The following is a 254,576-nucleotide window of genomic DNA, read 5'->3' as shown; positions in this document are numbered from 1 at the left end:
GCAAACCAACCAAACTACATATAAACTGACTAAACTACCTGCAAATCAACTAAACTACAAATAGATTGACTAAACTACCTGCAAAACCAACTAAACTACATATAGACTGACTAAACTACCTGCAAACCAACTAAACTAATTGAACAGACTAAACTACCTACAAACCAACTAAACTACATATGAACTGACTAAACTACCTGCAAACCAACTAAACTACAGATAAACTGACTAAACTACCTGCAAAGCAATTAAACAACATATAAACTGACTAAACTATGTATAAACTAACTAAACTACCTGCAAACCAACTAAACTACATATAAACTGACTAAACTACATGCAAACCAAGTAAACTACATATAAACAGACTAATCTACCTGCAAACTAGTTAAACTACATGAACTGACTAAACTACCTGCAAACCAACTAAACTCCATATACAGATTAAACTACCTGCAAAGCAACTAAACTACATATAAACTGACTAAACTACCTGCAAACCAACTAAACTACAGATAAACTGACTAAACTACCTGCAAACCAACTAAACTACATATAAACTGACTAAACTACATGCAAACCAAGTAAACTACATATAAACAGACTAATCTACCTGCAAACTAGTTAAACTACATGAACTGACTAAACTACCTGCAAACCAACTAAACTCCATATACAGATTAAACTACCTGCAAAGCAACTAAACTACATATAAACTGACTAAACTACCTGCAAACCAACTGAACTACATGAACAGACTAAACTACCGACAAAGCATCTAAACTACATATAAACTGACTAAACTACCTGCAAACCAACTAAACTACAGATAAACTGACTAAACTACCTGCAAACCAACTAAACTACATGAACAGACTAAACTACCTGAAAACCAACTAAACTATATATAAACTGACTAAACTACCTGTAAAACCAACTAAACTACATATAAACTGACTAAACTACATGCAAGCAACTAAACTACATATAAACTGACTAAACTACCTGCAAACCAACTAAACTACATATATACTGACTAAACTACCTGCAAACCAACTAAACTACATAAACAGACTAAACTGCCTACAAACCAACTAAACTACATATAAACCGACTAAACTACCTGAAGACCAACTAAACTACAAATAAACTAAGTAAACTACCTCCAAACCAACTAAACGACATATAAACTGACTAAACTACCTTCAAACCAACCAAACTACATATAAACTGACTAAACTACCTGCAAACCAACTAAACTACATATAAACTGAATAAACTACCTGGAAACCAACTAAACTACATATAAACTGACTGAATTACCTGCAAACCAACTAAACTACATATATACTGACTAAATTACCTGCAAACCAAGTAAACTACATATAAACAGACTAAACTACCTGCAAACCAACTAAACTACATATAAACGGACTAAACAACATATCTGACTAAACTACCTACAAACCAACTAAACTACGTATAAACTGACTAAACTACCTGCAAACCAACTAAGCTACATATAAAATGACTAAACTACCTGCAAACCATCTAAACTACAGATAAACTGACTAAACTACCTGCAAACCAACTAAACTACATATAAACTGACTAAACTACCTGCAAACCAACCAAACTACATATAAACTGACTAAACTACCTGCAAATCAACTAAACTACAAATAGATTGACTAAACTACCTGCAAACCAACTAAACTACATATAGACTGACTAAACTACCTGCAAACCAACTAAACTAATTGAACACACTAAACTACCTACAAACCAACTAAACTACATATGAACTGACTAAACTACCTGCAAACCAACTAAACTACAGATAAACTGACTAAACTACCTGCAAAGCAATTAAACAACATATAAACTGACTAAACTATGTATAAACTAACTAAACTACCTGCAAACCAACTAAACTACATATAAACTGACTAAACTACATGCAAACCAAGTAAACTACATATACACAGACTAATCTACCTGCAAACTAGTTAAACTACATGAACTGACTAAACTACCTGCAAACCAACTAAACTCCATATACAGATTAAACTACCTGCAAAGCAACTAAACTACATATAAACTGACTAAACTACCTGCAAACCAACTGAACTACATGAACAGACTAAACTACCGGCAAAGCATCTAAACTACATATAAACTGACTAAACTACCTGCAAACCAACTAAACTACAGATAAACTGACTAAACTACCTGCAAACCAACTAAACTACATATAGACTGACTAAACTACCTGCAAACCAACTAAACTACATATAAACGGACTAAACAACATATAATCTGACTAAACTACCTGCAAACCAACTAAACTACATATAAACTGACTAAACTACCTGCAAACCAACCAAACTACATATAAACTGACTAAACTACCTGCAAACCAACTAAACTACATGAACAGACTAAACTACCTGAAAACCAACTAAACTATATATAAACTGACTAAACTACCTGTAAAACCAACTAAACTACATATAAACTGACTAAACTACATGCAAGCAACTAAACTACATATAAACTGACTAAACTACCTGCAAACCAACTAAACTACATAAACAGACTAAACTGCCTACAAACCAACTAAACTACATATAAACCGACTAAACTACCTGAAGACCAACTAAACTACAAATAAACTAAGTAAACTACCTGCAAACCAACTAAACGACATATGGACTGACAAAACTACCTTCAAACCAACCAAACTACATATAAACTGACTAAACTACCTGCAAACCAACTAAACTACATATAAACTGAATAAACTACCTGGAAACCAACTAAACTACATATAAACTGACTGAATTACCTGCAAAGCAACTGAACTACATATAAACTGACTAAACTACCTGCAAACCAACTAAACTACATATAAACTGAATAAACTACCGGCAAAGCATCTAAACTACATATGAACTGACTAAACTACCTGCAAACCAACCAAACTACATATAAACTGACTAAACTACCTGCAAATCAACTAAACTACAAATAGATTGACTAAACTACCTGCAAACCAACTAAACTACATATAGACTGACTAAACTACCTGCAAACCAACTAAACTAATTGAACAGACTAAACTACCTACAAACCAACTAAACTACATATGAACTGACTAAACTACCTGCAAACCAACTAAACTACAGATAAACTGACTAAACTACCTGCAAAGCAATTAAACAACATATAAACTGACTAAACTATGTATAAACTAACTAAACTACCTGCAAACCAACTAAACTACATATAAACTGACTAAACTACATGCAAACCAAGTAAACTACATATAAACAGACTAATCTACCTGCAAACTAGTTAAACTACATGAACTGACTAAACTACCTGCAAACCAACTAAACTCCATATACAGATTAAACTACCTGCAAAGCAACTAAACTACATATAAACTGACTAAACTACCTGCAAACCAACTGAACTACATGAACAGACTAAACTACCGGCAAAGCATCTAAACTACATATAAACTGACTAAACTACCTGCAAACCAACTAAACTACAGATAAACTGACTAAACTACCTGCAAACCAACTAAACTACATGAACAGACTAAACTACCTGAAAACCAACTAAACTATATATAAACTGACTAAACTACCTGTAAAACCAACTAAACTACATATAAACTGAATAAACTACATGCAAGCAACTAATCTACATATGAACTGACTAAACTACCTGCAAACCAACTAAACTACATATATACTGACTAAATTACCTGCAAACCAAGTAAACTACATATAAACAGACTAAACTACCTGCAAACCAACTAAACTACATATAAACGGACTAAACAACATATAATCTGACTAAACTACCTACAAACCAACTAAACTACGTATAAACTGACTAAACTACCTGCAAACCAACTAAGCTACATATAAAATGACTAAACTACCTGCAAACCATCTAAACTACATATAAACTGACTAAACTACCTGCAAATCAACTAAACTACAAATAGATTGACTAAACTACCTGCAAACCAACTAAACTACATATAGACTGACTAAACTACCTGCAAACCAACTAAACTACATATAAACGGACTAAACAACATATAATCTGACTAAACTACCTGCAAACCAACTAAACTACATATAAACTGACTAAACTACCTGCAAACCAACCAAACTACATATAAACTGACTAAACTACCTGCAAATCAACTAAACTACAAATAGATTGACTAAACTACCTGCAAAACCAACTAAACTACATATAGACTGACTAAACTACCTGCAAACCAACTAAACTAATTGAACAGACTAAACTACCTACAAACCAACTAAACTACATATGAACTGACTAAACTACCTGCAAACCAACTAAACTACATGAACAGACTAAACTACCTGAAAACCAACTAAACTATATATAAACTGACTAAACTACCTGTAAAACCAACTAAACTACATATAAACTGACTAAACTACCTGCAAACAAACTAAACTACAGATAAACTGACTAAACTACCTGCAAACCAACTAAACTACATGAACAGACTAAACTACCTGAAAACCAACTAAACTATATATAAACTGACTAAACTACCTGTAAAACCAACTAAACTACATATAAACTGACTAAACTACATGCAAGCAACTAAACTACATATAAACTGACTAAACTACCTGCAAACCAACTAAACTACATATATACTGACTAAACTACCTGCAAACCAACTAAACTACATAAACAGACTAAACTGCCTACAAACCAACTAAACTACATATAAACCGACTAAACTACCTGAAGACCAACTAAACTACAAATAAACTAAGTAAACTACCTGCAAACCAACTAAACGACATATGGACTGACAAAACTACCTTCAAACCAACCAAACTACATATAAACTGACTAAACTACCTGCAAACCAACTAAACTACATATAAACTGAATAAACTACCTGGAAACCAACTAAACTACATATAAACTGACTGAATTACCTGCAAAGCAACTGAACTACATATAAACTGACTAAACTACCTGTAAAACCAACTAAACTACATATAAACTGACTAAACTACATGCAAGCAACTAATCTACATATAAACTGACTAAACTACCTGCAAACCAACTAAACTACATATATACTGACTAAATTACCTGCAAACCAAGTAAACTACATATAAACAGACTAAACTACCTGCAAACCAACTAAACTACATATAAACGGACTAAACAACATATCTGACTAAACTACCTACAAACCAACTAAACTACGTATAAACTGACTAAACTACCTGCAAACCAACTAAGCTACATATAAAATGACTAAACTACCTGCAAACCATCTAAACTACAGATAAACTGACTAAACTACCTGCAAACCAACTAAACTACATATAAACTGACTAAACTACCTGCAAACCAACCAAACTACATATAAACTGACTAAACTACCTGCAAATCAACTAAACTACAAATAGATTGACTAAACTACCTGCAAACCAACTAAACTACATATAGACTGACTAAACTACCTGCAAACCAACTAAACTAATTGAACAGACTAAACTACCTACAAACCAACTAAACTACATATGAACTGACTAAACTACCTGCAAACCAACTAAACTACAGATAAACTGACTAAACTACCTGCAAAGCAATTAAACAACATATAAACTGACTAAACTATGTATAAACTAACTAAACTACCTGCAAACCAACTAAACTACATATAAACTGACTAAACTACATGCAAACCAAGTAAACTACATATAAACAGACTAATCTACCTGCAAACTAGTTAAACTACATGAACTGACTAAACTACCTGCAAACCAACTAAACTCCATATACAGATTAAACTACCTGCAAAGCAACTAAACTACATATAAACTGACTAAACTACCTGCAAACCAACTGAACTACATGAACAGACTAAACTACCGGCAAAGCATCTAAACTACATATAAACTGACTAAACTACCTGCAAACCAACTAAACTACAGATAAACTGACTAAACTACCTGCAAACCAACTAAACTACATGAACAGACTAAACTACCTGAAAACCAACTAAACTATATATAAACTGACTAAACTACCTGTAAAACCAACTAAACTACATATAAACTGACTAAACTACATGCAAGCAACTAAACTACATATAAACTGACTAAACTACCTGCAAACCAACTAAACTACATAAACAGACTAAACTGCCTACAAACCAACTAAACTACATATAAACCGACTAAACTACCTGAAGACCAACTAAACTACAAATAAACTAAGTAAACTACCTGCAAACCAACTAAACGACATATGGACTGACAAAACTACCTTCAAACCAACCAAACTACATATAAACTGACTAAACTACCTGCAAACCAACTAAACTACATATAAACTGAATAAACTACCTGGAAACCAACTAAACTACATATAAACTGACTGAATTACCTGCAAAGCAACTGAACTACATATAAACTGACTAAACTACCTGCAAACCAACTAAACTACATATAAACTGAATAAACTACCGGCAAAGCATCTAAACTACATATGAACTGACTAAACTACCTGCAAACCAACCAAACTACATATAAACTGACTAAACTACCTGCAAATCAACTAAACTACAAATAGATTGACTAAACTACCTGCAAACCAACTAAACTACATATAGACTGACTAAACTACCTGCAAACCAACTAAACTAATTGAACAGACTAAACTACCTACAAACCAACTAAACTACATATGAACTGACTAAACTACCTGCAAACCAACTAAACTACAGATAAACTGACTAAACTACCTGCAAAGCAATTAAACAACATATAAACTGACTAAACTATGTATAAACTAACTAAACTACCTGCAAACCAACTAAACTACATATAAACTGACTAAACTACATGCAAACCAAGTAAACTACATATAAACAGACTAATCTACCTGCAAACTAGTTAAACTACATGAACTGACTAAACTACCTGCAAACCAACTAAACTCCATATACAGATTAAACTACCTGCAAAGCAACTAAACTACATATAAACTGACTAAACTACCTGCAAACCAACTGAACTACATGAACAGACTAAACTACCGGCAAAGCATCTAAACTACATATAAACTGACTAAACTACCTGCAAACCAACTAAACTACAGATAAACTAACTAAACTACCTGCAAACCAACTAAACTACATGAACAGACTAAACTACCTGAAAACCAACTAAACTATATATAAACTGACTAAACTACCTGTAAAACCAACTAAACTACATATAAACTGAATAAACTACATGCAAGCAACTAATCTACATATAAACTGACTAAACTACCTGCAAATCAACTAAACTACAAATAGATTGACTAAACTACCTGCAAACCAAGTAAACTACATATAAACAGACTAAACTACCTGCAAACCAACTAAACTACATATAAACGGACTAAACAACATATAATCTGACTAAACTACCTGCAAACCAACTAAACTACATATAAACTGACTAAACTACCTGCAAACCAACCAAACTACATATAAACTGACTAAACTACCTGCAAATCAACTAAACTACAAATAGATTGACTAAACTACCTGCAAAACCAACTAAACTACATATAGACTGACTAAACTACCTGCAAACCAACTAAACTAATTGAACAGACTAAACTACCTACAAACCAACTAAACTACATATGAACTGACTAAACTACCTGCAAACCAACTAAACTACAGATAAACTGACTAAACTACCTGCAAAGCAATTAAACAACATATAAACTGACTAAACTATGTATAAACTAACTAAACTACCTGCAAACCAACTAAACTACATATAAACTGACTAAACTACATGCAAACCAAGTAAACTACATATAAACAGACTAATCTACCTGCAAACTAGTTAAACTACATGAACTGACTAAACTACCTGCAAACCAACTAAACTCCATATACAGATTAAACTACCTGCAAAGCAACTAAACTACATATAAACTGACTAAACTACCTGCAAACCAACTAAACTACAGATAAACTGACTAAACTACCTGCAAACCAACTAAACTACATATAAACTGACTAAACTACATGCAAACCAAGTAAACTACATATAAACAGACTAATCTACCTGCAAACTAGTTAAACTACATGAACTGACTAAACTACCTGCAAACCAACTAAACTCCATATACAGATTAAACTACCTGCAAAGCAACTAAACTACATATAAACTGACTAAACTACCTGCAAACCAACTGAACTACATGAACAGACTAAACTACCGACAAAGCATCTAAACTACATATAAACTGACTAAACTACCTGCAAACCAACTAAACTACAGATAAACTGACTAAACTACCTGCAAACCAACTAAACTACATGAACAGACTAAACTACCTGAAAACCAACTAAACTATATATAAACTGACTAAACTACCTGTAAAACCAACTAAACTACATATAAACTGACTAAACTACATGCAAGCAACTAAACTACATATAAACTGACTAAACTACCTGCAAACCAACTAAACTACATAAACAGACTAAACTGCCTACAAACCAACTAAACTACATATAAACCGACTAAACTACCTGAAGACCAACTAAACTACAAATAAACTAAGTAAACTACCTGCAAACCAACTAAACGACATATGGACTGACAAAACTACCTTCAAACCAACCAAACTACATATAAACTGACTAAACTACCTGCAAACCAACTAAACTACATATAAACTGAATAAACTACCTGGAAACCAACTAAACTACATATAAACTGACTGAATTACCTGCAAAGCAACTGAACTACATATAAACTGACTAAACTACCTGCAAACCAACTAAACTACATATAAACTGAATAAACTACCGGCAAAGCATCTAAGCTACATATGAACTGACTAAACTACCTGCAAACCAACTAAATTACATATAAACTGACTAAACTACCTGCAAACCAACTAAACTACATGAACAGACTAAACTACCTGAAAACCAACTAAACTATATATAAACTGACTAAACTACCTGTAAAACCAACTAAACTACATATAAACTGACTAAACTACATGCAAGCAACTAAACTACATATAAACTGACTAAACTACCTGCAAACCAACTAAACTACATAAACAGACTAAACTGCCTACAAACCAACTAAACTACATATAAACCGACTAAACTACCTGAAGACCAACTAAACTACAAATAAACTAAGTAAACTACCTGCAAACCAACTAAACGACATATGGACTGACAAAACTACCTTCAAACCAACCAAACTACATATAAACTGACTAAACTACCTGCAAACCAACTAAACTACATATAAACTGAATAAACTACCTGGAAACCAACTAAACTACATATAAACTGACTGAATTACCTGCAAAGCAACTGAACTACATATAAACTGACTAAACTACCTGCAAACCAACCAAACTACATATAAACTGACTAAACTACCTGCAAATCAACTAAACTACAAATAGATTGACTAAACTACCTGCAAACCAACTAAACTACATATAGACTGACTAAACTACCTGCAAACCAACTAAACTAATTGAACAGACTAAACTACCTACAAACCAACTAAACTACATATGAACTGACTAAACTACCTGCAAACCAACTAAACTACAGATAAACTGACTAAACTACCTGCAAACCAACTAAACTACATGAACAGACTAAACTACCTGAAAACCAACTAAACTATATATAAACTGACTAAACTACCTGTAAAACCAACTAAACTACATATAAACTGACTAAACTACATGCAAGCAACTAATCTACATATAAACTGACTAAACTACCTGCAAACCAACTAAACTACATATATACTGACTAAATTACCTGCAAACCAAGTAAACTACATATAAACAGACTAAACTACCTGCAAACCAACTAAACTACATATAAACGGACTAAACAACATATAATCTGACTAAACTACCTACAAACCAACTAAACTACGTATAAACTGACTAAACTACGTGCAAACCAACTAAGCTACATATAAAATGACTAAACTACCTGCAAACCATCTAAACTACAGATAAACTGACTAAACTACCTGCAAACCAACTAAACTACATATAAACTGACTAAACTACCTGCAAACCAACCAAACTACATATAAACTGACTAAACTACCTGCAAATCAACTAACCTACAAATAGATTGACTAAACTACCTGCAAACCAACTAAACTACATATAGACTGACTAAACTACCTGCAAACCAACTAAACTAATTGAACAGACTAAACTACCTACAAACCAACTAAACTACATATGAACTGACTAAACTACCTGCAAACCAACTAAACTACAGATAAACTGACTAAACTACCTGCAAAGCAATTAAACAACATATAAACTGACTAAACTATGTATAAACTAACTAAACTACCTGCAAACCAACTAAACTACATATAAACTGACTAAACTACATGCAAACCAAGTAAACTACATATAAACAGACTAATCTACCTGCAAACTAGTTAAACTACATGAACTGACTAAACTACCTGCAAACCAACTAAACTCCATATACAGATTAAACTACCTGCAAAGCAACTAAACTACAGATAAACTGACTAAACTACCTGCAAACCAACTAAACTATAAATAAACTGACTAACGTACCTGCAAACCAACTAAACTACATATAAACTGACTAAACTACCTGCAAACCAAGTAAACTACATATAAACTGACTAAACTACCTGCAAACCAACTAAACTACATATATACTGACTAAACTACCTGCAAACCAAGTAAACTACATATAAACAGACTAAACTACCTGCAAACCAACTAAACTACATATAAACGGACTAAACAACATATAATCTGACTAAACTACCTACAAACCAACTAAACTACGTATAAACTGACTAAACTACCTGCAAACCAACTAAGCTACATATAAAATGACTAAACTACCTGCAAACCATCTAAACTACAGAGAAACTGACTAAACTACCTGCAAACCAACTAAACTACATACAAACTGACTAAACTACCTGCAAACAAACCAAACTACATATAAACTGACTAAACTACCTGCAAATCAACTAAACTACAAATAGATTGACTAAACTACCTGCAAACCAACTAAACTACATATAGACTGACTAAACTACCTGCAAACCAACTAAACTAATTGAACAGACTAAACTACCTACAAACCAACTAAACTACATATGAACTGACTAAACTACCTGCAAACCAACTAAACTACAGATAAACTGACTAAACTACCTGCAAAGCAATTAAACAACATATAAACTGACTAAACTATGTATAAACTAACTAAACTACCTGCAAACCAACTAAACTACATATAAACTGACTAAACTACATGCAAACCAAGTAAACTACATATAAACAGACTAATCTACCTGCAAACTAGTTAAACTACATGAACTGACTAAACTACCTGCAAACCAACTAAACTCCATATAAACTGACTAAACTACATGCAAACCAAGTAAACTACATATAAACAGACTAATCTACCTGCAAACTAGTTAAACTACATGAACTGACTAAACTACCTGCAAACCAACTAAACTCCATATACAGATTAAACTACCTGCAAAGCAACTAAACTACATATAAACTGACTAAACTACCTGCAAACCAACTAAACTACATGAACAGACTAAACTACCGGCAAAGCATCTAAACTACATATAAACTGACTAAACTACCTGCAAACCAACTAAACTACAGATAAACTGACTAAACTACCTGCAAACCAACTAAACTACATGAACAGACTAAACTACCTGAAAACCAACTAAACTATATATAAACTGACTAAACTACCTGTAAAACCAACTAAACTACATAAACTGACTAAACTACATGCAAGCAACTAAACTACATATAAACTGACTAAACTACCTGCAAACCAACTAAACTACATAAACAGACTAAACTGCCTACAAACCAACTAAACTACATATAAACCGACTAAACTACCTGAAGACCAACTAAACTACAAATAAACTAAGTAAACTACCTGCAAACCAACTAAACGACATATGGACTGACAAAACTACCTTCAAACCAACCAAACTACATATAAACTGACTAAACTACCTGCAAACCAACTAAACTACATATAAACTGAATAAACTACCTGGAAACCAACTAAACTACATATAAACTGACTGAATTACCTGCAAAGCAACTGAACTACATATAAACTGACTAAACTACCTGCAAACCAACTAAACTACATATAAACTGAATAAACTACCGGCAAAGCATCTAAACTACATATGAACTGACTAAACTACCTGCAAACCAACTAAACTACATATAAACTGACTAAACTACCTGCAAACCAACCAAACTACATATAAACTGACTAAACTACCTGCAAATCAACTAAACTACAAATAGATTGACTAAACTACCTGCAAACCAACTAAACTACATATAGACTGACTAAACTACCTGCAAACCAACTAAACTAATTGAACAGACTAAACTACCTACAAACCAACTAAACTACATATGAACTGACTAAACTACCTGCAAACCAACTAAACTACAGATAAACTGACTAAACTACCTGCAAAGCAATTAAACAACATATAAACTGACTAAACTATGTATAAACTAACTAAACTACCTGCAAACCAACTAAACTACATATAAACTGACTAAACTACATGCAAACCAAGTAAACTACATATAAACAGACTAATCTACCTGCAAACTAGTTAAACTACATGAACTGACTAAACTACCTGCAAACCAACTAAACTCCATATACAGATTAAACTACCGGCAAAGCATCTAAACTACATATAAACTGACTAAACTACCTGCAAACCAACTAAACTACAGATAAACTGACTAAACTACCTGCAAACCAACTAAACTACATGAACAGACTAAACTACCTGAAAACCAACTAAACTATATATAAACTGACTAAACTACCTGTAAAACCAACTAAACTACATATAAACTGACTAAACTACATGCAAGCAACTAATCTACATATAAACTGACTAAACTACCTGCAAACCAACTAAGCTACATATAAAATGACTAAACTACCTGCAAACCATCTAAACTACATATAGACTGACTAAACTACCTGCAAACCAACTAAACTGATTGAACAGACTAAACTACATACAAACCAACTAAACTACATATGAACTGACTAAACTACCTGCAAACCAACTAAACTACATATAAACTGAATAAACTACCGGCAAAGCATCTAAACTACATCTAAACTGACTAAACTACCTGCAAACCAAATAAACTACATATAAACTGACTAAACTACCTGCAAACCAACTAAACTACATATATACTGACTAAACTACATGCAAACCAAGTAAACTACATATAAACAGACTAAACTACCTGCAAACCAACTAAACTACATATAAACGGACTAAACAACATATAATCTGACTAAACTACCTACAAACCAACTAAACTACGTATAAACTGACTAAACTACCTGCAAACCAACTAAGCTACATATAAAATGACTAAACTACCTGCAAACCAACTAAACTAATTGAACAGACTAAACTACCTGCAAACCATCTAAACTACATATAAACTGACTAAACTACCTGCAAACCAATTACACTACATATAAACAGACTCAACTACCTCCAAACCAACTAAACTACATATAAACTGACTAAACTACCTGCAAACCAAGTAAACTACATATAAACTGACTAACGTACCTGCAAACCAACTAAACTACATATAAACTGACTAAACTACCTGCAAACCAAGTAAACTACATATAAACTGACTAAACTACCTGCAAACCAACTAAACTACATATATACTGACTAAACTACCTGCAAACCAAGTAAACTACATATAAACAGACTAAACTACCTGCAAACCAACTAAACTACATATAAACGGACTAAACAACATATAATCTGACTAAACTACCTACAAACCAACTAAACTACGTATAAACTGACTAAACTACCTGCAAACCAACTAAGCTACATATAAAATGACTAAACTACCTGCAAACCATCTAATCTACAGAGAAACTGACTAAACTACCTGCAAACCAACTAAACTACATATAAACTGACTAAACTACCTGCAAACAAACCAAACTACATATAAACTGACTAAACTACCTGCAAATCAACTAAACTACAAATAGATTGACTAAACTACCTGCAAACCAACTAAACTACATATAGACTGACTAAACTACCTGCAAACCAACTAAACTAATTGAACAGACTAAACTACCTACAAACCAACTAAACTACATATGAACTGACTAAACTACCTGCAAACCAACTAAACTACAGATAAACTGACTAAACTACCTGCAAAGCAATTAAACAACATATAAACTGACTAAACTATGTATAAACTAACTAAACTACCTGCAAACCAACTAAACTACATATAAACTGACTAAACTACATGCAAACCAAGTAAACTACATATAAACAGACTAATCTACCTGCAAACTAGTTAAACTACATGAACTGACTAAACTACCTGCAAACCAACTAAACTCCATATAAACTGACTAAACTACATGCAAACCAAGTAAACTACATATAAACAGACTAATCTACCTGCAAACTAGTTAAACTACATGAACTGACTAAACTACCTGCAAACCAACTAAACTCCATATACAGATTAAACTACCTGCAAAGCAACTAAACTACATATAAACTGACTAAACTACCTGCAAACCAACTGAACTACATGAACAGACTAAACTACCGGCAAAGCATCTAAACTACATATAAACTGACTAAACTACCTGCAAACCAACTAAACTACAGATAAACTGACTAAACTACCTGCAAACCAACTAAACTACATGAACAGACTAAACTACCTGAAAACCAACTAAACTATATATAAACTGACTAAACTACCTGTAAAACCAACTAAACTACATATAAACTGACTAAACTACATGCAAGCAACTAAACTACATATAAACTGACTAAACTGCCTGCAAACCAACTAAACTACATAAACAGACTAAACTGCCTACAAACCAACTAAACTACATATAAACCGACTAAACTACCTGAAGACCAACTAAACTACAAATAAACTAAGTAAACTACCTGCAAACCAACTAAACGACATATGGACTGACAAAACTACCTTCAAACCAACAAAACTACATATAAACTGACTAAACTACCTGCAAACCAACTAAACTACATATAAACTGAATAAACTACCTGGAAACCAACTAAACTACATATAAACTGACTGAATTACCTGCAAAGCAACTGAACTACATATAAACTGACTAAACTACCTGCAAACCAACTAAACTACATATAAACTGAATAAACTACCGGCAAAGCATCTAAACTACATATGAACTGACTAAACTACCTGCAAACCAACTAAACTACATATAAACTGACTAAACTACCTGCAAACCAACCAAACTACATATAAACTGACTAAACTACCTGCAAATCAACTAAACTACAAATAGATTGACTAAACTACCTGCAAACCAACTAAACTACATATAGACTGACTAAACTACCTGCAAACCAACTAAACTAATTGAACAGACTAAACTACCTACAAACCAACTAAACTACATATGAACTGACTAAACTACCTGCAAACCAACTAAACTACAGATAAACTGACTAAACTACCTGCAAAGCAATTAAACAACATATAAACTGACTAAACTATGTATAAACTAACTAAACTACCTGCAAACCAACTAAACTACATATAAACTGACTAAACTACATGCAAACCAAGTAAACTACATATAAACAGACTAATCTACCTGCAAACTAGTTAAACTACATGAACTGACTAAACTACCTGCAAACCAACTAAACTCCATATACAGATTAAACTACCTGCAAAGCAACTAAACTACATATAAACTGACTAAACTACCTGCAAACCAACTGAACTACATGAACAGACTAAACTACCGGCAAAGCATCTAAACTACATATAAACTGACTAAACTACCTGCAAACCAACTAAACTACAGATAAACTGACTAAACTACCTGCAAACCAACTAAACTACATGATCAGACTAAACTACCTGAAAACCAACTAAACTATATATAAACTGACTAAACTACCTGTAAAACCAACTAAACTACATATAAACTGACTAAACTAAATGCAAGCAACTAATCTACATATAAACTGACTAAACTACCTGCAAACCAACTAAGCTACATATAAAATGACTAAACTACCTGCAAACCAACTGAACTACATGAACAGACTAAACTACCGGCAAAGCATCTAAACTACATATAAACTGACTAAACTACCTGCAAACCAACTAAACTACAGATAAACTGACTAAACTACCTGCAAACCAACTAAACTACATGAACAGACTAAACTACCTGAAAACCAACTAAACTATATATAAACTGACTAAACTACCTGTAAAACCAACTAAACTACATATAAACTGACTAAACTACATGCAAGCAACTAATCTACATATAAACTGACTAAACTACCTGCAAACCAACTAAGCTACATATAAAATGACTAAACTACCTGCAAACCATCTAAACTACATATAGACTGACTAAACTACCTGCAAACCAACTAAACTAATTGAACAGACTAAACTACCTACAAACCAACTAAACTACATATGAACTGACTAAACTACCTGCAAACCAACTAAACTACAGATAAACTGACTAAACTACCTGCAAAGCAATTAAACAACATATAAACTGACTAAACTATGTATAAACTAACTAAACTACCTGCAAACCAACTAAACTACATATAAACTGACTAAACTACATGCAAACCAAGTAAACTACATATAAACAGACTAATCTACCTGCAAACTAGTTAAACTACATGAACTGACTAAACTACCTGCAAACCAACTAAACTCCATATACAGATTAAACTACCTGCAAAGCAACTAAACTACATATAAACTGACTAAACTACCTGCAAACCAACTGAACTACATGAACAGACTAAACTACCGGCAAAGCATCTAAACTACATATAAACTGACTAAACTACCTGCAAACCAACTAAACTACAGATAAACTGACTAAACTACCTGCAAACCAACTAAACTACATGAACAGACTAAACTACCTGAAAACCAACTAAACTATATATAAACTGACTAAACTACCTGTAAAACCAACTAAACTACATATAAACTGACTAAACTACATGCAAGCAACTAATCTACATATAAACTGACTAAACTACCTGCAAACCAACTAAGCTACATATAAAATGACTAAACTACCTGCAAACCATCTAAACTACATATAGACTGACTAAACTACCTGCAAACCAACTAAACTAATTGAACAGACTAAACTACCTACAAACCAACTAAACTACATATGAACTGACTAAACTACCTGCAAACCAACTAAACTACATATAAACTGAATAAACTACCGGCAAAGCATCTAAACTACATCTAAACTGACTAAACTACCTGCAAACCAAATAAACTACATATAAACTGACTAAACTACCTGCAAACCAACTAAACTACATATATACTGACTAAACTACATGCAAACCAAGTAAACTACATATAAACAGACTAAACTACCTGCAAACCAACTAAACTACATATAAACGGACTAAACAACATATAATCTGACTAAACTACCTACAAACCAACTAAACTACGTATAAACTGACTAAACTACCTGCAAACCAACTAAGCTACATATAAAATGACTAAACTACCTGCAAACCAACTAAACTAATTGAACAGACTAAACTACCTGCAAACCATCTAAACTACATATAAACTGACTAAACTACCTGCAAACCAATTACACTACATATAAACAGACTCAACTACCTCCAAACCAACTAAACTACATATAAACTGACTAAACTACCTTCAAACCAAGTAAACTACATATAAACTGACTAACGTACCTGCAAACCAACTAAACTACATATAAACTGACTAAACTACCTGCAAACCAAGTAAACTACATATAAACTGACTAAACTACCTGCAAACCAACTAAACTACATATATACTGACTAAACTACCTGCAAACCAAGTAAACTACATATAAACAGACTAAACTACCTGCAAACCAACTAAACTACATATAAACGGACTAAACAACATATAATCTGACTAAACTACCTACAAACCAACTAAACTACGTATAAACTGACTAAACTACCTGCAAACCAACAAAGCTACATATAAAATGACTAAACTACCTGCAAACCATCTAAACTACAGAGAAACTGACTAAACTACCTGCAAACCAACTAAACTACATATAAACTGACTAAACTACCTGCAAACAAACCAAACTACATATAAACTGACTAAACTACCTGCAAATCAACTAAACTACAAATAGATTGACTAAACTACCTGCAAACCAACTAAACTACATATAGACTGACTAAACTACCTGCAAACCAACTAAACTAATTGAACAGACTAAACTACCTACAAACCAACTAAACTACATATGAACTGACTAAACTACCTGCAAACCAACTAAACTACAGATAAACTGACTAAACTACCTGCAAAGCAATTAAACAACATATAAACTGACTAAACTATGTATAAACTAACTAAACTACCTGCAAACCAACTAAACTACATATAAACTGACTAAACTACATGCAAACCAAGTAAACTACATATAAACAGACTAATCTACCTGCAAACTAGTTAAACTACATGAACTGACTAAACTACCTGCAAACCAACTAAACTCCATATAAACTGACTAAACTACATGCAAACCAAGTAAACTACATATAAACAGACTAATCTACCTGCAAACTAGTTAAACTACATGAACTGACTAAACTACCTGCAAACCAACTAAACTCCATATACAGATTAAACTACCTGCAAAGCAACTAAACTACATATAAACTGACTAAACTACCTGCAAACCAACTGAACTACATGAACAGACTAAACTACCGGCAAAGCATCTAAACTACATATAAACTGACTAAACTACCTGCAAACCAACTAAACTACAGATAAACTGACTAAACTACCTGCAAACCAACTAAACTACATGAACAGACTAAACTACCTGAAAACCAACTAAACTATATATAAACTGACTAAACTACCTGTAAAACCAACTAAACTACATATAAACTGACTAAACTACATGCAAGCAACTGAACTACATATAAACTGACTAAACTACCTGCAAACCAACTAAACTACATAAACAGACTAAACTGCCTACAAACCAACTAAACTACATATAAACCGACTAAACTACCTGAAGACCAACTAAACTACAAATAAACTAAGTAAACTACCTGCAAACCAACTAAACGACATATGGACTGACAAAACTACCTTCAAACCAACAAAACTACATATAAACTGACTAAACTACCTGCAAACCAACTAAACTACATATAAACTGAATAAACTACCTGGAAACCAACTAAACTACATATAAACTGACTGAATTACCTGCAAAGCAACTAAACTACAGATAAACTGACTAAACTACCTGTAAAACCAACTAAACTACATATAAACTGACTAAACTACATGCAAGCAACTAATCTACATATAAACTGACTAAACTACCTGCAAACCAACTAAGCTACATATAAAATGACTAAACTACCTGCAAACCATCTAAACTACATATAGACTGACTAAACTACCTGCAAACCAACTAAACTAATTGAACAGACTAAACTACCTACAAACCAACTAAACTACATATGAACTGACTAAACTACCTGCAAACCAACTAAACTACAGATAAACTGACTAAACTACCTGCAAACCATCTAAACTACAGATAAACTGACTAAACTACCTGCAAACCAACTAAACTACATATAAACTGACTAAACTACCTGCAAACCAACCAAACTACATATAAACTGACTAAACTACCTGCAAATCAACTAAACTACAAATAGATTGACTAAACTACCTGCAAACCAACTAAACTACATATAGACTGACTAAACTACCTGCAAACCAACTAAACTAATTGAACAGACTAAACTACCTACAAACCAACTAAACTACATATGAACTGACTAAACTACCTGCAAACCAACTAAACTACAGATAAACTGACTAAACTACCTGCAAAGCAATTAAACAACATATAAACTGACTAAACTATGTATAAACTAACTAAACTACCTGCAAACCAACTAAACTACATATAAACTGACTAAACTACATGCAAACCAAGTAAACTACATATAAACAGACTAATCTACCTGCAAACTAGTTAAACTACATGAACTGACTAAACTACCTGCAAACCAACTAAACTCCATATACAGATTAAACTACCTGCAAAGCAACTAAACTACATATAAACTGACTAAACTACCTGCAAACCAACTGAACTACATGAACAGACTAAACTACCGGCAAAGCATCTAAACTACATATAAACTGACTAAACTACCTGCAAACCAACTAAACTACAGATAAACTGACTAAACTACCTGCAAACCAACTAAACTACATGAACAGACTAAACTACCTGAAAACCAACTAAACTATATATAAACTGACTAAACTACCTGTAAAACCAACTAAACTACATATAAACTGACTAAACTACCTGCAAACCAACTAAACTACATAAACAGACTAAACTGCCTACAAACCAACTAAACTACATATAAACCGACTAAACTACCTGAAGACCAACTAAACTACAAATAAACTAAGTAAACTACCTGCAAACCAACTAAACGACATATGGACTGACAAAACTACCTTCAAACCAACCAAACTACATATAAACTGACTAAACTACCTGCAAACCAACTAAACTACATATAAACTGAATAAACTACCTGGAAACCAACTAAACTACATATAAACTGACTGAATTACCTGCAAAGCAACTGAACTACATATAAACTGACTAAACTACCTGCAAACCAACTAAACTACATATAAACTGAATAAACTACCGGCAATGCATCTAAACTACATATGAACTGACTAAACTACCTGCAAACCAACTAAATTACATATAAACTGACTAAACTACCTGCAAACCAACTAAACTACATATAAACTGACTACCTGCAAACCAACTGAACAACATATAAACTGACTAAACTACCTGCAAACCAACTAAACTACATGAACTGACAAAACTACCTGCAAACCAACTAAACTACTTATAAACTGACTAAACTACCTGCAAACCAACTAAACTACATGAACAGACTAAACTAACTGCAAACCAACCAAACGACATATAAACTATATAGATAATTGGAGCGCTTTTTGGGGAAAGCCTGGTCTTATTAGGAGAGATGGCATCCATCCCACGTTGGATGGAGCCGCTCTCTTATCTAGCAATATGGACTCTTTTATTAGTCAGCTAAATTGACAACTCAGGGTTGGGACCAGGAGGCAGAATTGTAGTCCTACACACTTTTCTGCAGCTTCCCACCTGCCGCCGCCCACCCAAAACCCCATTCCGACCTTATACAACTCCCCAGCAGTAAGAATTAAACAACACAAAAACACTTCTGGGGTTAATCGTGAAAACCTCATAAAAATAAAAACAATGGATCTAATAAAATCTGAAAATAAGACAATAAAGTGTGGCCTACTGAATATCAGATCCCTCCCAAATAAGTCTTTATTAGTCAATGACTTGATAGGTGATCACCACATTGATTTATTCTGTCTTACGGAAACCTGGTTACAGCAAGAGGATTATGTTAGTATTAATGAAGCTACGCCAGCTAACTATTTAAACTTTCACATTCCTAGAACTACAGGCAGAGGAGGAGGTGTTGCAGCTATTTTTCAGTCAGAATTATTAATTAATCCTAAGAACAAAACTAACTATAAATCCTTTGAATTCCTGACATTAAATTTATCTCATCCAAAATGGAATTGAGAGAAACCGCTGCTTTTAGCATTAGTGTATCGCCCACCTGGACCTTACTCCGAGTTTCTGACTGAATTCTCTGATCTCTTGTCTGAGTTAGTGCTGACTACTGATAAGGTCATTGTACTAGGTGATTTTAATATTCATGTTGACCATGAAAATGATAGTTTAAACATTTCCTTTAGCTCTATTCTAAACTCAATTGGGTTTTCACAAAATGTCCATGGAGCCACTCACTCTCATGGTCATACTCTTGATCTTGTTCTAACATCTGGTATTGAGACTGATAAGCTCAAAGTTTTTCCTCAAAACCCTGTCTTGTCCGATCACTTCTTATTAACCTTTGAATTCACTTTATTTGATTCCTCACTGACCAAAAATAAATTCTACTATAGTCGATGTTTATCAGACAATAATATTACAAAATTTAAACAATCAATTGAATCAATTTTTTCACATCTACCATGTGTTAGCATGACTGAGAGTCCCCCTTTAAGCCTTACTCCTGCTCAGATTGATCAACATGCTGATACTATAACAGCTTCAATGCGTACAACCTTGGATAATGTTGCTCCCCTAAAGAAGAAGAAATTAGGTAAGATTATGAAGGCTCCCTGGTTTAATTCCCAGCTTCGAGCTCTAAAACAGGCGTCAAGGCGTTTGGAAAACAGATGGCATTCATCAGGACTAGAGGAGTCTCACTTAACCTGGAAAGAAAGTTTAATCGTATACAGAAAAGCCTTACGTACGGCAAGAACAGCTTATTATTCATCATTGATAGAGGAAAACAAAAACAACCCTCGGTTTCTTTTCAGCACTGTAGCCAGGCTTACTAGGAGCCGGAGCGCTGTGGAGCCATGTATTCCTTTCTCACTTAGCTGTGATGATTTCATGTATTTTTTCAGGAATAAAATTGACACTATTAGAGATCAAATTCACAATATTCTTCCTTCTACCTATAATGTTGAGCCTGTTGTGGTCTCCAAAGCATCCTTAGAACCAGGATCTGACTTGTGTCTAAATAGTTTCTGTCCTGTCCAACCCTCTGAATTAACTAAAATAATAGCTTCATCTAAACCATCCACCTGTATCTTAGACCCTCTCCCAACGAGCCTCTTTAAGGACATTTTCCCTTTAATTCATACATCACTACTAAATCTTATCAATATGTCTTTAGTGACAGGATATGTACCACAATCATTTAAAACTGCTGTAATCAAGCCTTTACTTAAAAAGCAATCTCTGGATCCAGAGGTGATAGCAAATTATAGACCTATATCTAACCTCCCGTTTATGTCCAAAATTCTGGAGAAAATAGTTTCAGCTCAGCTACATGCCCACCTGAGCAGAAATAATTTATGCGAGGAGTTTCAGTCAGGATTTAGAGCTCATCATAGCACTGAGACGGCATTGGTGAAAGTTACTAATGACCTTCTTATGGCCTCAGACAAAGGACTTGTGTCCGTACTTATCTTGCTTGATCTTAGTGCCGCATTTGATACAGTCAATCGTAACATTCTGTTACAAAGACTAGAACAGGTGGTTGGAATTACAGGTACAGCGTTAAGCTGGTTTAAATCATATTTATCTGATAGACTTCAGTTTGTTCATGTAAATGACAAGTCCTCCTCCCAAACTACAGTAAGTCATGGAGTTCCTCAAGGTTCTGTACTTGGACCAATACTCTTCACGCTATATATGCTCCCTTTAGGCAAAATTATTAGACAGCATGGAATAAACTTTCATTGTTATGCAGATGATACTCAACTATACTTATCCTTTAAACCAGATGAAACAAATCAGCCCAATAGGCTACAAAATTGTCTCATAGACATAAAGACTTGGATGTCTAGAAATTTTCTCCTCTTAAACTCAGATAAGACTGAAGTAATTCTCGTTGGATCTGAAAAACTCAGAGCTAAATTTTCCGGTTTTGTAATGAACCTGGATGGCATTACTTTAGCTTCCAGTGCTACAGTGAGAAACCTTGGAGTAATATTTGACCCTGACCTGTCCTTTGGCCCACATATTAAGCAGGTTACTAAAACAGCCTTCTTTCATTTACGTAATATAGCCAAAATTAGGGACATTCTGTCTCAGAGTGATGCAGAAAAACTGGTTCACGCTTTTGTTACTTCGAGACTAGATTACTGTAACTCTCTATTACTGGGCTGTCCTAAATATGCCCTGAAAAGCCTTCAGCTGATCCAGAATTCTGCAGCCAGAGTCCTGACCAGAACCAGCAGGAGAGATCATATTTCTCCAGTTTTAGCCTCTCTTCATTGGCTGCCTGTTGAATCTAGAATAGAATTTAAAATCCTTCTCCTTACATATAAAGCCCTCCACAACCAGGCACCACTATATATCAAAGACCTCATTGTTCCTTATATACCAAGTAGAGTACTTCGTTCGCAGACTGCAGGCTTACTTGTGGTTCCTAGAGTCTCAAAGAGCCGAGCAGGAGGCAGAGCCTTTGGTTATCAGGCCCCTCTCTTATGGAATAAGCTCCCAGTTAGTGTTAGGGAAGCAGACACCCTCCCCACCTTTAAGACTAGGCTGAAGACTTATCTTTTTGATAAGTCCTATAGCTAGGGATGGTTAGCATCCCTTAGTTATGCTGCTATAGGTTTAGACTGCTGAGGGACATTTCCTGATACACTGAGCTTCTTTCTCTTTATCTCTCTCTTCCCCCCCCCACAACAGTGTTGCATCATTAACATGTATGTCTCCTGTCTCAGCAGGTCTCCCTGGCCGGGAGTAGCAGTTCCTGTTGTCTGTTGTCTTTCTGTCCTCTTCCCCCCCACACAGCAGAGGCAGATGGCTGCCTGTCCTGAGCCGGGTTCTGCCGGAGGTTTCCTTCCTGTTAAAAGGGAGTTTTTTCCTTCCCACTGTCGCCAGTGTGCTTGCTCAGGATGGGAGATTGAGTTGGACTCAACTCAATCTGTTGGTTTCCTTATATAGGCTGTTATGAATTGGCCTTCATTATTTTTTCCCCTCTGTCTGTAAAGCGTCTTGAGATGGCATTGCCGTGATTTGACGCTATATAAATAAAGTTGAATTGAATTGAAAATTGAATTAAACTGACTAAACTACCTGCAAACCAACTAAACTTCATATAAACTGACTGAACTACCTGCAAACCAACTAAACTACATGAACAGACTCAATTACCTACAAACCAATTAAACTACAAATAAACTGACTAAACTACCTGCAAACCATCTAAACGACAGATAAACTGACTAAACTACCTGTAAAACCAACTAAACTACATAAACAGATTCAAGTATCTGCAAAGCAACTAAACTACATATAAACTAACTAAACTACCTGCAAACCAACCAAACTACATATAAACTAACTAAACTACCTGCAAACCAACTAAACTACATATAAACTGACTAAACTACCTGCAAACCAACTAAACTACATGAACAGTCTAAACTACCTGAAAACCAACTAAACTATATATAAACTGACTAAACTACCTGTGAAACCAACTAAACTACATATAAACTGACTAAACTACCTGCAAACCAACCAAACTACATATAAACTAACTAAACTACCTGCAAACCAACTAAACTACATGAACAGACTCAATTACCTACAAACCAATTAAACTACAAATAAACTGACTAAACTACCTGCAAACCATCTAAATGACAGATAAACTGACTAAACTACCTGTAAAACCAACTAAACTACATAAACAGATTCAAGTATCTGCAAAGCAACTAAACTACATATAAACTAACTAAACTACCTGCAAAAACCAACCAAACTACATATAAACTAACTAAACTACCTGCAAACCAACTAAACTACATATAAACTGACTAAACTACCTGAAAACCAACTAAACTATATATAAACTGACTAAACTACCTGTGAAACCAACTAAACTACATATAAACTGACTAAACTACCTGCAAACCAACCAAACTACATATAAACTAACTAAACTACCTGCAAACCAACTAAACTACATGAACAGTCTAAACTACCTGAAAACCAACTAAACTATATATAAACTGACTAAACTACCTGCAAACCAACTAAACTACATGAACAGTCTAAACTACCTGGAAACCAACTAAACTACATGAAAAGACTAAACAAACTGCAAAGCAACTAAACTACATATACACTGACTAAACTACATATAAACAGACTAACCTACCTGCAAATCAACTAAACTACACATAAGCTGACGAAACTACCTGCAAACCAAGTAAACTACATATAAACTGACTAAACTACCTGTAAACCAAGTAAACGACATATGAACAGACTAAACTACCTGCAAACCAACTAAATTTCATGAACTGACTAACCTACTTGCAAACCAACTAAACTTCATATAAAGTGACTAATCTACCTGCAAAGCAACTAAACTACAAATAAACTGACTAAACTACCTGCAAACCAACTAAACTACACATAAACTGACAAAACTACCTTCAAACCAACCAAACTACATATAAACTGACTAAACTACCTGCAAACCATCTAAACTACAGATAAACTGACTAAACTACCTAAAAACCAACTAAACTACATGAAAAGACAAAACTACCTTCAAACCAACCAAACTACATAAAAAACGGACTAAATTACCTGCAAATGAACTAAACTAAATATAAACTGACTAAACTACCTGCAAACCAACTAAACTACAAATAAACTAACTAAACTACCTGCAAACCAACTAAACGACATATAAACTGACTAAACTACCTGCAAACCAACTAAACTACAAATAAACTGACTGAACTACCTGCAAACCAACTACACTACATATAAACAGATGAAACTACCTGCAAACCAACTAAACTACATGAACTAACTAAACTACCTGCAAAGCAAGTAAACTACATATAAACTGACTAAACTACCTGCAAAGCCACTAAACTACATATAAACTGACTAAACTACCTGCAAACCAGTTAAACTACATGAACTGACTAAACTACCTGCAAAACAACTAAACTACATATAAAGTGACTAAACTTCCTGCAAACCAGTTAAACTACATATAAACTGACAAAACTACCTGCAAACAAACTAAACTACATATAAACTGACTAAACTACCTGCAAACCAACTAAATTACATGAACTGTCTAAACCACCTGCAAACCAACTAAACTACATGAACAGACTAAACTACCTGCAAAGCAATTAAACATATAAACTGACTAAACTACATATAAACTAACTAAACTACCTGCAAACCAACTAAACTACATATAAACTGACTAAACTACATATAAACTAACTAAACTACCTGCAAACCAACTGAACTACATATAAACAGACTAAACTACCTGAAAGGCAACTAAACTACATATAAACTGACTAAACTACCTGCAAAGCAACTAAACTACCTACAAACCAACCAAACTACCTGAACAGACTAAACTACCTGCAAACCAACTAAACTACATGAACAGACTAAACTACCTGCAAACCAACTAGACTGCATATAAACTGACTACACATCCTGCAAACCAACTAAACTACATATAAACTGACTAAACTACCTGCAAAACAACTAAACTACATATAAAGTGACTAAACTACCTGCAAACCAGTTAAACTACATGAACCGACTAATCTACCTACAAACCAACTAAACTACATATAAACTGACTGAACTACCTGCAAACAAACTAAACTACCTGCAAAGCAATTAAACAACATATAAACTGACTAAACTACATATAAACTAACTAAACTACCTGCAAACAAACTAAACTACATATAAACTGACTAAACTACATGCAAACCAACTAAACTACATGAACAGACTAAACTACCTGCAAAGCAATTAAACAACATGTAAACTGACTAAACTACATATAAACTAACTAAACTACCTGCAAACCAACTAAACTACATATAAACTGACTAAACTACATATGAACCAACTAACCTATCTGCAAACCAACTAAATTACATATAAACTGACAAAACTACCTGCAAACCAACTAAACTACAGCTAAACTGACTAAACTACCTGCAAACCAACCAAACTACATATAAACTGACTAAACTACCTGCAAACCAGTTAAACTACGTGTACTGACTAAACTACCTGCAAATCATCTAAACTACATATAAACTGACTAAACTACCTGCAAACCAACTAAACTAAATGAACAGATTAAATTACCTGCAAAGCAATTAAACAACATATAAACTGACTAAACTACATATAAACTGACTAAACTACCTGCAAACCAACCAAACTACATATAAACTGACTAAACTACCTGCAAACAAACTAAACTACATGAACAGACTAAACCACCTGCAAAGCAATTAAACAACATATAAACTGACTAAACTACATATAAACTAACTAAACTACCTGCAAACAAACTAAACTACATATAAACTGACTAAACTACCTGCAAACCAACTAAATTACATGAACTGTCTAAACCATCTGCAAACCAACTAAACTACATGAACAGACTAAACTACCTGCAAAGCAATTAAACAACATATAAACTGACTAAACTACATATAAACTAACTAAACTACCTGCAAACCAACTAAACTACATATAAACTGACTAAACTACATATGAACCAACTAACCTATCTGCAAACCAACTAAATTACATATAAACTGACAAAACTACCTGCAAACCAACTAAACTACAGATAAACTGACTAAACTACCTGCAAACCAACCAAACTACATATAAACTGACTAAACTACCTGCAAACCAGTTAAACTACCTGTACTGACTAAACTACCTGCAAATCATCTAAACTACAGATAAAACTGACTAAACTACCTGTAAAACCAACTAAACTACATGAACAGATTAAACTACCTGCAAAGCAATTAAACAACATATAAACTGACTAAACTACATATAAACTGACTAAACTACCTGCAAACCAACGAAACTACATCTAATATACAGAAACAGACTATTACAGAAACTAAACTATTTCTAAACCATCTAAAGTACCTTTAAACAGTTTAAACCTATAAATAGACTAAACTACCCTTAAATAGACTAAACTACCCATAAACCATCTAAACTACCTGTAAACCTGCAACTATTTTGACACTTTGGCTGTTTTCTCCACTTTAGTTACAGCATGTGTTCAGAAAATCATTCCCAGATTCAAAGTGTCTTAAGATGGCATTGCCGTGATTTGACGCTATATAAATAAAGTTGAATTGAAAAGTTGAATTGCATGGTTCCAGTTTTACTCACCAGAACCTGTTTGGATGACCAAACCCCACATGTTCATAAAGAACCCACAACTCAACCCATCAATATCTCACTTTTTTGGTTCTGATATGTGATGGGATTCATGTGGTATTGTCATTTTTCTTTACAATAAAATAAAATGACGAAAAAACATGTTTAAATTGTATCACGTCAGACCGAATCCTCCTGCTGACTATTGTCCCGCCCCTACAGATCATTACCCCGCCCACATTATATTGCCCCGCCCCTACATAGCATTACCCCGCCCATATGATATTGCCTCATGCAGGCCATTACTTCATTGGTGCGATGGCATAACGCTGCATAAAGCAGGGAACATCCAGCCTCCCAGTTCCAGCAGGGTTCTATGACCCTGAATTGCAAAAATTGGAAAAACTCATAAAAGCTTCATAATAAATGTCTGATCAGTTAAAAAGCTCATCTCCACAAAAAAAAAAAAAAAAGCAAAGAAGTCTGACCAGTAACACTGGATAAACAGTGGACTAAACACCGCATTTCCATGGTAACGCTGCACAGCGAGCAGCCAAGCAGTTCGGTCAGATCCAGTTTAAACATGAAACAAAGCTTTGAAACTTCTCGAAATCCCCTCCAGTCACACAGAGATCCCCAGATCGTCCCCACTCAACTCCAACTAAACTACCTGGAAGAAACTAAACTACAACTAACCACGTAGGAAAGCTAACCGAGCAGACAACATCTAAAACAGACCAATCTAGCTGTAACACTGCCATAACACGACCCGCCTGGAAGATTACAGATGTCTTTCTGAAATTAAATTCACCATGTGGTAAAGACGACGAGACAAAATAAAAGTTTGCAGGATTTATTTATTATAAATGATTTTATTGCAAGTGTAAACAAATACAAAAGATTGGATTTATTTACAGTAACAGTCATCAGCATTTAGGCTCCGCCCCTTTGACAATGTTGCTGACCAATCAGGGACGAACATATTGAAAGGAATATACATGAATGATAAATGATCTCAGTTACCATAACAACCAGGTCAGGTTGCAGGTTGTTTTTTACTGAGTGAAATAGTTCAAATCTGATTGGTTGGCAAACTGGAGTGGGCGTGGCCTGACTGACTACTGGATATTCCTTAAGAGGAAATTAAAATAAAATGAATAAATAAATAAAAGTAAAAAATAAAGATAAAATAAACAGTGTTAAGAGCTGATTGGTTCTCAGTGGATATGTTGTAACCATGGTTACCATGTAACTTGGCTTAAAATATTTCAGATGGTCATTTTTAAACAATAAATAATATTTAAACACTGAACAGGTTGTTTACAAATGTCCTCTTTGTTTACAACTTTTTAGTTTGCCATTTGTTTACACCTTTACTGTTTACCACCCTGGCGTTTGTTTACACCTTTACTGTTTTCCACCCTGGCGTTTGTTTACACCTCTACTGTTGTTTACCACCCTGGCGTTTGTTTACACCATTACTGTTGTTTACCACCCTGGCGTTTGTTTACACCTCTACTGTTGTTTACCACCCTGGCGTTTGTTTACACCTTTACTGTTGTTTACCACCCTGGCGTTTGTTTACACCTCTACTGTTGTTTACCACCCTGGCGTTTGTTTACACCTTTACTGTTGTTTACCACCCTGGCGTTTGTTTACACCATTACTGTTGTTTACCACCCTGGCGTTTGTTTACACCTCTACTGTTGTTTACCACCCTGGCGTTTGTTTACACCTTTACTGTTGTTTACCACCCTGGCGTTTGTTTACACCGTTACTGTTGTTTACCACCCTGGCGTTTGTTTACACCTTTACTGTTGTTTACCACCCTGGCGTTTGTTTACACCGTTACTGTTGTTTACCACCCTGGCGTTTGTTTACACCTTTACTGTTTACCACCCTGGCGTTTGTTTACACCGTTACTGTTGTTTACCACCCTGGCGTTTGTTTACACCTTTACTGTTGTTTACCACCCTGGCGTTTGTTTACACCGTTACTGTTGTTTACCACCCTGGCGTTTGTTTACACCGTTACTGTTGTTTACCACCCTGGCGTTTGTTTACACCTTTACTGTTTACCACCCTGGCGTTTGTTTACACCGTTACTGTTGTTTACCACCCTGGCGTTTGTTTACACCTTTACTGTTGTTTACCACCCTGGCGTTTGTTTACACCTTTACTGTTGTTTACCACCCTGGCGTTTGTTTACACCGTTACTGTTGTTTACCACCCTGGCGTTTGTTTACACCTCTACTGTTGTTTACCACCCTGGCGTTTGTTTACACCGTTACTGTTGTTTACCACCCTGGCGTTTGTTTACACCTCTACTGTTGTTTACCACCCTGGCGTTTGTTTACACCTTTACTGTTGTTTACCACCCTGGCGTTTGTTTACACCGTTACTGTTGTTTACCACCCTGGCATTTGTTTACACCTTTACTGTTGTTTACCACCCTGGCGTTTGTTTACACCTCTACTGTTGTTTACCACCCTGGCGTTTGTTTACACCTCTACTGTTGTTTACCACCCTGGCGTTTGTTTACACCTCTACTGTTGTTTACCACCCTGGCGTTTGTTTACACCTCTACTGTTGTTTACCACCCTGGCGTTTGTTTACACCTCTACTGTTGTTTACCACCCTGGCGTTTGTTTACACCTCTACTGTTGTTTACCACCCTGGCGTTTGTTTACACCTTTACTGTTGTTTACCACCCTGGCGTTTGTTTACACCTTTACTGTTGTTTACCACCCTGGCGTTTGTTTACACCTTTACTGTTGTTTACCACCCTGGCGTTTGTTTACACCGTTACTGTTGTTTACCACCCTGGCGTTTGTTTACACCGTTACTGTTGTTTACCACCCTGGCGTTTGTTTACACCTTTACTGTTGTTTACCACCCTGGCATTTGTTTACACCGTTACTGTTGTTTACCACCCTGGCGTTTGTTTACACCTCTACTGTTGTTTACCACCCTGGCGTTTGTTTACACCGTTACTGTTGTTTACCACCCTGGCGTTTGTTTACACCGTTACTGTTGTTTACCACCCTGGCGTTTGTTTACACCGTTACTGTTGTTTTCCACCCTGGCGTTTGTTTACACCTTTACTGTTGTTTACCACCCTGGCGTTTGTTTACACCTTTACTGTTGTTTACCACCCTGGCGTTTGTTTACACCTCTACTGTTTACCACCCTGGCGTTTGTTTACACCTCTACTGTTTACCACCCTGGCATTTGTTTACACCGTTACTGTTGTTTACCACCCTGGCGTTTGTTTACACCTTTACTGTTGTTTACCACCCTGGCGTTTGTTTACACCTCTACTGTTGTTTACCACCCTGGCGTTTGTTTACACCTCTACTGTTGTTTACCACCCTGGCGTTTGTTTACACCTCTACTGTTGTTTACCACCCTGGCGTTTGTTTACACCTCTACTGTTGTTTACCACCCTGGCGTTTGTTTACACCTCTACTGTTGTTTACCACCCTGGCGTTTGTTTACACCTTTACTGTTGTTTACCACCCTGGCGTTTGTTTACACCTTTACTGTTGTTTACCACCCTGGAACTTGTTTACACCTTTACTGTTGTTTACCACCCTGGCGTTTGTTTACACCTTTACTGTTGTTTACCACCCTGGCGTTTGTTTACACCTTTACTGTTGTTTACCACCCTGGCGTTTGTTTACACCTTTACTGTTGTTTACCACCCTGGAACTTGTTTACACCTTTACTGTTGTTTACCACCCTGGCGTTTGTTTACACCTTTACTGTTGTTTACCACCCTGGCGTTTGTTTACACCTTTACTGTTGTTTACCACCCTGGCGTTTGTTTACACCTTTACTGTTGTTTACCACCCTGGCGTTTGTTTACACCTTTACTGTTGTTTACCACCCTGGCGTTTGTTTACACCTTTACTGTTGTTTACCACCCTGGCACTTGTTTACACCTTTACTGTTGTTTACCACCCTGGCACTTGTTTACACCTTTACTGTTGTTTACCACCCTGGCACTTGTTTACACCTTTACTGTTTTTTTACCACCCTGGCGTTTGTTTACACCTTTACTGTTGTTTACCACCCTGGCGTTTGTTTACACCTTTACTGTTGTTTACCACCCTGGCGTTTGTTTACACCTTTACTGTTGTTTACCACCCTGGCGTTTGTTTACACCTCTACTGTTGTTTACCACCCTGGCGTTTGTTTACACCTCTACTGTTGTTTACCACCCTGGCGTTTGTTTACACCTCTACTGTTGTTTACCACCCTGGCGTTTGTTTACACCTTTACTGTTGTTTACCACCCTGGCGTTTGTTTACACCTTTACTGTTGTTTACCACCCTGGCACTTGTTTACACCTTTACTGTTGTTTACCACCCTGGCGTTTGTTTACACCTTTACTGTTGTTTACCACCCTGGCGTTTGTTTACACCTTTACTGTTGTTTACCACCCTGGCGTTTGTTTACACCTTTACTGTTGTTTACCACCCTGGCGTTTGTTTACACCGTTACTGTTGTTTACCACCCTGGCGTTTGTTTACACCTTTACTGTTGTTTACCACCCTGGCGTTTGTTTACACCGTTACTGTTGTTTACCACCCTGGCGTTTGTTTACACCTTTACTGTTGTTTACCACCCTGGCGTTTGTTTACACCTCTACTGTTGTTTACCACCCTGGCGTTTGTTTACACCGTTACTGTTGTTTACCACCCTGGCGTTTGTTTACACCTTTACTGTTGTTTACCACCCTGGCGTTTGTTTACACCGTTACTGTTGTTTACCACCCTGGCGTTTATTTACACCGTTACTGTTGTTTACCACCCTGGCGTTTGTTTACACCGTTACTGTTGTTTACCACCCTGGCGTTTGTTTACACCTTTACTGTTGTTTACCACCCTGGCGTTTGTTTACACCTCTACTGTTGTTTACCACCCTGGCGTTTGTTTAGACCTTTACTGTTGTTTACCACCCTGGCGTTTGTTTACACCGTTACTGTTGTTTACCACCCTGGCGTTTGTTTACACCTTTACTGTTGTTTACCACCCTGGCGTTTGTTTACACCTTTACTGTTGTTTACCACCTTGGCGTTTGTTTACACCTCTACTGTTGTTTACCACCCTGGCATTTGTTTACACCTTTACTGTTGTTTACCACCTTGGCGTTTGTTTACACCTTTACTGTTGTTTACCACCCTGGCGTTTGTTTACACCTTTACTGTTGTTTACCACCCTGGCGTTTGTTTACACCTTTACTGTTGTTTACCACCCTGGCGTTTGTTTACACCTTTACTGTTGTTTACCACCCTGGCGTTTGTTTACACCTTTACTGTTGTTTACCACCCTGGCGTTTGTTTACACCTTTACTGTTGTTTACCACCCTGGCGTTTGTTTACACCTTTACTGTTGTTTACCACCCTGGCGTTTGTTTACACCTTTACTGTTGTTTACCACCCTGGCGTTTGTTTACACCTTTACTGTTGTTTACCACCCTGGCGTTTGTTTACACCTTTACTGTTGTTTACCACCCTGGCACTTGTTTACACCTTTACTGTTGTTTACCACCCTGGCGTTTGTTTACACCTTTACTGTTGTTTACCACCCTGGCGTTTGTTTACACCTTTACTGTTGTTTACCACCCTGGCGTTTGTTTACACCTTTACTGTTGTTTACCACCCTGGCGGTTGTTTACACCTTTACTGTTGTTTACCACCCTGGCGTTTGTTTACACCTTTACTGTTGTTTACCACCCTGGCGTTTGTTTACACCTTTACTGTTGTTTACCACCCTGGCGTTTGTTTACACCTCTACTGTTGTTTACCACCCTGGCGTTTGTTTACACCTTTACTGTTGTTTACCACCCTGGCGTTTGTTTACACCGTTACTGTTGTTTACCACCCTGGCGTTTGTTTACACCTTTACTGTTGTTTACCACCCTGGCGTTTGTTTACACCTTTACTGTTGTTTACCACCCTGGCGTTTGTTTACACCGTTAGTGTTGTTTACCACCCTGGCGTTTGTTTACACCTCTACTGTTTACCACCCTGGCGTTTGTTTACACCTCTACTGTTGTTTACCACCCTGGCGTTTGTTTACACCTTTACTGTTGTTTACCACCCTGGCGTTTGTTTACACCTTTACTGTTCTTTACCACCCTGGCGTTTGTTTACACCTCTACTGTTGTTTACCACCTTGGCGTTTGTTTACACCGTTACTGTTTACCACCCTGGCGTTTGTTTACACCGTTACTGTTGTTTACCACCCTGGCGTTTGTTTACACCTTTAGTGTTGTTTACCACCCTGGCGTTTGTTTACACCGTTACTGTTTACCACCCTGGCGTTTGTTTACACCGTTACTGTTGTTTACCACCCTGGCATTTGTTTACACCTTTACTGTTGTTTACCACCCTGGCGTTTGTTTACACCTCTACTGTTGTTTACCACCCTGGCGTTTGTTTACACCTTTAGTGTTGTTTACCACCCTGGCGTTTGTTTACACCTCTACTGTTGTTTACCACCCTGGCGTTTGTTTACACCGTTACTGTTGTTTACCACCCTGGCGTTTGTTTACACCTCTACTGTTGTTTACCACCCTGGCGTTTGTTTACACCTCTACTGTTTTCCACCCTGGCGCTTGTTTACACCGTTAGTGTTGTTTACCACCCTGGCGTTTGTTTACACCGTTACTGTTTACCACCCTGGCGTTTGTTTACACCGTTACTGTTTACCACCCTGGCGTTTGTTTACACCGTTAGTGTTGTTTACCACCCTGGCGTTTGTTTACACCTCTACTGTTGTTTACCACCCTGGCGTTTGTTTACACCTCTACTGTTGTTTACCACCCTGGCGCTTGTTTACACCTTTACTGTTGTTTACCACCCTGGCGTTTGTTTACACCTCTACTGTTGTTTACCACCCTGGCGTTTGTTTACACCGTTACTGTTGTTTACCACCCTGGCGCTTGTTTACACCTTTACTGTTGTTTACCAGCCTGGCGTTTGTTTACACCTTTACTGTTGTTTACCACCCTGGCGGTTGTTTACACCTTTACTGTTGTTTACCACCCTGGCGTTTGTTTACACCTTTACTGTTGTTTACCACCCTGGCGTTTGTTTACACCTTTACTGTTGTTTACCACCCTGGCGTTTGTTTACACCTTTACTGTTGTTTACCACCCTGGCGTTTGTTTACACCTTTACTGTTGTTTACCACCCTGGCGTTTGTTTACACCTTTACTGTTGTTTACCACCCTGGCGGTTGTTTACACCTTTACTGTTGTTTACCACCCTGGCGTTTGTTTACACCTCTACTGTTGTTTACCACCCTGGCGTTTGTTTACACCTCTACTGTTGTTTACCACCCTGGCGTTTGTTTACACCTCTACTGTTGTTTACCACCCTGGCGTTTGTTTACACCTTTACTGTTGTTTACCACCCTGGCGTTTGTTTACACCGTTACTGTTGTTTACCACCCTGGCGTTTGTTTACACCTTTACTGTTGTTTACCACCCTGGCGTTTGTTTACACCTTTACTGTTGTTTACCACCCTGGCGTTTGTTTACACCGTTAGTGTTGTTTACCACCCTGGCGTTTGTTTACACCTCTACTGTTTACCACCCTGGCGTTTGTTTACACCTCTACTGTTGTTTACCACCCTGGCGTTTGTTTACACCTTTACTGTTGTTTACCACCCTGGCGTTTGTTTACACCTTTACTGTTCTTTACCACCCTGGCGTTTGTTTACACCTCTACTGTTGTTTACCACCTTGGCGTTTGTTTACACCGTTACTGTTTACCACCCTGGCGTTTGTTTACACCGTTACTGTTGTTTACCACCCTGGCGTTTGTTTACACCTTTAGTGTTGTTTACCACCCTGGCGTTTGTTTACACCGTTACTGTTTACCACCCTGGCGTTTGTTTACACCGTTACTGTTGTTTACCACCCTGGCATTTGTTTACACCTTTACTGTTGTTTACCACCCTGGCGTTTGTTTACACCTCTACTGTTGTTTACCACCCTGGCGTTTGTTTACACCTTTAGTGTTGTTTACCACCCTGGCGTTTGTTTACACCTCTACTGTTGTTTACCACCCTGGCGTTTGTTTACACCGTTACTGTTGTTTACCACCCTGGCGTTTGTTTACACCTCTACTGTTGTTTACCACCCTGGCGTTTGTTTACACCTCTACTGTTTTCCACCCTGGCGCTTGTTTACACCGTTAGTGTTGTTTACCACCCTGGCGTTTGTTTACACCGTTACTGTTTACCACCCTGGCGTTTGTTTACACCTCTACTGTTGTTTACCACCCTGGCGTTTGTTTACACCTCTACTGTTGTTTACCACCCTGGCGCTTGTTTACACCTTTACTGTTGTTTACCACCCTGGCGTTTGTTTACACCTCTACTGTTGTTTACCACCCTGGCGTTTGTTTACACCTCTACTGTTTTCCACCCTGGCGTTTGTTTACACCGTTACTGTTTACCACCCTGGCGTTTGTTTACACCGTTACTGTTTACCACCCTGGCGTTTGTTTACACCTCTACTGTTGTTTACCACCCTGGCGTTTGTTTACACCTCTACTGTTGTTTACCACCCTGGCGCTTGTTTACACCTTTACTGTTGTTTACCACCCTGGCGTTTGTTTACACCTCTACTGTTGTTTACCACCCTGGCGTTTGTTTACACCGTTACTGTTGTTTACCACCCTGGCGCTTGTTTACACCTTTACTGTTGTTTACCAGCCTGGCGTTTGTTTACACCGTTACTGTTGTTTACCACCCTGGCGCTTGTTTACACCTTTACTGTTATTTACCACCCTGGCGTTTGTTTATTAATGGTGTTTAGGTTGTTTACACTCAGCTGAGGTGTAAACAAACAGCAGGGTGGTAAACGGAACCTGAGGGCAGGTTCAGTTGCGTGACGTTCACCACCTTCCAGGTGAGATGACAGCGAGATGTGCACTCTCATGTGCACACCTCTGCAACGCCTGAAGGTGTGTCAGACACTAAACTACATTTGTGACATCACTTCCTGTCTAACGCTGCACAAACAGAATGAACTCTGGCCACGCCCATTACAAAGCACATGTGGGTGTGGCCTCCCGTTTTTACTTCTTCTTCATGGCAGCGACGTCTCGCTGCAGCTCTGAGAACTTGGGTCGGTCCTCCGGGTTGTACTGCCAGCAGCGCTGCATCACCTTGTACATGTCGTCAGGGCAACGCTGAGGACACGCCATCCTGTAACCTGACACCCGAGACAACATGTTCCCATGGTAACTGCAGCCAAATGAAGAGTTATAACAATGCTAAGCTCCGCCTCCCTGTGTGCTCACCTTTCTCCACCTGCTCCCGGGCCTGCTGATTGGTCATCCCTGGATAAGGACACACCCCCAAACTGAAGGTTTCCCACAACAGGATGCCATAACTCCACACGTCACTCTCTGAGCTGTAACGACCTGCAACAGTCAATCAGGTCGCAGCAAATTCATACCAAACCGTTTAAATCACCTCAGATGTACTAGTACAGGTGTGGGACAGGTATAGGACAGGTGTGGGACAGGTGTGGGACAGGTATCGGACAGGTGTAGGACAGGTGTGGGACAGGTGTGGGACAGGTATCGGACAGGTGTAGGACAGGTATAGGACAGGTGTGGGACAGGTGTGGGACAGGTATCGGACAGGTGTAGGACAAGTGTGGGACAGGTGTGGGATGTGTGGGACAGGTATAGGACAGGTGTGGGACAGGTGTAGGACAGGCATAGGACAGGTGTGGGACAGGTATCGGACAGGTGTAGGACAGGTATAGGACAGGTGTGGGACAGGTGTGGGACAGGTATCGGACAGGTGTAGGACAGGTGTGGGACAGGTATAGGACAGGTGTGGGACAGGTGTAGGACAGGCATAGGACAGGTGTGGGACAGGTATCGGACAGGTGTAGGACAGGTGTGGGACAGGTATCGGACAGGTGTAGGACAGGTGTGGGACAGGTATCGGACAGGTATAGGACAGGTGTGGGACAGGTATCGGACAGGTGTAGGACAGGTGTGGGACAGGTGTAGGACAGGCATAGGACAGGTGTGGGACAGGTATCGGACAGGTGTGGGACAGGTGTGGGACAGGTATCGGACAGGTGTAGGACAGGTGTGGGACAGGTGTGGGATGTGTGGGACAGGTATGGGACAGGTGTGGGACAGGTGTAGGACAGGCATAGGACAGGTGTGGGACAGGTATCGGACAGGTGTAGGACAGGTATAGGACAGGTGTGGGACAGGTGTGGGACAGGTATCGGACAGGTGTAGGACAGGTGTGGGACAGGTATAGGACAGGTGTGGGACAGGTGTAGGACAGGCATAGGACAGGTGTGGGACAGGTATCGGACAGGTGTAGGACAGGTGTGGGACAGGTATCGGACAGGTGTAGGACAGGTGTGGGACAGGTATCGGACAGGTATAGGACAGGTGTGGGACAGGTATCGGACAGGTGTAGGACAGGTGTGGGACAGGTGTAGGACAGGCATAGGACAGGTGTGGGACAGGTGTGGGACAGGTATCGGACAGGTGTGGGACAGGTGTGGGACAGGTATCGGACAGGTGTAGGACAGGTGTGGGACAGGTGTGGGATGTGTGGGACAGGTATGGGACAGGTGTGGGACAGGTGTAGGACAGGTGTAGGACAGGCATAGGACAGGTGTGGGACAGGTGTGGGACAGGTATCGGACAGGTGTGGGACAGGTATCGGACAGGTGTGGGACAGGTGTGGGACAGGTGTAGGACAAGTGTAAGACAGGTGTGGGACAGGTATCGGACAGGTGTGGGACAGGTATCGGACAGGTATCGGACAGGGATAGGACAGGTGTAGGACAGGTGTGGGACAGGTGTGGGACAGGTATAGGACAGGTGTGGGACAGGTATAAGACAGGTGTGGGACAGGTATAGGACAGGTGTGGGACAGGTGTAGGACAGGTGTGGGACAGGTGTGGGACAGGTATAGGACAGGTATAGGACAGGTGTAGGACAGGTGTGGGACAGGTGTGGGACAGGTATAGGACAGGTGTGGGACAGGTGTAGGACAGGTGTGGGACAGGTGTGGGACAGGTATAGGACAGGTGTGGGACAGGTGTGGGACAGGTATAGGACAGGTGTGGGACAGGTATAGGACAGGTGTGGGACAGGTATAGGACAGGTGTAGGACAGGTGTGGGACAGGTATAGGACAGGTGTGGGACAGGTGTGGGACAGGTGTAGGACAGGTGTGGGACAGGTGTGGGACAGGTATAGGACAGGTGTGGGACAGGTGTGGGACAGGTATAGGACAGGTATAGGACAGGTGTGGGACAGGTATCGGACAGGTGTAGGACAGGTGTGGGACAGGTGTAGGACAGGCATAGGACAGGTGTGGGACAGGTGTGGGACAGGTATCGGACAGGTGTGGGACAGGTGTGGGACAGGTATCGGACAGGTGTAGGACAGGTGTGGGACAGGTGTGGGATGTGTGGGACAGGTATGGGACAGGTGTGGGACAGGTGTAGGACAGGTGTAGGACAGGCATAGGACAGGTGTGGGACAGGTGTGGGACAGGTATCGGACAGGTGTGGGACAGGTATCGGACAGGTGTGGGACAGGTGTGGGACAGGTGTAGGACAAGTGTAAGACAGGTGTGGGACAGGTATCGGACAGGTGTGGGACAGGTATCGGACAGGTATCGGACAGGGATAGGACAGGTGTAGGACAGGTGTGGGACAGGTGTGGGACAGGTATAGGACAGGTGTGGGACAGGTATAAGACAGGTGTGGGACAGGTATAGGACAGGTGTGGGACAGGTGTAGGACAGGTGTGGGACAGGTGTGGGACAGGTATAGGACAGGTATAGGACAGGTGTAGGACAGGTGTGGGACAGGTGTGGGACAGGTATAGGACAGGTGTGGGACAGGTGTAGGACAGGTGTGGGACAGGTGTGGGACAGGTATAGGACAGGTGTGGGACAGGTGTGGGACAGGTATAGGACAGGTGTGGGACAGGTATAGGACAGGTGTGGGACAGGTATAGGACAGGTGTAGGACAGGTGTGGGACAGGTATAGGACAGGTGTGGGACAGGTGTGGGACAGGTGTAGGACAGGTGTGGGACAGGTGTGGGACAGGTATAGGACAGGTGTGGGACAGGTGTGGGACAGGTATAGGACAGGTATAGGACAGGTGTGGGACAGGTGTGGGACAGGTATAGGACAGGTGTAGGACAGGTGTGGGACAGGTGTGGGACAGGTATAGGACAGGTGTGGGACAGGTGTGGGACAGGTGTAGGACAGGTGTGGGACAGGTGTGGGACAGGTATAGGACAGGTGTGGGACAGGTGTGGGACAGGTATAGGACAGGTATAGGACAGGTGTGGGACAGGTGTGGGACAGGTATAGGACAGGTGTAGGACAGGTATAGGACAGGTGTAGGACAGGTGTAGGACAGGTGTGGGACAGGTGTGGGACAGGTATAGGACAGGTATAGGACAGGTGTGGGACAGGTATAGGACAGGTATAGGACAGGTGTGGGACAGGTGTGGGACAGGTGTGGGACAGGTACAGGACAGATGTGGGACAGGTGTTACCATAGTTCAGGGCTTCAGGTGCAGTCCACTTGATGGGGATTTGCTTCAGTCCAGATGAAGAGTAAACCCCGTCGTCTTCCTGCCGACTCATCCCAAAGTCGCTGATCTTCAACACGCTTCCGTCTCCAACGAGACAGTTCCTGGCCGCGAGGTCCCTGTGGGATAGACGGGTTTACAGAGACACTCAGCTACCGCTCAGCATGTTACCGGTTGGCTGGAGGACGCTGCGGTACCTGTGGATGCAGTTTTTACTCTCCAGGTAGGCCATCCCTGCAGCAGCGTCCACAGCAAAGCGAATCAGCTGCTTCGTCTTCAGGTCGTCTTTTTTCTTCCTCAGAAACGACAGGAAGTCTCCACCTGACAGGAAGTCACATGCTTGTGAGAAACTGACCAATCAGAAATGGACACCACAGAGCTCCACCCACCAGGAACCAGCTCCATGACGATGTAGATGGGCTGACGCTGTGTGCAAACACCAATCAGCTTCACAATGTTGGGATGGTCGTACTGCTTCAGGATCCTGCAGTCAATCACAGCAAGAGGCCGTTTTTATGCTTCAGTCCTTCAGGAGACGAAAGCTGCGACTAACCGACTGTCAGGTGATGCAACAGGTGGCGTTTACCTGGCCTCCGACAGGAAGCGGATCTTCAGCTCTGAAGGTAAATCTTCTTTGCATGTCTTGACGGCAACCGGCGTTTTGTCCCGCTGCAGCATTCCTTTGAACACCTCGCCGAAGTTACCCTGACAACAGGCAGAGCATGATGGGAGCGTTGAGAGGTCAGACGGCGGTCATGTGATGACGGGAATACAAAGTCGCAACAGGAAGTGAGGTCACCTTTCCCAGCAGCTCGCCCAGCACCACGTCTTCATGGTTCAGGATCCATTTCTTGTCCTGCAAAACCGGATTGTGGGATCAGAGGAGGAGCTGCTATGTCTGATCATTAACATATTGACACTGCACGTGACCATTTTTACTGATAGTTATTGATCAGTCCTTGAGACAAGAAGATGGAGACATGAAAGCAATGAAAAATCCATCAGCCCGCATGAAGTCAGTCAGCGAGACGACAGAGTCCTGAAGGACGTCACCGTCCCACTTCAGGGGTCTCATTTCGACAGGAAGCGAACGGAGGAGAACAGGGCACGCCCGCCCCGATTTCTAAAGCAGGGCACGCCCGCCCCGATTTCTAAAGCAGAGAACGCCCGCCCCGATTTCTAAAGCAGAGAACGCCCGCCCCGATTTCTAAAGCAGGGCACGCCCGCCCCGATTTCTAAAGCAGGGCACGCCCGCCCCGATTTCTAAAGCAGGGCACGCCCGCCCCGATTTCTAAAGCAGAGAACGCCCGCCCCGATTTCTAAAGCAGGGCACGCCCGCCCCGATTTCTAAAGCAGAGCACGCCCGCCCCGATTTCTAAAGAAGGGCACGCCCGCCCCGATTTCTAAAGCAGAGAACGCCCGCCCCGATTTCTAAAGCAGAGCACGCCCGCCCCGATTTCTAAAGCAGGGCACGCCCGCCCCGATTTCTAAAGCAGGGCACGCCCGCCCCGATTTCTAAAGCAGGGCACGCCCGCCCCGATTTCTAAAGCAGGGCACGCCCGCCCCGATTTCTAAAGCAGGGCACGCCCGCCCCGATTTCTAAAGCAGAGCACGCCCGCCCCGATTTCTAAAGCAGAGCACGCCCGCCCCGATTTCTAAAGCAGAGCACGCCCGCCCCGATTTCTAAAGCAGGGCACGCCCGCCCCGATTTCTAAAGCAGGGCACGCCCGCCCCCATTTCTAAAGCAGGGCACGCCCGCCCCCATTTCTAAAGCAGGGCACGCCCGCCCCCATTTCTAAATTACAGCATGCACGCCCCCATTTCTAAATTACAGCATGCACGCCCCCATTTCTAAATTACAGCATGCACGCCCCCATTTCTAAATTACAGCATGCACGCCCCGATTTCTAAATTACAGCATGCACGCCCCCATTTCTAAATTACAGCATGCACGCCCCCATTTCTAAATTACAGCATGCACGCCCCCATTTCTAAATTACAGCATGCAGGCCCCCATTTCTAAATTACAGCATGCACGCCCCCATTTCTAATGCAGAGCACGCCCCGATTTCTAAATTAGAGCACGCACGCCCCATGCCGGTTGTTCTTGTCCATCAGGATCAGTGGGGGGCGGGGGCGTGTGTATAGGTGTGTGTTACATGCTAACACACACCTATACACATATATAAACACCAACACACATTTGCACCCCTACACACCTACATAAAGGCGAAAGAGGACCTACACTATTACAACACACACACCAACACACACACACTATACATCATACCTGTCAGTATGTAAAGAGCTCCTTACACACTCATTAGGACATTTGCACACACACTGGAGCAGCTTCATTGGCACCCATCAAAATTTCGTCAGAAATTTTCTAGATAATGATATTAATGTAGAACTTTATATGTATGATAGCTACTGATCAGCTAATTGATCAGCTGTGTTCCACACTGACAGAGCACATTTTACTGGCTGACGTTGTGATCAATAACATTTCTGATGGAAATCCAACAGATTATTTTCCTGATGGAGGATTAATATCACATCTGCTTTTGTCTTTATTTTTGCAAATAATTTTTATGTAAATCTTTTTATCTGAAAGTTTATATTTGATTTTTCACAAATGTCTGAAATTTCACATCGTTTCTTTGGTTTTACTCTTCTTCGTTGGTGTTGGCGTTTTCTGTTTCTGCAGATATTGTATGTAGGGCAGATTGAATGTTCTCCCTCCAATCTGTTTTTATAAATCCCAGACATTGGCAATAACTGGTGACGCCGGCTTAATTCATAGGAAGCTTTATAAATGAGGCCCCTGAAACCGGACTCACATGGATGGACAGATGGTTACCTTGACAACGGGGTTGAGCAGCACCACCCCAGACTTCTTGGTGATGACTTGTTTGGTGGAAAAGTGATGCTCGATGAGCTGAGGGATGGTGGAAAACCCAGTTCCTTCAAAGCGGTACTGACTCTACCAGAGAGAGAGAGAGACGGGGTTGGGGGGGGGGGGGGGTTATCATCATGAGGCTCCACGACACAACCTGACACACTGGAACCAAGACCTGTCCTAAACCTGCCAAACCTGTCCACAGACTGCCGTTCCTAAATATAGATCTGGAAAGACTCCATCTGACCTGGGGTCCTGCAGAGGACCGTTTCCGTCACCGTTACCGAGCGGACTCGCACCGTTACCGAGCGGACTCGCACCGTTACCGAGAAGACTCGCACCGTTACCGAGAAGACTCGCACCGTTACCGACCTGACTCGCACCGTTACCGAGAAAACTCGCACCGTTACCGTGCGGACTCACACCGTTACCGAGAAGACTCGCACCGTTACCGAGAAGACTCACACCGTTACCGTGCGGACTCACACCGTTACCGTGCGGACTCACACCGTTACCGAGAAGACTCACACCGTTACCGTGCGGACTCGCATCGTTACCGAGCGGACTCGCACCGTTACCGAGAAGACTCGCATCGTTACCGAGCGGACTCGCATCGTTACCGAGCGGACTCGCACCGTTACCGAGAAGACTCGCACCGTTACCGTGCGGACTCACACCGTTACCGTGCGGACTCACACCGTTACAGAGGAGACTCACACCGTTACCGAGGAGACTCGCACCGTTACCGAGGAGACTCGCACCGTTACCGAGTAGACTCGCACCGTTACCGAGCGGACTCGCACCGTTACCGAAAAAACTCGCACCGTTACCGAGAAGACTCGCACCGTTACCGAGAAGACTCGCACCGTTAGCGTGCGGACTCACACCGTTACCGAGGAGACTCGCACCGTTACCGTGCGGACTCGCACCGTTACCGTGCGGACTCACACCGTTACCGAGAAGACTCGCACCGTTACCGACCGGACTCGCACCGTTACCGAGAAAACTCGCACCATTACCGTGCGGACTCACACCGTTACCGTGCGGACTCACACCGTTACCGAGAAGACTCGCACCGTTACCGAGAAGACTCACACCGTTACCGAGAAGACTCACACCGTTACCGTGCGGACTCACACCGTTACCGAGAAGACTCGCACCGTTACCGAGAAGACTCACACCGTTACCGTGCGGACTCGCATCGTTACCGAGCAGACTCGCACCGTTACCGAGAATACTCGCATCGTTACCGTGCGGACTCGCATCGTTACCGAGCGGACTCGCACCGTTACCGAGCGGACTCGCACCGTTACCGAGAAGACTCGCACCGTTACCGAGAAGACTCGCATCGTTACCATGCGGACTCGCATCGTTACCGAGCGGACTTGCACCGTTACCGTGCGGACTCACACCGTTACCGAGAAGACTCGCACCGTTACCGAGCGGACTCGCACCGTTACCGTGCGGACTCACACCGTTACCGAGAAGACTCGCACCGTTACCGAGAAGACTCACACCGTTACCGTGCGGACTCACACCGTTACCGTGCGGACTCACACCGTTACCGAGAAGACTCACACCGTTACCGTGCGGACTCGCATCGTTACCGAGCGGACTCGCACCGTTACCGAGAAGACTCGCATCGTTACCGAGCGGACTCGCATCGTTACCGAGCGGACTCGCACCGTTACCGAGAAGACTCGCACCGTTACCGTGCGGACTCGCACCGTTACCGAGCGGACTCGCACCGTTACCGAGGAGACTCGCACCGTTACCGAGGAGACTCGCACCGTTACCGAGCGGACTCGCACCGTTACCGAGAAGACTCGCACCGTTACCGAGAAGACTCGCACCGTTACCGAGAAGACTCGCACCGTTACCGAGGAGACTCGCATCGTTACCGTGCGGACTCGCACCGTTACCGTGCGGACTCGCACCGTTACCGTGCGGACTCACACCGTTACCGAGAAGACTCGCACTGTTACCGAGCGGACTCGCACCGTTACCGTGCGGACTCACACCGTTACCGAGAAGACTCGCACCGTTACCGACCGGACTCGCACCGTTACCGAGAAGACTCGCACCGTTACCGACCGGACTCGCACCGTTACCGACCGGACTCGCACCGTTACCGAGAAAACTCGCACCATTACCGTGCGGACTCACACCGTTACCGTGCGGACTCACACCGTTACCGAGAAGACTCGCACCGTTACCGAGAAGACTCACATCGTTACCGAGAAGACTCACACCGTTACCGTGCGGACTCACACCGTTACCGTGCGGACTCACACCGTTACCGAGAAGACTCGCACCGTTACCGAGAAGACTCGCATCGTTACCATGCGGACTCGCACCGTTACCGAGAAGACTCGCACCGTTACCGTGCGGACTCACACCGTTACCGTGCGGACTCACACCGTTACAGAGGAGACTCACACCGTTACCGAGGAGACTCGCACCGTTACCGAGGAGACTCGCACCGTTACCGAGCGGACTCGCACCGTTACCGAGAAGACTCGCACCGTTACCGAGAAGACTCGCACCGTTACCGAGAAGACTCGCACCGTTACCGAGAAGACTCGCACCGTTACCGTGCGGACTCACACCGTTACCGAGGAGACTCACACCGTTACCGTGCGGACTCGCATCGTTACCGTGCAGACTCGCATCGTTACCGTGCAGACTCGCATCGTTACCGTGCGGACTCACACCGTTACCGAGAAGACTCGCACCGTTACCGAGAAGACTCGCACCGTTACCGAGGAGACTCGCATCGTTACCGTGCGGACTCGCACCGTTACCGTGCGGACTCGCACCGTTACCGTGCGGACTCACACCGTTACCGAGAAGACTCGCACCGTTACCGAGCGGACTCGCACCGTTACCGTGCGGACTCGCACCGTTACCGTGCGGACTCACACCGTTACCGAGAAGACTCGCACCGTTACCGACCGGACTCGCACCGTTACCGAGAAAACTCGCACCATTACCGTGCGGACTCACACCGTTACCGTGCGGACTCACACCGTTACCGAGAAGACTCGCACCGTTACCGAGAAGACTCACATCGTTACCGAGAAGACTCACACCGTTACCGTGCGGACTCACACCGTTACCGAGAAGACTCGCACCGTTACCGAGAAGACTCGCATCGTTACCATGCGGACTCGCACCGTTACCGAGAAGACTCGCACCGTTACCGTGCGGACTCACACCGTTACCGTGCGGACTCACACCGTTACAGAGGAGACTCACACCGTTACCGAGGAGACTCGCACCGTTACCGAGGAGACTCGCATCGTTACCGAGCGGACTCGCACCGTTACCGAGAAGACTCGCACCGTTACCGAGAAGACTCGCACCGTTACCGAGAAGACTCGCACCGTTACCGAGAAGACTCGCACCGTTACCGTGCGGACTCGCACCGTTACCGAGAAGACTCGCATCGTTACCGTGCAGACTCGCATCGTTACCGAGCGGACTCGCACCGTTACCGAGGAGACTCGCACCGTTACCGAGCGGACTCGCACCGTTACCGTGCGGACTCACACCGTTACCGAGAAGACTCACACCGTTACCGTGCGGACTCGCATCGTTACCGAGCGGACTCGCACCGTTACCGTGCGGACTCACACCGTTACCGAGGAGACTCACACCGTTACCGTGCGGACTCGCATCGTTACCGTGCAGACTCGCATCGTTACCGTGCAGACTCGCATCGTTACCGTGCGGACTCACACCGTTACCGAGAAGACTCGCACCGTTACCGAGAAGACTCGCACCGTTACCGAGGAGACTCGCATCGTTACCGTGCGGACTCGCACCGTTACCGTGCGGACTCGCACCGTTACCGTGCGGACTCACACCGTTACCGAGAAGACTCGCACCGTTACCGAGCGGACTCGCACCGTTACCGTGCGGACTCGCACCGTTACCGTGCGGACTCACACCGTTACCGAGAAGACTCGCACCGTTACCGACCGGACTCGCACCGTTACCGAGAAAACTCGCACCATTACCGTGCGGACTCACACCGTTACCGTGCGGACTCACACCGTTACCGAGAAGACTCGCACCGTTACCGAGAAGACTCACATCGTTACCGAGAAGACTCACACCGTTACCGTGCGGACTCACACCGTTACCGAGAAGACTCGCACCGTTACCGAGAAGACTCGCATCGTTACCATGCGGACTCGCACCGTTACCGAGAAGACTCGCACCGTTACCGTGCGGACTCACACCGTTACCGTGCGGACTCACACCGTTACAGAGGAGACTCACACCGTTACCGAGGAGACTCGCACCGTTACCGAGGAGACTCGCATCGTTACCGAGCGGACTCGCACCGTTACCGAGAAGACTCGCACCGTTACCGAGAAGACTCGCACCGTTACCGAGAAGACTCGCACCGTTACCGAGAAGACTCGCACCGTTACCGTGCGGACTCGCACCGTTACCGAGAAGACTCGCATCGTTACCATGCGGACTCGCACCGTTACCGAGAAGACTCGCACCGTTACCGTGCGGACTCACACCGTTACCGTGCGGACTCACACCGTTACAGAGGAGACTCACACCGTTACCGAGGAGACTCGCACCGTTACCGAGGAGACTCGCACCGTTACCGAGAAGACTCGCACCGTTACCGAGAAGACTCGCACCGTTACCGAGAAGACTCGCACCGTTACCGAGAAGACTCGCACCGTTACCGTGCGGACTCACACCGTTACCGAGGAGACTCACACCGTTACCGTGCGGACTCGCATCGTTACCATGCAGACTCGCATCGTTACCGTGCAGACTCGCATCGTTACCGTGCGGACTCACACCGTTACCGAGAAGACTCGCACCGTTACCGAGAAGACTCGCACCGTTACCGAGGAGACTCGCATCGTTACCGTGCGGACTCGCACCGTTACCGTGCGGACTCGCACCGTTACCGTGCGGACTCACACCGTTACCGAGAAGACTCGCACCGTTACCGAGCGGACTCGCACCGTTACCGTGCGGACTCGCACCGTTACCGTGCGGACTCACACCGTTACCGAGAAGACTCGCACCGTTACCGACCGGACTCGCACCGTTACCGAGAAAACTCGCACCATTACCGTGCGGACTCACACCGTTACCGTGCGGACTCACACCGTTACCGAGAAGACTCGCACCGTTACCGAGAAGACTCACATCGTTACCGAGAAGACTCACACCGTTACCGTGCGGACTCACACCGTTACCGAGAAGACTCGCACCGTTACCGAGAAGACTCGCATCGTTACCATGCGGACTCGCACCGTTACCGAGAAGACTCGCACCGTTACCGTGCGGACTCACACCGTTACCGTGCGGACTCACACCGTTACAGAGGAGACTCACACCGTTACCGAGGAGACTCGCACCGTTACCGAGGAGACTCGCATCGTTACCGAGCGGACTCGCACCGTTACCGAGAAGACTCGCACCGTTACCGAGAAGACTCGCACCGTTACCGAGAAGACTCGCACCGTTACCGAGAAGACTCGCACCGTTACCGTGCGGACTCGCACCGTTACCGAGAAGACTCGCATCGTTACCGTGCAGACTCGCATCGTTACCGAGCGGACTCGCACCGTTACCGAGGAGACTCGCACCGTTACCGAGCGGACTCGCACCGTTACCGTGCGGACTCACACCGTTACCGAGAAGACTCACACCGTTACCGTGCGGACTCGCATCGTTACCGAGCGGACTCGCACCGTTACCGTGCGGACTCACACCGTTACCGAGGAGACTCACACCGTTACCGTGCGGACTCGCATCGTTACCGTGCAGACTCGCATCGTTACCGTGCAGACTCGCATCGTTACCGTGCGGACTCACACCGTTACCGAGAAGACTCGCACCGTTACCGAGAAGACTCGCACCGTTACCGAGGAGACTCGCATCGTTACCGTGCGGACTCGCACCGTTACCGTGCGGACTCGCACCGTTACCGTGCGGACTCACACCGTTACCGAGAAGACTCGCACCGTTACCGAGCGGACTCGCACCGTTACCGTGCGGACTCGCACCGTTACCGTGCGGACTCACACCGTTACCGAGAAGACTCGCACCGTTACCGACCGGACTCGCACCGTTACCGAGAAAACTCGCACCATTACCGTGCGGACTCACACCGTTACCGTGCGGACTCACACCGTTACCGAGAAGACTCGCACCGTTACCGAGAAGACTCACATCGTTACCGAGAAGACTCACACCGTTACCGTGCGGACTCACACCGTTACCGAGAAGACTCGCACCGTTACCGAGAAGACTCGCATCGTTACCATGCGGACTCGCACCGTTACCGAGAAGACTCGCACCGTTACCGTGCGGACTCACACCGTTACCGTGCGGACTCACACCGTTACAGAGGAGACTCACACCGTTACCGAGGAGACTCGCACCGTTACCGAGGAGACTCGCATCGTTACCGAGCGGACTCGCACCGTTACCGAGAAGACTCGCACCGTTACCGAGAAGACTCGCACCGTTACCGAGAAGACTCGCACCGTTACCGAGAAGACTCGCACCGTTACCGTGCGGACTCGCACCGTTACCGAGAAGACTCGCATCGTTACCGTGCAGACTCGCATCGTTACCGAGCGGACTCGCACCGTTACCGAGGAGACTCGCACCGTTACCGAGCGGACTCGCACCGTTACCGTGCGGACTCACACCGTTACCGAGAAGACTCACACCGTTACCGTGCGGACTCGCATCGTTACCGAGCGGACTCGCACCGTTACCGAGAAGACTCGCATCGTTACCGAGCGGACTCGCATCGTTACCGAGCGGACTCGCACCGTTACCGAGAAGACTCGCACCGTTACCGTGCGGACTCACACCGTTACCGTGCGGACTCACACCGTTACAGAGGAGACTCGCACCGTTACCGAGGAGACTCGCACCGTTACCGAGGAGACTCGCACCGTTACCGAGGAGACTCGCACCGTTACCGAGCGGACTCGCACCGTTACCGAAAAAACTCGCACCGTTACCGAGAAGACTCGCACCGTTACCGAGAAGACTCGCACCGTTACCGAGAAGACTCGCACCGTTACCGAGAAGACTCGCACCGTTACCGAGAAGACTCGCACCGTTACCGAGGAGACTCACACCGTTACCGAGAAGACTCGCACCGTTACCGAGAAGACTCACATCGTTACCGAGAAGACTCACACCGTTACCGTGCGGACTCACACCGTTACCGAGAAGACTCGCACCGTTACCGAGAAGACTCGCATCGTTACCATGCGGACTCGCACCGTTACCGAGAAGACTCGCACCGTTACCGTGCGGACTCACACCGTTACCGTGCGGACTCACACCGTTACCGTGCGGACTCACACCGTTACAGAGGAGACTCACACCGTTACCGAGGAGACTCGCACCGTTACCGAGGAGACTCGCATCGTTACCGAGCGGACTCGCACCGTTACCGAGAAGACTCGCACCGTTACCGAGAAGACTCGCACCGTTACCGAGAAGACTCGCACCGTTACCGAGAAGACTCGCACCGTTACCGAGAAGACTCGCACCGTTACCGAGAAGACTCGCACCGTTACCGTGCGGACTCACACCGTTACCGAGGAGACTCACACCGTTACCGTGCGGACTCGCATCGTTACCGTGCAGACTCGCATCGTTACCGTGCAGACTCGCATCGTTACCGAGCGGACTCGCACCGTTACCGAGGAGACTCGCACCGTTACCGAGCGGACTCGCACCGTTACCGAGCGGTCTCGCACCGTTACCAAGAAGACTCGAACCGTTACCGTGCGGACTCACACCGTTACCGAGTAGACTCACACCGTTACCGTGCGGACTCGCATCGTTACCGAGCAGACTCGTACCGTTACCGAGAATACTCGCATCGTTACCGAGCGGACTCGCACCGTTACCGAGAAGACTCGCACCGTTACCGTGCGGAGTCACACCGTTACCGTGCGGACTCGCACGGTTACTGAGAAGACTCGCACCGTTACCGAGCGGACTCGCACCGTTACCGAGCGGACTCGCACCGTTACCGAGTAGACTCACACCGTTACCGAGCGGACTCGCACCGTTACCGAGCGGACTCACACCGTTACCGAGTAGACTCACACCGTTACCGTGCGGACTCACACCGTTACCGTGCGGACTCACACCGTTACCGAGGAGACTCACACCGTTACCGTGCGGACTCGCATCGTTACCGTGCAACTCACACCGTTACCGAGGAGACTCACACCGTTACCGTGCGGACTCGCATCGTTACCGAGTGGACTCGCATCGTTACCGAGAAGACTCACACCGTTACCGTGCGGACTCACACCGTTACCGAGAAGACTCGCATCGTTACCGTGCAGACTCGTATCGTTACCGAGAAGACTCGCACCGTTACCGAGCGGACTTGCACCGTTACCGAGAAGACTCACACCGTTACCGTGCGGACTCACACCGTTACCGTGCGGACTCACACCGTTACCAAGGAGACTCACACCGTTACCATGCGGACTCGCATCGTTACCGAGCGGACTCGCACCGTTACCAACAAGACTCGCATCGTTACCGAGCGGACTCACACCGTTACCGAGCGGACTCACACCGTTACCGAGAAGACTCGCACCATTACCGAGCGGACTCGCACCGTTACCGTGCGGACTCGCATCGTTACCGAGCGGACTCGCACCGTTACCAACAAGACTCGCATCGTTACCGTGCGGACTCGCATCGTTACCGAGCGGACTCACACCGTTACCGAGCGGACTAGCCCCGTTACCAACAAGACTCGCATCGTTACCGTGCGGACTCGCATCGTTACCGTGCGGACTCGCATCGTTACCGAGCGGATTCACACCGTTACCGAGAAGACTCGCACCGTTACCGAGAAGACTCACACCGTTACCGTGCGGACTCGCACCGTTACCGAGAAGACTCGCACCGTTACCGAGGAGACTCGCACCGTTACCAAGAAGACTCGCACCGTTACCGAGAAGACTCACACCGTTACCGAGAAGACTCGCACCATTACCGAGCGGACTCGCACCGTTACCGAGGAGACTCACACCGTTACCGAGGAGACTCGCATCGTTACCGAGCGGACTCGCACCGTTACCGAGAAGACTTGCATCGTTACCGTGCAGACTCGCACCGTTACCGAGCGGACTCGCACCGTTACCGAGAAGACTCGCACCATTACCGTGCGGACTCACACCGTTACCGAGAAGACTCGCACCATTACCGTGCGGACTCACACCGTTACCGTGCGGACTCACACCGTTACCGAGAAGACTCGCACCGTTACCGAGGAGACTCACACCGTTACCGTGCGGACTCACACCGTTACCGAGCGGACTCGCACCGTTACCGAGAAGACTCGCACCATTACCGTGCGGACTCACACCGTTACCGAGAAGACTCGCACCATTACCGTGCGGACTCACACCGTTACCGTGCGGACTCACACCGTTACCGAGAAGACTCGCACCGTTACCGAGGAGACTCACACCGTTACCGTGCGGACTCACACCGTTACCGTGCGGACTCGCACCGTTACCGAGAAGACTCGCACCGTTACCGAGGAGACTCGCACCGTTACCAAGAAGACTCGCACCGTTACCGAGCGGACTCGCACCGTTACCGAGAAGACTCACACCGTTACCGTGCGGACTCGCATCGTTACCGAGCGGACTCGCACCGTTACCGAGAAGACTCGCATCATTACCGAGCGGACTTGCACCGTTACCGTGCGGACTCACACCGTTACCGAGAAGACTCGCACCGTTACCGAGCAGACTCGCACCGTTACCGAGAATACTCGCATCGTTACCGAGCGGACTCGCACCGTTACCGAGAAGACTCGCACCGTTACCGTGCGGAGTCACACCGTTACCGTGCGGACTCGCACGGTTACTGAGAAGACTCGCACCGTTACCGAGCGGACTCGCACCGTTACCGAGCGGACTCGCACCGTTACCGAGAAGACTCGCACCGTTACCGAGGAGACTCACACCGTTACCGTGCGGACTCGCATCGTTACTGAGTGGACTCGCATCGTTACCGAGAAGACTCGCACCGTTACCGTGCAGACTCGCACCGTTACCGAGAAGACTCGCATCGTTACCGTGCAGACTCGTATCGTTACCGAGAAGACTCGCACCGTTACCGAGCGGACTCGCACCGTTACCGAGAAGACTCACACCGTTACCGAGAAGACTCACACCGTTACCGTGCGGACTCACACCGTTACCGTGCGGACTCACACCGTTACCGTGCGGACTCACACCGTTACCAAGGAGACTCACACCGTTACCGTGCGGACTCACACCGTTACCAAGGAGACTCACACCGTTACCATGCGGACTCGCATCGTTACCGAGCGGACTCGCACCGTTACCAACAAGACTCGCATCGTTACCGAGCGGACTCACACCGTTACCGAGCGGACTCACACCGTTACCGAGAAGACTCGCACCATTACCGAGCGGACTCGCACCGTTACCGTGCGGACTCGCATCGTTACCGAGCGGACTCGCACCGTTACCAACAAGACTCGCATCGTTACCGTGCGGACTCGCATCGTTACCGAGCGGACTCACACCGTTACCGAGCGGACTAGCCCCGTTACCAAAAAGACTCGCATCGTTACCGTGCGGACTCGCATCGTTACCGTGCGGACTCGCATCGTTACCGAGCGGATTCACACCGTTACCGAGAAGACTCGCACCGTTACCGAGAAGACTCGCACCGTTACCGTGCGGACTCGCACCGTTACCGAGAAGACTCGCACCGTTACCGAGGAGACTCGCACCGTTACCGAGAAGACTCGCACCATTACCGAGCGGACTCGCACCGTTACCGAGGAGACTCACACCGTTACCGAGGAGACTCGCATCGTTACCGAGCGGACTCGCACCGTTACCGAGAAGACTTGCATCGTTACCGTGCAGACTCGCACCGTTACCGAGCGGACTCGCACCGTTACCGAGAAGACTCGCACCATTACCGTGCGGACTCACACCGTTACCGAGAAGACTCGCACCATTACCGTGCGGACTCACACCGTTACCGTGCGGACTCACACCGTTACCGAGGAGACTCGCACCGTTACCGAGGAGACTCACACCGTTACCGTGCGGACTCACACCGTTACCGTGCGGACTCGCACCGTTACCGAGAAGACTCGCACCGTTACCGAGGAGACTCGCACCGTTACCGAGAAGACTCGCACCGTTACCGAGGAGACTCGCACCGTTACCAAGAAGACTCGCACCGTTACCGAGCGGACTCGCACCGTTACCGAGAAGACTCACACCGTTACCGTGCGGACTCGCATCGTTACCGAGCGGACTCGCACCGTTACCGAGAAGACTCGCATCATTACCGAGCGGACTTGCACCGTTACCGTGCGGACTCACACCGTTACCGAGAAGACTCGCACCGTTACCGAGCAGACTCGCACCGTTACCGAGCAGACTCGCACCGTTACCGAGAATACTCGCATCGTTACCGAGCGGACTCGCACCGTTACCGAGAAGACTCGCACCGTTACCGTGCGGAGTCACACCGTTACCGTGCGGACTCGCACGGTTACTGAGAAGACTCGCACCGTTACCGAGCGGACTCGCACCGTTACCGAGCGGACTCGCACCGTTACCGAGAAGACTCGCACCGTTACCGAGAAGACTCGCACCGTTACCGAGGAGACTCACACCGTTACCGTGCGGACTCGCATCGTTACTGAGTGGACTCGCATCGTTACCGAGAAGACTCACACAGTTACCGTGCGGACTCGCACCGTTACCGAGAAGACTCGCATCGTTACCGTGCAGACTCGTATCATTACCGAGAAGACTCGCACCGTTACCGAGCGGACTTGCACCGTTACCGAGAAGACTCACACCGTTACCGTGCGGACTCACACCGTTACCGTGCGGACTCACACCGTTACCGTGCGGACTCACACCGTTACCAAGGAGACTCACACCGTTACCATGCGGACTCGCATCGTTACCGAGCGGACTCGCACCGTTACCAACAAGACTCGCATCGTTACCGAGCGGACTCACACCGTTACCGAGCGGACTCACACCGTTACCGAGAAGACTCGCACCATTACCGAGCGGACTCGCACCGTTACCGTGCGGACTCGCATCGTTACCGAGCGGACTCGCACCGTTACCAACAAGACTCGCATCGTTACCGTGCGGACTCGCATCGTTACCGAGCGGACTCACACCGTTACCGTGCGGACTCACACCGTTACAGAGGAGACTCGCACCGTTACCGAGGAGACTCGCACCGTTACCGAGGAGACTCGCACCGTTACCGAGGAGACTCGCACCGTTACCAAGGAGACTCGCACCGTTACCGAGCGGACTCGCACCGTTACCGAAAAAACTCGCACCGTTACCGAGAAGACTCGCACCGTTACCGAGAAGACTCGCACCGTTACCGAGGAGACTCGCACAGTTACCGTGCGGACTCGCACCGTTACCGTGCGGACTCGCACCGTTACCGTGCGGACTCGCACCGTTACCGTGCGGACTCAGACCGTTACCGAGAAGACTCGCACCGTTACCGACCGGACTCGCACCGTTACCGTGCGGACTCGCACCGTTACCGTGCGGACTCGCACCGTTACCGTGCGGACTCAGACCGTTACCGAGAAGACTCACACCGTTACCGTGCGGACTCGCATCGTTACCGAGCAGACTCGCACCGTTACCGAGAATACTCGCATCGTTACCGTGCGGACTCGCATCGTTACCGAGCGGACTCGCACCGTTACCGAGAAGACTCGCACCGTTACCGAGAAGACTCGCATCGTTACCATGCGGACTCGCATCGTTACCGAGCGGACTTGCACCGTTACCGTGCGGACTCCCACCGTCACCGAGAAGACTCGCACCGTTACCGAGCGGACTCGCACCGTTACCGTGCGGACTCGCACCGTTACCGTGCGGACTCACACCGTTACCGAGAAGACTCGCACCGTTACCGAGAAGACTCACACCGTTACCGAGAAGACTCACACCGTTACCGTGCGGACTCGCATCGTTACCGAGCGGACTCGCACCGTTACCGAGAAGACTCGCATCGTTACCGAGCGGACTCGCATCGTTACCGAGCGGACTCGCACCGTTACCGAGAAGACTCGCACCGTTACCGTGCGGACTCACACCGTTACCGTGCGGACTCACACCGTTACAGAGGAGACTCGCACCGTTACCGAGGAGACTCGCACCGTTACCGAGGAGACTCGCACCGTTACCGAGGAGACTCGCACCGTTACCGAGCGGACTCGCACCGTTACCGAGAAGACTCGCACCGTTACCGAGAAGACTCGCACCGTTACCGAGAAGACTCGCACCGTTACCGAGGAGACTCGCACCGTTACCGTGCGGACTCGCACCGTTACCGTGCGGACTCGCACCGTTACCGTGCGGACTCAGACCGTTACCGAGAAGACTCGCACCGTTACCGACCGGACTCGCACCGTTACCGACCGGACTCGCACCGTTACCGAGAAAACTCACACCGTTACCGTGCGGACTCACACCGTTACCGAGAAGACTCGCACCGTTACCGAGAAGACTCACATCGTTACCGAGAAGACTCACACCGTTACCGTGCGGACTCACACCGTTACCGAGAAGACTCGCACCGTTACCGAGAAGACTCGCATCGTTACCATGCGGACTCGCACCGTTACCGAGAAGACTCGCACCGTTACCGTGCGGACTCACACCGTTACCGTGCGGACTCACACCGTTACCGTGCGGACTCACACCGTTACAGAGGAGACTCACACCGTTACCGAGGAGACTCGCACCGTTACCGAGGAGACTCGCATCGTTACCAAGCGGACTCGCACCGTTACCGAGAAGACTCGCACCGTTACCGAGAAGACTCGCACCGTTACCGAGAAGACTCGCACCGTTACCGTGCGGACTCACACCGTTACCGAGGAGACTCACACCGTTACCGTGCGGACTCGCATCGTTACCGTGCAGACTCGCATCGTTACCGTGCAGACTCGCATCGTTACCGAGCGGACTCGCACCGTTACCGAGGAGACTCGCACCGTTACCGAGCGGACTCGCACCGTTACCGTGCGGACTCACACCGTTACCGAGAAGACTCACACCGTTACCGTGCGGACTCGCATCGTTACCGAGCGGACTCGCACCGTTACCGTGCGGACTCACACCGTTACAGAGGAGACTCGCACCGTTACCGAGGAGACTCGCACCGTTACCGAGGAGACTCGCACCGTTACCGAGGAGACTCGCACCGTTACCGAGCGGACTCGCACCGTTACCGAAAAAACTCGCACCGTTACCGAGAAGACTCGCACCGTTACCGAGGAGACTCGCACCGTTACCGTGCGGACTCGCACCGTTACCGTGCGGACTCGCACCGTTACCGTGCGGACTCGCACCGTTACCGTGCGGACTCAGACCGTTACCGAGAAGACTCGCACCGTTACCGACCGGACTCGCACCGTTACCGTGCGGACTCAGACCGTTACCGAGAAGACTCGCACCGTTACCGACCGGACTCGCACCGTTACCGACCGGACTCGCACCGTTACCGAGAAAACTCGCACCATTACCGTGCGGACTCACACCGTTACCGTGCGGACTCACACCGTTACCGAGAAGACTCGCACCGTTACCGAGAAGACTCACACCGTTACCGAGGAGACTCGCACCGTTACCGAGGAGACTCGCATCGTTACCGAGCGGACTCGCACCGTTACCGAGAAGACTCGCACCGTTACCGAGAAGACTCGCACCGTTACCGAGAAGACTCGCACCGTTACCGTGCGGACTCACACCGTTACCGAGGAGACTCACACCGTTACCGTGCGGACTCGCATCGTTACCGTGCAGACTCGCATCGTTACCGTGCAGACTCGCATCGCTACCGAGCGGACTCGCACCGTTACCGAGGAGACTCGCACCGTTACCGAGCGGACTCGCACCGTTACCGAGCGGACTCGCACCGTTACCGAGCGGTCTCGCACCGTTACCAAGAAGACTCGAACCGTTACCGTGCGGACTCACACCGTTACCGAGTAGACTCACACCGTTACCGTGCGGACTCGCATCGTTACCGAGCAGACTCGCACCGTTACCGAGAATACTCGCATCGTTACCGAGCGGACTCGCACCGTTACCGAGAAGACTCGCACCGTTACCGTGCGGAGTCACACCGTTACCGTGCGGACTCGCACGGTTACTGAGAAGACTCGCACCGTTACCGAGCGGACTCGCACCGTTACCGAGCGGACTCGCACCGTTACCGAGTAGACTCACACCGTTACCGTGCGGACTCACACCGTTACCGAGGAGACTCACACCGTTACCGTGCGGACTCGCATCGTTACCGTGCAACTCACACCGTTACCGAGAAGACTCACACCGTTACCATGCGGACTCGCACCGTTACCGAGAAGACTCGCATCGTTACCGTGCAGACTCGTATCGTTACCGAGAAGACTCGCACCGTTACCGAGCGGACTTGCACCGTTACCGAGAAGACTCACACCGTTACCGTGCGGACTCACACCGTTACCGTGCGGACTCACACCGTTACCAAGGAGACTCACACCGTTACCATGCGGACTCGCATCGTTACCGAGCGGACTCGCACCGTTACCAACAAGACTCGCATCGTTACCGAGCGGACTCACACCGTTACCGAGCGGACTCACACCGTTACCGAGAAGACTCGCACCGTTACCGAGCGGACTCGCACCGTTACCGTGCGGACTCGCATCGTTACCGAGCGGACTCGCACCGTTACCAACAAGACTCGCATCGTTACCGTGCGGACTCGCATCGTTACCGAGCGGACTCACACCGTTACCGAGCGGACTAGCCCCGTTACCAACAAGACTCGCATCGTTACCGTGCGGACTCGCATCGTTACCGTGCGGACTCGCATCGTTACCGAGCGGATTCACACCGTTACCGAGAAGACTCGCACCGTTACCGAGAAGACTCACACCGTTACCGTGCGGACTCGCACCGTTACCGAGAAGACTCGCACCGTTACCGAGGAGACTCGCACCGTTACCAAGAAGACTCGCACCGTTACCGAGAAGACTCACACCGTTACCGAGAAGACTCACACCGTTACCGAGAAGACTCGCACCATTACCGAGCGGACTCGCACCGTTACCGAGGAGACTCACACCGTTACCGAGGAGACTCGCATCGTTACCGAGCGGACTCGCACCGTTACCGAGAAGACTTGCATCGTTACCGTGCAGACTCGCACCGTTACCGAGCGGACTCGCACCGTTACCGAGAAGACTCGCACCATTACCGTGCGGACTCACACCGTTACCGAGAAGACTCGCACCATTACCGTGCGGACTCACACCGTTACCGAGAAGACTCGCACCGTTACCGAGAAGACTCACACCGTTACCGTGCGGACTCACACCGTTACCGTGCGGACTCGCACCGTTACCGAGAAGACTCGCACCGTTACCGAGGAGACTCGCACCGTTACCAAGAAGACTCGCACCGTTACCGAGCGGACTCGCACCGTTACCGAGAAGACTCACACCGTTACCGTGCGGACTCGCATCGTTACCGAGCGGACTCGCACCGTTACCGAGAAGACTCGCATCATTACCGAGCGGACTTGCACCGTTACCGTGCGGACTCACACCGTTACCGAGAAGACTCGCACCGTTACCGAGCAGACTCGCACCGTTACCGAGAATACTCGCATCGTTACCGAGCGGACTCGCACCGTTACCGAGAAGACTCGCACCGTTACCGTGCGGAGTCACACCGTTACCGTGCGGACTCACACCGTTACCGTGCGGACTCACACCGTTACCGTGCGGACTCACACCGTTACCAAGGAGACTCACACCGTTACCATGCGGACTCGCATCGTTACCGAGCGGACTCGCACCGTTACCAACAAGACTCGCATCGTTACCGAGCGGACTCACACCGTTACCGAGCGGACTCACACCGTTACCGAGCGGACTCACACCGTTACCGAGAAGACTCGCACCATTACCGAGCGGACTCGCACCGTTACCGTGCGGACTCGCATCGTTACCGAGCGGACTCGCACCGTTACCAACAAGACTCGCATCGTTACCGTGCGGACTCGCATCGTTACCGAGCGGACTCACACCGTTACCGAGCGGACTAGCCCCGTTACCAACAAGACTCGCATCGTTACCGTGCGGACTCGCATCGTTACCGTGCGGACTCGCATCGTTACCGAGCGGATTCACACCGTTACCGAGAAGACTCGCACCGTTACCGAGAAGACTCACACCGTTACCGTGCGGACTCGCACCGTTACCGAGAAGACTCACACCGTTACCGTGCGGACTCGCACCGTTACCGAGAAGACTCACACCGTTACCGAGAAGACTCGCACCATTACCGTGCGGACTCACACCGTTACCGTGCGGACTCACACCGTTACCGAGAAGACTCGCATCGTTACCGAGCGGACTCACACCGTTACCGAGCGGACTCACACCGTTACCGAGAAGACTCGCACCATTACCGAGCGGACTCGCACCGTTACCAACAAGACTCGCATCGTTACCGTGCGGACTCGCATCGTTACCGAGAAGACTCGCACCATTACCGAGCGGACTCGCACCGTTACCAACAAGACTCGCATCGTTACCGTGCGGACTCGCATCGTTACCGAGCGGACTCACACCGTTACCGAGCGGACTAGCCCCGTTACCAACAAGACTCGCATCGTTACCGTGCGGACTCGCATCGTTACCGTGCGGACTCGCATCGTTACCGAGCGGATTCACACCGTTACCGAGAAGACTCGCACCGTTACCGAGAAGACTCACACCGTTACCGTGCGGACTCGCACCGTTACCGAGAAGACTCGCACCGTTACCGAGGAGACTCGCACCGTTACCAAGAAGACTCGCACCGTTACCGAGAAGACTCACACCGTTACCGAGAAGACTCGCACCATTACCGAGCGGACTCGCACCGTTACCGAGGAGACTCACACCGTTACCGAGGAGACTCGCATCGTTACCGAGCGGACTCGCACCGTTACCGAGAAGACTTGCATCGTTACCGTGCAGACTCGCACCGTTACCGAGCGGACTCGCACCGTTACCGAGAAGACTCGCACCATTACCGTGCGGACTCACACCGTTACCGAGAAGACTCGCACCATTACCGTGCGGACTCACACCGTTACCGTGCGGACTCACACCGTTACCGAGAAGACTCGCATCGTTACCATGCGGACTCGCACCGTTACCGAGAAGACTCGCACCGTTACCGTGCGGACTCACACCGTTACCGTGCGGACTCACACCGTTACAGAGGAGACTCACACCGTTACCGAGGAGACTCGCACCGTTACCGAGGAGACTCGCATCGTTACCAAGCGGACTCGCACCGTTACCGAGAAGACTCGCACCGTTACCGAGAAGACTCGCACCGTTACCGAGAAGACTCGCACCGTTACCGTGCGGACTCACACCGTTACCGAGGAGACTCACACCGTTACCGTGCGGACTCGCATCGTTACCGTGCAGACTCGCATCGTTACCGTGCAGACTCGCATCGTTACCGAGCGGACTCGCACCGTTACCGAGGAGACTCGCACCGTTACCGAGCGGACTCGCACCGTTACCGTGCGGACTCACACCGTTACCGAGAAGACTCACACCGTTACCGTGCGGACTCGCATCGTTACCGAGCGGACTCGCACCGTTACCGTGCGGACTCACACCGTTACAGAGGAGACTCGCACCGTTACCGAGGAGACTCGCACCGTTACCGAGGAGACTCGCACCGTTACCGAGCGGACTCGCACCGTTACCGAAAAAACTCGCACCGTTACCGAGAAGACTCGCACCGTTACCGAGGAGACTCGCACCGTTACCGTGCGGACTCGCACCGTTACCGTGCGGACTCGCACCGTTACCGTGCGGACTCAGACCGTTACCGAGAAGACTCGCACCGTTACCGACCGGACTCGCACCGTTACCGTGCGGACTCGCACCGTTACCGTGCGGACTCAGACCGTTACCGAGAAGACTCGCACCGTTACCGACCGGACTCGCACCGTTACCGACCGGACTCGCACCGTTACCGAGAAAACTCGCACCATTACCGTGCGGACTCACACCGTTACCGTGCGGACTCACACCGTTACCGAGAAGACTCGCACCGTTACCGAGAAGACTCACACCGTTACCGAGGAGACTCGCACCGTTACCGAGGAGACTCGCATCGTTACCGAGCGGACTCGCACCGTTACCGAGAAGACTCGCACCGTTACCGAGAAGACTCGCACCGTTACCGAGAAGACTCGCACCGTTACCGAGAAGACTCGCACCGTTACCGTGCGGACTCACACCGTTACCGAGGAGACTCACACCGTTACCGTGCGGACTCGCATCGTTACCGTGCAGACTCGCATCGTTACCGTGCAGACTCGCATCGCTACCGAGCGGACTCGCACCGTTACCGAGGAGACTCGCACCGTTACCGAGCGGACTCGCACCGTTACCGAGCGGACTCGCACCGTTACCGAGCGGTCTCGCACCGTTACCAAGAAGACTCGAACCGTTACCGTGCGGACTCACACCGTTACCGAGTAGACTCACACCGTTACCGTGCGGACTCGCATCGTTACCGAGCAGACTCGCACCGTTACCGAGAATACTCGCATCGTTACCGAGCGGACTCGCACCGTTACCGAGAAGACTCGCACCGTTACCGTGCGGAGTCACACCGTTACCGTGCGGACTCGCACGGTTACTGAGAAGACTCGCACCGTTACCGAGCGGACTCGCACCGTTACCGAGCGGACTCGCACCGTTACCGAGCGGACTCGCACCGTTACCGAGTAGACTCACACCGTTACCGTGCGGACTCACACCGTTACCGAGGAGACTCACACCGTTACCGTGCGGACTCGCATCGTTACCGTGCAACTCACACCGTTACCGAGAAGACTCACACCGTTACCATGCGGACTCGCACCGTTACCGAGAAGACTCGCATCGTTACCGTGCAGACTCGTATCGTTACCGAGAAGACTCGCACCGTTACCGAGCGGACTTGCACCGTTACCGAGAAGACTCACACCGTTACCGTGCGGACTCACACCGTTACCGTGCGGACTCACACCGTTACCAAGGAGACTCACACCGTTACCATGCGGACTCGCATCGTTACCGAGCGGACTCGCACCGTTACCAACAAGACTCGCATCGTTACCGAGCGGACTCACACCGTTACCGAGCGGACTCACACCGTTACCGAGAAGACTCGCACCATTACCGAGCGGACTCGCACCGTTACCGTGCGGACTCGCATCGTTACCGAGCGGACTCGCACCGTTACCAACAAGACTCGCATCGTTACCGTGCGGACTCGCATCGTTACCGAGCGGACTCACACCGTTACCGAGCGGACTAGCCCCGTTACCAACAAGACTCGCATCGTTACCGTGCGGACTCGCATCGTTACCGTGCGGACTCGCATCGTTACCGAGCGGATTCACACCGTTACCGAGAAGACTCGCACCGTTACCGAGAAGACTCACACCGTTACCGTGCGGACTCGCACCGTTACCGAGAAGACTCGCACCGTTACCGAGGAGACTCGCACCGTTACCGAGAAGACTCGCACCGTTACCGAGAAGACTCACACCGTTACCGAGAAGACTCACACCGTTACCGAGAAGACTCGCACCATTACCGAGCGGACTCGCACCGTTACCGAGGAGACTCACACCGTTACCGAGGAGACTCGCATCGTTACCGAGCGGACTCGCACCGTTACCGAGAAGACTTGCATCGTTACCGTGCAGACTCGCACCGTTACCGAGCGGACTCGCACCGTTACCGAGAAGACTCGCACCATTACCGTGCGGACTCACACCGTTACCGAGAAGACTCGCACCATTACCGTGCGGACTCACACCGTTACCGAGAAGACTCGCACCGTTACCGAGAAGACTCACACCGTTACCGTGCGGACTCACACCGTTACCGTGCGGACTCGCACCGTTACCGAGAAGACTCGCACCGTTACCGAGGAGACTCGCACCGTTACCAAGAAGACTCGCACCGTTACCGAGCGGACTCGCACCGTTACCGAGAAGACTCACACCGTTACCGTGCGGACTCGCATCGTTACCGAGCGGACTCGCACCGTTACCGAGAAGACTCGCATCATTACCGAGCGGACTTGCACCGTTACCGTGCGGACTCACACCGTTACCGAGAAGACTCGCACCGTTACCGAGCAGACTCGCACCGTTACCGAGAATACTCGCATCGTTACCGAGCGGACTCGCACCGTTACCGAGAAGACTCGCACCGTTACCGTGCGGAGTCACACCGTTACCGTGCGGACTCACACCGTTACCGTGCGGACTCACACCGTTACCAAGGAGACTCACACCGTTACCATGCGGACTCGCATCGTTACCGAGCGGACTCGCACCGTTACCAACAAGACTCGCATCGTTACCGAGCGGACTCACACCGTTACCGAGCGGACTCACACCGTTACCGAGCGGACTCACACCGTTACCGAGAAGACTCGCACCATTACCGAGCGGACTCGCACCGTTACCGTGCGGACTCGCATCGTTACCGAGCGGACTCGCACCGTTACCAACAAGACTCGCATCGTTACCGTGCGGACTCGCATCGTTACCGAGCGGACTCACACCGTTACCGAGCGGACTAGCCCCGTTACCAACAAGACTCGCATCGTTACCGTGCGGACTCGCATCGTTACCGTGCGGACTCGCATCGTTACCGAGCGGATTCACACCGTTACCGAGAAGACTCGCACCGTTACCGAGAAGACTCGCACCGTTACCGTGCGGACTCGCACCGTTACCGAGAAGACTCACACCGTTACCGAGAAGACTCACACCGTTACCGTGCGGACTCGCACCGTTACCGAGAAGACTCACACCGTTACCGAGAAGACTCGCACCATTACCGTGCGGACTCACACCGTTACCGTGCGGACTCACACCGTTACCGAGAAGACTCGCATCGTTACCGAGCGGACTCACACCGTTACCGAGCGGACTCACACCGTTACCGAGCGGACTCGCACCGTTACCAACAAGACTCGCATCGTTACCGTGCGGACTCGCATCGTTACCGAGAAGACTCGCACCATTACCGAGCGGACTCGCACCGTTACCAACAAGACTCGCATCGTTACCGTGCGGACTCGCATCGTTACCGAGCGGACTCACACCGTTACCGAGCGGACTAGCCCCGTTACCAACAAGACTCGCATCGTTACCGTGCGGACTCGCATCGTTACCGTGCGGACTCGCATCGTTACCGTGCGGACTCGCATCGTTACCGAGCGGATTCACACCGTTACCGAGAAGACTCGCACCGTTACCGAGAAGACTCGCACCGTTACCGAGAAGACTCGCACCGTTACCGAGGAGACTCGCACCGTTACCAAGAAGACTCGCACCGTTACCGAGAAGACTCACACCGTTACCGAGAAGACTCGCACCATTACCGAGCGGACTCGCACCGTTACCGAGGAGACTCACACCGTTACCGAGGAGACTCGCATCGTTACCGAGCGGACTCGCACCGTTACCGAGAAGACTTGCATCGTTACCGTGCAGACTCGCACCGTTACCGAGCGGACTCGCACCGTTACCGAGAAGACTCGCACCATTACCGTGCGGACTCACACCGTTACCGAGAAGACTCGCACCATTACCGTGCGGACTCACACCGTTACCGTGCGGACTCACACCGTTACCGAGAAGACTCGCACCGTTACCGAGAAGACTCACACCGTTACCGTGCGGACTCACACCGTTACCGTGCGGACTCGCACCGTTACCGAGAAGACTCGCACCGTTACCGAGGAGACTCGCACCGTTACAAAGAACACTCGCACCGTTACCGAGCGGACTCGCACCGTTACCGAGAAGACTCACACCGTTACCGTGCGGACTCGCATCGTTACCGAGCGGACTCGCACCGTTACCGAGAAGACTCGCATCATTACCGAGCGGACTTGCACCGTTACCGTGCGGACTCACACCGTTACCGAGAAGACTCGCACCGTTACCGAGCAGACTCGCACCGTTACCGAGAATACTCGCATCGTTACCGAGCGGACTCGCACCGTTACCGAGAAGACTCGCACCGTTACCGTGCGGAGTCACACCGTTACCGTGCGGACTCGCACGGTTACTGAGAAGACTCGCACCGTTACCGAGCGGACTCGCACCGTTACCGAGCGGACTCGCACCGTTACCGAGTAGACTCACACCGTTACCGAGAAGACTCACACCGTTACCGTGCGGACTCACACCGTTACCGTGCGGACTCACACCGTTACCGTGCGGACTCACACCGTTACCAAGGAGACTCACACCGTTACCATGCGGACTCGCATCGTTACCGAGCGGACTCGCACCGTTACCAAGAACACTCGCACCGTTACCGAGCGGACTCGCACCGTTACCGAGAAGACTCACACCGTTACCGTGCGGACTCGCATCGTTACCGAGCGGACTCGCACCGTTACCGAGAAGACTCGCATCATTACCGAGCGGACTTGCACCGTTACCGTGCGGACTCACACCGTTACCGAGAAGACTCGCACCGTTACCGAGCAGACTCGCACCGTTACCGAGAATACTCGCATCGTTACCGAGCGGACTCGCACCGTTACCGAGAAGACTCGCACCGTTACCGTGCGGAGTCACACCGTTACCGTGCGGACTCGCACGGTTACTGAGAAGACTCGCACCGTTACCGAGCGGACTCGCACCGTTACCGAGCGGACTCGCACCGTTACCGAGTAGACTCACACCGTTACCGAGAAGACTCACACCGTTACCGTGCGGACTCACACCGTTACCGTGCGGACTCACACCGTTACCGTGCGGACTCACACCGTTACCAAGGAGACTCACACCGTTACCATGCGGACTCGCATCGTTACCGAGCGGACTCGCACCGTTACCAACAAGACTCGCATCGTTACCGAGCGGACTCACACCGTTACCGAGCGGACTCACATCGTTACCGAGCGGACTCACATCGTTACCGAGCGGACTCACACCGTTACCGAGAAGACTCGCACCATTACCGAGCGGACTCGCACCGTTACCGTGCGGACTCGCATCGTTACCGAGCAGACTCGCACCGTTACCAACAAGACTCGCATCGTTACCGTGCGGACTCGCATCGTTACCGAGCGGACTCACACCGTTACCGAGCGGACTAGCCCCGTTACCAACAAGACTCGCATCGTTACCGTGCGGACTCGCATCGTTACCGTGCGGACTCGCATCGTTACCGAGCGGATTCACACCGTTACCGAGAAGACTCGCACCGTTACCGAGAAGACTCACACCGTTACCGTGCGGACTCGCACCGTTACCGAGAAGACTCGCACCGTTACCGAGGAGACTCGCACCGTTACCAAGAAGACTCGCACCGTTACCGAGAAGACTCACACCGTTACCGAGAAGACTCGCACCATTACCGAGAAGACTCGCACCGTTACCGAGCGGACTCGCACCGTTACCGAGTAGACTCACACCGTTACCGAGAAGACTCACACCGTTACCGTGCGGACTCACACCGTTACCGTGCGGACTCACACCGTTACCGAGAAGACTCGCATCATTACCGAGCGGACTCGCACCGTTACCGTGCGGACTCACACCGTTACCGAGAAGACTCGCACCGTTACCGAGCGGACTCGCACCGTTATCGAGAAGACTCGCACCGTTACCGTGCGGACTCACACCGTTACCGTGCGGACTCACACCGTTACCGTGCAACTCACACCGTTACCGAGGAGACTCACACCGTTACCGAGCGGACTCGCACCGTTATCGAGAAGACTCGCACCGTTACCGTGCGGACTCACACCGTTACCGTGCGGACTCACACCGTTACCGTGCAACTCACACCGTTACCGAGGAGACTCACACCGTTACCGTGCGGACTCGCATCGTTACTGAGTGGACTCGCATCGTTACCGAGAAGACTCACACCGTTACCGTGCAGACTCACACCGTTACCGAGAAGACTCACACCGTTACCGTGCGGACTCACACCGTTACCGTGCGGACTCACACCGTTACCGTGCGGACTCACACCGTTACCGTGCGGACTCACACCGTTACCGAGAAGACTCGCATCGTTACCGTGCGGACTCGCACCGTTACCGAGCGGACTCGCACCGTTACCGAGCGGTCTCGCACCGTTACCAAGAAGACTCAAACCGTTACCGTGCGGACTCACACCGTTACCGTGCGGACTCACACCGTTACCGAGTAGACTCACACCGTTACCGAGCAGACTCGCACCGTTACCGAGAATACTCGCATCGTTACCGAGAATACTCGCATCGTTACCGAGAAGACTCGCACCGTTACCGTGCGGAGTCACACCGTTACCGTGCGGACTCGCACGGTTACTGAGAAGACTCGCACCGTTACCGAGCGGACTCGCACCGTTACCGAGTAGACTCGCACCGTTACCGAGCGGACTCGCACCGTTACCGAGCGGACTCGCACCGTTACCGAGCGGACTCGCACCGTTACCGAGCGGACTCACACCGTTACCGTGCGGACTCACACCGTTACCGAGGAGACTCACACCGTTACCGTGCGGACTCGCATCGTTACCGTGCAACTCACACCGTTACCGAGGAGACTCACACCGTTACCGTGCGGACTCGCATCGTTACTGAGTGGACTCGCATCGTTACCGAGAAGACTCACACCGTTACCGTGCGGACTCGCATCGTTACCGAGAAGACTCACACCGTTACCGTGCGGACTCGCACCGTTACCGAGAAGACTCGCACCGTTACCGAGCGGACTCGCACCGTTACCGAGCGGACTCGCACCGTTACCGAGAAGACTCGCACCGTTACCGAGCGGACTCGCACCGTTACCGAGCGGACTCGCACCGTTACCGAGCGGACTCACACCGTTACCGTGCGGACTCACACCGTTACCGAGGAGACTCACACCGTTACCGTGCGGACTCGCATCGTTACCGTGCAACTCACACCGTTACCGAGGAGACTCACACCGTTACCGTGCGGACTCGCATCGTTACTGAGTGGACTCGCATCGTTACCGAGAAGACTCACACCGTTACCGTGCGGACTCGCATCGTTACCGAGAAGACTCACACCGTTACCGTGCGGACTCGCACCGTTACCGAGAAGACTCGCACCGTTACCGAGAAGACTCGCACCGTTACCGAGCGGACTCGCACCGTTACCGAGCGGACTCGCACCGTTACCGAGCGGACTCGCACCGTTACCGAGAAGACTCACACCGTTACCGTGCGGACTCACACCGTTACCGTGCGGACTCACACCGTTACCGTGCGGACTCACACCGTTACCAAGGAGACTCACACCGTTACCATGCGGACTCGCATCGTTACCGAGCGGACTCGCACCGTTACCAACAAGACTCGCATCGTTACCGTGCGGACTCGCATCGTTACCGAGCGGACTCACACCGTTACCGAGCGGACTAGCCCCGTTACCAACAAGACTCGCATCGTTACCGTGCGGACTCGCATCGTTACCGTGCGGACTCGCATCGTTACCGTGCGGACTCGCATCGTTACCGAGCGGATTCACACCGTTACCGAGAAGACTCGCACCGTTACCGAGAAGACTCGCACCGTTACCGAGAAGACTCGCACCGTTACCGAGGAGACTCGCACCGTTACCAAGAAGACTCGCACCGTTACCGAGAAGACTCACACCGTTACCGAGAAGACTCGCACCATTACCGAGCGGACTCGCACCGTTACCGAGGAGACTCACACCGTTACCGAGGAGACTCGCATCGTTACCGAGCGGACTCGCACCGTTACCGAGAAGACTTGCATCGTTACCGTGCAGACTCGCACCGTTACCGAGCGGACTCGCACCGTTACCGAGAAGACTCGCACCATTACCGTGCGGACTCACACCGTTACCGAGAAGACTCGCACCATTACCGTGCGGACTCACACCGTTACCGTGCGGACTCACACCGTTACCGAGAAGACTCGCACCGTTACCGAGAAGACTCACACCGTTACCGTGCGGACTCACACCGTTACCGTGCGGACTCGCACCGTTACCGAGAAGACTCGCACCGTTACCGAGGAGACTCGCACCGTTACAAAGAACACTCGCACCGTTACCGAGCGGACTCGCACCGTTACCGAGAAGACTCACACCGTTACCGTGCGGACTCGCATCGTTACCGAGCGGACTCGCACCGTTACCGAGAAGACTCGCATCATTACCGAGCGGACTTGCACCGTTACCGTGCGGACTCACACCGTTACCGAGAAGACTCGCACCGTTACCGAGCAGACTCGCACCGTTACCGAGAATACTCGCATCGTTACCGAGCGGACTCGCACCGTTACCGAGAAGACTCGCACCGTTACCGTGCGGAGTCACACCGTTACCGTGCGGACTCGCACGGTTACTGAGAAGACTCGCACCGTTACCGAGCGGACTCGCACCGTTACCGAGCGGACTCGCACCGTTACCGAGTAGACTCACACCGTTACCGAGAAGACTCACACCGTTACCGTGCGGACTCACACCGTTACCGTGCGGACTCACACCGTTACCGTGCGGACTCACACCGTTACCAAGGAGACTCACACCGTTACCATGCGGACTCGCATCGTTACCGAGCGGACTCGCACCGTTACCAAGAACACTCGCACCGTTACCGAGCGGACTCGCACCGTTACCGAGAAGACTCACACCGTTACCGTGCGGACTCGCATCGTTACCGAGCGGACTCGCACCGTTACCGAGAAGACTCGCATCATTACCGAGCGGACTTGCACCGTTACCGTGCGGACTCACACCGTTACCGAGAAGACTCGCACCGTTACCGAGCAGACTCGCACCGTTACCGAGAATACTCGCATCGTTACCGAGCGGACTCGCACCGTTACCGAGAAGACTCGCACCGTTACCGTGCGGAGTCACACCGTTACCGTGCGGACTCGCACGGTTACTGAGAAGACTCGCACCGTTACCGAGCGGACTCGCACCGTTACCGAGCGGACTCGCACCGTTACCGAGTAGACTCACACCGTTACCGTGCGGACTCACACCGTTACCGTGCGGACTCACACCGTTACCGTGCGGACTCACACCGTTACCAAGGAGACTCACACCGTTACCATGCGGACTCGCATCGTTACCGAGCGGACTCGCACCGTTACCAACAAGACTCGCATCGTTACCGAGCGGACTCACACCGTTACCGAGCGGACTCACATCGTTACCGAGCGGACTCACATCGTTACCGAGCGGACTCACACCGTTACCGAGAAGACTCGCACCATTACCGAGCGGACTCGCACCGTTACCGTGCGGACTCGCATCGTTACCGAGCAGACTCGCACCGTTACCAACAAGACTCGCATCGTTACCGTGCGGACTCGCATCGTTACCGAGCGGACTCACACCGTTACCGAGCGGACTAGCCCCGTTACCAACAAGACTCGCATCGTTACCGTGCGGACTCGCATCGTTACCGTGCGGACTCGCATCGTTACCGAGCGGATTCACACCGTTACCGAGAAGACTCGCACCGTTACCGAGAAGACTCACACCGTTACCGTGCGGACTCGCACCGTTACCGAGAAGACTCGCACCGTTACCGAGGAGACTCGCACCGTTACCAAGAAGACTCGCACCGTTACCGAGAAGACTCACACCGTTACCGAGAAGACTCGCACCATTACCGAGAAGACTCGCACCGTTACCGAGCGGACTCGCACCGTTACCGAGTAGACTCACACCGTTACCGAGAAGACTCACACCGTTACCGTGCGGACTCACACCGTTACCGTGCGGACTCACACCGTTACCGAGAAGACTCGCATCATTACCGAGCGGACTCGCACCGTTACCGTGCGGACTCACACCGTTACCGAGAAGACTCGCACCGTTACCGAGCGGACTCGCACCGTTATCGAGAAGACTCGCACCGTTACCGTGCGGACTCACACCGTTACCGTGCGGACTCACACCGTTACCGTGCAACTCACACCGTTACCGAGGAGACTCACACCGTTACCGAGCGGACTCGCACCGTTATCGAGAAGACTCGCACCGTTACCGTGCGGACTCACACCGTTACCGTGCGGACTCACACCGTTACCGTGCAACTCACACCGTTACCGAGGAGACTCACACCGTTACCGTGCGGACTCGCATCGTTACTGAGTGGACTCGCATCGTTACCGAGAAGACTCACACCGTTACCGTGCAGACTCACACCGTTACCGAGAAGACTCACACCGTTACCGTGCGGACTCACACCGTTACCGTGCGGACTCACACCGTTACCGTGCGGACTCACACCGTTACCGTGCGGACTCACACCGTTACCGAGAAGACTCGCATCGTTACCGTGCGGACTCGCACCGTTACCGAGCGGACTCGCACCGTTACCGAGCGGTCTCGCACCGTTACCAAGAAGACTCAAACCGTTACCGTGCGGACTCACACCGTTACCGTGCGGACTCACACCGTTACCGAGTAGACTCACACCGTTACCGAGCAGACTCGCACCGTTACCGAGAATACTCGCATCGTTACCGAGAATACTCGCATCGTTACCGAGAAGACTCGCACCGTTACCGTGCGGAGTCACACCGTTACCGTGCGGACTCGCACGGTTACTGAGAAGACTCGCACCGTTACCGAGCGGACTCGCACCGTTACCGAGTAGACTCGCACCGTTACCGAGCGGACTCGCACCGTTACCGAGCGGACTCGCACCGTTACCGAGCGGACTCGCACCGTTACCGAGCGGACTCACACCGTTACCGTGCGGACTCACACCGTTACCGAGGAGACTCACACCGTTACCGTGCGGACTCGCATCGTTACCGTGCAACTCACACCGTTACCGAGGAGACTCACACCGTTACCGTGCGGACTCGCATCGTTACTGAGTGGACTCGCATCGTTACCGAGAAGACTCACACCGTTACCGTGCGGACTCGCATCGTTACCGAGAAGACTCACACCGTTACCGTGCGGACTCGCACCGTTACCGAGAAGACTCGCACCGTTACCGAGCGGACTCGCACCGTTACCGAGCGGACTCGCACCGTTACCGAGAAGACTCGCACCGTTACCGAGCGGACTCGCACCGTTACCGAGCGGACTCGCACCGTTACCGAGCGGACTCACACCGTTACCGTGCGGACTCACACCGTTACCGAGGAGACTCACACCGTTACCGTGCGGACTCGCATCGTTACCGTGCAACTCACACCGTTACCGAGGAGACTCACACCGTTACCGTGCGGACTCGCATCGTTACTGAGTGGACTCGCATCGTTACCGAGAAGACTCACACCGTTACCGTGCGGACTCGCATCGTTACCGAGAAGACTCACACCGTTACCGTGCGGACTCGCACCGTTACCGAGAAGACTCGCACCGTTACCGAGAAGACTCGCACCGTTACCGAGCGGACTCGCACCGTTACCGAGCGGACTCGCACCGTTACCGAGCGGACTCGCACCGTTACCGAGAAGACTCACACCGTTACCGTGCGGACTCACACCGTTACCGTGCGGACTCACACCGTTACCGTGCGGACTCACACCGTTACCAAGGAGACTCACACCGTTACCATGCGGACTCGCATCGTTACCGAGCGGACTCGCACCGTTACCAACAAGACTCGCATCGTTACCGAGCGGACTCACACCGTTACCGAGCGGACTCACACCGTTACCGAGCGGACTCACACCGTTACCGAGAAGACTCGCACCATTACCGAGCGGACTCGCACCGTTACCGTGCGGACTCGCATCGTTACCGAGCGGACTCGCACCGTTACCAACAAGACTCGCATCGTTACCGTGCGGACTCGCATCGTTACCGAGCGGACTCACACCGTTACCGAGCGGACTCGCACCGTTACCAACAAGACTCGCATCGTTACCGTGCGGACTCGCATCGTTACCGAGCGGATTCACACCGTTACCGAGAAGACTCGCACCGTTACCGAGAAGACTCACACCGTTACCGTGCGGACTCACACCGTTACCGTGCGGACTCGCACCGTTACCGAGAAGACTCGCACCGTTACCGAGGAGACTCGCACCGTTACCAAGAAGACTCGCACCGTTACCGAGAAGACTCACACCGTTACCGAGAAGACTCGCACCATTACCGAGCGGACTCGCACCGTTACCGTGCGGACTCACACCGTTACCGAGGAGACTCACACCGTTACCGAGGAGACTCGCATCGTTACCAAGCGGACTCGCACCGTTACCGAGAAGACTTGCATCGTTACCGTGCAGACTCGCACCGTTACCGAGCGGACTCGCACCGTTACCGAGAAGACTCGCACCATTACCGTGCGGACTCACACCGTTACCGAGAAGACTCACACCGTTACCGTGCAGACTCACACCGTTACCGAGAAGACTCACACCGTTACCGTGCGGACTCACACCGTTACCGAGAAGACTCGCACCGTTACCGAGGAGACTCGCACCGTTACCGAGAAGACTCACACCGTTACCGTGCGGACTCGCATCGTTACCGAGCGGACTCGCACCGTTACCGAGAAGACTCGCACCATTACCGAGCGGACTTGCATCGTTACCGTGCAACTCACACCGTTACCGAGGAGACTCACACCGTTACCGTGCGGACTCACACCGTTACCAAGGAGACTCACACCGTTACCATGCGGACTCGCATCGTTACCGAGCGGACTCGCACCGTTACCAACAAGACTCGCATCGTTACCGAGCGGACTCACACCGTTACCGAGCGGACTCACACCGTTACCGAGCGGACTCACACCGTTACCGAGAAGACTCGCACCATTACCGAGCGGACTCGCACCGTTACCGTGCGGACTCGCATCGTTACCGAGCGGACTCGCACCGTTACCAACAAGACTCGCATCGTTACCGTGCGGACTCGCATCGTTACCGAGCGGACTCACACCGTTACCGAGCGGACTCGCACCGTTACTGAGTGGACTCGCATCGTTACCGAGAAGACTCGCACCGTTACCGTGCGGACTCACACCGTTACCGAGAAGACTCGCACCGTTACCGAGCGGACTCGCACCGTTACCGAGAAGACTCGCACCGTTACCGAGCGGACTCGCACCGTTATCGAGAAGACTCGCACCGTTACCGTGCGGACTCACACCGTTACCGTGCGGACTCACACCGTTACCGTGCAACTCACACCGTTACCGAGGAGACTCACACCGTTACCGTGCGGACTCGCATCGTTACTGAGTGGACTCGCATCGTTACCGAGAAGACTCACACCGTTACCGTGCAGACTCACACCGTTACCGAGAAGACTCACACCGTTACCGTGCGGACTCACACCGTTACCGAGAAGACTCGCATCGTTACCGAGCGGACTCGCACCGTTACCGAGCGGACTCGCATCGTTACCAAGAAGACTCGTATCGTTACCGTGCGGACTCGCACCGTTACCGAGCGGACTCGCATCGTTACCGAGAAGACTCGCACCGTTACCGAGCGGACTCGCACCGTTACCGAGAAGACTCGCACCATTACCGTGCGACTCACACCGTTACCGAGGAGACTCGCATCGTTACCGAGCGGACTCGCATCGTTACCGAGCGGACTCGCATCGTTACCGAGAAGACTCGCACCGTTACCGAGAAGACTCGCACCGTTACCGAGCGGACTCGCACCGTTACCGAGAAGACTCGCACCATTACCGTGCGGACTCACACCGTTACCGTGCAGACTCGCACCGTTACCGAGAAGACTCGCACCGTTACCGAGGAGACTCGCACCGTTACCAAGAAGACTCGCACCGTTACCGTGCGGACTCGCATCGTTACCGAGCGGACTCGCACCGTTACCAACAAGACTCGCATCGTTACCGTGCGGACTCGCATCGTTACCGAGCGGACTCACACCGTTACCGAGAAGACTCGCACCATTACCGAGCGGACTCGCACCGTTACCGTGCGGACTCACACCGTTACCGAGAAGACTCGCACCGTTACCGTGCGGACTCACACCGTTACCGTGCAACTCACACCGTTACCGAGGAGACTCACACCGTTACCGTGCAGACTCGCATCGTTACTGAGTGGACTCGCATCGTTACCGAGAAGACTCACACCGTTACCGTGCGGACTCACACCGTTACCGAGAAGACTCACACCGTTACCGTGCGGACTCACACCGTTACCGAGAAGACTCGCACCGTTACCGAGCGGACTCACACCGTTACCGTGCGGACTCACACCGTTACCGTGCAACTCACACCGTTACCGAGGAGACTCACACCGTTACCGTGCGGACTCGCATCGTTACTGAGTGGACTCGCATCGTTACCGAGAAGACTCACACCGTTACCGTGCAGACTCACACCGTTACCGAGAAGACTCACACCGTTACCGTGCGGACTCACACCGTTACCGAGAAGACTCGCATCGTTACCGAGGAGACTCACACCGTTACCGAGCGGACTCACACCGTTACCGAGAAGACTCGCACCATTACCGAGCGGACTCGCACCGTTACCGTGCGGACTCACACCGTTACCGAGAAGACTCGCACCGTTACCGTGCGGACTCACACCGTTACCGTGCAACTCACACCGTTACCGAGGAGACTCACACCGTTACCGTGCAGACTCGCATCGTTACTGAGTGGACTCGCATCGTTACCGAGAAGACTCACACCGTTACCGTGCGGACTCACACCGTTACCGAGAAGACTCACACCGTTACCGTGCGGACTCACACCGTTACCGAGAAGACTCGCACCGTTACCGAGCGGACTCACACCGTTACCGTGCGGACTCACACCGTTACCGTGCAACTCACACCGTTACCGAGGAGACTCACACCGTTACCGTGCGGACTCGCATCGTTACTGAGTGGACTCGCATCGTTACCGAGAAGACTCACACCGTTACCGTGCAGACTCACACCGTTACCGAGAAGACTCACACCGTTACCGTGCGGACTCACACCGTTACCGAGAAGACTCGCATCGTTACCGAGCGGACTCGCACCGTTACCGAGCGGACTCGCATCGTTACCAAGAAGACTCGTATCGTTACCGTGCGGACTCGCACCGTTACCGAGCGGACTCGCATCGTTACCGAGAAGACTCGCACCGTTACCGAGCGGACTCGCACCGTTACCGAGAAGACTCGCACCATTACCGTGCGACTCACACCGTTACCGAGGAGACTCGCATCGTTACCGAGCGGACTCGCATCGTTACCGAGCGGACTCGCATCGTTACCGAGAAGACTCGCACCGTTACCGAGAAGACTCGCACCGTTACCGAGCGGACTCGCATCGTTACCGAGAAGACTCGCACCGTTACCGAGAAGACTCACACCGTTACCGTGCGGACTCACACCGTTACCGTGCGGACTCGCACCGTTACCGAGAAGACTCGCACCGTTACCGAGGAGACTCGCACCGTTACCGAGAAGACTCACACCGTTACCGTGCGGACTCGCATCGTTACCGAGCGGACTCGCACCGTTACCGAGAAGACTCGCACCATTACCGAGCGGACTTGCACCGTTACCGTGCGGACTCACACCGTTACCGAGAAGACTCGCACCGTTACCGAGCGGACTCGCACCGTTATCGAGAAGACTCGCACCGTTACCGTGCGGACTCACACCGTTACCGTGCGGACTCACACCGTTACCGTGCAACTCACACCGTTACCGAGGAGACTCACACTGTTACCGTGCGGACTCGCATCGTTACTGAGTGGACTCGCATCGTTACCGAGAAGACTCGCACCGTTACCGTGCGGACTCACACCGTTACCGAGAAGACTCGCACCGTTACCGAGCGGACTCGCACCGTTATCGAGAAGACTCGCACCGTTACCGTGCGGACTCACACCGTTACCGTGCGGACTCACACCGTTACCGTGCAACTCACACCGTTACCGAGGAGACTCACACCGTTACCGTGCGGACTCGCATCGTTACTGAGTGGACTCGCATCGTTACCGAGAAGACTCACACCGTTACCGTGCAGACTCACACCGTTACCGAGAAGACTCACACCGTTACCGTGCGGACTCACACCGTTACCGAGAAGACTCACACCGTTACCGTGCGGACTCACACCGTTACCGAGAAGACTCGCATCGTTACCGAGCGGACTCGCACCGTTACCGAGCGGACTCGCATCGTTACCAAGAAGACTCGTATCGTTACCGTGCGGACTCGCACCGTTACCGAGCGGACTCGCATCGTTACCGAGAAGACTCGCACCGTTACCGAGCGGACTCGCACCGTTACCGAGAAGACTCGCACCATTACCGTGCGACTCACACCGTTACCGAGGAGACTCGCATCGTTACCGAGCGGACTCGCATCGTTACCGAGCGGACTCGCATCGTTACCGAGAAGACTCGCACCGTTACCGAGAAGACTCGCACCATTACCGTGCGGACTCACACCGTTACCGTGCAGACTCGCACCGTTACCGAGAAGACTCGCTCCGTTACCGAGGAGACTCGCACCGTTACCAAGAAGACTCGCACCGTTACCGTGCGGACTCGCATCGTTACCGAGCGGACTCGCACCGTTACCAACAAGACTCGCATCGTTACCGTGCGGACTCGCATCGTTACCGAGCGGACTCACACCGTTACCGAGAAGACTCGCACCATTACCGAGCGGACTCGCACCGTTACCGTGCGGACTCACACCGTTACCGAGAAGACTCGCACCGTTACCGTGCGGACTCACACCGTTACCGTGCGGACTCACACCGTTACCGTGCAACTCACACCGTTACCGAGGAGACTCACACCGTTACCGTGCGGACTCGCATCGTTACTGAGTGGACTCGCATCGTTACCGAGAAGACTCACACCGTTACCGTGCAGACTCACACCGTTACCGAGAAGACTCACACCGTTACCGTGCGGACTCACACCGTTACCGAGAAGACTCGCATCGTTACCGAGGAGACTCACACCGTTACCGAGCGGACTCACACCGTTACCGAGAAGACTCGCACCATTACCGAGCGGACTCGCACCGTTACCGTGCGGACTCGCACCGTTACCGAGAAGACTCGCACCGTTACCGTGCGGACTCACACCGTTACCGTGCAACTCACACCGTTACCGAGGAGACTCACACCGTTACCGTGCAGACTCGCATCGTTACTGAGTGGACTCGCATCGTTACCGAGAAGACTCACACCGTTACCGTGCGGACTCACACCGTTACCGAGAAGACTCACACCGTTACCGTGCGGACTCACACCGTTACCGAGAAGACTCGCACCGTTACCGAGCGGACTCACACCGTTACCGTGCGGACTCACACCGTTACCGTGCAACTCACACCGTTACCGAGGAGACTCACACCGTTACCGTGCGGACTCGCATCGTTACTGAGTGGACTCGCATCGTTACCGAGAAGACTCACACCGTTACCGTGCAGACTCACACCGTTACCGAGAAGACTCACACCGTTACCGTGCGGACTCACACCGTTACCGAGAAGACTCGCATCGTTACCGAGCGGACTCGCACCGTTACCGAGCGGACTCGCATCGTTACCAAGAAGACTCGTATCGTTACCGTGCGGACTCGCACCGTTACCGAGCGGACTCGCATCGTTACCGAGAAGACTCGCACCGTTACCGAGCGGACTCGCACCGTTACCGAGAAGACTCGCACCATTACCGTGCGACTCACACCGTTACCGAGGAGACTCGCATCGTTACCGAGCGGACTCGCATCGTTACCGAGCGGACTCGCATCGTTACCGAGAAGACTCGCACCGTTACCGAGAAGACTCGCACCGTTACCGAGCGGACTCGCATCGTTACCGAGAAGACTCGCACCGTTACCGAGAAGACTCACACCGTTACCGTGCGGACTCACACCGTTACCGTGCGGACTCGCACCGTTACCGAGAAGACTCGCACCGTTACCGAGGAGACTCGCACCGTTACCGAGAAGACTCACACCGTTACCGTGCGGACTCGCATCGTTACCGAGCGGACTCGCACCGTTACCGAGAAGACTCGCACCATTACCGAGCGGACTTGCACCGTTACCGTGCGGACTCGCACCGTTACCGAGAAGACTCGCACCGTTACCGAGCGGACTCGCACCGTTATCGAGAAGACTCGCACCGTTACCGTGCGGACTCACACCGTTACCGTGCGGACTCACACCGTTACCGTGCAACTCACACCGTTACCGAGGAGACTCACACTGTTACCGTGCGGACTCGCATCGTTACTGAGTGGACTCGCATCGTTACCGAGAAGACTCGCACCGTTACCGTGCGGACTCACACCGTTACCGAGAAGACTCGCACCGTTACCGAGCGGACTCGCACCGTTACCGTGCGGACTCACACCGTTACCGTGCGGACTCACACCGTTACCGTGCAACTCACACCGTTACCGAGGAGACTCACACCGTTACCGTGCGGACTCGCATCGTTACTGAGTGGACTCGCATCGTTACCGAGAAGACTCACACCGTTACCGTGCAGACTCACACCGTTACCGAGAAGACTCACACCGTTACCGTGCGGACTCACACCGTTACCGAGAAGACTCGCATCGTTACCGAGCGGACTCGCACCGTTACCGAGCGGACTCGCATCGTTACCAAGAAGACTCGTATCGTTACCGTGCGGACTCGCACCGTTACCGAGCGGACTCGCATCGTTACCGAGAAGACTCGCACCGTTACCGAGCGGACTCGCACCGTTACCGAGAAGACTCGCACCATTACCGTGCGACTCACACCGTTACCGAGGAGACTCGCATCGTTACCGAGCGGACTCGCATCGTTACCGAGCGGACTCGCATCGTTACCGAGAAGACTCGCACCGTTACCGAGAAGACTCGCACCGTTACCGAGCGGACTCGCACCGTTACCGAGAAGACTCGCACCATTACCGTGCGGACTCACACCGTTACCGTGCAGACTCGCACCGTTACCGAGAAGACTCGCACCGTTACCGAGGAGACTCGCACCGTTACCAAGAAGACTCGCACCGTTACCGTGCGGACTCGCATCGTTACCGAGCGGACTCGCACCGTTACCAACAAGACTCGCATCGTTACCGTGCGGACTCGCATCGTTACCGAGCGGACTCACACCGTTACCGAGAAGACTCGCACCATTACCGAGCGGACTCGCACCGTTACCGTGCGGACTCACACCGTTACCGAGAAGACTCGCACCGTTACCGTGCGGACTCACACCGTTACCGTGCAACTCACACCGTTACCGAGGAGACTCACACCGTTACCGTGCAGACTCGCATCGTTACTGAGTGGACTCGCATCGTTACCGAGAAGACTCACACCGTTACCGTGCGGACTCACACCGTTACCGAGAAGACTCACACCGTTACCGTGCGGACTCACACCGTTACCGAGAAGACTCGCACCGTTACCGAGCGGACTCACACCGTTACCGTGCGGACTCACACCGTTACCGTGCAACTCACACCGTTACCGAGGAGACTCACACCGTTACCGTGCGGACTCGCATCGTTACTGAGTGGACTCGCATCGTTACCGAGAAGACTCACACCGTTACCGTGCAGACTCACACCGTTACCGAGAAGACTCACACCGTTACCGTGCGGACTCACACCGTTACCGAGAAGACTCGCATCGTTACCGAGGAGACTCACACCGTTACCGAGCGGACTCACACCGTTACCGAGAAGACTCGCACCATTACCGAGCGGACTCGCACCGTTACCGTGCGGACTCACACCGTTACCGAGAAGACTCGCACCGTTACCGTGCAGACTCACACCGTTACCGTGCAACTCACACCGTTACCGAGGAGACTCACACCGTTACCGTGCAGACTCGCATCGTTACTGAGTGGACTCGCATCGTTACCGAGAAGACTCACACCGTTACCGTGCGGACTCACACCGTTACCGAGAAGACTCACACCGTTACCGTGCGGACTCACACCGTTACCGAGAAGACTCGCACCGTTACCGAGCGGACTCACACCGTTACCGTGCGGACTCACACCGTTACCGTGCAACTCACACCGTTACCGAGGAGACTCACACCGTTACCGTGCGGACTCGCATCGTTACTGAGTGGACTCGCATCGTTACCGAGAAGACTCACACCGTTACCGTGCAGACTCACACCGTTACCGAGAAGACTCACACCGTTACCGTGCGGACTCACACCGTTACCGAGAAGACTCGCATCGTTACCGAGCGGACTCGCACCGTTACCGAGCGGACTCGCATCGTTACCAAGAAGACTCGTATCGTTACCGTGCGGACTCGCACCGTTACCGAGCGGACTCGCATCGTTACCGAGAAGACTCGCACCGTTACCGAGCGGACTCGCACCGTTACCGAGAAGACTCGCACCATTACCGTGCGACTCACACCGTTACCGAGGAGACTCGCATCGTTACCGAGCGGACTCGCATCGTTACCGAGCGGACTCGCATCGTTACCGAGAAGACTCGCACCGTTACCGAGAAGACTCGCACCGTTACCGAGCGGACTCGCATCGTTACCGAGAAGACTCGCACCGTTACCGAGAAGACTCGCACCGTTACCGAGCGGACTCGCACCGTTACCGAGAAGACTCGCACCATTACCGTGCGGACTCACACCGTTACCGTGCGGACTCGCACCGTTACCGAGAAGACTCGCACCGTTACCGAGGAGACTCGCACCGTTACCAAGAAGACTCGCACCGTTACCGTGCGGACTCGCATCGTTACCGAGCGGACTCGCACCGTTACCAACAAGACTCGCATCGTTACCGTGCGGACTCGCATCGTTACCGAGCGGACTCACACCGTTACCGAGAAGACTCGCACCATTACCGAGCGGACTCGCACCGTTACCGTGCGGACTCACACCGTTACCGAGAAGACTCGCACCGTTACCGTGCGGACTCACACCGTTACCGTGCAACTCACACCGTTACCGAGGAGACTCACACCGTTACCGTGCAGACTCGCATCGTTACTGAGTGGACTCGCATCGTTACCGAGAAGACTCACACCGTTACCGTGCGGACTCACACCGTTACCGAGAAGACTCACACCGTTACCGTGCGGACTCACACCGTTACCGAGAAGACTCGCACCGTTACCGAGCGGACTCGCACCGTTATCGAGAAGACTCGCACCGTTACCGTGCGGACTCACACCGTTACCGTGCGGACTCACACCGTTACCGTGCAACTCACACCGTTACCGAGGAGACTCACACCGTTACCGTGCGGACTCGCATCGTTACTGAGTGGACTCGCATCGTTACCGAGAAGACTCACACCGTTACCGTGCAGACTCACACCGTTACCGAGAAGACTCACACCGTTACCGTGCGGACTCACACCGTTACCGAGAAGACTCGCATCGTTACCGAGCGGACTCGCACCGTTACCGAGCGGACTCGCATCGTTACCAAGAAGACTCGTATCGTTACCGTGCGGACTCGCACCGTTACCGAGCGGACTCGCATCGTTACCGAGAAGACTCGCACCGTTACCGAGCGGACTCGCACCGTTACCGAGAAGACTCGCACCATTACCGTGCGACTCACACCGTTACCGAGGAGACTCGCATCGTTACCGAGCGGACTCGCATCGTTACCGAGAAGACTCGCACCGTTACCGAGAAGACTCGCACCGTTACCGAGAAGACTCGCACCGTTACCGAGCGGACTCGCACCGTTACCGAGAAGACTCGCACCATTACCGTGCGGACTCACACCGTTACCGTGCGGACTCGCACCGTTACCGAGAAGACTCGCACCGTTACCGAGGAGACTCGCACCGTTACCAAGAAGACTCGCACCGTTACCGTGCGGACTCGCACCGTTACCAACAAGACTCGCATCGTTACCGTGCGGACTCGCATCGTTACCGAGCGGACTCACACCGTTACCGAGAAGACTCGCACCATTACCGAGCGGACTCGCACCGTTACCGTGCGGACTCACACCGTTACCGAGAAGACTCGCACCGTTACCGTGCGGACTCACACCGTTACCGTGCAACTCACACCGTTACCGAGGAGACTCACACCGTTACCGTGCAGACTCGCATCGTTACTGAGTGGACTCGCATCGTTACCGAGAAGACTCACACCGTTACCGTGCGGACTCGCACCGTTACCGAGAAGACTCACACCGTTACCGTGCGGACTCACACCGTTACCGAGAAGACTCACACCGTTACCGTGCGGACTCACACCGTTACCGAGAAGACTCACACCGTTACCGTGCGGACTCACACCGTTACCGAGAAGACTCGCATCGTTACCGAGCGGACTCGCACCGTTACCGAGAAGACTCGCACCGTTACCGTGCGGACTCACACCGTTACCGTGCGGACTCACACCATTACCGTGCGACTCACACCGTTACCGTGCGGACTCGCATCGTTACCGAGTGGACTCGCATCGTTACCGAGGAGACTCGCACCATTACCGTGCGACTCACACCGTTACCGAGGAGACTCGCATCGTTACCGAGCGGACTCGCATCGTTACCGAGAAGACTCGCACCGTTACCGAGAAGACTCGCACCGTTACCGAGCGGACTCGCATCGTTACCGAGAAGACTCGCACCGTTACCGAGAAGACTCGCACCGTTACCGAGCGGACTCGCACCGTTACCGAGAAGACTCGCACCATTACCGTGCGGACTCACACCGTTACCGTGCGGACTCGCACCGTTACCGAGAAGACTCGCACCGTTACCGAGGAGACTCGCACCGTTACCAAGAAGACTCGCACCGTTACCGTGCGGACTCGCATCGTTACCGAGCAGACTCGCACCGTTACCAACAAGACTCGCATCGTTACCGTGCGGACTCGCATCGTTACCGAGCGGACTCACACCGTTACCGAGAAGACTCGCACCATTACCGAGCGGACTCGCACCGTTACCGTGCGGACTCACACCGTTACCGAGAAGACTCGCACCGTTACCGTGCGGACTCACACCGTTACCGTGCAACTCACACCGTTACCGAGGAGACTCACACCGTTACCGTGCAGACTCGCATCGTTACTGAGTGGACTCGCATCGTTACCGAGAAGACTCACACCGTTACCGTGCGGACTCACACCGTTACCGAGAAGACTCACACCGTTACCGTGCGGACTCACACCGTTACCGAGAAGACTCGCACCGTTACCGAGCGGACTCGCACCGTTATCGAGAAGACTCGCACCGTTACCGTGCAACTCACACCGTTACCGAGGAGACTCACACCGTTACCGTGCGGACTCGCATCGTTACTGAGTGGACTCGCATCGTTACCGAGAAGACTCACACCGTTACCGTGCAGACTCACACCGTTACCGAGAAGACTCACACCGTTACCGTGCGGACTCACACCGTTACCGAGAAGACTCGCATCGTTACCGAGCGGACTCGCACCGTTACCGAGCGGACTCGCATCGTTACCAAGAAGACTCGTATCGTTACCGTGCGGACTCGCACCGTTACCGAGCGGACTCGCATCGTTACCGAGAAGACTCGCACCGTTACCGAGCGGACTCGCACCGTTACCGAGAAGACTCGCACCATTACCGTGCGACTCACACCGTTACCGAGGAGACTCGCATCGTTACCGAGCGGACTCGCATCGTTACCGAGCGGACTCGCATCGTTACCGAGAAGACTCGCACCGTTACCGAGCAGACTCGCACCGTTACCGAGCGGACTCGCACCGTTACCGAGAAGACTCGCACCGTTACCGAGGAGACTCGCACCGTTACCAAGAAGACTCGCACCGTTACCGTGCGGACTCGCACCGTTACCAACAAGACTCGCATCGTTACCGTGCGGACTCGCATCGTTACCGAGCGGACTCACACCGTTACCGAGAAGACTCGCACCATTACCGAGCGGACTCGCACCGTTACCCTGCGGACTCACACCGTTACCGAGAAGACTCGCACCGTTACCGTGCGGACTCACACCGTTACCGAGAAGACTCGCACCGTTACCGTGCGGACTCACACCGTTACCGTGCAACTCACACCGTTACCGAGGAGACTCACACCGTTACCGTGCAGACTCGCATCGTTACTGAGTGGACTCGCATCGTTACCGAGAAGACTCACACCGTTACCGTGCGGACTCACACCGTTACCGAGAAGACTCACACCGTTACCGTGCGGACTCACACCGTTACCGAGAAGACTCACACCGTTACCGTGCGGACTCACACCGTTACCGAGAAGACTCGCATCGTTACCGAGCGGACTCGCACCGTTACCGAGAAGACTCGCACCGTTACCGTGCGGACTCACACCGTTACCGTGCGGACTCACACCATTACCGTGCGACTCACACCGTTACCGTGCGGACTCGCATCGTTACCGAGTGGACTCGCATCGTTACCGAGGAGACTCACACCGTTACCGTGCGGACTCACACCGTTACCGAGAAGACTCACACCGTTACCCTGCGGACTCGCACCGTTACCGAGCGGACTCGCATCGTTACCCTGCGGACTCGCACCGTTACCGAGCGGACTCGCATCGTTACCGAGCGGACTCGCACCGTTACCGAGCGGACTCGCATCGTTACCAAGAAGACTCGCATAGTTACCGAGCGGACTCGCATCGTTACCGAGCGGACTCGCATCGTTACCGAGAAGACTCGCACCGTTACCGAGCGGACTCGCATCATTACCAAGAAGACTCGTATCGTTACCGTGCGGACTCACACCGTTACCGAGCGGACTCGCATCGTTACCGAGCGGACTCGCATCGTTACCGAGAAGACTCGCACCGTTACCGAGCGGACTCGCACCGTTACCGAGCGGACTCGCACCGTTACCGAGCGGACTCGCACCGTTACCGAGGAGATTCTCTACTCTACTCTAACATGCTTCCTAATAACTGAAAAATGAAGGGAATACGTACGTCAGCAAACTGAATGATGAAATGTCTTCTCTGATCGTCAGAAAACACCGACAGGACATACTCTCCAGGTTTACCGTGGCTCTCCCTAACCAGGAAGTCTCCCTGTTGCCGTAGTAACTCCTGAGCCTCAGTACGTGGGATGGCGCCGTGGTACCACTCCTGGTCCGCCAGGGGACGCTCTGACGTCGGGATGACATCGAAGAACTGCTGCCATGACAACCAAAACAGTTTAAAGCAAGGTGTCAGGGTTTGATTTATTTATTGTCACACCTAAGGAGGACACACACAGGGACAGGTAACGGCCCGCCCACCAGGCAATGGTCCTGCCCACCAGATAAAGACCCCGCCCACCACGTAAATGCCCCGCCCACCCGGTAAAGGACCCGCCCGTCTGGTAATGGCTCCGCCCACAGGCAACGGGGAACCTGGCTCAGAGACCCGGAGTCTTACCGAGGTGGAAGATCCCAGCATGGCTTTGGGAGAACGGATCATGCCGGCCAGGGAATGTCTCAGAGTGTCAAAGCGAGAACTCCTCTCTTTTATTTTGTCCTGAACACACAAACCAAACACACTCGTTTCACGCTGCATGAGTTAAAACTTCATCATCTACAAGGTCTTTTTGACATATTTACTGTGGAGCTGACGGAGCGCGCATCATCTTCGTACTGCAGTGCAGGCGGAGCAGGCGGGGCGGGGGGGGACGCCACCGCAGTGGCCATCTTTGCATCCAAAAGTGCCTTCTGGGAGAGAAGGCAAGCCTCAGAGCCGCGCAGAGATTGGACGGCGTGACGAAGCTCCAGGAGGGAGAGTTTCTGACTGAGGAGCAGGACACAGCTGAGAACAAGAGACACAAGTGGACAGTCAGGACAGGGACGAAGACGTAGCTTCAGGCTCCTCCTACTCATACTTACTCGCTCCTCCTCTCACTATTCTGCTGACTTGTCTGGATTTTGGCATCCAGATCGTCAGCCAATGCTACCTTTGTCTGCAGATTCTGCTGAGTCAGAGAGAGTTCTTCCGTTGCCGATGACAACCTGCAAACAACCAACATGAAAGTGAACCAATCAGGTGGAAGCAAAGTGAATGAAGAATGAAACAAAGACTGAAGGAATCAGGTCTGACATGGCCTGAAGGCTGTCGGCTGTCAGCGTATTCCACAGGATCTCATTGGCTGGAAGGTTGTCTGTCTCCTCCAATAGGGAGAGGTCAAACTCCACACTCGCTTCGGGGGTCTCCGGAGTCCTGGAGAGAGAGAGAGACAGGCTGTTAGCACAGCATACAGCAGAGAGAGAGGGGCTGTTAGCACAGCATATAGCAGAGAGAGAGGGGCTGTTAGCACAGCATATAGCAGAGAGAGAGGGGCTGTTAGCACAGCATATAGCAGAGAGAGAGGGGCTGTTAGCACAGCATATAGCAGAGAGAGAGAGGCTGTTAGCACAGCATATAGCAGAGAGAGAGGGGCTGTTAGCACAGCATATAGCAGAGAGAGAGAGGCTGTTAGCACAGCATATAGCAGAGAGAGAGGGGCTGTTAGCACAGCATATAGCAGAGAGAGAGGGGCTGTTAGCACAGCATATAGCAGAGAGAGAGAGGCTGTTAGCACAGCATATAGCAGAGAGAGAGGGGCTGTTAGCACAGCATATAGCAGAGAGAGAGGGGCTGTTAGCACAGCATATAGCAGAGAGAGAGAGGCTGTTAGCACAGCATATAGCAGAGAGAGAGAGGCTGTTAGCACAGCATATAGCAGAGAGAGAGAGGGGCTGTCAGCACAGCATACAGCAGAGAGAGAGGGGCTGTTAGCACAGCATACAGCAGAGAGAGAGGGGCTGTTAGCACAGCATACAGCAGAGAGAGAGAGGCTGTTAGCACAGCATATAGCAGAGAGAGAGGGGCTGTTAGCACAGCATATAGCAGAGAGAGAGGGGCTGTTAGCACAGCATATAGCAGAGAGAGAGAGGCTGTTAGCACAGCATATAGCAGAGAGAGAGGGGCTGTTAGCACAGCATATAGCAGAGAGAGAGGGGCTGTTAGCACAGCATATAGCAGAGAGAGAGGGGCTGTTAGCACAGCATATAGCAGAGAGAGAGGGGCTGTTAGCACAGCATATAGCAGAGAGAGAGAGGCTGTTAGCACAGCATATAGCAGAGAGAGAGAGGCTGTTAGCACAGCATATAGCAGAGAGAGAGAGGCTGTTAGCACAGCATATAGCAGAGAGAGAGAGGCTGTTAGCACAGCATATAGCAGAGAGAGAGAGGCTGTTAGCACAGCATATAGCAGAGAGAGAGAGGCTGTTAGCACAGCATATAGCAGAGAGAGAGAGGCTGTTAGCACAGCATATAGCAGAGAGAGAGGGGCTGTTAGCACAGCATATAGCAGAGAGAGAGGGGCTGTTAGCACAGCATATAGCAGAGAGAGAGGGGCTGTTAGCACAGCATATAGCAGAGAGAGAGAGGCTGTTAGCACAGCATATAGCAGAGAGAGAGAGGCTGTTAGCACAGCATATAGCAGAGAGAGAGGGGCTGTTAGCACAGCATATAGCAGAGAGAGAGGGGCTGTTAGCACAGCATATAGCAGAGAGAGAGGGGCTGTTAGCACAGCATATAGCAGAGAGAGAGGGGCTGTTAGCACAGCATATAGCAGAGAGAGAGGGGCTGTTAGCACAGCATATAGCAGAGAGAGAGGGGCTGTTAGCACAGCATATAGCAGAGAGAGAGGGGCTGTTAGCACAGCATATAGCAGAGAGAGAGAGGCTGTTAGCACAGCATACAGCAGAGAGAGGGAGGGGCTGTTAGCACAGCATATAGCAGAGAGAGAGGGGCTGTTAGCACAGCATATAGCAGAGAGAGAGAGGCTGTTAGCACAGCATATAGCAGAGAGAGAGAGGCTGTTAGCACAGCATATAGCAGAGAGAGAGAGGCTGTTAGCACAGCATATAGCAGAGAGAGAGAGGCTGTTAGCACAGCATATAGCAGAGAGAGAGGGGCTGTTAGCACAGCATATAGCAGAGAGAGAGGGGCTGTTAGCACAGCATATAGCAGAGAGAGAGGGGCTGTTAGCACAGCATATAGCAGAGAGAGAGGGGCTGTTAGCACAGCATATAGCAGAGAGAGAGAGAGAGAGAGAAAGGCTGTTACCATGGTTACCTGGGTACTGACCTGTAGGCATTGATGAAGTGCTGATACTCTGTCAGAGGATCAATCTGCTGAACAGCTGCTGAGATCTCCTGATGGACCTTTACTATCTCCTCTGTCACCAGGCTGCTGATGTCGCAGTACTCTTCCAGAATACTTTTACTACAGAGTACACACACATACATACACCAGTAAGCCTACAGAATACTGTTACTACAGAGTACACACACATACATACACCAGTAAGCCTACAGAATACTGTTACTACAGAGTACACACACATACATACACCAGTAAGCCTACAGAATACTGTTACTACAGAGTACACACACATACATACACCAGTATGCCTACAGAATACTGTTACTACAGAGTACACACACATACATACACCAGTAAGCCTACAGAATACTGTTACTACAGAGTACACACACATACATACACCAGTAAGCCTACAGAATACTGTTACTACAGAGTACACACACATACATACACCAGTAAGCCTACAGAATACTGTTACTACAGAGTACACACACATACATACACCAGTAAGCCTACAGAATACTGTTACTACAGAGTACACACACATACATACACCAATACGCCTACAGAATACTGTTACTACAGAGTACACACACATACATACACCAATACGCCTACAGAATACTGTTACTACAGAGTACACACACATACATACACCAATACGCCTACAGAATACTTTAATTGCAGGTGCCATGTGATAAGTCATGTGACCAGTCATGTGATGAGTTGTACAACAAGTGACAAGTCACGTAAAGTCATCCAACCGGTCATGTGACTAGTCGCGAATGAGCCAGTGAGTGTATGACTGGTAATCGGTCATGTGATTACTGATGATTACCGATTACTGGTCACATGATAGATTAATGGTCATGTGATCGGTCACTGGTCATGTGACCAGTCATTGGTCACGTGACAGGTTACTGGTCACGTGACAGGTGACTGGTCATGTGACAGGTGACTGGTCATGTGACAGGTTACTGGTCATGTGCAGGTTACTGGTCACGTGACAGGTTACTGGTCATGTGACAGATTACTGGTCATGTGACCGGTTACGGGTCATGTGACCGGTTAGTGGTCACCTTACCGGTTACTGGTCACGTGATAGGTTACTGGTCACGTGATAGGTTACTGGTCATGTGCAGGTTACTGGTCACGTGACAGGTTACTGGTCATGTGACAGATTACTGGTCATGTGACCGGTTACGGGTCATGTGACCGGTTAGTGGTCATGTGACAGGTGACTGGTCATGTGACAGGTTACTGGTCATGTGACAGATTACTGGTCATGTGACAGGTTACTGGTCACGTGACAGGTTACTGGTCACCTGACCGGTTACTGGTCACGTGACAGGTTACTGGTCATGTGATAGGTTACTGGTCATGTGACAAGTTACTGGTCATGTGACAGGTTACTGGTCATGTGATAGGTTACTGGTCATGTGACAAGTTACTGGTCATGTGATAGATTACTGGTCATGTGACCGGTTACTAGTCACGTTACAGATTACTGGTCATGTGACCGGTTACTAGTCACTTTACAGATTACTGGTCATGTGACCGGTTACTAGTATCGTTCCAGATTACTGGTCATGTGACCGGTTACTGGTCACGTGACAGATTACTGGTCGTGAGACCGGTTACTGGTCATGTGACAAGTTACTGGTCATGTGACAGGTTACTAGTCATGTGACAGATTACTGGTCGTGAGACCGGTTACTGGTCATGTGACAAGTTACTGGTCATGTGACAGGTTACTGGTCGTGAGACCGGTTACTGGTCATGTGACAGGTTACTGGTCATGTGACAGGTTACTAGTCATGTGACAGGTTACTGGTCGTGAGACAGGTTACTGGTCATGTGACAAGTTACTGGTCATGTGACAGGTTACTGGTCGTGAGACCGGTTACTGGTCGTGTGACAGGTTACTGGTCATGTGACAGGTTACTAGTCGTGAGACCGGATACTGGTTATGGGACAGGTGACTGGTCATGTGACAGGTGTCTGGTCATGTGACAGGTTACTGGTCATGTGACAGGTTACTAGTCATGTGACAGGTTACTGGTCGTGAGACAGGTTACTGGTCATGTGATAAGTTACTGGTCATGTGACAGGTTACTGGTCGTGAGACCGGTTACTGGTCGTGTGACAGGTTACTGGTCATGTGACAGGTTACTAGTCGTGAGACCGGATACTGGTTATGGGACAGGTGACTGGTCATGTGACAGGTGACTGGTCATGTGACCGGTTACTGGTCATGTGACAGGTTACTGGTCGTGAGACCGGTTGTTTGTCATGTGACCGGTTACTTGTCATGTGACAGATTACTGGTCATGTGACAGATTACTGGTCATGCGACCGGTTACTGGTCATGTGACAGGTTACTGGTTGTGTGACATGTTACTAGTCATGTGACAGGTCACTGGTCGTGAGACCAGTTATTTGTCATGTGACAGGTTACTGGTCGTGAGACCGGTTATTTGTCATGTGACAGGTTACTGGTCATGTGACAGATTACTGGTCATGCGACCGGTTACTGGTCATGTGACAGGTTACTGGTTGTGTGACATGTTACTAGTCATGTGACAGGTCACTGGTCGTGAGACCAGTTATTTGTCATGTGACAGGTTACTGGTCGTGAGACCGGTTATTTGTCATGTGACAGATTACTGGTCATGTGACCGGTTACTGGTCATGTGACAGGTTACTGGTCATGTGACCGGTTACTGGTCATGTGACAGGTTACTGGTCATGTGACCGGTTACTGGTCATGTGACAGATTACTGGTCATGTGACCGGTGACTGGTCATGTGACCGGTTACTGGTCGTGAGACCGGTTACTGGTCATGTGACAGATTACTGGTCATGTGACAGATTACTGGTCATGTGACCGGTGACTGGTCATGTGACAGGTTACTGGTCGTGAGACCAGTTACTGGTCATGTGACAGATTACTGGTCATGTGACCGGTTACGGGTCATGTGACCGGTTAGTGGTCATGTGAAAGGTGACTGGTCATGTGACAGGCTACTGGTCATGTGACAGGTTACTGGTCATGTGACAGGTTACTGGTCGTGAGACCGGTTGTTTGTCATGTGACAGATCACTGGTCATGTGACAGGTTACTGGTCATGTGATAAATTACTGGTCACGTGACAGGTTACTGGTCATGTGACAGGTTACTGGTCACCTTACCGGTTACTGGTCACGTGACAGGTTACTGGTCATGTGACCGGTTACTGGTCATGTGATAGGTTACTGGTCATGTGACAAGTTACTGGTCATGTGATAGATTACTGGTCATGTGACCGGTTACTAGTCACGTTACAGATTACTGGTCATGTGACCGGTTACTAGTCACTTTACAGATTACTGGTCATGTGACCGGTTATTAGTATCGTTCCAGATTACTGGTCATGTGACCGGTTACTGGTCACGTGACAGATTACTGGTCGTGAGACCGGTTACTGGTCATGTGACAAGTTACTGGTCATGTGACAGGTTACTAGTCATGTGACAGATTACTGGTCGTGAGACCGGTTACTGGTCATGTGACAAGTTACTGGTCATGTGACAGGTTACTGGTCGTGAGACCGGTTACTGGTCATGTGACAGGTTACTGGTCATGTGACAGGTTACTAGTCGTGAGACAGGTTACTGGTCGTGAGACAGGTTACTGGTCATGTGACAAGTTACTGGTCATGTGACAGGTTACTGGTCGTGAGACCGGTTACTGGTCGTGTGACAGGTTACTGGTCATGTGACAGGTTACTAGTCGTGAGACCGGATACTGGTTATGGGACAGGTGACTGGTCATGTGACAGGTGACTGGTCATGTGACCGGTTATTGGTCATGTGACAGGTTACTGGTCGTGAGACCGGTTGTTTGTCATGTGACCGGTTACTTGTCATGTGACAGATTACTTGTCATGTGACAGATTACTGGTCATGTGACAGATTACTGGTCATGCGACCGGTTACTGGTCATGTGACAGGTTACTGGTCGTGAGACCGGTTATTTGTCATGTGACAGGTTACTGGTCATGTGAAAGGTTACTGGTCATGTGACATGTTACTAGTCATGTGACAGGTCACTGGTCGTGAGACCGGTTATTTGTCATGTGACAGGTTACTGGTCATGTGACAGGTTACTGGTCGTGAGACCGGTTATTTGTCATGTGACAGGTTACTGGTCATGTGACAGATTACTGGTCATGTGACCGGTTACTGGTCATGTGACAGGTTACTGGTCATGTGACCGGTTACTGGTCATGTGACAGATTACTGGTCATGTGACAGATTACTGGTCATGTGACCGGTTACTGGTCATGTGACAGGTTACTGGTCGTGAGACCGGTTGTTTGTCATGTGACAGATTACTGGTCATGTGACAGGTTACTGGTCATGTGACAGGTTACTGGTCGTGAGACCGGTTACTGGTCATGTGACAGATTACTGGTCATGTGACCGGTTACTGATCGTGAGACCGGTTACTGGTCATGTGACAGGTTACTGGTCGTGAGACCGGTTACTGGTCATGTGACAGATTACTGGTCATGTGACCGGTTACTGATCGTGAGACTGGTTACTGGTCATGTGAAAGGTGACTGGTCATGTGACAGGCTACTGGTCATGTGACAGGTGACTGGTCATGTGACAGGTTACTGGTCATGTGACAGGTTACTGGTCATGTGACGGGTTACTTGTCATGTGACAGGTTACTGGTCATGTGACAGGTGACTGGTCATGTGACCGGTTACTGGTCATGTGACAGGTTACTGGTCGTGAGACCGGTTGTTTGTCATGTGACAGATTACTGGTCATGTGACCGGTTACTGGTCATGTGACAGGTTACTGGTCGTGAGACCGGTTACTGGTCATGTGACCGGTTACTGATCGTGAGACCGGTTACTGGTCATGTGACAGGTGACTGGTCATGTGACAGGTGACTGGTCATGTGACCGGTGACTGGTCATGTGACCGGTTACTGGTCATGTGACAGATTACTGGTCATGTGACCGGTGACTGGTCATGTGACAGGTTACTGGTCGTGAGACCAGTTACTGGTCATGTGACAGATTACTGGTCATGTGACCGGTTACGGGTCATGTGACCGGTTAGTGGTCATGTGACAGGTGACTGGTCATGTGACAGGCGACTGGTCATGTGACAGGTTACTGGTCGTGAGACCGGTTATTTGTCATGTGACAGATCACTGGTCATGTGACAGGTTACTGGTCATGTGACAGGTTACTGGTCATGTGATAAATTACTGGTCACGTGACAGGTTACTGGTCATGTGACAGGTTACTGGTCATGTGATAAATTACTGGTCATGTGACAGGTTACTGGTCATGTGATAAATTACTGGTCACGTGACAGGTTACTGGTCATGTGACAGGTTACTGGTCACCTTACCGGTAACTGGTCACGTGACAGGTTACTGGTCATGTGATAGGTTACTGGTCATGTGACAAGTTACTGGTCATGTGACAGGTTACTGGTCATGTGATAGGTTACTGGTCATGTGACAAGTTACTGGTCATGTGATAGATTACTGGTCATGTGACCGGTTACTAGTCACTTTACAGATTACTGGTCATGTGACCGGTTACTAGTATCGTTCCAGATTACTGGTCATGTGACCGGTTACTGGTCACGTGACAGATTACTGGTCGTGAGACCGGTTACTGGTCATGTGACAAGTTACTGGTCATGTGACAGGTTACTAGTCATGTGACAGGTTACTGGTCGTGAGACAGGTTACTGGTCATGTGACAAGTTACTGGTCATGTGACCGGTTACTGGTCGTGAGACCGGTTACTGGTCATGTGACAGGTTACTGGTCATGTGACAGGTTACTAGTCATGTGACAGGTTACTGGTCGTGAGACCGGTTACTGGTCATGTGACAGGTTACTGGTCATGTGACAGGTTACTAGTCATGTGACAGGTTACTGGTCGTGAGACAGGTTACTGGTCATGTGACAAGTTACTGGTCATGTGACAGGTTACTGGTCGTGAGACCGGTTACTGGTCGTGTGACAGGTTACTGGTCATGTGACAGGTTACTAGTCGTGAGACCGGATACTGGTTATGGGACAGGTGACTGGTCATGGGACAGGTGACTGGTCATGTGACCGGTTACTGGTCATGTGACAGGTTACTGGTCGTGAGACCGGTTGTTTGTCATGTGACCGGTTACTTGTCATGTGACAGATTACTTGTCATGTGACAGATTACTGGTCATGTGACAGATTACTGGTCATGCGACCGGTTACTGGTCATGTGACAGGTTACTGGTCGTGAGACCGGTTGTTTGTCATGTGACAGATTACTGGTCATGTGACCGGTTACTGGTCATGTGACAGGTTACTGGTCGTGAGACCGGTTACTGGTCATGTGACAGATTACTGGTCATGTGACCGGTTACTGATCGTGAGACCGGTTACTGGTCATGTGACAGGTGACTGGTCATGTGACCGGTGACTGGTCATGTGACAGGTTACTGGTCGTGAGACCAGTTACTGGTCGTGAGACCGGTTACTGGTCATGTGACAGATTACTGGTCATGTGACCGGTTAATGATCGTGAGACTGGTTACTGGTCATGTGAAAGGTGACTGGTCATGTGACAGGTTACTGGTCATGTGACAGATTACTGGTCATGTGACAGGTTACTGGTCATGTGACAGGTGACTGGTCATGTGACAGGCTACTGGTCATGTGAGAGGTTACTGGTCATGTGACGGGTTACTTGTCATGTGACAGGTTACTGGTCGTGAGACCGGTTGTTTGTCATGTGACAGGTTACTGGTCATGTGACCGGTTACTGGTCGTGAGACCGGTTACTGGTCATGTGACAGGTTACTGGTCGTGAGACCGGTTACTGGTCATGTGACCGGTGACTGGTCATGTGACATATTACTGGTCATGTGACCGGTGACTGGTCATGTGACAGGTTACTGGTCATGTGACCGGTGACTGGTCATGTGACAGGTTACTGGTCATGTGACCGGTTACTGGTCATATGACAGGTTACTGGTCGTGAGACCGGTTGTTTGTCATGTGACAGATTACTGGTCATGTGACCGGTTACTGGTCATGTGACAGGTTACTGGTCGTGAGACCGGTTACTGGTCATGTGACAAGATTACTGGTCATGTGACAGGTTACTGGTCGTGAGACCGGTTACTGGTCATGTGACAGGTTACTGGTCGTGAGACCGGTTACTGGTCATGTGACAGGTTACTGGTCGTGAGACCGGTTACTGGTCATGTGACAGATTACTGGTCATGTGACAGGTTACTGGTCGTGAGACAGGTTACTGGTCATGTGACAGGTTACTGGTCGTGAGACCGGTTACTGGTCATGTGACAGATTACTGGTCATGTGACCGGTTACTGGTCATGTGACAGGTTACTGGTCGTGAGACCGGTTACTGGTCATGTGACAGATTACTGGTCATGTGACCGGTTACTGATCGTGAGACCGGTTACTGGTCATGTGACAGATTACTGGTCATGTGACAGATGACTGGTCATGTGACCGGTGACTGGTCATGTGACAGGTTACTGGTCGTGAGACCGGTTACTGGTCATGTGACAGATTACTGGTCATGTGACCGGTTACTGGTCATGTGACAGGTTACTGGTCGTGAGACCAGTTACTGGTCATGTGACAGATTACTGGTCATGTGACCGGTTACGGTTCATGTGACCGGTTAGTGGTCATGTGACAGGTGACTGGTCATGTGACAGGCTACTGGTCATGTGACAGGTTACTGGTCATGTGACAGGTGACTGGTCATGTGACCGGTTACTGATCGTTAGACCGGTTATTCGCATGTGACCGGTTACTGGTCATGTGACCAGTTTACTGGTGATGTGACCGGTTACTGGTCATCAGACCGGTTGTTTGTCATGTGACAGGTTACTGGTCGTGAGACCGGTTACTGGTCATGTGACCGGTTACTGGTCGTGAGACAGGTTACTTGTCATGTGACAGGTTACTGGTCGTGAGACCGGTTGTTTGTCATGTGACAGGTTACTGGTCATGTGACAGGTTACTGGTCATGTGACCAGTTTACTGGTGATGTGACAGGTTACTGGTCATGTGACAGGTTACTAGTCATGTGACAGGTTACTGGTCATGTGACCAGTTCACTGGTGATGTGACAGGTTACTGGTCGTGAGAACGGTTATTTGTCATGTGACAGATTACTGGTCATGTGACCAGTTTACTGGTGATGTGACAGGTTACTGGTCGTGAGAACGGTTATTTGTCATGTGACAGATTACTGGTCATGTGACCAGTTTACTGGTGATGTGACAGGTTACTGGTCATGTGACAGGTTACTAGTCATGTGACAGGTTACTGGTCGTGAGACCGGTTATTTGTCATGTGACCGGTTACTGGTCATGTGACCGGTTACTGGTCATGTTACAGGTTACTTGTCATGTGACAGATTACTGGTCATGTGACCAGTTTACTGGTGATGTGACAGGTTACTGGTCATGTGACAGGTTACTGGTCATGTGACAGGTTACTGGTCATGTGACCGATTACTGGTCATGTGACCGGTTACTGGTCATGTGACAGATTACTGGTCATGTGACCGGTTACTGATCGTGAGACTGGTTACTGGTCATGTGACAGATTACTGGTCATGTGACCGGTTACTGGTCATGTGACAGGTGACTGGTCATGTGACAGGCTACTGGTCATGTGACCGGTTACTGGTCGTGAGACAGGTTACTTGTCATGTGACAGGTTACTGGTCATGTGACGGGTTACTTGTCATGTGACAGGTTACTGGTCGTGAGACCGGTTGTTTGTCATGTGACAGGTTACTGGTCATGTGACCGGTTACTTGTCATGTGACAGGTTACTGGTCGTGAGACTGATTACTGGTCATGTGACAGATTACTGGTCATGTGACCGGTTACTGGTCATGTGACAGGTTACTGGTCATGTGACCCATTACTGGTCATGTGACAGATTACTGGTCATGTGACCGGTTACTGGTCATGTGACCGGTTACTGGTCATGTGACCGGTTACTGGTCATGTGACAGGTTACTGGTCGTGAGACCAGTTACTGGTCATGTGACAGGTGACTGGTCATGTGACAGGTGACTGGTCATGTGACCGGTGACTGGTCATGAGACCGGTTATTCGCATGTGACCGGTTACTGGTCATGTGACCGGTTACTGGTCATGAGACCGGTTATTCGCATGTGACCGGTTACTGGTCATGTGACCGGTTACTGGTCGTGAGACCGGTTACTTGTCATGTGACAGGTTACTGGTCATGTGACCGGTTACTGGTCGTGAGACCGGTTATTTGTCATGTGACAGGTTACTGGTCATGTGACAGGTTACTGGTCATATGACCGGTTACTGGTCGTGAGACCGGTTACTGGTCATGTGACAGGCTACTGGTCATGTGACCGGTTACTGGTCGTGAGACCGGTTACTGGTCATGTGACAGGCTACTGGTCATGTGACCGGTTACTGGTCGTGAGACAGGTTATTTGTCATGTGACAGATCACTGGTCATGTGACCAGTTTACTGGTCATGTGACAGGTTACTGGTCATGTGACCGGTTACTGGTCATGTGACAGGCTACTGGTCATGTGACCGGTTACTGGTCGTGAGACAGGTTACTTGTCATGTGACAGGTTACTGGTCATGTGACGGGTTACTTGTCATGTGACAGGTTACTGGTCGTGAGACCGGTTGTTTGTCATGTGACAGGTTACTGGTCATGTGACCGGTTACTTGTCATGTGACAGGTTACTAGTCGTGAGACTGATTACTGGTCATGTGACAGATTACTGGTCATGTGACCGGTTACTGGTCATGTGACAGGTTACTGGTCATGTGACCGATTACTGGTCATGTGACAGATTACTGGTCATGTGACCGGTTACTGGTCATGTGACCGGTTACTGGTCATGTGACAGGTTACTGGTCGTGAGACCAGTTACTGGTCATGTCACAGGTGACTGGTCATGTGACAGGTGACTGGTCATGTGACCGGTTACTGGTCATGAGACCGGTTATTCGCATGTGACCGGTTACTGGTCATGTGACCGGTTACTGGTCATGAGACCGGTTATTCGCATGTGACCGGTTACTGGTCATGTGACCGGTTACTGGTCGTGAGACTGGTTACTTGTCATGTGACAGGTTACTGGTCATGTGACCGGTTACTGGTCGTGAGACCGGTTATTTGTCATGTGACAGGTTACTGGTCATGTGACAGGTCACTGGTCGTGAGACCGGTTACTGGTCGTGAGACCGGTTACTGGTCATGTGACAGATTACTGGTCATGTGACCGGTTACTGGTCGTGAGACCGGTTACTGGTCATGTGACAGATTACTGGTCATGTGACAGATTACTGGTCATGTGACCGGTTACTGGTCGTGAGACCGGTTATTTGTCATGTGACAGATCACTGGTCATGTGACCAGTTTGCTGGTCATGTGACAGATTACTGGTCATGTGACCGGTTACTGGTCATGTGACAGATTACTGGTCATGTGACCGGTTACTGGTCATGTGACAGGTTACTGGTCGTGAGACCGGTTACTGGTCGTGAGACCGGTTACGGGTCATGTGACCGGTTAGTGGTCATGTGACAGGTTACTGGTCGTTAGACCGGTTATTCGCATGTGACCGGTTACTGGTCATGTGACCGGTTACTGGTCATGTTACAGGTTACTTGTCATGTGACCAGTTTACTGGTGATGTGACAGGTTACTGGTCATGTGACAGGTTACTGGTCATGTGACCGATTACTGGTCATGTGACCGGTTACTGGTCATGTCACCGGTTACTGGTCATGTGACAGATTACTGGTCATGTGACCGGTTACTGATCGTGAGACTGGTTACTGGTCATGTGACAGATTACTGGTCATGTGACCGGTTACTGGTCATGTGACAGGTGACTGGTCATGTGACCGGTTACTGGTCATGTGACAGATTACTGGTCATGTGACCGGTTACTGATCGTGAGACTGGTTACTGGTCATGTGACAGATTACTGGTCATGTGACCGGTTACTGGTCATGTGACAGGTGACTGGTCATGTGACAGGTTACTGGTCATGTGACCGGTTACTGGTCATGTGACAGGTTACTGGTCATGTGACCGGTTACTGGTCGTGAGACAGGTTACTTGTCATGTGACAGGTTACTGGTCGTGAGACCGGTTATTTGTCATGTGACCGGTTACTGGTCATGTGACCGGTTACTGTTCATGTTACAGGTTACTTGTCATGTGACAGATTACTGGTCATGTGACCAGTTTACTGGTGATGTGACAGGTTACTGGTCATGTGACAGGTTACTGGTCATGTGACCGATTACTGGTCATGTGACCGGTTACTGGTCATGTGACAGATTACTGGTCATGTGACAGATTACTGGTCATGTGACCGGTTACTGATCGTGAGACTGGTTACTGGTCATGTGACAGATTACTGGTCATGTGACCGGTTACTGGTCATGTGACAGATTACTGGTCGTGAGACAGGTTACTTGTCATGTGACAGGTTACTGGTCATGTGACGGGTTACTTGTCATGTGACAGGTTACTGGTCGTGAGACCGGTTGTTTGTCATGTGACAGGTTACTGGTCATGTGACCGGTTACTTGTCATGTGACAGGTTACTGGTCGTGAGACTGATTACTGGTCATGTGACAGATTACTGGTCATGTGACCGGTTACTGGTCATGTGACAGGTTACTGGTCATGTGACCCATTACTGGTCATGTGACAGATTACTGGTCATGTGACCGGTTACTGGTCATGTGACCGGTTACTGGTCATGTGACAGGTTACTGGTCGTGAGACCAGTTACTGGTCATGTGACAGGTGACTGGTCATGTGACAGGTGACTGGTCATGTGACCGGTGACTGGTCATGAGACCGGTTATTCGCATGTGACCGGTTACTGGTCATGTGACCGGTTACTGGTCATGAGACCGGTTATTCGCATGTGACCGGTTACTGGTCATGTGACCGGTTACTGGTCGTGAGACCGGTTACTTGTCATGTGACAGGTTACTGGTCATGTGACCGGTTACTGGTCGTGAGACCGGTTATTTGTCATGTGACAGGTTACTGGTCATGTGACAGGTTACTGGTCATGTGACCGGTTACTGGTCGTGAGACCGATTACTGGTCATGTGACAGGCTACTGGTCATGTGACCGGTTACTGGTCGTGAGACCGGTTACTGGTCATGTGACAGGCTACTGGTCATGTGACCGGTTACTGGTCGTGAGACAGGTTATTTGTCATGTGACAGATCACTGGTCATGTGACCAGTTTACTGGTCATGTGACAGGTTACTGGTCATGTGACCGGTTACTGGTCATGTGACAGGCTACTGGTCATGTGACCGGTTACTGGTCGTGAGACAGGTTACTTGTCATGTGACAGGTTACTGGTCATGTGACGGGTTACTTGTCATGTGACAGGTTACTGGTCGTGAGACCGGTTGTTTGTCATGTGACAGGTTACTGGTCATGTGACCGGTTACTTGTCATGTGACAGGTTACTGGTCGTGAGACTGATTACTGGTCATGTGACAGATTACTGGTCATGTGACCGGTTACTGGTCATGTGACAGGTTACTGGTCATGTGACCGATTACTGGTCATGTGACAGATTACTGGTCATGTGACCGGTTACTGGTCATGTGACCGGTTACTGGTCATGTGACAGGTTACTGGTCGTGAGACCAGTTACTGGTCATGTCACAGGTGACTGGTCATGTGACAGGTGACTGGTCATGTGACCGGTTACTGGTCATGAGACCGGTTATTCGCATGTGACCGGTTACTGGTCATGTGACCGGTTACTGGTCATGAGACCGGTTATTCGCATGTGACCGGTTACTGGTCATGTGACCGGTTACTGGTCGTGAGACCGGTTACTTGTCATGTGACAGGTTACTGGTCATGTGACCGGTTACTGGTCGTGAGACCGGTTATTTGTCATGTGACAGGTTACTGGTCATGTGACAGGTTACTGGTCGTGAGACCGGTTACTGGTCGTGAGACCGGTTACTGGTCATGTGACAGATTACTGGTCATGTGACCGGTTACTGGTCGTGAGACCGGTTACTGGTCATGTGACAGATTACTGGTCATGTGACAGATTACTGGTCATGTGACCGGTTACTGGTCGTGAGACCGGTTATTTGTCATGTGACAGATCACTGGTCATGTGACCAGTTTACTGGTCATGTGACAGATTACTGGTCATGTGACCGGTTACTGGTCATGTGACAGATTACTGGTCATGTGACCGGTTACTGGTCATGTGACAGGTTACTGGTCGTGAGACCGGTTACTGGTCGTGAGACCGGTTACTGGTCGTGAGACCGGTTACGGGTCATGTGACCGGTTAGTGGTCATGTGACAGGTTACTGGTCGTTAGACCGGTTATTCGCATGTGACCGGTTACTGGTCATGTGACCGGTTACTGGTCATGTTACAGGTTACTTGTCATGTGACCAGTTTACTGGTGATGTGACAGGTTACTGGTCATGTGACAGGTTACTGGTCATGTGACCGATTACTGGTCATGTGACCGGTTACTGGTCATGTCACCGGTTACTGGTCATGTGACAGATTACTGGTCATGTGACCGGTTACTGATCGTGAGACTGGTTACTGGTCATGTGACAGATTACTGGTCATGTGACCGGTTACTGGTCATGTGACAGGTGACTGGTCATGTGACCGGTTACTGGTCATGTGACAGATTACTGGTCATGTGACCGGTTACTGATCGTGAGACTGGTTACTGGTCATGTGACAGATTACTGGTCATGTGACCGGTTACTGGTCATGTGACAGGTGACTGGTCATGTGACAGGTTACTGGTCATGTGACCGGTTACTGGTCATGTGACAGGCTACTGGTCATGTGACCGGTTACTGGTCGTGAGACAGGTTACTTGTCATGTGACAGGTTACTGGTCATGTGACGGGTTACTTGTCATGTGACAGGTTACTGGTCATGAGACCGGTTATTCGCATGTGACCGGTTACTGGTCATGTGACCGGTTACTGGTCGTGAGACCGGTTGTTTGTCATGTGACAGGTTACTGGTCATGTGACCGGTTACTTGTCATGTGACAGGTTACTGGTCGTGAGACTGATTACTGGTCATGTGACAGATTACTGGTCATGTGACCGGTTACTGGTCATGTGACAGGTTACTGGTCATGTGACCCATTACTGGTCATGTGACAGATTACTGGTCATGTGACCGGTTACTGGTCATGTGACCGGTTACTGGTCATGTGACAGGTTACTGGTCGTGAGACCAGTTACTGGTCATGTGACAGGTGACTGGTCATGTGACAGGTGACTGGTCATGTGACCGGTGACTGGTCATGAGACCGGTTATTCGCATGTGACCGGTTACTGGTCATGTGACCGGTTACTGGTCATGAGACCGGTTATTCGCTTGTGACCGGTTACTGGTCATGTGACCGGTTACTGGTCGTGAGACCGGTTACTTGTCATGTGACAGGTTACTGGTCATGTGACCGGTTACTGGTCGTGAGACCGGTTATTTGTCATGTGACAGGTTACTGGTCATGTGACAGGTTACTGGTCATGTGACCGGTTACTGGTCGTGAGACCGGTTACTGGTCATGTGACAGGCTACTGGTCATGTGACCGGTTACTGGTCGTGAGACCGGTTACTGGTCATGTGACCGGTTACTGGTCGTGAGACCGGTTACTGGTCATGTGACAGGCTACTGGTCATGTGACCGGTTACTGGTCGTGAGACAGGTTATTTGTCATGTGACAGATCACTGGTCATGTGACCAGTTTACTGGTCATGTGACAGGTTACTGGTCATGTGACCGGTTACTGGTCATGTGACAGGCTACTGGTCATGTGACCGGTTACTGGTCGTGAGACAGGTTACTTGTCATGTGACAGGTTACTGGTCATGTGACGGGTTACTTGTCATGTGACAGGTTACTGGTCGTGAGACCGGTTGTTTGTCATGTGACAGGTTACTGGTCATGTGACCGGTTACTTGTCATGTGACAGGTTACTGGTCGTGAGACTGATTACTGGTCATGTGACAGATTACTGGTCATGTGACCGGTTACTGGTCATGTGACAGGTTACTGGTCATGTGACCGATTACTGGTCATGTGACAGATTACTGGTCATGTGACCGGTTACTGGTCATGTGACCGGTTACTGGTCATGTGACAGGTTACTGGTCGTGAGACCAGTTACTGGTCATGTGACAGGTGACTGGTCATGTGACAGGTGACTGGTCATGTGACAGGTGACTGGTCATGAGACCGGTTATTCGCATGTGACCGGTTACTGGTCATGTGACCGGTTACTGGTCGTGAGACCGGTTACTGGTCGTGAGACCGGTTACTTGTCATGTGACAGGTTACTGGTCATGTGACCGGTTACTGGTCGTGAGACCGGTTATTTGTCATGTGACAGGTTACTGGTCATGTGACAGGTTACTGGTCATGTGACCGGTTACTGGTCGTGAGACCGGTTACTGGTCATGTGACAGATTACTGGTCATGTGACCGGTTACTGGTCGTGAGACCGGTTATTTGTCATGTGACAGATCACTGGTCATGTGACCAGTTTACTGGTCATGTGACAGGTTACTGGTCATGTGACCGGTTACTGGTCATGTGATAGATTACTGGTCATGTGACCGGTTACTGGTCGTGAGACCGGTTACTGGTCATGTGACAGATTACTGGTCATGTGACCGGTTACTGGTCGTGAGACCGGTTACTGGTCATGTGACAGATTACTGGTCATGTGACCGGTTACTGGTCGTGAGACCGGTTATTTGTCATGTGACAGATCACTGGTCATGTGACCAGTTTACTGGTCATGTGACAGATTACTGGTCATGTGACAGATTACTGGTCATGTGACCGGTTACTGGTCATGTGACAGATTACTGGTCATGTGACCGGTTACTGGTCATGTGACAGGTTACTGGTCGTGAGACCGGTTACTGGTCGTGAGACCGGTTGTTTGTCATGTGACCGGTTACGGGTCATGTGACCGGTTAGTGGTCATGTGACAGGTTACTGGTCATGTTACAGGTTACTTGTCATGTGACAGATTACTGGTCATGTGACCAGTTTACTGGTGATGTGACAGGTTACTGGTCATGTGACAGGTTACTGGTCATGTGACCGATTACTGGTCATGTTACAGGTTACTTGTCATGTGACAGATTACTGGTCATGTGACCAGTTTACTGGTGATGTGACAGGTTACTGGTCATGTGACAGGTTACTGGTCATGTGACCGATTACTGGTCATGTGACCGGTTACTGGTCATGTGACCGGTTACTGGTCATGTGACAGATTACTGGTCATGTAACCGGTTACTGATCGTGAGACTGGTTACTGGTCATGTGACAGATTACTGGTCATGTGACCGGTTACTGGTCATGTGACAGGTGACTTGGTCATGTGACAGGCTACTGGTCATGTGACCGGTTACTGGTCGTGGGACAGGTTACTTGTCATGTGACAGGTTACTGGTCATGTGACGGGTTACTTGTCATGTGACAGGTTACTGGTCGTGAGACCGGTTGTTTGTCATGTGACAGGTTACTTGTCATGTGACAGGTTACTGGTCGTGAGACTGATTACTGGTCATGTGACAGATTACTGGTCATGTGACCGGTTACTGGTCATGTGACAGGTTACTGGTCATGTGACAGGTTACTGGTCATGTGACCGATTACTGGTCATGTGACAGATTACTGGTCATGTGACCGGTTACTGGTCATGTGACCGGTTACTGGTCATGTGACAGGTTACTGGTCGTGAGACCAGTTACTGGTCATGTGACAGGTGACTGGTCATGTGACAGGTGACTGGTCATGTGACCGGTTACTGGTCATGTGACAGGTTACTGGTCGTGAGACCAGTTACTGGTCATGTGACAGGTGACTGGTCATGTGACAGGTTACTGGTCATGTGACCGGTTACTTGTCATGTGACAGGTTACTGGTCGTGAGACTGATTACTGGTCATGTGACAGATTACTGGTCATGTGACCGGTTACTGGTCATGTGACAGGTTACTGGTCATGTGACCGATTACTGGTCATGTGACAGATTACTGGTCATGTGACCGGTTACTGGTCATGTGACCGGTTACTGGTCATGTGACAGGTTACTGGTCGTGAGACCAGTTACTGGTCATGTGACAGGTGACTGGTCATGTGACAGGTGACTGGTCATGTGACCGGTTACTGGTCATGTGACAGGTTACTGGTCGTGAGACCAGTTACTGGTCATGTGACAGGTGACTGGTCATGTGACAGGTTACTGGTCATGTGACCGGTTACTTGTCATGTGACAGGTTACTGGTCGTGAGACTGATTACTGGTCATGTGACAGATTACTGGTCATGTGACCGGTTACTGGTCATGTGACAGGTTACTGGTCATGTGACCGATTACTGGTCATGTGACAGATTACTGGTCATGTGACCGGTTACTGGTCATGTGACCGGTTACTGGTCATGTGACAGGTTACTGGTCGTGAGACCAGTTACTGGTCATGTGACAGGTGACTGGTCATGTGACAGGTGACTGGTCATGTGACCGGTTACTGGTCATGAGACCGGTTATTCGCATGTGACCGGTTACTGGTCATGTGACCGGTTACTGGTCATGAGACCGGTTATTCGCATGTGACCGGTTACTGGTCATGTGACCGGTTACTGGTCGTGAGACCGGTTACTTGTCATGTGACAGGTTACTGGTCATGTGACCGGTTACTGGTCATGTGACAGGTTACTGGTCGTGAGACCGGTTACTGGTCATGTGACCGGTTACTGGTCATGTGACCAGTTTACTGGTGATGTGACAGGTTACTGGTCATGTGACAGGTTACTAGTCATGTGACAGGTTACTGGTCGTGAGACCGGTTATTTGTCATGTGACAGATTACTGGCCATGTGACAGGTTACTGGTCATGTGACAGGTTACTGGTCGTGAGACCGGTTACTGGTCATGTGACCGGTTACTGGTCATGTGACCAGTTTACTGGTGATGTGACAGGTTACTGGTCATGTGACAGGTTACTAGTCATGTGACAGGTTACTGGTCGTGAGACCGGTGATTTGTCATGTGACAGGTTACTGGTCGTGTGACAGGTTACTGGTCATGTGACCGGTTACTGGTCGTGAGACCGGTTACTGGTCATGTGACAGATTACTGGTCATGTGACCGGTTACTGGTCGTGAGACCGGTTATTTGTCATGTGACAGATCACTGGTCATGTGACCAGTTTACTGGTCATGTGACAGGTTACTGGTCATGTGACCGGTTACTGGTCATGTGACAGATTACTGGTCATGTGATAGATTACTGGTCATGTGACCGGTTACTGGTCGTGAGACCGGTTACTGGTCATGTGACGGATTACTGGTCATGTGACCGGTTACTGGTCGTGAGACCGGTTATTTGTCATGTGACAGATCACTGGTCATGTGACCAGTTTACTGGTCATGTGACAGATTACTGGTCATGTGACCGGTTACTGGTCATGTGACCGGTTACTGGTCATGTGACAGATTACTGGTCATGTGACCGGTTACTGGTCATGTGACAGGTTACTGGTCGTGAGACCGGTTGTTTGTCATGTGACCGGTTACGGGTCATGTGACCGGTTAGTGGTCATGTGACATGTTACTGGTCGTTAGACCGGTTATTCGCATGTGACCGGTTACTGGTCATGTGACCGGTTACTGGTCATGTTACAGGTTACTTGTCATGTGACAGATTACTGGTCATGTGACCAGTTTACTGGTGATGTGACAGGTTACTGGTCATGTGACCGATTACTGGTCCTGTGACCGGTTACTGGTCATGTGACCGGTTACTGGTCATGTGACAGATTACTGGTCATGTGACCGGTTACTGGTCATGTGACAGGTGACTGGTCATGTGACAGGCTACTGGTCATGTGACCGGTTACTGGTCGTGAGACAGGTTACTTGTCATGTGACAGGTTACTGGTCATGTGACGGGTTACTTGTCATGTGACAGGTTACTGGTCGTGAGACCGGTTGTTTGTCATGTGACAGGTTACTGGTCATGTGACCGGTTACTTGTCATGTGACAGGTTACTGGTCGTGAGACTGATTACTGGTCATGTGACAGATTACTGGTCATGTGACCGGTTACTGGTCATGTGACAGGTTACTGGTCATGTGACCCATTACTGGTCATGTGACAGATTACTGGTCATGTGACCGGTTACTGGTCATGTGACAGGTTACTGGTCGTGAGACCGGTTGTTTGTCATGTGACCGGTTACGGGTCATGTGACCGGTTAGTGGTCATGTGACAGGTTACTGGTCGTTAGACCGGTTATTCGCATGTGACCGGTTACTGGTCATGTGACCGGTTACTGGTCATGTTACAGGTTACTTGTCATGTGACAGATTACTGGTCATGTGACCAGTTTACTGGTGATGTGACAGGTTACTGGTCATGTGACAGGTTACTGGTCATGTGACCGATTACTGGTCATGTGACCGGTTACTGGTCATGTGACCGGTTACTGGTCATGTGACAGATTACTGGTCATGTGACCGGTTACTGATCGTGAGACTGGTTACTGGTCATGTGACAGATTACTGGTCATGTGACCGGTTACTGGTCATGTGACAGGTGACTGGTCATGTGACAGGCTACTGGTCATGTGACCGGTTACTGGTCGTGAGACAGGTTACTTGTCATGTGACAGGTTACTGGTCATGTGACGGGTTACTTGTCATGTGACAGGTTACTGGTCGTGAGACCGGTTGTTTGTCATGTGACAGGTTACTGGTCATGTGACCGGTTACTGGTCGTGAGACTGATTACTGGTCATGTGACAGATTACTGGTCATGTGACCGGTTACTGGTCATGTGACAGGTTACTGGTCATGTGACCGGTTACTGGTCATGTGACCGGTTACTGGTCATGTGACAGGTTACTGGTCATGAGACCAGTTACTGGTCATGTGACAGGTGACTGGTCATGTGACAGGTGACTGGTCATGTGACCGGTGACTGGTCATGAGACCGGTTATTCGCATGTGACAGGTTACTGGTCATGTGACCGGTTACTGGTCGTGAGACCGGTTACTGGTCATGTGACAGGTTACTGGTCGTGAGACCGGTTGTTTGTCATGTGACAGGTTACTGGTCATGTGACCGGTTACTTGTCATGTGACAGGTTACTGGTCGTGAGACTGATTACTGGTCATGTGACAGATTACTGGTCATGTGACAGGTTACTGGTCATGTGACCGGTTACTGGTCATGTGACAGATTACTGGTCATGTGACCGGTTACTGGTCATGTGACCGGTTACTGGTCATGTGACAGGTTACTGGTCGTGAGACCAGTTACTGGTCATGTGACAGGTGACTGGTCATGTGACCGGTTACTGGTCATGAGACCGGTTATTCGCATGTGACCGGTTACTGGTCATGTGACCGGTTACTGGTCATGAGACCGGTTATTCGCATGTGACCGGTTACTGGTCATGTGACCGGTTACTGGTCGTGAGACCGGTTACTTGTCATGTGACAGGTTACTGGTCATGTGACCGGTTACTGGTCGTGAGACCGGTTATTTGTCATGTGACAGGTTACTGGTCATGTGACAGGTTACTGGTCATGTGACCGGTTACTGGTCGTGAGACCGGTTACTGGTCATGTGACAGATTACTGGTCATGTGACCGGTTACTGGTCGTGAGACCGGTTATTTGTCATGTGACAGATCACTGGTCATGTGACCAGTTTACTGGTCATGTGACAGGTTACTGGTCATGTGACCGGTTACTGGTCATGTGACAGATTACTGGTCATGTGATAGATTACTGGTCATGTGACCGGTTACTGGTCGTGAGACCGGTTACTGGTCATGTGACAGATTACTGGTCATGTGACCGGTTACTGGTCGTGAGACCGGTTACTGGTCATGTGACAGATTACTGGTCATGTGACCGGTTACTGGTCGTGAGACCGGTTATTTGTCATGTGACAGATCACTGGTCATGTGACCAGTTTACTGGTCATGTGACAGATTACTGGTCATGTGACCGGTTACTGGTCATGTGACAGATTACTGGTCATGTGACCGGTTACTGGTCATGTGACCGGTTACTGGTCGTGAGACCGGTTGTTTGTCATGTGACCGGTTACGGGTCATGTGACCGGTTAGTGGTCATGTGACCGGTTAGTGGTCATGTGACAGGTTACTTGTCATGTGACAGATTACTGGTCATGTGACCAGTTTACTGGTGATGTGACAGGTTACTGGTCATGTGACAGGTTACTGGTCATGTGACCGATTACTGGTCATGTGACCGGTTACTGGTCATGTGACCGGTTACTGGTCATGTGACAGATTACTGGTCATGTGACCGGTTACTGATCGTGAGACTGGTTACTGGTCATGTGACAGATTACTGGTCATGTGACCGGTTACTGGTCATGTGACAGGTGACTGGTCATGTGACCGGTTACTGGTCGTGAGACAGGTTACTTGTCATGTGACAGGTTACTGGTCATGTGACGGGTTACTTGTCATGTGACAGGTTACTGGTCGTGAGACCGGTTGTTTGTCATGTGACAGGTTACTGGTCGTGTGACCGGTTACTTGTCATGTGACAGGTTACTGGTCATGTGACCGGTTACTGGTCATGTGACAGGTTACTGGTCGTGAGACTGATTACTGGTCATGTGACAGATTACTGGTCATGTGACCGGTTACTGGTCATGTGACAGGTTACTGGTCATGTGACCGATTACTGGTCATGTGACAGATTACTGGTCATGTGACCGGTTACTGGTCATGTGACCGGTTACTGGTCATGTGACAGGTTACTGGTCGTGAGACCGGTTACTGGTCATGTGACAGATTACTGGTCATGTGACCGGTTACTGGTCGTGAGACCGGTTATTTGTCATGTGACAGATCACTGGTCATGTGACCAGTTTACTGGTCATGTGACAGATTACTGGTCATGTGACCGGTTACTGGTCATGTGACAGATTACTGGTCATGTGACCGGTTACTGGTCATGTGACCGGTTACTGGTCGTGAGACCGGTTGTTTGTCATGTGACCGGTTACGGGTCATGTGACCGGTTAGTGGTCATGTGACCGGTTAGTGGTCATGTGACAGGTTACTTGTCATGTGACAGATTACTGGTCATGTGACCAGTTTACTGGTGATGTGACAGGTTACTGGTCATGTGACAGGTTACTGGTCATGTGACCGATTACTGGTCATGTGACCGGTTACTGGTCATGTGACCGGTTACTGGTCATGTGACAGATTACTGGTCATGTGACCGGTTACTGATCGTGAGACTGGTTACTGGTCATGTGACAGATTACTGGTCATGTGACCGGTTACTGGTCATGTGACAGGTGACTGGTCATGTGACCGGTTACTGGTCGTGAGACAGGTTACTTGTCATGTGACAGGTTACTGGTCATGTGACGGGTTACTTGTCATGTGACAGGTTACTGGTCGTGAGACCGGTTGTTTGTCATGTGACAGGTTACTGGTCGTGTGACCGGTTACTTGTCATGTGACAGGTTACTGGTCATGTGACCGGTTACTGGTCATGTGACAGGTTACTGGTCGTGAGACTGATTACTGGTCATGTGACAGATTACTGGTCATGTGACCGGTTACTGGTCATGTGACAGGTTACTGGTCATGTGACCGATTACTGGTCATGTGACAGATTACTGGTCATGTGACCGGTTACTGGTCATGTGACCGGTTACTGGTCATGTGACAGGTTACTGGTCGTGAGACCAGTTACTGGTCATGTGACAGGTGACTGGTCATGTGACAGGTGACTGGTCATGTGACCGGTTACTGGTCATGTGACAGGTTACTGGTCGTGAGACCAGTTACTGGTCATGTGACAGGTGACTGGTCATGTGACAGGTTACTGGTCATGTGACCGGTTACTTGTCATGTGACAGGTTACTGGTCGTGAGACTGATTACTGGTCATGTGACAGATTACTGGTCATGTGACCGGTTACTGGTCATGTGACAGGTTACTGGTCATGTGACCGATTACTGGTCATGTGACAGATTACTGGTCATGTGACCGGTTACTGGTCATGTGACCGGTTACTGGTCATGTGACAGGTTACTGGTCGTGAGACCAGTTACTGGTCATGTGACAGGTGACTGGTCATGTGACAGGTGACTGGTCATGTGACCGGTTACTGGTCATGTGACAGATTACTGGTCATGTGACCGGTTACTGGTCATGTGACAGGTGACTGGTCATGTGACAGGCTACTGGTCATGTGACCGGTTACTGGTCGTGAGACAGGTTACTTGTCATGTGACAGGTTACTGGTCATGTGACGGGTTACTTGTCATGTGACAGGTTACTGGTCGTGAGACCGGTTGTTTGTCATGTGACAGGTTACTGGTCATGTGACCGGTTACTTGTCATGTGACAGGTTACTGGTCGTGAGACTGATTACTGGTCATGTGACAGATTACTGGTCATGTGACCGGTTACTGGTCATGTGACAGGTTACTGGTCATGTGACCCATTACTGGTCATGTGACAGATTACTGGTCATGTGACCGGTTACTGGTCATGTGACAGGTTACTGGTCGTGAGACCGGTTGTTTGTCATGTGACCGGTTACGGGTCATGTGACCGGTTAGTGGTCATGTGACAGGTTACTGGTCGTTAGACCGGTTATTCGCATGTGACCGGTTACTGGTCATGTGACCGGTTACTGGTCATGTTACAGGTTACTTGTCATGTGACAGATTACTGGTCATGTGACCAGTTTACTGGTGATGTGACAGGTTACTGGTCATGTGACAGGTTACTGGTCATGTGACCGATTACTGGTCATGTGACCGGTTACTGGTCATGTGACCGGTTACTGGTCATGTGACAGATTACTGGTCATGTGACCGGTTACTGATCGTGAGACTGGTTACTGGTCATGTGACAGATTACTGGTCATGTGACCGGTTACTGGTCATGTGACAGGTGACTGGTCATGTGACAGGCTACTGGTCATGTGACCGGTTACTGGTCGTGAGACAGGTTACTTGTCATGTGACAGGTTACTGGTCATGTGACGGGTTACTTGTCATGTGACAGGTTACTGGTCGTGAGACCGGTTGTTTGTCATGTGACAGGTTACTGGTCATGTGACCGGTTACTGGTCGTGAGACTGATTACTGGTCATGTGACAGATTACTGGTCATGTGACCGGTTACTGGTCATGTGACAGGTTACTGGTCATGTGACCGGTTACTGGTCATGTGACCGGTTACTGGTCATGTGACAGGTTACTGGTCATGAGACCAGTTACTGGTCATGTGACAGGTGACTGGTCATGTGACAGGTGACTGGTCATGTGACCGGTGACTGGTCATGAGACCGGTTATTCGCATGTGACAGGTTACTGGTCATGTGACCGGTTACTGGTCGTGAGACCGGTTACTGGTCATGTGACAGGTTACTGGTCGTGAGACCGGTTGTTTGTCATGTGACAGGTTACTGGTCATGTGACCGGTTACTTGTCATGTGACAGGTTACTGGTCGTGAGACTGATTACTGGTCATGTGACAGATTACTGGTCATGTGACAGGTTACTGGTCATGTGACCGGTTACTGGTCATGTGACAGATTACTGGTCATGTGACCGGTTACTGGTCATGTGACCGGTTACTGGTCATGTGACAGGTTACTGGTCGTGAGACCAGTTACTGGTCATGTGACAGGTGACTGGTCATGTGACCGGTTACTGGTCATGAGACCGGTTATTCGCATGTGACCGGTTACTGGTCATGTGACCGGTTACTGGTCATGAGACCGGTTATTCGCATGTGACCGGTTACTGGTCATGTGACCGGTTACTGGTCGTGAGACCGGTTACTTGTCATGTGACAGGTTACTGGTCATGTGACCGGTTACTGGTCGTGAGACCGGTTATTTGTCATGTGACAGGTTACTGGTCATGTGACAGGTTACTGGTCATGTGACCGGTTACTGGTCGTGAGACCGGTTACTGGTCATGTGACAGATTACTGGTCATGTGACCGGTTACTGGTCGTGAGACCGGTTATTTGTCATGTGACAGATCACTGGTCATGTGACCAGTTTACTGGTCATGTGACAGGTTACTGGTCATGTGACCGGTTACTGGTCATGTGACAGATTACTGGTCATGTGATAGATTACTGGTCATGTGACCGGTTACTGGTCGTGAGACCGGTTACTGGTCATGTGACAGATTACTGGTCATGTGACCGGTTACTGGTCGTGAGACCGGTTACTGGTCATGTGACAGATTACTGGTCATGTGACCGGTTACTGGTCGTGAGACCGGTTATTTGTCATGTGACAGATCACTGGTCATGTGACCAGTTTACTGGTCATGTGACAGATTACTGGTCATGTGACCGGTTACTGGTCATGTGACAGATTACTGGTCATGTGACCGGTTACTGGTCATGTGACCGGTTACTGGTCGTGAGACCGGTTGTTTGTCATGTGACCGGTTACGGGTCATGTGACCGGTTAGTGGTCATGTGACCGGTTAGTGGTCATGTGACAGGTTACTTGTCATGTGACAGATTACTGGTCATGTGACCAGTTTACTGGTGATGTGACAGGTTACTGGTCATGTGACAGGTTACTGGTCATGTGACCGATTACTGGTCATGTGACCGGTTACTGGTCATGTGACCGGTTACTGGTCATGTGACAGATTACTGGTCATGTGACCGGTTACTGATCGTGAGACTGGTTACTGGTCATGTGACAGATTACTGGTCATGTGACCGGTTACTGGTCATGTGACAGGTGACTGGTCATGTGACCGGTTACTGGTCGTGAGACAGGTTACTTGTCATGTGACAGGTTACTGGTCATGTGACGGGTTACTTGTCATGTGACAGGTTACTGGTCGTGAGACCGGTTGTTTGTCATGTGACAGGTTACTGGTCGTGTGACCGGTTACTTGTCATGTGACAGGTTACTGGTCATGTGACCGGTTACTGGTCATGTGACAGGTTACTGGTCGTGAGACTGATTACTGGTCATGTGACAGATTACTGGTCATGTGACCGGTTACTGGTCATGTGACAGGTTACTGGTCATGTGACCGATTACTGGTCATGTGACAGATTACTGGTCATGTGACCGGTTACTGGTCATGTGACCGGTTACTGGTCATGTGACAGGTTACTGGTCGTGAGACCGGTTACTGGTCATGTGACAGATTACTGGTCATGTGACCGGTTACTGGTCGTGAGACCGGTTATTTGTCATGTGACAGATCACTGGTCATGTGACCAGTTTACTGGTCATGTGACAGATTACTGGTCATGTGACCGGTTACTGGTCATGTGACAGATTACTGGTCATGTGACCGGTTACTGGTCATGTGACCGGTTACTGGTCGTGAGACCGGTTGTTTGTCATGTGACCGGTTACGGGTCATGTGACCGGTTAGTGGTCATGTGACCGGTTAGTGGTCATGTGACAGGTTACTTGTCATGTGACAGATTACTGGTCATGTGACCAGTTTACTGGTGATGTGACAGGTTACTGGTCATGTGACAGGTTACTGGTCATGTGACCGATTACTGGTCATGTGACCGGTTACTGGTCATGTGACCGGTTACTGGTCATGTGACAGATTACTGGTCATGTGACCGGTTACTGATCGTGAGACTGGTTACTGGTCATGTGACAGATTACTGGTCATGTGACCGGTTACTGGTCATGTGACAGGTGACTGGTCATGTGACCGGTTACTGGTCGTGAGACAGGTTACTTGTCATGTGACAGGTTACTGGTCATGTGACGGGTTACTTGTCATGTGACAGGTTACTGGTCGTGAGACCGGTTGTTTGTCATGTGACAGGTTACTGGTCGTGTGACCGGTTACTTGTCATGTGACAGGTTACTGGTCATGTGACCGGTTACTGGTCATGTGACAGGTTACTGGTCGTGAGACTGATTACTGGTCATGTGACAGATTACTGGTCATGTGACCGGTTACTGGTCATGTGACAGGTTACTGGTCATGTGACCGATTACTGGTCATGTGACAGATTACTGGTCATGTGACCGGTTACTGGTCATGTGACCGGTTACTGGTCATGTGACAGGTTACTGGTCGTGAGACCAGTTACTGGTCATGTGACAGGTGACTGGTCATGTGACAGGTGACTGGTCATGTGACCGGTTACTGGTCATGTGACAGGTTACTGGTCGTGAGACCAGTTACTGGTCATGTGACAGGTGACTGGTCATGTGACAGGTTACTGGTCATGTGACCGGTTACTTGTCATGTGACAGGTTACTGGTCGTGAGACTGATTACTGGTCATGTGACAGATTACTGGTCATGTGACCGGTTACTGGTCATGTGACAGGTTACTGGTCATGTGACCGATTACTGGTCATGTGACAGATTACTGGTCATGTGACCGGTTACTGGTCATGTGACCGGTTACTGGTCATGTGACAGGTTACTGGTCGTGAGACCAGTTACTGGTCATGTGACAGGTGACTGGTCATGTGACAGGTGACTGGTCATGTGACCGGTTACTGGTCATGAGACCGGTTATTCGCATGTGACCGGTTACTGGTCATGTGACCGGTTACTGGTCATGAGACCGGTTATTCGCATGTGACCGGTTACTGGTCATGTGACCGGTTACTGGTCGTGAGACCGGTTACTTGTCATGTGACAGGTTACTGGTCATGTGACCGGTTACTGGTCATGTGACAGGTTACTGGTCGTGAGACCGGTTACTGGTCATGTGACAGGTGACTGGTCATGTGACAGGCTACTGGTCATGTGACAGGTTACTGGTCATGTGACAGATTACTGGTCGTGTGACAGGTTACTGGTCGTGAGACCAGTTGTTTGTCATGTGACAGGTTACTGGTCATGTGACAGGTTACTGGTCATGTGACAGGTTACTGGTCGTGAGACCGGTTGTTTGTCATGTGACAATTACTGGTCATGCGACAGGCTACTGGTCATGTGACAGATTACTGGTCATGTGACAGGCTACTGGTCATGCGACAGATTACTGGTCACGTGACAGGTTACTGGTCGTGAGACCGGTTGTTTGTCATGTGACAATTACTGGTCATGCGACAGGCTACTGGTCATGTGACAGATTACTGGTCATGCGACAGGCTACTGGTCATGCGACAGATTACTGGTCATGTGACAGGTTACTGGTCATGTGACAGGCTACTGGTCATGCGACAGATTACTGGTCATGTGACAGGCTACTGGTCATGTGACAGATTACTGGTCATGTGACAGGCTACTGGTCATGTGACAGGCTACTGGTCATGCGACAGGCTACTGGTCATGCGACAGATTACTGGTCATGTGACAGGCTACTGGTCATGTGACAGGCTACTGGTCATGCGACAGGCTACTGGTCATGGGACAGGTTACTGGTCATGTGACAGGCTACTGGTCATGTGACAGATTACTGGTCATGTGACAGGCTACTGGTCATGTGACAGGCTACTGGTCATGCGACAGGCTACTGGTCATGCGACAGATTACTGGTCATGTGACAGGTTACTGGTCATGCGACAGATTACTGGTCATGTGACAGGCTACTGGTCATGCGACAGATTACTGGTCATGTGACAGGCTACTGGTCATGCGACAGGCTACTGGTCATGCGACAGGCTACTGGTCATGCGACAGGCTACTGGTCATGCGAGAGGTTACTGGTCATGCGACAGGTTACTGGTCATGCGACAGGCTACTGGTCATGCGACAGGCTACTGGTCATGCGAGAGGTTACTGGTCATGTGACAGGTTACTGGTCATGCGAGAGGTTACTGGTCATGCGAGAGGTTACTGGTCATGCGACAGGCTACTGGTCATGTGACAGATTACTGGTCATGTGACAGGTTACTGGTCATGTGACAGGTTACTGGTCATGCGACAGATTACTGGTCATGCGAGAGGTTACTGGTCATGCGAGAGGCTACTGGTCATGCGACAGGCTACTGGTCATGTGACAGATTACTGGTCATGTGACAGGTTACTGGTCATGTGACAGGTTACTGGTCATGCGACAGATTACTGGTCATGCGAGAGGTTACTGGTCATGTGACAGGTTACTGGTCATGCGAGAGGTTACTGGTCATGCGACAGGCTACTGGTCATGTGACAGATTACTGGTCATGTGACAGATTACTGGTCATGTGACAGGTTACTGGTCATGCGACAGGTTACTGGTCATGTGACCGGTTACTGGTCATGTGACAGATTACTGGTCGTGAGACCGGTTACTGGTCATGTGACAGGCTACTGGTCATGTGACAGATTACTGGTCGTGAGACCGGTTACTGGTCATGTGACCGGTTACTGGTCGTGAGACCGGTTACTGGTCATGTGACAGGCTACTGGTCATGTGACAGATTACTGGTCGTGAGACCGGTTACTGGTCATGTGACAGGCTACTGGTCATGTGACAGATTACTGGTCGTGAGACCGGTTACTGGTCATGTGACAGGTTACTGGTCATGTGACAGATTACTGGTCGTGAGACCGGTTACTGGTCATGTGACAGATTACTGGTCATGTGACTTACAGGGCCAGCGTCATGTCCTCCTGCATCCTCTGCAGCGCGTCCAGCAGCGCAGGCGCCGCCTGTCGGCGATGTTCGTCCTGATGCGTCTGGGCACCACACACCGCCAACACATAATGGTTATGCAGGTTGTGTAGCTTCGCCGTTGCTTTGTCGTAGCGATCCCGAGCACGCTCCGCCTCCCGGCCTGTGGTTGGATGAAAAACATAACATGGGGGGAGACGTGAGGGCTCCCTGACCTCCTCAGCGCAGAAATCATGTGACCAATACTGACCTTTGGCCAACGAGTCTCTGTACTTCTCTTTGGCGATGTTTGCATCGCGGCTCAGCTGCCGGTAAGCCACCTTCAGCTTCTCCAAGTCACTTCTTGTTACCTAGAAACAGCAAACCCAAACGGCTCAGACACGTCGTCTTTCCAGCCACACCTCCAGACGCGACCACAGAGAGCCAACCTGAAAGTCAGGCCACGCCCCCAACGCCAGCATACCTTGTGATTGTGGCTCTCCAGCTGCTGATGAAGACTCTGATAGCTCTTCTTCACCTGCTGTTTGTCTCGAATCAGCGTTGCCAGGCGATGCAGCGGACCCGAGTTCAGGTCGTCAGCGTGGCTCCTCAGGACCCGGCCCAAAGCCTCCGTCTGACGGATCACCTGAGACCAGGACTGGATAGATGCACACCATGAGAGCAGGGTTTAAGCCCCGCCCATCGGCCTTCAGGAAACAACTCACCTTGCTGACAGTGCTGACGTACTCGGCAGCCTCTTGTTTCTCCGTTTGCTGAGTCATGCTGAGCAGCAGAGCCGCATATTCCTTATCGCTTTTCACTCGCAGCGTCATGAAGCGCTTCACCGTCTCCAGCAGCTGCAGGGAAACGCACCGTTAACTGGTCCCGCTCCAGTAAAGCCCAGCACCGTTAACTGGTCCCGCTCCAGTAAAGCCCAGCACCGTTAACCGGTCCCGCTCCAGTAAAGCCCAGCACCGTTAACCGGTCCCGCTTCAGTAAAGCCCAGCACCGTTAACTGGTCCCGCTCCAGTAAAGCCCAAATACATGTCAACTGGCAGCAGTTTGTAGCGGCTAACGGCTACTAGCTAACCGCCATGATTGGTGTGATTGCAGAGATCAGGACCATATTGTACAGTGCAGTCTCAGCGAGCTCACACGGAGGTTAGCGATGCTACGCTGCTGCAGTAACTTTAGCCTGAACATAGACATAATAAAGATACATGTATATATGTCTATAAGCCTCTCGCTCAGCAGTCTGTCTGCCAGTACTGGTTTAGTCATTTCATAACCCTTCTTCCCCGAGTATACCCACTTCTCCAGGGACCACTACACCACTGGTTCAGGGGTCTGTAGACCTCCACCCGGATTGCTTTCAGTTTACGGGGCAGGGAGGGGCCTTCAGCTGTGGGCCCCCCCTTCATCCCCTTCATCCCTCCACTCCCCTTCATCCCCTTCATCCCTCCACTCCCCTTCATCCCCTTCATCCCCTCCACTCCCCTTCATCCCCTTCATCCCTCCACTCCCCTTCATCCCCTTCATCCCCTTCATCCCCTCCACTCCCCTTCATCCCCTTCATCCCCTTCATCCCTCCACTCCCCTTCATCCCTCCACTCCCCTTCATCCCCTTCATCCCCTTCATCCCCTTCATCCCCTTCATCCCCTCCACTCCCCTTCATCCCCTTCATCCCTCCACTCCCCTTCATCCCCTTCATCCCCTTCATCCCCTCCACTCCCCTTCATCCCCTTCATCCCCTTCATCCCTCCACTCCCCTTCATCCCCTCCACTCCCCTTCATCCCCTTCATCCCCTTCATCCCCTCCACTCCCCTTCATCCCCTCCACTCCCCTTCATCCCCTCCACTCCCCTTCATCCCCTCCACTCCCCTTCATCCCCTCCACTCCCCTTCATCCCTCCACTCCCCTTCATCCCTCCACTCCCCTTCATCCCCTCCACTCCCCTTCATCCCCTTCATCCCCTCCACTCCCCTTCATCCCCTCCACTCCCCTTCATCCCCTCCACTCCCCTTCATCCCCTCCACTCCCCTTCATCCCCTTCATCCCCTTCATCCCCTCCACTCCCCTTCATCCCCTCCACTCCCCTTCATCCCCTTCATCCCCTTCATCCCCTTCATCCCTCCACTCCCCTCCACTCCCCTTCATCCCTCCACTCCCCTCCACTCCCCTTCATCCCCTTCATCCCTCCACTCCCCTTCATCCCCTTCATCCCCTCCACTCCCCTTCATCCCCTCCACTCCCCTCCACTCCCCTTCATCCCCTCCACTCCCCTTCATCCCCTTCATCCCTCCACTCCCCATCATCCCTCCACTCCCCTTCATCCCTCCATTCCCCTTCATCCCTCCATTCCCCATCATCCCTCCACTCCCCTTCATCCCTCCACTCCCCTTCATCCCTCCACTCCCCTTCATCCCTCCATTCCCCATCATCCCTTCATCCCTCCATTCCCCATCATCCCTCCATTCCCCATCATCCCTCCATTCCCCTTCATCCCTCCACTCCCCTTCATCCCTCCACTCCCCTTCATCCCTCCATTCCCCTTCATCCCTCCACTCCCCTTCATCCCTCCACTCCCCTTCATCCCTCCATTCCCCATCATCCCTTCATCCCTCCATTCCCCATCATCCCTCCATTCCCCATCATCCCTCCATTCCCCTTCATCCCTCCACTCCCCTTCATCCCTCCACTCCCCTTCATCCCTCCATTCCCCATCATCCCTTCATCCCTCCATTCCCCATCATCCCTCCATTCCCCATCATCCCTCCATTCCCCTTCATCCCTCCATTCCCCTTCATCCCTCCACTCCCCTTCATCCCTCCATTCCCCATCATCCCTCCATTCCCCTTCATCCCCTCCACTCCCCTTCATCCCTCCATTCCCCTTCATCCCTCCACTCCCCTTCATCCCTCCACTCCCCTTCATCCCTCCATTCCCCTTCATCCCTCCATTCCCCATCATCCCTCCATTCCCCTTCATCCCTCCATTCCCCTTCATCCCTCCATTCCCCATCATCCCTCCACTCCCCTTCATCCCTCCATTCCCCATCATCCCTCCATTCCCCTTCATCCCTCCATTCCCCATCATCCCTCCATTCCCCTTCATCCCTCCATTCCCCATCATCCCTTCATCCCTCCATTCCCCTTCATCCCTCCATTCCCCATCATCCCTCCATTCCCCATCATCCCTCCATTCCCCATCATCCCTTCATCCCTCCATTCCCCTTCATCCCTCCATTCCCCATCATCCCTCCATTCCCCTTCATCCCTCCATTCCCCTTCATCCCTCCATTCCCCTTCATCCCTCCATTCCCCATCATCCCTTCATCCCTCCATTCCCCATCATCCCTCCATTCCCCTTCATCCCTCCATTCCCCATCATCCCTTCATCCCTCCATTCCCCATCATCCCTCCATTCCCCTTCATCCCTCCACTCCCCTTCATCCCTCCATTCCCCATCATCCCTCCACTCCCCATCATCCCCTCCACTCCCCTTCATCCCTCCATTCCCCTTCATCCCTCCACTCCCCTTCATCCCTCCATTCCCCATCATCCCTCCATTCCCCATCATCCCTCCATTCCCCTTCATCCCTCCATTCCCCATCATCCCTCCATTCCCCTTCATCCCTCCATTCCCCTTCATCCCCTCCACTCCCCTTCATCCCTCCATTCCCCTTCATCCCCTCCACTCCCCTTCATCCCCTCCACTCCCCTTCATCCCCTCCACTCCCCTTCATCCCTCCATTCCCCTTCATCCCCTCCACTCCCCTTCATCCCTCCATTCCCCTTCATCCCTCCACTCCCCTTCATCCCTCCACTCCCCTTCATCCCCTCCACTCCCCTTCATCCCTCCATTCCCCTTCATCCCTCCACTCCCCTTCATCCCTCCATTCCCCTTCATCCCCTCCACTCCCCTTCATCCCTCCACTCCCCTTCATCCCTCCACTCCCCTTCATCCCTCCACTCCCCTTCATCCCCTCCACTCCCCTTCATCCCCTCCACTCCCCTTCATCCCTCCATTCCCCTTCATCCCTCCACTCCCCTTCATCCCTCCACTCCCCTTCATCCCTCCATTCCCCTTCATCCCCTCCACTCCCCTTCATCCCCTCCACTCCCCTTCATCCCCTCCACTCCCCTTCATCCCTCCATTCCCCTTCATCCCCTCCACTCCCCTTCATCCCTCCACTCCCCTTCATCCCTCCACTCCCCTTCATCCCTCCACTCCCCTTCATCCCCTCCACTCCCCTTCATCCCTCCACTCCCCTTCATCCCCTCCACTCCCCTTCATCCCTCCATTCCCCTTCATCCCCTCCACTCCCCTTCATCCCCTCCACTCCCCTTCATCCCCTCCACTCCCCTTCATCCCCTCCACTCCCCTTCATCCCTCCATTCCCCTTCATCCCCTCCACTCCCCTTCATCCCTCCACTCCCCTTCATCCCTCCACTCCCCTTCATCCCTCCACTCCCCTTCATCCCTCCATTCCCCTTCATCCCCTCCACTCCCCTTCATCCCTCCACTCCCCTTCATCCCTCCACTCCCCTTCATCCCCTCCACTCCCCTTCATCCCTCCACTCCCCTTCATCCCTCCACTCCCCTTCATCCCTCCACTCCCCTTCATCCCCTCCACTCCCCTTCATCCCTCCACTCCCCTTCATCCCCTCCACTCCCCTTCATCCCCTCCACTCCCCTTCATCCCTCCATTCCCCTTCATCCCTCCACTCCCCTTCATCCCTCCACTCCCCTTCATCCCTCCATTCCCCTTCATCCCTCCACTCCCCTTCATCCCTCCACTCCCCTTCATCCCTCCATTCCCCTTCATCCCCTCCACTCCCCTTCATCCCCTCCACTCCCCTTCATCCCTCCATTCCCCTTCATCCCTCCACTCCCCTTCATCCCCTCCACTCCCCTTCATCCCCTCCACTCCCCTTCATCCCTCCACTCCCCTTCATCCCTCCACTCCCCTTCATCCCTCCACTCCCCTTCATCCCCTCCACTCCCCTTCCAGAATTATTTGTATAAGTCTATAAGTCTTTTTTCTATTTTTATGGATATACTGTATCATTATGTCTCTTTATGGACCATTGTGTTGATGTACGTTTGTCTGCAGCTGAACTTGCACAATGTCCCCATGACATATTTACCTTTGTGGGACAAGAAAGTTTCATTCAATTCATTTATTCATGTTCATGACACGTGTCATGTCGGTTCAATGTACGCACATTCAAATAAATCCCATTATAACTATAAAACACGGAGCAGTGAGTTATGAAAATAATCTAACCTGGTTATAGTGTCTATCTGTTATAAAACATGATACTGTGGTATATTAATCACTAACCTGGTTATAGTGTCTATAACCAGGTTATAGACACTATAACCTGGTTATAGTAGTATATATACATGATACTATGGTATCTAAGTAAGATAACCCATAAAACACTTTACCTGGTTAAACTCATGGAAAAGAAAGGCTGAACAGAGATCATCCCCACCTTTAACTCCCAGTCCTGCAGCTTCAGTAGTCCCTCGTGGGAATTTCTCAGGTCCCAACCAAACCCCATCCTGGATCAGTCTGTCTCTAAGAGTGGGGGCGAGCGAGGGCCGATTGCATGGCCTTTTGGGGGAGAGAGAGAAGTTTTTAAGTATAAAGCATCAGAACTTATGAGCCCTGAAAAAAATACTAAAACCAATCTTTATGAACTCGGCCCTGAGCTGAGACTGGACTGGAGTCAGAACTGGGACTGGGATAGCAGGACCAAGACGTCTCATTGTCTCAACGTCCCACCACACGTCTCATTGTCTCAACGTCCCACCACACGTCTCAACGTCCCACCACACGTCTCATTGTCTCAACGTTCCATCACACATCTTAACGTTCCGTCACACGTCTCAACGTTCCATCACACGTCTCAACGTTCCATCACACGTCTCAACGTCCCATCACACGTCTCAACGTCCCACCACACGTCTCACTGTCTCAACGTTCCACCACACGTCTCAACGTTCCACCACACATCTCATCGTTCCATCACACGTCTCAACGTCTCTCACGTCTTAACGTCCCACCACACGTCTCAACGTTCCACCACATGTCTCAACGTCTCTCAGGTCTTAACGTCCCACCACACATCTCAACGTCCCACCACATGTCTCAACGTTCCATCTCGTCTTAACGTCTCTCACGTCTTAACGTCCCACCATACGTCTCAACGTTCCATCTCGTCTCAACGTCTCTCACGTCTTAACGTTCCACCACACGTCTCAACGTTCCATCAAACGTCTCAACGTCCCACCACATGTCTCAACGTCTCTCACGTCTCAACGTCCCACCACACGTCTCAACGTCCCACATGTCTCAACGTTCCACCACACGTCTCAACGTCCCACCACACGTCTCAACGTTCCACCAGACGTCTCAACGTCTCTCACGTCTTAACGTTCCACCACACGTCTCAACGTTCCATCACATCTCTCAACGTTCCATCAGACGTCTCAACGTTCCATCAGACGTCTCAAAGTCCCATCACACGTCTCAATGTCCCACCACACGTCTCAACGTTCCACCACACATCTCAACGTTCCATCACATGTCTCAATGATCCACCACACGTCTCAACGTCCCATCAGACGTCTCAACGTTCCATCAGACGTCTCAAAGTCCCATCACACGTCTCAACGTTCCACCACACGTCTCAATGTCCCACCACACGTCTCAACGTCCCACCACACGTCTCATTGTCTCAACGTTCCATCACACATCTTAACGTTCCGTCACACGTCTCAACGTTCCATCACACGTCTCAACGTCCCATCACACGTCTCAACGTCCCACCACACGTCTCACTGTCTCAACGTTCCACCACACGTCTCAACGTTCCACCACACATCTCATCGTTCCATCACACGTCTCAACGTCTCTCACGTCTTAACGTCCCACCACACGTCTCATCGTTCCATCACACGTCTCAACGTCTCTCACGTCTTAACGTCCCACCACACGTCTCAACGTTCCACCACATGTCTCAACGTCTCTCAGGTCTTAACGTCCCACCACACATCTCAACGTCCCACCACATGTCTCAACGTTCCATCTCGTCTTAACGTCTCTCACGTCTTAACGTCTCTCACGTCTTAACGTCCCACCATACGTCTCAACGTTCCATCTCGTCTCAACGTCTCTCACGTCTTAACGTTCCACCACACGTCTCAACGTTCCATCAAACGTCTCAACGTCCCACCACATGTCTCAACGTCTCTCACGTCTCAACGTCCCACCACACGTCTCAACGTCCCACATGTCTCAACGTTCCACCACACGTCTCAACGTCCCACTACACGTCTCAACGTCCCACCACACGTCTCAACGTTCCACCAGACGTCTCAACGTCTCTCACGTCTTAACGTTCCACCACACGTCTCAACGTTCCATCACATGTCTCAATGATCCACCACACGTCTCAACGTCCCATCAGACGTCTCAACGTTCCATCAGACGTCTCAAAGTCCCATCACACGTCTCAATGTCCCACCACACGTCTCAACGTTCCACCACACATCTCAACGTTCCATCACATGTCTCAATGATCCACCACACGTCTCAACGTCCCATCAGACGTCTCAACGTTCCATCAGACGTCTCAAAGTCCCATCACACGTCTCAACGTTCCACCACACGTCTCAATGTCCCACCACACGTCTCAACGTTCCACCCTACGTCTCAACTTCCCACCACACGTCTCAACGTCCCACCACACGTCTCAACGTCCCACCACACATCTCAACGTCCCACCAGACGTCTCGACGTTCCATCTCGTCTCAACGTCTCTCACGTCTTAACGTTCCACCACACGTCTCAACGTTCCACCACACATCTCAACGTTCTATCACATGTCTCAACGTCCCACCACACGTCTTAACGTCCCACCACACGTCTCAACGTCCCATCACACATCTCAACGTCCCACCACACGTCTCAACGATCCATCTCATCTCAACGTCTCTCACGTCTTAACGTTCCACCACACGTCTCAACGTTCCACCACACATCTCATCGTTCCATCACACGTCTCAACGTCTCTCACGTCTTAACGTCCCACCACACGTCTCAACGTTCCACCACACGTCTCAACGTACCATCAGACGTCTCAACGTCCCATCAGACGTCTCAACGTTCCATCAGACGTCTCAACGTCCCATCAGACGTCTCAACATTCCACCACACGTCTCAACGTCCCATCATACGTCTCAACGTTCCACCACATGTCTCAACGACCCACCCCACCACACGTCTCAACGTCCCAACATACGTCTCAACGTCCCAACATACGTCTCAACGTTCCACCACACGTCTCTACGTTCCACCCCACCACACGTCTCAACGTTCCACCATACGTCTCAACGTCCCACCACACGTCTCAACGTTCCACCACACGTCTCTACGTTCCACCACGTCTCAATGTCCCACCACACGTCTCAACGTTCCACCACACGTCTCTACGTTCCACCACACGTCTCAACGTCCCACCACACGTCTCAACGTTCCACCACACGTCTCTACGTTCCACCCCACCACACGTCTCAACGTTCCACCATACGTCTCAACGTCCCACCACACGTCTCAACGTTCCACCACACGTCTCAACGTTCCACCACATGTCTCAATGTCCCACCACACGTCTCAACGTTCCACCACACGTCGCTACGTTCCACCACACGTCTCTACGTTCCACCACACGTCTCAACGTCCCACCACACGTCTCAACGTCCCACCACACGTCTCAACGTTCCACCACACGTCTCAACGTCCCACCACACGTCTCTACGTTCCACCACACGTCTCAACGTTCCACCATACGTCTCAACGTCCCACCATACGTCTCAACGTTCCATCATACGTCTCAACGTCCCACCACACGTCTCAACGTCCCACATGTCTCAACGTTCCACCACACGTCTCAACGTCCCACCACACGTCTAAACGTCCCACCACACGTCTCTACGTTCCACCACACGTCTCTACGTTCCACCACACGTCTCAACGTCCCACCACACGTCTCAACGTTCCACCACACGTCTCTACGTTCCACCCCACCACACGTCTCAACGTTCCACCATACGTCTCAACGTCCCACCACACGTCTCAACGTTCCACCACACGTCTATACGTTCCACCACATGTCTCAATGTCCCACCACACGTCTCAACGTTCCACCACACGTCGCTACGTTCCACCACACGTCTCTACGTTCCACCACACGTCTCAACGTCCCACCACACGTCTCAACGTCCCACCACACGTCTCAACGTTCCACCACACGTCTCAACGTCCCACCACACGTCTCTACGTTCCACCACACGTCTCAACGTTCCACCACACGTCTCAACGTCCCACCACACGTCTCAACGTCCCACCACACGTCTCTACGTTCCACCACACGTCTCAACGTCCCACCACACGTCTCAACGTCCCACCATACGTCCCAACGTCCCACCACACATCTCAACGTACCATCATACGTCTCAACGTTCCACCACACGTCTCAACGTCCCACCATACGTCTCAACGTTACACCATACGTCTCAACGTTCCACCCTACGTCTCAACGTCCCACCACACGTCTCAACGTCCCACATGTCTCAACGTTCCACCACACGTCTAAACGTCCCACCACACGTCTCTACGTTCCACCACACGTCTCTACGTTCCACCCCACCACACGTCTCAACGTTCCACCACACGTCTCAACGTCCCACCATACGTCTCAACGTTACACCATACGTCTCAACGTTCCACCCTACGTCTCAACGTCCCACCAAACGTCTCAACGTCCCACCACACGTCTCAACGTCCCACGTCTCAACGTTCCACCACACGTCTCAACGTCCCACCACACGTCTAAACGTCCCACCACACGTCTCTACGTTCCACCACACGTCTCTACGTTCCACCACACGTCTCAACGTCCCACCACACGTCTCAACGTCCCACCACACGTCTCAACGTTCCACCACACGTCTCTACGTTCCACCCCACCACACGTCTCAACGTTCCACCATACGTCTCAACGTCCCACCACACGTCTCAACGTTCCACCAAACGTCTCTACGTTCCACCACATGTCTCAATGTCCCACCACACGTCTCAACGTTCCACCACACGTCGCTACGTTCCACAACACGTCTCTACGTTCCACCACACGTCTCAATGTCCCACCACACGTCTCAACGTTCCACCACACGTCGCTACGTTCCACAACACGTCTCTACGTTCCGTCACACGTCTCAACGTTCCATCACACGTCTCAACGTTCCATCACACGTCTCAACGTCCCATCACACGTCTCAACGTCCCATCACACGTCTCAACGTCCCACCACATGTCTCAACGTTCCATCTCGTCTTAACGTCTCTCACGTCTTAACGTCTCTCACGTCTTAACGTCCCACCATACGTCTCAACGTTCCATCTCGTCTCAACGTCTCTCACGTCTTAACGTTCCACCACACGTCTCAACGTTCCATCAAACGTCTCAACGTCCCACCACATGTCTCAACGTCTCTCACGTCTCAACGTCCCACCACACGTCTCAACGTCCCACATGTCTCAACGTTCCACCACACGTCTCAACGTCCCACTACACGTCTCAACGTCCCACCACACGTCTCAACGTTCCACCAGACGTCTCAACGTCTCTCACGTCTTAACGTTCCACCACACATCTCAACGTTCCATCACATGTCTCAATGATCCACCACACGTCTCAACATACCATCAGACGTCTCAACGTTCCATCAGACGTCTCAAAGTCCCATCACACGTCTCAACGTTCCACCACACGTCTCAATGTCCCACCACACGTCTCAACGTTCCACCCTACGTCTCAACTTCCCACCACACGTCTCAACGTCCCACCACACGTCTCAACGTCCCACCACACATCTCAACGTCCCACCAGACGTCTCGACGTTCCATCTCGTCTCAACGTCTCTCACGTCTTAACGTTCCACCACACGTCTCAACGTTCCACCACACATCTCAACGTTCTATCACATGTCTCAACGTCCCACCACACGTCTCAACGTTCCACCACACGTCTCAACGTACCATCAGACGTCTCAACGTCCCATCAGACGTCTCAACGTTCCATCAGACGTCTCAACGTCCCATCAGACGTCTCAACATTCCACCACACGTCTCAACGTTCCACCACACGTCTCAACGTCCCATCATACGTCTCAACGTTCCACCACATGTCTCAACGACCCATCACACGTCTCAACGTCCCACCCCACCACACGTCTCAACGTCTCAACATACGTCTCAACGTCCCAACATACGTCTCAACGTCCCACCACACGTCTCAACGTTCCACCACACGTCTCTACGTTCCACCCCACCACACGTCTCAACGTTCCACCATACGTCTCAACGTCCCACCACACGTCTCAACGTTCCACCACACGTCTCTACGTTCCACCACGTCTCAATGTCCCACCACACGTCTCAACGTTCCACCACACGTCTCTACGTTCCACCACACGTCTCAACGTTCCACCACACGTCTCAACGTCCCACCATACGTCTCAACGTCCCACCATACGTCTCAACGTTCCATCATACGTCTCAACGTCCCACCACACGTCTCAACGTCCCACATGTCTCAACGTTCCACCACACGTCTCAACGTCCCACCACACGTCTAAACGTCCCACCACACGTCTCTACGCTCCACCACACGTCTCTACGTTCCACCACACGTCTCAACGTCCCACCACACGTCTCAACGTCCCACCACACGTCTCAACGTTCCACCACACGTCTCTACGTTCCACCCCACCACACGTCTCAACGTTCCACCATACGTCTCAACGTCCCACCACACGTCTCAACGTTCCACCACACGTCTCTACGTTCCACCACATGTCTCAATGTCCCACCACACGTCTCAACGTTCCACCACACGTCGCTACGTTCCACCACACGTCTCTACGTTCCACCACACGTCTCAACGTCCCACCACACGTCTCAACGTCCCACCACACGTCTCAACGTTCCACCACACGTCTCAACGTCCCACCACACGTCTCTACGTTCCACCACACGTCTCAACGTTCCACCATACGTCTCAACGTCCCACCATACGTCTCAACGTTCCATCATACGTCTCAACGTCCCACCACACGTCTCAACGTCCCACATGTCTCAACGTTCCACCACACGTCTCAACGTCCCACCACACGTCTAAACGTCCCACCACACGTCTCTACGTTCCACCACACGTCTCTACGTTCCACCACACGTCTCAACGTCCCACCACACGTCTCAACGTTCCACCACACGTCTCTACGTTCCACCCCACCACACGTCTCAACGTTCCACCATACGTCTCAACGTCCCACCACACGTCTCAACGTTCCACCACACGTCTATACGTTCCACCACACGTCTCAATGTCCCACCACACGTCTCAACGTTCCACCACACGTCGCTACGTTCCACCACACGTCTCTACGTCCCACCACACGTCTCAACGTCCCACCACACGTCTCAACGTCCCACCACACGTCTCAACGTTCCACCACACGTCTCAACGTCCCACCACACGTCTCAACGTCCCACCACACGTCTCAACGTCCCACCACACGTCTCAACGTCCCACCACACGTCTCTACGTTCCACCACACGTCTCTACGTTCCACCACACGTCTCAACGTTCCACCACACGTCTCAACGTCCCACCACACGTCTCAACGTCCCACCACACGTCTCTACGTTCCACCACACGTCTCAACGTCCCACCACACGTCTCAACGTCCCACCATACGTCCAGACGTCCCACCACACGTCTCAACGTACCATCATACGTCTCAACGTTCCACCACACGTCTCAACGTCCCACCATACGTCTCAACGTTACACCATACGTCTCAACGTTCCACCCTACGTCTCAACGTCCCACCACACGTCTCAACGTCCCACATGTCTCAACGTTCCACCACACGTCTCAACGTCCCACCACACGTCTAAACGTCCCACCACACGTCTCTACGTTCCACCCCACCACACGTCTCAACGTTCCACCATACGTCTCAACGTCCCACCACACGTCTCAACGTTCCACCACACGTCTCTAAGTTCCACCACATGTCTCAATGTCCCACCACACGTCTCAACGTTCCACCACACGTCGCTACGTTCCACCACACTTCTCTACGTTCCACCACACGTCTCAACGTTCCACCACACATCTCAACGTCCCACCACACGTCTCTACGTTCCACCACACGTCTCAACGTTCCACCACACGTCTCAACGTCCCACCACACGTCTCAACGTCCCACCACACGTCTCAACGTTCCACCACACGTCTCAACGTCCCACCACACGTCTCAACGTCCCACCACACGTCTCAACGTCCCACCATACGTCCCAACGTCCCACCACACATCTCAACGTACCATCATACGTCTCAACGTTCCACCACACGTCTCAACGTCCCACCATACGTCTCAACGTTACACCATACGTCTCAACGTTCCACCCTACGTCTCAACGTCCCACCAAACGTCTCAACGTCCCACCACACGTCTCAACGTCCCACGTCTCAACGTTCCACCACACGTCTCAACGTCCCACCACACGTCTAAACGTCCCACCACACGTCTCTACGTTCCACCACACGTCTCTACGTTCCACCACACGTCTCAACGTCCCACCACACGTCTCAACGTCCCACCACACGTCTCAACGTTCCACCACACGTCTCTACGTTCCACCCCACCACATGTCTCAACGTTCCACCATACGTCTCAACGTCCCACCACACGTCTCAACGTTCCACCACACGTCTCTACGTTCCACCACATGTCTCAATGTCCCACCACACGTCTCAACGTTCCACCACACGTCGCTACGTTCCACAACACGTCTCTACGTTCCACCACACGTCTCAACGTCCCACCACACGTCTCAACGTCCCACCACACGTCTCAACGTTCCACCACACGTCTCTACGTTCCACCACACGTCTCAACGTCCCACCATACGTCTCAACGTCCCACCCCACCACACGGCTCAACGTCCCAACATACGTCTCAACGTCCTACCACATGTCTCAACGTCCCACCACACGTCTCAACGTTCCACAACACGTCTCAACGTCCCACCACACGTCTCTACGTTCCACCACACGTCTCAACGTTCCACCACACGTCTCTACGTTCCACCACACGTCTCAACGTTCCACCACACGTCTCAACGTCCCACCACACGTCTCTACGTTCCACCACACGTCTCATTGTCTCAACGTCCCACCACACGTCTCAACGTCCCACCACACGTCTCATTGTCTCAACGTTCCATCACACATCTTAACGTTCCGTCACACGTCTCAACGTTCCATCACACGTCTCAACGTTCCATCACACGTCTCAACGTCCCATCACACGTCTCAACGTCCCATCACACGTCTCAACGTCCCACCACATGTCTCAACGTTCCATCTCGTCTTAACGTCTCTCACGTCTTAACGTCTCTCACGTCTTAACGTCCCACCATACGTCTCAACGTTCCATCTCGTCTCAACGTCTCTCACGTCTTAACGTTCCACCACACGTCTCAACGTTCCATCAAACGTCTCAACGTCCCACCACATGTCTCAACGTCTCTCACGTCTCAACGTCCCACCACACGTCTCAACGTCCCACATGTCTCAACGTTCCACCACACGTCTCAACGTCCCACTACACGTCTCAACGTCCCACCACACGTCTCAACGTTCCACCAGACGTCTCAACGTCTCTCACGTCTTAACGTTCCACCACACATCTCAACGTTCCATCACATGTCTCAATGATCCACCACACGTCTCAACGTCCCATCAGACGTCTCAACGTTCCATCAGACGTCTCAAAGTCCCATCACACGTCTCAACGTTCCACCACACGTCTCAATGTCCCACCACACGTCTCAACGTTCCACCCTACGTCTCAACTTCCCACCACACGTCTCAACGTCCCACCACACGTCTCAACGTCCCACCACACATCTCAACGTCCCACCAGACGTCTCGACGTTCCATCTCGTCTCAACGTCTCTCACGTCTTAACGTTCCACCACACGTCTCAACGTTCCACCACACATCTCAACGTTCTATCACATGTCTCAACGTCCCACCACACGTCTTAACGTCCCACCACACGTCTCAACGTCCCACCACACATCTCAACGTCCCACCACACGTCTCAACGATCCATCTCGTCTCAACGTCTCTCACGTCTTAACGTTCCACCACACGTCTCAACGTTCCACCACACATCTCATCGTTCCATCACACGTCTCAACGTCTCTCACGTCTTAACGTCCCACCACACGTCTCAACGTTCCACCACACGTCTCAACGTACCATCAGACGTCTCAACGTCCCATCAGATGTCTCAACGTTCCATCAGACGTCTCAACGTCCCATCAGACGTCTCAACATTCCACCACACGTCTCAACGTTCCACCACACGTCTCTACGTTCCACCACACGTCTCAACGTTCCACCACACGTCTCAACGTTCCACCACACGTCTCAACGTCCCACCACACGTCTCTACGTTCCACCACACGTCTCATTGTCTCAACGTCCCACCACACGTCTCAACGTCCCACCACACGTCTCAATGTCCCACCACACGTCTCAACGTCCCACCACACGTCTCATTGTCTCAACGTTCCATCACACATCTTAACGTTCCGTCACACGTCTCAACGTTCCATCACACGTCTCAACGTTCCATCACACGTCTCAACGTCCCATCACACGTCTCAACGTCCCACCACACGTCTCACTGTCTCAACGTTCCACCACACGTCTCAACGTTCCACCACACATCTCATCGTTCCATCACACGTCTCAACGTCTCTCACGTCTTAACGTCCCACCACACGTCTCAACGTCCCACCACACGTCTCAACGTTCCACCACATGTCTCAACGTCTCTCAGGTCTTAACGTCCCACCACACATCTCAACGTCCCACCACATGTCTCAACGTTCCATCTCGTCCTAACGTCTCTCACGTCTTAACGTCTCTCACGTCTCAACGTTCCACCACACGTCTCAACGTTCCACCATACGTCTCAACGTCTCTCACGTCTTAACGTCCCACCACACATCTCACCGTTCCATCACACGTCTCAACGTCTCTCACGTCTAAACGTCCCACCACACATCTCATCGTTCCATCACACGTCTCAACGTCTCTCACGTCTTAACGTCCCACCACATGTCTCAACGTTCCATCTCGTCCTAACGTCTCTCACGTCTTAACGTCTCTCACGTCTCAACGTTCCACCACACGTCTCAACGTTCCATCACACGTCTCAACGTCTCTCACGTCTTAACGTCCCACCACACATCTCATCGTTCCATCACACGTCTCAACGTCTCTCACGTCTTAACGTCCCACCACACATCTCAACGTCCCACCATACGTCTCAACGTTCCATCTCGTCTCAACGTCTCTCACGTCTTAACGTTCCACCACACGTCTCAACGTTCCATCAAACGTCTCAACGTCCCACCACATGTCTCAACGTCTCTCACGTCTCAACGTCCCACCACACGTCTCAACGTCCCACATGTCTCAACGTTCCACCACACGTCTCAACGTCCCACTACACGTCTCAACGTCCCACCACACGTCTCAACGTTCCACCAGACGTCTCAACGTCTCTCACGTCTTAACGTCTCAACGTCCCATCAGACGTCTCAACGTTCCATCAGACGTCTCAAAGTCCCATCACACGTCTCAACGTCCCACCACACGTCTCAACGTTCCACCAGACGTCTCAACGTCTCTCACGTCTTAACGTCTCAACGTCCCATCAGACGTCTCAACGTTCCATCAGACGTCTCAAAGTCCCATCACACGTCTCAACGTCCCACCCTACGTCTCAACTTCCCACCACACGTCTCAACGTCCCACCACACGTCTCAACGTCCCACCACACATCTCAACGTCCCACCAGACGTCTCGACGTTCCATCTCGTCTCAACGTCTCTCACGTCTTAACGTTCCACCACACGTCTCAACGTTCCACCACACATCTCAACGTTCTATCACATGTCTCAACGTCCCACCACACGTCTTAACGTCCCACCACACGTCTCAACGTCCCACCACACATCTCAACGTCCCACCACACGTCTCAACGATCCATCTCGTCTCAACGTCTCTCACGTCTTAACGTTCCACCACACGTCTCAACGTTCCACCACACATCTCATCGTTCCATCACACGTCTCAACGTCTCTCACGTCTTAACGTCCCACCACACGTCTCAACGTTCCACCACACGTCTCAACGTACCATCAGACGTCTCAACGTCCCATCAGACGTCTCAACGTTCCATCAGACGTCTCAACGTCCCATCAGACGTCTCAACATTCCACCACACGTCTCAACGTCCCATCATACGTCTCAACGTTCCACCACGTCTCAACGACCCATCACACGTCTCAACGTCCCACCCCACCACACGTCTCAACGTCCCAACATACGTCTCAACGTCCCAACATACGTCTCAACGTCCCACCACACGTCTCAACGTTCCACCACACGTCTCTACGTTCCACCCCACCACACGTCTCAACGTTCCACCATACGTCTCAACGTCCCACCACACGTCTCAACGTTCCACCACACGTCTCTACGTTCCACCACACGTCTCTACGTTCCACCACACGTCTCAACGTTCCACCACACGTCGCTACGTTCCACCACACGTCTCTACGTTCCACCACACGTCTCTACGTTCCACCACACGTCTCAACGTCCCACCATACGTCTCAACGTCCCACCATACGTCTCAACGTTCCATCATACGTCTCAACGTCCCACCACACGTCTCAACGTCCCACCACACGTCTCAACGTCCCACATGTCTCAACGTTCCACCACACGTCTCAACGTCCCACCACACGTCTAAACGTCCCACCACACGTCTCTACGTTCCACCACACGTCTCTACGTTCCACCACACGTCTCAACGTCCCACCACACGTCTCAACGTCCCACCACACGTCTCAACGTTCCACCACACGTCTCTACGTTCCACCCCACCACACGTCTCAACGTTCCACCATACGTCTCAACGTCCCACCACACGTCTCAACGTTCCACCACACGTCTCTACGTTCCACCACATGTCTCAATGTCCCACCACACGTCTCAACGTTCCACCACACGTCGCTACGTTCCACCACACGTCTCTACGTTCCACCACACGTCTCAACGTCCCACCACACGTCTCAACGTCCCACCACACGTCTCAACGTTCCACCACACGTCTCAACGTCCCACCACACGTCTCTACGTTCCACCACACGTCTCAACGTTCCACCATACGTCTCAACGTCCCACCATACGTCTCAACGTTCCATCATACGTCTCAACGTCCCACCACACGTCTCAACGTCCCACATGTCTCAACGTCCCACCACACGTCTCAACGTCCCACCACACGTCTAAACGTCCCACCACACGTCTCTACGTTCCACCACACGTCTCTACGTTCCACCACACGTCTCAACGTCCCACCACACGTCTCAACGTCCCACCACACGTCTCAACGTTCCACCACACGTCTCTACGTTCCACCCCACCACACGTCTCAACGTTCCACCATACGTCTCAACGTCCCACCACACGTCTCAACGTCCCACCACACGTCTCAACGTTCCACCACACGTCTCTACGTTCCACCACATGTCTCAATGTCCCACCACACGTCTCAACGTTCCACCACACGTCGCTACGTTCCACCACACGTCTCTACGTTCCACCAGACGTCTCGACGTTCCATCTCGTCTCAACGTCTCTCACGTCTTAACGTTCCACCACACGTCTCAACGTTCCACCACACATCTCAACGTTCTATCACATGTCTCAACGTCCCACCACACGTCTTAACGTCCCACCACACGTCTCAACGTCCCACCACACGTCTCAACGATCCATCTCGTCTCAACGTCTCTCACGTCTTAACGTTCCACCACACGTCTCAACGTTCCACCACACATCTCATCGTTCCATCACACGTCTCAACGTCTCTCACGTCTTAACGTCCCACCACACGTCTCAACGTTCCACCACACGTCTCAACGTACCATCAGACGTCTCAACGTCCCATCAGACGTCTCAACGTTCCATCAGACGTCTCAACGTCCCATCAGACGTCTCAACGTTCCACCACACGTCTCAACGTTCCACCACACGTCTCTACGTTCCACCACACGTCTCAACGTTCCACCACACGTCTCAACGTTCCACCACACGTCTCAACGTCCCACCACACGTCTCTACGTTCCACCACACGTCTCATTGTCTCAACGTCCCACCACACGTCTCAACGTCCCACCACACGTCTCATTGTCTCAACGTTCCATCACACATCTTAACGTTCCGTCACACGTCTCAACGTTCCATCACACGTCTCAACGTTCCATCACACGTCTCAACGTCCCATCACACGTCTCAACGTCCCACCACACGTCTCACTGTCTCAACGTTCCACCACACGTCTCAACGTTCCACCACACATCTCATCGTTCCATCACACGTCTCAACGTCTCTCACGTCTTAACGTCCCACCACACGTCTCAACGTTCCACCACATGTCTCAACGTCTCTCAGGTCTTAACGTCCCACCACACATCTCAACGTCCCACCACATGTCTCAACGTTCCATCTCGTCCTAACGTCTCTCACGTCTTAACGTCTCTCACGTCTTAACGTCCCACCATACGTCTCAACGTTCCATCTCGTCTCAACGTCTCTCACGTCTTAACGTTCCACCACATGTCTCAACGTCTCTCACGTCTCAACGTCCCACCACACGTCTCAACGTCCCACATGTCTCAACGTTCCACCACACGTCTCAACGTCCCACTACACGTCTCAACGTCCCACCACACGTCTCAACGTTCCACCAGACGTCTCAACGTCTCTCACGTCTTAACGTCTCAACGTCCCATCAGACGTCTCAACGTTCCATCAGACGTCTCAAAGTCCCATCACACGTCTCAACGTTCCACCACACGTCTCAATGTCCCACCACACGTCTCAACGTTCCACCCTACGTCTCAACTTCCCACCACACGTCTCAACGTCCCACCACACGTCTCAACGTCCCACCACACATCTCAACGTCCCACCAGACGTCTCGACGTTCCCTCTCGTCTCAACGTCTCTCACGTCTTAACGTTCCACCACACGTCTCAACGTTCCACCACACATCTCAACGTTCTATCACATGTCTCAACGTCCCACCACACGTCTTAACGTCCCACCACACGTCTCAACGTCCCACCACACATCTCAACGTCCCACCACACATCTCAACGTCCCACCACACGTCTCAACGATCCATCTCGTCTCAACGTCTCTCACGTCTTAACGTTCCACCACACGTCTCAACGTTCCACCACACATCTCATCGTTCCATCACACGTCTCAACGTCTCTCACGTCTTAACGTCCCACCACACGTCTCAACGTTCCACCACACGTCTCAACGTACCATCAGACGTCTCAACGTCCCATCAGACGTCTCAACGTTCCATCAGACGTCTCAACGTCCCATCAGACGTCTCAACATTCCACCACACGTCTCAACGTCCCATCATACGTCTCAACGTTCCACCACGTCTCAACGACCCATCACACGTCTCAACGTCCCACCCCACCACACGTCTCAACGTCCCAACATACGTCTCAACGTCCCAACATACGTCTCAACGTCCCACCCCACCACATGTCTCAACGTCCCACCACACGTCTCAACGTCCCACCACACGTCTCAACGTTCCACCACACGTCTCTACGTTCCACCCCACCACACGTCTCAACGTTCCACCATACGTCTCAACGTCCCACCACACGTCTCAACGTTCCACCACACGTCTCTACGTTCCACCACACGTCTCTACGTTCCACCACACGTCTCAACGTTCCACCACACGTCGCTACGTTCCACCACACGTCTCTACGTTCCACCACACGTCTCTACGTTCCACCACACGTCTCAACGTCCCACCATACGTCTCAACGTCCCACCATACGTCTCAACGTTCCATCATACGTCTCAACGTCCCACCACACGTCTCAACGTCCCACCACACGTCTCAACGTCCCACATGTCTCAACGTTCCACCACACGTCTCAACGTCCCACCACACGTCTCAACGTCCCACATGTCTCAACGTTCCACCACACGTCTCAACGTTCCACCACACGTCTCTACGTTCCACCACACGTCTCAACGTCCCACCACACGTCTCAACGTCCCACCACACGTCTCAACGTTCCACCACACGTCTCTACGTTCCACCCCACCACACGTCTCAACGTTCCACCATACGTCTCAACGTCCCACCACACGTCTCAACGTTCCACCACACGTCTCTACGTTCCACCACATGTCTCAATGTCCCACCACACGTCTCAACGTTCCACCACACGTCGCTACGTTCCACCACACGTCTCTACGTTCCACCATACGTCTCAACGTCCCACCACACGTCTCAACGTTCCACCACACGTCTCAACGTCCCACCACACGTCTCAACGTTCCACCACACGTCTCAACGTTCCACCACACGTCTCAACGTTCCACCATACGTCTCAACGTCCCACCACACGTCTCAACGTTCCACCACACGTCTCAACGTCCCACCACACGTCTCAACGTCCCACCACACGTCTCAACGTTCCACCACACGTCTCAACGTCCCACCACACGTCTCTACGTTCCACCACACGTCTCAACGTTCCACCATACGTCTCAACGTCCCACCATACGTCTCAACGTTCCATCATACGTCTCAACGTCCCACCACACGTCTCAACGTCCCACACGTCTCAACGTCCCACCACACGTCTAAACGTCCCACCACACGTCTCTACGTTCCACCACACGTCTCTACGTTCCACCACACGTCTCAACGTCCCACCACACGTCTCAACGTCCCACCACACGTCTCAACGTTCCACCACACGTCTCTACGTTCCACCCCACCACACGTCTCAACGTTCCACCATACGTCTCAACGTCCCACCACACGTCTCAACGTCCCACCACACGTCTCAACGTTCCACCACACGTCTCTACGTTCCACCACATGTCTCAATGTCCCACCACACGTCTCAACGTTCCACCACACGTCTCTACGTTCCACCACACGTCTCTACGTTCCACCACACGTCTCAACGTCCCACCACACGTCTCAACGTCCCACCACACGTCTCAACGTTCCACCACACGTCTCAACGTCCCACCACACGTCTCTACGTTCCACCACACGTCTCAACGTTCCACCACACGTCTCAACGTCCCACCACACGTCTCAACGTCCCACCACACGTCTCAACGTTCCACCACACGTCTCAACGTCCCACCACACGTCTCAACGTCCCACCATACGTCCCAACGTCCCACCACACATCTCAACGTACCATCATACGTCTCAACGTTCCACCACACGTCTCAACGTCCCACCATACGTCTCAACGTTACACCATACGTCTCAACGTTCCACCCTACGTCTCAACGTCCCACCAAACGTCTCAGCGTCCCACCACACGTCTCAACGTCCCACGTCTCAACGTTCCACCACACGTCTCAACGTCCCACCACACGTCTAAACGTCCCACCACACGTCTCTACGTTCCACCACACGTCTCTACGTTCCACCACACGTCTCAACGTCCCACCACACGTCTCAACGTCCCACCACACGTCTCAACGTTCCACCACACGTCTCTACGTTCCACCCCACCACACGTCTCAACGTTCCACCATACGTCTCAACGTCCCACCACACGTCTCAACGTTCCACCACACGTCTCTTCGTTCCACCACATGTCTCAATGTCCCACCACACGTCTCAACGTTCCACCACACGTCGCTACGTTCCACAACACGTCTCTACGTTCCACCACACGTCTCAACGTCCCACCACACGTCTCAACGTCCCACCACACGTCTCAACGTTCCACCACACGTCTCTACGTTCCACCACACGTCTCAACGTCCCACCATACGTCTCAACGTCCCACCATACGTCTCAACGTCCCACCCCACCACACGTCTCAACGTCCCAACATACGTCTCAACGTCCCACCATACGTCTCAACGTCCCACCCCACCACATGTCTCAACGTCCCACCACACGTCTCAACGTTCCACAACACGTCTTAACGTCCCACCACACGTCTCTACGTTCCACCACACGTCTCAACGTTCCACCACACGTCTCAACGTTCCACCACACGTCTCAACGTCCCACCACACGTCTCTACGTTCCACCACACGTCTCAACGTTCCACCACACGTCTCTACGTTCCACCACACGTCTCAACGTTCCACCACACGTCTCAACGTCCCACCACACGTCTCTACGTCCCACCACACGTCTCTACGTTCCACCACACGTCTCAACGTTCCACCACACGTCTCTACGTTCCACCACACGTCTCAACGTTCCACCACACGTCTCAACGTTACACCATACGTCTCAACGTTCCACCCTACGTCTCAACGTCCCACCAAACGTCTCAACGTCCCACCACACGTCTCAACGTCCCACGTCTCAACGTTCCACCACACGTCTCAACGTCCCACCACACGTCTAAACGTCCCACCACACGTCTCTACGTTCCACCACACGTCTCTACGTTCCACCACACGTCTCAACGTCCCACCACACGTCTCAACGTCCCACCACACGTCTCAACGTTCCACCACACGTCTCTACGTTCCACCCCACCACACGTCTCAACGTTCCACCATACGTCTCAACGTCCCACCACACGTCTCAACGTTCCACCACACGTCTCTTCGTTCCACCACATGTCTCAATGTCCCACCACACGTCTCAACGTTCCACCACACGTCGCTACGTTCCACAACACGTCTCTACGTTCCACCACACGTCTCAACGTCCCACCACACGTCTCAACGTCCCACCACACGTCTCAACGTTCCACCACACGTCTCAACGTCCCACCACACGTCTCTACGTTCCACCACACGTCTCAACGTCCCACCATACGTCTCAACGTCCCACCCCACCACACGTCTCAACGCCCCAACATACGTCTCAACGTCCTACCACATGTCTCAACGTCCCACCACACGTCTCAACGTTCCACAACACGTCTCAACGTCCCACCACACGTCTCTACGTTCCACCACACTTCTCAACGTTCCACCACACGTCTCAACGTCCCACCACACGTCTCAACGTTCCACCACACGTCTCTACGTTCCACCACACGTCTCAACGTTCCACCACACGTCTCAACGTTCCACCACACGTCTCTACGTTCCACCACACGTCTCTACGTCCCACCACACGTCTCAACGTCCCACCATACGTCTCAACGTCCCACCACACGTCTCAACGTCCCACCACACGTCTCTACGTTCCACCACACGTCTCAACGTCCCACCACACGTCTCAACGTCCCACCACATGTCTCAACGTCCCACCACATGTCTCAACGTCCCACCACACGTCTCAACGTCCCACCATACGTCTCAACGTTCCACCACACGTCTCAACGTCCCACCATACGTCTCAACGTCCCACCACATGTCTCAACGTCCCACCACACGTCTCAACGTCCCACCACACGTCTCAACGTCCCACCATACGTCTCAACGTCCCACCACATGTCTCAACGTCCAACCACACGTATCAACATCCCACCACTTATCACAACGTTCCACCACACGTCTCAACGTTCCACGACACGTCTCAACGTTCCACCCTACGTCTCAACGTCCTACCACACGTCTCAACGTTCCACCCTACGTCTCAACGTCCCACCACACGTCTCAACGTCCCATCAGACGTCTTAACGTTCCATCAGACGTCTCAACGTCCCATCAGAAGTCTCAACGTTCCACCACACGTCTCAACGTCCCATCAGACGTCTTAACGTTCCATCAGACGTCACAACGTCCCATCAGATGTCTCAACGTTCCACCACACGTCTCAACGTCCCATCATACGTCTCAACGTTCCACCACACGTCTCAACGTCCCATCACACGTCTCAACGTTCCACCACACGTCTCAACGTCCCATCAGACGTCTCAACGTTCCATCAGACGTCTCAACGTCCCATCAGACGTCTCAACATTCCACCACATGTCTCAACGTCCCATCAGACGTCTCAACATTCCACCACACGTCTCAACGTCCCATCATACGTCTCAAAGTTCCACCACATGTCTCAACGACCCATCACACGCCTCAACGTCCCACCCCACCACACGTCTCAACGTCCCAACATACGTCTCAACGTCCTACCACATGTCTCAACGTCCCACCACACGTCTCAACGTTCCACCACACGTCTCAACGTCCCACCACACGTCTCTACGTTCCACCACACGTCTCAACGTTCCACCACACGTCTCAACGTCCCACCACACGTCTCAACGTCCCACCACACGTCTCAACGTTCCACCACACGTCTCAACGTCCCACCACACGTCTCAACGTCCCACCATACGTCCCACCACACATCTCAACGTACCATCATACGTCTCAACGTTCCACCACACGTCTCAACGTCCCACCATACGTCTCAACGTTCCACCCTACGTCTCAACGTCCCACCATACGTCTCAACGTCCCACCACATGTCTCAACGTCCAACCACACGTATCAATATCCCACCACATATCACAACGTTCCACCACACATCTCAAAGTTCCACGACACGTCTCAACGTTCCACCCTACGTCTCAACGTCCCACCACACGTCTCAACGTCCCATCAGACGTCTTAACGTTCCATCAGACGTCTCAACGTCCCATCAGATGTCTCAACGTTCCACCACACGTCTCAACGTCCCATCAGACGTCTTAACGTTCCATCAGACGTCACAACGTCCCATCAGATGTCTCAACGTTCCACCACACGTCTCAACGTCCCATCATACGTCTCAACGTCCCACCCCACCATACGTCTCAACGTCCCATCACACGTCTCAACGTTCCACCACACGTCTCAACGTACCATCAGACGTCTCAACGTCCCATCAGACGTCTCAACGTTCCATCAGACGTCTCAACGTCCCATCAGACGTCTCAACATTCCACCACATGTCTCAACGTCCCATCAGACGTCTCAACATTCCACCACACGTCTCAACGTCCCATCATACGTCTCAACGTTCCACCACATGTCTCAACGACCCATCACACGTCTCAACGTCCCACCCCACCACACGTCTCAACGTCCCAACATACGTCTCAACGTCCTACCACATGTCTCAACGTCCCACCACACGTCTCAACGTTCCACCACACGTCTCAACGTCCCACCACACGTCTCTACGTTCCACCACACGTCTCAACGTTCCACCACACGTCTCAACGTCCCACTACACGTCTCAACGTCCCACCACACGTTTCAACGTTCCACCACACGTCTCAACGTCCCACTACACGTCTCAACGTCCCACCACACGTCTCAACGTTCCACCACACGTCTCAACGTCCCATCAGACGTCTCAACGTCCCATCACACATCTCAACGTACCATCATACGTCTCAACGTTCCACCACATGTCTCAACGACCCATCACACGTCTCAACGTCCCACCCCACCACACGTCTCAACGTCCCAACATACGTCTCAACGTCCTACCACATGTCTCAACGTCCCACCACACGTCTCAACGTTCCACCACACGTCTCAACGTCCCACCACACGTCTCTACGTTCCACCACACGTCTCAACGTTCCACCACACGTCTCAACGTCCCACTACACGTCTCAACGTCCCACCACACGTTTCAACGTTCCACCACACGTCTCAACGTCCCACTACACGTCTCAACGTCCCACCACACGTCTCAACGTTCCACCACACGTCTCAACGTCCCATCAGACGTCCCAACGTCCCACCACACATCTCAACGTACCATCATACGTCTCAACGTTCCACCACACGTCTCAACGTCCCACCATACGTCTCAACGTTCCACCATACGTCTCAACGTTCCACCCTACGTCTCAACGTCCCACCATACGTCTCAACGTCCCACCACACGTCTCAACGTCCCACATGTCTCAACGTTCCACCACACGTCTCAACGTCCCACCACACGTCTAAACGTCCCACCACACGTCTCTACGTTCCACCACACGTCTCAACGTCCCACCACACGTCTCAACGTCCCACCACACGTCTCAACGTTCCACCACACGTCTCTACGTTCCACCCCACCACACGTCTCAACGTTCCACCATACGTCTCAACGTCCCACCACACGTCTCAACGTTCCACCACACGTCTCTACGTTCCACCACATGTCTCAATGTCCCACCACACGTCGCTACGTTCCACCACACGTCGCTACGTTCCACCACACGTCTCAACGTCCCACCACACGTCTCAACGTCCCACCACACGTCTCAACGTCCCACCACACGTCTCAACGTTCCACCACACGTCTCTACGTTCCACCACACGTCTCAACGTCCCACCACACGTCTCAACGTCCCACCCCACCACACGTCTCAACGTCCCAACATACGTCTCAACGTCCTACCACATGTCTCAACGTCCCACCACACGTCTCAACGTTCCACCACACGTCTCAACGTCCCACCACACGTCTCAACGTCCCACCACACGTCTCTACGTTCCACCACACGTCTCAACGTCCCACCACACGTCTCAACGTCCCACCACACGTCTCAACGTTCCACCACACGTCTCTACGTTCCACCACACGTCTCAACGTCCCACCACACGTCTCAACGTCCCACCCCACCATACGTCTCAACGTCCCACCACACGTCTCAACGTCCCACCACACGTCTCTACGTCCCACCACACGTCTCAACGTCCCATCATACGTCTCAACGTTCCACCACATGTCTCAACGACCCATCACACGTCTCAACGTCCCATCAGACGTCTCAACGTCCTACCACATGTCTCAACGTCCCACCACACGTCTCAACGTTCCACCACACGTCTCAACGTCCCACCACACGTCTCTACGTTCCACCACACGTCTCTACGTTCCACCACACGTCTCAACGTCCCACCACACGTCTCAACGTCCCACCACACGTCTCAACGTTCCACCACACGTCTCAACGTCCCACCACACGTCTCAACGTCCCACCATACGTCCCAACGTCCCACCACACGTCTCAACGTCCCACCACACGTCTCAACGTTCCATCACGTCTCAACGTCTCTCACGTCTTAACGTTCCACCACACGTCTCTACGTTCCACCACACATCTCAACGTTCCATGACATGTCTCAATGATCCACCACACGTCTCAACGTCCCATCAGACGTCTCAACGTTCCATCAGAGGTCTCAACGTTCCATCAGACGTCTCAACGTCCAACCACACGTCTCAACATCCCACCACATATCACAACGTTCCACCACACGTGTCAACGTTCCACCACACGTCTCAACGTTCCACCACATGTCTCAACGTCCCACCACACATCTCAACGTTTCACTATACGTCTGATTGTCTCAACGTCCCACCACACGTCTCTACGTCCCACCACACGTCTCAACGTCCCACCACATATCACAACGTTCCACCACACGTCTCAACGTTCCACCACACGTCTCAACGTTCCACTATACGTCTGATTGTCTCAACGTCCCACCACACGTCTCAACGTTCCACCACATATCACAACGTTCCACCACACGTCTCAACGTTCCACCACACGTCTCAACGTTCCACCACACGTCTCAACGTTCCACTATACGTCTGATTGTCTCAACGTCCCACCACACGTCTCAACATCCCACGACATATCACAACGTCCCACCACACGTCTCAACGTTCCACCACACGTGTCAACGTTCCACCACACGTCTCTACGTTCCACCACACGTCTCAACGTCCCACCACACGTCTCAACGTCCCACCACACGTCTCAACATCCCACCACATATCACAACGTTCCACCACACGTCTCAACGTTCCACCACACGTCTCAACGTCCCACCACATATCACAATGTTCCACCACACATCTCAACGTTCCACCGCACGTCTCAATGTTCCACCACACGTCTCAACGTCCCACCACACATCTCAACGTTCCACCACACGTCTCAACTTTCCACCCTACGTCTCAACTTTCCACCCTACGTCTCAACATCCCACCACACGTCTCAACGTTCCACCCTACGTCTCAACGTTCCACCACACGTCTTAACGTTCCACCCTACGTCTCAACGTCCCACCACACGTCTCAACGTTCCACCCTACGTCTCAACGTCCCACCACACGTCTCAACGTCCCACCACACGTCTCAACGTTTCATCACGTCTCAACGTCTCTCACGTCTTAACGTTCCACCACACGTCTCTACGTTCCACCACACATCTCAACGTTCCATCACATGTCTCAATGATCCACCACACGTCTCAACGTCCCATCAGACGTCTCAACGTTCCATCAGACGTCTCAACGTTCCATCAGACGTCTCAACGTTCCACCACACGTCTCAAGGTCCCATCACACGTCTCAACGTTCCACCACACGTCTTAACGTCCCACCACACACATCTCAACGTTCCACCACACGTCTCAACGTCCCACCACACGTCTCAACATCCCACCACACGTCTCAACGTCCCATCAGACGTCTCAACGTCCCACCACACGTCTCAACGTCCCACCACACGTCTCAACGTACCATCATACGTCTCAACATTCCACCACACGTCTCAACGTTCCACCACACACGTCTCAACGTTCCACCACACGTCTCAACGTCCCACCACACGTCTCAACGTCCCACCACACATCTCAACGTCCCACCACACGTCTCAACGTTCCACCACACGTCTCTACGTCCCACCACACGTCTCAACGTCCCACCACACGTCTCAACGTCCCACCACACGTCTCAACGTCCCACCACACGTCTCTACGTTCCACCACACGTCTCTACGTTCCACCACACGTCTCAACGTCCCACCACACGTCTCAACGTCCCACCACACGTCTCAACGTTCCACCACACGTCGCTACGTTCCACCACACGTCTCAACGTTCCACCATACGTCTCAACGTCCCACCACACGTCTCAACGTTCCACCACACGTCTCTACGTTCCACCACACGTCTCAACGTTCCACCACACGTCGCTACGTTCCACCACACGTCTCTACGTTCCACCACACGTCTCAACGTCCCACCACACGTCTCAACGTTCCACCACACGTCTCTACGTTCCACCACACGTCTCAACGTCCCACCACACGTCTCAACGTCCCACCCCACCACACGTCTCAACGTCCCAACATACGTCTCAACGTCCTACCACATGTCTCAACGTCCCACCACACGTCTCAACGTTCCACCACACGTCTCAACGTCCCACCACACGTCTCTACGTTCCACCACACGTCTCAACGTTCCACCACACGTCTCAACATTCCACCACACGTCTCAACGTTCCACCCTACGTCTCAACGTCCCACCACACGTCTCAACGTCCCACCACACGTCTCAACGTTCCATCACGTCTCAACGTCTCTCACGTCTTAACGTTCCACCACACGTCTCTACGTTCCACCACACATCTCAACGTTCCATCACATGTCTCAATGATCCACCACACGTCTCAACGTCCCATCAGACGTCTCAACGTTCCATCAGATGTCTCAACGTTCCATCAGACGTCTCAACGTCCAACCACACGTCTCAACATCCCACCACATATCACAACGTTCCACCACACGTCTCAACGTTCCACCACACGTGTCAACGTTCCACCACACGTCTCAACGTTCCACCACACGTTTCAACGTCCCACCACACGTCTCAACATCCCACGACATATCACAACGTTCCACCACACGTCTCAACGTTCCACCACACGTGTCAACGTTCCACCACACGTCTCAACGTTCCACCACGTCTCAACGTCCCACCACACATCTCAACGTTTCACTATACGTCTGATTGTCTCAACGTCCCACCACACGTCTCTACGTTCCACTACACGTCTCAACGTCCCACCACACGTCTCAACATCCCACCACATATCACAACGTTCCACCACACGTCTCAACGTTCCACCACACGTCTCAACGTTCCACCACACGTCTCAACGTCCCACCACACGTCTCAACATCCCACGACATATCACAACGTCCCACCACACGTCTCAACGTTCCACCACACGTGTCAACGTTCCACCACACGTCTCAACGTTCCACCACATGTCTCAACGTCCCACCACACATCTCAACGTTTCACTATACGTCTGATTGTCTCAACGTCCCACCACACGTCTCTACGTTCCACCACACGTCTCAACGTCCCACCACACGTCTCAACATCCCACCACATATCACAACGTTCCACAAAATATCACAACGTTCCACCACACGTCTCAACGTTCCACCCTACGTCTCAACGTTCCACCACACGTCTCAACGTTCCACTATACGTCTGATTGTCTCAACGTCCCACCACACGTCTCAACGTCCCACCACACGTCTCAACATCCCACCACATATCACAACGTTCCACCACACGTCTCAACGTTCCACCACACGTCTCAACGTTCCACCACACGTCTCAACGTCCCACCACACGTCTCAACTTTCCACCCTACGTCTCAACTTTCCACCCTACGTCTCAACATCCCACCACACGTCTCAACGTTCCACCCTACGTCTCAACGTTCCACCACACGTCTTAACGTTCCACCATACGTCTCAACGTCCCACCACACGTCTCAACGTTCCACCCTACGTCTCAACGTCCCACCACACGTCTCAACGTTTCATCACGTCTCAACGTCTCTCACGTCTTAACGTTCCACCACACGTCTCTACGTTCCACCACACATCTCAACGTTCCATCACATGTCTCAACGTCCAACCACACGTCTCAACATCCCACCACATATCACAACGTTCCACCACACGTCTCAACGTTCCACCACACGTGTCAACGTTCCACCACACGTCTCAACGTTCCACCACACGTTTCAACGTCCCACCACACGTCTCAACATCCCACGACATATCACAACGTTCCACCACACGTCTCAACGTTCCACCACACGTGTCAACGTTCCACCACACGTCTCAACGTTCCACCACGTCTCAACGTCCCACCACACGTCTCAACTTTCCACCCTACGTCTCAACTTTCCACCCTACGTCTCAACATCCCACCACACGTCTCAACGTTCCACCCTACGTCTCAACGTTCCACCACACGTCTTAACGTTCCACCATACGTCTCAACGTCCCACCACACGTCTCAACGTTCCACCCTACGTCTCAACGTCCCACCACACGTCTCAACGTTTCATCACGTCTCAACGTCTCTCACGTCTTAACGTTCCACCACACGTCTCTACGTTCCACCACACATCTCAACGTTCCATCAGACGTCTCAACGTCCAACCACACGTCTCAACATCCCACCACATATCACAACGTTCCACCACACGTCTCAACGTTCCACCACACGTGTCAACGTTCCACCCTACGTCTCAACGTTCCACCCTACGTCTCAACGTCCCACCACACGTCTCAACGTTTCATCACGTCTCAACGTCTCTCACGTCTTAACGTTCCACCACACGTCTCTACGTTCCACCACACGTCTCAACGTTCCATCACATGTCTCAATGATCCACCACACGTCTCAACGTCCCATCAGACGTCTCAACGTTCCATCAGACGTCTCAACGTTCCATCAGACGTCTCAACGTTCCACCACACGTCTCAAGGTCCCATCACACGTCTCAACGTTCCACCACACGTCTTAACGTCCCACCACACACATCTCAACGTTCCACCACACGTCTCAACGTCCCACCACACGTCTCAACGTCCCACCACACGTCTCAACGTCCCACCACACGTCTCAACGTCCCATCAGACGTCTCAACGTCCCACCACACGTCTCAACGTCCCACCACACGTCTCAACGTACCATCATACGTCTCAACGTTCCACCACACGTCTCAACGTTCCACCACACGTCTCAACGTCCCACCACACGTCTCAACGTCCCACCACACGTCTCAACGTCCCACCACACGTCTCAACGTCCCACATGTCTCAACGTTCCACCACACGTCTCAACGTCCCACCACACGTCTCAACGTCCCACCACACGTCTCAACGTCCCACCACACGTCTCAACGTTCCACCACACGTCTCTACGTTCCACCACACGTCGCTACGTTCCACCACACGTCTCAACGTCCCACCACACGTCTCAACGTCCCACCACACGTCTCAACGTTCCACCACACGTCTCTACGTTCCACCCCACCACACGTCTCAACGTTCCACCATACGTCTCAACGTCCCACCACACGTCTCAACGTTCCACCACACGTCTCTACGTTCCACCACACGTCTCAACGTTCCACCACACGTCGCTACGTTCCACCACACGTCTCAACGTCCCACCACACGTCTCAACGTCCCACCACACGTCTCAACGTCCCACCACACGTCTCAACGTTCCACCACACGTCTCTACGTTCCACCACACGTCTCAACGTCCCACCACACGTCTCAACGTCCCACCCCACCACACGTCTCAACGTTCCACCACACGTCTCTACGTTCCACCACACGTCTCTACGTTCCACCACACGTCTCAACGTCCCACCACACGTCTCAACGTCCCACCACACGTCTCAAAGTTCCACCACACGTCTCTACGTTCCACCACACGTCTCAACGTCCCACCACACGTCTCAACGTCCCACCCCACCACACGTCTCAACGTCCCACCCCACCACACGTCTCAACGTCCCAACATACGTCTCAACGTCCTACCACATGTCTCAACGTCCCACCACACGTCTCAACGTTCCACCACACGTCTCAACGTCCCACCACACGTCTCAACGTCCCACCACACGTCTCAACGTTCCACCACACGTCTCAACGTTCCACCACACGTCTCAACGTCCCACCACACGTCTCAACGTTCCACCAGACGTCTCTACGTTCCACCACACGTCTCAACGTCCCACCACACGTCTCAACGTCCCACCACACGTCTCTACGTCCCACCCCACCATACGTCTCAACGTTCCACCACATGTCTCAACGTCCCACCACACGTCTCTACGTTCCACCACACGTCTCAACGTCCCATCATACGTCTCAACGTTCCACCACACGTCTCAACGTCCCATCACACGTCTCAACGTTCCACCACACGTCTCAACGTCCCACCATACGTCTCAACGTTCCACCACACGTCTCAACGTCCCACCATACGTCTCAACGTCCCACCACACGTCTCAACGTCCCACCACACGTCTCAACGTCCCACCACACGTCTCAACGTCCCACCATACGTCTCAACGTCCCACCACATGTCTCAACGTCCAACCACACGTATCAACATCCCACCACATATCACAACGTTCCACCACACGTCTCAACGTTCCACGACACGTCTCAACGTTCCACCCTACGTCTCAACGTCCCACCACACGTCTCAACGTTCCACCCTACGTCTCAACGTCCCACCACACGTCTCAACGTCCCATCAGACGTCTTAACGTTCCATCAGACGTCTCAACGTCCCATCAGATGTCTCAACGTTCCACCACACGTGTCAACGTCCCATCAGACGTTTTAACGTTCCATCAGACGTCACAACGTCCCATCAGATGTCTCAACGTTCCACCACACGTCTCAACGTCCCATCACACGTCTCAACGTTCCACCACACGTCTCAACGTACCATCAGACGTCTCAACGTCCCACCATACGTCTCAACGTTCCACCACACGTCTCAACGTCCCATCAGACGTCTCAACGTCCCACCATACGTCTCAACGTCCCACCACATGTCTCAACGTCCCACCACACGTCTCAACGTCCCACCATACGTCTCAACGTCCCACCACATGTCTCAACGTCCAACCACACGTATCAACATCCCACCACACGTCTCAACGTCCCATCAGACGTCTTAACGTTCCACCACACGTCTCTACGTTCCACCACACGTCTCAACGTCCCACCACACGTCTCAACGTCCCACCCCACCACACGTCTCAACGTTCCACCACACGTCTCTACGTTCCACCACACGTCTCTACGTTCCACCACACGTCTCAACGTCCCACCACACGTCTCAACGTCCCACCACACGTCTCAAAGTTCCACCACACGTCTCTACGTTCCACCACACGTCTCAACGTCCCACAACACGTCTCAACGTCCCACCCCACCACACGTCTCAACGTCCCACCCCACCACACGTCTCAACGTCCCAACATACGTCTCAACGTCCTACCACATGTCTCAACGTCCCACCACACGTCTCAACGTTCCACCACACGTCTCAACGTCCCACCACACGTCTCAACGTCCCACCACACGTCTCAACGTTCCACCACACGTCTCAACGTTCCACCACACGTCTCAACGTCCCACCACACGTCTCAACGTTCCACCAGACGTCTCTACGTTCCACCACACGTCTCAACGTCCCACCACACGTCTCAACGTCCCACCACACGTCTCAACGTCCCACCCCACCATACGTCTCAACGTTCCACCACATGTCTCAACGTCCCACCACACGTCTCTACGTTCCACCACACGTCTCAACGTCCCATCATACGTCTCAACGTTCCACCACACGTCTCAACGTCCCATCACACGTCTCAACGTTCCACCACACGTCTCAACGTCCCACCATACGTCTCAACGTTCCACCACACGTCTCAACGTCCCACCATACGTCTCAACGTCCCACCACACGTCTCAACGTCCCACCACACGTCTCAACGTCCCACCACACGTCTCAACGTCCCACCATACGTCTCAACGTCCCACCACATGTCTCAACGTCCAACCACACGTATCAACATCCCACCACATATCACAACGTTCCACCACACGTCTCAACGTTCCACGACACGTCTCAACGTTCCACCCTACGTCTCAACGTCCCACCACACGTCTCAACGTTCCACCCTACGTCTCAACGTCCCACCACACGTCTCAACGTCCCATCAGACGTCTTAACGTTCCATCAGACGTCTCAACGTCCCATCAGATGTCTCAACGTTCCACCACACGTGTCAACGTCCCATCAGACGTTTTAACGTTCCATCAGACGTCACAACGTCCCATCAGATGTCTCAACGTTCCACCACACGTCTCAACGTCCCATCACACGTCTCAACGTTCCACCACACGTCTCAACGTACCATCAGACGTCTCAACGTCCCACCATACGTCTCAACGTTCCACCACACGTCTCAACGTCCCATCAGACGTCTCAACGTCCCACCATACGTCTCAACGTCCCACCACATGTCTCAACGTCCCACCACACGTCTCAACGTCCCACCATACGTCTCAACGTCCCACCACATGTCTCAACGTCCAACCACACGTATCAACATCCCACCACATATCACAACGTTCCACCACACGTCTCAACGTTCCACGACACGTCTCAACGTTCCACCCTACGTCTCAACGTCCCACCACACGTCTCAACGTTCCACCCTACGTCTCAACGTCCCACCACACGTCTCAACGTCCCATCAGACGTCTTAACGTTCCATCAGACGTCTCAACGTCCCATCAGATGTCTCAACGTTCCACCACACGTGTCAACGTCCCATCAGACGTTTTAACGTTCCATCAGACGTCACAACGTCCCATCAGATGTCTCAACGTTCCACCACACGTCTCAACGTCCCATCACACGTCTCAACGTTCCACCACACGTCTCAACGTACCATCAGACGTCTCAACGTCCCATCAGACGTCTCAACGTCCCATCAGACGTCTCAACGTCCCATCAGACGTCTCAACATTCCACCACACGTCTCAACGTCCCATCATACGTCTCAACGTCCCATCAGACGTCTAAACGTTCCATCAGACGTCTCAACGTTCCATCAGACGTCTCAACGTCCCATCAGACGTCTCAACATTCCACCACACGTCTCAACGTTCCACCACATGTCTCAACGACCCATCACACGTCTCAACGTCCCACCCCACCACACGTCTCAACGTCCCAACATACGTCTCAACGTCCCACCACACGTCTCAACGTTCCACCACACGTCTCAACGTCCCACCACACGTCTCTACGTTCCACCACACGTCTCAACGTTCCACCACACGTCTCAACGTCCCACCACACGTCTCAACGTCCCACCACACGTCTCAACGTCCCACCACACGTCTCAACGTTCCACGAGACGTCTCTACGTTCCACCACACGTCTCAACGTCCCACCACACGTCTCAACGTCCCACCCCCACCACACGTCTCAACGTACCATCAGACGTCTCAACGTCCCATCAGACGTCTCAACGTTCCATCAGACGTCTCAACGTCCCATCAGACGTCTCAACATTCCACCACACGTCTCAACGTCCCATCATACGTCTCAACGTCCCACCCTACCACACGTCTCAACGTTCCATCATACGTCTCAACGTTCCACCACATGTCTCAACGTCCCATCACACGTCTCAACGTCCCACCCCACCACACGTCTCAACGTCCCAACATACGTCTCAACGTCCTACCACATGTCTCAACGTCCCACCACACGTCTCAACGTTCCACCACACGTCTCAACGTCCCACCACACGTCTCTACGTTCCACCACACGTCTCAACGTTCCACCACACGTCTCAACGTCCCACCACACGTCTCTACGTTCCACCACACGTCTCAACGTCCCACCACACGTCGCTACGTTCCACCACACGTCTCAACGTCCCACCACACGTCTCAACGTTCCACCACACGTCTCTACGTTCCACCACACGTCTCAACGTCCCACCACACGTCTCAACGTCCCACCCCACCACACGTCTCAACGTTCCACCACACGTCTCTACGTTCCACCACACGTCTCTACGTTCCACCACACGTCTCTACGTTCCACCACACGTCTCAACGTCCCACCACACGTCTCAACGTCCCACCACACGTCTCAACGTTCCACCACACGTCTCTACGTTCCACCACACGTCTCAACGTCCCACCACACGTGTCAACGTCCCACCACACGTCTCAACGTTCCACCACACGTCTCTACGTTCCACCACACGTCTCAACGTCCCACCACACGTCTCAACGTCCCACCCCACCACACGTCTCAACGTCCCAACATACGTCTCAACGTCCTACCACATGTCTCAACGTCCCACCACACGTCTCAACGTTCCACCACACGTCTCAACGTCCCACCACACGTCTCTACGTTCCACCACACGTCTCAACGTTCCACCACACGTCTCAACGTCCCACCACACGTCTCAACGTTCCACCAGACGTCTCTACGTTCCACCACACGTCTCAACGTCCCACCACACGTCTCAACGTCCCACCCCACCATACGTCTCAACGTTCCACCACACGTCTCAACGTCCCACCACACGTCTCTACGTTCCACCACACGTCTCAACGTCCCATCATACGTTTCAACGTTCCACCACACGTCTCAACGTCCCATCACACGTCTCAACGTTCCACCACACGTCTCAACGTCCCACCATACGTCTCAACGTTCCACCACACGTCTCAACGTCCCACCATACGTCTCAACGTCCCACCACATGTCTCAACGTCCCACCACACGTCTCAACGTCCCACCATACGTCTCAACGTCCCACCACACGTCTCAACGTCCCACCATACGTCTCAACGTCCCACCACATGTCTCAACGTCCCACCACACGTCTCAACGTCCCACCATACGTCTCAACGTTCCACCACACGTCTCAACGTCCCACCATACGTCTCAACGTCCCACCACATGTCTCAACGTCCCACCACACGTCTCAACGTCCCACCATACGTCTCAACGTCCCACCACACGTATCAACATCCCACCACATATTACAACGTTCCACCACACGTCTCAACGTTCCACGACACGTCTCAACGTTCCACCCTACGTCTCAACGTCCCACCACACGTCTCAACGTTCCACCCTACGTCTCAACGTCCCACCACACGTCTCAACGTCCTATCAGACGTCTTAACGTTCCATCAGACGTCTCAACGTCCCATCAGATGTCTCAACGTTCCACCACACGTGTCAACGTCCCATCAGACGTTTTAACGTTCCATCAGACGTCACAACGTCCCATCAGATGTCTCAACGTTCCACCACACGTCTCAACGTCCCATCACACGTCTCAACGTTCCACCACACGTCTCAACGTACCATCAGACGTCTCAACGTCCCACCATACGTCTCAACGTTCCACCACACGTCTCAACGTCCCACCATACGTCTCAACGTCCCACCACATGTCTCAACGTCCCACCACACGTCTCAACGTCCCACCATACGTCTCAACGTCCCACCACATGTCTCAACGTCCAACCACACGTATCAACATCCCACCACATATCACAACGTTCCACCACACGTCTCAACGTTCCACGACACGTCTCAACGTTCCACCCTACGTCTCAACGTCCCACCACACGTCTCAACGTTCCACCCTACGTCTCAACGTCCCACCACACGTCTCAACGTCCCATCAGACGTCTTAACGTTCCATCAGACGTCTCAACGTCCCATTAGATGTCTCAACGTTCCACCACACGTGTCAACGTCCCATCAGACGTTTTAACGTTCCATCAGACGTCACAACGTCCCATCAGATGTCTCAACGTTCCACCACACGTCTCAACGTCCCATCACACGTCTCAACGTTCCACCACACGTCTCAACGTACCATCAGACGTCTCAACGTCCCATCAGACGTCTCAACGTCCCATCAGACGTCTCAACATTCCACCACACGTCTCAACGTCCCATCATACGTCTCAACGTCCCATCAGACGTCTAAACGTTCCATCAGACGTCTCAACGTTCCATCAGACGTCTCAACGTCCCATCAGACGTCTCAACATTCCACCACACGTCTCAACGTTCCACCACATGTCTCAACGACCCATCACACGTCTCAACGTCCCACCCCACCACACGTCTCAACGTCCCAACATACGTCTCAACGTCCTACCACATGTCTCAACGTCCCACCACACGTCTCAACGTTCCACCACACGTCTCAACGTCCCACCACACGTCTCTACGTTCCACCACACGTCTCAACGTTCCACCACACGTCTCAACGTCCCACCACACGTCTCAACGTCCCACCACACGTCTCAACGTCCCACCACACGTCTCAACGTTCCACGAGACGTCTCTACGTTCCACCACACGTCTCAACGTCCCACCACACGTCTCAACGTCCCACCCCACCACACGTCTCAACGTACCATCAGACGTCTCAACGTCCCATCAGACGTCTCAACGTTCCATCAGACGTCTCAACGTCCCATCAGACGTCTCAACATTCCACCACACGTCTCAACGTCCCATCATACGTCTCAACGTTCCACCACATGTCTCAACGTCCCATCACACGTCTCAACGTCCCACCCCACCACACGTCTCAACGTCCCAACATACGTCTCAACGTCCTACCACATGTCTCAACGTCCCACCACACGTCTCAACGTTCCACCACACGTCTCAACGTCCCACCACACGTCTCTACGTTCCACCACACGTCTCAACGTTCCACCACACGTCTCAACGTCCCACCACACGTCTCAACGTCCCACCACTCGTCTCAACGTTCCACCAGACGTCTCTACGTTCCGACACACGTCTCAACGTCCCACCACACGTCTCAACGTCCCACCCCACCATACGTCTCAACGTCCCACCACATGTCTCAACGTCCCACCACACGTCTCTACGTTCCACCACACGTCTCAACGTTCCACCACACGTCTCAACGTCCCACCACATGTCTCAACGTCCCACCACACGTCTCAACGTCCCACCATACGTCTCAACGTCCCACCATACGTCTCAACGTCCCACCACACGTCTCAACGTCCCACCATACGTCTCAACGTCCCACCACATGTCTCAACGTCCAACCACACGTATCAACATCCCACCACATATCACAACGTTCCACCACACGTCTCAACGTTCCACGACACGTCTCAACGTTCCACCCTACGTCTCAACGTCCCACCACACGTCTCAACGTTCCACACTACGTCTCAACGTCCCACCACACGTCTCAACGTCCCATCAGACGTCTTAACGTTCCATCAGACGTCTCAACGTCCCATCAGATGTCTCAACGTTCCACCACACGTCTCAACGTCCCATCAGACGTCTTAACGTTCCATCAGACGTCACAACGTCCCATCAGATGTCTCAACGTTCCACCACACGTCTCAACGTCCCATCACACGTCTCAACGTTCCACCACACGTCTCAACGTCCCATCACACGTCTCAACGTTCCACCACACGTCTCAACGTCCCATCAGACGTCTCAACGTCCCATCAGACGTCTCAACGTCCCATCAGACGTCTCAATGTCCCATCATACGTCTCAACGTTCCACACGTCTCAACGTCCCACCACACGTCTCTACGTTCCACCACACGTCTCAACGTTCCACCACACGTCTCAACGTCCCACCACACGTCTCAACGTCCCACCACACGTCTCAACGTTCCACCCTACGTCTCAACGTCCCACCACATGTCTCAACGTCCCACCACACGTCTCTACGTTCCACCACACGTCTCAACGTTCCACCACACGTCTCAACGTCCCACCACACGTCTCAACGTCCCACCACACGTCTCAACGTCCCACCATACGTCTCAACGTCCCACCATACGTCTCAACGTCCCACCACACGTCTCAACGTCCCACCATACGTCTCAACGTCCCACCACATGTCTCAACGTCCAACCACACGTATCAACATCCCACCACATATCACAACGTTCCACCACACGTCTCAACGTTCCACGACACGTCTCAACGTTCCACCCTACGTCTCAACGTCCCACCACACGTCTCAACGTTCCACACTACGTCTCAACGTCCCACCAAACGTCTCAACGTCCCATCAGACGTCTTAACGTTCCATCAGACGTCTCAACGTCCCATCAGATGTCTCAACGTTCCACCACACGTCTCAACGTCCCATCAGACGTCTTAACGTTCCATCAGACGTCACAACGTCCCATCAGATGTCTCAACGTTCCACCACACGTCTCAACGTCCCATCACACGTCTCAACGTTCCACCACACGTCTCAACGTCCCATCACACGTCTCAACGTTCCACCACACGTCTCAACGTCCCATCAGACGTCTCAACGTCCCATCAGACGTCTCAACGTCCCATCAGACGTCTCAATGTCCCATCATACGTCTCAACGTTCCACCACACGTCTCAACGTCCCACCACACGTCTCTACGTTCCACCACACGTCTCAACGTTCCACCACACGTCTCAACGTCCCACCACACGTCTCAACGTCCCACCACACGTCTCAACGTTCCACCCTACGTCTCAACGTCCCACCACACGTCTCAACGTTCCATCACGTCTCAACGTCTCTCACGTCTTAACGTTCCACCACACGTCTCTACGTTCCACCACACATCTCAACGTTCCATCACACGTCTCAATGATCCACCACACGTCTCAACGTCCCATCAGACGTCTCACCGTTCCATCAGACGTCTCAACGTTCCATCAGACGTCTCAACGTCCAACCACACGTCTCAACATCCCACCACATATCACAACGTTCCACCACACGTCTCAACGTTCCACCACACGTGTCAACGTTCCACCACACGTCTCAACGTTCCACCACACGTCTCAACGTCCCACCACACGTCTCAACATCCCACGACATATCACAACGTTCCACCACACGTCTCAACGTTCCACCACACGTGTCAACGTTCCACCACACGTCTCAACGTTCCACCACATGTCTCAACGTCCCACCACACATCTCTACGTTCCACCACACGTCTCAACGTCCCACCACACGTCTCAACATCCCACCACATATCACAACGTTCCACCACACGTCTCAACGTTCCACCACACGTCTCAACGTTCCAACACACGTCTCAACGTTCCACTATACGTCTGATTGTCTCAACGTCCCACCACACGTCTCAATGTCCCACCACACGTCTCAACATCCCACCACATATCACAACGTTCCACCACACGTCTCAACGTTCCACCACACGTCTCAACGTCCCACCACATATCACAATGTTCCACCACACGTCTCAACGTTCCATCGCACGTCTCAACGTTCCACCACACGTCTCAACGTCCCACCACACGTCTCAACGTCCCACCACACATCTCAACGTTCCACCACACGTCTCAACTTTCCACCCTACGTCTCAACTTTCCACCCTACGTCTCAACATCCCACCACACGTCTCAACGTTCCACCCTACGTCTCAACGTTCCACCACACGTCTTAACGTTCCACCCTACGTCTCAACGTCCCACCACACGTCTCAACGTTCCACCCTACGTCTCAACGTCCCACCACACGTCTCAACGTCCCACCACACGTCTCAACGTTTCATCACGTCTCAACGTCTCTCACGTCTTAACGTTCCACCACACGTCTCAAGGTCCCATCACACGTCTCAACGTTCCACCACACGTCTTAACGTCCCACCACACACATCTCAACGTCCCACCACACGTCTCAACGTTCCACCACACGTCTCAACGTCCCACCACACACGTCTCAACGTTCCACCACACGTCTCAACGTCCCACCACACGTCTCAACATCCCACCACACGTCTCAACGTCCCATCACACGTCTCAACGTCCCATCAGACGTCTCAACGTCCCATCAGACGTCTCAACGTCCCATCAGACGTCTTAACGTTCCATCAGACGTCACAACGTCCCACCAGATGTCTCAACGTTCCACCACACGTCTCAACGTCCCATCATACGTCTCAACGTTCCACCACACGTCTCAACGTCCCATCACACGTCTCAACGTTCCACCACACGTCTCAACGTCCCATCAGACGTCTCAACGTCCCATCAGACGTCTCAACGTCCCATCAGACGTCTCAACGTCCCATCAGACGTCTCAACGTCCCATCATACGTCTCAACGTTCCACCACACGTCTCAACGTCCCACCACACGTCTCTACGTTCCACCACACGTCTCAACGTTCCATCACGTCTCAACGTCTCTCACGTCTTAACGTTCCACCACACGTCTCTACGTTCCACCACACATCTCAACGTTCCATCACATGTCTCAATGATCCACCACACGTCTCAACGTCCCATCAGACGTCTCAACGTTCCATCAGACGTCTCAACGTTCCATCAGACGTCTCAACGTCCAACCACACGTCTCAACATCCCACCACATATCACAACGTTCCACCACACGTCTCAACGTTCCACCACACGTGTCAACGTTCCACCACACGTCTCAACGTTCCACCACACGTCTCAACGTTCCACCACACGTCTCAACGTCCCACCACACGTCTCAACATCCCACGACATATCACAACGTTCCACCACACGTGTCAACGTTCCACCACACGTGTCAACGTTCCACCACATGTCTCAACGTTCCACCACATGTCTCAACGTCCCACCACACGTCTCAACTTTCCACCCTACGTCTCAACTTTCCACCCTACGTCTCAACATCCCACCACACGTCTCAACGTTCCACCCTACGTCTCAACGTTCCACCACACGTCTTAACGTTCCACCCTACGTCTCAACGTCCCACCACACGTCTCAACGTTCCACCCTACGTCTCAACGTCCCACCACACGTCTCAACGTCCCACCACACGTCTCAACGTTCCACCCTACGTCTCAACGTTCCACCACACGTCTCAACGTTCCACCCTACGTCTCAACGTCCCACCACACGTCTCAACGTCCCACCACACGTCTCAACGTTTCATCACGTCTCAACGTCTCTCACGTCTTAACGTTCCACCACACGTCTCAAGGTCCCATCACACGTCTCAACGTTCCACCACACGTCTTAACGTCCCACCACACACATCTCAACGTCCCACCACACGTCTCAACGTCCCATCAGACGTCTCAACGTCCCACCACACGTCTCAACGTACCATCATACGTCTCAACGTTCCACCACACGTCTCAACGTCCCACCACACACGTCTCAACGTTCCACCACACGTCTCAACGTCCCACCACACGTCTCAACATCCCACCACACGTCTCAACGTCCCATCAGACGTCTTAACGTTCCATCAGACGTCACAACGTCCCACCAGATGTCTCAACGTTCCACCACACGTCTCAACGTCCCATCATACGTCTCAACGTTCCACCACACGTCTCAACGTCCCATCACACGTCTCAACGTTCCACCACACGTCTCAACGTCCCATCAGACGTCTCAACGTCCCATCAGACGTCTCAACGTCCCATCAGACGTCTCAACGTTCCATCAGACGTCTCAACGTTCCATCAGACGTCTCAACGTCCAACCACACGTCTCAACATCCCACCACATATCACAACGTTCCACCACACGTCTCAACGTTCCACCACACGTGTCAACGTTCCACCACACGTCTCAACGTTCCACCACACGTCTCAACGTTCCACCACACGTCTCAACGTCCCACCACACGTCTCAACTTTCCACCCTACGTCTCAACTTTCCACCCTACGTCTCAACATCCCACCACACGTCTCAACGTTCCACCCTACGTCTCAACGTTCCACCACACGTCTTAACGTTCCACCCTACGTCTCAACGTCCCACCACACGTCTCAACGTTCCACCCTACGTCTCAACGTCCCACCACACGTCTCAACGTCCCACCACACGTCTCAACGTTTCATCACGTCTCAACGTCTCTCACGTCTTAACGTTCCACCACACGTCTCAAGGTCCCATCACACGTCTCAACGTTCCACCACACGTCTTAACGTCCCACCACACACATCTCAATGTCCCACCACACGTCTCAACGTCCCATCAGACGTCTCAACGTCCCACCACACGTCTCAACGTACCATCATACGTCTCAACGTTCCACCACACGTCTCAACGTCCCACCACACACGTCTCAACGTTCCACCACACGTCTCAACGTCCCACCACACGTCTCAACATCCCACCACACGTCTCAACGTCCCATCAGACGTCTTAACGTTCCATCAGACGTCACAACGTCCCATCAGATGTCTCAACGTTCCACCACACGTCTCAACGTCCCATCATACGTCTCAACGTTCCACCACACGTCTCAACGTCCCATCACACGTCTCAACGTTCCACCACACGTCTCAACGTCCCATCAGACGTCTCAACGTCCCATCAGACGTCTCAACGTCCCATCAGACGTCTCAACGTCCCATCAGACGTCTCAACGTCCCATCATACGTCTCAACGTTCCACCACACGTCTCAACGTCCCACCACACGTCTCTACGTTCCACCACACGTCTCAACGTTCAACCACACGTCTCAACGTCCCACCACACGTCTCAACGTCCCACCACACATCTCAACGTTCCACTATACGTCTGATTGTCTCAACGTCCCACCACACGTCTCTACGTTCCACCACACGTCTCAACGTCCCACCACACGTCTCAACATCCCACCACATATCACAACGTTCCACCACACGTCTCAACGTTCCACCACACGTCTCAACGTCCCATCAGACGTCTCAACGTTCCATCAGACGTCTCAACGTTCCATCAGACGTCTCAACATCCCACCACATATCACAACGTTCCACCACACGTCTCAACGTTCCACCACACGTGTCAACGTTCCACCACACGTCTCAACGTTCCACCACACGTCTCAACGTCCCACCACACGTCTCAACATCCCACGACATATCACAACGTTCCACCACACGTCTCAACGTTCCACCACATGTCTCAACGTCCCACCACACATCTCAACGTTTCACTATACGTCTGATTGTCTCAACGTCCCACCACACGTCTCAACATCCCACCACATATCACAACGTTCCACCACACGTCTCAACGTTCCACCACACGTCTCAACGTTCCACCACACGTCTCAACGTTCCACTATACGTCTGATTGTCTCAACGTCCCACCACACGTCTCAACGTCCCACCACACGTCTCAACATCCCACCACATATCACAACGTTCCACCACACGTCTCAACGTCCCACCACACGTCTCAACATCCCACCACATATCACAATGTTCCACCACACGTCTCAACGTCCCACCACACGTCTCAACGTCCCACCACACGTCTCAACGTCCCACCACACGTCTCTACGTTCCACCACACGTCTCTACGTTCCACCACACGTCTCAACGTCCCACCACACGTCTCAACGTCCCACCACACGTCTCAACGTTCCACCACACGTCGCTACGTTCCACCACACGTCTCAACGTTCCACCATACGTCTCAACGTCCCACCACACGTCTCAACGTTCCACCACACGTCTCTACGTTCCACCACACGTCTCAACGTTCCACCACACGTCGCTACGTTCCACCACACGTCTCTACGTTCCACCACACGTCTCAACGTCCCACCACACGTCTCAACGTTCCACCACACGTCTCTACGTTCCACCACACGTCTCAACGTCCCACCACACGTCTCAACGTCCCACCCCACCACACGTCTCAACGTCCCAACATACGTCTCAACGTCCTACCACATGTCTCAACGTCCCACCACACGTCTCAACGTTCCACCACACGTCTCAACGTCCCACCACACGTCTCTACGTTCCACCACACGTCTCAACGTTCCACCACACGTCTCAACATTCCACCACACGTCTCAACGTTCCACCCTACGTCTCAACGTCCCACCACACGTCTCAACGTCCCACCACACGTCTCAACGTTCCATCACGTCTCAACGTCTCTCACGTCTTAACGTTCCACCACACGTCTCTACGTTCCACCACACATCTCAACGTTCCATCACATGTCTCAATGATCCACCACACGTCTCAACGTCCCATCAGACGTCTCAACGTTCCATCAGATGTCTCAACGTTCCATCAGACGTCTCAACGTCCAACCACACGTCTCAACATCCCACCACATATCACAACGTTCCACCACACGTCTCAACGTTCCACCACACGTGTCAACGTTCCACCACACGTCTCAACGTTCCACCACACGTTTCAACGTCCCACCACACGTCTCAACATCCCACGACATATCACAACGTTCCACCACACGTCTCAACGTTCCACCACACGTGTCAACGTTCCACCACACGTCTCAACGTTCCACCACGTCTCAACGTCCCACCACACATCTCAACGTTTCACTATACGTCTGATTGTCTCAACGTCCCACCACACGTCTCTACGTTCCACTACACGTCTCAACGTCCCACCACACGTCTCAACATCCCACCACATATCACAACGTTCCACCACACGTCTCAACGTTCCACCACACGTCTCAACGTTCCACCACACGTCTCAACGTCCCACCACACGTCTCAACATCCCACGACATATCACAACGTCCCACCACACGTCTCAACGTTCCACCACACGTGTCAACGTTCCACCACACGTCTCAACGTTCCACCACATGTCTCAACGTCCCACCACACATCTCAACGTTTCACTATACGTCTGATTGTCTCAACGTCCCACCACACGTCTCTACGTTCCACCACACGTCTCAACGTCCCACCACACGTCTCAACATCCCACCACATATCACAACGTTCCACAAAATATCACAACGTTCCACCACACGTCTCAACGTTCCACCCTACGTCTCAACGTTCCACCACACGTCTCAACGTTCCACTATACGTCTGATTGTCTCAACGTCCCACCACACGTCTCAACGTCCCACCACACGTCTCAACATCCCACCACATATCACAACGTTCCACCACACGTCTCAACGTTCCACCACACGTCTCAACGTTCCACCACACGTCTCAACGTCCCACCACACGTCTCAACTTTCCACCCTACGTCTCAACTTTCCACCCTACGTCTCAACATCCCACCACACGTCTCAACGTTCCACCCTACGTCTCAACGTTCCACCACACGTCTTAACGTTCCACCATACGTCTCAACGTCCCACCACACGTCTCAACGTTCCACCCTACGTCTCAACGTCCCACCACACGTCTCAACGTTTCATCACGTCTCAACGTCTCTCACGTCTTAACGTTCCACCACACGTCTCTACGTTCCACCACACATCTCAACGTTCCATCACATGTCTCAACGTCCAACCACACGTCTCAACATCCCACCACATATCACAACGTTCCACCACACGTCTCAACGTTCCACCACACGTGTCAACGTTCCACCACACGTCTCAACGTTCCACCACACGTTTCAACGTCCCACCACACGTCTCAACATCCCACGACATATCACAACGTTCCACCACACGTCTCAACGTTCCACCACACGTGTCAACGTCCCACCACACGTCTCAACTTTCCACCCTACGTCTCAACTTTCCACCCTACGTCTCAACATCCCACCACACGTCTCAACGTTCCACCCTACGTCTCAACGTTCCACCACACGTCTTAACGTTCCACCATACGTCTCAACGTCCCACCACACGTCTCAACGTTCCACCCTACGTCTCAACGTCCCACCACACGTCTCAACGTTTCATCACGTCTCAACGTCTCTCACGTCTTAACGTTCCACCACACGTCTCTACGTTCCACCACACATCTCAACGTTCCATCAGACGTCTCAACGTCCAACCACACGTCTCAACATCCCACCACATATCACAACGTTCCACCACACGTCTCAACGTTCCACCACACGTGTCAACGTTCCACCCTACGTCTCAACGTTCCACCCTACGTCTCAACGTCCCACCACACGTCTCAACGTTTCATCACGTCTCAACGTCTCTCACGTCTTAACGTTCCACCACACGTCTCTACGTTCCACCACACGTCTCAACGTTCCATCACATGTCTCAATGATCCACCACACGTCTCAACGTCCCATCAGACGTCTCAACGTTCCATCAGACGTCTCAACGTTCCATCAGACGTCTCAACGTTCCACCACACGTCTCAAGGTCCCATCACACGTCTCAACGTTCCACCACACGTCTTAACGTCCCACCACACACATCTCAACGTTCCACCACACGTCTCAACGTCCCACCACACGTCTCAACGTCCCACCACACGTCTCAACGTCCCACCACACGTCTCAACGTCCCATCAGACGTCTCAACGTCCCACCACACGTCTCAACGTCCCACCACACGTCTCAACGTACCATCATACGTCTCAACGTTCCACCACACGTCTCAACGTTCCACCACACGTCTCAACGTCCCACCACACGTCTCAACGTCCCACCACACGTCTCAACGTCCCACCACACGTCTCAACGTCCCACATGTCTCAACGTTCCACCACACGTCTCAACGTCCCACCACACGTCTCAACGTCCCACCACACGTCTCAACGTCCCACCACACGTCTCAACGTTCCACCACACGTCTCTACGTTCCACCACACGTCTCTACGTTCCACCACACGTCTCAACGTCCCACCACACGTCTCAACGTCCCACCACACGTCTCAACGTTCCACCACACGTCTCTACGTTCCACCCCACCACACGTCTCAACGTTCCACCATACGTCTCAACGTCCCACCACACGTCTCAACGTTCCACCACACGTCTCTACGTTCCACCACACGTCTCAACGTTCCACCACACGTCGCTACGTTCCACCACACGTCTCAACGTCCCACCACACGTCTCAACGTCCCACCACACGTCTCAACGTCCCACCACACGTCTCAACGTTCCACCACACGTCTCTACGTTCCACCACACGTCTCAACGTCCCACCACACGTCTCAACGTCCCACCCCACCACACGTCTCAACGTTCCACCACACGTCTCTACGTTCCACCACACGTCTCTACGTTCCACCACACGTCTCAACGTCCCACCACACGTCTCAACGTCCCACCACACGTCTCAAAGTTCCACCACACGTCTCTACGTTCCACCACACGTCTCAACGTCCCACCACACGTCTCAACGTCCCACCCCACCACACGTCTCAACGTCCCACCCCACCACACGTCTCAACGTCCCAACATACGTCTCAACGTCCTACCACATGTCTCAACGTCCCACCACACGTCTCAACGTTCCACCACACGTCTCAACGTCCCACCACACGTCTCAACGTCCCACCACACGTCTCAACGTTCCACCACACGTCTCAACGTTCCACCACACGTCTCAACGTCCCACCACACGTCTCAACGTTCCACCAGACGTCTCTACGTTCCACCACACGTCTCAACGTCCCACCACACGTCTCAACGTCCCACCACACGTCTCTACGTCCCACCCCACCATACGTCTCAACGTTCCACCACATGTCTCAACGTCCCACCACACGTCTCTACGTTCCACCACACGTCTCAACGTCCCATCATACGTCTCAACGTTCCACCACACGTCTCAACGTCCCATCACACGTCTCAACGTTCCACCACACGTCTCAACGTCCCACCATACGTCTCAACGTTCCACCACACGTCTCAACGTCCCACCATACGTCTCAACGTCCCACCACACGTCTCAACGTCCCACCACACGTCTCAACGTCCCACCACACGTCTCAACGTCCCACCATACGTCTCAACGTCCCACCACATGTCTCAACGTCCAACCACACGTATCAACATCCCACCACATATCACAACGTTCCACCACACGTCTCAACGTTCCACGACACGTCTCAACGTTCCACCCTACGTCTCAACGTCCCACCACACGTCTCAACGTTCCACCCTACGTCTCAACGTCCCACCACACGTCTCAACGTCCCATCAGACGTCTTAACGTTCCATCAGACGTCTCAACGTCCCATCAGATGTCTCAACGTTCCACCACACGTGTCAACGTCCCATCAGACGTTTTAACGTTCCATCAGACGTCACAACGTCCCATCAGATGTCTCAACGTTCCACCACACGTCTCAACGTCCCATCACACGTCTCAACGTTCCACCACACGTCTCAACGTACCATCAGACGTCTCAACGTCCCACCATACGTCTCAACGTTCCACCACACGTCTCAACGTCCCATCAGACGTCTCAACGTCCCACCATACGTCTCAACGTCCCACCACATGTCTCAACGTCCCACCACACGTCTCAACGTCCCACCATACGTCTCAACGTCCCACCACATGTCTCAACGTCCAACCACACGTATCAACATCCCACCACACGTCTCAACGTCCCATCAGACGTCTTAACGTTCCACCACACGTCTCTACGTTCCACCACACGTCTCAACGTCCCACCACACGTCTCAACGTCCCACCCCACCACACGTCTCAACGTTCCACCACACGTCTCTACGTTCCACCACACGTCTCTACGTTCCACCACACGTCTCAACGTCCCACCACACGTCTCAACGTCCCACCACACGTCTCAAAGTTCCACCACACGTCTCTACGTTCCACCACACGTCTCAACGTCCCACAACACGTCTCAACGTCCCACCCCACCACACGTCTCAACGTCCCACCCCACCACACGTCTCAACGTCCCAACATACGTCTCAACGTCCTACCACATGTCTCAACGTCCCACCACACGTCTCAACGTTCCACCACACGTCTCAACGTCCCACCACACGTCTCAACGTCCCACCACACGTCTCAACGTTCCACCACACGTCTCAACGTTCCACCACACGTCTCAACGTCCCACCACACGTCTCAACGTTCCACCAGACGTCTCTACGTTCCACCACACGTCTCAACGTCCCACCACACGTCTCAACGTCCCACCACACGTCTCAACGTCCCACCCCACCATACGTCTCAACGTTCCACCACACGTCTCAACGTCCCACCCCACCATACGTCTCAACGTTCCACCACACGTCTCAACGTCCCACCACACGTCTCTACGTTCCACCACACGTCTCAACGTCCCATCATACGTCTCAACGTTCCACCACACGTCTCAACGTCCCATCACACGTCTCAACGTTCCACCACACGTCTCAACGTCCCACCATACGTCTCAACGTTCCACCACACGTCTCAACGTCCCACCATACGTCTCAACGTCCCACCACACGTCTCAACGTCCCACCACACGTCTCAACGTCCCACCACACGTCTCAACGTCCCACCATACGTCTCAACGTCCCACCACATGTCTCAACGTCCAACCACACGTATCAACATCCCACCACATATCACAACGTTCCACCACACGTCTCAACGTTCCACGACACGTCTCAACGTTCCACCCTACGTCTCAACGTCCCACCACACGTCTCAACGTTCCACCCTACGTCTCAACGTCCCACCACACGTCTCAACGTCCCATCAGACGTCTTAACGTTCCATCAGACGTCTCAACGTCCCATCAGATGTCTCAACGTTCCACCACACGTGTCAACGTCCCATCAGACGTTTTAACGTTCCATCAGACGTCACAACGTCCCATCAGATGTCTCAACGTTCCACCACACGTCTCAACGTCCCATCACACGTCTCAACGTTCCACCACACGTCTCAACGTACCATCAGACGTCTCAACGTCCCACCATACGTCTCAACGTTCCACCACACGTCTCAACGTCCCATCAGACGTCTCAACGTCCCACCATACGTCTCAACGTCCCACCACATGTCTCAACGTCCCACCACACGTCTCAACGTCCCACCATACGTCTCAACGTCCCACCACATGTCTCAACGTCCAACCACACGTATCAACATCCCACCACATATCACAACGTTCCACCACACGTCTCAACGTTCCACGACACGTCTCAACGTTCCACCCTACGTCTCAACGTCCCACCACACGTCTCAACGTTCCACCCTACGTCTCAACGTCCCACCACACGTCTCAACGTCCCATCAGACGTCTTAACGTTCCATCAGACGTCTCAACGTCCCATCAGATGTCTCAACGTTCCACCACACGTGTCAACGTCCCATCAGACGTTTTAACGTTCCATCAGACGTCACAACGTCCCATCAGATGTCTCAACGTTCCACCACACGTCTCAACGTCCCATCACACGTCTCAACGTTCCACCACACGTCTCAACGTACCATCAGACGTCTCAACGTCCCATCAGACGTCTCAACGTCCCATCAGACGTCTCAACGTCCCATCAGACGTCTCAACATTCCACCACACGTCTCAACGTCCCATCATACGTCTCAACGTCCCATCAGACGTCTAAACGTTCCATCAGACGTCTCAACGTTCCATCAGACGTCTCAACGTCCCATCAGACGTCTCAACATTCCACCACACGTCTCAACGTTCCACCACATGTCTCAACGACCCATCACACGTCTCAACGTCCCACCCCACCACACGTCTCAACGTCCCAACATACGTCTCAACGTCCTACCACATGTCTCAACGTCCCACCACACGTCTCAACGTTCCACCACACGTCTCAACGTCCCACCACACGTCTCTACGTTCCACCACACGTCTCAACGTTCCACCACACGTCTCAACGTCCCACCACACGTCTCAACGTCCCACCACACGTCTCAACGTCCCACCACACGTCTCAACGTTCCACGAGACGTCTCTACGTTCCACCACACGTCTCAACGTCCCACCACACGTCTCAACGTCCCACCCCACCACACGTCTCAACGTACCATCAGACGTCTCAACGTCCCATCAGACGTCTCAACGTTCCATCAGACGTCTCAACGTCCCATCAGACGTCTCAACATTCCACCACACGTCTCAACGTCCCATCATACGTCTCAACGTCCCACCCTACCACACGTCTCAACGTTCCATCATACGTCTCAACGTTCCACCACATGTCTCAACGTCCCATCACACGTCTCAACGTCCCACCCCACCACACGTCTCAACGTCCCAACATACGTCTCAACGTCCTACCACATGTCTCAACGTCCCACCACACGTCTCAACGTTCCACCACACGTCTCAACGTCCCACCACACGTCTCTACGTTCCACCACACGTCTCAACGTTCCACCACACGTCTCAACGTCCCACCACACGTCTCTACGTTCCACCACACGTCTCAACGTCCCACCACACGTCGCTACGTTCCACCACACGTCTCAACGTCCCACCACACGTCTCAACGTTCCACCACACGTCTCTACGTTCCACCACACGTCTCAACGTCCCACCACACGTCTCAACGTCCCACCCCACCACACGTCTCAACGTTCCACCACACGTCTCTACGTTCCACCACACGTCTCTACGTTCCACCACACGTCTCTACGTTCCACCACACGTCTCAACGTCCCACCACACGTCTCAACGTCCCACCACACGTCTCAACGTTCCACCACACGTCTCTACGTTCCACCACACGTCTCAACGTCCCACCACACGTGTCAACGTCCCACCACACGTCTCAACGTTCCACCACACGTCTCTACGTTCCACCACACGTCTCAACGTCCCACCACACGTCTCAACGTCCCACCCCACCACACGTCTCAACGTCCCAACATACGTCTCAACGTCCTACCACATGTCTCAACGTCCCACCACACGTCTCAACGTTCCACCACACGTCTCAACGTCCCACCACACGTCTCTACGTTCCACCACACGTCTCAACGTTCCACCACACGTCTCAACGTCCCACCACACGTCTCAACGTTCCACCAGACGTCTCTACGTTCCACCACACGTCTCAACGTCCCACCACACGTCTCAACGTCCCACCCCACCATACGTCTCAACGTTCCACCACATGTCTCAACGTCCCACCACACGTCTCTACGTTCCACCACACGTCTCAACGTCCCATCATACGTTTCAACGTTCCACCACACGTCTCAACGTCCCATCACACGTCTCAACGTTCCACCACACGTCTCAACGTCCCACCATACGTCTCAACGTTCCACCACACGTCTCAACGTCCCACCATACGTCTCAACGTCCCACCACATGTCTCAACGTCCCACCACACGTCTCAACGTCCCACCATACGTCTCAACGTCCCACCACACGTCTCAACGTCCCACCATACGTCTCAACGTCCCACCACATGTCTCAACGTCCCACCACACGTCTCAACGTCCCACCATACGTCTCAACGTTCCACCACACGTCTCAACGTCCCACCATACGTCTCAACGTCCCACCACATGTCTCAACGTCCCACCACACGTCTCAACGTCCCACCATACGTCTCAACGTCCCACCACACGTATCAACATCCCACCACATATTACAACGTTCCACCACACGTCTCAACGTTCCACGACACGTCTCAACGTTCCACCCTACGTCTCAACGTCCCACCACACGTCTCAACGTTCCACCCTACGTCTCAACGTCCCACCACACGTCTCAACGTCCTATCAGACGTCTTAACGTTCCATCAGACGTCTCAACGTCCCATCAGATGTCTCAACGTTCCACCACACGTGTCAACGTCCCATCAGACGTTTTAACGTTCCATCAGACGTCACAACGTCCCATCAGATGTCTCAACGTTCCACCACACGTCTCAACGTCCCATCACACGTCTCAACGTTCCACCACACGTCTCAACGTACCATCAGACGTCTCAACGTCCCACCATACGTCTCAACGTTCCACCACACGTCTCAACGTCCCACCATACGTCTCAACGTCCCACCACATGTCTCAACGTCCCACCACACGTCTCAACGTCCCACCATACGTCTCAACGTCCCACCACATGTCTCAACGTCCAACCACACGTATCAACATCCCACCACATATCACAACGTTCCACCACACGTCTCAACGTTCCACGACACGTCTCAACGTTCCACCCTACGTCTCAACGTCCCACCACACGTCTCAACGTTCCACCCTACGTCTCAACGTCCCACCACACGTCTCAACGTCCCATCAGACGTCTTAACGTTCCATCAGACGTCTCAACGTCCCATTAGATGTCTCAACGTTCCACCACACGTGTCAACGTCCCATCAGACGTTTTAACGTTCCATCAGACGTCACAACGTCCCATCAGATGTCTCAACGTTCCACCACACGTCTCAACGTCCCATCACACGTCTCAACGTTCCACCACACGTCTCAACGTACCATCAGACGTCTCAACGTCCCATCAGACGTCTCAACGTCCCATCAGACGTCTCAACATTCCACCACACGTCTCAACGTCCCATCATACGTCTCAACGTCCCATCAGACGTCTAAACGTTCCATCAGACGTCTCAACGTTCCATCAGACGTCTCAACGTCCCATCAGACGTCTCAACATTCCACCACACGTCTCAACGTTCCACCACATGTCTCAACGACCCATCACACGTCTCAACGTCCCACCCCACCACACGTCTCAACGTCCCAACATACGTCTCAACGTCCTACCACATGTCTCAACGTCCCACCACACGTCTCAACGTTCCACCACACGTCTCAACGTCCCACCACACGTCTCTACGTTCCACCACACGTCTCAACGTTCCACCACACGTCTCAACGTCCCACCACACGTCTCAACGTCCCACCACACGTCTCAACGTCCCACCACACGTCTCAACGTTCCACGAGACGTCTCTACGTTCCACCACACGTCTCAACGTCCCACCACACGTCTCAACGTCCCACCCCACCACACGTCTCAACGTACCATCAGACGTCTCAACGTCCCATCAGACGTCTCAACGTTCCATCAGACGTCTCAACGTCCCATCAGACGTCTCAACATTCCACCACACGTCTCAACGTCCCATCATACGTCTCAACGTTCCACCACATGTCTCAACGTCCCATCACACGTCTCAACGTCCCACCCCACCACACGTCTCAACGTCCCAACATACGTCTCAACGTCCTACCACATGTCTCAACGTCCCACCACACGTCTCAACGTTCCACCACACGTCTCAACGTCCCACCACACGTCTCTACGTTCCACCACACGTCTCAACGTTCCACCACACGTCTCAACGTCCCACCACACGTCTCAACGTCCCACCACTCGTCTCAACGTTCCACCAGACGTCTCTACGTTCCGACACACGTCTCAACGTCCCACCACACGTCTCAACGTCCCACCCCACCATACGTCTCAACGTCCCACCACATGTCTCAACGTCCCACCACACGTCTCTACGTTCCACCACACGTCTCAACGTTCCACCACACGTCTCAACGTCCCACCACATGTCTCAACGTCCCACCACACGTCTCAACGTCCCACCATACGTCTCAACGTCCCACCATACGTCTCAACGTCCCACCACACGTCTCAACGTCCCACCATACGTCTCAACGTCCCACCACATGTCTCAACGTCCAACCACACGTATCAACATCCCACCACATATCACAACGTTCCACCACACGTCTCAACGTTCCACGACACGTCTCAACGTTCCACCCTACGTCTCAACGTCCCACCACACGTCTCAACGTTCCACACTACGTCTCAACGTCCCACCACACGTCTCAACGTCCCATCAGACGTCTTAACGTTCCATCAGACGTCTCAACGTCCCATCAGATGTCTCAACGTTCCACCACACGTCTCAACGTCCCATCAGACGTCTTAACGTTCCATCAGACGTCACAACGTCCCATCAGATGTCTCAACGTTCCACCACACGTCTCAACGTCCCATCACACGTCTCAACGTTCCACCACACGTCTCAACGTCCCATCACACGTCTCAACGTTCCACCACACGTCTCAACGTCCCATCAGACGTCTCAACGTCCCATCAGACGTCTCAACGTCCCATCAGACGTCTCAATGTCCCATCATACGTCTCAACGTTCCACACGTCTCAACGTCCCACCACACGTCTCTACGTTCCACCACACGTCTCAACGTTCCACCACACGTCTCAACGTCCCACCACACGTCTCAACGTCCCACCACACGTCTCAACGTTCCACCCTACGTCTCAACGTCCCACCACATGTCTCAACGTCCCACCACACGTCTCTACGTTCCACCACACGTCTCAACGTTCCACCACACGTCTCAACGTCCCACCACACGTCTCAACGTCCCACCACACGTCTCAACGTCCCACCATACGTCTCAACGTCCCACCATACGTCTCAACGTCCCACCACACGTCTCAACGTCCCACCATACGTCTCAACGTCCCACCACATGTCTCAACGTCCAACCACACGTATCAACATCCCACCACATATCACAACGTTCCACCACACGTCTCAACGTTCCACGACACGTCTCAACGTTCCACCCTACGTCTCAACGTCCCACCACACGTCTCAACGTTCCACACTACGTCTCAACGTCCCACCAAACGTCTCAACGTCCCATCAGACGTCTTAACGTTCCATCAGACGTCTCAACGTCCCATCAGATGTCTCAACGTTCCACCACACGTCTCAACGTCCCATCAGACGTCTTAACGTTCCATCAGACGTCACAACGTCCCATCAGATGTCTCAACGTTCCACCACACGTCTCAACGTCCCATCACACGTCTCAACGTTCCACCACACGTCTCAACGTCCCATCACACGTCTCAACGTTCCACCACACGTCTCAACGTCCCATCAGACGTCTCAACGTCCCATCAGACGTCTCAACGTCCCATCAGACGTCTCAATGTCCCATCATACGTCTCAACGTTCCACCACACGTCTCAACGTCCCACCACACGTCTCTACGTTCCACCACACGTCTCAACGTTCCACCACACGTCTCAACGTCCCACCACACGTCTCAACGTCCCACCACACGTCTCAACGTTCCACCCTACGTCTCAACGTCCCACCACACGTCTCAACGTTCCATCACGTCTCAACGTCTCTCACGTCTTAACGTTCCACCACACGTCTCTACGTTCCACCACACATCTCAACGTTCCATCACACGTCTCAATGATCCACCACACGTCTCAACGTCCCATCAGACGTCTCACCGTTCCATCAGACGTCTCAACGTTCCATCAGACGTCTCAACGTCCAACCACACGTCTCAACATCCCACCACATATCACAACGTTCCACCACACGTCTCAACGTTCCACCACACGTGTCAACGTTCCACCACACGTCTCAACGTTCCACCACACGTCTCAACGTCCCACCACACGTCTCAACATCCCACGACATATCACAACGTTCCACCACACGTCTCAACGTTCCACCACACGTGTCAACGTTCCACCACACGTCTCAACGTTCCACCACATGTCTCAACGTCCCACCACACATCTCTACGTTCCACCACACGTCTCAACGTCCCACCACACGTCTCAACATCCCACCACATATCACAACGTTCCACCACACGTCTCAACGTTCCACCACACGTCTCAACGTTCCAACACACGTCTCAACGTTCCACTATACGTCTGATTGTCTCAACGTCCCACCACACGTCTCAACGTCCCACCACACGTCTCAACATCCCACCACATATCACAACGTTCCACCACACGTCTCAACGTTCCACCACACGTCTCAACGTCCCACCACATATCACAATGTTCCACCACACGTCTCAACGTTCCATCGCACGTCTCAACGTTCCACCACACGTCTCAACGTCCCACCACACGTCTCAACGTCCCACCACACATCTCAACGTTCCACCACACGTCTCAACTTTCCACCCTACGTCTCAACTTTCCACCCTACGTCTCAACATCCCACCACACGTCTCAACGTTCCACCCTACGTCTCAACGTTCCACCACACGTCTTAACGTTCCACCCTACGTCTCAACGTCCCACCACACGTCTCAACGTTCCACCCTACGTCTCAACGTCCCACCACACGTCTCAACGTCCCACCACACGTCTCAACGTTTCATCACGTCTCAACGTCTCTCACGTCTTAACGTTCCACCACACGTCTCAAGGTCCCATCACACGTCTCAACGTTCCACCACACGTCTTAACGTCCCACCACACACATCTCAACGTCCCACCACACGTCTCAACGTTCCACCACACGTCTCAACGTCCCACCACACACGTCTCAACGTTCCACCACACGTCTCAACGTCCCACCACACGTCTCAACATCCCACCACACGTCTCAACGTCCCATCAGACGTCTTAACGTTCCATCAGACGTCACAACGTCCCACCAGATGTCTCAACGTTCCACCACACGTCTCAACGTCCCATCATACGTCTCAACGTTCCACCACACGTCTCAACGTCCCATCACACGTCTCAACGTTCCACCACACGTCTCAACGTCCCATCAGACGTCTCAACGTCCCATCAGACGTCTCAACGTCCCATCAGACGTCTCAACGTCCCATCAGACGTCTCAACGTCCCATCATACGTCTCAACGTTCCACCACACGTCTCAACGTCCCACCACACGTCTCTACGTTCCACCACACGTCTCAACGTTCCATCACGTCTCAACGTCTCTCACGTCTTAACGTTCCACCACACGTCTCTACGTTCCACCACACATCTCAACGTTCCATCACATGTCTCAATGATCCACCACACGTCTCAACGTCCCATCAGACGTCTCAACGTTCCATCAGACGTCTCAACGTTCCATCAGACGTCTCAACGTCCAACCACACGTCTCAACATCCCACCACATATCACAACGTTCCACCACACGTCTCAACGTTCCACCACACGTGTCAACGTTCCACCACACGTCTCAACGTTCCACCACACGTCTCAACGTTCCACCACACGTCTCAACGTCCCACCACACGTCTCAACATCCCACGACATATCACAACGTTCCACCACACGTGTCAACGTTCCACCACACGTGTCAACGTTCCACCACATGTCTCAACGTTCCACCACATGTCTCAACGTCCCACCACACGTCTCAACTTTCCACCCTACGTCTCAACTTTCCACCCTACGTCTCAACATCCCACCACACGTCTCAACGTTCCACCCTACGTCTCAACGTTCCACCACACGTCTTAACGTTCCACCCTACGTCTCAACGTCCCACCACACGTCTCAACGTTCCACCCTACGTCTCAACGTCCCACCACACGTCTCAACGTCCCACCACACGTCTCAACGTTCCACCCTACGTCTCAACGTTCCACCACACGTCTCAACGTTCCACCCTACGTCTCAACGTCCCACCACACGTCTCAACGTCCCACCACACGTCTCAACGTTTCATCACGTCTCAACGTCTCTCACGTCTTAACGTTCCACCACACGTCTCAAGGTCCCATCACACGTCTCAACGTTCCACCACACGTCTTAACGTCCCACCACACACATCTCAACGTCCCACCACACGTCTCAACGTCCCATCAGACGTCTCAACGTCCCACCACACGTCTCAACGTACCATCATACGTCTCAACGTTCCACCACACGTCTCAACGTCCCACCACACACGTCTCAACGTTCCACCACACGTCTCAACGTCCCACCACACGTCTCAACATCCCACCACACGTCTCAACGTCCCATCAGACGTCTTAACGTTCCATCAGACGTCACAACGTCCCACCAGATGTCTCAACGTTCCACCACACGTCTCAACGTCCCATCATACGTCTCAACGTTCCACCACACGTCTCAACGTCCCATCACACGTCTCAACGTTCCACCACACGTCTCAACGTCCCATCAGACGTCTCAACGTCCCATCAGACGTCTCAACGTCCCATCAGACGTCTCAACGTTCCATCAGACGTCTCAACGTTCCATCAGACGTCTCAACGTCCAACCACACGTCTCAACATCCCACCACATATCACAACGTTCCACCACACGTCTCAACGTTCCACCACACGTGTCAACGTTCCACCACACGTCTCAACGTTCCACCACACGTCTCAACGTTCCACCACACGTCTCAACGTCCCACCACACGTCTCAACTTTCCACCCTACGTCTCAACTTTCCACCCTACGTCTCAACATCCCACCACACGTCTCAACGTTCCACCCTACGTCTCAACGTTCCACCACACGTCTTAACGTTCCACCCTACGTCTCAACGTCCCACCACACGTCTCAACGTTCCACCCTACGTCTCAACGTCCCACCACACGTCTCAACGTCCCACCACACGTCTCAACGTTTCATCACGTCTCAACGTCTCTCACGTCTTAACGTTCCACCACACGTCTCAAGGTCCCATCACACGTCTCAACGTTCCACCACACGTCTTAACGTCCCACCACACACATCTCAATGTCCCACCACACGTCTCAACGTCCCATCAGACGTCTCAACGTCCCACCACACGTCTCAACGTACCATCATACGTCTCAACGTTCCACCACACGTCTCAACGTCCCACCACACACGTCTCAACGTTCCACCACACGTCTCAACGTCCCACCACACGTCTCAACATCCCACCACACGTCTCAACGTCCCATCAGACGTCTTAACGTTCCATCAGACGTCACAACGTCCCATCAGATGTCTCAACGTTCCACCACACGTCTCAACGTCCCATCATACGTCTCAACGTTCCACCACACGTCTCAACGTCCCATCACACGTCTCAACGTTCCACCACACGTCTCAACGTCCCATCAGACGTCTCAACGTCCCATCAGACGTCTCAACGTCCCATCAGACGTCTCAACGTCCCATCAGACGTCTCAACGTCCCATCATACGTCTCAACGTTCCACCACACGTCTCAACGTCCCACCACACGTCTCTACGTTCCACCACACGTCTCAACGTTCAACCACACGTCTCAACGTCCCACCACACGTCTCAACGTCCCACCACACATCTCAACGTTCCACTATACGTCTGATTGTCTCAACGTCCCACCACACGTCTCTACGTTCCACCACACGTCTCAACGTCCCACCACACGTCTCAACATCCCACCACATATCACAACGTTCCACCACACGTCTCAACGTTCCACCACACGTCTCAACGTCCCATCAGACGTCTCAACGTTCCATCAGACGTCTCAACGTTCCATCAGACGTCTCAACATCCCACCACATATCACAACGTTCCACCACACGTCTCAACGTTCCACCACACGTGTCAACGTTCCACCACACGTCTCAACGTTCCACCACACGTCTCAACGTCCCACCACACGTCTCAACATCCCACGACATATCACAACGTTCCACCACACGTCTCAACGTTCCACCACATGTCTCAACGTCCCACCACACATCTCAACGTTTCACTATACGTCTGATTGTCTCAACGTCCCACCACACGTCTCAACATCCCACCACATATCACAACGTTCCACCACACGTCTCAACGTTCCACCACACGTCTCAACGTTCCACCACACGTCTCAACGTTCCACTATACGTCTGATTGTCTCAACGTCCCACCACACGTCTCAACGTCCCACCACACGTCTCAACATCCCACCACATATCACAACGTTCCACCACACGTCTCAACGTCCCACCACACGTCTCAACATCCCACCACATATCACAATGTTCCACCACACGTCTCAACGTCCCACCACACGTCTCAACGTCCCACCATACGTCTCAACGTCCCACCACATGTCTCAACGTCCAACCACACGTATCAACATCCCACCACATATCACAACGTTCCACCACACGTCTCAACGTTCCACGACACGTCTCAACGTTCCACCCTACGTCTCAACGTCCCACCACACGTCTCAACGTTTCACCCTACGTCTCAACGTCCCACCACACGTCTCAACGTCCCATCAGACGTCTTAACGTTCCATCAGACGTCTCAACGTCCCATCAGATGTCTCAACGTTCCACCACACGTGTCAACGTCCCATCAGACGTTTTAACGTTCCATCAGACGTCACAACGTCCCATCAGATGTCTCAACGTTCCACCACACGTCTCAACGTCCCATCACACGTCTCAACGTTCCACCACACGTCTCAACGTACCATCAGACGTCTCAACGTCCCATCAGACGTCTCAACGTCCCATCAGAAGTCTCAACATTCCACCACACGTCTCAACGTCCCATCATACGTCTCAACGTCCCATCAGACGTCTAAACGTTCCATCAGACGTCTCAACGTTCCATCAGACGTCTCAACGTCCCATCAGACGTCTCAACATTCCACCACACGTCTCAACGTTCCACCACATGTCTCAACGACCCATCACACGTCTCAACGTCCCACCCCACCACACGTCTCAACGTCCCAACATAAGTCTCAACGTCCTACCACATGTCTCAACGTCCCACCACACGTCTCAACGTTCCACCACACGTCTCAACGTCCCACCACACGTCTCTACGTCCCACCACACGTCTCAACGTTCCACCACACGTCTCAACGTCCCACCACACGTCTCAACGTCCCACCACACGTCTCAACGTCCCACCACACGTCTCAACGTTCCACGAGACGTCTCTACGTTCCACCACACGTCTCAACGTCCCACCACACGTCTCAACGTCCCACCCCACCACACGTCTCAACGTACCATCAGACGTCTCAACGTCCCATCAGACGTCTCAACGTTCCATCAGACGTCTCAACGTCCCATCAGACGTCTCAACATTCCACCACACGTCTCAACGTCCCATCATACGTCTCAACGTTCCACCACATGTCTCAACGTCCCATCACACGTCTCAACGTCCCACCCCACCACACGTCTCAACGTCCCAACATACGTCTCAACGTCCTACCACATGTCTCAACGTCCCACCACACGTCTCAACGTTCCACCACACGTCTCAACGTCCCACCACACTTCTCTACGTTCCACCACACGTCTCAACGTTCCACCACACGTCTCAACGTTCCACCACACGTCTCAACGTCCCACCACACGTCTCAACGTCCCACCACTCGTCTCAACGTTCCACCAGACGTCTCTACGTTCCACCACACGTCTCAACGTCCCACCCCACCATACGTCTCAACGTCCCACCCCACCATACGTCTCAACGTCCCACCACATGTCTCAACGTCCCACCACACGTCTCTACGTTCCACCACACGTCTCAACGTTCCACCACACGTCTCAACGTCCCACCACATGTCTCAACGTCCCACCACACGTCTCAACGTCCCACCATACGTCTCAACGTCCCACCACATGTCTCAACGTCCAACCACACGTATCAACATCCCACCACATATCACAACGTTCCACCACACGTCTCAACGTTCCACGACACGTCTCAACGTTCCACCCTACGTCTCAACGTCCCACCACACGTCTCAACGTTCCACACTACGTCTCAACGTCCCACCACACGTCTCAACGTCCCATCAGACGTCTCAACGTCCCATCAGATGTCTCAACGTTCCACCACACGTCTCAACGTCCCATCAGACGTCTTAACGTTCCATCAGACGTCACAACGTCCCATCAGATGTCTCAACGTTCCACCACACGTCTCAACGTCCCATCATACGTCTCAACGTTCCACCACACGTCTCAACGTCCCATCACACGTCTCAACGTTCCACCACACGTCTCAACGTCCCATCAGACGTCTCAACGTCCCATCAGACGTCTCAACGTCCCATCAGACGTCTCAACGTCCCATCATACGTCTCAACGTTCCACCACACGTCTCAACGTCCCACCACACGTCTCAACGTTCCACCACACGTCTCAACGTTCCACCACACGTCTCAACGTCCCACCACACGTCTCAACGTCCCACCACACGTCTCAACGTTCCACCCTACGTCTCAACGTCCCACCACACGTCTCAACGTCCCACCACACGTCTCAACGTTCCATCACGTCTCAACGTCTCTCACGTCTTAACGTTCCACCACACGTCTCTACGTTCCACCACACATCTCAACGTTCCATCACACGTCTCAATGATCCACCACACGTCTCAACGTCCCATCAGACGTCTCAACGTTCCATCAGACGTCTCAACGTTCCATCAGACGTCTCAACGTCCAACCACACGTCTCAACATCCCACCACATATCACAACGTTCCACCACACGTCTCAACGTTCCACCACACGTCTCAACGTTCCACCACACGTCTCAACGTTCCACCACACGTGTCAACGTTCCACCACACGTCTCAACGTTCCACCACACGTCTCAACGTCCCACCACACGTCTCAACATCCCACGACATATCACAACGTTCCACCACACGTCTCAACGTACCACCACACGTGTCAACGTTCCACCACACGTCTCAACGTTCCACCACATGTCTCAACGTCCCACCACACATCTCTACGTTCCACCACACGTCTCAACATCCCACCACACGTCTCAACATCCCACCACATATCACAACGTTCCACCACACGTCTCAACGTTCCACCACACGTCTCAACGTTCCACCACACGTCTCAACGTTCCACTATACGTCTGATTGTCTCAACGTCCCACCACACGTCTCAACGTCCCACCACACGTCTCAACATCCCACCACATATCACAACGTTCCACCACACGTCTCAACGTTCCACCACACGTCTCAACGTCCCACCACATATCACAATGTTCCACCGCACGTCTCAACGTTCCATCGCACGTCTCAACGTTCCACCACACGTCTCAACGTCCCACCTCACGTCTCAACGTCCCACCACACATCTCACCGTTCCACCACACGTCTCAACTTTCCACCCTACGTCTCAACTTTCCACCCTACGTCTCAACATCCCACCACACGTCTCAACGTTCCACCCTACGTCTCAACGTTCCACCACACGTCTTAACGTTCCACCCTACGTCTCAACGTCCCACCACACGTCTCAACGTTCCACCCTACGTCTCAACGTCCCACCACACGTCTCAACGTCCCACCACACGTCTCAACGTTTCATCACGTCTCAACGTCTCTCACGTCTTAACGTTCCACCACACGTCTCAAGGTCCCATCACACGTCTCAACGTTCCACCACACGTCTTAACGTCCCACCACACACATCTCAACGTCCCACCACACGTCTCAACGTCCCATCAGACGTCTCAACGTCCCACCACACGTCTCAACGTACCATCATACGTCTCAACGTTCCACCACACGTCTCAACGTCCCACCACACACGTCTCAACGTTCCACCACACGTCTCAACGTCCCACCACACGTCTCAACGTCCCACCACACGTCTCAACGTCCCATCAGATGTCTTAACGTTCCATCAGACGTCACAACGTCCCATCAGATGTCTCAACGTTCCACCACACGTCTCAACGTCCCATCATACGTCTCAACGTTCCACCACACGTCTCAACGTCCCATCACACGTCTCAACGTTCCACCACACGTCTCAACGTCCCATCAGACGTCTCAACGTCCCATCAGACGTCTCAACGTCCCATCAGACGTCTCAACGTCCCATCATACGTCTCAACGTTCCACCACACGTCTCAACGTCCCACCACACGTCTCTACGTTCCACCACACGTCTCAACGTTCCACCACACGTCTCAACGTCCCACCACACGTCTCAACGTCCCACCACACGTCTCAACGTTCCACCCTACGTCTCAACGTCCCACCACACGTCTCAACGTCCCACCACACGTCTCAACGTTCCACCCTACGTCTCAACGTCCCACCACACGTCTCAACGTCCCACCACACGTCTCAACGTCTCTCACGTCTTAACGTTCCACCACACGTCTCTACGTTCCACCACACGTCTCAACGTTCCATCACATGTCTCAATGATCCACCACACGTCTCAACGTCCCATCAGACGTCTCAACGTTCCATCAGACGTCTCAACGTTCCATCAGACGTCTCAACGTCCAACCACACGTCTCAACATCCCACCACATATCACAACGTTCCACCACACGTCTCAACGTTCCACCACACGTGTCAACGTTCCACCACACGTCTCAACGTTCCACCACACGTCTCAACGTCCCACCACACGTCTCAACATCCCACGACATATCACAACGTTCCACCACACGTGTCAACGTTCCACCACACGTGTCAACGTTCCACCACATGTCTCAACGTTCCACCACATGTCTCAACGTCCCACCACACGTCTCAACTTTCCACCCTACGTCTCAACTTTCCACCCTACGTCTCAACATCCCACCACACGTCTCAACGTTCCACCCTACGTCTCAACGTTCCACCACACGTCTCAACGTTCCACCCTACGTCTCAACGTCCCACCACACGTCTCAACGTTCCACCCTACGTCTCAACGTCCCACCACACGTCTCAACGTCCCACCACACGTCTCAACGTTTCATCACGTCTCAACGTCTCTCACGTCTTAACGTTCCACCACACGTCTCAAGGTCCCATCACACGTCTCAACGTTCCACCACACGTCTTAACGTCCCACCACACACATCTCAACGTCCCACCACACGTCTCAACGTCCCATCAGACGTCTCAACGTCCCACCACACGTCTCAACGTACCATCATACGTCTCAACATTCCACCACACGTCTCAACGTCCCACCACACACGTCTCAACGTTCCACCACACGTCTCAACGTCCCACCACACGTCTCAACATCCCACCACACGTCTCAACGTCCCATCAGACGTCTTAACGTTCCATCAGACGTCACAACGTCCCATCAGATGTCTCAACGTTCCACCACACGTCTCAACGTCCCATCATACGTCTCAACGTTCCACCACACGTCTCAACGTCCCATCACACGTCTCAACGTTCCACCACACGTCTCAACGTCCCATCAGACGTCTCAACGTCCCATCAGACGTCTCAACGTCCCATCATACGTCTCAACGTTCCACCACACGTCTCAACGTCCCACCACACGTCTCTACGTTCCACCACACGTCTCAACGTCCCACCATACGTCTCTACGTTCCACCATACGTCTCAACGTCCCACCACACGTCTCAACGTCCTACCACATGTCTCAACGTCCCACCACACGTCTCAACGTTCCACCACACGTCTCAACGTCCCACCACACGTCTCAACGTCCCACCACACGTCTCAATGTCCCACCCCACCATACGTCTCAACGTCCCACCACATGTCTCAACGTCCCACCACACGTCTCTACGTTCCACCACACGTCTCAACGTCCCACCACACGTCTCAACGTCCCACCACATGTCTCAACGTCCCACCACACGTCTCAACGTCCCACCATACGTCTCAACGTTCCACCACACGTCTCAACATCCCACCATACGTCTCAACGTCCCACCACACGTCTCAACGTCCCACCACACGTCACAACGTTCCACCACACGTCTCAACGTCCCACCACACGTCTCAACGTCCCACCACACGTCTCAACGTCCCACCCCACCATACGTCTCAACGTCCCACCACACGTCTCAACGTCCCACCATACGTCTCAACGTCCCACCACACGTCTCAACGTCCCACCACACGTCTCAACGTCCCACCATACGTCTAAACGTCCCACCACATGTCTCAACGTCCAACCACACGTATCAACATCCCACCACACGTCTCAACGTTCCACCACACGTCTCAACGTCCCATCAGACGTCTCAACGTCCCATCAGACGTCTCAACGTCCCATCAGACGTCTCAACGTCCCATCATACGTCTCAACGTTCCACCACACGTCTCAACGTCCCATCATACGTCTCAACGTTCCACCACACGTCTCAACGTCCCATCACACGTCTCAATGATCCACCACACGTCTCAACGTCCCATCAGACGTCTCAACGTCCCATCAGACGTCTCAACGTTCCATCAGACGTCTCATCGTCCCATCAGACGTCTCAACGTTCCACCACACGTCTCAACGTCCCATCATACGTCTCAACGTTCCACCAGACGTCTCAACGTCCCATCATACGTCTCAACGTTCCACCACACGTCTCAACGTCCCATCACATGTCTCAATGATCCACCACACGTCTCAACGTTCCATCAGACGTCTCAACGTCCCATCAGACGTCTCAACGTTCCATCAGACGTCTCAACGTTCCATCAGACGTCTCAACGTTCCATTAGACGTCTCAACGTCCCATCATACGTCTCAACGTTCCACCACACGTCTCAACGTCCCATCATACGTCTCAACGTTCCACCACACGTCTCAATGTCCCATCACACGTCTCAATGATCCACCACACGTCTCAACGTCCCATCACACGTCTCAACGTTCCACCACACGTCTCAACATACCATCATACGTCTCAACGTTCCACCACACGTCTCAACGTCCCACCATACGTCTCAACGTTCCACCCTACGTCTCAACGTCCCACCACACGTCTCAACGTCCCACCACACGTCTCAACGTCCCACCACACGTCTCAACGTCCCACCACACGTCTCAACGTTCCACCACACGTCTCAACGTCCCACCATACGTCTCTACGTTCCACCATACGTCTCAACGTCCCACCACACGTCTCAACGTCCTACCACATGTCTCAACGTCCCACCACACGTCTCAACGTTCCACCACACGTCTCAACGTCCCACCACACGTCTCAACGTCCCACCACACGTCTCAATGTCCCACCCCACCATACGTCTCAACGTCCCACCACATGTCTCAACGTCCCACCACACGTCTCTACGTTCCACCACACGTCTCAACGTCCCACCACACGTCTCAACGTCCCACCACATGTCTCAACGTCCCACCACACGTCTCAACGTCCCACCATACGTCTCAACGTTCCACCACACGTCTCAACATCCCACCATACGTCTCAACGTCCCACCACACGTCTCAACGTCCCACCACACGTCACAACGTTCCACCACACGTCTCAACGTCCCACCACACGTCTCAACGTCCCACCACACGTCTCAACGTCCCACCCCACCATACGTCTCAACGTCCCACCACACGTCTCAACATCCCACCATACGTCTCAACGTCCCACCACACGTCTCAACGTCCCACCACACGTCTCAACGTCCCACCATACGTCTAAACGTCCCACCACATGTCTCAACGTCCAACCACACGTATCAACATCCCACCACATATCACAACGTTCCACCACACGTCTCAACGTTCCACCACACGTCTCAACGTCCCATCAGACGTCTCAACGTCCCATCAGACGTCTCAACGTCCCATCATACGTCTCAACGTTCCACCACACGTCTCAACGTCCCATCATACGTCTCAACGTTCCACCACACGTCTCAACGTCCCATCACACGTCTCAATGATCCACCACACGTCTCAACGTCCCATCAGACGTCTCAACGTCCCATCAGACGTCTCAACGTTCCATCAGACGTCTCATCGTCCCATCAGACGTCTCAACGTTCCACCACACGTCTCAACGTCCCATCATACGTCTCAACGTTCCACCAGACGTCTCAACGTCCCATCATACGTCTCAACGTTCCACCACACGTCTCAACGTCCCATCACATGTCTCAATGATCCACCACACGTCTCAACGTTCCATCAGACGTCTCAACGTCCCATCAGACGTCTCAACGTTCCATCAGACGTCTCAACGTTCCATCAGACGTCTCAACGTTCCATTAGACGTCTCAACGTCCCATCATACGTCTCAACGTTCCACCACACGTCTCAACGTCCCATCATACGTCTCAACGTTCCACCACACGTCTCAATGTCCCATCACACGTCTCAATGATCCACCACACGTCTCAACGTCCCATCAGACGTCTCAACGTCCCATCAGACGTCTCAACGTCCCATCAGACGTCTCAACGTCCCATCAGACGTCTCAACGTTCCATCAGACGTCTCAACGTTCCATCAGACGTCTCAACGCCCCTTCAGACGTCTCAACGTTCCACCACACGTCTCAACGTCCCATCATACGTCTCAACGTTCCACCACACGTCTCAACGTCCCATCACACGTCTCAACGTTCCACCACACGTCTCAACATACCATCATACGTCTCAACGTTCCACCACACGTCTCAACGTCCCACCATACGTCTCAACGTTCCACCCTACGTCTCAACGTCCCACCACACGTCTCAACGTCCCACCACACGACTCAACGTCCCACCACACGTCTCAACGTCCCACATGTCTCAACGTTCCACCACACGTCTCAACGTCCCACCATACGTCTCAACGTCCCTCCACATGTCTCAACGTTCCACCACACGTCTCAACGTTCCACCACACGTCTCAAAGTTCCACCATACGTCTCAACGTCCCACCACACGTCTCAACGTCCTACCACATGTCTCAACGTCCCACCACACGTCTCAACGTTCCACCACACGTCTCAACGTCACACCACACGTCTCAACGTCCCACCACACGTCTCAACGTCCCACCCCACCATACGTCTCAACGTCCCACCACATGTCTCAACGTCCCACCACACGTCTCTACGTTCCACCACACGTCTCAACGTCCCACCACACGTCTCAACGTTCCACCCTACGTCTCAACGTCTCACCACACGTCTCAACGTGTGACGTGTGATGGGACGTCTCCACGTCTCAACGTCCCACCATACGTCTCAACGTCCCACCACATGTCTCAACGTCCAACCACACGTATCAACATCCCACCACATATCACAACGTTCCACCACACGTCTCAACGTTCCACCCTACGTCTCAACGTCCCACCACACGTCTCAAGGTTCCACCCTACGTCTCAACGTCCCACCACATCTCAACGTCCCATCAGACGTCTTAACGTTCCATCAGACGTCTCAACGTCCCATCAGATGTCTCAACGTTCCACCACACGTCTCAACGTCCCATCATACGTCTCAACGTTCCACCACATGTCTCAACGTCCCATCACACGTCTCAACGTTCCACCACACGTCTCAACGTCCCATCAGACGTCTCAACGTCCCATCATACGTCTCAACGTTCCACCACACGTCTCAACGTCCCATCATACGTCTCAACGTTCCACCACACGTCTCAACGTCCCATCACACGTCTCAATGATCCACCACACGTCTCAACGTCCCATCAGACGTCTCAACGTCCCATCAGACGTCTCAACGTTCCATCAGACGTCTCATCGTCCCATCAGACGTCTCAACGTTCCACCACACGTCTCAACGTCCCATCATACGTCTCAACGTTCCACCACACGTCTCAACGTCCCATCATACGTCTCAACGTTCCACCACACGTCTCAACGTCCCATCACACGTCTCAATGATCCACCACACGTCTCAACGTCGCATCAGACGTCTCAACGTCCCATCAGACGTCTCAACGTTCCATCAGACGTCTCAACGTTCCATCAGACGTCTCAACGTTCCATTAGACGTCTCAACGTCCCATCATACGTCTCAACGTTCCACCACACGTCTCAACGTCCCATCATACGTCTCAACGTTCCACCACACGTCTCAATGTCCCATCACACGTCTCAATGATCCACCACACGTCTCAACGTCCCATCAGACGTCTCAACGTCCCATCAGACGTCTCAACGTTCCATCAGACGTCTCAACGTTCCATCAGACGTCTCAACGCCCCTTCAGACGTCTCAACGTTCCACCACACGTCTCAACGTCCCATCATACGTCTCAACGTTCCACCACACGTCTCAACGTCCCATCACACGTCTCAACGTTCCACCACACGTCTCAACATACCATCATACGTCTCAACGTTCCACCACACGTCTCAACGTCCCACCATACGTCTCAACGTTCCACCCTACGTCTCAACGTCCCACCACACGTCTCAACGTCCCACCACACGTCTCAACGTCCCACCACACGTCTCAACGTCCCACCACACGTCTCAACGTTCCACCACACGTCTCAACGTCCCACCATACGTCTCTACGTTCCACCATACGTCTCAACGTCCCACCACACGTCTCAACGTCCTACCACATGTCTCAACGTCCCACCACACGTCTCAACGTTCCACCACACGTCTCAACGTCCCACCACACGTCTCAACGTCCCACCACACGTCTCAACGTCCCACCCCACCATACGTCTCAACGTCCCACCACATGTCTCAACGTCCCACCACACGTCTCTACGTTCCACCACACGTCTCAACGTCCCACCACACGTCTCAACGTCCCACCACATGTCTCAACATCCCACCACATGTCTCAACGTCCCACCACACGTCTCAACGTCCCACCATACGTCTCAACGTTCCACCACACGTCTCAACGTCCCACCATACGTCTCAACGTCCCACCACACGTCTCAACGTCCCACCACACGTCTCAACGTCCCACCATACGTCTCAACGTCCCACCACATGTCTCAACGTCCAACCACACGTATCAACATCCCACCACATATCACAACGTTCCACCACACGTCTCAACGTTCCACCACACGTCTCAACGTCCCATCAGACGTCTCAACGTCCCATCAGACGTCTCAACGTCCCATCATACGTCTCAACGTTCCACCACACGTCTCAACGTTCCATCAGACGTCTCAACGTCCCATCAGACGTCTCAACGTTCCATCAGACGTCTCAACGTTCCATTAGACGTCTCAACGTCCCATCATACGTCTCAACGTTCCACCACACGTCTCAACGTCCCATCATACGTCTCAACGTTCCACCACACGTCTCAATGTCCCATCACACGTCTCAATGATCCACCACACGTCTCAACGTCCCATCAGACGTCTCAACGTCCCATCAGACGTCTCAACGTCCCATCAGACGTCTCAACGTCCCATCAGACGTCTCAACGTTCCATCAGACGTCTCAACGTTCCATCAGACGTCTCAACGCCCCTTCAGACGTCTCAACGTTCCACCACACGTCTCAACGTCCCATCATACGTCTCAACGTTCCACCACACGTCTCAACGTCCCATCACACGTCTCAACGTTCCACCACACGTCTCAACATACCATCATACGTCTCAACGTTCCACCACACGTCTCAACGTCCCACCATACGTCTCAACGTTCCACCCTACGTCTCAACGTCCCACCACACGTCTCAACGTCCCACCACACGTCTCAACGTCCCACATGTCTCAACGTTCCACCACACGACTCAACGTCCCACCACACGTCTCAACGTCCCACATGTCTCAACGTTCCACCACACGTCTCAACGTCCCACCATACGTCTCAACGTCCCTCCACATGTCTCAACGTTCCACCACACGTCTCAACGTTCCACCACACGTCTCAACGTTCCACCATACGTCTCAACGTCCCACCACACGTCTCAACGTCCTACCACATGTCTCAACGTCCCACCACACGTCTCAACGTTCCACCACACGTCTCAACGTCACACCACACGTCTCAACGTCCCACCACACGTCTCAACGTCCCACCCCACCATACGTCTCAACGTCCCACCACATGTCTCAACGTCCCACCACACGTCTCTACGTTCCACCACACGTCTCAACGTCCCACCACACGTCTCAACGTCCCACCACATGTCTCAACATCCCACCACACGTCTCAACGTCCCACCACACGTCTCAACGTCCCACCACACGTCTCAACGTCCCACCACACGTCTCAACGTCCCACCATACGTCTCAACGTTCCACCACACGTCTCAACGTCCCACCATACGTCTCAACGTCCCACCACACGTCTCAACGTCCCACCACACGTCTCAACGTCCCACCATACGTCTGATCGTCCCACCACATGTCTCAACGTCCCATCACACGTCTCAACGTTCCACCACACGTCTCAACGTACCATCAGACGTCTCAACGTCCCATCAGACGTCTCAACGTTCCATCAGACGTCTCAACGTCCCATCAGACGTCTCAACGTTCCACCACACGTCTCAACGTCCCATCATACGTCTCAACGTTCCACCACATGTCTCAACGTCCCATCACACGTCTCAACTTTCCACCACACGTCTCAACGTCCCATCTGACGTCTCAAAGTCCCATCATACGTCTCAACGTTCCACCACACGTGTCAATGTCCCATCACACGTCTCAATGATCCACCACACGTCTCAACGTCCCATCAGACGTCTCAACGTCCCATCAGACGTCTCAACGTTCCATCAGACATCTCAACGTTCCATCAGACGTCTCAACGCCCCTTCAGACGTCTCAACGTTCCACCACACGTCTCAACGTCCCATCATACGTCTCAACGTTCCACCATACGTCTCAACGTCCCATCACACGTCTCAACGTTCCACCACACGTCTCAACATACCATCATACGTCTCAACGTTCCACCACACGTCTCAACGTCCCACCATACGTCTCAACGTTCCACCCTACGTCTCAACGTCTCACCACACGTCTCAACGTGTGACGTGTGATGGGACGTCTCCACGTCTCAACGTCCCACCATACGTCTCAACGTCCCACCACATGTCTCAACGTCCAACCACACGTATCAACATCCCACCACATATCACAACGTTCCACCACACGTCTCAACGTCCCATCACACGTCTCAATGATCCACCACACGTCTCAACGTCCCATCAGACGTCTCAACGTCCCATCAGACGTCTCAACGTTCCATCAGACGTCTCATCGTCCCATCAGACGTCTCAACGTTCCACCACACGTCTCAACGTCCCATCATACGTCTCAACGTTCCACCAGACGTCTCAACGTCCCATCATACGTCTCAACGTTCCACCACACGTCTCAACGTCCCATCACACGTCTCAATGATCCACCACACGTCTCAACGTTCCATCAGACGTCTCAACGTCCCATCAGACGTCTCAACGTTCCATCAGACGTCTCAACGTTCCATCAGACGTCTCAACGTTCCATTAGACGTCTCAACGTCCCATCATACGTCTCAACGTTCCACCACACGTCTCAACGTCCCATCATACGTCTCAACGTTCCACCACACGTCTCAATGTCCCATCACACGTCTCAATGATCCACCACACGTCTCAACGTCCCATCAGACGTCTCAACGTCCCATCAGACGTCTCAACGTCCCATCAGACGTCTCAACGTTCCATCAGACGTCTCAACGTTCCATCAGACGTCTCAACGCCCCTTCAGACGTCTCAACGTTCCACCACACGTCTCAACGTCCCATCATACGTCTCAACGTTCCACCACACGTCTCAACGTCCCATCACACGTCTCAACGTTCCACCACACGTCTCAACATACCATCATACGTCTCAACGTTCCACCACACGTCTCAACGTCCCACCATACGTCTCAACGTTCCACCCTACGTCTCAACGTCCCACCACACGTCTCAACGTCCCACCACACGACTCAACGTCCCACTACACGTCTCAACGTCCCACATGTCTCAACGTTCCACCACACGTCTCAACGTCCCACCATACGTCTCAACGTCCCTCCACATGTCTCAACGTTCCACCACACGTCTCAACGTTCCACCACACGTCTCAACGTTCCACCATACGTCTCAACGTCCCACCACACGTCTCAACGTCCTACCACATGTCTCAACGTCCCACCACACGTCTCAACGTTCCACCACACGTCTCAACGTCACACCACACGTCTCAACGTCCCACCACACGTCTCAACGTCCCACCCCACCATACGTCTCAACGTCCCACCACATGTCTCAACGTCCCACCACACGTCTCTACGTTCCACCACACGTCTCAACGTCCCACCACACGTCTCAACGTCCCACCACACGTCTCAACGTCCCACCACACGTCTCAACGTCCCACCATACGTCTCAACGTCCCACCACACGTCTCAACGTCCCACCATACGTCTCAACGTTCCACCACACGTCTCAACGTCTCACCATACGTCTCAACGTCCCACCACACGTCTCAACGTCCCACCATACGTCTCAACGTCCCATCAGACGTCTCAACGTCCCATCAGACGTCTCAACGTTCCATCAGACATCTCAACGTTCCATCAGACGTCTCAACGTTCCATCAGACGTCTCAACGCCCCTTCAGACGTCTCAACGTTCCACCACACGTCTCAACGTCCCATCATACGTCTCAACGTTCCACCACACGTCTCAACGTCCCACCATACGTCTCAACGTTCCACCCTACGTCTCAACGTCTCACCACACGTCTCAACGTGTGACGTGTGATGGGACGTCTCCACGTCTCAACGTCCCACCATACGTCTCAACGTCCCACCACATGTCTCAACGTCCAACCACACATATCAACATCCCACCACATATCACAACGTTCCACCACACGTCTCAACGTTCCATCAGACGTCTCAACGCCCCTTCAGACGTCTCAACGTTCCACCACACGTCTCAACGTCCCATCATACGTCTCAACGTTCCACCACACGTCTCAACGTCCCATCACACGTCTCAACGTTCCACCACACGTCTCAACATACCATCATACGTCTCAACGTTCCACCACACGTCTCAACGTCCCACCATACGTCTCAACGTTCCACCCTACGTCTCAACGTCCCACCACACGTCTCAACGTCCCACCACACGACTCAACGTCCCACTACACGTCTCAACGTCCCACATGTCTCAACGTTCCACCACACGTCTCAACGTCCCATCATACGTCTCAACGTCCCTCCACATGTCTCAACGTTCCACCACACGTCTCAACGTTCCACCACACGTCTCAACGTTCCACCATACGTCTCAACGTCCCACCACACGTCTCAACGTCCTACCACATGTCTCAACGTCCCACCACACGTCTCAACGTTCCACCACACGTCTCAACGTCACACCACACGTCTCAACGTCCCACCACAAGTCTCAACGTCCCACCCCACCATACGTCTCAACGTCCCACCACATGTCTCAACGTCCCACCACACGTCTCTACGTTCCACCACACGTCTCAACGTCCCACCACACGTCTCAACGTCCCACCACACGTCTCAACGTCCCACCACACGTCTCAACGTCCCACCATACGTCTCAACGTCCCACCACACGTCTCAACGTCCCACCATACGTCTCAACGTTCCACCACACGTCTCAACGTCCCACCATACGTCTCAACGTCCCACCACACGTCTCAACGTCCCACCATACGTCTCAACGTCCCATCAGACGTCTCAACGTCCCATCAGACGTCTCAACGTTCCATCAGACATCTCAACGTTCCATCAGACGTCTCAACGTTCCATCAGACGTCTCAACGCCCCTTCAGACGTCTCAACGTTCCACCACACGTCTCAACGTCCCATCATACGTCTCAACGTTCCACCACACGTCTCAACGTCCCACCATACGTCTCAACGTTCCACCCTACGTCTCAACGTCTCACCACACGTCTCAACGTGTGACGTGTGATGGGACGTCTCCACGTCTCAACGTCCCACCATACGTCTCAACGTCCCACCACATGTCTCAACGTCCAACCACACATATCAACATCCCACCACATATCACAACGTTCCACCACACGTCTCAACGTTCCACGACACGTCTCAACGTTCCACCCTACGTCTCAACGTCCCACCACACGTCTCAAGGTTCCACCCTACGTGTCAACGTCCCACCACACGTCTCAACGTCCCATCAGACGTCTTAACGTTCCATCAGACGTCTCAACGTCCCATCAGATGTCTCAACGTTCCACCACACGTCTCAACGTCCCATCATACGTCTCAACGTTCCACCACATGTCTCAACGTCCCATCACACGTCTCAACGTTCCACCACACGTCTCAACGTCCCATCAGACGTCTCAACGTCCCATCATACGTCTCAACGTTCCACCACACGTCTCAACGTCCCATCATACGTCTCAACGTTCCACCACACGTCTCAACGTCCCATCACACGTCTCAATGATCCACCACACGTCTCAACGTCCCATCAGACGTCTCAACGTCCCATTAGACGTCTCAACGTCCCATCAGACGTCTCATCGTCCCATCAGACGTCTCAACGTTCCACCACACGTCTCAACGTCCCATCATACGTCTCAACGTTCCACCACACGTCTCAACGTCCCATCATACGTCTCAACGTTCCACCACACGTCTCAACGTCCCATCACACGTCTCAATGATCCACCACACGTCTCAACGTCGCATCAGACGTCTCAACATCCCATCAGACGTCTCAACGTTCCATCAGACGTCTCAACGTTCCATCAGACGTCTCAACGTTCCATTAGACGTCTCAACGTCCCATCATACGTCTCAACGTTCCACCACACGTCTCAACGTCCCATCATACATCTCAACGTTCCACCACACGTCTCAATGTCCCATCACACGTCTCAATGATCCACCACACGTCTCAACGTCCCATCAGACGTCTCAACGTCCCATCAGACGTCTCAACGTTCCATCAGACGTCTCAACGTTCCATCAGACGTCTCAACGCCCCTTCAGACGTCTCAACGTTCCACCACACGTCTCAACGTCCCATCATACGTCTCAACGTTCCACCACACGTCTCAACGTCCCATCACACGTCTCAACGTTCCACCACACGTCTCAACATACCATCATACGTCTCAACGTTCCACCACACGTCTCAACGTCCCACCATACGTCTCAACGTTCCACCCTACGTCTCAACGTCCCACCACACGTCTCAACGTCCCACCACACGTCTCAACGTCCCACCACACGTCTCAACGTCCCACATGTCTCAACGTTCCACCACACGTCTCAACGTCCCACCATACGTCTCAACGTCCCACCACATGTCTCAACGTTCCACCACACGTCTCAACGTTCCACCACACGTCTCAACGTCCCACCACACGTCTCAACGTCCTACCACACGTCTCAACGTCCCACCACACGTCTCAACGTTCCACCACACGTCTCAACGTCCCACCACACGTCTCAACGTCCCACCCCACCATACGTCTCAACGTCACACCACATGTCTCAACGTCCCACCACACGTCTCTACGTTCCACCACACGTCTCAACGTCCCACCACACGTCTCAACGTCCCACCACATGTCTCAACATCCCACCACATGTCTCAACGTCCCACCACACGTCTCAACGTCCCACCATACGTCTCAACGTTCCACCACACGTCTCAACATCCCACCATACGTCTCAACGTCCCACCACACAGCTCAACGTCCCACCATACGTCTCAACGTTCCACCACACGTCTCAACATCCCACCATACGTCTCAACGTCCCACCACACGTCTCAACGTCCCACCACACTTCTCAACGTCCCACCATACGTCTCAACGTCCCACCACATGTCTCAACGTCCAACCACACGTATCAACATCCCACCACATATCACAACGTTCCACCACACGTCTCAACGTTCCACGACACGTCTCAACGTTCCACCCTACGTCTCAACGTCCCACCACACGTCTCAACGTTCCACCCTACGTCTCAACGTCCCACCACACGTCTCAACGTCCCATCAGACGTCTTAACGTTCCATCAGACGTCTCAACGTCCCATCAGATGTCTCAACGTTCCACCCTACGTCTCAACGTCCCACCACACGTCTCAACGTCCCACCACACGTCTCAACGTCCCACCACACGTCTCAACGTCCCACCACACGTCTCAACGTCCCACATGTCTCAACGTTCCACCACACGTCTCAACGTCCCACCATACGTCTCAACGTCCCACCACATGTCTCAACGTTCCACCACACGTCTCAACGTTCCACCACACGTCTCTAGGTTCCACCACACGTCTCAACGTCCCACCACACGTCTCAACGTCCTACCACATGTCTCAACGTCCCACCACACGTCTCAACGTTCCACCCTACGTCTCAACGTCCCACCACACGTCTCAACGTCCCACCCCACCATACGTCTCAACGTCCCACCCCACCATACGTCTCAACGTCCCACCACATGTCTCAACGTCCCACCACACGTCTCTACGTTCCACCACACGTCTCAACGTCCCACCACACGTCTCAACGTCCCACCACATGTCTAAACATCCCACCACATGTCTCAACGTCCCAGCACACGTCTCAACGTCCCACCATACGTCTCAACGTTCCACCCTACGTCTCAACGTCCCACCACACGTCTCAACGTTCCACCCTACGTCTCAACGTCCCACCACACGTCTCAACGTCCCATCACACGTCTCAACGTCCCATCATACGTCTCAACGTCCCACCATACGTCTCAACGTCCCACCACATGTCTCAACGTTCCACCACACGTCTCAACGTTCCACCACACGTCTCTACGTTCCACCACACGTCTCAACGTCCCACCACACGTCTCAACGTCCTACCACATGTCTCAACTTCCCACCACACGTCTCAACGTTCCACCACACGTCTCAACGTCCCACCACACGTCTCAACGTCCCACCCCACCATACGTCTCAACGTCCCACCCCACCATACGTCTCAACGTCCCACCACATGTCTCAACGTCCCACCACACGTCTCTAAGTTCCACCACACGTCTCAACGTCCCACCACACGTCTCAACGTCCCACCACATGTCTCAACATCCCACCACATGTCTCAACGTCCCACCACACGTCTCAACGTCCCACCATACGTCTCAACGTCCCACCACACGTCTCAACGTCCCACCACACGTCTCAACGTTCCACCCTACGTCTCAACGTCCCACCACACGTCTCAACGTCCCATCAGACGTCTTAACGTTCCATCAGACGTCTCAACGTCCCATCAGATGTCTCAACGTTCCACCACACGTCTCAACGTCCCATCATACGTCTCAACGTTCCACCACATGTCTCAACGTCCCATCACACGTCTCAACGTTCCACCACACGTCTCAACGTCCCATCAGACGTCTCAACGTCCCATCAGACGTCTCAACGTCCCATCATACGTCTCAACGTTGCACCACACGTCTCAACGTCCCATCATACGTCTCAACGTCCCATCACACGTCTCAACGATCCACCACACGTCTCAACGTCCCATCAGACGTCTCAACGTCCCATCAGACGTCTCAACGTTCCATCAGACGTCTCATCGTCCCATCAGACGTCTCAACGTTCCACCACACGTCTCAACGTCCCATCATACGTCTCTACGTTCCACCAGACGTCTCAACGTCCCATCATACTTCTCAACGTTCCACCACACGTCTCAACGTCCCATCACACGTCTCAATGATCCACCACACGTCTCAACGTTCCATCAGACGTCTCAACGTCCCATCAGACGTCTCAACGTTCCATCAGACGTCTCAACGTTCCATCAGACGTCTCAACGTGCCATTAGACGTCTCAACGTCCCATCATACGTCTCAACGTTCCACCACACGTCTCAACGTCCCATCATACGTCTCAACGTTCCACCACACGTCTCAATGTCCCATCACACGTCTCAATGATCCACCACACGTCTCAACGTCCCATCAGACATCTCAACGTCCCATCAGACGTCTCAACGTTCCATCAGACGTCTCAACGTTCCATCATACGTCTCAACGCCCCTTCATACGTCTCAACGTTCCACCACACGTCTCAACGTCCCATCATACGTCTCAACGTTCCACCACACGTCTCAACGTCCCACCACACGTCTCAACGTCCCACCACACGTCTCAACGTCCCACCACACGTCTCAACGTCCCACATGTCTCAACGTTCCACCAAACGTCTCAACGTCCCACCATACGTCTCAACGTCCCTCCACATGTCTCAACGTTCCACCACACGTCTCAACGTTCCACCACACGTCTCAACGTTCCACCATACGTCTCAACGTCCCACCACACGTCTCAACGTCCTACCACACGTCTCAACGTCCCACCACACGTCTCAACGTTCCACCACACGTCTCAACGTCACACCACACGTCTCAACGTCCCACCACACGTCTCAACGTCCCACCCCACCATACGTCTCAACGTCCCACCACACGTCTCAACGTCCCACCACACGTCTCTACGTTCCACCACACGTCTCAACGTCCCACCACACGTCTCAACGTCCCACCACATGTCTCAACATCCCACCACACGTCTCAACGTCCCACCACACGTCTCAACGTCCCACCATACGTCTCAACGTTCCACCACACGTCTCAACGTCCGACCATACGTCTCAACGTCCCACCACACGTCTCAACGTCCCACCACACGTCTCAACGTCCCACCATACGTCTCAACGTCCCACCACATGTCTCAACGTCCAACCACACGTATCAACATCCCACCACATATCATAACGTTCCACCACACGTCTCAACGTTCCACGACACGTCTCAACGTTCCACCCTACGTCTCAACGTCCCACCACACGTCTCAAGGTTCCACCCTACGTCTCAACGTCCCACCACACGTCTCAACGTCCCATCAGACGTCTTAACGTTCCATCAGACGTCTCAACGTCCCATCAGATGTCTCAACGTTCCACCACACGTCTCAACGTTCCACCACGTCTCAACGTCCCATCACACGTCTCAACGTTCCATCACACGTCTCAACGTCCCACCACACGTCTCAACGTCCCATCAGACGTCTTAACGTTCCATCAGACGTCACAACGTCCCATCAGATGTCTCAACGTTCCACCACACGTCTCAACGTCCCATCATACGTCTCAACGTTCCACCACACGTCTCAACGTCCCATCACACGTCTCAACGTTCCACCACACGTCTCAACGTACCATCAGACGTCTCAACGTCCCATCAGACGTCTCAACGTTCCATCAGACGTCTCAACGTTCCACCACACGTCTCAACGTCCCATCATACGTCTCAACGTTCCACCACATGTCTCAACGTTCCACCACGTCTCAACGTCCCATCACACGTCTCAACGTTCCACCACACGTCTCAACGTCCCATCAGACGTCTCAACGTCCCATCATACGTCTCAACGTTCCACCACACGTCTCAACGTCCCACCACACGTCTCAACGTCCCATCAGACGTCTCAACGTCCCATCAGACGTCTCAACGTTCCATCAGACGTCTCAACGTTCCATCAGACGACTCAACGTCCCATCATACGTCTCAACGTTCCACCACACGTCTCAACGTCCCACCACACGTCTCAACGTCCCATCATACGTCTCAACGTTCCACCACACGTCTCAATGTCCCATCACACGTCTCAATGATCCACCACACGTCTCAACGTCCCATCAGACGTCTCAACGTTCCATCAGACATCTCAACGTTCCATCAGACGTCTCAACGCCCCTTCAGACGTCTCAACGTTCCACCACACGTCTCAACGTCCCATCATACGTCTCAACGTTCCACCACACGTCTCAACGTCCCATCACACGTCTCAACGTTCCACCACACGTCTCAACATACCATCATACGTCTCAACGTTCCACCACACGTCTCAACGTCCCACCATACGTCTCAACGTTCCACCCTACGTCTCAACGTCCCACCACACGTCTCAACGTCCCACCACACGTCTCAACGTTCCACCACACGTCTCAACGTCCCACCATACGTCTCAACGTTCCACCCTACGTCTCAACGTTCCACCACACGTCTCAACGTCCCACCATACGTCTCAACGTCCCACCACACGTCTCAACGTTCCACCACACGTCTCAACGTCCCACCACACGTCTCAACGTTCCACCACACGTCTCAACGTCCCACCACACGTCTCAACATACCATCACACGTCTCAACGTTCCACCACACGTCTCAACGTCCCACCATACGTCTCAACGTTCCACCACACGTCTCAACATACCATCATACGTCTCAACGTTCCACCACACGTCTCAACATACCATCATACGTCTCAACGTTCCACCACACGTCTCAACGTCCCATCACACGTCTCAACGTTCCACCACACGTCTCAACGTTCCACCACACGTCTCAACATACCATCATACGTCTCAATGTTCCACCACACGTCTCAACGTCCCACCATACGTCTCAACGTTCCACCCTACGTCTCAACGTCCCACCACACGTCTCAACGTCCCACCACACGTCTCAACGTCCCACCACACGTCTCAACGTTCCACCACACGTCTCAACGTCCCACCACACGTCTCAACGTCCCACCACACGTCTCAACGTCCCACCACACGTCTCAACGTTCCACCACACGTCTCAACGTCCCACCACACGTCTCAACGTCCCACCACACGTCTCAACGTTCAACCACACGTCTCAACGTCCCACCACACGTCTCAACGTTCCACCACACGTCTCAACGTCCCACCATACGTCTCAACGTTCCACCCTACGTCTCAACGTTCCACCACACGTCTCAACGTCCCACCATACGTCTCAACGTCCCACCACACGTCTCAACGTCCCACCACACGTCTCAACGTCCCACCATACGTCTCAACGTCCCACCACATGTCTCAACGTCCAACCACACGTATCAACATCCCACCACATATCACAACGTTCCACCACACGTCTCAACGTTCCACGACACGTCTCAACGTTCCACCCTACGTCTCAACGTCCCACCACACGTCTCAAGGTTCCACCCTACGTCTCAACGTCCCACCACACGTCTCAACGTCCCATCAGACGTCTTAACGTTCCATCAGACGTCTCAACGTCCCATCAGATGTCTCAACGTTCCACCACACGTCTCAACGTCCCATCATACGTCTCAACGTTCCACCACACGTCTCAACGTCCCATCACACGTCTCAACGTTCCACCACACGTCTCAACGTCCCATCAGACGTCTCAACGTCCCATCAGACGTCTCAACGTCCCATCATACGTCTCAACGTTCCACCACACGTCTCAACGTCCCATCATACGTCTCAACGTTCCACCACACGTCTCAACGTCCCATCACAAGTCTCAATGATCCACCACACGTCTCAACGTCCCATCAGACGTCTCAACGTCCCATCAGACGTCTCAACGTTCCATCAGACGTCTCAACGTTCCACCACACGTCTCAACATCCCACCATACGTCTCAACGTCCCACCACACGTCTCAACGTCCCACCACACGTCTCAACGTCCCACCACACGTCTCAACGTCCCACCATACGTCTCAACGTCCCACCACACGTCTCAACGTCCAACCACACGTATCAACATCCCACCACATATCACAACGTTCCACCACACGTCTCAACGTTCCACCACACGTCTCAACGTTCCACCCTACGTCTCAACATCCCACCATACGTCTCAACGTCCCACCACACGTCTCAACGTCCCACCACACGTCTCAACGTCCCACCATACGTCTCAACGTCCCACCACATGTCTCAACGTCCAACCACACGTATCAACGTCCCACCACATATCACAACGTTCCACCACACGTCTCAACGTTCCACGACACGTCTCAACGTTCCACCCTACGTCTCAACGTCCCACCACACGTCTCAACGTTCCATCCTACGTCTCAACGTCCCACCACACGTCTCAACGTCCCATCAGACGTCTTAACGTTCCATCAGACGTCTCAACGTCCCATCAGATGTCTCAACGTTCCACCACACGTCTCAACGTCCCATCAGACGTCTTAAAGTTCCATCAGACGTCACAACGTCCCATCAGATGTCTCAACGTTCCACCACACGTCTCAACGTCCCATCATACGTCTCAACGTTCCACCACACGTCTCAACGTCCCATCACACGTCTCAACGTTCCACCACACGTCTCAACGTACCATCAGACGTCTCAACGTCCCATCAGACGTCTCAACGTTCCATCAGACGTCTCAACGTCCCATCAGACGTCTCAACATTCCACCACCAGTCTCAACGTCCCATCATACGTCTCAACGTTCCACCACATGTCTCAACGTCCCATCACACGTCTCAACGTTCCACCACACGTCTCAACATCCCATCAGACGTCTCAACGTTCCACCACACGTCTCAACGTCCCATCATACGTCTCAACGTTCCACTACACGTCTCAACGTCCCATCATACGTCTCAACGTTCCACCACACGTCTCAATGTCCCATCACACGTCTCAATGATCCACCACACGTCTCAACGTCCCATCAGACGTCTCAACATACCATCATACGTCTCAACGTTCCACCACACGTCTCAACGTCCCACCATACGTCTCAACGTTCCACCCTACGTCTCAACGTCCCACCACACGTCTCAACGTCCCACCACACGTCTCAACGTCCCACCACACGTCTCAACGTCCCACATGTCTCAACGTTCCACCACACGTCTCAACGTCCCACCATACGTCTCAACGTCCCTCCACATGTCTCAACGTTCCACCACACGTCTCAACGTTCCACCACACGTCTCAACGTTCCACCATACGTCTCAACGTCCCACCACACGTCTCAACGTTCCACCACACGTCTCAACGTCCCACCATACGTCTCAACGTTCCACCCTACGTCTCAACGTCCCACCACACGTCTCAACGTCCCACCACACGTCTCAACGTCCCACCACACGTCTCAACGTCCCACATGTCTCAACGTTCCACCACACGTCTCAACGTCCCACCATACGTCTCAACGTCCCTCCACATGTCTCAACGTTCCACCACACGTCTCAACGTTCCACCACACGTCTCAACGTTCCACCATACGTCTCAACGTCCCACCACACGTCTCAACGTTCCACCACACGTCTCAACGTCCCACCACACGTCTCAACGTTCCACCACACGTCTCAACGTTCCACCACACGTCTCAACGTCCCACCACACGTCTCAACGTTCCACCACACGTCTCAACGTCCCACCATACGTCTGAACGTTCCACCCTACGTCTCAACGTTCCACCACACGTCTCAACGTCCCACCATACGTCTCAACGTCCCACCACACGTCTCAACGTCCCACCACACGTCTCAACGTCCCACCATACGTCTCAACGTCCCACCACATGTCTCAACGTCCAACCACACGTATCAACATCCCACCACATATCACAACGTTCCACCACACGTCTCAACGTTCCACGACACGTCTCAACGTTCCACCCTACGTCTCAACGTCCCACCACACGTCTCAAGGTTCCACCCTACGTCTCAACGTCCCACCACACGTCTCAACGTCCCATCAGACGTCTTAACGTTCCATCAGACGTCTCAACGTCCCATCAGATGTCTCAACGTTCCACCACACGTCTCAACGTCCCATCATACGTCTCAACGTTCCACCACACGTCTCAACGTCCCATCACACGTCTCAACGTTCCACCACACGTCTCAACGTCCCATCAGACGTCTCAACGTCCCATCAGACGTCTCAACGTCCCATCATACGTCTCAACGTTCCACCACACGTCTCAACGTCCCATCATACGTCTCAACGTTCCACCACACGTCTCAACGTCCCATCACACGTCTCAATGATCCACCACACGTCTCAACGTCCCATCAGACGTCTCAACGTCCCATCAGACGTCTCAACGTTCCATCAGACGTCTCATCGTCCCATCAGACGTCTCAACGTTCCACCACACGTCTCAACGTTCCACCACACGTCTCAACGTCCCACCATACGTCTCAACGTCCCACCACACGTCTCAACGTCCCACCACACGTCTCAACGTCCCACCACATGTCTCAACATCCCACCACACGTCTCAACGTCCCACCACACGTCTCAACGTCCCACCATACGTCTCAACGTTCCACCACACGTCTCAACATCCCACCATACGTCTCAACGTCCCACCACACGTCTCAACGTCCCACCACACGTCTCAACGTCCCACCACACGTCTCAACGTCCCACCATACGTCTCAACGTCCCACCACATGTCTCAACGTCCAACCACACGTATCAACATCCCACCACATATCACAACGTTCCACCACACGTCTCAACGTTCCACCACACGTCTCAACGTTCCACCCTACGTCTCAACATCCCACCATACGTCTCAACGTCCCACCACACGTCTCAACGTCCCACCACACGTCTCAACGTCCCACCATACGTCTCAACGTCCCACCACATGTCTCAACGTCCAACCACACGTATCAACATCCCACCACATATCACAACGTTCCACCACACGTCTCAACGTTCCACGACACGTCTCAACGTTCCACCCTACGTCTCAACGTCCCACCACACGTCTCAACGTTCCATCCTACGTCTCAACGTCCCACCACACGTCTCAACGTCCCATCAGACGTCTTAACGTTCCATCAGACGTCTCAACGTCCCATCAGATGTCTCAACGTTCCACCACACGTCTCAACGTCCCATCAGACGTCTTAACGTTCCATCAGACGTCACAACGTCCCATCAGATGTCTCAACGTTCCACCACACGTCTCAACGTCCCATCATACGTCTCAACGTTCCACCACACGTCTCAACGTCCCATCACACGTCTCAACGTTCCACCACATGTCTCAACGTACCATCAGACGTCTCAACGTCCCATCAGACGTCTCAACGTTCCATCAGACGTCTCAACGTCCCATCAGACGTCTCAACATTCCACCACCAGTCTCAACGTCCCATCATACGTCTCAACGTTCCACCACATGTCTCAACGTCCCATCACACGTCTCAACGTTCCACCACACGTCTCAACATCCCATCAGACGTCTCAACGTCCCACCACACGTCTCAACGTCCCACCACACGTCTCAACGTCCCACATGTCTCAACGTTCCACCACACGTCTCAACGTCCCACCATACGTCTCAACGTCCCTCCACATGTCTCAACGTTCCACCACACGTCTCGAACGTTCCACCACACGTCTCAACGTTCCACCATACGTCTCAACGTCCCACCACACGTCTCAACGTCCTACCACATGTCTCAACGTCCCACCACACGTCTCAACGTTCCACCACACGTCTCAACGTCACACCACACGTCTCAACGTCCCACCACACGTCTCAACGTCCCACCCCACCATACGTCTCAACGTCCCACCACACGTCTCAACGTCCCACCACACGTCTCTACGTTCCACCACACGTCTCAACGTCCCACCACACGTCTCAACGTCCCACCACATGTCTCAACATCCCACCACACGTCTCAACGTCCCACCACACGTCTCAACGTCCCACCATACGTCTCAACGTTCCACCACACGTCTCAACGTCCCACCATACGTCTCAACGTCCCACCACACGTCTCAACGTCCCACCACACGTCTCAACGTCCCACCATACGTCTCAACGTCCCACCACATGTCTCAACGTCCAACCACACGTATCAACATCCCACCACATATCACAACGTTCCACCACACGTCTCAACGTTCCACGACACGTCTCAAGGTTCCACCCTACGTCTCAACGTCCCACCACACGTCTCAAGGTTCCACCCTACGTCTCAACGTCCCACCACACGTCTCAACGTCCCATCAGACGTCTTAACGTTCCATCAGACGTCTCAACGTCCCATCAGATGTCTCAACGTTCCACCACACGTCTCAACGTTCCACCACGTCTCAACGTCCCATCACACGTCTCAACGTTCCATCACACGTCTCAACGTCCCACCACACGTCTCAACGTCCCATCAGACGTCTTAACGTTCCATCAGACGTCACAACGTCCCATCAGATGTCTCAACGTTCCACCACACGTCTCAACGTCCCATCATACGTCTCAACGTTCCACCACACGTCTCAACGTCCCATCACACGTCTCAACGTTCCACCACACGTCTCAACGTACCATCAGACGTCTCAACGTCCCATCAGACGTCTCAACGTTCCATCAGACGTCTCAACGTCCCATCAGACGTCTCAACGTTCCACCACACGTCTCAACGTCCCATCATACGTCTCAACGTTCCACCACATGTCTCAACGTTCCACCACGTCTCAACGTCCCATCACACGTCTCAACGTTCCACCACACGTCTCAACGTCCCATCAGACGTCTCAACGTCCCATCATACGTCTCAACGTTCCACCACACGTCTCAACGTCCCACCACACGTCTCAACGTCCCATCAGACGTCTCAACGTCCCATCAGACGTCTCAACGTTCCATCAGACGTCTCAACGTTCCATCAGACGTCTCAACGTCCCATCATACGTCTCAACGTTCCACCAAACGTCTCAACGTACCACCACACGTCTCAACGTCCCATCATACGTCTCAACGTTCCACCACATGTCTCAACGTTCCACCACGTCTCAACGTCCCATCACACGTCTCAACGTTCCACCACACGTCTCAACGTCCCATCAGACGTCTCAACGTCCCATCATACGTCTCAACGTTCCACCACACGTCTCAACGTCCCACCACACGTCTCAACGTCCCATCAGACGTCTCAACGTCCCATCAGACGTCTCAACGTTCCATCAGACGTCTCAACGTTCCATCAGACGTCTCAACGTCCCATCATACGTCTCAACGTTCCACCACACGTCTCAACGTCCCACCACACGTCTCAACGTCCCATCATACGTCTCAACGTTCCACCACACGTCTCAATGTCCCATCACACGTCTCAATGATCCACCACACGTCTCAACGTCCCATCAGACGTCTCAACGTCCCACCACACGTCTCAACGTCCCATCAGACGTCTTAACGTTCCATCAGACGTCACAACGTCCCATCAGATGTCTCAACGTTCCACCACACGTCTCAACGTCCCATCATACGTCTCAACGTTCCACCACACGTCTCAACGTCCCATCACACGTCTCAACGTTCCACCACACGTCTCAACGTACCATCAGACGTCTCAACGTCCCATCAGACGTCTCAACGTTCCATCAGACGTCTCAACGTCCCATCAGACGTCTCAACGTTCCACCACACGTCTCAACGTCCCATCATACGTCTCAACGTTCCACCACATGTCTCAACGTTCCACAACGTCTCAACGTCCCATCAGACGTCTCAACGTTCCATCAGACGTCTCAACGTTCCATCAGACGTCTCAACGTCCCATCATACGTCTCAACGTTCCACCACACGTCTTGACGTACCACCACACGTCTCAACGTCCCATCAGACGTCTCAACGTTCCATCAGACGTCTCAACGTCCCATCAGACGTCTCAACGTTCCACCACACGTCTCAACGTCCCATCATACGTCTCAACGTTCCACCACATGTCTCAACGTTCCACCACGTCTCAACGTCCCATCACACGTCTCAACGTTCCACCACACGTCTCAATGTCCCATCAGACGTCTCAACGTCCCATCAGACGTCTCAACGTTCCATCAGACGTCTCAACGTTCCATCAGACGTCTCAACGTCCCATCATACGTCTCAACGTTCCACCACACGTCTTGACGTACCACCACACGTCTCAACGTCCCATCAGACGTCTCAACGTTCCATCAGACGTCTCAACGTCCCATCAGACGTCTCAACGTTCCACCACACGTCTCAACGTCCCATCATACGTCTCAACGTTCCACCACATGTCTCAACGTTCCACCACGTCTCAACGTCCCATCACACGTCTCAACGTTCCACCACACGTCTCAACGTCCCATCAGACGTCTCAACGTCCCATCATACGTCTCAACGTTCCACCACACGTCTCAACGTCCCACCACACGTCTCAACGTCCCATCAGACGTCTCAACGTCCCATCAGACGTCTCAACGTTCCATCAGACGTCTCAACGTTCCATCAGACGTCTCAACGTCCCATCATACGTCTCAACGTTCCACCACACGTCTCAACGTCCCATCATACGTCTCAACGTTCCACCACACGTCTCAACGTTCCACCACACGTCTCAACGTCCCATCATACGTCTCAACGTTCCACCACACGTCTCAACGTCCCATCAGACGTCTTAACGTTCCATCAGACGTCACAACGTCCCATCAGATGTCTCAACGTTCCACCACACGTCTCAACGTCCCATCATACGTCTCAACGTTCCACCACACGTCTCAACGTCCCATCACACGTCTCAACGTTCCACCACACGTCTCAACGTACCATCAGACGTCTCAACGTCCCATCAGACGTCTCAACGTTCCATCAGACGTCTCAACGTCCCATCAGACGTCTCAACGTTCCACCACACGTCTCAACGTCCCATCATACGTCTCAACGTTCCACCACATGTCTCAACGTTCCACCACGTCTCAACGTCCCATCACACGTCTCAACGTTCCACCACACGTCTCAACGTCCCATCAGACGTCTCAACGTCCCATCATACGTCTCAACGTTCCACCACACGTCTCAACGTCCCACCACACGTCTCAACGTCCCATCTGACGTCTCAACGTCCCATCAGACGTCTCAACGTTCCATCAGACGTCTCAACGTTCCATCAGACGTCTCAACGTCCCATCATACGTCTCAACGTTCCACCACACGTCTCAACGTCCCACCACACGTCTCAACGTCCCATCATACGTCTCAACGTTCCACCACACGTCTCAATGTCCCATCACACGTCTCAATGATCCACCACACGTCTCAACGTCCCATCAGACGTCTCAACGTCCCATCAGACGTCTCAACGTTCCATCAGACATCTCAACGTTCCATCAGACGTCTCAACGCCCCTTCAGACGTCTCAACGTTCCACCACACGTCTCAACGTCCCATCATACGTCTCAACGTTCCACCACACGTCTCAACGTCCCATCACACGTCTCAACGTTCCACCACACGTCTCAACATACCATCATACGTCTCAACGTTCCACCACACGTCTCAACGTCCCACCATACGTCTCAACGTTCCACCCTACGTCTCAACGTCCCACCACACGTCTCAACGTCCCACCACACGTCTCAACGTTCCACCACACGTCTCAACGTCCCATCATACGTCTCAACGTTCCACCACACGTCTCAACGTCCCATCACACGTCTCAACGTTCCACCACACGTCTCAACGTCCCACCATACGTCTCAACGTTCCACCCTACGTCTCAACGTTCCACCACACGTCTCAACGTCCCACCATACGTCTCAACGTCCCACCACACGTCTCAACGTTCCACCACACGTCTCAACGTCCCACCACACGTCTCAACGTTCCACCACACGTCTCAACGTCCCACCACACGTCTCAACATACCATCACACGTCTCAACGTTCCACCACACGTCTCAACGTCCCACCATATGTCTCAACGTTCCACCACACGTCTCAACATACCATCATACGTCTCAACGTTCCACCACACGTCTCAACATACCATCATACGTCTCAACGTTCCACCACACGTCTCAACGTCCCATCACACGTCTCAACGTTCCACCACACGTCTCAACGTTCCACCACACGTCTCAACATACCATCATACGTCTCAATGTTCCACCACACGTCTCAACGTCCCACCATACGTCTCAACGTTCCACCCTACGTCTCAACGTCCCACCACACGTCTCAACGTCCCACCACACGTCTCAACGTTCCACCACACGTCTCAACGTCCCACCATACGTCTCAACGTCCCACCACACGTCTCAACGTTCCACCACACGTCTCAACGTCCCACCACACGTCTCAACGTTCCACCACACGTCTCAACGTTCCACCACACGTCTCAACGTCCCACCACACGTCTCAACGTTCCACCACACGTCTCAACGTCCCACCACACGTCTCAACGTTCCACCACACGTCTCAACGTTCCACCACACGTCTCAACGTCCCACCACACGTCTCAACGTTCCACCACACGTCTCAACGTCCCACCATACGTCTGAACGTTCCACCCTACGTCTCAACGTTCCACCACACGTCTCAACGTCCCACCATACGTCTCAACGTCCCACCACACGTCTCAACGTCCCACCACACGTCTCAACGTCCCACCATACGTCTCAACGTCCCACCACATGTCTCAACGTCCAACCACACGTATCAACATCCCACCACATATCACAACGTTCCACCACACGTCTCAACGTTCCACGACACGTCTCAACGTTCCACCCTACGTCTCAACGTCCCACCACACGTCTCAAGGTTCCACCCTACGTCTCAACGTCCCACCACACGTCTCAACGTCCCATCAGACGTCTTAACGTTCCATCAGACGTCTCAACGTCCCATCAGATGTCTCAACGTTCCACCACACGTCTCAACGTCCCATCATACGTCTCAACGTTCCACCACACGTCTCAACGTCCCATCACACGTCTCAACGTTCCACCACACGTCTCAACGTCCCATCAGACGTCTCAACGTCCCATCAGACGTCTCAACGTCCCATCATACGTCTCAACGTTCCACCACACGTCTCAACGTCCCATCATACGTCTCAACGTTCCACCACACGTCTCAACGTCCCATCACACGTCTCAATGATCCACCACACGTCTCAACGTCCCATCACACGTCTCAACGTTCCACCCTACGTCTCAACATCCCACCATACGTCTCAACGTCCCACCACACGTCTCAACGTCCCACCACACGTCTCAACGTCCCACCATACGTCTCAACGTCCCACCACATGTCTCAACGTCCAACCACACGTATCAACATCCCACCACATATCACAACGTTCCACCACACGTCTCAACGTTCCACGACACGTCTCAACGTTCCACCCTACGTCTCAACGTCCCACCACACGTCTCAACGTTCCATCCTACGTCTCAACGTCCCACCACACGTCTCAACGTCCCATCAGACGTCTTAACGTTCCATCAGACGTCTCAACGTCCCATCAGATGTCTCAACGTTCCACCACACGTCTCAACGTCCCATCAGACGTCTTAACGTTCCATCAGACGTCACAACGTCCCATCAGATGTCTCAACGTTCCACCACACGTCTCAACGTCCCATCATACGTCTCAACGTTCCACCACACGTCTCAACGTCCCATCACACGTCTCAACGTTCCACCACATGTCTCAACGTACCATCAGACGTCTCAACGTCCCATCAGACGTCTCAACGTTCCATCAGACGTCTCAACGTCCCATCAGACGTCTCAACATTCCACCACCAGTCTCAACGTCCCATCATACGTCTCAACGTTCCACCACATGTCTCAACGTCCCATCACACGTCTCAACGTTCCACCACACGTCTCAACATCCCATCAGACGTCTCAACGTTCCACCACACGTCTCAACGTCCCATCATACGTCTCAACGTTCCACCACACGTCTCAACGTCCCATCATACGTCTCAACGTTCCACCATACGTCTCAATGTCCCATCACACGTCTCAATGATCCACCACACGTCTCAACGTCCCATCAGACGTCTCAACATACCATCATACGTCTCAACGTTCCACCACACGTCTCAACGTCCCACCATACGTCTCAACGTTCCACCCTACGTCTCAACGTCCCACCACACGTCTCAACGTCCCACCACACGTCTCAACGTCCCACCACACGTCTCAACGTCCCACATGTCTCAACGTTCCACCACACGTCTCAACGTCCCACCATACGTCTCAACGTCCCTCCACATGTCTCAACGTTCCACCACACGTCTCAACGTTCCACCACACGTCTCAACGTTCCACCATACGTCTCAACGTCCCACCACACGTCTCAACGTCCTACCACATGTCTCAACGTCCCACCACACGTCTCAACGTTCCACCACACGTCTCAACGTCACACCACACGTCTCAACGTCCCACCACACGTCTCAACGTCCCACCCCACCATACGTCTCAACGTCCCACCACACGTCTCAACGTCCCACCACACGTCTCTACGTTCCACCACACGTCTCAACGTCCCACCACACGTCTCAACGTCCCACCACATGTCTCAACATCCCACCACACGTCTCAACGTCCCACCACACGTCTCAACGTCCCACCATACGTCTCAACGTTCCACCACACGTCTCAACGTCCCACCATACGTCTCAACGTCCCACCACACGTCTCAACGTCCCACCACACGTCTCAACGTCCCACCATACGTCTCAACGTCCCACCACATGTCTCAACGTCCAACCACACGTATCAACATCCCACCACATATCACAACGTTCCACCACACGTCTCAACGTTCCACGACACGTCTCAAGGTTCCACCCTACGTCTCAACGTCCCACCACACGTCTCAAGGTTCCACCCTACGTCTCAACGTCCCACCACACGTCTCAACGTCCCATCAGACGTCTTAACGTTCCATCAGACGTCTCAACGTCCCATCAGATGTCTCAACGTTCCACCACACGTCTCAACGTTCCACCACGTCTCAACGTCCCATCACACGTCTCAACGTTCCATCACACGTCTCAACGTCCCACCACACGTCTCAACGTCCCATCAGACGTCTTAACGTTCCATCAGACGTCACAACGTCCCATCAGATGTCTCAACGTTCCACCACACGTCTCAACGTCCCATCATACGTCTCAACGTTCCACCACACGTCTCAACGTCCCATCACACGTCTCAACGTTCCACCACACGTCTCAACGTACCATCAGACGTCTCAACGTCCCATCAGACGTCTCAACGTTCCATCAGACGTCTCAACGTCCCATCAGACGTCTCAACGTTCCACCACACGTCTCAACGTCCCATCATACGTCTCAACGTTCCACCACATGTCTCAACGTTCCATCACGTCTCAACGTCCCATCACACGTCTCAACGTTCCACCACACGTCTCAACGTCCCATCAGACGTCTCAACGTCCCATCATACGTCTCAACGTTCCACCACACGTCTCAACGTCCCACCACACGTCTCAACGTCCCATCAGACGTCTCAACGTCCCATCAGACGTCTCAACGTTCCATCAGACGTCTCAACGTTCCATCAGACGTCTCAACGTCCCATCATACGTCTCAACGTTCCACCAAACGTCTCAACGTACCACCACACGTCTCAACGTCCCATCAGACGTCTCAACGTTCCATCAGACGTCTCAACGTCCCATCAGACGTCTCAACGTTCCACCACACGTCTCAACGTCCCATCATACGTCTCAACGTTCCACCACATGTCTCAACGTTCCACCACGTCTCAACGTCCCATCACACGTCTCAACGTTCCACCACACGTCTCAACGTCCCATCAGACGTCTCAACGTCCCATCATACGTCTCAACGTTCCACCACACGTCTCAACGTCCCACCACACGTCTCAACGTCCCATCAGACGTCTCAACGTCCCATCAGACGTCTCAACGTTCCATCAGACGTCTCAACGTTCCATCAGACGTCTCAACGTCCCATCATACGTCTCAACGTTCCACCACACGTCTCAACGTCCCACCACACGTCTCAACGTCCCATCATACGTCTCAACGTTCCACCACACGTCTCAATGTCCCATCACACGTCTCAATGATCCACCACACGTCTCAACGTCCCATCAGACGTCTCAACGTCCCACCACACGTCTCAACGTCCCATCAGACGTCTTAACGTTCCATCAGACGTCACAACGTCCCATCAGATGTCTCAACGTTCCACCACACGTCTCAACGTCCCATCATACGTCTCAACGTTCCACCACACGTCTCAACGTCCCATCACACGTCTCAACGTTCCACCACACGTCTCAACGTACCATCAGACGTCTCAACGTCCCATCAGACGTCTCAACGTTCCATCAGACGTCTCAACGTCCCATCAGACGTCTCAACGTTCCACCACACGTCTCAACGTCCCATCATACGTCTCAACGTTCCACCACATGTCTCAACGTTCCACAACGTCTCAACGTCCCATCAGACGTCTCAACGTTCCATCAGACGTCTCAACGTTCCATCAGACGTCTCAACGTCCCATCATACGTCTCAACGTTCCACCACACGTCTTGACGTACCACCACACGTCTCAACGTCCCATCAGACGTCTCAACGTTCCATCAGACGTCTCAACGTCCCATCAGACGTCTCAACGTTCCACCACACGTCTCAACGTCCCATCATACGTCTCAACGTTCCACCACATGTCTCAACGTTCCACCACGTCTCAACGTCCCATCACACGTCTCAACGTTCCACCACACGTCTCAACGTCCCATCAGACGTCTCAACGTTCCATCAGACGTCTCAACGTTCCATCAGACGTCTCAACGTCCCATCATACGTCTCGACGTTCCACCACACGTCTTGACGTACCACCACACGTCTCAACGTCCCATCAGACGTCTCAACGTTCCATCAGACGTCTCAACGTCCCATCAGACGTCTCAACGTTCCACCACACGTCTCAACGTCCCATCATACGTCTCAACGTTCCACCACATGTCTCAACGTTCCACCACGTCTCAACGTCCCATCACACGTCTCAACGTTCCACCACACGTCTCAACGTCCCATCAGACGTCTCAACGTCCCATCATACGTCTCAACGTTCCACCACACGTCTCAACGTCCCACCACACGTCTCAACGTCCCATCAGACGTCTCAACGTCCCATCAGACGTCTCAACGTTCCATCAGACGTCTCAACGTTCCATCAGACGTCTCAACGTCCCATCATACGTCTCAACGTTCCACCACACGTCTCAACGTCCCACCACACGTCTCAACGTCCCATCATACGTCTCAACGTTCCACCACACGTCTCAATGTCCCATCACACGTCTCAATGATCCACCACACGTCTCAACGTCCCATCAGACGTCTCAACGTCCCACCACACGTCTCAACGTCCCATCAGACGTCTTAACGTTCCATCAGACGTCACAACGTCCCATCAGATGTCTCAACGTTCCACCACACGTCTCAACGTCCCATCATACGTCTCAACGTTCCACCACACGTCTCAACGTCCCATCACACGTCTCAACGTTCCACCACACGTCTCAACGTACCATCAGACGTCTCAACGTCCCATCAGACGTCTCAACGTTCCATCAGACGTCTCAACGTCCCATCAGACGTCTCAACGTTCCACCACACGTCTCAACGTCCCATCATACGTCTCAACGTTCCACCACATGTCTCAACGTTCCACCACGTCTCAACGTCCCATCACACGTCTCAACGTTCCACCACACGTCTCAACGTCCCATCAGACGTCTCAACGTCCCATCATACGTCTCAACGTTCCACCACACGTCTCAACGTCCCACCACACGTCTCAACGTCCCATCAGACGTCTCAACGTCCCATCAGACGTCTCAACGTTCCATCAGACGTCTCAACGTTCCATCAGACGTCTCAACGTCCCATCATACGTCTCAACGTTCCACCACACGTCTCAACGTCCCACCACACGTCTCAACGTCCCATCAGACGTCTCAACGTTCCACCACACGTCTCAATGTCCCATCACACGTCTCAATGATCCACCACACGTCTCAACGTCCCATCAGACGTCTCAACGTCCCATCAGACGTCTCAACGTTCCATCAGACGTCTCAACGTTCCATCAGACGTCTCAACGCCCCTTCAGACGTCTCAACGTTCCACCACACGTCTCAACGTCCCATCATACGTCTCAACGTTCCACCACACGTCTCAACGTCCCATCACACGTCTCAACGTTCCACCACACGTCTTAACATACCATCATACGTCTCAACGTTCCACCACACGTCTCAACGTCCCACCATACGTCTCAACGTTCCACCCTACGTCTCAACGTCCCACCACACGTCTCAACGTCCCACCACACGTCTCAACGTTCCACCACACGTCTCAACGTCCCACCATACGTCTCAACGTTCCACCCTACGTCTCAACGTTCCACCACACGTCTCAACGTCCCACCATACGTCTCAACGTCCCACCACACGTCTCAACGTTCCACCACACGTCTCAACGTCCCACCACACGTCTCAACGTTCCACCACACGTCTCAACGTCCCACCACACGTCTCAACATACCATCACACGTCTCAACGTTCCACCACACGTCTCAACGTCCCACCATACGTCTCAACGTTCCACCACACGTCTCATCATACCATCATACGTCTCAACGTTCCACCACACGTCTCAACATACCATCATACGTCTCAACGTTCCACCACACGTCTCAACGTCCCATCACACGTCTCAACGTTCCACCACACGTCTCAACGTTCCACCACACGTCTCAACATACCATCATACGTCTCAATGTTCCACCACACGTCTCAACGTCCCACCATACGTCTCAACGTTCCACCCTACGTCTCAACGTCCCACCACACGTCTCAACGTCCCACCACACGTCTCAACGTTCCACCACACGTCTCAACGTCCCACCATACGTCTCAACGTCCCACCACACGTCTCAACGTTCCACCACACGTCTCAACGTTCCACCACACGTCTCAACGTCCCACCACACGTCTCAACGTTCCACCACACGTCTCAACGTTCCACCACACGTCTCAACGTCCCACCACACGTCTCAACGTTCCACCACACGTCTCAACGTCCCACCATACGTCTCAACGTCCCACCCTACGTCTCAACGTTCCACCACACGTCTCAACGTCCCACCATACGTCTCAACGTCCCACCACACGTCTCAACGTCCCACCACACGTCTCAACGTCCCACCATACGTCTCAACGTCCCACCACATGTCTCAACGTCCAACCACACGTATCAACATCCCACCACATATCACAACGTTCCACCACACGTCTCAACGTTCCACGACACGTCTCAACGTTCCACCCTACGTCTCAACGTCCCACCACACGTCTCAAGGTTCCACCCTACGTCTCAACGTCCCACCACACGTCTCAACGTCCCATCAGACGTCTTAACGTTCCATCAGACGTCTCAACGTCCCATCAGATGTCTCAACTTTCCACCACACGTCTCAACGTCCCATCATACGTCTCAACGTTCCACCACACGTCTCAACGTCCCATCACACGTCTCAACGTTCCACCACACGTCTCAACGTCCCATCAGACATCTCAACGTCCCATCAGACGTCTCAACGTCCCATCATACGTCTCAACGTTCCACCACACGTCTCAACGTCCCATCATACGTCTCAACGTTCCACCACACGTCTCAACGTCCCATCACACGTCTCAATGATCCACCACACGTCTCAACGTCCCATCAGACGTCTCAACGTCCCATCAGACGTCTCAACGTTCCATCAGACGTCTCATCGTCCCATCAGACGTCTCAACGTTCCACCACACGTCTCAACGTCCCATCATACGTCTCAACGTTCCACCACACGTCTCAACGTCCCATCATACGTCTCAACGTTCCACCACACGTCTCAACGTCCCATCACACGTCTCAATGATCCACCACACGTCTCAACGTCGCATCAGACGTCTCAACGTCCCATCAGACGTCTCAACGTTCCATCAGACGTCTCAACGTTCCATCAGACGTCTCAACGTTCCATTAGACGTCTCAACGTCCCATCATACGTCTCAACGTTCCACCACACGTCTCAACGTCCCATCATACGTCTCAACGTTCCACCACACGTCTCAATGTCCCATCACACGTCTCAATGATCCACCACACGTCTCAACGTCCCATCAGACGTCTCAACGTCCCATCAGACGTCTCAACGTTCCATCAGACGTCTCAACGTTCCATCAGACGTCTCAACGTTCCACCACACGTCTCAACGTCCCATCATACGTCTCAACGTTCCACCACACGTCTCAACGTCCCATCACACGTCTCAACGTTCCACCACACGTCTCAACATACCATCATACGTCTCAACGTTCCACCACACGTCTCAACGTCCCACCATACGTCTCAACGTTCCACCCTACGTCTCAACGTCCCACCACACGTCTCAACGTCCCACCACACGTCTCAACGTCCCACATGTCTCAACGTTCCACCACACGTCTCAACGTCCCACCATACGTCTCAACGTCCCACCACATGTCTCAACGTTCCACCACACGTCTCAACGTTCCACCACACGTCTCTACGTTCCACCATACGTCTCAACGTCCCACCACACGTCTCAACGTCCTACCACATGTCTCAACGTCCCACCACGCGTCTCAACGTTCCACCACACGTCTCAACGTCCCACCACACGTCTCAACGTCCCACCACACGTCTCAACGTCCCACCACACGTCTCAACGTCCCACCCCACCATACGTCTCAACGTCCCACCATACGTCTCAACGTCCCACCATACGTCTCAACGTTCCACCCTACGTCTCAACGTCCCACCACACGTCTCAACGTCCCACCACACGTCTCAATGATCCACCAAACGTCTCAACGTCCCATCAGACGTCTCAACGTCCCATCAGACGTCTCAACGTTCCATCAGACGTCTCAACGTCCCATCACACGTCTCAACGTTCCACCACACGTCTCAACGTCCCATCAGACGTCTCAACGTCCCATCAGACGTCTCAACGTCCCATCATACGTCTCAACGTTCCACCACACGTCTCAACGTCCCATCATACGTCTCAACGTTCCACCACACGTCTCAACGTCCCATCACACGTCTCAATGATCCACCACACGTCTCAACGTCCCATCAGACGTCTCAACGTCCCATCAGACGTCTCAACGTTCCATCAGACGTCTCATCGTCCCATCAGACGTCTCAACGTTCCACCACACGTCTCAACGTCCCATCATACGTCTCAACGTTCCACCACACGTCTCAACGTCCCATCATACGTCTCAACGTTCCACCACACGTCTCAACGTCCCATCACACGTCTCAATGATCCACCACACGTCTCAACGTCGCATCAGACGTCTCAACGTCCCATCAGACGTCTCAACGTTCCATCAGACGTCTCAACGTTCCATCAGACGTCTCAACGTTCAATTAGACGTCTCAACGTCCCATCATACGTCTCAACGTTCCACCACACGTCTCAACGTCCCATCATACGTCTCAACGTTCCACCACACGTCTCAATGTCCCATCACACGTCTCAATGATCCACCACACGTCTCAACGTCCCATCAGACGTCTCAACGTCCCATCAGACGTCTCAACGTTCCATCAGACGTCTCAACGTTCCATCAGACGTCTCAACGTTCCACCACACGTCTCAACGTCCCATCATACGTCTCAACGTTCCACCACACGTCTCAACGTCCCATCACACGTCTTAACGTTCCACCACACGTCTCAACATACCATCATACGTCTCAACGTTCCACCACACGTCTCAACGTCCCACCATACGTCTCAACGTTCCACCCTACGTCTCAACGTCCCACCACACGTCTCAACGTCCCACCACACGTCTCAACGTCCCACCATACGTCTCAACGTCCCACCACACGTCTCAACGTTCCACCACACGTCTCAACGTTCCACCACACGTCTCTACGTTCCACCATACGTCTCAACGTCCCACCACACGTCTCAACGTCCTACCACATGTCTCAACGTCCCACCACGCGTCTCAACGTTCCACCACACGTCTCAACGTCCCACCACACGTCTCAACGTCCCACCACACGTCTCAACGTCCCACCCCACCATACGTCTCAACGTCCCACCCCACCATACGTCTCAACGTCCCACCATACGTCTCAACGTCCCACCATACGTCTCAACGTTCCACCCTACGTCTCAACGTCCCACCACACGTCTCAACGTCCCACCACACGTCTCAACGTCCCACATGTCTCAACGTTCCACCACACGTCTCAACGTCCCACCATACGTCTCAACGTCCCACCACATGTCTCAACGTTCCACCACACGTCTCAACGTCCCACCACACGTCTCAACGTCCCACCACATGTCTCAACATCCCACCACATGTCTCAACGTCCCACCCCACCATACGTCTCAACGTCCCACCATACGTCTCAACGTTCCACCACACGTCTCAACATACCATCATACGTCTCAACGTTCCACCACACGTCTCAACGTCCCACCATACGTCTCAACGTTCCACCCTACGTCTCAACGTCCCACCACACGTCTCAACGTCCCACCACACGTCTCAACGTCCCACCATACGTCTCAACGTCCCACCACATGTCTCAACGTTCCACCACACGTCTCAACGTTCCACCACACGTCTCTACGTTCCACCATACGTCTCAACGTCCCACCACACGTCTCAACGTCCTACCACATGTCTCAACGTCCCACCACGCGTCTCAACGTTCCACCACACGTCTCAACGTCCCACCACACGTCTCAACGTCCCACCACACGTCTCAACGTCCCACCACACGTCTCAACGTCCCACCCCACCATACGTCTCAACGTCCCACCATACGTCTCAACGTCCCACCATACGTCTCAACGTTCCACCCTACGTCTCAACGTCCCACCACACGTCTCAACGTCCCACCACACGTCTCAACGTCCCACATGTCTCAACGTTCCACCACACGTCTCAACGTCCCACCATACGTCTCAACGTCCCACCACATGTCTCAACGTTCCACCACACGTCTCAACGTCCCACCACACGTCTCAACGTCCCACCACATGTCTCAACATCCCACCACATGTCTCAACGTCCCACCACACGACTCAACGTCCCACCATACGTCTCAACGTTCCACCACACGTCTCAACTTCCCACCATACGTCTCAACGTCCCACCACACGTCTCAACGTCCCACCACACGTCTCAACGTCCCACCATACGTCTCAACGTCCCACCACATGTCTCAACGTCCAACCACACGTATCAACATCCCACCACATATCACAACGTTCCACCACACGTCTCAACGTTCCACGACACGTCTCAACGTTCCACCCTACGTCTCAACGTCCCACCACACGTCTCAACGTTCCACCCTACGTCTCAACGTCCCACCACACGTCTCAACGTCCCATCAGACGTCTCAACGTCCCATCAGACGTCTTAACGTTCCATCAGACGTCTCAACGTCCCATCAGATGTCTCAACGTTCCACCACACGTCTCAACGTCCCATCAGACGTCTTAACGTTCCATCAGACGTCACAACGTCCCATCAGATGTCTCAACGTTCCACCACACGTCTCAACGTCCCATCATACGTCTCAACGTTCCGCCACAAGTCTCAACGTCCCATCACACGTCTCAACGTTCCACCACACGTCTCAACGTACCATCAGACGTCTCAACGTCCCATCAGACGTCTCAACGTTCCATCAGACGTCTCAACGTCCCATCAGACGTCTCAACATTCCACCACCTGTCTCAACGTCCCATCATACGTCTCAACGTTCCACCACATGTCTCAACGTCCCATCACACGTCTCAACGTTCCACCACACGTCTCAACATCCCATCAGACGTCTCAACGTTCCACCACACGTCTCAACGTCCCATCATACGTCTCAACGTTCCACCACACGTCTCAACGTCCCATCATACGTCTCAACGTTCCACCACATGTCTCAACGTCCCATCACACGTCTCAACGTTCCACCACACGTCTCAATGTACCATCATACGTCTCAACGTCCCATCAGACGTCTCAACGTCCCATCAGACGTCTCAACGTCCCATCAGACGTCTCAACGTTCCACCACACGTCTCAACGTCCCATCATATGTCTCAACGTCCCATCATACGTCTCAACGTCCCATCATACGTCTCAACGATCCACCACACGTCTCAATGATCCACCACACGTCTCAATGATCCACCACACGTCTCAACGTCCCATCAGACGTCTCAACGTCCCATCAGACGTCTCAACGTTCCATCAGACGTCTCAACGTTCCATCAGACGTCTCAACGTCCCATCAGACGTCTCAACGTTCCACCACACGTCTCAACGTCCAATCATACGTCTCAACGTTCCACCACACGTCTCAACGTCCCATCATACGTCTCAACGTTCCACCACACGTCTCAACGTCCCATCACACGTCTCAATGATCCACCACACGTCTCAACGTCCCATCAGACGTCTCAACGTCCCACCATACGTCTCAACGTCCCACCCTACGTCTCAACGTACCACCACACGTCTCTACGTTCCACCACACGTCTCTACGTTCCACCACACGTCTCAACGTCCCACCATACGTCTCAACGTCCCACCCTACGTCTCAACGTTCCACCACACGTCTCAACGTTCCACCACACGTCTCAACGTCCCACCACACGTCTCAACATCCCACGACATATCACAACGTCCCACCACACGTCTCAACGTCCCACCCCACCATACGTCTCAACGTCCCACCATACGTCTCAACGTCCCACCATACGTCTCAACGTTCCACCCTACGTCTCAACGTCCCACCACACGTCTCAACGTCCCACCACACGTCTCAATGATCCACCAAACGTCTCAACGTCCCATCAGACGTCTCAACGTCCCATCAGACGTCTCAACGTTCCATCAGACGTCTCAACGTCCCATCACACGTCTCAACGTTCCACCACACGTCTCAACGTCCCATCAGACGTCTCAACGTCCCATCAGACGTCTCAACGTCCCATCATACGTCTCAACGTTCCACCACACGTCTCAACGTCCCATCATACGTCTCAACGTTCCACCACACGTCTCAACGTCCCATCACACGTCTCAATGATCCACCACACGTCTCAACGTCCCATCAGACGTCTCAACGTCCCATCAGACGTCTCAACGTTCCATCAGACGTCTCATCGTCCCATCAGACGTCTCAACGTTCCACCACACGTCTCAACGTCCCATCATACGTCTCAACGTTCCACCACACGTCTCAACGTCCCATCACACGTCTCAACGTTCCACCACACGTCTCAACGTCCCATCACACGTCTCAATGATCCACCACACGTCTCAACGTCGCATCAGACGTCTCAACGTCCCATCAGACGTCTCAACGTTCCATCAGACGTCTCAACGTTCCATCAGACGTCTCAACGTTCCATTAGACGTCTCAACGTCCCATCATACGTCTCAACGTTCCACCACACGTCTCAACGTCCCATCATACGTCTCAACGTTCCACCACACGTCTCAATGTCCCATCACACGTCTCAATGATCCACCACACGTCTCAACGTCCCATCAGACGTCTCAACGTCCCATCAGACGTCTCAACGTTCCATCAGACGTCTCAACGTTCCATCAGACGTCTCAACGTTCCACCACACGTCTCAACGTCCCATCATACGTCTCAACGTTCCACCACACGTCTCAACGTCCCATCACACGTCTCAACGTTCCACCACACGTCTCAACATACCATCATACGTCTCAACGTTCCACCACACGTCTCAACGTCCCACCATACGTCTCAACGTTCCACCCTACGTCTCAACGTCCCACCACACGTCTCAACGTCCCACCACACGTCTCAACGTCCCACATGTCTCAACGTTCCACCACACGTCTCAACGTCCCACCATACGTCTCAACGTCCCACCACATGTCTCAACGTTCCACCACACGTCTCAACGTTCCACCACACGTCTCTACGTTCCACCATACGTCTCAACGTCCCACCACACGTCTCAACGTCCTACCACATGTCTCAACGTCCCACCACGCGTCTCAACGTTCCACCACACGTCTCAACGTCCCACCACACGTCTCAACGTCCCACCACACGTCTCAACGTCCCACCACACGTCTCAACGTCCCACCCCACCATACGTCTCAACGTCCCACCATACGTCTCAACGTCCCACCATACGTCTCAACGTTCCACCCTACGTCTCAACGTCCCACCACACGTCTCAACGTCCCACCACACGTCTCAACGTCCCACCATACGTCTCAACGTCCCACCACATGTCTCAACGTCCCATCAGACGTCTCAACGTCCCATCAGACGTCTCAACGTCCCATCAGACGTCTTAACGTTCCATCAGACGTCTCAACGTCCCATCAGATGTCTCAACGTTCCACCACACGTCTCAACGTCCCATCAGACGTCTTAACGTTCCATCAGACGTCACAACGTCCCATCAGATGTCTCAACGTTCCACCACACGTCTCAACGTCCCATCATACGTCTCAACGTTCCACCACACGTCTCAACGTCCCATCACACGTCTCAACGTCCCATCACATGTCTCAACGTTCCACCACACGTCTCAACGTACCATCAGACGTCTCAACGTCCCATCAGACGTCTCAACGTTCCATCAGACGTCTCAACGTCCCATCAGACGTCTCAACATTCCACCACCAGTCTCAACGTCCCATCATACGTCTCAACGTTCCACCACATGTCTCAACGTCCCATCACACGTCTCAACGTTCCACCACACGTCTCAACATCCCATCAGACGTCTCAACGTTCCACCACACGTCTCAACGTCCCATCATACGTCTCAACGTTCCACCACACGTCTCAACGTCCCATCATACGTCTCAACGTTCCACCACATGTCTCAACGTCCCATCACACGTCTCAACGTTCCACCACACGTCTCAATGTACCATCATACGTCTCAACGTCCCATCAGACGTCTCAACGTTCCATCAGACGTCTCAACGTCCCATCAGACGTCTCAACGTCCCATCAGACGTCTCAACGTTCCACCACACGTCTCAACGTCCCATCATATGTCTCAACGTCCCATCATACGTCTCAACGTCCCATCATACGTCTCAACGATCCACCACACGTCTCAACGATCCACCACACGTCTCAATGATCCACCACACGTCTCAATGATCCACCACACGTCTCAACGTCCCATCAGACGTCTCAACGTCCCATCAGACGTCTCAACGTTCCATCAGACGTCTCAACGTTCCATCAGACGTCTCAACGTCCCATCAGACGTCTCAACGTTCCACCACACGTCTCAACGTCCAATCATACGTCTCAACGTTCCACCACACGTCTCAACGTCCCATCATACGTCTCAACGTTCCACCACACGTCTCAACGTCCCATCACACGTCTCAATGATCCACCACACGTCTCAACGTCCCATCAGACGTCTCAACGTCCCACCATACGTCTCAACGTCCCACCCTACGTCTCAACGTACCACCACACGTCTCTACGTTCCACCACACGTCTCTACGTTCCACCACACGTCTCAACGTCCCACCATACGTCTCAACGTCCCACCCTACGTCTCAACGTTCCACCACACGTCTCAACGTTCCACCACACGTCTCAACGTCCCACCACACGTCTCAACATCCCACGACATATCACAACGTTCCACCACACGTCTCAACGTTCCACCACACGTGTCAACGTTCCACCACATGTCTCAACGTCCCACCACACATCTCAACGTTCCACTATACGTCTGATTGTCTCAACGTCCCACCACACGTCTCTACGTTCCACCACACGTCTCAACGTCCCACCACACGTCTCAACATCCCACCACACGTCTCAACGTTCCACCACACGTCTCAACGTTCCACCACACGTCTCAACGTTCCACCACACGTCTCAACGTTCCACCACACGTCTCAACGTTCCACCCTACGTCTCAACGTTCCACTATACGTCTGATTGTCTCAACGTCCCACCACACGTCTCTACGTTCCACCACACGTCTCAACGTCCCACCACATATCACAACGTTCCACCACACGTCTCAACGTCCCACCACACGTCTCAACATCCCACCACATATCACAATGTTCCACCACACGTCTCAACGTTCCACCACACGTCTCAACGTTCCACCCTACGTCTCAACGTTCCACCACACGTCTCAACGTCCCACCACACGTCTCAACGTTCCACTATACGTCTGATTGTCTCAACATCCCACCACACGTCTCTACGTTCCACCACACGTCTCAACATCCCACCACACGTCTCAACGTTCCACCACACGTCTCAACGTTCCACCCTACGTCTCAACATCCCACCACACGTCTCAACATCCCACCACACGTCTCAACGTTCCACCACACGTCTCAACGTTCCACCCTACGTCTCAACGTTCCACCACACGTCTTAACGTTCCACCCTACGTCTCAACGTCCCACCACACGTCTCAACGTCCCACCCTACGTCTCAACGTCCCACCACACGTCTCAACGTCCCACCACACGTCTCAACGTTCCATCACGTCTCAACGTTCCATCACGTCTCAACGTCTCTCACGTCTTAACGTTCCACCACACGTCTCTACGTTCCACCACACGTCTCAACGTTCCATCACATGTCTCAATGATCCACCACACGTCTCAACGTTCCATCACGTCTCAACGTTCCATCAGACGTCTCAACGTTCCACCACAAGTCTCAACGTCCCATCACACGTCTCAACGTTCCACCACACGTCTCAACGTCCCATCATACGTCTCAACGTTCCACCACACGTCTCAACGTCCCATCATACGTCTCAACGTTCCACCACACATCTCAACGTCCCATCACACGTCTCAACGTTCCACCACACGTCTCAATGTCCCATCATACGTCTCAACGTTCCACCACACGTCTCAACGTCCCATCACAAGTCTCAACGTTCCACCACACGTCTCAACGTTCCACCACACGTCTCAACGTTCCACCACACGTCTCAACGTCCCACCACACGTCTCAACGTTCCACCACACGTCTCAACGTTCCACCCTACGTCTCAACGTTCCACCACACGTCTTAACGTTCCACCCTACGTCTCAACGTCCCACCACACGTCTCAACGTTCCATCACGTCTCAACGTTCCATCACGTCTCAACGTCTCTCACATCTTAACGTTCCACCACACGTCTCTACGTTCCACCACACATCTCAACGTTCCATCACATGTCTCAATGATCCACCACACGTCTCAACGTCCCATCAGACGTCTCAACGTTCCATCAGACGTCTCAACGTTCCACCACACGTCTCAACGTCCCATCATACGTCTCAACGTTCCACCACACGTCTCAACGTCCCATCATACGTCTCAACGTTCCACCACACGTCTCAACGTCCCATCACACGTCTCAACGTTCCACCACACGTCTCAACGTCCCACCACACGTCTCAACGTCCCATCACAAGTCTCAACGTTCCACCACACGTCTCAACGTTCCACCACACGTCTCAACGTCCCATCATACGTCTCAACGTTCCACCACACGTCTCAACGTCCCATCATACGTCTCAACGTTCCACCACACGTCTCAACGTCCCATCACACGTCTCAACGTTCCACCACACGTCTCAACGTCCCATCACAAGTCTCAACGTTCCACCACACGTCTCAACGTTCCACCACACGTCTCAACGTTCCACCACACGTCTCAACGTCCCATCACACGTCTCAACGTTCCACCACACGTCTCAACGTGTGCCTAAACGCCTTGCGAGGTGTCTCAACAACATCCTACGTCCTAACATCCCAGATGTCTCAACATTCCATCAGATGTTTCAACGTTTCACCACACGTCTCAATATCCTACATATCTCAACGTCTCACCAGACCTGGTCCAGGAACAATCCAAAATCCATCACTACTAAAGCATACTAAGCAGTCTTTCCTGATTAAATCTGCAAGCTGATAAGTTTGTAAAATTTCTCTACATGGATGTGAAACTGAAGCTAGGCTAACGTTAGCAAGTCTTCCTCGTTCAAACCAATGGGAGGATGCAGCTATCATGCTAACACGCCTGAAGTTTGTCTGGGACTCCAGGTTAGTCCCAGCTGCTGACAGAGCCAGGGTAAGGGAGAAGGAAAGCCCCTTTCTGTCCTCTGTCCAGGGTTAGGGTTCACTAACCCATTGCCCAGGCCTGTTTCTGCTTTACATGTCGAGCAATGAGGCCACGGGGGGGGGGGGGGGGGGGGGGGGCTGTTTTCCTGCTTTCGGTTGGTCTGGGACGGGTCCGGATACCTGGAAGCAGGTGTAAGCAGCGCGACACTCGCTGTTTGGTCAGCGCGGTCCTCTGATGTCCTCCTTCAGGCTCATTTCTTCCTCCTTGCCGCGGTTTTATTGCAAGGTTCGCCGGTTCCTCCTGTCTGGTCCGGCTAAGATGCTAACAGCTAACAGGGAGGGTTTCCTCTGGAACCGGAAGAGGGCGTGGCTGCTACGGAGGAACATTGTCACGTGAGTCCTTGATAAACATGACCTGGACCAGAAACCTGGACTACAGACCTGGACTACAGACCTGGACCAGAAACCTGGACTAGAGACCTGGAAAAGAGACCTGGACTACAGACCTGGACAAAAGACATGGACCAGACCTGAACAAGACCTGGACATGACCTGGACATGAGATCTGGACCAAACCTGGACATTACCTGGACAAGATACATGGACCACACCTGGACAAGAGACCTGGACCAGACATAGACATTACCTGGACAAGACACCTGGACCAGACCTGGACATGACCTGGACAAGACACCTGGACCAGACCTGGACAAGAGACCTGGACCAGACCTGGACCAGACCTGGACAAGAGCCATGGACCACACCTGGACGTGACCTGGACATTACCTGGACAAGAGACCTGGACCAGACCTGGACATGACCTGGTCAAGAGACCTGGACATGACCTGGACAAGACACCTGGACCAGACCTGGACAAGAGACCTGGACCAGACCTGGACAAGAAACATGGACCATAAATGGACAAGACCTGGACCAGACCTGGACAAGAGACCTGGACCAGAACTGGACATGAGACCTGGACCAGACCTGGACCAGAACTGGACATGAGACCTGGACCAGACCTGGACAAGAACTGGACAAGACCTGGACCAGACCTGGACATGGGACCTCGTCCAGACCTGGACAAAACACATGGACCATAAATGGATAAGACCTGACCATGACCTGGACAAGAGATCTGGACCAGACCTGGACAAAAGACCTGGACCAAACCTGGACAAGAGAGTTGGACCATAAATGGACAAGACCTGGACATGACCTGGACATGTCCTGGACCAGACCTGGACATGAGACCTGAACCAGACCTGGACAATAAACCTGGACCAGGCCTGGACAATACCTGGACAAGAGATCTGGACCAGACCTGAACAAGACCTGGACATGAGATCTAGACCAGACCTGGACAAGACCTGGACAAGACCTGGACATGAGATCTAGACCAGACCTGAACAAGACCTGGACATGAGATCTAGACCAGACCTGGAAAAGACCTGGAAAAGAAACCTGGACCAGACCTGGACAAGAGACATGGACCACAGCTGGACCAGACCTGGACATTACCTGGACAAGAATTGGACATGACCTGGAAGAGACCTGGACAAGAGACCTGGACCAGACCTGGAAAAGACCTGGAAAAGAAACCTGGACCAGACCTGGACAAGAGACATGGACCACAGCTGGACCAGACCTGGACATTACCTGTACAAGAATTGGACATGACCTGGAAGAGACCTGGACAAGAGACCTGGACCAGACCTGGACAAGAGACATGGACCATGAATGGACCAGACCTGGACATGACCTGGAAAAGAGACCTGGACCAGACCTGGACATTACCTGGACAAGAATTGGACATGACCTGGACCAAACCTGGACCAGACCTGGACAAGAGACCTGGACCAGACCTGGACAAGAGACACGGACCATAAATGGACCAGACCTGGACATGACCTGGACAAGAGACCTGGACCAGACCTGGACAAAAGACCTGGACATGACCTGGACAAGAGAGTTGGACCATAAATGGACAAGACCTGGACATGACCTGGAAGAGACCTGGACCAGACCTGGACATGAGACTTGGACCAGACCTGGACAATAAACCTGGAACAGACCTAGACATGACCTGGGCAAGAGACCTGGACCAGACCTGGACATTACCTGGACAAGAGATCTGGACCAGACCTGGACAAGAGACATGGACCACATCTGGACAAAACCTGGACCAGACCTGGACAAGAGACCTGGACCACACCTGGACATTACCTGGACAAGACACCTGGACCAGACCTGGACAAGAGACCTGGACCAGACATGGACATGACCTGGACAAGACACCTGGACCAGACCTGGACAAGAGACCTGGACCAGACCTGGACAAGAGCCATGGACCACACCTGGACGTGACCTGGACATGACCTGGACATTACCTGGACATTACCTGGACAAGAGACCTGGACCAGACCTGGACAAGAGCCATGGACCACACCTGGACGTGACCTGGACAAGACCTGGACATGACCTGGACATGAGATCTAGACCAGACGTATACAAGACCTGGACAAGACACATGGACTACACCTGGACGTGACCTGGACAAGACCTGGACATGACCTGGACATGAGATCTAGACCAGACCTAGACAAGACCTGGACAAGAGACATGGACTACACCTGGAAAAGACCTGGACAATAGACCTGGACCACACCTGGAAAAGACCTGGACAAGAGACCTGAACCAGACCTGGAAAAGAGACCTGGACCAGACCTGGACAAAAAACATGGACCATAAATGGACAAGACCTGGACCAGACCTGGACATGACCTGGACAAGAGACCTGGACCAGACCTGGACAAGAGACCTGGACCAGAACTGGACATGAGACCTGGACCAGACCTGGACATGACCTGGACAAGACCTGGACAAGAGACATGGATCTCACCTGGACCAGTCCTGGACATGACCTGGACCAGACCTGGACATGGGACTTCGTCCAGACCTGGACCATAAATGGACAAGACCTGGACATGACCTGGACATGTCCTGGACCAGACCTGGACATGAGACCTGAACCAGACCTGGACAATAAACCTGGACCAGACCTGGACATGACCTGGACAAGAGACCTGGACCAGACCTGGACATTGCCTGGACAAGAGACCTGGACCAGACCTGGACAAGAGACATGGTCCATAAATGGATAAGACCAGGACCAGACCTGGACAAGAGACCTGGACCAGACCTGGACATGACCTGGACAAGAGACCTAGACCAGACCTGGACAAGAGACCTGGACCAGAACTGGACATGACCTGGACCAGACCTGGACCAGACCTGGACATGACCTGGACAAGAGACCTGGACCAGACCTGGACAAGAGACCTGGACCAGAACTGGACATGACCTGGACCAGACCTGGACATGGGACCTCGACCAGACCTGGACAAAAGACATGGACCATAAATGGACAAGACCTAGACATGACCTGGACAATAGACCTGGACCAGACCTGAACAAGACCTGGACATGAGATCTAGACCAGACCTGGACAAGACCTGGACAAGACCTGGACATGAGATCTAGACCAGACCTGAACAAGACCTGGACATGAGATCTAGACCAGACCTGGAAAAGAAACCTGGACCAGACCTGGACAAGAGACATGGACCACAGCTGGACCAGACCTGGACATTACCTGTACAAGAATTGGACATGACCTGGAAGAGACCTGGACAAGAGACCTGGACCAGACCTGGACAAGAGACATGGACCATGAATGGACCAGACCTGGACATTACCTGGACAAGAATTGGACATGACCTGGACCAAACCTGGACCAGACCTGGACAAGAGACCTGGACCAGACCTGGACAAGAGACACGGACCATAAATGGACCAGACCTGGACATGACCTGGACAAGAGACCTGGACCAGACCTGGACAAAAGACCTGGACATGACCTGGACAAGAGAGTTGGACCATAAATGGACAAGACCTGGACATGACCTGGAAGAGACCTGGACCAGACCTGGACATGAGACTTGGACCAGACCTGGACAATAAACCTGGAACAGACCTAGACATGACCTGGGCAAGAGACCTGGACCAGACCTGGACATTACCTGGACAAGAGATCTGGACCAGACCTGGACAAGAGACATGGACCACATCTGGACAAAACCTGGACCAGACCTGGACAAGAGACCTGGACCACACCTGGACATTACCTGGACAAGACACCTGGACCAGACCTGGACAAGAGACCTGGACCAGACATGGACATGACCTGGACAAGACACCTGGACCAGACCTGGACAAGAGACCTGGACCAGACCTGGACAAGAGCCATGGACCACACCTGGACGTGACCTGGACATGACCTGGACATTACCTGGACATTACCTGGACAAGAGACCTGGACCAGACCTGGACAAGAGCCATGGACCACACCTGGACGTGACCTGGACAAGACCTGGACATGACCTGGACATGAGATCTAGACCAGACGTATACAAGACCTGGACAAGACACATGGACTACACCTGGACGTGACCTGGACAAGACCTGGACATGACCTGGACATGAGATCTAGACCAGACCTAGACAAGACCTGGACAAGAGACATGGACTACACCTGGAAAAGACCTGGACAATAGACCTGGACCACACCTGGAAAAGACCTGGACAAGAGACCTGAACCAGACCTGGAAAAGAGACCTGGACCAGACCTGGACAAAAAACATGGACCATAAATGGACAAGACCTGGACCAGACCTGGACATGACCTGGACAAGAGACCTGGACCAGACCTGGACAAGAGACCTGGACCAGAACTGGACATGAGACCTGGACCAGACCTGGACATGACCTGGACAGGACCTGGACAAGAGACATGGATCTCACCTGGACCAGTCCTGGACATGACCTGGACCAGACCTGGACATGGGACTTCGTCCAGACCTGGACCATAAATGGACAAGACCTGGACATGACCTGGACATGTCCTGGACCAGACCTGGACATGAGACCTGAACCAGACCTGGACAATAAACCTGGACCAGACCTGGACATGACCTGGACAAGAGACCTGGACCAGACCTGGACATTGCCTGGACAAGAGACCTGGACCAGACCTGGACAAGAGACATGGTCCATAAATGGATAAGACCAGGACCAGACCTGGACAAGAGACCTGGACCAGACCTGGACATGACCTGGACAAGAGACCTAGACCAGACCTGGACAAGAGACCTGGACCAGAACTGGACATGACCTGGACCAGACCTGGACCAGACCTGGACATGACCTGGACAAGAGACCTGGACCAGACCTGGACAAGAGACCTGGACCAGAACTGGACATGACCTGGACCAGACCTGGACATGGGACCTCGACCAGACCTGGACAAAAGACATGGACCATAAATGGACAAGACCTAGACATGACCTGGACAATAGACCTGGACCAGACCTGAACAAGACCTGGACATGAGATCTAGACCAGACCTGGACAAGACCTGGACAAGACCTGGACATGAGATCTAGACCAGACCTGAACAAGACCTGGACATGAGATCTAGACCAGACCTGGAAAAGAAACCTGGACCAGACCTGGACAAGAGACATGGACCACAGCTGGACCAGACCTGGACATTACCTGTACAAGAATTGGACATGACCTGGAAGAGACCTGGACAAGAGACCTGGACCAGACCTGGACAAGAGACATGGACCATGAATGGACCAGACCTGGACATTACCTGGACAAGAATTGGACATGACCTGGACCAAACCTGGACCAGACCTGGACAAGAGACCTGGACCAGACCTGGACAAGAGACACGGACCATAAATGGACCAGACCTGGACATGACCTGGACAAGAGACCTGGACCAGACCTGGACAAAAGACCTGGACATGACCTGGACAAGAGAGTTGGACCATAAATGGACAAGACCTGGACATGACCTGGAAGAGACCTGGACCAGACCTGGACATGAGACTTGGACCAGACCTGGACAATAAACCTGGAACAGACCTAGACATGACCTGGGCAAGAGACCTGGACCAGACCTGGACATTACCTGGACAAGAGATCTGGACCAGACCTGGACAAGAGACATGGACCACATCTGGACAAAACCTGGACCAGACCTGGACAAGAGACCTGGACCACACCTGGACATTACCTGGACAAGACACCTGGACCAGACCTGGACAAGAGACCTGGACCAGACATGGACATGACCTGGACAAGACACCTGGACCAGACCTGGACAAGAGACCTGGACCAGACCTGGACAAGAGCCATGGACCACACCTGGACGTGACCTGGACATGACCTGGACATTACCTGGACATTACCTGGACAAGAGACCTGGACAAGAGACCTGGACCAGACCTGGACAAGAGCCATGGACCACACCTGGACGTGACCTGGACAAGACCTGGACATGACCTGGACATGAGATCTAGACCAGACGTATACAAGACCTGGACAAGACACATGGACTACACCTGGACGTGACCTGGACAAGACCTGGACATGAGATCTAGACCAGACCTAGACAAGACCTGGACAAGAGACATGGACTACACCTGGAAAAGACCTGGACAATAGACCTGGACCACACCTGGAAAAGACCTGGACAAGAGACCTGGACCAGACCTGGACAAAAAACATGGACCATAAATGGACAAGACCTGGACCAGACCTGGACAAGAGACCTGGACCAGACCTGGACATGACCTGGACCAGACCTGGACAAGAGACCTGGACCAGAACTGGACATGAGACCTGGACCAGACCTGGACATGACCTGGACAAGACCTGGACAAGAGACATGGATCTCACCTGGACCAGACCTGGACATGACCTGGACCAGACCTGGACATGGGACTTCGTCCAGACCTGGACCATAAATGGACAAGACCTGGACATGACCTTGACAAGAGACCTGGACCAGACGTGGACATTACCTGGACCAGAGATCTGGACAAGACCTGAACAAGACCTGGACATGAGACCTGGACATGACCTGGACAACAAACCTGGACCACACCTGGACATTACCTGGACCAGAGATCTGGACAAGACCTGGACAAAACCTGGACATGACCTGGACAACAGACCTGGACAACACCTGGACAAAACCTGGACATGACCTGGACAAGAGACCTGGACCAGACCTGGACAAGAAACATGGACATGACCTGGACAAGAGACCTGGACCACAGCTGGACCAGACCTGGACATTACCTGGATAAGAATTGGACATGACCTGGAAGAGACCTGGACAAGAGACCTGGACCAGACCTGGACAAGAGACATGGACCATGAATGGACCAGACCTGGACATGACCTGGAAAAGAGACCTGGACCAGACCTGGACATTACCTGGACAAGAATTGGACATGACCTGGACCAAACCTGGACCAGACCTGGACAAGAGACACGGACCATAAATGGACCAGACCTGGACATGACCTGGACAAGAGACCTGGACCAGACCTGGACAAAAGACCTGGACATGACCTGGACATGACCTGGACAAGAGAGTTGGACCATAAATGGACAAGACCTGGACATGACCTGGAAGAGACCTGGACCAGACCTGGACATGAGACTTGGACCAGACCTGGACAATAAACCTGGAACAGACCTAGACATGACCTGGGCAAGAGACCTGGACCAGACCTGGACATTACCTGGACAAGAGATCTGGACCAGACCTGGAAAAGAGACATGGACCACATCTGGACAAAACCTGGACCAGACCTGGACAAGAGACCTGGACCACACCTGGACATTACCTGGACAAGACACCTGGACCAGACCTGGACAAGAGACCTGGACCAGACCTGGACCAGACCTGGACAAGAGCCATGGACCACACCTGGACGTGACCTGGACATGACCTGGACATTACCTGGACATTACCTGGACAAGAGACCTGGACAAGAGACCTGGACCAGACCTGGACGTGACCTGGACAAGACCTGGACATGACCTGGACATGAGATCTAGACCAGACCTAGACAAGACCTGGACAAGAGACATGGACTACACCTGGAAAAGACCTGGACAATAGACCTGGACCACACCTGGAAAAGACCTGGACAAGAGACCTGAACCAGACCTGGAAAAGAGACCTGGACAAAAAACATGGACCATAAATGGACAAGACCTGGACCAGACCTGGACAAGAGACCTGGACCAGACCTGGACATGACCTGGACAAGAGACCTGGACCAGAACTGGACATGAGACCTGGACCAGACCTGGACATGACCTGGACCAGACCTGGACATGGGACTTCGTCCAGACCTGGACCATAAATGGACAAGACCTGGACATGACCTTGACAAGAGACCTGGACCAGACTTGGACATTACCTGGACCAGAGATCTGGACAAGACCTGAACAAGACCTGGACATGAGACCTGGACCAGACCTGGACAACAAACCTGGACCACACCTGGACAAGACCTGGACAAAACCTGGACATGACCTGGACAACAGACCTGGACAACACCTGGACATGACCTGGACAAGAGACCTGGACCAGACCTGGAAAAGAAACATGGACATGACCTGGACAAGAGACCTGGACCACAGCTGGACCAGACCTGGACATTACCTGGACAAGAATTGGACATGACCTGGAAGAGACCTGGACAAGAGACCTGGACCAGACCTGGAAAAGACCTGGAAAAGAAACCTGGACCAGACCTGGACAAGAGACATGGACCACAGCTGGACCAGACCTGGACATTACCTGTACAAGAATTGGACATGACCTGGAAGAGACCTGGACAAGAGACCTGGACCAGACCTGGACAAGAGACATGGACCATGAATGGACCAGACCTGGACATGACCTGGAAAAGAGACCTGGACCAGACCTGGACATTACCTGGACAAGAATTGGACATGACCTGGACCAAACCTGGACCAGACCTGGACAAGAGACCTGGACCAGACCTGGACAAGAGACACGGACCATAAATGGACCAGACCTGGACATGACCTGGACAAGAGACCTGGACCAGACCTGGACAAAAGACCTGGACATGACCTGGACAAGAGAGTTGGACCATAAATGGACAAGACCTGGACATGACCTGGAAGAGACCTGGACCAGACCTGGACATGAGACTTGGACCAGACCTGGACAATAAACCTGGAACAGACCTAGACATGACCTGGGCAAGAGACCTGGACCAGACCTGGACATTACCTGGACAAGAGATCTGGACCAGACCTGGACAAGAGACATGGACCACATCTGGACAAAACCTGGACCAGACCTGGACAAGAGACCTGGACCACACCTGGACATTACCTGGACAAGACACCTGGACCAGACCTGGACAAGAGACCTGGACCAGACATGGACATGACCTGGACAAGACACCTGGACCAAACCTGGACAAGAGACCTGGACCAGACCTGGACAAGAGCCATGGACCACACCTGGACGTGACCTGGACATGACCTGGACATTACCTGGACATTACCTGGACAAGAGACCTGGACAAGAGACCTGGACCAGACCTGGACAAGAGCCATGGACCACACCTGGACGTGACCTGGACAAGACCTGGACATGACCTGGACATGAGATCTAGACCAGACGTATACAAGACCTGGACAAGACACATGGACTACACCTGGACGTGACCTGGACAAGACCTGGACATGACCTGGACATGAGATCTAGACCAGACCTAGACAAGACCTGGACAAGAGACATGGACTACACCTGGAAAAGACCTGGACAATAGACCTGGACCACACCTGGAAAAGACCTGGACAAGAGACCTGAACCAGACCTGGAAAAGAGACCTGGACCAGACCTGGACAAAAAACATGGACCATAAATGGACAAGACCTGGACCAGACCTGGACATGACCTGGACAAGAGACCTGGACCAGACCTGGACAAGAGACCTGGACCAGAACTGGACATGAGACCTGGACCAGACCTGGACATGACCTGGACAAGACCTGGACAAGAGACATGGATCTCACCTGGACCAGTCCTGGACATGACCTGGACCAGACCTGGACATGGGACTTCGTCCAGACCTGGACCATAAATGGACAAGACCTGGACATGACCTGGACATGTCCTGGACCAGACCTGGACATGAGACCTGAACCAGACCTGGACAATAAACCTTGACCAGACCTGGACATGACCTGGACAAGAGACCTGGACCAGACCTGGACATTGCCTGGACAAGAGACCTGGACCAGACCTGGACAAGAGACATGGTCCATAAATGGATAAGACCAGGACCAGACCTGGACAAGAGACCTGGACCAGACCTGGACATGACCTGGACAAGAGACCTAGACCAGACCTGGACAAGAGACCTGGACCAGAACTGGACATGACCTGGACCAGACCTGGACCAGACCTGGACATGACCTGGACAAGAGACCTGGACCAGACCTGGACAAGAGACCTGGACCAGAACTGGACATGACCTGGACCAGACCTGGACATGGGACCTCGACCAGACCTGGACAATAGACCTGGACCAGACCTGGACAAGACCTGGACATGAGATCTAGACCAGACCTGGACAAGACCTGGACAAGACCTGGACATGAGATCTAGACCAGACCTGAACAAGACCTGGACATGAGATCTAGACCAGACCTGGAAAAGAAACCTGGACCAGACCTGGACAAGAGACATGGACCACAGCTGGACCAGACCTGGACATTACCTGTACAAGAATTGGACATGACCTGGAAGAGACCTGGACAAGAGACCTGGACCAGACCTGGACAAGAGACATGGACCATGAATGGACCAGACCTGGACATTACCTGGACAAGAATTGGACATGACCTGGACCAAACCTGGACCAGACCTGGACAAGAGACCTGGACCAGACCTGGACAAGAGACACGGACCATAAATGGACCAGACCTGGACATGACCTGGACAAGAGACCTGGACCAGACCTGGACAAAAGACCTGGACATGACCTGGACAAGAGAGTTGGACCATAAATGGACAAGACCTGGACATGACCTGGAAGAGACCTGGACCAGACCTGGACATGAGACTTGGACCAGACCTGGACAATAAACCTGGAACAGACCTAGACATGACCTGGGCAAGAGACCTGGACCAGACCTGGACATTACCTGGACAAGAGATCTGGACCAGACCTGGACAAGAGACATGGACCACATCTGGACAAAACCTGGACCAGACCTGGACAAGAGACCTGGACCACACCTGGACATTACCTGGACAAGACACCTGGACCAGACCTGGACAATAGACCTGGACCAGACATGGACATGACCTGGACAAGACACCTGGACCAGACCTGGACAAGAGACCTGGACCAGACCTGGACAAGAGCCATGGACCACACCTGGACGTGACCTGGACATGACCTGGACATTACCTGGACATTACCTGGACAAGAGACCTGGACAAGAGACCTGGACCAGACCTGGACAAGAGCCATGGACCACACCTGGACGTGACCTGGACAAGACCTGGACATGACCTGGACATGAGATCTAGACCAGACGTATACAAGACCTGGACAAGACACATGGACTACACCTGGACGTGACCTGGACAAGACCTGGACATGACCTGGACATGAGATCTAGACCAGACCTAGACAAGACCTGGACAAGAGACATGGACTACACCTGGAAAAGACCTGGACAATAGACCTGGACCACACCTGGAAAAGACCTGGACAAGAGACCTGGACCAGACCTGGACAAAAAACATGGACCATAAATGGACAAGACCTGGACCAGACCTGGACAAGAGACCTGGACCAGACCTGGACATGACCTGGACCAGACCTGGACAAGAGACCTGGACCAGAACTGGACATGAGACCTGGACCAGACCTGGACATGACCTGGACAAGAGACATGGATCTCACCTGGACCAGACCTGGACATGACCTGGACCAGACCTGGACATGGGACTTCGTCCAGACCTGGACCATAAATGGACAAGACCTGGACATGACCTTGACAAGAGACCTGGACCAGACGTGGACATTACCTGGACCAGAGATCTGGACAAGACCTGAACAAGACCTGGACATGAGACCTGGACATGACCTGGACAACAAACCTGGACCACACCTGGACATTACCTGGACCAGAGATCTGGACAAGACCTGGACAAAACCTGGACATGACCTGGACAACAGACCTGGACAACACCTGGACAAAACCTGGACATGACCTGGACAAGAGACCTGGACCAGACCTGGACAAGAAACATGGACATGACCTGGACAAGAGACCTGGACATTACCTGGACAAAAATTGGACATGACCTGGAAGAGACCTGGACAAGAGACCTGGACCAGACCTGGACAAGAGACATGGACCATGAATGGACCAGACCTGGACATGACCTGGAAAAGAGACCTGGACCAGACCTGGACATTACCTGGACAAGAATTGGACATGACCTGGACCAAACCTGGACCAAACCTGGACCAGACCTGGACAAGAGACCTGGACCAGACCTGGACAAGAGACACGGACCATAAATGGACCAGACCTGGACATGACCTGGACAAGAGACCTGGACCAGACCTGGACAAAAGACCTGGACATGACCTGGACATGACCTGGACAAGAGAGTTGGACCATAAATGGACAAGACCTGGACATGACCTGGAAGAGACCTGGACCAGACCTGGACATGAGACTTGGACCAGACCTGGACAATAAACCTGGAACAGACCTAGACATGACCTGGGCAAGAGACCTGGACCAGACCTGGACATTACCTGGACAAGAGATCTGGACCAGACCTGGACAAGAGACATGGACCACATCTGGACAAAACCTGGACCACACCTGGACAAGAGACCTGGACCACACCTGGACATTACCTGGACAAGACACCTGGACCAGACCTGGACAAGAGACCTGGACCAGACCTGGACCAAACCTGGACAAGAGCCATGGACCACACCTGGACGTGACCTGGACATGACCTGGACATTACCTGGACATTACCTGGACAAGAGACCTGGACAAGAGACCTGGACCAGACCTGGACGTGACCTGGACAAGACCTGGACATGACCTGGACATGAGATCTAGACCAGACCTAGACAAGACCTGGACAAGAGACATGGACTACACCTGGAAAAGACCTGGACAATAGACCTGGACCACACCTGGAAAAGACCTGGACAAGAGACCTGAACCAGACCTGGAAAAGAGACCTGGACAAAAAACATGGACCATAAATGGACAAGACCTGGACCAGACCTGGACAAGAGACCTGGACCAGACCTGGACATGACCTGGACAAGAGACCTGGACCAGAACTGGACATGAGACCTGGACCAGACCTGGACATGACCTGGACAAGACACACGGATCTCACCTGGACCAGACCTGGACATGACCTGGACCAGACCTGGACATGGGACTTCGTCCAGACCTGGACCATAAATGGACAAGACCTGGACATGACCTTGACAAGAGACCTGGACCAGACTTGGACATTACCTGGACCAGAGATCTGGACAAGACCTGAACAAGACCTGGACATGAGACCTGGACCAGACCTGGACAACAAACCTGGACCACACCTGGACAAGACCTGGACAAAACCTGGACATGACCTGGACAACAGACCTGGACAACACCTGGACATGACCTGGACAAGAGACCTGGACCAGACCTGGAAAAGAAACATGGACATGACCTGGACAAGAGACCTGGACCACAGCTGGACCAGACCTGGACATTACCTGGACAAGAATTGGACATGACCTGGAAGAGACCTGGACAAGAGACCTGGACCAGACCTGGAAAAGACCTGGAAAAGACCTGGACAAGAGACATGGACCACAGCTGGACCAGACCTGGACATTACCTGTACAAGAATTGGACATGACCTGGAAGAGACCTGGACAAGAGACCTGGACCAGACCTGGACAAGAGACATGGACCATGAATGGACCAGACCTGGACATGACCTGGAAAAGAGACCTGGACCAGACCTGGACATTACCTGGACAAGAATTGGACATGACCTGGACCAAACCTGGACCAGACCTGGACAAGAGACCTGGACCAGACCTGGACAAGAGACACAGACCATAAATGGACCAGACCTGGAAATGACCTGGACAAGAGACCTGGACCAGACCTGGACAAAAGACCTGGACATGACCTGGACAAGAGAGTTGGACCATAAATGGACAAGACCTGGACATGACCTGGAAGAGACCTGGACCAGACCTGGACATGAGACTTGGACCAGACCTGGACAATAAACCTGGAACAGACCTAGACATGACCTGGGCAAGAGACCTGGACCAGACCTGGACATTACCTGGACAAGAGATCTGGACCAGACCTGGACAAGAGACATGGACCACATCTGGACAAAACCTGGACCAGACCTGGACAAGAGACCTGGACCACACCTGGACATTACCTGGACAAGACACCTGGACCAGACCTGGACAAGAGACCTGGACCAGACATGGACATGACCTGGACAAGACACCTGGACCAGACCTGGACAAGAGACCTGGACCAGACATGGACATTACCTGGACAAGAGATCTGGACCAGACCTGGACAAGAGACATGGACCACATCTGGACAAAACCTGGACCAGACCTGGACAAGAGACCTGGACCACACCTGGACATTACCTGGACAAGACACCTGGACCAGACCTGGACAAGAGACCTGGACCAGACATGGACATGACCTGGACAAGACACCTGGACCAAACCTGGACAAGAGACCTGGACCAGACCTGGACAAGAGCCATGGACCACACCTGGACGTGACCTGGACATGACCTGGACATTACCTGGACATTACCTGGACAAGAGACCTGGACAAGAGACCTGGACCAGACCTGGACAAGAGCCATGGACCACACCTGGACGTGACCTGGACAAGACCTGGACATGACCTGGACATGAGATCTAGACCAGACGTATACAAGACCTGGACAAGACACATGGACTACACCTGGACGTGACCTGGACAAGACCTGGACATGACCTGGACATGAGATCTAGACCAGACCTAGACAAGACCTGGACAAGAGACATGGACTACACCTGGAAAAGACCTGGACAATAGACCTGGACCACACCTGGAAAAGACCTGGACAAGAGACCTGAACCAGACCTGGAAAAGAGACCTGGACCAGACCTGGACAAAAAACATGGACCATAAATGGACAAGACCTGGACCAGACCTGGACATGACCTGGACAAGAGACCTGGACCAGACCTGGACAAGAGACCTGGACCAGAACTGGACATGAGACCTGGACCAGACCTGGACATGACCTGGACAAGACCTGGACAAGAGACATGGATCTCACCTGGACCAGTCCTGGACATGACCTGGACCAGACCTGGACATGGGACTTCGTCCAGACCTGGACCATAAATGGACAAGACCTGGACATGACCTGGACATGTCCTGGACCAGACCTGGACATGAGACCTGAACCAGACCTGGACAATAAACCTTGACCAGACCTGGACATGACCTGGACAAGAGACCTGGACCAGACCTGGACATTGCCTGGACAAGAGACCTGGACCAGACCTGGACAAGAGACATGGTCCATAAATGGATAAGACCAGGACCAGACCTGGACAAGAGACCTGGACCAGACCTGGACATGACCTGGACAAGAGACCTAGACCAGACCTGGACAAGAGACCTGGACCAGAACTGGACATGACCTGGACCAGACCTGGACCAGACCTGGACATGACCTGGACAAGAGACCTGGACCAGACCTGGACAAGAGACCTGGACCAGAACTGGACATGACCTGGACCAGACCTGGACATGGGACCTCGACCAGACCTGGACAATAGACCTGGACCAGACCTGGACAAGACCTGGACATGAGATCTAGACCAGACCTGGACAAGACCTGGACAAGACCTGGACATGAGATCTAGACCAGACCTGAACAAGACCTGGACATGAGATCTAGACCAGACCTGGAAAAGAAACCTGGACCAGACCTGGACAAGAGACATGGACCACAGCTGGACCAGACCTGGACATTACCTGTACAAGAATTGGACATGACCTGGAAGAGACCTGGACAAGAGACCTGGACCAGACCTGGACAAGAGACATGGACCATGAATGGACCAGACCTGGACATTACCTGGACAAGAATTGGACATGACCTGGACCAAACCTGGACCAGACCTGGACAAGAGACCTGGACCAGACCTGGACAAGAGACACGGACCATAAATGGACCAGACCTGGACATGACCTGGACAAGAGACCTGGACCAGACCTGGACAAAAGACCTGGACATGACCTGGACAAGAGAGTTGGACCATAAATGGACAAGACCTGGACATGACCTGGAAGAGACCTGGACCAGACCTGGACATGAGACTTGGACCAGACCTGGACAATAAACCTGGAACAGACCTAGACATGACCTGGGCAAGAGACCTGGACCAGACCTGGACATTACCTGGACAAGAGATCTGGACCAGACCTGGACAAGAGACATGGACCACATCTGGACAAAACCTGGACCAGACCTGGACAAGAGACCTGGACCACACCTGGACATTACCTGGACAAGACACCTGGACCAGACCTGGACAAGAGACCTGGACCAGACATGGACATGACCTGGACAAGACACCTGGACCAGACCTGGACAAGAGACCTGGACCAGACCTGGACAAGAGCCATGGACCACACCTGGACGTGACCTGGACATGACCTGGACATTACCTGGACATTACCTGGACAAGAGACCTGGACAAGAGACCTGGACCAGACCTGGACAAGAGCCATGGACCACACCTGGACGTGACCTGGACAAGACCTGGACATGACCTGGACATGAGATCTAGACCAGACGTATACAAGACCTGGACAAGACACATGGACTACACCTGGACGTGACCTGGACAAGACCTGGACATGACCTGGACATGAGATCTAGACCAGACCTAGACAAGACCTGGACAAGAGACATGGACTACACCTGGAAAAGACCTGGACAATAGACCTGGACCACACCTGGAAAAGACCTGGACAAGAGACCTGGACCAGACCTGGACAAAAAACATGGACCATAAATGGACAAGACCTGGACCAGACCTGGACAAGAGACCTGGACCAGACCTGGACATGACCTGGACCAGACCTGGACAAGAGACCTGGACCAGAACTGGACATGAGACCTGGACCAGACCTGGACATGACCTGGACAAGAGACATGGATCTCACCTGGACCAGACCTGGACATGACCTGGACCAGACCTGGACATGGGACTTCGTCCAGACCTGGACCATAAATGGACAAGACCTGGACATGACCTTGACAAGAGACCTGGACCAGACGTGGACATTACCTGGACCAGAGATCTGGACAAGACCTGAACAAGACCTGGACAACAAACCTGGACCACACCTGGACATTACCTGGACCAGAGATCTGGACAAGACCTGGACAAAACCTGGACATGACCTGGACAACAGACCTGGACAACACCTGGACAAAACCTGGACATGACCTGGACAAGAGACCTGGACCAGACCTGGACAAGAAACATGGACATGACCTGGACAAGAGACCTGGACATTACCTGGACAAAAATTGGACATGACCTGGAAGAGACCTGGACAAGAGACCTGGACCAGACCTGGACAAGAGACATGGACCATGAATGGACCAGACCTGGACATGACCTGGAAAAGAGACCTGGACCAGACCTGGACATTACCTGGACAAGAATTGGACATGACCTGGACCAAACCTGGACCAGACCTGGACAAGAGACCTGGACCAGACCTGGACAAGAGACACGGACCATAAATGGACCAGACCTGGACATGACCTGGACAAGAGACCTGGACCAGACCTGGACAAAAGACCTGGACATGACCTGGACATGACCTGGACAAGAGAGTTGGACCATAAATGGACAAGACCTGGACATGACCTGGAAGAGACCTGGACCAGACCTGGACATGAGACTTGGACCAGACCTGGACAATAAACCTGGAACAGACCTAGACATGACCTGGGCAAGAGACCTGGACCAGACCTGGACATTACCTGGACAAGAGATCTGGACCAGACCTGGACAAGAGACATGGACCACATCTGGACAAAACCTGGACCACACCTGGACAAGAGACCTGGACCACACCTGGACATTACCTGGACAAGACACCTGGACCAGACCTGGACAAGAGACCTGGACCAGACCTGGACCAAACCTGGACAAGAGCCATGGACCACACCTGGACGTGACCTGGACATGACCTGGACATTACCTGGACATTACCTGGACAAGAGACCTGGACAAGAGACCTGGACCAGACCTGGACGTGACCTGGACAAGACCTGGACATGACCTGGACATGAGATCTAGACCAGACCTAGACAAGACCTGGACAAGAGACATGGACTACACCTGGAAAAGACCTGGACAATAGACCTGGACCACACCTGGAAAAGACCTGGACAAGAGACCTGAACCAGACCTGGAAAAGAGACCTGGACAAAAAACATGGACCATAAATGGACAAGACCTGGACCAGACCTGGACAAGAGACCTGGACCAGACCTGGACATGACCTGGACAAGAGACCTGGACCAGAACTGGACATGAGACCTGGACCAGACCTGGACATGACCTGGACAAGAGACCTGGACCAGAACTGGACATGAGACCTGGACCAGACCTGGACATGACCTGGACAAGACACACGGATCTCACCTGGACCAGACCTGGACATGACCTGGACCAGACCTGGACATGGGACTTCGTCCAGACCTGGACCATAAATGGACAAGACCTGGACATGACCTTGACAAGAGACCTGGACCAGACTTGGACATTACCTGGACCAGAGATCTGGACAAGACCTGAACAAGACCTGGACATGAGACCTGGACCAGACCTGGACAACAAACCTGGACCAC

The 254,576-nt window shown here is 51.6% G+C and overlaps 1 protein-coding gene across 1 annotated transcript; it reads right to left on the bottom strand.

The window, feature by feature from the left end:
* Positions 1-38,081: 38,081 nt before the first annotated feature.
* fer (fer (fps/fes related) tyrosine kinase) lies at positions 38,082-235,942 on the bottom strand. The gene is made up of 20 exons (XM_079257110.1): positions 235,802-235,942; positions 127,141-127,262; positions 122,363-122,494; positions 122,122-122,295; positions 121,909-122,008; positions 121,638-121,821; positions 91,912-92,049; positions 89,879-89,998; positions 89,668-89,790; positions 89,389-89,590; positions 89,207-89,305; positions 88,757-88,963; positions 44,692-44,814; positions 42,628-42,684; positions 42,415-42,533; positions 42,218-42,312; positions 42,026-42,149; positions 41,793-41,947; positions 38,531-38,653; positions 38,082-38,442 (listed from the first exon to the last, which is right to left on the bottom strand). The coding sequence occupies exons 2-20, from the start codon at positions 127,207-127,209 to the stop codon at positions 38,306-38,308; spliced, it is 2,481 nt and encodes an 826-aa protein (XP_079113236.1). The 5' UTR covers positions 127,210-127,262; positions 235,802-235,942; the 3' UTR covers positions 38,082-38,305.
* Between the last annotated feature and the right edge of the window lie 18,634 nt (positions 235,943-254,576).

Source organism: Telmatherina bonti, assembly GCF_933228915.1.
Source record: "Telmatherina bonti genome assembly, chromosome: 17".
Taxonomy (NCBI): Eukaryota; Metazoa; Chordata; class Actinopteri; order Atheriniformes; family Telmatherinidae; genus Telmatherina; species Telmatherina bonti.
The sequence above is the reverse complement of the archived record's forward strand: the minus strand, read 5'-3'. Positions and strand labels throughout refer to the sequence as shown.

Excerpts from the sequence above, each read along its gene's own strand:
- fer (XM_079257110.1), bottom strand. The coding sequence starts at position 127,209 with ATGGGGTTTGGTTGGGACCTGAGAAATTCCCACGAGGGACTACTGAAG. Across the intron at positions 122,296-122,362 it reads ACGTCAGCACTGTCAGCAAG|TCCTGGTCTCAGGTGATCCG; the intron begins GTGAGTTGTTTC and ends GCATCTATCCAG. Across the intron at positions 121,822-121,908 it reads CAGAGACTCGTTGGCCAAAG|GCCGGGAGGCGGAGCGTGCT; the intron begins GTCAGTATTGGT and ends ATCCAACCACAG.